The sequence below is a fragment of the Salmo salar genome, chromosome ssa18 (assembly GCF_905237065.1).
Source record: "Salmo salar chromosome ssa18, Ssal_v3.1, whole genome shotgun sequence".
NCBI classification, from domain to species: domain Eukaryota; kingdom Metazoa; phylum Chordata; class Actinopteri; order Salmoniformes; family Salmonidae; genus Salmo; species Salmo salar.
In genome coordinates, this window is record NC_059459.1 from 56,440,168 (window position 1) to 56,697,112 (window position 256,945).

The 256,945-nt window shown below is 43.1% G+C and overlaps 6 protein-coding genes and 1 long non-coding RNA gene across 16 annotated transcripts; 4 read left to right on the plus strand and 3 right to left on the minus strand.

Moving 5' to 3' along the window:
* Window positions 1-8,340: 8,340 nt before the first annotated feature.
* Window positions 8,341-35,787, plus strand: LOC106577533 (glycogen phosphorylase, muscle form). The gene is made up of 20 exons (XM_014155643.2): window positions 8,341-8,829; window positions 25,868-25,969; window positions 26,336-26,414; window positions 26,560-26,663; window positions 26,891-27,022; window positions 27,111-27,222; window positions 27,436-27,518; window positions 27,632-27,775; window positions 27,998-28,090; window positions 28,441-28,587; window positions 30,820-30,983; window positions 31,094-31,208; window positions 31,314-31,415; window positions 31,523-31,670; window positions 31,754-31,812; window positions 32,060-32,201; window positions 33,411-33,618; window positions 33,938-34,072; window positions 34,172-34,238; window positions 34,457-35,787. Exons 1-20 carry the CDS (start codon window positions 8,587-8,589, stop codon window positions 34,607-34,609), a joined length of 2,532 nt encoding a protein of 843 aa, XP_014011118.1. The 5' UTR covers window positions 8,341-8,586; the 3' UTR covers window positions 34,610-35,787.
* A 16,809-nt stretch (window positions 35,788-52,596) lies between these two features.
* otub1 (OTU domain, ubiquitin aldehyde binding 1) lies at window positions 52,597-70,083 on the plus strand. 3 transcript variants are annotated; one of them, XM_045700432.1, is made up of 8 exons: window positions 52,619-52,827; window positions 55,825-55,954; window positions 56,718-56,785; window positions 57,010-57,108; window positions 57,272-57,390; window positions 57,520-57,604; window positions 62,807-63,001; window positions 69,513-70,083. In XM_045700432.1, exons 2-8 carry the CDS (start codon window positions 55,867-55,869, stop codon window positions 69,708-69,710), a joined length of 852 nt encoding a protein of 283 aa, XP_045556388.1. In that variant the 5' UTR covers window positions 52,619-52,827; window positions 55,825-55,866; the 3' UTR covers window positions 69,711-70,083. The 3 variants fall into 3 exon arrangements, with proteins under 3 accessions (XP_045556389.1, XP_045556388.1, NP_001140113.1); XM_045700433.1 differs by lacking the exon at window positions 55,825-55,954 and having other exon boundaries at window positions 52,597-52,827; NM_001146641.2 differs by lacking the exon at window positions 52,619-52,827 and having other exon boundaries at window positions 55,900-55,954; window positions 69,513-70,080.
* Window positions 70,084-70,298: 215 nt separating this feature from the next.
* On the plus strand, window positions 70,299-71,911 carry cskmt (citrate synthase lysine methyltransferase). Of its 3 annotated transcripts, none has more exons than XM_014155648.2 (2): window positions 70,299-70,479; window positions 71,128-71,911. In XM_014155648.2, the coding sequence occupies exons 1-2, from the start codon at window positions 70,299-70,301 to the stop codon at window positions 71,799-71,801; spliced, it is 855 nt and encodes a 284-aa protein (XP_014011123.2). In that variant the 3' UTR covers window positions 71,802-71,911. The 3 variants fall into 3 exon arrangements, with proteins under 3 accessions (XP_014011123.2, XP_014011124.1, XP_014011126.1); XM_014155649.2 differs by having other exon boundaries at window positions 70,338-70,454; XM_014155651.2 differs by lacking the exon at window positions 70,299-70,479 and adding an exon at window positions 70,486-70,774.
* Window positions 71,912-72,004: 93 nt separating this feature from the next.
* LOC106577537 (ependymin) lies at window positions 72,005-78,021 on the minus strand. Its single transcript, XM_014155652.2, has 6 exons — window positions 77,778-78,021; window positions 77,441-77,475; window positions 74,031-74,159; window positions 73,627-73,819; window positions 72,807-72,900; window positions 72,005-72,421 (listed from the first exon to the last, which is right to left on the minus strand). Exons 1-6 carry the CDS (start codon window positions 77,842-77,844, stop codon window positions 72,292-72,294), a joined length of 648 nt encoding a protein of 215 aa, XP_014011127.1. The 5' UTR covers window positions 77,845-78,021; the 3' UTR covers window positions 72,005-72,291.
* An 821-nt stretch (window positions 78,022-78,842) lies between these two features.
* alpk1 (alpha-kinase 1) lies at window positions 78,843-99,401 on the minus strand. Of its 3 annotated transcripts, none has more exons than XM_014155644.2 (14): window positions 99,258-99,401; window positions 97,974-98,121; window positions 85,307-85,461; window positions 84,827-85,025; window positions 84,231-84,290; window positions 84,062-84,148; window positions 83,904-83,980; window positions 83,670-83,765; window positions 83,422-83,526; window positions 81,472-83,269; window positions 80,881-81,028; window positions 80,508-80,670; window positions 79,645-79,831; window positions 78,843-79,478 (listed from the first exon to the last, which is right to left on the minus strand). In XM_014155644.2, exons 1-14 carry the CDS (start codon window positions 99,264-99,266, stop codon window positions 79,297-79,299), a joined length of 3,414 nt encoding a protein of 1,137 aa, XP_014011119.1. In that variant the 5' UTR covers window positions 99,267-99,401; the 3' UTR covers window positions 78,843-79,296. The 3 variants fall into 3 exon arrangements, with proteins under 3 accessions (XP_014011119.1, XP_014011120.1, XP_045557283.1); XM_014155645.1 differs by lacking the exon at window positions 99,258-99,401 and adding an exon at window positions 98,701-98,746; XM_045701327.1 differs by lacking the exon at window positions 99,258-99,401 and adding an exon at window positions 85,642-85,781.
* A 39-nt stretch (window positions 99,402-99,440) lies between these two features.
* On the plus strand, window positions 99,441-187,947 carry LOC106577535 (RAS guanyl-releasing protein 2). 4 transcript variants are annotated; one of them, XR_006760464.1, is made up of 18 exons: window positions 99,441-99,835; window positions 148,901-149,019; window positions 149,543-149,645; window positions 151,259-151,315; window positions 151,586-151,717; window positions 155,801-155,951; window positions 156,413-156,586; window positions 158,826-158,942; window positions 159,232-159,513; window positions 166,532-166,612; window positions 166,889-167,002; window positions 167,206-167,321; window positions 167,919-168,060; window positions 170,443-170,479; window positions 173,450-173,608; window positions 178,560-178,627; window positions 183,725-183,787; window positions 186,656-187,947. XR_006760464.1 is itself a non-coding variant. In XM_014155647.2 (18 exons), exons 3-17 carry the CDS (start codon window positions 148,950-148,952, stop codon window positions 183,781-183,783), a joined length of 1,794 nt encoding a protein of 597 aa, XP_014011122.1. In that variant the 5' UTR covers window positions 99,441-99,835; window positions 117,973-118,042; window positions 148,901-148,949; the 3' UTR covers window positions 183,784-183,787; window positions 186,656-187,947. The 4 variants fall into 4 exon arrangements, 3 of the variants coding, with proteins under 3 accessions (XP_014011122.1, XP_014011121.1, XP_045557284.1); XM_014155647.2 differs by lacking the exon at window positions 178,560-178,627 and adding an exon at window positions 117,973-118,042; XM_014155646.2 differs by lacking the exon at window positions 178,560-178,627.
* LOC106577538 (uncharacterized) lies at window positions 174,702-193,215 on the minus strand. Its single transcript, XR_001322165.2, has 3 exons — window positions 192,989-193,215; window positions 176,483-176,602; window positions 174,702-175,285 (listed from the first exon to the last, which is right to left on the minus strand). It is a non-coding gene; the product is annotated as an uncharacterized lncRNA (long non-coding RNA).
* Window positions 193,216-256,945: the final 63,730 nt, after the last annotated feature.

Sequence of the window (256,945 nt, forward strand, 5' to 3'; positions counted from 1 at the left end):
GCAATCCTTCCCCGGGAGGAAGAGCAGCTCCGTCTTGCCGAGGTTCAGCTTGAGCTGGTGATCCGTCATCCACACTGATATGTCTGACAGACATGCAGAGATGCGATTCGCCGCCTGGTTATCAGAAGGGGGAAAGGAGAAGATTAATTGTGTGTCGTCTGCATAGCAATGATAGGAGAGACCATGTGAGGATATGACAGAGCCAAGTGACTTGGTGTATAGCGAGAATAGGAGAGGGCCTAGAACAGAGCCCTGGGGGACACCAGTGGTGAGAGCGCATGGTGCGGAGACAGATTCTCGCCACGCCACCTGGTAGGAGCGACCTGTCAGGTAGGACGCAATCCAAGCGTGGGCCGCGCCGGAGATGCCCAACTCGGAGAGGGTGGAGAGGAGGATCTGATGGTTCACAGTATCAAAGGCAGCAGAAAGGTCTAGAAGGATGAGAGCAGAGGAGAGAGAGTTAGCTTTAGCAGTGCGGAGAGCCTCCGTGACACAGAGAAGAGCAGTCTCAGTTGAATGCCCAGTCTTGAAACCTGACTGATTAGGATCAAGAAGGTAATTCTGAGAGAGATAGCAGGAGAGCTGGCCAAGGACGGCACGTTCAAGAGTTTTGGAGAGAAAAGAAAGAAGGGATACTGGTCTGTAGTTGTTGACATCGGAGGGATCGAGTGTAGGTTTTTTCAGAAGGGGTGCAACTCTCGCTCTCTTGAAGACGGAAGGGACGTAGCCAGCGGTCAAGGATGAGTTGATGAGCGAGGTGAGGAAGGAGAGAAGGTCTCCGGAAATGGTCTGGAGAAGAGAGGAGGGGATAGGGTCAAGTGGGCAGGTTGTTGGGCGGCCGGCCGTCACAAGACGCAAGATTTCATCTGGAATTTCATCTTCACAAGGTCCTTTGCTGTTGTTCTGGGATTGATATGCACTTTTCGCACCAAAGTACGTTTATCTCCAGGAGACAGAACGCGTCCCCTTCCTGAGTGGTATGACGGCTGGGTGGTCCCATGGTGTTTATACTTGCGTACTATTGTTTGTACAGATGAATGTGGTACCTTCAGCCATTTGGAAATTGCTCCAAAGGATGAACCAGACTTGTGGAGGTCTACGATTTATATTCTGAGGTCTTGGCTGATTTCTTTTGATTTTCCCATGATGTCAAGCAAAGATGCACTGAGTTTGAAGGTATGCCTTGAAATACATCCAATTGACTCAAATGATGTCAATTAGCCTATCAGAAGCTTCTAAAGCCATGACATTTTCTGGAATTTTCCAAGCTGTTTAAAGGCACAGTCAACTTAGTGTATGTAAACTTCTGACCCACTGGAATTGTGATACAGTGAATTATAAGTGAAAAAATCTGTAAACAATTGTTGGAAAGATTACTTGTGTCATGCACAAAGTAGATGTCCTAACCAACTTGCCAAAACTATAGTTTGTTAACAAGAAATTTGTGGAGTGGTTGAAAAACAAGTTTTAATGACTACAACCTAAGTCTGTAAACTTCCGACTTCAACTGTGTGTGTGTATATATATATGTATGTGTATATGTGTATATATATATACTGCTCAAAAAAATAAAGGGAACACTTAAACAACACAATGTAACTCCAAGTCAATCACACTTCTGTGAAATCAAACTGTCCACTTAGGAAGCAACACTGATTGACAAATTTCACATGCTGTTGTGCAAATGGAATAGACAACAGGTGGAAATTATAGGCAATTAGCAAGACACCCCCAATAAAGGAGTGGTTCTGCAGGTGGTAACCACAGACCACTTCTCAGTTCCTATGCTTCCTGGCTGATGTTTTGGTCACTTTTGAATGCTGGCGGTGCTTTCACTCTAGTGGTAGCATGAGACGGAGTCTACAACCCACAGAAGTGGCTCAGGTAGTGCAGCTCATCCAGGATGGCACATCAATGCGAGCTGTGACAAGAAGGTTTGCTGTGTCTGTCAGCGTAGTGTCCAGAGGATGGAGGCACTACCAGGAGACAGGCCAGTACATCAGGAGACATGGAGGAGGCCGTAGGAGAGCAACAACCCAGCAGCAGGACCGCTACCTCCGCCTTTGTGCAAGCAGGAGCAGGAGGAGCACTGCCAGAGCCCTGCAAACTGACCTCCAGAAGGCCACAAATGTGCATGTGTCTGCTCAAACGGTCAGAAACAGACTCCATGAGGGTGGTATGAGGGCCCGACGTCCACAGGTGGGGGTTGTGCTTACAGCCCAACACCGTGCAGGACGTTTGGCATTTGCCAGAGAACACCAAGATTGGCAAATTCGCCACTGGCGCCCTGTGCTCGTCACAGATGAAAGCAGGTTCACACTGAGCACATGGGACAGTCTGGAGACGCCGTGGAGAACGTTCTGCTGCCTGCAACATCCTCCAGCATGACCGGTTTGGCGGTGGGTCAGTCATGGTGTGGGGTGTCATTTCTTTGGGGGGCTGCACAGCCCTCCATGTGCTCGCCAGAGGTAGCCTGACTGCCATTAGGTACCGAGATGAGATCCTCAGACCCCTTGTGAGACCATATGCTGGTGCGGTTGGCCCTGGGTTCCTCCTAATGCAAGACAATGCTAGACCTCATGTGGCTGGAGTGTGTCAGCAGTTCCTGCAAGAGGAAGGCATTGATGCTATGGACTGGCCCGCCCGTTCCCCAGACCTGAATCCAATTGAGCAAATCTGGGACACCATGTCTCGCTCCATCCACCAACGCCACGTTGCACCACAGACTGTCCAGGAGTTGGCGGATGCTTTAGTCCAGGTCTGGGAGGAGATCCCTCAGGAGACCATCTGCCACCTCATCAGGAGCATGCCCAGGCATTGTAGGGAGGTCATACAGGCACGTGGAGGCCACACACACTACTGAGCCTCATTTTGACTTGTTTTAAGGACATTACATCAAAGTTGGATCAGCCTGTAGTGTGGTTTTCCACTTTCATGTTGAGTGTGACTCCAAATCCAGACCTCCATGGGTTGATAAATTGGATTTCCATTGATTATCTTTGTGTGATTTTGTTGTCAGCACATTCAACTATGTAAAGAAAAAAGTATTTAATAAGATTATTTCATTCAGATCTAGGATGTGTTATTTTAGTGTTCCCTTTATTTTTTTGAGCAGTGTATATATATGTATGTATGTATGTATGTATGTATGTATGTATGTATGTATGTATATATATATATATATATATATACAGCAAAAAAAGGTCCCTTTTCAGGACCCTGTTTTTTAAAGAATTCATAAAAATCCAAATAACTTCACAGATCTTCATTGTAAAGGGTTTAAACACTGTTTCCCATGCTTGTTTAATGAACCATGAAAAATGTATGAACATGCACCTGTGGAACGGTCGACACTAACAGCTTACAGACGGTAGGCAATTAAGGTCACAGTTATGAAAATTTAGGACACTAAAGAGGCCTTTCTACTGACTCTGAAAAACACCAAAAGAAAGATGCCCAGGGCCCCTGCTCATCTGCGTGAATGTGCCTTAGGCATGCTGTAAGGAGGCATGAGGACTGCAGATGTGGCCAGGGCAATACATTGCAATGTCCGTACTGTGAGACGCTTAAGACAGCCTACAGAGAGACAGGACGGACAGCTGATCGTCCTCGCAGTAGCAGACCACGTGTAACAATAACCTGTACAGGATCGGTACATCCAAACATCAAATCTGCGGGAAAGGTACAGGATGGCAACAACAACTGCCCGAGATACACCAGGAACGCACAATCCCTCCATCAGTGCTCAGACTGTATGCAATAGGCTGAGAGGGGCTGGACTGAGGGCTTGTAGGCTTGTTGTAAGGCAGGTCCTCACCAGACATCACCGGCAACAACGTCGCCTATGGGCACAAACCCACCGTCGCTGGACCAGACAGGACTGGCAAAAAGTGCTCTTCACTGACGAGTCGCGGTTTTGTCACACCAGGGGTGATGGTCGGATTCGCGTTTATCGTCGAAGGAATGAGCGTTACACTGAGTCCTGTACTCTGGAGCGGGATCGATTTGGAGGTGGAGTATCCGTCATGGTCTGGGGTGGTGTGTCACAGCATCATCGGACTGAGCTTGTTGTCATTGCAGGCAATCTCAACTCTGTGCGTTACAGGGAAGACATCCTCCTCCCTCATGTGGTACCCTTACCGCAGGCTCATCCTGACATGACTCTCCAGCATGACAATGCCACCAGCCATACTCCTCGCTCTGTGTGTGATTTCCTGTAAGACAGGAATGTCAGTGTTCAGCCATGGCCAGCGAAGATCCCGGATCTCAATCCCATTGAGCACGTCTGGGACCTGTTGGATCGGAGTGTGAGGGCTAGGGCCATTCCCCCCAGAAATGTCTGGGAACTTGCAGGTGCCTTGGTGGAAGAGTGGGGTAACATCTCAGCAAGAACTGGCAAATCTGGTGCAGTCTATGAGGAGGAGACCTAGTCTATGCTTGGACTTATTGAGAGATGATTTGGCAATGTGAAGATATTAATTCCAAAGTAAGGAACCTTTATCTGATAGAGAATGGACCATGTGTGGCAGTGGGGAGGGTGAAGGTTATCTGTGTGTCTTGTGTTGTATGCATGGAGTTCAGAATTAACCTGGAAGAATCCATTGAAGAGTTTGGGTGGGAGGTATTTGTAGATGAAGGTGCAGTCAACATGTAAGAGAAAGTCTGACAAGTTGGTCAGTGTGTAATGTGTAATTCTAGCAAATGGTCATTGACCTTTTTACAATATGATATATGGGTAAATCCATTTCAATTCAATCCCTTTTTGACAACATCCCTTTTGATTTAAACAAACAAAACTTTCCATACATATTTTCTCATAGAAGAAGTGTTCAGAAAGTGACTTTTTAGACCTGAATGCCAAAACATTCAGGAGATTAAGGTGCTCATACCCCACCATACCATGAGACATTCATGTCTTTATCACTGGAAAATATACACTTGAGTTTGATATAATTTAGAAACTTACAAACAGCGTTGTCAAACTATTTAATGATTTATTGAAAATAAAAACGTTTTTGAAAATAAAAATTGACATTTTTACATCTTTAACATCAATTATCTAAAAACGCTTAAACTCAGATTTTTTCATATTCACGCATGTTGTTGCTTAGACCCTATTTCACGTCATCTGAGGTTTTTGTGCTGTGCCTGCCATCAGTTGAGACAACATGCCCTTGAATACAACAGGGTGGGTTTCATTTCTATCACAGAAATATAATTCATAGTTGGGACCTATCCCTTCAGACCACTGCAATTTAGCTGGTATACCAGTTGCACTTTAATTGAATTGAAATGTTAATTTCTAATTGCAACAACAAAGATGACCACCGGTCCACCCACGGTCGAATTTCAAATGTCTTTCTATTACATTGATCATCAGATATATGGGACCAGAAATCGTGCCTGGCATTTCCAACACACTAGCCTATTTGTTTCCTTGAGGGCCCCATACCGGCCAATTGTTTTCCTCGATTCCCCCACACCAGCCCATATTTTCACTTGAGGCCCCCATTTTTAGGCAGATAATGATCTGTGGGCCTGTATAACTTGTTTTTTGGCGCAAAATGATCATGATATGGCTAATAATTGGGGCCCCGGGGAAAATATGGGCTTGTGTGTTGGAAATGCCAGGGCCTATTTCTGGTCCCAGTCCGTCCCTGAGAGGCTGAATAGAAATTTGATAAGAGCTCAGAACATATTTAATTGTCTGGTATGGTTTTCAGGCTGACAGAATCTTACTCCCCAAATAATTGGCTATACATCACGCAGTCCTGACAGCTGATAGGCTACATGGCTCACACCCCTCATGCACAACCCCTCAATGCCATCATCCGTTTTCAACTTTTCGAGGGAGTTTTGGGGGCTTCTCATTAATTATGATTAGCTCTGCATATTGTCATTAAGAGGGTCAACTCTTAATTGGGCTGGAGCTTCTGTAAGACCCACGCTGTACTTGAAATAAATTATGGGTGCATTCATAGAAATGCAGCTGTGCAGGACTGGTATGCCAACTCCGGTGTCCTTGTCCATACTTGAAGAGACAATGGCAGGGGTTCGGATTGGCCATCTGGCAAATCAAATAAAGGTTTATTGGTCTTGTATACAAAAATCTGTCAGACGCCAGATGGGCTAGACCATTTTTTAGGAGGGTATGCTGGTCAAATTTTTTATATCATTTATTTGGGGGAAAAAGAGCGTGACACAGCCGGCGGCCCATGGGCTTGTTAATATAGACTACATGACCAAAAGTACTGTATGTGGACACCTGCTTGTCAAACATCTCATTCCAAAATCATGGACATTAATATGGAGATGGTCCCCCCTTTGCTGCTATAACAGCCTCCATTCTTCTGAGAAGGCTTTCAACTAGATGTTGGAACATTGCTGCATCCGCCACAATAGCATTAGTGAGGTCGGGCACGTATGTTGGGTGATAAAGCCTGGCTCGCAGTCGGCGTTCCAATTCATCCCAAGGGTATTCAATGGAGTTGAGGTCAGGGCTCTGTGCAGGCCAGTCAAGTTCTTCCACACCAATCTCGACAAACAATTTCTGTATGGACAGAATCGTCTAGAATGTCATTGTATGCTGTAGCGATTAAGATTTCGGTTCGGACCTAGCTCCCAGACCATTATTCCTCCTCCACCAAACTTTACAGTTGGCACACACTATGCATTGGGGCAGGTGGCATTCTCCTGGCATCCACCAAACCCAGATTAGTCCGTTGGACTGCCAGATGGTGAAGAGTGATTCATCACTCAAGAGAACATGTTTCCACTGCTCTAAAGTCCAATGGCGGCGAGCTTTACACCACTCTATCCGGCGCATGGCATTGCGCATGGTAATCTTAGGCTTGTGTGCGGCTGCTCGGCCATGGAAACCCATTTCATGAAGCTCCCAACAAACAGTTCTTGTGCTGACCTTTCTTTCTTCCAGAGGCATTTTGGAACTCAGGAAGGATTGGTAGAACAGAGGACAGATGATTTTTACGTACTACGCGCTTCAGCACTCGGCAGTCCCGTTCTATGAGCTTGTGTGGCCTACCACTTTGCAGCTGAGCCGTTGTTGCTCCCAGAAGTTTCCACTTCACAATAACAGCACTTGTAGTTGACCGGGGCAGCTCTAGCAGGGCAAACATTTTACGACCTGACTTGTTGGAAAGGTGGCATCCTATGCAGGTGCCATGTTGAAAGTCAATGAGCTCTTCAGTAAGGCCATTCTACTGCCAATGTTTGTCTATGGAAATTGCATGGCTGTGTGCGCGTTTTTATACATCTGTCAGCAACAGGTGTGGCTGAAATAGCCGAACCCATTAATTTGAAGGGGTGTCCACATACTTTTGTATATATAGTGTATTTTTGTAGAAGCCTAGGCTATAGCCTACCTTTTTCTCTGTTGACATAATCTAGCAGCTTTCTCAATTGGGCGGATGCAGTGAGGAACAGCCCCCCTACCAGGATTGGCCGGCCCAGTTGAGTTCAAAGTCAAACATGCCAGTTAACCAGCCAGATCCAACTGAAGTTGCCGAAATGACCGGTAAAAAATGTAAAGGTTGGTGCAGAGAACAACAAAGAAAGCTCTCAAAGCCTGTGCAGCAAAATGTGGGCTACCAAATTAACAGATGTTAATGTTTAAAAAAAAGTTATGCTGGTGCTTTTGCCAGCTGAACTAAAGAAGCAAAAAGTGAGCAAGGATTGTGAGGGAAATGCTACTACACGAGCCGAGTCAAATTTGGATGATGAGGACCAAGAACGTGATTCTAGGCTCACAGACAGTTTAAACAGGGAATCTGCCGTTGCTACATCAATTTTTGGATTCTAGAAGAATATAACTTATTAATGCCTCATGAGCTTAGTTCAACCGTCATACCGCACCAGAACGCAACATATTACCTTGTTTTACTCCCATATTTGTAAACAATGTAAATGCAAACAAACACTGTATAGACTCAAAACATGGATAAAACTATATATTTTGATATCATGGATGTTCAGTCCTTGCATCCATGGCTTTGTCTATGAATTTGAGAGAGGCTACATTTCTCCAGACCCATCCCTCAGCTTTTTACCAAAACAGAGGCGGGGTGAACGTTATTGTTTCAATTAAGGATTCTAGTTTTGTGGCTATATAGTGTTTGTTTACATATACTTTGGGGTAAAACAAGACAATATTTTGGGTTCTGATGGGATACAACATTTGAGCGGTTGGTACAATAATGCCAGAGCGGTCCACCACTTGACGGTCGTTCCAAGTTCCCACGGCCACAAAGTCATAAACCCCGCCCATTTCTACAATTATCTTCTTAAAATCTGATCTTAAACCTAACCGTAACTTTAACCACACTGCTAACATTATGCCTAACCTTAACGTAAGACCAAAAAGCACATTTGTGTTTTCTTGAAGCTTTACGGTATAGACTTTGTGGCAGTGCAATCGAGTGGAAACCCCACTGGTCAGAGGGAGGCAGGGCAAACACCGTGACAAGCATAGGCATAACACAGTTAGTTACTTTCCATCTCTCATCACCCTAGGTCGATATTTGTCATTCGGATCTACAGTCGTACAATAGAAAATACGCATTTACCAAGATGCCTAAGCCACTGACAGACCAGGAGAAGAGAAAGCAGATATCGGTGCGAGGGCTTGCAGGAGTGGAAAATGTTTCAGACCTCAAGACTAATTTTAACCGCCATCTCCACTTTACGCTCGTAAAGGACCGAAATGTGGCGACCAAAAGGGACTACTACTTCGCCTTGGCCAACACCGTGCGCGACCATCTGGTTGGCCGATGGATCAGGACGCAGCAGCACTACTACGAGAAAGACCCCAAGGTAAGCAGTCGAGTTGCCGCAGTGACACAGTGTTCCCGTCCCATCGCAATCTTCCGCACATATTGCAAGCTTCGGCACGTAGGCCTGCGCCTCTGTCAGACTCCGGGTGAAGTGGGGAGGGGGTGGCTTTCCCAGGGAAATATCACTGCGCATTATGTGAAATTATGCTGAAATCTAGACTGCGCTTCAGACGCTAAAATTACAGAAGTGTTATGTTGATAATATCAATTGAGGAGAAGGTAGACTATTTCATCCTCAATGTGATTATGCAGGGAAAATGGTAAAGGAATGCCAAATTCTACATTGAGCGCTCCATCAAAGCTCTTTGCTAGTTAGGCTACATAATGATGTTGCATCTCTGGATGAGAAAACATTCAGTACATTTCTGTATGTTATCTCATTCTTAATCACTGAGTTTATAAATAAACTGGAGACAGCATCCAAAATGGACGCCTGTCGTTTTCAACATAATCTACAAACGTTCGCATACTCTATCATTACACTTTGAAGGATATAAAATTAAATGTGTTACATTTTTTAAGAATGTATAGATTTTTGTAACACAAAACATCACAAACACGCAAAAACAAAAACGCAAAAAGGGTTTTTACATTCAAATACATTTAAAATGCTTAAAGCTGCAATATGTAACTTTTTGGGCGACCCGACCAAATTCACATAACAATGTGAGTTATAGGTCTGTCATTCTCTTTGAAAGCAAGTCTAAGAAGTGGTAGATCTGTTTTATGTACGCTATTTCTATGCTTCCTGTTCTTACGTTTTTGTCTTTTTAGTTTTCGGTTTTGTACACGAGCTACAATATTTTTGTTAATGGAATATATATTTCACAGCGGTTTAGAAGTTACAATGATTCTCTACACTATACTTAATTGTTTTGTCACATAAACTGAAATTAGGCTAACTATTATAATTTCAACAACCAGGAAATGGCGGATCGATGCCTCTTTAAGAGGAGCCATAGATTTAATTACTTTCTTATTCTTACAGAGCATATTATTGAATGTGACAAAGTAATTATTTAATTCAACCTTTAAAAATATAGAATATTATTTGTTATGTTCTTAAAGAAAGTAATTTTATGGATGTAATATTGAGCAAGAGTTATGAACAAATGCATCACATACGGTTCATTAGTTGAGAATCTTGGATTATTGAACAGAAAAATAACATCATACATTTGCAGATTAATGTTTACCCAGAAGAGTTACATACACACATTGGAAAAATAAATGTTCAATTGATTCTGTCAAATTCTCGTGAATCTTTTTTTTTTTTTTCATTTCAAGAATTTACTCTCTGTAATGTGCTAGAAGCCTTGCTTAAGACTGATGCCCACTGGGGCTGATATGCTTCATCCATTTTTGCTGCAGATCTCTGCCCCCTTGATTGCTGAATCATGATCCCATATTTTTAACCTGGCGAATATATCTGGTACTATCCCCAAGGTTTGGAAGGCGGCCCATGTACTCCCCGTTCACAAAGGTGGTGACCCTAAATAATTATCGCCCAATTTCTTGCCTAGGTAAAATATTAGAATTCTTGATTAATTCTCAGCTAAGATCTTCCTTATCTTTGAAATGTATTCTAAATGTACTGTACATCAGCCAGGTTTTAGACCAGGTCATAGCACTATCTATGCTGCATCCCTAGTTATAAATGATTAACTGAATGGATAAAAGGCAACATTGTGCTGCCCTCTTCATTGACCTGTCAAAGGCTTTCAATACTGTTGATCACTCACTGCTAATTCAAAGGCATTCCTCAATTGGCCTAGTGCAGGCTGCATGTAACTTCTTTAAAAGTGACTTGATAGATAGAACTCAATGTGTATCTACTGATGGTGTTACATCAGGTTTCCTCGATACTACAAAAGGTGTCCCGCAGGGTTTGATTCTGGGTCCTGTACGTTTTACTGTTTACATTAACAATATTGACTTGTCTGTAAAAAAAAATGTAACCTGCACTTGTATGCCGATAATATGGTTGTGTATGCTATTGTCCCCACAGTTGACCAGGCTCTATCTGAACTACAGTCTGTCTTCATTGTATTACAGAAAAACGTTATTGACCTGAAATTAGTATTGAATGCAGGTAAAACAAAGTATATGTTGTTCTCCAGAGCGCATAAAAATAACTCTAATGATTTAAGCATATGTACTTTGGATGGTGTCTATATTGATCTTGTCCCTGCTTACAAAAATCTGGGCATCTGGATAGATGAAAAGCTGTCTTTTAAAAAGCATATTGATGAGTTAGTTAAGAAGCTGAGAAAAAAAATGGCTTTTTGTATAGAAATACGGTGCATTTGGAAAGTATTCAGACCCCTTGACTTTTTCCACATTTTGTTACGTTACAGCCTTATTCGAAAATGTATTAAATCGTTTTTTCCCCTCATCAATACCCGATAATGACAAATAAAAAAAACGGAAATATCACATTTACATAAGTATTCAGACCCTTTACTCAGTACTTTGTTGAAGCACCTTTGGCAGTGATTACAGCCTCAAGTCTTCTTGGGTATGACGCTACAAACTTGGCACACCTGTATTTGGGGAGTTTCTCCCATTCTTCTCTGCAAATCCTCTCAAGCTCTGTCAGGTTGGATGGGGATTGTCGCTGCACAGCTATTTTCAGGTCTCTCCAGAGATGTTCAATCAGGTTCAAGTCCGGGCTCTGGCTGGGCCACTCAAGGACATTCAGAGACTTATCCCGAAGCCGCTCCTGCGTTGTCTTGGCTGTGTGCTTAAGGTCGTTGTCCTGTTGGAAGGTGCACCTTCTCCCCAGTCTGAGGTCCTGAGTGCTCCGGAGGAGGTTTTCATCAAGGATATTTCTGTACTTTGCTCCGTTTATCTTTCTCTCGATCCTGACTAGTCTCCCAGTCCCTGCTGCTGAAAAGCATCCCCACAGCATGACGCTGCAACCCCCATGCCTCAACGTAGGGATGGTGCCAAGTTTCCTCCAGACGTGACGCTTGGCATTCAGGCCAAAGAGTTCAATCTTGGTTTCATCAGACCAGAGAATCTGGTTTTTGAAGTGGCTTCTGTCTGGCCATTCTGCCATAAAGGCCTGATTGGTGGAGTGCTGCAGAGATGGTTGTCCTTCTGGAAGATCCTCCCATCACCACAGAGGCACTCTGGAGCTCTGTCAGAGTGACCATCGGGTACTTGGTCACCTCCCTGACCACGGCCCTTCTCCACCGATTGCTCAGTTTGGCTGGGAAGCCAACTCTAGGAGGAGTCTTGGTGGTTCCAAACTTATTCCATTTAAGAATGATGGAGGCCAATGTGTTCTTGGTGACCTTCAATGCGGCAAAAAAAGTTGGTACCCTTCCCCAGATCTGTGCCTCGACACAGTCATGTTTCGGAGCTCTATGGACAAATTCTTCGACCTCATGGCTTGTTTTTTTTTGCAAACATTTCTAAAATGCTGGTTTTGCTTTGTCATTATGGGGTATTGTGTGTAGATTAATGAGGGAAAAAAACAATTCCAACCATTTTAGAATAAGGCTGTAATTTAACAAAATGTGAAAAAGTCAAGGGGTCTGAACACATTTCGAATGCACTGTATTATGTGACTTGTTCAGCAAATTTTTACTCCTGAACTTATTTAGGCTTGCCATAACAAAGGGGTTGAATACATATTGACTCAAGACATTTCAGCTTTTCATTAATTTGTTAACATTTCTAAAAACATAATTCCACTTTGACATTATTGTAACGGCTGTCGAAGTGATTAGACCAAGGTGCAGCGGGTACGTGAATACTCATACTTTAATTTTATTATTTAAAGTGAGTAACGGAAAAAACAAGAAACAGAACGACAACTAACAGATTTGCAGGCTTAACAAACAGCAGTACAAATACAACTACCCACAACCAGACAGGTGAAACCAAGCTCCCTAAATATGACTCTCAATCAGGAACAACGATGTACAGCTGTTCCTGATTGAGAGCCACACCAGGCCAACAAAGAAATACACAATCTAGAAAACCTAGCAGACCAACACAAGAACATACACCAAACCCGGAACACATAAATACAATACCCCTCTACATACACATAACCCTCAAACCATATAAAACAAATACCCCCTGCCCACGTCCTGACCAAACTAAACTAACCAATAACCTCTATACTGGTCAGGACGTGACAGTACCCCCCCCCCAAAGGTGCAGGCCCCGGATGCACCTAAACAAAAACCCCAAAATAAACCCCTAACTAAAGGGAGGGAAGGGAGGGTGGCTGCCGTCACCGATGGCTCCTGTGCTACACCCCCCCTCCCCAAACCTCCTACAATGGAGGTGGCTCCGGCTCAGGCCTCAGTCCCCTACCTGGCCCATCCACCCCCACTGAAATCCTCTGCCTGAGGCCATTCACTGATGACCCTGGACTGTACTCTGGGTGCTCCGGGCTGTAGGACGACTCTGGGAGCTCTGGGCTGTAGGACGACTCTGGGAGCTCCAGGCTGTAGGCCGTCTCACTCGGTTCCGGGCTGTAGGCCGTCTCACTCGGTTCCGGGCTGTAGGCCGTCTCACTCGGTTCCGGACTATACACTGTCGCCGGACACTCTTGACGGGGCACTGTCGCCGGACACTCTGGATGGGGCACTGTCGCCGGACACTCTGGACGGGGCACTGTCGCCGGACACTCTGGACGGGGCACTGTCGCCGGACACTCTGGACGGGGCACTGTCGTCGGACACTCTGGACGGGGCACTGTCGTCGGACACTCTGGACGGGGCACTGTCGTCGGACACTCTGGACGGGGCACTGTCGTCGGACACTCTGGACGGGGCACTGTCGCCGGACACTCTGGACGGGGCACTGTCGCCGGACACTCTGGACGGGGCACTGTCGCCGGACACTCTGGACGGGGCACTGTCGCCGGACACTCTGGACGGGGCACTGTCGCCGGACACTCTGGACGGGGCACTGTCGTCGGACACTCTGGACGGGGCACTGTCGCCGGACACTCTGGACGGGGCACTGTCGCCGGACACTCTGGACGGGGCACTGTCGCCGGACACTCTGGACGGGGCACTGTCGCCGGACACTCTGGACGGGGCACTGTCGCCGGACACTCTGGACGGGGCACTGTCGTCGGACACTCTGGACGGGGCACTGTCGTCGGACACTCTGGACGGGGCACTGTCGTCGGACACTCGGGACTGAGCTGACGCACTGGAAGCCTAGTGCGTGGGGCTGGTAGTGGAGGTACCAGACTGGGGACACACACTTTAAGGCTAGTGCGAGGAGCGGGAACAGGACATACTGGACTGGGCTGATGCACTGGAAGCCTAGTGTGTGGTGCTGGTACTGGAGGTACCAGACTGGGGACACACACTTTAAGGCTAGTGCGAGGAGCGGGAACAGGTTATACTGGGCCATGGGTAAGCACTGGAGGTCTGGATCGCACCTCCTGCACAACCCGTCCTGGCTGGATGGAACTAGTAGCCCTGCACGAGCGAAGTGCTGGTACATGGCGAACTGGGCTGTGCAGGGGCCTGATGGTTGCCGTGCGTAGAGCAGGCGTAGCGTAGCCTGGGCCTAGGAGGCACACCGGTGGCCAGATGCGCTGCACCGGCATCCTCCTTACAGGCTGGATGCCCACTCTAGCACGGCACTTGCGAGGGGCTGGGATCACTCGCACCGGACTGTGCGTGCGCATGGGCGAGATCGTGCGCACTACAGCATACTCCGGCGCTCTCCAGTCCAACTGCTTCCCATAAAAAGCACGGGGAGCTGGCTTAGGGCTCACCCTTGGCCCATCCAAACTACCCGTGTGCCCCCCACAATTTTTTTCTTGGGGGTGCCTCTCGTGCTTCTCCATCGGCGCGTATAAAGCCTCATACCGACGCCTCTCCGCCTTGGCTGCCTCTATTTCCTCCGGAGGGAGACGGTAGTCCCCAGCCTGATGCCAAGGTCCAGCCCCGTCCAGAATTTCCTCCCATGTCCAATTCCCCTGATAGTCCATATAATTCCCTTTTTGCTCCTTACCCTGCTGCTTGGTCCGTTGTTGGTGGGTAGTTCTGTAACAGCTGTCGAAGTGGTTAGACCAAGGCGCAGCGGGTACGGGAATACTCATACTTTAACTTTATTATTTAAAGTGAGTAATGGAAGAAACAGAACGACAGCTAACAGATTTGCAGGCTAAACAAACAGCAGTGCAAATACAACTACCCACAACCAGACAGGTGAAACCAAGCTCCCTAAGTATGACTCTCAATCAGGAACAACGATGTACAGCTGTTCCTGATTGAGAGCCACACCAGGCCAACAAAGAAATACACAATCTAGAAAACCTAGCAGACCAACCAAGAACATACACCAAAACCCCGGAACACATAAATACAATACCCCTCTACATACACATAACCCCCAAACCATATAAAACAAATACCCCCTGCCACGTCCTGACCATACTAAACTAACAAATAACCTCTATACTAGTCAGGACGTGACAATTATGGGGTATTGTGTGTAGGCCAGTGACACAAAATCTCAATTTAATCCATTTTAAATTCAGGCTGTAACACAACAAAATGTGGAAAAAGCCAAGGCACTGTGTGTACAAAATTATTGACAACCTTGATAAAGGCTGTATAACAACCGGCCGTGATTGGGAGTCCCATAGGGCGGCGCACAATTGGCCCAGCATCATCCGGGTTTGGCCAGTGTAGGCCGTCATTGTAAATACGAATTTGTTCTTAACTGGCTTTCCTAGTTAAATAAAACATTTACAAAAAATGATAATAAAGATGAGCTATATTGTATGTTCCAAAAAATGGGGAAATTATATTATTTTAAACTAGTACAATTTCTCAGAGAAAGCGATTTTGTTTAACAAGTAATACTTTTTTTCTCAGAAATGTAGGGGTCAAAATGATTGACACCCCTCTTTTCAATAGCTTTCAATACCTCACCGTGCGAGGATAATGGCTCTGAGCCTTTTTCTAAAATATCTTATGAGTTGGAGAACACATTGGGAGGGATCTTAGACCATTCCCCCATACAGAATCTTCCAGATGCTTGATATAGTTTGTCTGCGCTTATGTACAGCTCTCTTCAATTCGAACCACAGGTTTTCAACGGGTTTAAAGTCCGGAGACTTAACAATTTCTTTGTGGATTTTGATGTGTGCTTGGAGTTATTTTCTTGCTGGAAGATCCACTTGCGGCCAAGTTTCATCCTCCTGATATCCGAAGTCTATGCCGTATTCTGAGGCCTTGAACCTCTTGTCTAGTGTTGTTTGTGAGATTCACAAAGTCCCCCAGCATGTAGGGCTCCACTGTCACACGGTCCACCACCTCATCCCCTTCCAAGATCTGAAACACAACAACCAGCTGTCTAAACAGGAGGCAGGTTCACTTCTTCTGAAGATGTGTAAACATTACTAGTGCATAACATTTGTCATTTAGCAGACGCTCCTAGGACCAGTGGAAGCAAAATATCCCCATAACATCAAAGGTCCATCACCATATTTGTAGGTAGTTATGGGTTTTGATTTTGCTCATGCATACCTACTGTAAAATATGGTGGTGGATCTTTGATGTTATGGGGCTATTCTGCTTCCACTGGTCCTGGGGCCCTTGTTAAGGTCAACAGCATCAACGTTGTTGCCTTTGCCAGGAGGCTGAAAGTTGGCCGTATGTGGATCTTCCAGCAAGACCATAACCCCAAGCACACATCAAAATCCACAAAGAAATTGTTAATCAGTAGCAATATGCTAAATGCGTTTACATGAAAGAAGCTATGCAAATATAGCAACAAGATAACAATATGAATTTTAAAAGTGGGATGCAATAATGTGGCTTAATAGGCCAAAGTTAGAGCAGGCTAAATTGGCAGTGGCTATTAGTGTAGCATTATATGTGGGGAAAGCATCAAATCAAATTGTATTTGTCACAGGCGCCGAATACAACAGGTGCAGGGCTTGTAAGTAAGCACAACCTTACAGTGAAATGCTTACTTACAAGCCCTGAACCAACAATGTAGTTTTAAGAAAAATGCACAAAAAAAGTAAGCGATACGAATAACAAATGATTAAAGAGCAGCAGTAAATAACAATAGCGGGGCTATATACAAGGGGTACCTCTTAGGAGCCTCTTAGTCCTAGACTTGGCGCTCCAGTACCGTTTGCCGTGCGGTAGCAGAGAGAACAGTCTATGACTAGGGTGGCTGGAGTCTTTCACAATTTTTAGGGCCTTCCTCTGACACCACCTGGTATAGAGGTCCTGGATGGCAGGAAGCTTGGCCCCGGTGATGTACTGGGCCGTACACACTACCCTCTGTAGTGCCTTGCGGTCGGAGGCTAAGCAGTTGCCATACCAGGCAGTGATGCAACCCGTCAGGATGCTCTCGATGGTGTAGCTGTATAACCTTTTGAGGATCTGAGGACCCATGCCAAAACTTTTCAGTCTCCTGGGGGGGAATAGGTTTTGTCGTGCCCTCTTCACGACTGTCTTGGTGTGCGTGGACCATGTTCGTTTGTTGGTGACATAGACGCCAAGGAACTTGAAGCTCTCAACTTGCTCCACTACAGCCCGTCGATGAGAATGGGGGCGTGCTCGGTCCTCCTTTTCCTGTAGTACACAATCATCTCCTTTGTCTTGATCACATTGAGGGAGAGGTTGTTGTCCTTGCACCACACGGTCAGGTCTCTGACCTCCTCCTTATAGGCTGTCTCATCGTTGTCGGTGATCAGGCCTACCACTGTTGTGTCATCAGCAAACTTAATGATGGTGTTGGAGTCATGCCTGGCCATGCAGTCATGAGTGAACAGAGAGTACAGGAGGGGACTGAGCACACACCCCTGAGGGGCCCCCGTATTGAGGATCAGCGTGGCGGATATGTTGTTACCTACCCTTACCACCTGGGGGCGGTCTGTCAGGAAGTTCAGGATCCAGTTGCAGAGGGAGGTGTTTAGTCCCAGGGTCCTTAGCTTAGTGATGAGATTTGAGGGCGCTATAGTGTTGAACGCTGAGCTGTTGTCAATTAATAGCATTCTCACATAGGCGTTCCTTTTGTCCAGGTGTGGTGTGCAATAGAGATTGCATCATCTGTGGATCTGTTGGTGGGGTATGCAAATTGGAGTGGGTCTAGGGTTTCTGGGATAATGGTGTTGACGTGAGCCATGACCAGCCTTTCAACGCATTTCATGGCTACAGATGCGAGTGCCACGGGTTGGTAGTCATTTAGGCAGGTTACCTTAGCGTTCTTGGGCACAGGGACTATGGTGGTCTGCTTGAAACATGTAGGCAATACAGACTAAAACAGAGAGAGCTTTGTACACGTCTCTATGTGTGGAGTAAAGGTGGTCTAGAATTTATTTCCCTCTGGTTGCACATTTAACATGCTGATAGAAATTAGGTAAAACTGATTTAAGTTTCCCTGCATTAAAGTCCCCGGCCACTAGGAGTGCCGCCTCTGGATGAGCATTTTCCTGTTTGCTTATGGCGGTATACAGCTCATTGAGTGTGGTTTTAGTGCCAGCATTGGTCTGTGGTGGTATGTTGAAAGCTACGAAAAATACGGATGAAAACTCTCTAGGTAGATAGTGTGGTCTACAGCTTATTATGAGATACTCTACCTCAGGCGAGCAAAACCTTGAGACTTCCTTAGATATTGTGCACCAGCTGTTGTTTACATAAATGCATAGGCCCCCGCCCCGTGTCTTACCAGAGGCTGCTGTTATATCCTGCCGATAGAGTGTATAACCTGCCAGCTGTATGTCCTTAATGTCATTGTTCAGCCATGTCCCGTTGGTAGGATAAACATGCTTTCAGTTAAGTCCCATTTATTTTCCAGCGATTGAACGTTAGCTTGCAGGACGGAAGACAAAGGCAGATTAGCCACTCGTCGCCTGATCCTCACAAGGCACCCTGATCTCTTTCTGCGAAATCTCAGTTTCCTTCTTCAGCGAATAACAGGGATCTGGGGTGTTTGTATTATATCCCTCCCGTCTGACTCATTGAAGAAGAACTCTTCATCCAGTTTGAGGTGAGCAATCACAGTTCTAATGTCCAGAAGCTTTTTTTCGGTCATAAGAGATGTTAGCAAGAACATTATGTACAAAACAAGTTACGAACAACGTGAAAAAACAAACAGGATAGCATGGTTGGTTAAGAGCCAATAAGATAGCAACCTTCCCCTCCGGATGCACAAAATTTGCTAAAAATTCCATGTCAATGAACAACTACATGTAGCATCAAGAAAACTGATCAATGAGTATGTTTACATGCACACTAATAATTAAATATTAAACTGCTTATGGCAGTAGGCCAGGCACGTGCACAGATAGGGTTCTACCTGTGCCTCCCACTCGCCAAGTGCCCTTTTGGGTGGTGGTATAATTGTATTTTTGAATACAGTTTTTGGCATTGTTCTGAACCCACTGCCCGCAAGTCGTCATGACATCGTCAAGTTCGCCACCCTCTACCCCCACCCAGTCCGTTTGTTGTGCCAGTTGGTCTGGGCTGTACAGAGCTCGCACACGCAAAACAAGCTCTGTCTCATGGCAGAGTTAGCTGTTCATCCACGTCTTCCAAACTTTTTGTATTTGCAGTTGCTCCAAACGTCAAATTTCAAAGTGTTTTTGTTGCTCCTGCTGCTCGTAAGTTTAGACATTCATTCCGAATGGTTAAGGTAAGGGTTAAGTTTTGGGATAGGGTTAAAACCAAAACCCAGCTTGCACGTTGGGGATCGAACACACAACCTTCTGATCCAGAGTCATGGGACCACCCCTGTCCACAACACCCTAACAAAACCCAAGCCTACTTGATGGTAATAGCGCTCACTATTGCCCCAGTGGCCAGTTTTGAAGGCATTTCCCGACATCCTTAGGACATGGATAGACGTTAATCTTGAACTACCTGGCTGCGCACGCTTTTCGACTGTCCGGTATCCAAATTTGAGATGTAGTCACCGGTTGAGTGTGTTGCTAGCTACCTAGTTTAAATATCAACAGTACTGCAACAGCAGCAAAACATTTGATTAACACTTGAAAACACTTGATTTACATCACCACCAATATTCGGTCTGGTTGACTGATACACGCAGCAGAGAGAGGCAGAAAGAGAGAGGGTCAGCTGCATCAATGACCCCTCCGACTCAACTCCATCCCTTCAGTCGGGAGTTGGACATGTGTGTCAGGGCAGCAGTAACACAGACCACAATATACTAAAATATTCAAACAAGCCAGCCTGACATTTATCATAAGTTAGAAGATTATGAATATTATATTATTAAGTTATTATTTAAAAATCAAAGAGCATTGAAGATAACAAAAAAAAAAAAACAATCAGGCAAAAAATAAAGGTGGGGTGCGCTCTTTTTTCATTTTGAGCACCTGCACCCTGAAAGGTCTGTGCACGGCCATGCAGTAGGCCTGACTATGACATCACTAGTCATATAAACACCTTACTCTGTTTATATTGATCGGCGTAAAGTCATCATCGGCATAAGCAGGTCTCTTGCAACAGGGTGATCAAATAAAGACCCTGAGAACATATTTGACCAATACCTCCATGCCCCGTAAGAAATATAAATAATCATTTGTTTACACTAATCCTTAGTTGATAACCCCTGGTCATCAAGAGTTCAATTACACTTTTGTTATTCGGTCCATTTCTTAAAACAGTAATTTCTCATAATCAATCCATTCTTCCCAAAGTCTTTATGTTTACTAATGCATTAATAGCAGTAGTAACACTGCTGTTATTTAGAGTGTTTATGTAACCCCATCAAATTGGCATCTCCCTCCCTAGTCGCTCTAACCTTTTAGAAAGGACCACTAATGCCTTTGTCACTTTATCATGGTTACACTCAATGGGACAGTAGGGAGCTCTGTTTTCCATGTCCTCGTTTGCATGCCCTCCTATTGTCGGAAAACCCCATTTGAAATGTCACAGGTCAATCGAAGTCTCGGGTGTCGTTCCCTCCTAGCTTTTCATTTAGGATATCAAACACACCATCCTGATCAATTATGTTGTAGCACTTTATACCATGGGTGAGTCTAATCCTGAATGCTGATTGGTTAAAACCGCATTCCAGTCGGTATCTATTCCACAAGTTATCACAGGCTAAATCTATGACGTTAAAATGCCTATTTACTCTGTTCCATCTGACTGTGCAACCCACTGTCTCAAAAGCATCTAGACATTATCTTACATTTATTTTAGAATAATATTTAATTTTCAACAGCAGAGATTTGTATAAAGCTTGCTGTCTGTCTCTCCGACATTTGCAACATTGTTTCAGTATTCAAATTCGATCTTCAGCTGTCCCATAGTAATGAACACCTGTTGTATTCGGCGCACGTGACAAATAAACTTTGATTTGAATTACAAAGAAATGTCAATTAAAGAAGGTCAAACGAAACGAAGTGCAGCTAGTTTGCAGTCTTTCCAGCTTCAGTTTGAAGTGATTGTTTTAGCTGTGTTGTTGGCTAGCTCTTCTGAACAACAGTGTCCTGACGAGTGAGCACATTTTCTATGTCAGGCAAAATCGTGTCTCATTAGCTCATTGTTATGGATGTATCCAAAAAATGTCACTAGAAAACAGCTTATGCAAATGCGGCTACTTTGCTGTTATTCTGGCTGCTTTGACGTGACTGTAAGTTAGCCATAATTGGCTAGCTAGCAAGCAAGGGATAAGAATGATGCAAGCCAGTATGGCAATGGAACATTTGAAACGAACGACTGGGTCGCGTCCATAGATGCAGAACAAAAAGACTGAACGACTGGGTTGCATCTCTGGCAACCGAACCGATAGAAAGAATGACCAGCCGGCTTGGGTAGCAACCTTAGATTTGTGTAAGGACTATATCTTGTGGAAGGATGAAATAGTATGAATAAATTCATCAAAATAATGTTTTTTTATAAAAATATGTAAATCATTATTTAAATATGATAGTAACCCATTGTATAAAACTGATAATGCCCTCAAAGCCGGTGTTTGGAGGATATATTGGCACGGTTTGCCAGCCCTCAACTTCTTCTCGGGCCTAACAACCCCCATGCCAATATTTCCTCCGAACACTGGCTTCAAGGGCATTATCACTTAAGTGGGGCGGCAGGGTAGCCTAGTGGTTAGAGCGTTGGACTAGTAACCGAAAGGTTGCAAGATCGAATCCCCGAGCTGACAAGGTACAAATCTGTCGTTCTGCCCCTGAACAAGGCAGTTAATGCCATTGGAAATAGTAATTTGTTCTTAACTGACTTGCCTAGTTAAATAAAGGTTAAAAAAGTTGTGACCTTAGAAATAATGAAGCGAAGAGGCATTTGCAACTAGAGGCAAAAAAACTCTAGATCACCTTTACTCCATACACAGAGATGCATACAAAGCTCTCCCTTGTCCTCCATTTAGCAAATGTGACCATATCTCAAACAGGAAGTACAAGTGACACTCTCAATACGGTAGTGGTCCGATGAAGCAGAGGCTAAACTACAGGACTGTTTTGCTAGCACAGACTGGAATATGTTCTGGGCTTCATTAATAAGTGCCTCGAAGACGTCGTCCCCACAGTGACCGTACATTCATATCCCAACCAGAAGCCATGGATTACAGGCAACAACCGCACTGAGCTAAAGGCTAGAGCTGACGATTTCAAAGACCGGAAGACTAACCTGGACGCTTATAAGAAATCCCGATACGCCCTCCAACAAACCATCAAACAGACAAAGTGTCAATGCCTTTTATGTTCACTTCGAGGCCAGCAACACTGCACCACCATGCATGAGAGCACCAGCTCTTCCAGACAACTGTGTGATCACGCTGTCCGTAGTTTATGTGAGTAAGACCTTTAAACAAGTTAACATTCACAAGGCCGCAGGGCCAGACGGATTACCAGGACGGGTACTCAGAGCATGTGCTGACCAGCTGGCAAATGTCTTCATTGACATTTTCAACCTCACCCTGACCCAGTCTGTAATAGCTACATGTTTCAAGCAGACCACCATAGTCCCTGTGCCCAAGAATGTCAAGGTAACATGCCTAAATGACTATCGCACTTTAGCACTCACATCTCTAAAAATATAATGCTTTGAAATGCTGGTCATGGCTCACATCAACACCATCATCCCATACACTGGACCCAGTCCAATTCGCATACCGCCCCAACAGATCCACAGATGACGCAATCTCTATTGTACTCCACACTGCCCTTTCTCACATGGACATTATGTTAGAATGCTGTTCATTGACTAAAGCTCAGCATTCAACTCCATAGTGCCCTCCAAGCTCATCACTCATCACTCTCTCTCTCTGACACTGGATCCTGGACTTCCTGATGGGCCGCCCCCGGGTGGTGAGGGTAGACAACAACACATCCACCACACTGACCCTCAACACGGGGCCCCTCAGGGGTACGTGCTTAGTCCGCTCCTGTACTCCCTGTTCACCCACAACTGCGTGTTTGTGCACGACTCCAACACCATCATTAAGACACGACAGTGGTAGGACTGATCACTGACGATGATGAGACGGCCTACAGGAAGGTCAGAGACCTGGCAGTGTGGTGCCAGGACAATAAGATCTCCCTCAACGTCAGCAAGACAAAGGAGCTATTTGTGAACTACAGGAAAAGGAGAAAAGGAGGGCCGAGCAAGCCACATTCACATCGACGGGGCTGTAGTGGAGAAGGTCAAGCGCTTCAAGTTCCTCGATTTGCACATTACTAAGGACCTATCATGGTCCAAACACACCAACACAGTCGTGAAGAGGGAACGACAACGCCTCTTCCCTCTCAGGAGGTTGAAAAGATTTGTCATGGACCCTCAGATCCTCAAAACGTTCTACAGCTGCACCATTGAGTATGTTTACATGCACACTAATAATTCAATATTAAACTGATTATAGAAGAAGGCCGAGTATGACATTAGTCATGTCAACATCTTACTCTGCTTATCGTAATCTGCATTAGGTCATAATCAAAGTAAGCATACGGCGAGCAAACTTTCAAATTATTAGGAGATGTAAACAGCTTAATTGGCATTCCAGTGGTGTATTTGATCTGCGCATGTGCCAGGCCAGTCCCGGGTAGCGCAAGCTTCCGTCTTATGTGCGAGTGAAGTGAGTTAGGAAAAACTGTAAGTATGCATGTTCTAAATCATTTTCACATACACACTTCATATGTCCCAACTCAGAATCAAATAGTCTTCGCAAAAATAACATGGTCACTGTGGTAGAACGTTTATTTTGTTTGCTGATGTTCTGCATTAACAAATGTCCCATCAGGTAGCCTGATTTCAGATGTGTCCATGTAAACAGGATTGTTAGGGAAATCGTTCTACTTGCAAAGCAAGTACAAGTTTTAAACTAACTATTATATTAACCTGACTATCCACAATAACAGCATTATTATGTGCATGTAACCATGCTCGTTGAGAGCATCTTGACTGGCTGCATCATCGCTTGGTATGGCAACTGCTTGACACCGCAAGGAGCTACAGAGGGTAGTGCGTATGGCCCAGCATATCACTGAGGCCGAGCTCCTTGCCATCCAGGACCTCTAAAGCAGGCGGAGTCAGAGGAAGACCCTAAAAATTGTCAAAGACTCCAGCCACTCAAGTGTGTTGTTGTTTGTGTCGAACTGCTTTGCTTTATCTTGGCCAGGTCACAATTGTAAATGAAAACTTGTTCTCAACTTGCCTACCTGGTTAAATAAATAAAGGTGAAATATATATATATATATATATATATATATATATATATATATATGGTTAAATAAATAAAGGTGAAATATAAATATATATATATATTTATTATTATTATTATTTATTTTTTTAAATACTACACTCACACACTATATACGCTCACAAACACTCACACATAGACACAATTTCACACTCTTCACATAGGCTGCTGCTACTCTGTTTATTATCTATCCTGACTGCCTAGTCACTTTTACCCCTACCTACATGTACATATTACCTCAACTACCTCGTACCCCTGCACATTGACTCTGTACTGGTACTCTTTACAGAGACTGGACTCTGTTTATCATGCATCCTTGCGCTTTATTACAAATGCCAAGTCACTCACCCACCATTGCACCTTATACCAAATGGTAGTTTGGACCTCACTTCATATGCACAGAAAGCTACATTTGTATGCATTCATCTACAAAGGCCTTTTGGGTAAACTTACTCTGTAGTCTGGTCTCCTTCAACACCAGCAGTTGTTGGTTGTTGCTGACTTCTTGGCCAGGTCTCCCTTGAAAAAGAGACTCTGGGTCTCAATGGGCTTTTCCTGGTTAAAAAAAGGTTAAATAAATAAAACAATAGAAACTCCTTGTATATAGCCTCATTATAGTTTTTTTTATTGTGTTACTATTTCCTTTTTTTGTTTTATTTGCTCATCTTTTCTTACTTTTTAACTCTACGTTGTTGGGAATGGGCTCATACGTAAGCAATTCACGGTAAAGTCTACACCTGTTGTATTTGGTGCATGTGACAAAAATGTATTTGATTTCATTATACTTTCATTGCATAGCTTCAGTGTGAGTTACATACCCCATACATGAATTGGAATCTGAATGAGAATATGATGTAAAACCTGTATGTCCTCGGTGACGTTGTAGTGGGCGGAGACAAGCTGCAGAGAAATCCTATACGGACATAAGTAAACAAACTGCCACTGTTTGCAGCACTCTTTCTGTCGGTTATTGTGAGACCTTGGGATGAATCCAAGTGTGTTATAAAGAACTTTTATCTTTTGAAACAGTTGTTGGTGTTCAGGTAGTTGAACTCATTCCAATGCTCTCTCAGAAAGAGCTGTTGCTTGACGGGTCGCCAAGTATAGCACTGCTGTTTTTGGCAGCCCCGGGCTCTCCCCTCTTGACTACAGCTGCTGCCTCTAGTAGAATAGGAGAGGCAGAGATAATGTTGCATTTCTCAGGGCTACCACATGGGGGCACACTACTGTTGGATGGCTGAATGTGTATTGAACGTAGAGGATATTCTGCACTGTACTGTATTGCATTAACTTTCCTTGATGCACCTTCCTCTGTTCCTCTCCAGCGTGTGTACTACCTGTCCCTGGAGTTCTACATGGGGCGTACACTGCAGAATACCATGGTGAACCTGGCACTGGAGAATGCCTGTGATGAGGCCACCTATCAGGTGACTGACGGATAGGCCTTAGGGCCATAGGACCCTTCTGGACCATAACAGTGTCCCATCATAGTTACCTCAACCTTGTACATTGTCTGTGACATACACTGTGGAGGGTATGAAACTGGCACATTGAACATTAATGACACTGACAATGAGTGCTTTTTTTTCACACTCCATGTAAGATTCAAGAATACTTTCTGATGTAAGAATTTCAGGTACATGGCCCTACTCTGAGATTGAACACTGCCCCATCCCCTTGTATTCAGATGCTAAAGCTTGACCTATTACACTAATGTACCTCCCATCCTCCTAATATGTATAATGGCTAATAAAGTACTATAAATCTTCACAATGTATCTTCGTCTTCAACAGTTGGGTCTGGACATGGAGGAGCTGCAGGACATTGAGGAGGATGCCGGCCTGGGAAATGGTGGTCTTGGACGGCTCGCTGGTGAGTTTCTCCTCCTACTCCTCGACTAATCTACCTCACTGGTTCTTCCCTGCACAAATAGTGTAGCCAATGACAGTGATGCTCAGGCAGTGGTCAGGACAACCCTCACCTCATCTCTCCCTCCCCTCCCCACCTGTGCTCTCAGCCTGCTTCCTAGATTCCATGGCGTCTCTCGGGCTGGCAGCTTACGGCTACGGCATCCGCTATGAGTTTGGCATCTTCAACCAGAAAATAGTCAATGGCTGGCAGGTAGTTTGACTGACTGGCAAAGTTGACAATATTTATGTACATGTCTGTGAGTGTATATGGTACTTTTCAGTGCTTGTTGGAGTCATGCGCTTTAGATGGTCCACTTATTTGATGAATCATTCCTCACGTTTTCACATTTTTGTAATCTACTCATAGTAGATTCATGATGCTGTATAATCAGAATAATCAACTCATAGTTCATTGTAGTGGCTGACATCTCTTCACAGGTGGAGGAGGCTGATGATTGGCTGCGCTACGGCAACCCCTGGGAGAAGGCCCGCCCTGAGTACATGCGACCCGTCCACTTCTATGGCAGAGTGGAGCACACCCCCGAAGGGGTGAAATGGGTTGACACACAGGTGAGAGGCCACATTGAAAGGATACAACATAGAAATAGTCATTATTGCCGACGTAACTGAACATTACATGACCCTGCTATGTTGACAGGTAGTGTTGGCCCTTCCTTATGACACCCCGGTCCCTGGCTACAGGAACAACGTTGTGAACACCATGAGACTATGGTCCGCCAAGGCCCCGTGTGATTTCAACCTGAAAGACTGTGAGTTACTTCTCGACTGTTTGGGCTTGTCTGGTTTACTGCTTAAACCTGCTGATTCAATGATGCATTACTTAACATCTTTACAACCTTTGTAATATTATTGTCAGTCATCTAATTCACCAGTCAGATTGTCAGGAGTGGAGCTGGAAAACAGTATAGTGCAAGGCATTTTAAATGTATGATGTGACCAGACGTTTTTCTTCCGTTCTACAGTCAATGTTGGTGGCTACATTCAGGCTGTGCTGGACAGGAACTTGGCTGAGAACATCTCCCGTGTCCTCTACCCTAATGACAACGTGAGTAGAACCCAGTGTTTATGTAACCTTTAATTACCCAGCCATCAATGCGCTGTTATGAGGAATTCATAATAAACAAGTGTGATGGACTGTGGATCTGTGTTTGACCCTAGTTCTTCGAGGGCAAGGAGCTTCGTCTGAAGCAGGAGTACTTTGTGGTGGCGGCCACTCTGCAGGACATTGTCCGTCGCTTCAAGTCCTCAAAGTTTGGCTCCACCGAGGTTGTGCGCGTGGACCTGTCCACCCTACCTGACAAGGTAAGCTAGATACAATAGATATCCTTAGCGTCCTAGACTATGTTGTAACCAGACGATATGTATCAAAGCACCATATACTCTCCAAATGTCTTTGTTCATTGACCACTCTACGGTACTATGCCAAAGACACAATGGCGGAGTGTGAGACTATATGCAAAAGTGTTCTTCCCTAACTGCATCGTATCTATTGTGCTGACGTCCTCTCTCTTGCCTATATTGTAGGTGGCCATCCAGCTGAACGACACCCACCCTGCCATGGCCATCCCTGAGCTGATGAGGATCCTGTTGGACACGGAGCACCAGACATGGGAGAAGGTATAGTGCTGGTCCCCCTGCTAAAGCAAAAGTGTTGCACAAAAAATAGAAGTGTAAAGAATACTCACCACAAAAAGGGGAATGCTCCCAGAGATCTTTATATAATCACGAGATGCTCATGTCTCTGCCCTAACAACGGGAGTCGTTGTCCCAAAGGCGGGAAGGCAGGTCACAAGCTTAGGTCTAAAATAAGCCAATAGAAACACATTGGGCTTATTTTGGACAGATTTTGGCAAGAGTGAAACCTCTCGCTTAGCCTCTTCCTCTCCGATGCCCCTAAATTGATTGACCAAACATTCACTAAGACAATTTCCTTCTACATGCATCTTTGTGTTTTCCCCCTCTCTCAGGCCTGGGACATCGTTACGCGTACCTGTGCCTACACCAACCATACAGTTCTGCCTGAGGCCCTGGAGCGCTGGCCCATCGACCTGTTCCAAAACCTTCTGCCCAGACACTTGGAGATCATCTTCGAGATCAACCGACGCCACCTGGAGGTAGAGAGAGGAAGAGGGCAGGAGGGAGGGGGGTGGAGTGGGAGAAAGAAAGAAAGAGACAGTGAGAGAGATATCCAAATGTTCACTCCATATTACAGTGTGGGTCAAATAATAAAGGCATGGATCTTAAAACCACCAGACTGTACAATTTTAGCCGTCTTATTCCATGATTTTGCAGTCTCTGACAAAATGTCCACATCATGGGCAAATTCTTAGGTCGTAAACGATTGTCGGACATCTTGGCTCATTCAGTGTGACAGGGTCTAGGTCTGACGATTAAGTACCATTACGTGTGATTGTAGGCTCCAACAAAGTTCTCTCAGTGTCTGAAATGTTGAGCCTTTATCATGTGGTGTGGCCGATGTTACGAGCCGATCCTGGTGACTGACCTCAGCCACAAGGCACCTGACAATTATTGTGAATAGTCAGATTAATATAAGTTTGTTTTAAACGTTTTCATGCTTTGAAAGAAGAATGATTTCCCTTATAATCTTTTTTATGTGATACATCTGAAATCAGGCTACCTGGTGGGATTTTGATAAGTGTACAAAATCAGCAATCAAAATAAATGTTCAGCGACCATGTTCTTTAGGGGAAGCCTATTTAAGTTCGGACACCAAAAGAATGCAGGCCCCTGCTCGTCGAACATCTCATTCGAAAGTCATGGGCATTAATATGGAGTTGGTCCCCCCTTTGCTGCTATAACAGCCTCCACTCTTCTGGGAAGGCTTTCCACTAGACGTTGGAACATTGTTGCAGACACTTGCTTCCACTCAGCCACAGGAGCATTAGTGAGGTTGGGAACTGATGTTGGGCGATGAGGCCTGGCTCACAGTCAGAATTCCCGAATCCTCAGAAAGGTGTTCATTGAGGTTGAGGTCAAGGGCTCTGTGCAGGCCTGTCAAGTTCTTCCACACCGATCTCGACAAACCATTTCTGTAGGAACCTCACGTTGTGCACGGGGGCATTGTCATGCTGAAACAGGAAAGGGCCTTCCCCAAACTGTTACCACAAATTTAGAAGCACAGAATCGTCTAGAAGGTCATTCATTGTATGCTGTAGCGTTAAGATTTCCCTTCACTGGAACTAAGAGGCCTAGCCCGAACCATGAAAAACAGCCCCAGACCATTATTCCTCCTTCACCAAACTTTACAGTTGGCACTATGCATTCGGACAGGTAGCGTTTTCCTGGCATCCGCCAAACCCAGATTTCTCCATCGGACTGCCAGCTGGGTAAGCGTGATTCATCACTCCAGAGAATGTGTTTCTACTGCTCCAGAGTTCAATGGCGGCGAGCTTTACACCACTCCAGCCGACGCCTGACATTGCGCATGGTGATCTTAGGCTTGTGTGTGGCTGCTCGGCCATGGAAACCCATTTCATGAAGCTCCCGACCGAACTGTTCTTGTGCTGACGTTGCTTCCAGAGGCAGTTTGGAACTCAGTAGTGAGTGTTACAACGGAGAACAAATGTTTTTTACATTCTACACGCTTCAGCACTCGGCGGTCCCATTCTGTGAGCTAGACATTTCCACTTTACAATAAAAGCACTTACAGTTGACCGGGGCAGCTCTAGCAGGGCAGAAATCTGACAAACTGACTTATTGGAAAGGTGGCATGGTATGACGGTGCCACGTTGAAAGTCACTAAGCTCTTCGGTAAGGGCCATTCTACTGCCAATGTTTGTCTATGGAGATTGCATGTCGTTGTGCTTAATTTTATACACCTGTCAGCAACGGGTGTGGGTGAAATAGCCAAATCCACTAATTTGTAGGGGCGTCTACATACTTATAGTGCATATTTGTATGTGAAAACTAGTTCTAAAATGCATACTTTAAGTTGTTCCGAACTCACTTCACTCGCACATAAGCATAGAGTGAGGCTTGTGCCGCTGGTGCTGGCACATGTGCAGATCAAATAAACCATTGCAGTTGACGTAGCCTATGTCAATTGATGTAGCCTCGCAAGCCAATCACAGAATGTGATGACAGAACTGGAGCAGATTGTACAATCTGTCCAGGTTGACATCAAGATCTAATTTGGGAACACCACACAGTGTGACGTGATGAAAGACTGAATCCGACGTACCGTCTGCAGAACCTTTTAGAGGGATTAAGAGTTAGATACAGTCCAAACCATTGCCTCAACCTTTATGTGCTAGCATCTCACTAACGTGATCAAAACAGGAAGGGCCGTACAACTACTATAAAATCCTTTGTCCCTCCTCCCTCAGCGCATTGCTAACCTTTACCCTGGGGACCATGACCGTCTGCGCCGCATGTCCCTGGTGGAGGAGGGCGACCAGAAGAAGATCAACATGGCCCACCTGTGCATCGTGGGCTCCCACGCCGTCAACGGAGTGGCCCGCATCCACTCGGACATCATCAAGGCCACTCTGTACAAAAAAAACATTGTTTTATTTTGGCGTTAGCTATACTGTACTTTGCTATCCCATTGGTCAATGAGATGTAGAGGGGCATTTGATAATTTGCTCATTGTGTCCACAGGTTCAAGGACTTCTACGAGGTGGACCCCCACAAGTTCCAGAACAAGACCAATGGCATCACACCCCGACGCTGGCTGGTCATGTGCAATCCTGGACTGGCTGAAGTCATTGCAGAGGTATGTGGTGGAGTATACAGCTAAAGTGAAGTAAGAGTGGCTTTGACAGTAGTGTTTGATAGAATTATTCTAAACATGGGTATTTCTGAATGTTTGAATGTGCAGAGGATTGGTGAGGATTACATCCGCGATCTGGACCAACTGAAGAATTTGCTGGAGTTTGTGGATGACGACTCTTTGATTCGGGACATCGCCAAGATCAAACAGGTCAGAACACAACAGTCTCTTTTCATATGTTGTCATTGTCATTTCAGTCAACGTCTCAGTCTGAGACAATGACTATCACTCCTCCTAACACCTGTTTCTATCTGTAGGAGAACAAGCTTAAGTTTTCTGCCTATCTCGAGGAGCACTACAAGGTGAAGATCAACCCCAACTCCATGTTTGACGTTCAAGTCAAGAGGATCCACGAGTACAAGAGGCAGCTGCTTAACTGCCTGCACATCATCACTCTCTACAACCGTGAGTGGTACTCCGTTCTTTCACAGCTCTAGTGAGAGACATTATTCAGTAAACCAAGTTAGCCTGTCTTCTTTTTCAATCAGGCATCAAGAAGGAGCCCAACAAGAATTGGACCCCCAGGACTATCATGATTGGAGGAAAGGTGAGTAGCAATTCAAGTTGGATTACATAACAAGGATACACAGTGTATTGTAAAAGTCTTAGTCATAGATATATTTTGTTAGCCTGTCTTACATCTGTTTGAGCTGTCTTGCCAACTCCTATGGAGACAACGACTATAGTTTTTAAGACAGCACAAACAGATCTGGGACCAGGCTAATCTTTTGAGCTACCCTGTATGAGATTTTGGCATCCATGTGCTTCCATATGTTTTTCTCAATTTTTCCCAGGCTGCCCCTGGTTACCACACTGCTAAGCTGATCATCAGGCTGATCACGGCCATTGGAGATATTGTCAACCACGACGAGGTGGTGGGCGACCGCCTCAAAGTCATCTTCCTGGAGAACTACAAGGTTACTCTGGCCGAGAAAAGTAAAAAAGTCACATACTTGTTGGTTTCTTTCTTTATGCTCCCATAGGAGCTAAGTAACCCTCCATGTCTTCCTTCTTCGTTTCAGACTTCGCGCTAGCTAGCGCCGCCAAATTTTGTTAACTTCTATGGGCTACATGGGACGCTAGCGTCCCACCTGTGGGACACAGCCAGTGAAATATCAGGGTGGCAAATTCAAAACAACAAAATCTCATAATTCAAATTTCTCAAACATACAACTATTTTACACCATTTTAACCTCTTACATCTAGATGTTCCGCTAGCGGAACACAGCTCCAATATCCAATGATAGGGCGTGGCGCAAATTACAAACTCCTCAAAAATCCCAAAACTTCCATTTTTCAAACATATGATTATTTAACACCATTTTAAAGACAAGACTCTCCTTTATCTAACCACATTGTCCGATTTCAAAAAGGCTTTACAACAAAAGCAAAACATTAGATTATGTCAGGAGAGTACCCAGCCAGAAATAATCAGACACCCATTTTTCAAGCTAGCATATAAAGTCAAAAAATGTTATATTTACGTTCGTAGAAACATGTCAAACGTTGTATAGCATCAATCTTTAGGGCCTTTTTAACATAAAACTTCAATAATATTCCAACCGGACGATTCCAATGTCTTGAAAAACGTTATGGAACACAGCTACCTCATCACGTTAATGCGCGCCAATGAGCTCATGTCATTTTCTGAGTCACCAACTTCCCGGCCTTCTTGTTCGCTCTCTGTTCACTGCAAAAGCCTGAAACAAGGTTCTAAAGACTGTTGACATCTAGTGGAAGCCTTAGGAAGTGCATAATGAACCCTAAGTCACTGTGTGTTAGATACGCAATGACTTGAAAAGACTACAAGCATCAGATTTCCCACTTCCTGGTTGGATTTTTCTCAGGTTTTTGCCTGCCATATGAGTTCTCTTATACTCACAGACATCATTCAAACAGTTTTAGAAACTTCAGAGTGTTTTCTATCCAAATCTACTAATAATATGCAAATATTTGACTCTGGGCCCGAGTATTGGCAGTTTACTCTGGGCACGCTTTTCATCCGAAAACGAAAAAATACTGCCCCCTATACCTTAAAGTTAAAGGTTCTAAGACACATCTTTCTCTGCCTGGTCTCATCTCTCTATTTCTGTTTATCCCTGTCCCGCTCTCTTCCCCCACATCTCTCTTTCTCTCTCTACCCAGTCATCCCTGCGTCCGATCTATCTGAGCAAATCTCCACAGCTGGCACAGAGGCATCTGGAACTGGCAACATGAAGTTCATGCTGAACGGAGCGCTCACCATCGGCACAATGGACGGAGCCAATGTAGAGATGGCTGAGGAGGCTGGGGAGGAGAACCTCTTCATCTTTGGTATGAGGGTGGATGACGTGGACGCCATGGACAAGAGCGGGTAAGACAGTGGAGGGTGTGAGTGGGTGGATGGATGGATGGACAAAGAGGTTCTGGTTAGTGATGGTGGAGAAGACAAAAAGATTGGCATTGGATGATAGCTATGGAGAGAACTTTTGGATGACATGGAAGGATGCTTACTTGGTAAAGTTTGGTGGAGAAGCCAAGACGTATGGAATGGTGAAGGATGGAACGGAAGCAGATTTTTTGGGGGGATGACTTGGAAATGATGATAGGTGTAAAAATGACATAATGGAAAAAATATGTTTTATCCTCTTTATAAATGTATCCTGTTCTTTATTAATTTATCCATCTTCCAGATATGATGCCATGGAGTACTACAATCGCATTCCTGAGCTGAAGCAGGCAATGGACCAGATCGCTGGTGGATACTTCAGCCCCGACCAGCATGACCTCTTCAAGGACATTGTCAACATGCTACTGCATCATGACAGGTGGGAGAAAAAGCTGAGTCACTGAAAGAATACCCAAATGCTGACACACTGTACTCAACTGATATACACGCAGCCACACAATGTCTATCTGTGTTGCAGATTCAAGGTGTTCGCTGACTACGAAGCCTACATCAAATGTCAGGACAAAGTCAGTGCTCTCTACAAGGTCAGTGTTTCATAGACTGAATATCTATTGTTTTATTTTCTCTTAATTTCTTTCTTTTTTTGTAAAGTGTGTTAAGACCTGTTTAAATGCACTGTAAATAAAAGGTGACTTGACCATTCCCCTGTCAATTCTACGAGTTTTCCCACATAAATAACATAACAGTATTCCTTCCTTCTACAATGGTTTTAATTCCCCTCTCTTCCAATCCATCCCAACAGAACCCCAAAGAATGGACCAAGATGGTGATCCACAACATCGCCGGTTGTGGTAAATTCTCTAGCGACCGCACCATCTCCCAGTACGCTCGGGAGATCTGGGGCATGGAGCCCAGCCTGGAAAGGATCCCTGCCCCAGATGATCCTCGCCAATAAGCCCCAGCCCGAAAACCAGCCTCAGGCTTGTCCACGTTCCCAACCTCTGTTTTTCCCACAGCCCCCAACTTCTGCATTTACCTCTGGCTATTCCACAAAAAAATAAATGTTATCTTGAGAAATGGTTTAGAAACCAGAAATCTCCCCTATAACTAGTACCTTTTCATTGTGTTATTTTATTGTGGTCAGTATTAGTTATTGATTGACTATAGCAACCCCCTGTCCAGCTATGTGATGGCCAATAACCTGATACCACTTTTAACCTCGACATTCAGTATTCATTTTCAATGGGCTGAATCAAAATCAGTAATCACCTTCCCCAATGCATAGTCGACTGGCTGTGCAACATCAGTAACACTGTTCACCATCATTTAAGACAATTTGGCCAGAGAATACACCCTTTAACAGTCATTGTGGTCAACAAGTAGCTGGAAACCTCAACACTGTTTAATGGTATCAAAACCATGTCTTCCAAGGATGAGACAAGGGATATAACATTAGAGTGGCTTATCATAATACAGTATTGAAAATATGCACGTTCTTCTCACATAGACACTGTGATTCTACACTACAGCTTTGGCCTGCCAATGACCACCACTTTATTCATATCTGCACCAAATAACGAATCCGGTTCAATGGACTAGGTTGACATGCTCATCTTTTGGCTAGGCCCCACACAATGCTTATTACTAAAATACTTTCTGCTATAAGCTGTGTTTTGTTTAGCATGATCCCATCAGTATATCCTCAAAACGTTGTTCCAGTGTCGGAAGTTATGATCCATCATTTAGTGCAACAAATTAAGCCTTCTCTCCTCCACCTTCTCTGCCTAATACCTCAATGATTGACTATAAAGCTGCCTTAACTAAGCTGTGTGTGTAGTTGTACGGCCTAAAGTGATCCCATGAACACCTTGTCTGCTCACGTAAGCAGCTAGTTTTTTATGTTAAAATAAATAACAATTTCTGGTACAATAGTATTTTTCAGTGTTTGGAATTCTTGGACTTAAAGTTAAGATTATACTAGTAATTGAGTGTGTAGGGTTGATGTAAATTGCACTTTCCATTAGTTTATTAATGTTTATCTTCCTTTAGGGAGAGTCTGAAAAGCACTGAAAGCTTCAAACCCTGCATTCTCTTGTTAATGTGAAACAACCGTCAATAAAGGAGACAAAGTTACAACAATTGTTGTGATATTTTGTTACATTCCAAAATGGCTACATTCTCTCATCATGTTTTGTCTATACATTTTAGTGTCTATGAATAAAAACTGAGCAAATTACACAGCGAAAATTAGGTAAAGATCAAATGACGGTGCTACCGCAGGACTATAAAATTGCAAACAAAGCCAAAGTGAAGTACACACAACAAACTCACAAACAAGCTAACTAGCTGTGTAACTGGAACCTGTTGCTGCGTTTGAATCATGTCTGGCCTTCTGTGGGGAATGCTGAAAGTACGGTTGGCTGTGGCTCTTCTTTGAGATTCAGTTGGTGGATCGTATCCAACTTTTAAGGTGCATACACCGCCACCTAAGATGCATGCACCGCCACCAAAAATACAAGAGCCACGCGGGACAACTTCGTTTGGATGTCTGGACGATACTGAAAATATTTAGCTAGCTGATGACCTCCTTTTCCACATGGAAAAGACAGACAGAGACTTGCTAGCTATGTTAGCTAGTTAGCTGGGATTTTCTACAAGGAATCTGCCTCCCGAAAAAAGCTTCTCCCAAGTGGGTGTGACACCTACTCCCGTTGCCTGCTGCACTGCTGCTTGGATTCCATCTGGCAATCTGTTCACCGTCTGCCTTGGTCTGTCTCCCCCTGTCTGCTACAGGTACCCCCGCCACATTCCCCTCTCTCTCCCAAGCTTTCGCTCGCCTCCAGCACACATGCACTGTTAAGGCGAGTGACTCTGAACAATGGCTAGCCCCAAGTTGTTATATTTTTCGAAAGTGCTTTATGCTATTTGCCTCACCAATTCTGCGTGCTTTGTTGACTATGAGCTTGCTTGTTTACCCAACGTGGGACAGTCTATATTATGTTTGTTCCCATACTCGGGACTCTGACTCTCTATTGGTCACACGGACTCTTGGCCTCCCATCCTATTCTAACCACCTCTCGCCGGCTTTGTATTCATGTTACCTGATGAAATTGCTGTACAAAAGGATCTTGTTGCCATCTAATGCACATTCAAATCTTATAAATCAATACTGCAGAGCTCTCCCTGTCCTTTGCCATGCCCTGATTGTATTACTGTTGATTATATCTGGAAATGTGCATGTTGTTGGTCAATTTCTTCAACAGATGATCAGGTCTATATAATTATCAAACTTGTTATCATATATTGGAAGTAGAAAGGAAACAAACTCTTTGTTTAAGTATTAAATTCTTCTTTAGCAATACAATTGTAGGCAGAAATTGGTACAGATTACAGTATATGATAGCTCTACCCAGGTTCTGCAAAGTGTCTAAGACATCCTGTAACTCCTAAAGCCTCCCCAGTCCCCCTTGCGTGACTTTCCCTGGCAACAACATTTTAATACATCTAACCTCCCCGTGACAGCAGCAACCATCTTGTCAGCAATTAAAAGCTCAGAGGTGGGTTTGACCGAAACTTGACCTTTCATCACAAGTATAGGGTCATAACAAGGTGAACGAGTCTAAGAATCTTCTGACAGGTGGCTGTTTTCATCAGGCCTGCGGCAGCCTTGTGTTCTCAGAAAACCAGTCGTATTCTCAGGACCTCAGACGACGAGACGGCCTACAGGGAGGAGGTGAGGGCCCTCGGAGTGTGGTGTCAGGAAAATAACCTCACACTCAACGTCAGCAAAACAAAGGAGATGATCGTGGACTTCGGGAAACAGCAGAGGAAGCACCCTCCTATCCACATCAACAGGACAGTAGTGGAGAAGGTGGAAGGTTTTAAGTTCCTCGGCGTACACATCATGGACAAACTGAAATGGTCCACCCACACAGACAGCGTGGTGAAGAAGGCGCAACAGCGCCTCTTCTTCTTGAAGAGGCGCAGGCTGAAGAAATTTGGCTGGTCACCGAAAACACTCACAAACTTTTACAGATGCACAATCGAGAGCATCCTGTCGGGCTGTATCACCGCCTGGTACGGCAACAGCTCCGCCCACAACCGTAAGGCTCTCCAGAGGGTAATGCGGTCTGCACAACGCATCACCGGGGGCAAACTACCTGCCCTCCAGGACACCTACACCCCCCGATGTCACAGGAAGGCCAAAAAGATCAACAAGGACATCAACCACCCGAGCCACTGCCTGTTAACCCCTCTACCATCCAGAAGGTGAGGTCAGTACAGGTGCATCAAAGCTGGGACCGAGAGACTGAAAAACAGCTTCTATCTCAAGGCCATCAGACTGTTAAACAGCCATCACTAACATTGAGTGGCTGCTGCCAGCATACTGACTCAAATCTCTACTTTAATAATAAAAAATTGGATGTAATAAATGTATCACAAGTCACTTTTAACAATGCCACTTTATATAATGTTTACATACCCTACATTACTCATCTCATATGTATATACTGTACTCTATACAATCTACTGCATCTTGCCTATGCTATTCGGCCATCTCTCATCCATACATTTATATGTACATATTCTTATTCATTCCTTTACACTTGTGTGTGTGTGTGTATAAGCTAGTTGTTGTGTAATTGTTAGATTACTTGTTAGATATTACTGCATGGTCGGAACTAGAAGCACAAGCATTTCGCTACACTCGCATTAACATCTGCTAACCATGTGTATGTGACCGATTTGATTTGGGGCCCAGACAGGAGGAGTATGAGCGTAGGCGGTTTCCGCCTTCTGATAGTGTCTGAAGGGCACAACACTCAAAACAGGTGTTAACACACACATAGAGGTTTATCATAACACAATTTATTAACCCTTTAAAAGGTATGAGGCCTTGGTATAACCTCTTCATTCCCCCCTTTGAGGCCACCAGGCCTCAACAAAAGCGAAGTAACTCAAGCATAGTGATTATAAGAATCATCCATAAAAGGTGCATTAGATTGCAAGCAATCCTCAAGAGATTGAGGATAGAAATAAGGGTCTGGGGGATGAGGAACATGAAGCATAAACATGCCTGGCATAGCCTTATGAAGTACACATTAGCCAGTTGCACAGAATGCACAAATGCAAATAAACAAAACGATCAGTAGGAGCAGTAATGGAACCAAAATGGAAAACAACTTAAATCCAAAATGTCCTAGTTTATCTTTCAACCACACAAACGGGAACCAGGAGTGTTCTCCTGTGGGGGTGTAGGTATCAGCCAACTGTGTTAATTCTTTCAAAATCTCTGTCATATTATCAGAGGAGTCAGGGAGATGCATAACACATTCAGTGGGGGAAATAGAATTTAGGGCCCTGCAATATCCACCCTCCTTAGCTAGGATGTAGTCTAATGCCAGGCTATACCTGGCTGTAACAGCTTTAAGATTCTGAACATCAGTAGAAAGAAGGGCAAAACCAGCAATAGTCAAATTCATATGGACCTGCATGGAGTAGGTGATGTTGTCAATCCAATCACCTATGACAATTGATCCAAACAACTCACTCTGACTCTGAGGGTTTTTCAAAACGACTACATACTAACCAATAGGCGTGGCTCGTCTACTCAGATTTTGGACCATGTTTATCCATTGATTACTGGTTTTCAATTGGTTCCCCTGGATCTCTATTCCTCCGAGCAGAGACTGCTGGTGCAGAATAAGAAGCACCAAAAACATGTACCGTAAAGGTTTACCCCAATTTTTGTTTTTAATAATGTGACCATAGTGGTCATGTGTAACAACATCTGGGTCTGGGTGTGCACTCTTATCTGTTAGGATGGCTCTGACGTCTTCTGGCAGTGTGATAGGTGTTGCCTCAACTGATGCTCTTGGACCTTCACTGCTGTAGGTGTTGCCGCGATGACCTGGTATGGGCCCATCCATCTGGGGTGGTTCCATTTCCTTTTTTGGACCTTAAGCTTGATCCATTCTCCAACATTAACAGGTAGGCTGTCTGGGTCGCCCTGTTCTGGAACTTTCTGGGCCTTCCTGTATTGGGAATACAAAGACCTAACAGCATGGGTTAGTTCCTTCATATATTTACTCAAATCATCATTCAGTGCAGTCAGCTCAGTCAGTTTTGGAGTCATTGCTCTGTGTAAAGGAACGTTTATTGGATGGTCAATTAAGAGCTCATGTGGGCTAAGCCCTGTTCCCCGGTTTATACTATTAAACATTTTCATGACTAAGGGAAGACACTCTACCCATGACTTCCCTATGGAGTGGCATGCTTTGGGAAGCCCCCCTTTAATGGTTTGATTAGCCCTCTCAGTAAGCCCATTACTTTGTGAGTGGTAGATACAAACAAACTTCTGATGTATCTCCAATTGGGTAGGCACCTGTGCAACCACATCTCCTGTGAAATGGATGCCATTGTCTGCAGAGAGAACTTCCGGAACGCCAAATCTAGGGAGGATTTCCCTTACCAGAAGTTTTGCTATTGTTTTGGCATCACAGTGCACGGTTGGAAATGCTTCAACCCTCCTGGTAAAATGGTCAATTATTACCAGGCAGTATCTCTTTCTTTCTTTTCGTTCAGGCATGTCTATGAAATCCATAGCTAAATGGGTGAACGGGCCGGCTGGCGCTGGAAATTTCCCTGGTTTCAGGGGGGTACCCTTACCAATGTTGTATTGCATGCATGTAGTACATATATACATGTGTGTTTTGAAAATTTAAATTAGATTTGGACAAAACCAGGTGTCAGATATTAGTCTTACCATCTCCCCCTTGGCGCGTGACCCACCCCGTGGGCCAGGCGATACACAGAGGAGACGAGAGGTAAGGGCAGAACAGGTTTGCCAGGGAGGGACTGCCTCCACAGGCCATCAGGGCCCCTAGAGCAACCTCTAGACTCCCACAAAGGGTGATTAAGTGCATCCGCAGTCTGGTGTTGGTCCAGATCACTGATTTAAAATGTACACGGGGAGGAAAGCATAGTAGCATGAGAATGGCAACGAGAAGCAGCATTCCTAGCAGCAGCATCAGCAGCTGTATTACCCAAACTAACGCTGTCAGTGTTACCTGTGTGGGCACAGACCTTAAGAATAGCCAACTTGGCAGGAAGCAACATAGCATCAAGCAGGACTTCTATCTGTAAACTGTGTTTAATAAGAGTACTAGACGCGTTAACAAAGTCCCTACCCTTCCAAACGGCAACCCAGGAGAGGCAAACACCAATGGCTATGCAGAGTCAGAATAAATGTTAACCTTCAAACCACTACCTAATATACATGCTTCAGTAAGTGCTAGAAGCTCAGCTTGTTGTGCTGAGAAATGTTCTAGCAAAGGCTGTTCAATCAATACTGTCCTATCTAATGAAACTATACCAAACCCTGCATGTTTCCTACCAGTCTCCCTATCAATATAGGCAGAGCCGTCAACAAAGAGAGTAACATCATGGAGCTCAAGAGGTTCATCATAGCGATCAGGCCTGGCTTTAGAATCACGTTGGACTTGATCAGGACAGTGGTGAGATTCTCCATCTTCCAAACACGTGCAGTTTTGCTGGGTTAACAACAGAGCATTGTTGAATCGTAAGGTGAGGCTGTGTCAGGAGACATTCGTACCTAGCCAGTCGTGCAGCTGTAAAGGCATGAGTTTTTCTGATTCAGTAATGCCATCACAGCATGGGAGACGTATACAGTAGTAGGGTGTTGTAACGGCAGAGTGGCAGATTTCTCAACTGCATAAGCCGTAGCTGCCAGTGCCCTATCACAGGGATGCAGACCTCATCTTTTGGGGTATCCCAGTGACTCCCATTGTCCTCACTGACTTAGATGTGAGTCCCAGGCCGAGGTGTTGGCCTGTAGATCAAATGCAGGAGGTGTGAGCTCCAGTGTTTATTGAAAAATGGTACCCCTTGATCGTTGACCTTCAGAGTAATGATTGGTTCTTTGGTACCATCTGGAAATATGTACTGGTGACACTGGAGAAGGGGGTCAGGGCATCCCTATTGTTGATTATTCTGCGGTGGGAACCACACCTGGTTTGTCGCAGGAGGCTGTTGGGGCCATCCATATTGTCCACCATTTGGTTGAGTCTGGGGGAAAAAACAGGTTGAGGCTGTCCAGTGTAGGCTAGTCTTCCATCTCTACCACCTTAGAAGTTCCCCCTGCCAGCATTCCCTTTCCATTGACCTCTTCCCCTCTGCTGCCAAGGTTGCTACCGTGGTTGTTGTGGGCACATGTTTCTCATATGACCTGTCCAGCACACCAGCGGTTGTCTCAGTGGTGGTAGGTATGGTTGTGGGTTCCCATATGGCTGAGGAGGGAACTGAGCTGCAGGTGCTTGGTGAAACTGTGATGCAGGCTGTTGAGGTGGTTGTGGTGGTGGTTGTTGTTGCTGGGTGGCTGGAGTTACAGCTACCATTAGATTGTTGGTTTATCCTTTGTCCAGTTGGGCTAGTTGGGCTTTCTTGAGCTGTGTGTCAAGTCCAGCCTTTCTTGCTCTTTCCTTAGTCTTCATCTTTTTCCAGGCTCTGCAATTGTTTATTACCAGGGGATACGTTCCCACGGGACTGTCATCTTCACCTGGTTGTGTCTTCATCCATTCAGTCCGTTTCATCTCCAGTCTCTGTGATGTTCGAGGCTGTATGTTTTTAAATTCACCCTGAAATAGTGCTACCTCACTTTGCACCATGTTTGATAAGCGCCTTTGTTCTGTCCTCGGGCGATCCAGCTGTTGCTGCATACTCTGTGAACTGACAGCACGTGCATGAGAGTCCTTCAGACTATCGGCAAACTCGCCACCTTCTTCAATTTCAGCTCCACTTTCGCCTTATCTCCTCTTCTCTTCCTTTGTTAAGTTGCTTCCACTTATCCTTTTGTCTCTGTCTTCATCATTGCAATGTCGTCTGATTTCTTTCAACAGCTTTATCCATTTCTCTCTGCACCTTCTTTTCTTGAGCTGCCATGAGGTCCTTTGCCGTGGTAACTCTAGGGTAGAGAGGTGTTGATTGTGTCCTGGCATCATTCCATATATCTCCTAGTTCTTAATACATCTTACCCGGTGGTGGGAGAGAGTTTTCGTCTTGGTCTGGCAGGGGACCAGGTTCCCATGTCTCCCTATTTAGAAAAGTCAAGTCTCCAGTAAAGACAACATTCCTGGTACCATCAAATCAAATCAAATTTTATTTGTCACATACACATGGTTAGCAGATGTTAATGCGAGTGTAGCGAAAAGCTTGTGCTTCTAGTTCCGACCATGCAGTAATATCTAACAAGTAATCTAACCTAACAATTCCACAACAACTACCTTATACACACAAGTGTAAAGGAATGAATAAGAATATGTACATAAAAATATATGAATGAGCGATGGCCGAAAGGCATAGGCAAGATCCAGTAGATTGTATAGAGTACAGTATTTACATATGAGGTGAGTAATGTAGGGTATGTAAACATTATATAAAGTGGCATTGTTTAAAGTTACTAGTGATACATTTATTACATCAGTTTTTTCATTATTAAAGTGGCTAGAGATGAGTCAGTATGTTGGCAGCAGCCACTCAATGTTAGTGATGGCTGTTTAACAGTGATGGCCTTGAGATAGAAGCTGTTTTTCAGTCTCTCGGTCCCCGCTTTGTTGCACCTGTACTGACCTCGCCTTCTGGATGATAGTGGGGTGAACAGGCAGTGGCTCGGGTGGTTGTTGTGCTTGATTATCTTTTTGGCCTTCCTGTGACATCGGGGGGTGTAGGTGTCCTGGAGGGCAGGTAGTTTGCCCCGGTGATGCGTTGTGCAGACCTCACTACCCTCTGGAGAGCCTTATGGTTGTGGGCGGAGCAGTTGCCGTACCAGGCGTTGATACAGCCCGACAGGATGCTCTCGATTGTGCATCTGTAAAAGTTTGTGAGTGTTTTTGGTGACAAGCCGAATTTCTTCAGCCTCCTGAGGTTGAAGAGGCACTGCTGACTGTGTGGGTGGACCATTTCAGTTTGTCCGTGATGTGTACGCCGAGGAACTTAAAACTTTCCACCTTCTCCACTACTGTCCCGTCGATGTGGATAGGGGGCTGCTCCCTCTGCTTTTTCCTGAAGTCCATGATCATCTCCTTTGTTTTGTTGACATTGAGTGTGAGGTTATTTTTCTGACACCACACTCCGAGGGCCCTCACCTCCTCCCTGTAGGCCGTCTCGTCATTGTTGGTAATCAAGCCTACCACTTTAGTGTCGTCTGCAAACTTGATGATTGAGTTGGAGGTGTGCATGGCCACGCAGTCATGGGTGAACAGGGAGTACAGGAGAGGGCTGAGAACGAACCCTTGTGGGGCCCCAGTGTTGAGGATCAGCGGGGTGGAGATGTTGTTACCTACCCTCACCACCTGTGGGCGGCCCGTCAGGAAGTCCAGGACCCAGTTGCACAGGGCGGGGTCGTGACCCAGGGTCTCGAGCTTAATGACGAGTTTGGAGGGTACTATGGTGTTAAATGCTGAGCTGTAGTCGATGAACAGCATTCTTACATAGGTATTCCTCTTGTCCAGATGGGTTAGGGCAGTGTGCAGTGTGACTGCGATTGCGTCGCCTGTGGACCTATTGAGGCGTCAAGCAAATTGGAGTGGTTCTAGGGTGTCAGGTAGGGTGGAGGTGATATGGTCCTTGACTAGTCTCTCACAGCACTTCATGATGACGGAAGTGAGTGCTATGGGGCGATAGTCATTTAGCTCAGTTACCTTCGCTTTCTTGGGAACAGGAACAATGGTGGCCCTCTTGAAGCATGTGGGAACATCAGACTGGGATAAGGATTGATTGAATATGTCCGTAAACACACCAGCCAGCTGGTCTGTGCATGCTCCGAGGACGCGGCTGGGGCTGCCGTCTGGGCCGGCAGCCTTGCGAGGGTTAACACGTTTAAATGTTTTACTCACGTTGGCTGCAGTGAAGGAGAGCCCACAGGTTTTGGTAGCGGGCCGTGTCAGTGGCACTGTATTGTCCTCAAAGCGAGCAAAGAAGTTGTTTATTTTGTCTGGGAGCAAGACATCGTGGTCCGTGACGGGGCTGGTTTTCCTCTTGTAGTCCGTGATTAACTGTAGACCCTGCTACATACCTCTCGTGTCTGAGCCGTTGAATTGCGACTCTACTTTGTCTCTATACTGACGCTTAGCTTGTTTGATTGCCTTGCGGAGGGAATAGCTACACTGTTTGTATTCGGTCATGTTTCTGGTCACCTTGCCCTAATTAAAAGCAGTGGTTCGCACTGAAAGCGCGAATGCTGCCATCAATCCACGGTTTCTGATTGGGGAATGTTTTAATAGACGCTGTGGGTACAACATCACCGATGCAGTTGCTAATAAACTCGCTCACCGAATCAGCGTATTCATCAATGTTATTGTCCGACACTATGCGGAACATATCCCAGTCCACGTGATCGAAGCAATCTTGAAGTGTGGAATCCGATTGGTCGGACCAGCGTTGAACAGATCTGAGCACGGGCACTTCCTCTTTTAGTTTCTGTCTATAGGCTGGGAGCAACAAAATGGATTCGTGGTCAGAATCCCCTCCTTGGCTCGGGACTCTTCCTCCCTCTGGTCCTGGAGACCAAGCACCTGGATCTACTAGTTTGTTTGGGAGTAGTGGATAAATTCCTTTAAACCTATCTCCGCAGTAGGAAGGGGGCGGTGGAGCATATGGTGGAGCGCTGCATTCTAGAGGAAGCTTCTTTGTCTTAAGAGAGTCAGGGTGTTTAAACATTGCTAATTCTTTCTTCAAACAGGTGGCATTCGGTTGGGACCAGAATAGGTTACCCTCAGTTTTTAACATTGCCAAAGCAGTCACAGAGAACAGGGTGGATTTTTTTCTTTCCCTTTGTCTTATTTTCCTGTCTTCTTTTCACGATGTCCTGCACATGGTGATACTTGGTTTTATTAAATGACCCATCCATAGCCCATCTATATTCAGAGGCTTCTTTGTCCAATCATGCCAAGTCTTTTTCCATTGTGGGGTATTTTCCTACTAAGAACTGTAGAGGGGTGGCAGGTTTCATAGCAATCGGTCCCTCAGGTAACTCTGAGCTCCCGTCTACCATATCTCAAAAAGTGTTTTTGAAAAAAATAAAATAAAGGTAATTAGGCTCTACGTGTAATGTGAATACAGATAAATGAATACAAAATAGCCCTATACAGTGCCTTGCGAAAGTATTCGGCCCCCTTGAACTTTTCGACCTTTTGCCACATTTCAGGCTTCAAACATAAAGATATAAAATTGTATTTTTTTGTGAAGAATCAACAACAAGTGGGACACAATTATGAAGTGGAACGAAATTTATTGAATATTTCAAACTTTTTTAACAAATAAAAAACTGAAAAATTGGGCGTGCAAAATTATTCAGCCCCTTTACTTTCAGTGCAGCAAACTCTCTCCAGAAGTTCAGTGAGGATCTCTGAATGATCCAATGTTGACCTAAATGACTAATGATGATAAATAGAATCCACCTGTGTGTAATCAAGTCTCCGTATAAATGCACCTGCTCTGTGATAGTCTCAGAGGTCTGTTTAAAGCGCAGAGAGCATCATGAAGAACAAGGAACACACCAGGCAGGTCCGAGATACTGTTGTGGAGAAGTTTAAAGCCGGATTTGGATACAAAAAGATTTCCCAAGCTTTAAACATCCCAAGGAGCACTGTGCAAGCGATAATATTGAAATGGAAGGAGTATCAGACCACTGCAAATCTTTGAAGACCCGGCCGTCCCTCTAAACTTTCAGCTCATACAAGGAGAAGACTGATCAGAGATGCAGCCAAGAGGCCCATGATCACTCTGGATGAACTGCAGAGATCTAAAGCTGAGGTGGGAGACTCTGTCCATAGGACAACAATCAGTCGTATACTGCACAAATCTGGCCTTTATGGAAGAGTGGCAAGAAGAAAGCCATTTCTTAAAGATATCCATAAAAAGTGTCATTTAAAGTTTGCCACTAGCCACCTGGGAGACACACCAAACATGTGGAAGAAGGTGCTCTGGTCAGATGAAACCAAAATCGAACTTTTTGGCAACAATGCAAAACGTTATTAATCTTCTCCTTTCCCCCTTCTGACAACCAGGTGGCGAATCGCATCTCTGCATGTCTGGCAGACATATCAGTGTGGATGACGGACCACCACCTCAAGCTGAACCTTGGCAAGACGGAGCTGCTCTTCCTCCCGGGGAAGGACTGCCCGTTCCATGATCTCGCCATCACGGTTGACAACTCCCTTGTGTCCTCCTCCCAGAGTGCTAAGAGCCTTGGCGTGACCCTGGACAACACCCTGTCGTTCTCCACCAACATCAAGGCGGTGACCCGATCCTGTAGGTTCATGCTCTACAACATTCGCAGAGTACGACCCTGCCTCACACAGGAAGCGGCGCAGGTCCTAATCCAGGCACTTGTCATCTCCCGTCTGGATTACTGCAACTCGCTGTTGGCTGGGCTCCCTGCCTGTGCCATTAAACCCCTACAACTCATCCAGAACGCCGCAGCCCGTCTGGTGTTCAACCTTCCCAAGTTCTCTCACGTCACCCCGCTCCTCCGCTCTCTCCACTGGCTTCCAGTCGAAGCTCGCATCCGCTACAAGACCATGGTGCTTGCCTACGGAGCTGTGAGGGGAACGGCACCTCCGTACCTTCAGGCTCTGATCAGGCCCTACACCCAAACAAGGGCACTCCGTTCATCCACCTCTGGCCTGCTCGCCTCCCTACCTCTGAGGAAGCACAGTTCCCGCTCAGCCCAGTCAAAACTGTTCGCTGCTCTGGCACCCCAATGGTGGAACAAGCTCCCTCACGACGCCAGGACAGCGGAGTCAATCACCACCTTCCGGAGACACCTGAAACCCCACCTCTTCATGGAATACCTGGGATAGGATAAGGTAATCCTTCTAACCCCCCCCTTAAAAGATTTAGATGCACTATTGTAAAGTGGTTGTTCCACTGGATATTATAGGTGAATGCACCAATTTGTAAGTCGCTCTGGATAAGAGCGTCTGCTAAATGACTAAAATGTAAAATGTTATGTTTGGCGTAAAAGCAACACAGCTCATCACCCTGAACACACCATCCCCACTGTCAAACATGGTGGTGGCAGCATCATGGTTTGGGCCTGCTTTCTTCAGCAGGGGCAGGGAAGATGGTTAAAATTGATGGGAAGATGGATGGAGCCAAATACAGGACCATTCTGGAAGAAAACCTGATGGAGTCTGCAAAAGACCTGAGACTGGGACGGAGATTTGTCTTCCAACAAGACAATGATCCAAAACATAAAGCAAAATCTACAATGGAATGGTTCACAAATAAACATATCCAGGTGTTAGAATGGCCAAGTCAAAGTCCAGATCTGAATCCAATTGAGAATCTGTGGAAAGAACTGAAAACTGCTGTTCACAAACGCTCTCCATCCAACCTCACTGAGCTCGAGCTGTTTTGCAAGGAGGAATGGGCAAATATTTCAGTCTCTCGATGTGCAAAACTGATAGAGACATACCCCAAGCGACTTACAGCTGTAATCGCAGCAAAAGGTGGCGCTACAAAGTATTAACTTAAGGGGGCTGAATAATTTTGCACGCCCAATTCTTCAGTTTTTTATTTGTTAAAAAAGTTTGAAATATCCAGTAAATTTCGTTCCACTTCATGATTGTGTCCCACTTGTTGTTGATTCTTCACAAAAAATTACAGTTTTATATCTTTATGTTTGAAGCCTGAAATGTGGCAAAAGGTCGAAAAGTTCAAGGGGGCCGAATACTTTCGCAAGGCACTGTATGTGTATAGTCTATCCCTTAACTCGCATACGTTTATTTAAAGCAGGGTGATAAGTAAATGATAACTGAATACCATGTCATTTATGGGTGGTGTAAAATAATCGTCCTCTATGGAGCAACCACGAAATAGTAAAGGGTTCAAGATAATTTATAGCTGGTATAAACTTTGGTGTAACCTCCACAACAATCCTGGTATCTCTGTGATAATCTTCTCCTTCCAAGGGAGAAACTATTACTTCCAAACTATTTCTTTTTAAAATAGCGTGGGTCAGTAACATATGGGCAGGTGTATTCCCTAATACAGCAATGGTGTATGCTTTAAGGTTTATCCACCCACAGCCAACCCTTTGAGCATCTGATCGAAATGTTCACTCCGCTAATTCAAATATACAGGCTTTATATTGTCTAAAACTAACTCCTGATTTAACATCCCACCATCTAGTCATACCACACAGAAGATATGATACATAGAACAATTACAAAATACATAGAACAATTACAGAATACCTTATCAGAAAAATACTCAAACTCTTAACTCTATCACAACAATCAGCGTTTTATATTTGGAATTCATGCCCTAAGCCCTATCACCAAGTCTCATCAAACACAAAAATAACCGGCAGTTTAAACTTGGAATTTATGCCCTAAGGCCATCACCAAGTCTCATAATCATAAACATTTAACCCAGGAATTTATAACCTATTTTCACCTAGGTGGTTTGTGCTTCCTCCCACAGGTTGTGTAACAATAATTTCACACTTTCAATTATTCCACTATTACAGAGAAATGTAGGTTCATATAAATTTAACAGCGAGGTGCCACTTAAATTGGTATAGAATCAGCTTGATCCCCCTCTGTCGAAGATGCTTGGACCTTATTTTTTTATTTTTCAGTGGTATTGTTAACAAATTACGCGCCCATAAATAAAATGACAACAAAAAACAGTGTCACGCCCTGACCTTAGATTGCAGTTTATTTTCTCTATTTTGGTTAGGTCAGGATGGGATTTGGGTGGGCATTCTAGATTTTGTATTTCTATATTCATTTCTATGTTTTCTATTTCTTTGTGTTGAGCCGAGTATGGTTCCTAATCAGAGGCAGCTGTTTATTGTTGTCAGCCCTTTATCGTTAGGCAGCCCTTTTTTCCACTTTCAGTTGTGGGATCTTGTTTTTGCACAGCTCTGTAAAGCCTGCAGAACGTGACGTTTGTGGTGCTTTGTTTATTGTTCTGTATAGTGTTCTGAGTTAAATAAATATTTAGCATGAGCAGTGAACACGCTGCACCTTGGCCTACTCCTTACGACGATCGCCACAAACAGGTTCAGCACCTGGTTCAACTGTGATCTGGCAGAGTTACTCCCCCTCAAGAATTCCATTTGGCAAATCACTCGGCACAAGCATACTCAGGCTCTGGCTCTCGTTCAGGCAAATATAAATAAGTGCACTCAGGCTATTCGGAAGGCCAAAGTTAGTTTAAGGAGCAGTTCTCTCTCTGTGGGTCTAACCCCAAGAAGTTGTGGGAAACGGTTAATGATCTGGAGAATAAACCCTTTTTAACCTGTCTCTCCTCTCTGGGGAGGTTTCCATTGCTTGGAAGGCAGTCACGGTGCATCCTTTATTTAAAGTGGGAGTTCAAGCTGATCCTAACTGTTATAGGCCAATTTCTATTATGCCCTGCTTATCAAAAGTGTTGGAAAAACTTGTCAATAATCAACTGACTGGTTTTCTTGATGTCTATGGTATTCTCTCGTGTACACAATCTGGTTTCCGCTCAGGTTATGGATGTGTCACTGCAACTTTGAAGGTCCTAAATGATGTCAAAATTGCGCTTGATTCTAAGAAATGTTGTGCTGCTATTTTGATTGACTTGGCCAAAGCTTTTGATACGGTAGACAATTACATTCTTGTGGGCCGGCTAAGGAGTATTGGTGTTTCTGAGGGGTCTTTGGCCTGGTTTGCTAAATACCTCTCTCGAGTGCAGTGTATAAAGTCAGAACATCTGCTGTCTCAGCCACTGCCTGTCACCAAGGGAGTACCCCAAGGCTCGATCCTAGGCCCCATGCTCTTCTCAATTTACATCAACAACATAGCTCAAGCAATAGGAAGCTCTCTCAGGCATTTATATGCAGATGATACAGCCTTATACTCAGCTGACCCCTCCCCAGATTTTGTGTTGAATGCTCTACAACAAAGCTTTCTTAGTGTCCAACAAGCTTTCTCTGCCCTTAACCTTGTTCTGAACACCTCCCAAACAAAGGTCATGTGGTTTGGCAAGAAGAATGCCCCTCTCCCCACCGGTGTGATTACTACCTCTGAGGGTTTAGAGCTTGAGGTAGTCACCTCATACAAGTACTTGGGAGTATGGCTAGACGGTACACTATCCTTCTCTCAGCACATATCAAAGATGCAGGCTAAGGTTAAATCTAGACTTGGTTTCCTCTATCGTAATCGCTCCTCTTTCACCACAGCTGCCAAACTAACCCTGATTCAGATGACCATCCTACCCATGCTAGATCACGGAGACGTAATTTATAGATCGACAGGTAAGGGTGCTCTCGAGCGACTAGATGTTCTTTACCATTCGGCCATCAGATTTGCCTCCAATGCTCCTTATAGGACACATCACTGCACTCTATACTCCTCTGTAAACTGGTCATCTCTGTATACCTGTCGCAAGACCCACTGGTTGATGCTTATTTATAAAAACCTCTTAGGCCTCACTCCCCCCATCTGAGATACCTACTGCAGCCCTCATCCTCCACATACAACACCCATTCTGCCAGTCACATTCTGTTAAAGGTCCCCAAAGCACACACATCCCTGGGTCGCTCCTCTTTTCAGTTCGCTGCAGCTAGAGACTGGAACGAGTTGCAAAAAACACTCAAACTGGACCGTTTTATCTCCATCTCTTCATTCAAAGACTTAATCATAGACATTCTTACTGACAGTTGTGGCTGCTTCCCGTGATGTATTGTTGTCTCTACCTTCTTGCCCGTTGTGCTGCTGTCTGTGCCCAATAATGTTTGTACCATGTTTTGTGCTGCTGCCATGTTGTGTTGCTACCATGTTGTTGTCCTGTTGTGTTGCTACAAATGCTATGTTTTCAGGTGTTGCTGCCATGCTATGTTGTTGTCTTAGGTCTCTCTTTATGTAGTGTTGTGTTGTCTCTTTTGTCATGATGTGTGTTTTGTCCTATATTTTATTTTTAATTTTTAATCCCAGTCCCCATCCCTTCCGGAGGCCTTTTGCCTTCTGGTAGGCCTTCATTATAAATAAGAATTTGTTCTTAACTGACATGCCTAGTTAAATAAAGGTTAAATAAAAAATTAAAAATATAAAAATATATATATACTGTACTGGAGTGCGAGGCCAGTCACGGCCTACCTACATTAAATTCTCTTCATTAGTTCTGTTCCTCTAGGAAAAAAATGCACCACCAACTAACCCAACACCTATAGACCACTATTTCATAAAAAAATATATATCACCACCTCATTCCACTACTTTGACCCGAACTAATCCAACACCAGGCCAATGGTCTGGGAGGACGGGATTCTTTTGTTCAACACACCTTGTAACTCTTCTGCAGTAAAACCTTGAACACCCAAGTACTTCTCTGCAGCACTCTGTATTGTTCTAGGCCTAGTACTCACCGTTGACCCATCATCCTCTACTCTCTTCACTGCCTCAGCATATGACACCTTCTGTTCTACTCTGACCCTGGCAATCTCAACCTGTCTCTCTCACACTGGACACTCCTGATCCCCAGCAACAATTGACACACAGTTTTTTCCACCGATACTACACATTCCTTTGTCCCATGCCCTCCTGCACACTTCTCACATCTCAGAATCTCCCTCCTACACACTGCTGCAACATGACCATAAGCTTGGCATCTGAAACACCTGAGTGGGTTCTGCACAAAAAGTCTCACTAGATAACTGACATATCCTAACATGACTTTATCAGGTAAAAACTCTGCTTCAAAACTCAAAAGGACAGACAATGTCTTCTCAGTATCACCACACTCGCCACCAGGTCTGCGTCGCACCAAACAACGGGCGTCACAGACAAAGAGAATTTCAGTTGCTCCACCTCAACACTTAATGCCACCCTAGTAATCACTCCTTTCAAAGACGCCCTGCTCCTGAGATCAAAGCAAATCACAGATCTTGTCCCTAGTCGCGTGACGCAAAGCACCCGGTCCCTCTGGACGGAAGAAATACAGAAAGTCCACTTCAAGCTAACCGATTTAACAGTACCCAACTGAAATTTTTAATCAGCCAAAAAGCAGGGATCCACTTTTTCAAGGATTTCACTCCCACTGGGCTCAAATCCTCCTTTGCATGACCATCGGCGCGAGGCTCGAACTCGGCGGTCTTCACCACACCTGCTACCACAGGTAATTCATCCTCACTCTTGTCAGGTTCAATTTCTGTGCCATCAGAGACACCAGAATACGGTTTGTACTTGCCACCATTCTTCCTCAACACACATCTTCCCACTACACTCTGCCCTTCTTCCTAGTTGTCCATAACCACGTCCATCTGTTGATCATGATCTGGGTGCGCCTTCATCCGTTGTATTGTTTGCAGAGCACGCACTGATGGCGATTCTCCAAAATCCAACTTCTGTTCCTTAGCCCAATTTACAATCTGGCTATCTTTGGCCTCTCCGTGTTTCCAGCTCTTCAAGGTCTACAACCCTCCTACATCAACAAGTGCCTCAAAATCGCTCAAGCGCATTATCTCGTCAGCGACACTCAAAAAGTACTTCTGGGTGACACATGCAATCAAAAAGCGTGCAGATTGATCCAGTAAACCACCCAAAGACAACATTGACAATGCAGTGAGTGGGCCATCGGTGCAGCTAGCCAGCTTGCTCAGACCATAACTAGCTGATTTGACATTGCCACTGAATTTTCTAAACAAACTTATCTAAATGTGGGTTTAAATCAATGCATTTCTTGCATGCCTTATTATTGGCAATTTAACAATAATATTTCTTGTTAACCTGAGTGTTCTTGGGTGACCTATATGACAAAAGTGATGTCTTGTCTGCCTCTGTTTACAGGAAACAGTTTCCGCCATGAGTGTTTTTCCACTGACCATACTTGGACCTTCTGGTTGGATCCTAGTCAATGTTCAAAACAACCAGAAGTGCTTAACTGTTTCACTACCACCTGTCTTGGTCAAAGTCTACTGTGCTGCATACCTTGAACTCATCTCACGAAATGACTTTTAGAAATTTTTCCCAATAGAAACATGTAATCCAAATCTAGTGTCTGATCATTCTGTTTCAATTTTTTTGCGTGACATGCAATATTATGAGGTGAAGCAATTTTAACATTATCTACAGTACCAGTCAAAAGTTTGGACACACTTACTCATTCCAGGGTTTTTCTTTATTTTTACTATTTTCTACGTTGTAGAATAATACTGAAGAAATCAAAACTATGAAATAACATATGGAATCATGTAGTAACCAAAAAAGTGTTAAACAAATCAAAATATATTTTATATTTGAGATTCTTCAAAGTAGCGAAACTTTGCCTTGATGACAGCTTTGCAGACTCTGGGCATTCTCTCAACCAACTTCATGAAGTAATCACCTGGAATGCATTTCAAGTAACAGGTGTGCCTTGTTAAAAGTACATTTGTGGAATTACTTTCCTTAATGCATTTGAGCCAATCAGTTGTGTTGTGACAAGGTAGGGGTGGTATACAGAAGATAGTCCTATTTGGTTAAATACCAAGTCCATATTATGACAAGAACAGCTTAAATAAGCAAAGAGAAACGACAGTCCATCATTACTTTAAGACACGAAGGTCAGTCAAACCGGAAAATGTCAAGAACTTTGAAAGTTTCTTCAAGTGCAGTCGCAGAAACCATCAAGCACTATGATGAAACTGGCTCTCATGAGGACTGCCACAGGAAAGGAAGACACAGAGGAGGATAAATTCATTAGAGTTACCAGCCTCAGAAATTGCAGCCCAAAAAGATGCTTCACAGAGTTCAAGTAACAGACACATCTCAACATTAAGTGTTCAGAGGAGACTGCACGAATCAGGCCTTCATGGTCAAATTTCTGCAAAGACTGCTAAAGGACACCAATAAGAAAAGAGACTTGCTTGGGCCAAGAAACATGACAATGGACATTAGACTGGTGGAAATCTGTCCTTTGGTCTGATGACTCCAAATTTGAGATTTTTGGTTACAATGTCTTTGTGAGACGCAGAGTAGGTGAACAGATGATCTCCGCATGTGAAGTTCCCACCGTGAAGCATGGAGGAGGAGGTGTGATGGTGCTTTGCTGGTGACCCTGTCAGTGATTTATTTAGAATTCAAGGCACTTTTAACCAGCATGGCTACCACAGCATTCTGCAGCGATATGCCATCCCATCTGGTTTACGCTTAGTGGGACTATCAGTTGTTATTCAACAGGAAAATGACCCAAAACGCACCTCCAGGCTGTGTAAGGGTTATTTGACAAAGAAGGAGAGGGATGGAGTGCTGCATGAGATGATGTGCCCGCCACAATCACCCGATCTCAACCCAATTGAGATGGTTTGGGATGAGTTGGACCACAGAGTGAAGGAAAAGCAGCCAACAAGTGCCCAGCATATGTGGGAACTCGTTCAAGACTGTTGAAAAAGCATTCTAGGTGAAGCTGGTTGAGAGAATGCCAAGAGGGTGCAAAGCTGTCATCAAGGCAAAGGGTGGCTTTGATGAATCTCAGTTTAAAATATAAATATATATTTGTTTATAACACTTTTTTGGTTACTACATGATTCCATATGTGTTATTTTATAGTTTTGATATCTTCACTATTATTCTACAATGTAGAAAATAGTTCAAATAAAGAAAAAACATTGAATGAGTAGGTGTGTCCAAACCTGGTACTGTACATCAAACCATGATATAATAGGTCATTTGCACATGCGACCCAAGTGTTTTGGTGCTTTTCCATTGAGACTCACTCCCACATCATTGGGTCGCGATTCACCAATTTATGTTAAGCTCTAGTGTTGTTTCAATCAGGAGTTTGACATTACAGACTTGTGGCTTTACTATGGCTTTGCCATTGTAAATGCAAGCTGAAAAGTACACAGGGCCGTGCTTTGGCTCCTAGTAAGCAGGTACGCTGGAGCCATGGTCCAGTGAGACAAATGTGCCGGGCGGCCCGCTTAGATGAAAACAAAAGTCTGCGTTTTGACATAATCGTCAGTGGAAATTAGCCATTTCAGAAAGAGAAGGGTCTTGATGATTCATAGAAAATTGGATTAGCTTTTCACTCAAACACATTCATTGCATATATAGAAAATCTAGCTATTTGAGACGGAAAACTAATGACCCGTTCTAAATATGTGTGATATCTGCATTTATGTGCATTTGTCAGAGAGAAAGATCCAGCTGCTGTGCTGGGACCCGGAAGTTTAGAATGAGGTCAGTGAGACAGAGGAAACACAATTCTACAGCTAAAATGGCGCAGGAGCAACAGCAGGAAACAACACAGGGAGAGATGGAGGGTGAGTGAAACAACATCAAAACGAAAGATGACAGAAATCTAACCGGCTTCGGCTATCAACGCATTGTTATTTATGGAGGTGTAATGTGATTGTTAGGCAATCTAGTGATAGCAGTTGAGGGACAAGTTGCTTGCATGAATATGAGAGGGCAATAGGGGAGGCCAAACATTCAAATCACACACAAAGAAACGCATTTTCGACCTGTAGTTTTTGGAGGATGAAGGTGATACCATTAAGCGTTATCTGTGACATAATGTAGTATCTCATTCACCGTATATTTTTGCCGGATTTCAATTGGTTGTCAAATGTTTGACGCCATAACTAAAATAGGATAGTTGGCTAGCTTGTTAACTAATCAATTCAACCAAGTTGTTCCAAAAATATGGTCCGATGCCGACCACATGGTTGCACTTGCACCCCAAGTGAACCAGATTTAATATTGTTGATTACCAATGGTAGACGGATATGTGATGACAGAATTTGCTTAAACTACATGCACGTTGTCATCAATTTCATGTTGTGGTATAAATTACGTAACCAGCAATTGTTATTAAAAAGTGTGATTTTGCAAATATGCTACCCATCGCTGTGTTGCGTTGACACAGCTACTCCAACAACCATTATGTAATCTAGCTAGTTCCAACGTTAAATTCAGAATTTGGGTTAACTTTTTTTTTACAGCACCATTGCACTTCACTCTTTGTGAATGAACTGTCATGTTACTTGTTTAAAAACGTCTATGGTGGTGTTTTCTTTTCTCCAGCGGGAGGAGTAAACTGTCTTGCTTATGATGAGGCCATTATGGCACAGCAGGACAGAATTCAGCAGGAGGTGAGAGATTTTACACTTGAATAAGCCTACATATTATCAATGCCAAGGTTTTGAATTAGACTGACATAAGTCGACTGTGGAGAAGGTTCAACTGCACTAGAAATGCATACCTTTGTGTCACATGATTTTGATCACCCTGTGTTCTTGTTTTATATTGGTTTCTATAAATCTATGCGTATGAAACGTCCATGCGTTAACGTGTGTGTGTGTGTGTGTGTGTCTAGATCGCAACAAGCATCCTTTTAGTGTCAGACAGACAGGAGTTGTCAGTTTTGCAGAGAGAGTATGCCGCGGAAGACACCATTTATCAGCTCAAGATCAAGGTCAGTAAAACCACACCATTTTTCAATTACAGGATTTGAATCCGCATCACTTCATACTGGTTTAAGGCGAAAGGGTTCCCTACGATCACAAAACCAATGAAGGTTAGAAATGGTGACATAATTCTTGTATTTACTCTCTATATGTCCCTGTTTTTTCTCTTAGGATTTACACAAAAAATACTCATATATTCGTAAGACGCGACCAGACGGGAACTGTTTCTACAGAGCTTTTGGCTTTTCACATCTCGAATCACTGCTCGAAGACAGCAAAGAGCTGCAGAGGTAACATAACACTTCCATAGTGCATTTAGCTCATTGATGGTCCGTAAAGCAGACTATGTAATACGATATGATTAGTGTTGCTGCATTAATAGGCACTGAATACTGATGCAATGTTTTATGTCTCTATAGGTTCAAAGCAGTGGCAGCAAAGAGCAAACTGGACCTGGTAAACCAGGGTTTCACTGAGTTCACCATTGAGGACTTCCACAATACTGTGAGTTGCTTTCCTCTTATTGTACACCACATGAACAACAGTGACAGCTCACACACATGACATACACTGAGCGTACAAAACATGATGAACACCTGTACTTTCCATGACATAGACTCACCCGGTGAAAGCTATGATCCCTTATTGATGTCACTTGTTAAATCCACTTCAATCAGTGTAGATGAAGGGGAGGAGACGAGTTAAAGAATGATTTTTTTTATGCCTTGAGACAATTGAGACGTGCCATTGAGGGTGAATGGGCAAGACAAAATATTTAAGTGCCTTTGAACAGGGTATGGTAGTAGGTGCCAGGCACACCGGTTTGTGTGAAGAACTGCAACGCTGTTGGGTTTTTCACACAACAGTTTTCTGTGTGTATCAATAATAATCCACCCAAAGGGCATCCAGCCAACTTCAAATCAAAGTTTATTTGTCACGTGCGCCGAATACAACAGGTGTAGACCTTACAGTGAAATGCTTACCTACAGGCTCTAACCAATAGTGCAAAAGAGGTATTAGGTGAACAATAGGTAAGTAAAGAAATAAAACAACAGGAAAAAGACAGGCTATAAAAGTAGCGAGGCTATAAAAGTAGCGAGGCTATAAAAGTAGCGAGGCTATAAAAGTAGCGAGGCTATAAAAGTAGCGAGGCTATAAAAGTAGCGAGGCTATAAAAGTAGCGAGGCTACATACAGACACTGGTTAGTCAGGCTGATTGAGGTAGTATGTACATGTAGATATGGTTAAAGTGACTATGCATATATGATTTACATTTACGTCATTTAGCAGACGCTCTTATCCAGAGCGACTTACAAATTGGTGCATTCACCTTATGATATCCAGTGGAACAACCACTTTACAAAAGTACATCTTTTTTTTGGGGGGGGTAGAAGGATTACTTAATCCTATCCCAGGTATTCCTTAAAGAGGTGGGGTTTCAGGTGTCTCTGGAAGGGGGTGATTGACTCAGCTACTGCTACTCTCTGATGAACAGAGAGTAGCAGTAGCGTAAAAGAGGGGTTGGTGGGTGGCGGGACACAATGCAGATAGCCCGGTTAGCCAATGTGCGGGAGCACTGGTTGGTCGGCCTAATTGAGGTAGTATGTACATGAATGTATAGTTAAAGTGACTATGCATATATGATAACCAGAGAGTAGCAGCAGTGTAAAAAGATGTGTTGGGGGGGGGGCGGCAAACAATGAAAATAGTCTGGGTAGCCATTTGATTACCTGTTCAGGAGTCTTATGGCTTGGGGGTAAAAACTGTTGAGAAGCCTTTTTGTCCTAGACTTGGCACTCCGGTACCGCTTGCCATGTGGTAGTAAAGAGAACAATCTATGACTGGGGTGGCTGGGGTCTTTGACAATTTTTAGGGCCTTCCTCTGACACCGCCTGGTGTAGAGGTCCTGGATGTCAGGCAGCTTAGCCCCAGTGATGTACTGGGCCGTACGCACTACACTCTGTAGTGCCTTGCGGTCAGAGGCCGAGCAATTGCCGTACCAGGCAGTGATGCAACCAGTCAGGATAATCTCGATGTTGCAGCTGTAGAACATTTTGAGCATCTCAGGACCCATGCCAAATCATTTTAGGTTCCTGAGAGGGAATAGGCTTTGTCGTACCCTCTTCACGACTGTCTTGTTGTGTTTGGACCGTTCTAGTTTGTTGTTGATGTGGACACCAAGGAACTTGAAGCTCTCAACCTGCTCCATTACAGCCCCGTCGATGAGAATGGGGGCTTGCTTGGTCCTCCTTTTCCTGTAGTCCACAATCATCTCCTTAGTCTTGGTTACGTTGAGGGATAGGTTGTTATTCTGGCACCACCCGGCCAGGTCTCTGACCTCCTCCCTAACTTGACACAACTGTGGGAAGCATTTGAGTCAACATGGGCTAGCATCCCAGTGGAACACTTTCAACACCTCGTAGAGTCCCCAAGGAATTGAGGCTGGTCTGGGGGCAACCTTGTCTCATAGATTAGACGTAACAGTAAATTAAATCAGGGATACTCAATTAGTATGATATGTTACGTTTGGTATGGTTACATAAGACGGGTTACTTGTACAAAAACAAAAGTAGGGTGGTTGGTCAGAGTGGATGGGTGGGCGCATGACGCGTAAGTCTAGCATCCCAAAGGTTGCATGTTTGAATCCCATCACGGACAACTTTAGCATTTTAGCAACTCTGGAACTACTACTTGCTACTTTACAACTACTTAGCATGTTAGCTACCCTTAACCTTAACACTTTTAGCTAACAGTAACAAATTGGAATTCGTGTCATACATTTTGCAAATTCGTAACATATTGTACGAATTGCAATTTGTAACATACCATACAAAATGGATGATGGATATCCATAAATGAATACATACCATACGAAACATAACAAAGCATACTAAATAAAGTGTCACGGATTTGCGTACAGAATACAACGAAATGCCCAACTCAATATTAGGAAGATGTCTTAATGTTTTGTACACTTTTTGTATACAGTGCATTCGGAAAGTATTCAGACCCCTTGACTTTTCCACATTTTGTTACGTTACAGCCTTATTCTAAAATGGATTAAATAGTTTTTTCCCCTCATCAATCTACACACAATACCATATAATGTACCTGTACACAGCCCATCTGTAAAGAGCACACCCAACTACTTCATCCCCATATTGTTATTTATTTTATTTTTTTGCACCCCAGTATCTCTACTTGCACATCATCATCTGCACATCTATCACTCCAGGGTTAATGCTAAATTGTAATTATTTTTCCTCTATGGCCTATTTATTCCCTTACCTCCCTAATCTTACTACATTTGCACACAATGTACATAGACTTTTTCTATTGTGTTAATGACCGTACATTTGTTTATGTGTAACTCTGTTGTTTTTGTCGCACTGCTTTGCTCTATCTTGGCCAGGTCGCAGTTGTAAATGAGAACTTGTTCTTGACTGGCCTACCTGGTTAAAAAATAAAGGTGAAATAAAACATTTAAAAAAATAATGACAAAGCAGAACAGGTTTTTAGAAATGTTAGTTTTTAAATTTTTAATACATTTGCTATCACATTCACATAAGTATTCAGACCCTTTACTCAGTACTTTGTTGAAGCACCTTTGGCAGCGATTACAGCCTTGAATCTTATTGGGTATGACACTACAAGCTTGTCACACCTGTATTTGGGGAGTTTGTCCCATTCTCTGTAAAATCACTGAAGCTCTGTCAGGTTGGATGGGGAGCGTCAATGCACAGATATTTTTAAGTCTATCCAGAAATGTTCGATTGGGTTCAAGTCTGGGCTCTGGCTGGGCCACTCAAAGACATTCAGAGACTTGTCCCAAAGCCACTCCTGTGTTGTCTTGGTTGTGTGCTTAGGGTCGCTGTCCTGTTGGAAGGTGAACCGTCACCCCAGTCTGAGCTCCTAAACTGCTCCAGAGCGCTTTTCATCAAGGATCTCTCTGTACTTTGCTCTGTTCATCTTTCCCTTGATCCTGACTAGTCTTCCAGTCCCTGCCGCTGAAAAACATCCCCACAGCATGATGCTGACACCGTGCTTCACCGTAGGGATGGTGCCAGGTTTTCTCCCGATGGCCTGAATGCTAAGCATCACAAAGAGTTCAATCTTGGTTTGTAGTGGGAAAATTACATTTAGACATACTATGCTGTTTTCACTCAGAGAATTGTCCATTGTTATATGCTAGTGTTTATTTATTTATTTTTATTTTATTTTTTTGCTGGTGCAGGCTTGTCTTGTGACTTAGTGATAAGTCTGGGCGTACTACAGTCGCACCCGGCTCTTATTTGTATGTGACATCCCGTTTGTACTATCTGTAGGAACTCATCTTTGTGGAAACTTGCAGGACGGAGCAGAAGACTTGTGTGAGCTGTGGTAATGTCAGCTATCTTAATCTGCATAGACAAGCTAATTGTCTTATATACACTGTTCCCCACCCCTGTTTGCTCACCTCTGCTAACTGACACATATACACAGAGGTTGGACTTTTCTATAAAAGCTGAGAGCCAACTCTGTTCGTTGGGCTCTTAACTCTGCACTGTTGCGTGAAGTTAACGGCTCAATTTTTGCAAAACTTATAATAAAGTTGCTGTTTGAGGAATCTATAGTCTCTCTCAACCACCGGTTTTATCAGACCAGAGAATCTTGTTTCTCATGGTCTGTGAGTCCTTTAGATGCCTTTTGGCGGGCTCTCATGGCTTGGTTTTTGCTCTGACATGTACTGTCAGCTGTGGGACCTTATATAGTCAGGTGTGTGCTGTCGTGGAAATTCACCACCATGTCGTGGAAATTACCACCAGGGACACTCTAAGTCAATCTTAAATGAATCATCCTTTATTATCAATGCGCTGGAGAGGTTCCAACTAATTCAATGCACCATAGTACAATGTCAATCAGGAGCTCTGCTGGGGAAGTCCCAGAGGTTGTGTTATATACGGCTATTCACAGACAAGTTATAGACAAGTTATATTTGCATGATTTAGCATCATTAATTCATCATTAACGTTTTTGTTTCATTCGTTTGACCGACCCATACTGGTTCATAACATGTGACAGACCAATACCTCACGAGGCTTCTTCTCTCTTAAGCTGAGACCTTGAAACTGAGATATATTTTGTTCTCAAAACAAAGGTCTGGGCATACTGCCGAATTGCAGCTACTGATAGTGAGGATTCGTTCAGTCAGTCACTTGCATGAACATAGAAAACATTTATTAGAAAAGCACATGAATAGAACACAGAAATTAGTTATTAGGAAAGCACAAACATTACAATTTTCAAGCACAGTGCCTTTCCAAATCATGTCCAATCGTTTGAATTTACCACAGGTAGACTCCAATCAGGTTGTAGAAACATCGCAAGGATGATCAATGGAAACAGGATGTACCTAAGCTCAATTTCGATTCCTATAGCAAAGGGTCTGAATACTTATGTAAATAAGTTATTTTTGTTTTTTATTTTTAATACGTTTGCAAAAATGTCTAAAAACCTTTTTCCGCTTTGTCGTTGTGGGTAGATTGATGAGGGGATTTTTTTTTTTTAAATCAATTTTAGAATAAGGCTGTAATGTAACAAAATGTGGAAAAAAGGAAAGGGCCTGAATACTTTCCAAATGCACTGTACTGAACATGTTAACAACTTTTAAGTCACTTGATGTAAAAGCATCACCAAACTGAACATTATTGTTTATTCTTCCCCTAGTTCATGGACCTGTTAGAGCTGTGTGAGAAGCAGCCAGGACTCAGTGAGCTGCTGGGCTCCTTCAGAGACCAAAGCGTGTCAGACTACATCGTGGTGTACCTGCGGTTGCTCACTTCAGGCTACCTGCAGAGGGAGCACGGTTTCTTCCAGCACTTCATCGAGGGGGGACGCTCTGTCAGGGAGTTCTGTCAGCAGGTGGGTTCCTTATTATGGAACGTAAGAGAATAAGGGAGATATACAGTGCCTTCAGAAAGTATTCATACCCCTTGACCTTTTCCACATTTTTGTTGTTAAAGCCTGAATTAAAAATGGATTATATACACACCAGTAGCCCATAATGACAAAGTGAAAACATGTATTTAGCAAATTTATTATAAAATTAAATACAGAAGTATCTAATTTACATACAGTACCAGTCAAAAGTTTGGACACCTACTCATTCAAAGGTTTTCTTTATTTGTAATATTTTCTACATTGTAGAATAATAGTGAAGACGTCAGAACTATGAAATAACACATATGGAATCATGTAGTAACCAAAAGTGTTAAACAAATCAAAATATATTTTATATTTGAGATTCTTTAAAGTAGCCACCCTTTGCCTTCATGACAGCTTTGCACACTCTTAGCACTCTCTCAACTAGCTTCACCTGGAATGCTTTTTCAACAGTCTTGAAGGGTTTCCCACATATGCTGGGCACTTGTTGGCTGCTTTTCCTTCACTCTGCGGTCCAACTCATCGTAAACCATCTCAATTGGGTTGAGGTCGGGTGATTTGTGTTGGCCAGGTCATCTGATGAGCACTCCATCACTCTTCTTGCTTAAATAACCCTTACACAGCCTGGAGGTGTATTGGGTCATTGTCCTATTGAAAAACAAATGATAGTCTCACTAAGCGTAAACCAGATGGGATGGTGTATCGCTGTGGTAGCCATGCTGGTTAAGTGCCTTCTCCATGCTTCACGGTGGTAACCACACATGCGGAGATCATCCGTTCACCTACTCTGCATTTCACAAAGACACGGCGGTTGGAACCAAAAATCTCAGATTTTGGGTCATCAGACCAAACAACAGGTTTCCACCGGTCTAATGTCCATTGCTTGTGTTTCTTGGCCCAAGCAAGTCTCTTCTTCTTTTTGGTGACCTTTTAGTAGTGGTTTCTTTGTAGAAATTCAACCATGAATGCCTGATTCACGCAGTAACTCTAATGAACTTATTCTCTGCAGCAGAAGTAACTCTGGGTCTTTCTTTCCTGTGGCGGTCCTTATGAGAGACAGTTTCATCATAGTGCTTGATGGTTTTTGCGACTGCACTTGAAGAAACTTTCAAAGTTTTAATTTTTTTTCCTGATTGTCTTAAAGTAACGGACTGTCGTTTGTCTTTGCTTATTTGAACTGTTCGTGACATACAGTTGATGTCGGAAGTTTACATACACTGAGGTTGGAGTCATTAACACTAGTTTTTCAACCACTCCCCAAATGTCTTGTTAACAAACTAGTTTTTGCAAGTCAGTTAGGACATCAACTTTGTACATGACACAAGCAATTTTTCCAGCAATTGTTTAGACAGATTATTTCACCATATCACAATTCTAGTGGGTCAGAAGCTTACAAACACTAAGTTGACTGTGCCTTTAAACAGCTTGGAAAATTCCTGAAAATGATGTCATGGCTTTAGAAGCTTCTGATAGGCTAATTGACATCATTTGAGTCAACTGGAGGTGTAACTGTGGATGTATTTCAAGGCCTACCTTCAAACTCAGTGCCTCTTTGCTTGACATCATGGGAAAATCAAAAGAAATCAGCCAAGACCTCAGAAAAACAATTGTAGACCTCCACAAGTCTAGTTTATCCTTGGGAGCAATTTCCAAATGCCTGAAGGTACCATGTTCATCTGTACAAACAATAGTACGCAAGTATAAACACCATGGGACCACGCAGTCGTCATGCCGCTCAGGAAGGAGACGCGTTCTGTCTCTAAGAGATTAATGTACTTTGCGAAAAGTGCAAATCAATCCCAGAACAACAGCAAAGGACCTTGTGAAGATGCTGGAGGAAACAGGTACCAAGTATCTATATCCACAGTAAAACAAGTCCTATATCGACTTAACCTGAAAGGCCGCTCAGCAAAGAAGAAGCCACTGCTCCAAAACCACCATTAAAAAAAAAAAGCCAGACTACGGTTTGCAACTGCACATGGGGACAAAGATTGTACTTTTTGGAGAAATGTCCTCTGGTCTGATGAAACAAAAATAGAACTGTTTGGCCATAATGACCATCATTATGTTTGGAGGAAAAAGGGGGAGCACTGGTTGGTCGGGCCAATTGAGGTAGTATGTACATGAATGTATAGTTAAAGTGACTATGCATATATGATAACCAGAGAGTAGCAGCAGTGTAAAAGAGGGGTTGGGGGACACACAATGCAAATTTATATGTGAGATGAGTAAAGCAGTATGTAAACATTTATTGACTAGTGTTCTATTATTGAAATGACCAGTGATTCCATGTCTATGTATATAGGGCAGCAGCAGAGGTGTAATGTACTTAGGAAGTACTTAAGTTATTTTACTTAAGTCATTTTTTGGGGTATTTATATTTTTGCCAACTTTTACTTCATTACATTCCTTAAGAAAATAATGTACTTTTTACTCCATACATTTTTCCTGACACCCAAAAGTACTAGGAAAATAGTCAAATTCACACACTTATCAAGAGAACATCCCTGGTCATCCCTACTGCTTTTGATATGGCGGACTCACTAAACACAAATGCTTTATTTGTAAATTATGTCTGAGTGTTGGAGCGTGTCCCTGGCAATCTGTAAAAAAAAATATATACTGCTCAAAAAAATAAAGGGAACACTTAAACAACACATCCTAGATCTGAATGAAAGAAATAATCTTATTAAATACTTTTTTCTTTACATAGTTGAATGTGCTGACAACAAAATCACACAAAAATAATCAATGGAAATCCAATTTATCAACCCATGGAGGTCTGGATTTGGAGTCGCACTCAAAATTAAAGTGGAAAACCACACTACAGGCTGATCCAACTTTGATGTAATGTCCTTAAAACAAGTCAAAATGAGGCTCAGTAGTGTGTGTGGCCTCCACGTGCCTGTATGACCTCCCTACCACGCCTGGGCATGCTCCTGATGAGGTGGCGGATGGTCTCCTGAGGGATCTCCTCCCAGACCTGGACTAAAGCATCCGCCAACTCCTGGACAGTCTGTGGTGCAACGTGGCGTTGGTGGATGGAGCGAGACATGATGTCCCAGATGTGCTCAATTGGATTCAGGTCTGGGGAACGGGCGGGCCAGTCCATAGCATCAATGCCTTCCTCTTGCAGGAACTGCTGACACACTCCAGCCACATGAGGTCTAGCATTATCTTGCATTAGGAGGAACCCAGGGCCAACCGCACCAGCATATGGTCTCACAAGGGGTCTGAGGATCTCATCTCGGTACCTAATGGCAGTCAGGCTACTTCTGGCGAGCACATGGAGGGCTGTGCGGCCCCCCAAAGAAATGCCACCCCACACCATGACTGACCCACCGCCAAACCGGTCATGCTGGTGGATGTTGCAGGCAGCAGAACGTTCTCCACGGCGTCTCCAGACTCTGTCACGTGCTCAGTGTGAACCTGCTTTCATCTGTGAAGAGCACAGGGCGCCAGTGGCGAATTTGCCAATCTTGGTGTTCTCTGGCAAATGCCAAACGTCCTGCACGGTGTTGGGCTGTAAGCACAACCCCCACCTGTGGACGTCGGGCCCTCATACCACCCTCATGGATTCTGTTTCTGACCGTTTGAGCAGACACATGCATATTTGTGGCCTGCTGGAGGTCATTTTGCAGGGCTCTGGCAGTGCTCCTCCTGCTCCTGCTTGCACAAAGGCGGAGGTAGCGGTCCTGCTGCTGGGTTGTTGCCCTCCTACGGCCTCCTCCACATCTCCTGATGTACTGGCCTGTCTCCTGGTAGCGCCTCCATGCTCTGGACACTACGCTGACAGACACAGCAAACCTTCTTGCCACAGCTCGCATTGATGTGCCGTCCTGGATGAGCTGCACTACCTGAGCCACTTGTGTGGGTTGTAGACTCCGTCTCATGCTACCACAAGAGTGAAAGCACCGCCAGCATTCAAAAGTGACCAAAACATCAGCCAGGAAGCATAGGAACTAAGAAGTGGTCTGTGGTCCCCACCTGCAGAACCACTCCTTTATTGGGGGTGTCTTGCTAATTCCCTATAATTTCCACCTGTTGTCTATTCCATTTGCACAACAGCATGTGAAATGTATTGTCATTCAGTGTAGCTTCCTAAGTGGACAGTTTGATTTCACAGAAGTGTGATTGACTTGGAGTTACATTGTGTTGTTTAAGTGTTCCCTTTATTTTTTTAAGCAGTGTAGTTCTCTCTACTATTATTCTGACATCTGACCTTAGACAGGGAGTTTTTACTACGATTAAATGTTAGGAATTGTGAAACATAGTTTAAATGTATTTGGATAAGGTGTATGTAATCTTCTGACTTCAACTGTATGTACTTGGGGTTTTACCAAATAGATATCTCCTGTATACCACCCCTACCTTGTCACAACACAACTGATTGGCTCAAATGCATTAAGAAGGAAAGAAATTCCACAAATTAACTTTTAACAAGGCACACCTGTTAATTGAAATGCATTCCAGGTGACTATGTCATGAAGCTGGTTGAGAGAATGCCCGGAGTGTGCAAAGCTGTCATCAAGGCAAAGGGTGGCTACTTTGAAGAATCTCAAATATGAAATATATTTTGATTTGTTTAACACTTTTTTAAAAAAAAATTTGGTTACTATATTATATCATGTGTTATTTCATAGTTTTGATGTCTTCAGTATTATTCTACAATGTAGAAAATGAGTAGGTGTGTCCAAACTTTACTGATACTGTAAGTGTTCACATCCCTGAGTCAACGTATGTTAGAATCACCTTTTGCAGCGATTACAGCTGTAAAAGGTGAGTCTTTCTGGTTAATTCTCTAAGAGCTTTGCGCACCTGGATTGTACAATATTTGCATATTATTCTTTTTAAAGTTCCTCGAGCTCTGTCAAGTTGGTTGTTGTTCATTGCTAGACAGCAATTTTCAAGTCTTGCCATAGATTTTCAAGCAGATTTAAGTCAAAAGTGTAACTAGGCCATTCGGGAACATTAAATGTTTTCTTTGTAACCAGTTTATATTTGGCCTTGTGTTTTAGGCTATTGTCCTGCTGAAAGGTCAATTTGTCTCCTAGGGTCTTTTGGAAAGCAGACTAAACCAGGTTTTCCTCTAGGATTTTACCTGTGCTTAACTCTATTCTGTTTTTATCCCCCAAAAATCCTAGTCCTTGCCAATGACAAGCATACCCATAACATGATGAAGCCACCACCATGCTTGAAAATATGAAGTAGTACTCAGCAATGTTGTGTTGGATTTTCCCCAAACATAACACTTTGTATTTAAGACATAAAGCTTAATTTCTTTGCCGAACATTTTCAGTTTTACTTTATTGCCTTATTGCAAACAGGATGCATGTTTAGGAATATTTGTATTATTTACAGGCTTCTTTCTTTTCACTCTGCCATTTAGGTTAGTATTGTGAAGTAACTACAATGTTGTTGAGCCATCATCAGTTTTCTCCTATGACAGCCATTAAACTCTGTTTTAACCATTGGCCTCATGGTGAAAATCCCTGGGCGGTTTCCTTCCTCTCCGGCAACTGAGTTAGGAAGGACACCTGTATCTTTGTATTGACTGGGTGTATTGATACACTCTCAAAAGTGTAATTAATAACTTCACCATGCTCAAAGGGATATTCAATGTCTGCTTTTTTTTTTTAAACTCCTCTACCAATAGGTGCCCTTCTTTGTGAGGCATTGGAAAACCTTTGTGGTTGAATCTGTGTTTGAAATTCACTGATCGACTTAGGGACCTTACAATTATCTGTATGTGTGGGGTACAGAGATGAGGTAGTCATTCAAAAATCATGTTAAACACTGTTGCACACTTTTGTGACTTAAGAACATTTTTACTCCTGAACGTATTTAGGTTAGCCATAACAAAGGGGTTGAATACTTATTGACTCAAGACATTTCAGCTTTTCATATTTTATTAATTCCCCAACCGTTCTAAAAACATAATTCCACTTTGACATACGTTATTATGTGTAAGCCAGTGACATATCCATTTTAAATTCAGGCTGTAACACAACAAAAAGTTGAGGGGTGTGAATACTTTCTGAAGGCACTGTATTGCAGAGGATGTTAAAGGCAATAAGCTAGCGCTCAAGTTGCCTAGAAACCCGACGTTGAATTGCATTAAATTCTACGTCGGGAAGAAATTAGCATTTTGAATCAGGAAAATTGTCTCTCAAGCCAGAATGTTGAATAAAATGATATTTTCACTTACTTTACCGGTTGTCCGTGCGGTTGGTCCTTTTGGCTGTAGGAGTGTGAGACTATATCCACAAGAAAGTATAATTGCATAAACTTTTCAATGCGCTGGTAGTGTGTTCAGATTTCTATCACCGGAAGCAATTATACTTTCCTGTGGATATATTGTCTCATTCCTACTGCCAAAATGACCAACTAGTACTTTTTCTTGCATATGTACATTCCAGTATCATCCAGAATTGCATAACAAGTCCCCAAACTCAAACACTTTGTTTGTCCTCTGTGTGTTTACTATCAGGAGGTGGAGCCCATGTCTAAAGAAAGTGATCATATCCACATCATCGCCTTGGCCCAGGCCCTGAACGTGTCCATCCTAGTGGAGTATATGGACCGGGGTGAGGGGGGCACTGTCAACCACCACGTCTTTCCTGAAGGCAGCGAGCCTCGTGTCTTCCTCCTCTATAGACCCGGCCACTACGACATCTTGTACAAATAACTACCTGCTATTTAGAAAATCCCCCCTCCCCCCTGCCCATGTCCTTTCCTACTGCTGTAGTGGCAGTGGAGAAATACTTCACCCGCCACACTGATGCATACATGTGTGTTTGAAGATTACACTGTTTTTTTTCTTCTCAAATACCAATCACATTATACAGCCCCCTTCTCCCTCCCCTTCACTCAATATATTCCCTTCATCACAGAACAGTGAATTAATAAAACAAATATTTACAAAAAAAATAGCAGTGGATCCAGATGTTTAGAGTTGTACAGTTTTTATTTTGTGGTTGTAAATGTTATCAACTTGCTTTTTTTTTGTTGGATTATTTTCCTTTGTTACACTGCGTTTTATTAAAGGTATTTACATCTTATTTGATTTCTATGTAAATGTCTTGTTTGTGCCGCTCTTCTGGTATCTACATTTCAACTGGCATAACAGCAATATGCAATGCAGGATTTACATGCTTGCGTGAATGTAATGTTCTTGTGTCTGTACATGTCTTGAATTTGGGTTGCTCATCTTTCATACAAAGGAAAACCGTGAAATGCTTCTACTGTTATTACGTATACTTGTTTACATTGACGCATGCTCAGTTGCCCTCCACTGCGCACACAGCAGGTAGCTTGCTGTTCTCAGCGGTGCGTGCGTGAGGGAGGATTTGAAGGAGAGATACAAATCATGGCGCTGATTTTAAACATCCTGTCGCCTAGGAGGCTAGGGAAGTTAATTACAAACACACGTGTAAGGCACCACTCCAGTCTAACAAGTATGTCTCAATTTATTGGTGTCTTGTAAAATGAGTTGATGCAAACTAGAAGCTAACGCATGGCTTTTCATGCTAGCTAGCTAACAGTTGACCTCTATGGCTGCAAGCTAACTAGCTAGCTTACTTGCTATATACAGCTAGACAGTGGCTTGCTCTCTGTTGATTCATTGATTTGGGGTGGCAGGTAGTCTAGTGCGTTGGGCCAGTAACCGAAAGGTTGCTGGGTCGAATCCCCGAGCTGACAAGGTGAAATCTGTTCTGCCCCCGAACAAGGCAGTTAACCCACTGTTCCCCGGTAGGCCGTCATTGTAAACAAACATTTGTTCTTAACTGACTTGCCTAGTTAAATACAGGTTAAATTCAAAGGCATTTCTGTTTGCAAATACTCCCGTTCACTGATGAAATGTAATTTGGGCACAGGTTGGTCGTTTGTGCTAATCTCCACAGCTAAGTTTTAGTTAGCTACCATAGTTAGATACTCAGCTCGATACTAACGTTTGCACATTTTTTGGCGCTCTCATTTGTTCTATGAAATGTTATTTTAAGGAAACCCATAAACATGAACTGACAAAAATATAATACCGCTAGTATGTATGTTTTTTTTCTTCTCTTCCTGACATTCACCCTTGTTTGTCCCTACTTCTGTAGCTGAACTTATCAACAACATGGACAAGAAAGCAACATGGGACCGGTTCTACACAGAAAACAGCAAGGCAACCAACTTCAAGAATTTTGAGTGGTTCTTTGGTTTCGACGCAATCCGGGACTTCATCTTGCCCATGCTGCATTCACAGCCCAACTCTGATGTCCTACATGTTCTAGACATGGGCTGTGGTACCTCTGCCCTAGGACCCTGCATATACAGATACTCTCCCTGGCCAGTGCAGGTGACCTGCGCTGACATCTCCGCTATTGCTGTGCGCCTTATGCAGGAACACACAGAAACCAAAGCCCTGCAACCTCAGAACACTTCCTCTAAGCTGGACTTCTTAGAACTGGACTGCACTCATCTCCACAAACACTTTGGTTCTGAGAGCCTAGACCTCATTCTAGACAAGGGCACCATAGATGCCTTGCTAAGGTCGAGGGAAGGTGGAGCCAAGGCCAGCCAGGTGCTTAAGCAGTGCCTCAAGGTGTTGAGGGACTCTGGGTCTCTCTTTCAGTTCTCAGATGAGGACCCTGATGCCAGGATGTTGTGGCTTGAGAAAGAGGGCCGGGAGCCGGGGGTGATGGTTGCCGACGTGGGGGTGCAGGAGGTGGGGGAGCTAAGGGGGGTAACTTATTACTGCTACCAAGTTACAGCTCGTCCTATAGCACAGTAGATTGTTTTTGTATCGCTGCGTAGCTCCATAATGCACCCGAGTCAGGGAGTGAACATGTTTTTGACATGCATGAGATGCGACTGTAATAAATAATTAATTTCTTGATCCAACTTTTATCTAGACAAGATGTATTGACATTTCTTTCTTTGTCTACACGATATGAACATAGGTCTTGTGAAGAGCTGTCCAACTATACTATAGACTTGACATTTTGTACATTTTATTCAGAAGGACAGTTCACAGTGCAAGTTTACATTTCCAAGGCCTATATGTAGTAAGGAAAGCAATTAACATGTCAAAGGTAAAATGTTTACATATTAGTTACATGGTCAGTACTGGAATTTTTTTCTAACTCATGGTTTAACCCTTTTCTTCTACAATAATGAGTTATCCCTTTTTATAATTATTTATAAATTCATTTAAACATTTATCACAGGTTAAAAATAAGCAATAGTTGTGTGAAATTCTCATAAGAAAAGAGAATGGTCCTTTAGTTTATGTTTTTAAAAACGCTGTAGAAGTTGGCTGCATCTGCAGTCGCATCCAGTTCAGCGCCCTGACAGAACTTAGGAGGGAAGAACTGCTGGGGGTCATCGATCCCAACAACAATGTTGAAGAAACTGTAAGTGAAAAATAAACAATTATCACATAGCATAATGGATATCTTATCTAGATTTAACGAAAGTCAAATCCATGCTTCGGGATAATTATGAAAGTACTAATCATTTAATAATTCATACTACTTTTATAATGACATTTTGGAGTTTGATGTTTCCAGAAGTGTCAAACTAGCTAATGAAGACATTCTTTTGAATGTTTTGGAACACAAAATGGACTGAGGAACTTCCTCAGAATGAGGATATGAAATAAACACTACATAGGCCTACAAGACTATATATTGATGTCAAATATTACTATTGTAGCGTTGTCAGTAGAGCAAAGATTCAGCAATTTAAAAATAAAAACCAGTCATTTTTTACACACTGCCCAATAATAAACACTTACGTTGAAAGCACCCAGCCAGTCTTGTCTGTGTAGTACGTAGTGCTGACAGGTATGCAGCCAAACTCAGTGAAGGTGCTCAACCACTTGTCTTTACCTTAAGATTGATCAATTTAATCAGATAAACAAAATCAGGGAGCAGAAATTTGATTTGAGAACACAAAAATCACAAAACTTAATTGCCATAAAAATAAAAAATAAACCGTTGCAAGGAATTATTTTGTCTTCAATGACATTTTCAACCTCTCCCTGTCTGAGTCTGTAATACCAACATGTTTCAAGCAGACCACCATAGTGCCTGTGCCCTTGAACACCAAGGTAACCTGCCTAAATGTGTGCAAAGCTGTCATCAAGGCAAAGAGTGGCTACTTTGAAGAATCTCAAATATATTTTAATTTGTTTAACACTTTTTTTGGTTACTACATGATTCCATGTGTGTTCTTTCATAGTTTGTCTTCATATTATTCTACAATGTAGAAAATAGTAAAAATAAAGAAAAACCATTGAATGAGTAGGTGTCCAAACTTTTGACTGGTACTGTACATATTACCTCAATTACCTTGACGAACCCGTACCCCTGCACATTGACTCAGTACCATATAGCCTCTATTGTTATTTTATTGTGTTACTATTTTGCCTTTAGTTCATTTAGCAATTTTTTGTTACTTACTTTTAAAAAACTAATTTCACGGTAAAGGTGTTGTATTTCACCTGTTGTATTTTGCGCATGTGACAAATTACATTTGATTTTGGCGTTCCTCAGAAAGAGGAAGCTCACAAATGAAAGGCAACATTTACACCAACTGCATGCTATGCCCCTTACCACCAGTTGGGGTTGCACGTTCTCCATACCAGGTGTTGACCAGCAGACCCTGTCCTGGACCAGAGGAGCTCCCTAGGATCACCTGCCCCAGCAGAGTAGCATCTGCAGGGATCTCCATGGGGTGGAAGTCCTCCTTCTTCAGCCTCTCCTTCTTACATGTGCGGTTCTTGTGGTTAATCGTATACATGACGCCCTGGAAGACGTTGGGGAAAGATAAGTATCTGTTTCATGGCAGGCGTATTGTTTTTTGTTGTTGTAGGAAACCATTATTTTTCTAACAATGCAGCTCTGTTTTTATATGAATAAATTGAATGTGCATGACTGTGATGTGTGTACCAGTATATTGTATTGAATAAATAGTTGTTATTGTGAATACATGGTTGTTGTGAATAAGTGTTTGTTACCTCTCTGAAGAGCAGAAGGGCATCCAGGCCGAATGTCTTGTTCTCATAAGATCCCATCTCCTTGAAGCGGATACGCTCGCCTAACGCATCATAGTCGTATTTTGCATATGCATTAACCTTCTCATTTGCCTGAAAGGACAGGAATGTGCGATATATAGCAGATATAATTATAGCCAATACTGTTTGCATATCTTGTTTTTTCTATTTTTTTCTTCATATACAGTGCATTCATAAAATATTTAGACCTCTTGACTTTTTCCTAATTTTCTTAAGTTACAGCCTTACAGTGGTGGAAAAAGTACCCAACTGTTAAACTTGAGTAAAATTAAAAATACCTTAATAGAAAATGACTCAAGTAAAAGTCACACAGTATCATTCTACTTGAGTAAAAGTCTAAAAGCGTTTAGTTTAAAATATACTTAAGTATCAAAAGTAAAAGTATAAATCATTTCAAATTCCTTATAGTAAGCAAACCAGATGGCACCATTTTCTTGTTTTTTTTATTTACGGAAAGCCAACGGCACACTCAAACATTCAGACATAATTTGTAAACGAAGCATGCGTGATCAGTGAGTCCGCCAGATCAGAGGCAGTAGGGATGACCAGGGATGTTCGGTTTATAAGTGTGTGAATTAGACAATTTTCCTGTCCTGCTAAGCATTCAAAATGTAATGAGTACTTTTGGAGTAAAAAGTACAATATTTTCTTAAGGAATGTAGTTTAGTAAAAGTAGTCAAAAATATAAATAGTTAAGTTACCCCAAAAAACGACTTAAGTAGAATACTTTAATGTATTTCTACTTAAGTACTTTACACCACTGCAGCCTTATTCTAAAATGGATGAAATAGTTTCCCCCCCTCAATCTACACACAATACCCCATAATGACAAAGCAAAAACAGGTTTTTAGAATTTCTTGCAAAAAATAAAAAATAAATATAACATTTAAATAAGTATTCAGACCCTTTACTCAGTACTTTGTTGAAGCACCTTTGGCAGCGATTACAGCACCGTTGGCAGCGATTACAGCCTTGAGTCTTCTTGGGTATGACGCTACAAGCTTGGCGCACCTCTTTTGGCTCTTTCTGCAGATCCTCAAGCTCCGTCAGGTTGGATGGGGAGCGTCAATGACACATTTTCAGGTCTCTCCAGAGATGTTCGGTCAGATTCAAGTCCGGGCTCTGGCTGGGCCACTCAACGACATTCAGAGACTTGTCCCGAAACCACTCCTGTGTTGTCTTGGCTGTGTGCTTAGGGTCGTTGTCCTGTTGGAAGGTGAACCTTCTCCCCAGTCTGTGGTCCTGAGCGCTCTGGAGCAGGTTTTCATCAAGGATCTCTCTGTACTTTATCCTGTTCATCTTTCCCTCGATCCTGACAAGTCTCCCAGTCCCTGCTGCTGAAAAACATCCCCACAGCATGATAATGCCACCACCATGCTTCACCGTAGGGATGGTGCCAGGATTCCTCCAGACTTGAAGCTTGGCATTCAGGCCAAAGTGTTCAATCTTGGTTTCATCAGACCAGATAATCGTGCTTCTCATGCTTTGAGAGTCCTTTAGGTGCCTTTTGGCAAACTCCAAGTGGGTTGTCATGTGCCTTTTACTGAGGAGTGGCTTCCTTCTGGCCATTTCCATTTAAGAATGATGGAGGCCACTGTGTTCTTGGGGACCTTAAATGCTGCAGAAATGTTTTGGTACCCATCCCCAGATCTGTGCCTCGACACAATCCTGTATCGGAGCTCTACGGACAATTCCTTCAACCTCATGGCTTGGTTTTTGCTCTGACATGCATTGTCAATTGGAGGACCTTAAATAGACAGGTGTGTGCCTTTCCAAATCATGTCCAATCAATAGAATATACCACAGGTGGACTCCAAGTTTTAGAAACATCTCAAGGATGATCAATGGAAACAGGATGCACCTGAGCTCAATTTCGAGTCTCATAGCAGAGGGTCTGAATACTTACGTAAATAAGTTATTTCTGATTCTTATTTTTCATAAATAAGAAAAAATGTCTAAAAAAAACGTTTTTGCTTTGTCATCGTGTGTAGATTGACGAGGAAAAAAATGGTATCCATTTCAGAATAAGGCTGTATCGTAACAAAAAGTGTCAAAGGTAAGGGGTCTGAATACTTTCAGAATGCACTGTATATATAACACACACACACACACACTGAACAAAAATATAAGTGCAACATGCAACAATTTCAAAGATTTTACTGAGTTACAGTTCATATAAGGAAATAAGTCAATTGAGAAAAATGATTAGGCCCTAATCTATGTATTTCAGATGACTGGGAATACAGATCAGCATCTCTTGGTCACAGATATCTTTAAAAAAAAGGTAGAGGCGTGGATCAGAAAACCAGTCTGTATTTGGTGTGACCACCATTTGCCTCATGCAGCACGACACATCTCCCACGCATAGAGTTGATCAGGCTGTTGATTGTGGCCTGTGGAATGTTATCCCATTCCTCCTCAATGGCTATGCGAAATTTCTGGATATTGGCGGCAACTGGAATACGCTGTCCTACACGTCAATCCAGAGCATCCCAAACATGCTCAATGGGTGACATGTCTGGTGAGCACAGATGTCTGGTGATACAGATATGTACAGATCCTTGCGACATGGGGCCGTGCATTATCATGCTGAAACATGAAGTGATGAATGGCACGGCAATGGGACTCAGGATCTCATCACGGTATCTCTGTGCATTCAAATTGCCATCGATAAAATACAATTTATGTTTATTATCCGTAGCTTGTGCATGCCCATACCATAACCCCACCATGGGGCGCTCTGTTCACAACGCAAACCGCTTGCCCACACAACGCCAACCACGTGGTCTGCGGTTGTGAGGCCGATTGGACGTAAATTCTCTCAAACGACGTTGGAGGCGGCTTATGGTAGAGAAATGAACATAACATTCTCTGGTAACAGCTCTGGGGGACATTCCTGCATTCAGCATGCCAATTGCACACTCCCTCAAAACTTGAGACACCTCTGGCATTGTGTTGTGACAAAACGGCACATTTTAGAGTGGCCTTTTATTGTCCCCAGCACAAGGTGCACCTGTGTAATGATCATTCTGTTTAATCAGCATTAACCAGTCAGGTTGATGGATTATCTAAGCAAAGGAAAAATGGTTACTAACAGGGATGTAAACAAATTTGTGCACAACATCTGAGAGAAATAAGCTTTTTTTGCATATGGAACATTTCTGGGATCTTTTATTTAAGCTCATTAAAACATGGGACCAACACTTTACATGTTGCATTTATATTTTTGTTCACTATATAAGGCAGGATATCAAGATTTTCTAAATATTTATAGTATTTGTCAAAATGTTCCATCTGATGTTATTGCTATGGGAACTCCCATATTCCCACCTACTATGGAGAAACAGACTTACCACTGACATGGCTCCAGTCAGAAGAGGGGGAGACCCTGAGCAAAGGAAAGGTGTTTTATTGGTAACAAGTGAAACATTTATCCATTGTTTTGCTAAAATGGCCAATTTAGCCATAAATGTGGACTATATATTATAAACATAGACGAAAACATCCACCTTAATTACCATCACATGACTTTTACAGCTCTGCTCTGCCTCCAGTACAATGCACAGGTGTTAAATCAGAACTATGCTGTACGCAGGAGCTAATCTTTGACTTGGGGTCAGGCGTTCATAACACTACGGCTCTTAGGTTAACAACTCAATTTACAACACAAGTTCTCTGTCTTTTACTTACTGCACGGATGAGGTGCCTGAGCCAGGCAGCCCACTGCAAGGCACATCAACAACACGAAGGTCCTCATGCTTCCAAATGTCACACACACTCACGCCAACAAACAGACGGACTGCTGTAGGAGTGCAAAGTCACTTCCTTATAAACAGTACGACACTGAGGCTCCAAATCCTAGATCACCACATGTTCCAGGTTTTCATTCTCACCAGAGGCTCAGAAATCCTTGTCGTATGAGACTAAAGTATGTTTCCATGGGCCAGGCTAAGATAATGAACTGTAAAGGCTGTTATCTTATCTTGATAAGAGCCATATAATAATGCGTTACATGACAGTACCTGAGCAATATAACTTCAGGATATAGCAGTCTGATCTGAATGAATATATGGATATATGGAGTGTGGTAGGTCTAAAGATGGCATTTTGTATGGATTCTTTAGCTGTCATAGGTACATTTTTATATTGTTTAACTGTACTTGATTGGTACCTCAACCCCTCCCCCCCAATGTAAGTACTGTATTCTGTTTCCTATGTATAGCAGTTCAGAGGAGAGGATTGTGTAAATAACCATTGTTGAAGGAGGAAGCTAGTAAAACATGTAATGGAATAAAACAGGTCACAAGCACTATTAGCAGCATCTGTGACATCACGGTCATGATCCAGGGGGGTGGGCAAGTCACCTGATGCAAAGAACTAGAGCGCCTGAACTTACACCTAGTGAATATTATGCAAGTCATTCCGAGTTGTATCCACTAGGGCACACAACTGTAAATGTTTTAAAACAAAATTTGTATTTCTTATTGGACAAATCTAAGTAGTCCCTCCCTGTTTCAGTCAGTTTTCTTCCATTTGGTGCCTAATGGTGCCCTGGTTCACTCAGCGAGATGTGATCAAGCAACATTGAATTAACAAATAATTTGGTGCCTCATTTGGTTGTGGTGAGTGTCAGGTGTTATCCTGGCTAATCTAACCAGACCAATGGATGTTACTTCCTTGTTTGGTCGAACCAGTCGAGCTACAATCCATCCAGTGTTTGGTCTAGAGACAGGTGAACGGATACACAGTAGCAGGTTCATTTCTGTGATCTGATTTAATCAATTCAAAAGCAATTAAAACAGATCAATGTCAATTTAATAAAACTTTGTAGGCTACAACAGAGCGCAGGCCTTAGGTAATAAACGAGAGTGGTATCAAGGGTCACAAAAACACTTACAGTACATCGAAAACACGATACGGTCTGATTTTAACAGAACTGGTTGAGGTTGGTAAATGGGGCAGGCAATTCTCACTTCTAGAAATGAAATCACATGCTACCGAATGTGCTTCACTACACTGCTGTTTTCACCACAGGATCAGCCCATGTCTAATAGGTCAGAATGTGCATTGTGCATTGTAGTAGGGGATCGCAATGCACATATTTTAGGCCAAAACAATATGTTGTTCGAGAGTTGTCAAGGAGCCCCAGCAAACACACACACACACACATCTCTATCTGGAGTAGACATCACTGTTTTCAAGACGTATGTTACTGCAGTTTGCCCAGTGACAGTAGGTCACAGATACTGTTGCATTCTGGTCCATGCTGGTCCTTTAGGAAATAATTGACCCCCCTCTCAGCGAAGTTAGTGGCACCTTTAGGGGTCCTGAGAGAGTGGATCTGGGGGTCTGTGAGGTACGTCAGCCCCTTCCCATTGGCGGTCACCCACCCTGGGGAAAGAAAGAGAGAAAATAGAGAAAGGAAGAAGAAAAAAAAACATTGTGACATACAGAAAATGTAATGTAAAATGCTGAATTATAAGATTCAACAAATGAACGTTATAGTCACCTGAGACATAGACAGACACATGCACACTGCACAAGCACACACACACACCTTGTAGGTCGACAACAACCTCTTGGCATCCAGAGAACTGGTAGGTGAAATGTCCGAAAGCGATTCCATATTCTGATGCCTTGAACCGCTTGTCCACTTTAGTAGTGTTGTTGGTGAGCTTCACAAAGTCCCCCAGCATGTAGGGCTCCACTGTCACACAGTCCACCACCTCATCCCCCTCCAAGATCTGAAACAAAACAAGCAGCTGTCTAAACAGGAGGAAGGTTCACTTCTTCTGAAGATGTGTAAACATTACATTTTACAATATTTTTTGGTAATTTAGTAGACAATCTTATCCAGAGCGACTTACAGTCGATGCATTCAACTAAGGTAGATAAAACAACCACATATCACAGTCATAGCAAGTAAAAACAGGCCATCATAAAAAGCAGCTATCAGAAAATAAAAATCCCATCTTTCAATATGACCATGGTGAAGTTATTTCTTTCTTATGATTGGTTTCTTTCTTCTTAGGGTAAAGCACACTCACTGTGTATGAAATGCGCTCTATTTAATTTGATTTGATGATGCGTGGCTTTGGCACAACAGGTCCCAATGTTAATTAAAAAAAGTAAATCAAATGATAAAAAATATTAGGGGTGTGTGTGTGTGTGTGTGGGGGGGGGGGTGTTTGGAAAAGTATGGCAATATTTCATTTTGAACTGTGTTATTAAAATGTCAATCACATCATTGCATAATACATTAGGAAGCTAAGCCACGGAGTCCTAGCCTGGGCCCAGACCTGTTTGTGCTGTATAGCCAACTCCTATGGAGTTGCTCAAACAGATCTGGGCCCAGGCTATCACAGCACTTACAATCACCAATGAATCAATGATTAGTGGGATGTTCGTTAATGCCTTTACCAGTAGCACTTCTGAAGGGATGAAGAAGATCTGAGCGGTCACTTTCTCCTTGTAGAGTCTCTTGTTAAACTCTGTCACGTAGTACTGGGCCGTCATCTGCCTCTCCACGTCACTCAGATGGAACTGAATGCCCTTAGGTTCTAGGTACTCCTTCCCCACATAACTGAAGGGGGAAATGAAAACGCGAAGAACATGTTCACGTTAGGCCCAATCCTAACTTGAGACAGGCACACGTTTAGTTTTGCAAAACATAAATCATGCATCGATGTTGATGGGAGATTGTGCGAAAATGTGAATATCTCCGAAGTTAGGATTCAGATGTTTCTGTGTTTCAAAGCGGAATTCAATTAAATCTTGATTTATCCCTACTGACCTACTCAGCCTCTCCTCTTGGTGTAGAAACTGTACCCATAATGCTATTCTCTGCTGGCCTTGCTTCCCTATTGGCTCTCCGATGTACACATAGGTCTCTCTGGACGTCCACAGTCCAGAGGCCCTGGAGTACTTCAGAAGGAGAGCACCTGGAGAAAAGAACACGTTTTTTTTTTAGAGGTTATTACTACGCAAAATACAATTTTACCATGTAATATAAATAACTTGTCATTTCTGTTTTGTAAACTTCAGTGCAACCGGTGTCAAGTTCACTATGAACCACTGTGTATGCTGGAAATAGTGTATATGTTCAGAACTGAGTCATTTCCATCAAAGTTTAAGGATAGTCGAGTACAAGTTCAAGAAATTGTGCATCTTATGTAACATAATCTTAATGTTAAATAACCTCTATCTGAAGTGGCCGTTGGTGCATTAAACCTTTTGAAAGCATTGAACTGTATGTAAACATTACATTTGTATATTTCATCTTATTAGTACTTAATCATTATTTCAAGTTGCCTTTTACCTTGAAAAACACAAAACCACCATGACTTTACATTTTCTATAACACTACGAGGCAATAGGAACTCACTGTAGGCGCTTTTCTGTTTCCCAAGCTTGAATTTCATGTCACTCTGCAGTCTCTTTAACATACAGCCATGACACATCCCAGCCAGGAGGGCGATGTAGTCCTCCTCTGTCAAAACGTACTGGTTCTCAGGCACTAGACCGCCCATGATGCCGTGCTTTAGACAGGCGTAGCATGAGGAGTTTGGGTGAGAGGGAATCTGCTTCTCTCCAGCACAGGGTTCAGTGTTGTTGACTATGTGTCCTATCTCTTTCTCCACCATCTCATAGGAGCTGTCTATCTCTGTAGAGAGACACTGCTCCGGGATGAGGCTCTCAGATCCTAGTTGTGGAGGTCTTCTGTGATAGGCTGCAGCACTGTTAGGCCCAAAGGGGTGAGGGGATCCAGTGTCTTCCTCCGTTTCTGCTTCTTGATCCACATTGAAGTTTGGAACTATCTGCGAGGCGGCGGGACCTCGGTGTTCATTTACAGCTGCTGGGGCTGCAGAACGCATTTGTGGTACTGCAGCTGCCTCACGGGATGTGTCAGATAGGGATAGTTTCTGCCATGATGACTGGGAGCCGAGGCTGTCGCTAAAGGAGGAAGTCCTCGACTTGTCTTGGTACCCTGGATGCATCACTACTCCGTCTCTTTTAGGTCTCACCGACACTGACGCACCACACCCGTGACACTCCTCCTCGGTCTCCACAGTCTCTATTAGACTCTGTTCGTCAATAATTTCAAACTGCTCAACATCACTTCCTGTGTGGGTGGATGATGAGGAAGTGACCCGGGTGGAAGAGTTGGATCCTGCCTGAGCACTGAGACTTGCTCTGATATCTCTTTTCCTGGTCTTGCTTTTAGATTCTGGCCCATTTTCCAACCAATCTTCACTAACCTCGGTGAGACAGTTTGGATCGCACAGATACTCCATGTTTACCTTATCCGGAACACTGCCATCTTTGTAGCCACTACAGCTGAGGGGAGGCCCAGGGCTGTTCAAAGACACTTTTTCAAATGAGGAGCCAAAGCTGCTACTGAGTGATTTGAGAGACATTTTATTATAGCTATGGCTTGGTAGCTCAGCAGTGCTACCCAGAGTTGTACAGAGCTCCTGTTCCTGAGGTAACCTAGGAGCTAAACAAGAGGCATTGGGTGCTTTGTCTCTGTGTAACTCTTCTTTATGTGTGGCTTTTTGGGGCTTGTGGTTCTCAGTGGCACACTCTGTGTTAGGGGCCGTTGCCGTGGTCCCCAGTGCTGTTATACAGAGTCCAGCCTGGTGGCCTTCATGTTTCCTCCTACAGCTTGCCTCAGAGGCCTCACACACTGAGGTGTGGTACTGCCTGAACCTCCCCATCACCTTGGAGAAACCATCCAGAGTGAACCGCACTGCTCTCTCTTCCACCACGTCTCTATAGCTATCTGGGATGAACGACCCCTTGTCTGAGTTCAAGAATGGATTGACCCGCAATAGAATCTTCACTTGGGATATCAGACTCATAACTCCAGTGCAAAGGGCATCTCTCTGTTGGCTGTCTGCATGGCAGTAGGCATAGAACTTCTCCAAAGCCTCCCGGCATACCAATCTGGCCTGGTCCACTGTCTTCTGAGGGGTGCCCAGCCACTTGTGACTGACAGTCAGAGAGTAGGCTGCCTTGAGGAATGTGTGGAGCTCCTGTTTGCTAGTGACCATGTCCCCCCCTGTTTTAGTAAGTAGGCCGATCTCAAAGGCTTCCTTGGCCCGGAGGAGGAAGGAGTGTTTGTCCGAGGGGGGGCATTCTACTGAGAAACTGTAGGACAACAGACAGGTGCCTTGGGTGACCTGGAGAAAGAAAGAAAGAGAATGACATAGCATTATATCTAGTATTATGTTAATAGGCAGTTGTGCTACAGTGCTCACCTAGCAGTAAGCTCCACCCCCCCCCCCCCCCAAGAAAAACACAAAAGAGAGAAAGAGAGAAAGAGAGGACTCACCACGTTGGTTAACACGTACAGCGAGGCATACTGGCTGTACACCACCGCCATTTTAGCTGCCTCAGCTGCTAAGAGGAGACGGTGGCCATCGTTCTCAAGGAAACACTACTCCAGACATAAAGGCATACACTGAGGTCATGTAGCGGTCAGAGACATTTGAAAAGCCTCATAAATCATACAACTTATGCAGACGTCAATGTATATCTTTAGAATACAAGTGATTTCATAGGTTAAGACTGAGTGCTCACCAAGTCAATGCCCGGATTGGTCTTAAATGCATGGAAGTCTCCATCATTCATAGACACCAATATGTTGGCCAGAATCCCAAGAGACGTTCCAATGCCCTACAAATCAAAACACATACTAAGTTAAAACACATACTAAACACATATTAAACCTTCATAAAAGTAGTTATGAGCAGTTCACAGATTTGTTGTGTGATTCAGTTATTCATTGGGGTGCACTGGATGTTTTGGCTCCACCTTTTTATCAGGTTGAGGAAGAGCGTAATAGCCGACCAGGGAGGTCCAGATCAGCTCAGCAGCCTCCAGCCACAGTCCTGAGACGAAAAACATACAATTCAGAGATGGGAAAAAAGATGCATAGACATAACGCTACATCTCTCTCTTTTTTCCCTTACCAAGTTTCTGCAGAACCTGTCCACGCACTTGCACACTGACCGCCTGGATAAGAGTCCTATCACTGTCAGACTGATATATCCAGCAACCTGCAGATTTCAAACACGCATGTTAACACAGACCCTCATGGGGAACATTAAATGGTAAGAGAATTGCATTTTGTAAGCCTACCTGTTGCCCCACTAGTGTTGATGAGACTGCTCAGTATGTACTCTGCCTTCTGGAGTTTACCTGTGGGTGAGACAACAAGCATGACAAACGATACAAAGCATCATACTTAAAAAGGAAAATTCCACCCCAAAACTATTTTTTGGTATTTGTTTCATTAGTCTATTGTTGGCATACTCGCAACATGTTTAGCTTGTCAGCAATCAAGTTTTCAAGATATGTACCTTTCAAAATACAGAAATCATCCCCGTATGATGCATTTTGCATCATATGATGCTGTGTTTTGCCATCTCTGTATTTTGAAAGTTACATATCTTGAAAACGTGATTGCTGACAAGCAAAATATTTTGGGACTATGTCAACAATGGACTAATGAAACAAATACCAAAATATACTTTTGGGGTGGAATTATACTAAAAGGTTAAGGAGCTTTATCTTGATAGTATGGTAAATAAAATAAAAACAGACAACTAGTATTCCAATACACAGCATGGAGACACAGCATGATAAAGAGCTGGACTCTAATATAGTCAGTAAACAACAAATAACCAATCTGTGAGAAATATAGTCTGAAGTCGCAAAATGATGACCTCACTCACCGTCATTGAGATAGACCCTGGCCTGTCGTATGACCAGCTGGGGGGCGATGGGGGTTCCTGGGTAGTGTCTGTGGAGGAGCTTGGTGATCTTCAGCAGCCGGCTGGACTCATCTGTCCAATACAGGAACCGATCCATCAGGAAGACCACACTTGCCGCCCACTGGGGTTCCCTGGCCAAGATGGACGCCTTCAGCAGAGCCTGACACATCAAAATGAATCAAAAGTTTAAAAACACGTCGAAGACAGTCTTTTTGTGATAAATGGCTGTTTTTTTATGGCATCTTGAATCAGTACATTTATAGTCAAAATAATATTTTTTGATATATAAATTAAACATAGTTCTAAAAATATATCTTAGCCTGCATCCCACATGTCACCCTAGTCTACCATTGACACATTTAGAAAACACACGCCTTCATCAGGGAGTGCTTTGCTTGATTTTGCTTTGATTTGAGTGGCAGCCATGTAGGGTCATATTACCAGTAGCTGTGGTAGATGCAGACTAATGAAGTCCTTCAAGTTTACTTTGTCCTGGGAAGTGACTGACTGCTTGTACTGCCACTTCTCTGGTACAAAGGGCCACCTCATCGCCACTGCCTCCTGCAGGAGCATGCTCAGTTCAACTGACAGGGACTCTGGAAATTAGGGGACAGAATATGGTGACGCGAAAAACAATACAGAAAACCAAAAAAAATTCAAGTTTACTTAAATATCATGCTTTGAGAATACCTAAAAGCTACTCTAAAGTTAAATGGGCCTATTTGAGATCTATGGGTTCATTATACATTCACAATAAATAATTATTTTTAACCCACTTTTCCGTGATTACGATCTTGTCTCATCACTGCAACTCCCCAACGGGATCGGGAGAGGCGAAGGTCGAGTCATGCATCCTCCGAAACATGACCCGCCAAGCCGCGCTTCTTGACACCCGCTCACATAATCCGGAAGCCAGCTGCACCAATGTTGTTTTTTTATACAAAATTAACAATTTACATCCCTACATCAAACATGTCTAACAAAACAAAACACCGGTATAAAACAAGAAAATACAATCCAAAAAGGACATTAAAGCTTGTTGGTGAAACCTAGCCAATTTAGTGGGTAATCTTTCAGGAATATAATTACATTTCAATAAAAATGGAAGACCTCCCAATTTATTAAACACATTGTTTGGAATGACATACCAAATTGATTCTGTATTGTCAACACATCTTTTCAACCAATTGCTCTTGAAAGTGTTATTTATGTCAACAAAATGCAACACTTCCAGACCTCCTTCAGATATTTTATTTGAGAATAATTACTTGTTTAGTTTGTGAGACCTATTTTTACAGATGAAGTCAAGAAAGGTCTTGTTGATCTCTTTACAGGTCGAGGGATTTACAAATAAAGATAATGAGGGGTACACATAGCGATGAATCCCCTCTGCCTTGGACAGAAGCACTCTTCCAAGTATAGATTGTCCGTGATCTAACTGAAATGGTCCACCCACACAGACAGCGTTGTGAAGAATGCGCAACAGCGCCTCTTCAACCTCAGGAGGCTGAAGAAATTTGGCTTGTCACCGAAAACACTCCCAAACTTTTACAGATGCACAATCGAGAGCATCCTGTCGGGCTGTATCAAAGCCTGGTACGGCAACTGCACTGCCCTCAACCACAAGGCTCTCCAGAGGGTAGTGCGGTCTGCACAACGCATCACCGGGGGCAAACTACCTGCCCTCCAGGACACCTACAGCACCCGATGTCACAGGAAGGCCAAAAAGATCACCAAGGACAACAACCACCCGTCCCACGGCCTGTTCACCCCACTATCATCCAGAAGGCGAGGTCAGTACAGGTGCATCAAAGCTGGGACCGAGAGACTGAAAACAGCTTATATCTCAAGGCCATCAGACTGTTAAAACAGCCATCACTAACACTGAGTGGCTGCTGCCAACATACTGACTCAAATCTCTAGCCACTTTAATAATTAATCATTGGATGTAATAAATGTATCATTAGTCACTTTAAACAATGCCACTTTATATAATGATTACATACCCTACATTACTCATCTCATATGTATATACTGTATTCTATACCATCTACTGCAACATGAAATATGCCGTACGGCCATCACTCATCCATATATTTTTATGTGCATATTCTTATTCATCCCTTTACACTTGTGTGTATAAGGTAGTTGTTGTGAAATTGTTAGATATTACTGCACGGTCGGAACTAGAAGCACAAGCATTTCACCACACTCGCATTAACATCTGCTAACCATGTGTATGTGACCAATAAAATTTGATCCCTTTGTAGACAATTATTAAATATATATAATATTTTTTTTAGGAGAGAAATTCATACATTGACTGACCAAGTGGTTTTTGGATAGATGTATTCCTAAATATTTAACACAGTCCTTTACAGGAATATTTCTTTATCATCAGAGTCATAAACATAAGATTTCACATTTAGAAAAATTCAGTTGTTTTCATCCAGATGCAACAGAGAATGCCGTGATAGCATTAAGGGCATGGGCGACCTGGTCTTTGTCTTAAAAAATAAAAAAAAGTTTAAAAAAAAAAGACAGGTATTGTCAGCCAGTTGGGAAATTTGGATTTCTCTGTTAAAAATGGATAAGCCATGTAGGTTTGCATTATTCAGAATATCTAGAGATAGAAGTTCCATTACCAAAATGAATAAAGGGTGAAATTGGGCATCCCTGTCGTACACTTGTGTTGATACTGAATCTTTTGGATATATTAAGGTATCACAGAACTATTTATATATTTGTAAAACATGTGAATGACTGATAAAAATGTTCACCAAAACCAATACGTTTCAGAGACCAAAAGAGAAATTCATGTTCAACGGCTTTACAAAAGTCCAAAAATAAAACAGCATCTGAGTCAATTGCATCTGAATAATCTAAAAGGTTCAGGAATAAACGAATGTTGGAACTTATGTGACGGCCTTTCATAAATCCTGTTTGAGTCTCAATTATAAGTGGTATCTATTGCTTTCTTTAATCATTTGGCATAAACCAGAGCAATCAATATTTAATAAAGTATTTGGTCTCCAATTGTCAATGAGAGAAGGGTCTTTATCAGGCTTCGGAATCAGTGAAATAAGGTCCTGTTTCATAGTAGAGACCATTTCACCATTTTCAATGCAATTTTGAAACATATTAAAAATAGGGTCTTCTAGTAACTTCCAAAACTGCCTGTAGAATTCAACTGACAGGCCATCAGGGCCAGGAGATTTACCTTTTTTCATTGAATTCAGAGCCTCTCCAATTTCTTCGATTGACACAGGCGAATCGCAAAACTGAGTGGAAATCATCTTCAATTACAGGGACATAATTCTGAATGTGGCAAATGTAACTTTCACAACCATCTTCCTGAAATTGTGAGTTGGTAAAGGTTTTCATAAAAGGAATTGATAAATGTTGATAATTTAAATAACTAACTGGTGTTTCTTTCCCCCTCTTCAATCCATTTAGCTCTTGGTCTGACAAAGGCACCCTTTGCAAAATCTGTGTAAAGCTGTTCTAATTGTAAAGATTTAAATATAGTCTTCTTGAGATAGATCATCTTTCTTTAGAAATGCTCAAATTCGCTCATCAAATCTTTTTCTCTAAGGTTCTTCAGGTGCTTCAGCTCTTTGGCACGTTTAATGGCTACAACTCTGACTTCATAGTTGAAGAATTCAAATCACATTTGATTGGTCACATACACATATTTAGCAGATGTTATTGCGGGTGTAGCGAAATGCTTGTGTTCCTAGCTGCAACAGTGCAGTACTATCTAACAATTCACAAATCTAAAAGTAAAATAAATAAATAAATAAATAAATAAATAAATAAAATTATTATTATTATATATTATTATATATATATATATATATATATATATATGAAGTTGATGCAAAGAGTCAATATTTGCAGTGTTGACCCTTCTTTTTCAAGACCTCTGCAATCCGCCCTGGCATGCTGTCAATTACCTTCTGGGCCACATCCTGACTGATGGCAGCCCATTCTTGCATAATCAATGCTTGGAGTTTGTCAGAATTTGTGGGTTTTTGTTTGTCCACCCGCCTCTTCAGGATTGACCACACGCTCTCAATGGGATTAGGGTCTGGGGAGTTTCCTGGCCATGGACCCAAAATATTGATGTTTTGTTCCCCAAGCCACTTAGTTATCACGTTTGCCTTATGGAAAGGTGCTCCATCATGCTGGAAAAGGCATTGTTTGTCACCAAACTGTTCCTGGATGGTTGGGAGAAGTTGCTCTCGGAGGATGTGTTGGTACCATTCTTTATTCATGGCTGTGTTCTTAGGCAAAATTGTGAGTGAGCCCACTCCCTTGGCTGAGAAGCAACCCCATACATGAATGGTCTCAGGATGCTTTACTGTTGGCATGACACAGGACTGATGGTAGCGCTCACCTTGTCTTCTCCGGACAAGCTTTTTTCCCCAGATGCCCCAAACAATCGGAAAGGGGATTCAGAGAAAATGACTTTACCCCTGTACTCAGCAGTCCAATCCCTGTACCTTTTGCAGAATATCAGGTCTGTCCCTGATGTTTTTCCTGGAGAGAAGTGGCTTCTTTGCTACCCTTCTTGACACCAGGCCATACTCCAAAAGTCTTCGCCTCACTGTGCGTGCAGATGCACTCACACCTGCCTGCTGCCATTCCTGAGCAAGCTCTGTACTGGTGGTGCCCCGATCCCGCAGCTGAATCAACTTTAGGAGATGCTAGGAGGCGCTTGCTGGACTTTCTTGGGCACCCTGAAGCCTTCTTCACAACAATTGAACCGCTCTCCTTGAAGTTCTTGATGATCCGATAAATGGTTGATTTAGGTGCAATCTTACTGGCAGCAATATCTTTGCCTGTGAAGCCCTTTTTGTGCAAAGCAATGATGACGGCACGCGTTTCCTTGCAGGTAACCATGCTTGACAGAGGAAGAGCAATGATTCCAAGCACCACCCTCCTTTTGAAGCTTCCCGTCTGTTATTTGAACTCAATCAGCATGACAGTGTGCTCTCCAGCCTTGTCCTCGTCAACACTCACACCTGTGTTAACAAGAGAATCACTGACATGATGTCAGCTGGTCCTTTTGTGGCAGGGCTGAAATGCAGTGGAAATGTTTTTTGGGATTCAGTTCATTTGCATGGCAAAGAGGGACTTTGCAATTAATCTGATCACTCTTCATAACATTCTGGAGTATATGCAAATTGCCATCATACAAACTGAAGCAGCAGACTGAAAATTAATATTTGTGTCATTCTCAAAACTTTTGGCCACGACTGTACATACACACCCATTCAAAAGTTTGGGGTCACTTAGAAATGTCCTTGTTTTCCATGAAAACATACATGAAATGAGTTGCAAAATGAATAGGAAAGATAGTCAAGACATTTACAAGGTTATAAATAATGATTTTTAATTGAAATAATAATTGTGTCCTTCAAACAGCCTTTGGTATTCTACTTGTCAGTTTGTTGAGGTAATCTGAAGAGATTTCATCCCATGCTTCCTGAAGCACCTCCTACAAGTTGGATTGGCTTGATGGGCACTTCTTACGTACCATACGGTCAAGCTGCTCCCACAACAGCTCAATAGGGTTGAGATCCAGTGACTGTGCTGGCCACTCCATTATAGACAGTATACCAGCTGACTGCTTCTTCCCTAAACAGTTATTGCATATAGTTTGGAGCTGTGCTTTGGGTCATTGTCTTGTTGAAGGAGGAAATTGGCTCCAATTAAGCGCCGTCCACAGGGTATGGCATGGCTTGTACAAATCTCTCACTTTACCACCACCAAAGCACCCCCAGACCATCACATTGCCTCCACCATGCTTGACAGATAGCGCCAAGCACTCCTCCAGCATCTTTACATTTTTTCTGCGTCTCACGAATGTTCTTCTTTGTGATCCGTACACCTCAAACTTAGATTTGTCTGTCCATAACACTTCTTCCAATCTTCCTCTGTCTAGTGTCTGTGTTGTTTTGCCCATCTTAATCTTTTCTTTTTATTGGCCAGTCTGAGATATGGCTTTTTCTTTGCAACTCTGCCTAGAAGGCCAGCATCCCGGAGTTGCCTCTTCACTGTTGACGTTGAGACTGGTGTTTTGCGGGTACTATTTAATGAAGGTGCCAGTTGAGGACTTGTGAGGCGTCTGTTTCTCAAACTAGACACTCTAATGTACTTGTCCTCTTGCTCAGTTGTGCACCGGGGCCTCCCACTCCTCTTTCTATTCTGTTTAGAGCCAGTTTGTGCTGTTCTGTGAAGGGAGTAGTACACACCTTTGTACGAGATCTTCAGTTTCTTGGCAATTTCTTGCATGGAATAGCCTTCATTTCTCAGAACAAGAACAGACTGACGAGTGTCAGAAGAAAGTTCTTTGTTTCTGGCCATTTTGAGCCTGTAATTGAACCCACAAATGCTGATGCTCCAGATACTCAACTAGACTAAAGAAGGCCAGTTTTATTGCTTCTTTAATCAGGACAACAGTTTTCAGCTGTGTTAACATAACTGCAAAAGGGTTTTCAAATTATCAATTTGCCTTTTAAAAATATAAACTTGGATTAGCTAACACAACGTGCCACTGGAACACAGGAGTGATGGTTGCTGATAATGGGCCTCTGTACGCCTATGTAGATATTCCATAATAAAAATAAATAAAAAAGAAACTGCCGTTTCCAGCTACAATAGTCATTTACAACATTAACAATATCTACACTGTATTTCTGATCAATTTGATGTTATTTTAATGGTAAAATGTTTTCCTTTTCTTTCAAAAACAAGGACATTTCCAAGTGACTCCAAAATTTTGAACGGTAGTATATTATATATATCAAATCAAAGTTTATTTGTCACATGCACCGAATACAACAGACCTTACAGTGAAATACTTACTTACAGGCTCTAACCAATAGTGCAAAAAAGGTATTCGGTGAACAATAGGTAAGTAAAGAAATAAAAACAACAGTAAACAGACAGTGAAAAACAGTAGCGAGGCTATAAAAGTAGCGAGGCTACATACAGACACCGGTTAGTCAGGCTGATTGAGGTAGTATGTACATGTAGATATGGTTAAAGTGACTATGCATATATGATGAACAGAGAGTAGCAGTAGCGTAAAAGAGGGGTTGGCGGGTGGCAGGACACAATGCAGATAGCCCGGTGAGCCAATGTGCGGGAGCACTGGTTGGTCGGGCCAATTGAGGTAGTATGTACATGAATGTATAGTTAAAGTGACTATGCATATATGATAACCAGAGAGTAGCAGCAGTGTAAAAGAGGGGTTGGGGGACACACAATGCAAATGTATATGTGAGATGAGTAAAGCAGCATGTAAACATTATTATTGACTAGTGTTCTATTATTGAAATGACCAGTGATTCCATGTCTATGTATATAGGGCAGCAGCAGAGGTGTAATGTACTTAGGAAGTACTTAAGTTATTTTACTTAAGTCATTTTTTGGGGTATTTATATTTTTGCCAACTTTTACTTCATTACATTCCTTAAGAAAATAATGTACTTTTTACTCCATACATTTTTCCTGACACCCAAAAGTACTAGGAAAATAGTCCAATTTACACACTTATCAAGAGAACATCCCTGGTCATCCCTACTGCTTTTGATATGGCAGACTCACTAAACACAAATGCTTTAATTGTAAATTATGTCTGAGTGTTGGAGCGTGTCCCTGGCAATCTGTAAAAAAAAATATATACTGCTCAAAAAAATAAAGGGAACACTTAAACAACACATCCTAGATCTGAATGAAAGAAATAATCTTATTAAATACTTTTTTCTTTACATAGTTGAATGTGCTGAGAACAAAATCACACAAAAATAATCAATGGAAATCCAATTTATCAACCCATGGAGGTCTGGATTTGGAGTCGCACTCAAAATTAAAGTGGAAAACCACACTACAGGCTGATCCAACTTTGATGTAATGTCCTTAAAACAAGTCAAAATGAGGCTCAGTAGTGTGTGTGGCCTCCACGTGCCTGTATGACCTCCCTACAACGCCTGGGCATGCTCCTGATGAGGTGGCGGATGGTCTCCTGAGGGATCTCCTCCCAGACCTGGACTAAAGCATCCGCCAACTCCTGGACAGTCTGTGGGGCAACGTGGCGTTGGTGAATGGATCGAGACATGATGTCCCAGATGTGCTCAATTGGATTCAGGTCTGGGGAACGGGCGGGCCAGTCCATAGCATCAATGCCTTCCTCTTGCAGGAACTGCTGACACACTCCAGCCACATGAGGTCTAGCATTGTCTTGCATTAGGAGGAACCCAGGGCCAACCGCACCAGCATATGGTCTCACAAGGGGTCTGAGGATCTTATCTCGGTACCTAATGGCAGTCAGGCTACCTCTGGCGAGCACATGGAGGGCTGTGCGGCCCCCCAAAGAAATGCCACCCCACACCATGACTGACCCACCGCCAAACCGGTCATGCTGGAGGATGTTGCAGGCAGCAGAACGTTCTCCACGGCGTCTCCAGACTCTGTCACGTCTGTCACATGTGCTCAGTGTGAACCTGCTTTCATCTGTGAAGAGCACAGGGCGCCAGTGGCGAATTTGCCAATCTTGGTGTTCTCTGGCAAATGCCAAACGTCCTGCACGGTGTTGGGCTGTAAGCACAACCCCCACCTGTGGACGTCGGGCCCTCATACCACCCTCATGGAGTCTGTTTCTGACCGTTTGAGCAGATACATGCACATTTGTGGCCTGCTGGAGGTCATCTTGCAGGGCTCTGTCAGTGCTTCTCCTGCTCCTCCTTGCACAAAGGCGGAAGTAGCGGTCCTGCTGCTGGGTTGTTGCCCTCCTATGGCCTCCTCCACGTCTCCTGATGTACTGGCCTGTCTCCTGGTAGCGCCTCCATGCTCTGGACACTACGCTGACAGACACAGCAAACCTTCTTGCCACAGCTCGCATTGATGTGCCATCCTGGATGAGCTGCACTACCTGAGCCACTTGTGTGGGTTGTAGACTCCGTCTCATGCTACCACTAGAGTGAAAGCACCGCCAGCATTCAAAAGTGACCAAAACATCAGCCAGGAAGCATAGGAACTGAGAAGTGGTCTGTGGTCCCCACCTGCAGAACCACTCCTTTATTGGGGGTGTCTTGCTATTTGCCTATAATTTCCACCTGTTGTCTATTCCATTTGCACAACAGCATGTGAAATTTATTGTCAATCAGTGTTGCTTCCTAAGTGGACAGTTTGATTTCACAGAAGTGTGATTGACTTGGAGTTACATTGTGTTGTTTAAGTGTTCCCTTTATTTTTTGAGCAGTGTATATAATAAAAAATAAAAATAAAAATTTGCAGCCGTTTTGCTTAATATAAGGAATTTGAAATGATTTATACTTAAGTATATATTAGCAATTCCATTTACTTTTGATACTTAAGTATATTTAAAACAAGATACTTTTAGACTTTTACTCAAGTAGTATTTTACTGGGTGACTTTCACTGAAGTAGGACAATTGAGTACTTTTTCCACCACTGGGCAGCAGCCTCTAAGATGCAGGGTTGAGTAATCGGGTGGTAGCCGGCTAGTGATGGCTATTTAACAGTCTGATGGCCTTGAGATAGAAGCTGTTTTTCAGTCTCTCGGTCCCAGCTTTGATGCACCTGTACTGACCTTGCCTTCTGGATAATAGCGGGGTGAACATGCCGTGGCTCAGGTGATTGATGTCCTTGATTATATTTTTGTAATTCCTGTGTGCTGTAAGTGTCCTGGAGGGCAGGCAGTGCGCCCTCTGTGATGCGTTGGGCAGACCGCACCACCCTCTGGAGAGCCCTGCGGTTGCGGGTGGTGCAGCTGCCATACCAAGCGGTGATACAGCCAAACAGGATGCTCTCAATTGTGCATCTGTAAAAGTTTGTGAGGTTCTTAAGGGCCAAGCAACATTTCTTCAGCCTCCTGAGGATGAAGAGGCGCTGTTGCAATGTCTACACTGTATTGCTTTTCTTTCAAGCAATTGAAGTGGGTCTAGGGTGTCAGGTAAGCGGGTCTAGGGTGTCAGGCTGTTGCGCCTTCTTCACCACAATGTCTGTGTGGGTGGACCATTTCAGATTGTCAGTGATGTGTATGCCGAGGAACTTGGAAGCTTTCCACCTTCTCCACTGAAGTCGCGCTCTCTCTGCTGTTTCCTGAAGTCCACGATCAGCTCCTTCATTTTGTTGACGTTGAGGGAGAGGTTATTTTCCTGGCACCACTCCGCCAGGGCCCTCACCTCCTCCCTGTAGGCTGTTGGTAATCAGGCCTACTACTGTTGTGTAGTCTGCAAACGTAATAATTGAGTTGAAGGCGTGCGTGGCCATGCAGTCATGGGTGAACAGGGATTACAAGAGGGGGCTGAGCACGCACCCTTGTGGGGCTCCTGTGTTGAGGATCAGCGAGGTGGAGGTGTTGTTTTCTACCTTCACCACCTGGGGCTGCCCGTCAGCAAGTCCAGGACCCAGTTGCACAGGGCAGGGTTCAGACCCAGGGTCCCAAGCTTAATGATGAGCTTTGAGGGTACTATGGTGTTGAAGGCTGAGCTATAGTCAATGAACAGCATTCTGACGTAGGTATTCCTCTTGTCCAGATGGGATAGGGCAGTGTGCAGTCTGATGGCAATTTCACCGTCTGTGGATCTATTGGAGCGGTAAGCAAATTGATGTGGGTCTAGGGTGTCAGGTTAGGCAGAGGTGATATGATCCTTAACTAGACTCTCAAAGCACTTCATGATGACAGAAGTAAGTGCTACGGGGTGATAGTCATTTAGTTAAGTTACCTTGAGTACAGGAACAATAGTGGACATCTTGAAGCAAGTAGGGACAGCAGACTGGGATAGGGAGAGATTGGATATGTCCGTAAACACTCCAGTCAGCTGGTCTGCGCATGCTCTGAGGAAGCTGCTAGGGATGCTGTCTGGGTCGTCAGCCTTACGAGGGTTAACACGCTTACTCAAGTCAGCCACGGAGAACGAGAGCCCACAGTCCTTGGGAGCGGGCAGCTTCGGTGGCACTGTGTTATCCTCAATGCGGACGAAAGTGGTTAGCTTGTCCGGGAGCAAGATGTCAGTGTCTGCGACGCGGATGGTTTTCCATTTGTAATCCGTTTTTGTCTGTAGACCCTGCCACATACGTCTTGTGTCTGAGCCGTTGAATTGCGACTCCACTTTGTCTCTGTACTGACGTTTTGCTTGTTTAATTGCCTTATGGAGGGAATAACTACACTGTTTGTATTCAACCATATTCCCAGTCACCTTGCCATGGTTAAATGCGGTGGTTTGTGCTTTCAGTTTTGCGCGAATGCTGCCATCTAACCACGGTTTCTGGTTCCCATCTACTTCCATTACCCAAGTATTTTCTTGCAAAAATATATCTTTGGCTAACGATTTGATGTTTCCAATGAAAATAGGATCTTTAAGTAGTGTGTTGTTTAATTTCCAATATCCTTGAATAGTTTAAGATTTTTTAGCAGCTTGTAATTCCAGGGAAATCAAATGATCAGAAAAGGGAGCCAAATGATGATCTACATCCATAAAATGTTAACAAAAAGGGGGAAAATTAGGACTAAATCTATTCTAGATTTTCGTGACAGTTTTGTTGATCCAGGTATAACCCTTTGCATCTGGATTGAAATAATGCCAGGCATCATCAGAGAGATCCTTGCATAATGTTGTGATGATATTGCTAGTTTGAGAGCTTTGCTGATCGTGTTCCACCTAGAATGAATCAGAGTCATCAGGTGTTTCGTTAAAATCCCCTGAGAGATTTAGAATAGTCTCTGAATATTTGTTGTGTAAATCCTGTAATTTTCTGGAAAGTTGGGAAGAAAGGGTCTTATTTGGAGCGCCCTAGAGTTATGTCCATACACATTGCAGATGATGAAAATAGCATTGTCCTCCTGAGTGGTGCAGCGGTCTAAGGCACTGCATCGCAGTGCTTGACGCGTCACTATGGTCCCGGGTTCGATCCCAGGCTGTGTCACAGCCCGCCATGACCAGGAGACCCATGAGGTGGTGCACAATTGGCCCAGCTTCGTCCGGGTTAGGGGAGGGTTTGGCCGGCCGGTACTTCCTTGTCCCATCGCGCTCTAGCGACTCCTTGTGGCGGGCCGGGCGCCTGCGAGCTGACTTAGGTCACCAGCTGGACGGTGTTTCCTCTGACACAATGGTGCGGACGGCTTCCGGGTTAAGCGAGCAGTGTGTCAAGAAGCAGTGCAGCTTGGCAGGGTCGTGTTTCGGAGGACGCATGGCTCTCGACCATCACCGCTCACAAGTCCGTAGGGGAGTTGTAGCGATGGGACAATACTGTAACTACCAATTGGATATCATGAAATTGGGGAGAAAAATGCGTAAAAGTACAAAACAAATGACCCATCGTGAAGATGTAGATTCTAGAATATCGCCTTTAAATTTGTGGATAAGCATCAAAACACCAGCAGAATGGTTTGATCCATGACTGAGATAAGCCTATCTCCCTATTGTGACTGAAAAAAAAATACTATTTGTCACACAAATGAGTTTCCTGAAGATGGACAAAATCTGCATTACTGCGTTTACAATATAAAAACAAGGCTTTCAAACCCCTAGCATTCACTCGATATTAAGTGAGTTGAAAACAAACTCCTGCATACAAATGTGAACAATAAATCAAACAGTAAACCTTGAGGGTTACTCCGACAGAAAACTACGCTCAGGTGAGGTGGCGGTGGTTCCAGCTACACCAACGTGTCGGAGGAAACACTGATCAACTGAAGAGAGCAGTCAGCCTGCAGGTGCCCCGCCCGCCACAAGTCGCTAGAGCGCAATGAGCCAAGTAAAGTCCCCCTGGCCAAATCCTCCCCAAACCCGGACAACGCTGGGCCAATTGTGCGCCGCCCTATGGGACTACCAGTCACAGCCATTAGTGACACCTGGGATCTAACCCCAGGCTGTAGTGACGTTGCAACACTGCGATGCAGTGCCTTAGACCGCTGCGCAACTCGGGAGGCAAATTAAGTTATTTTATTTGTATTTAATCATATTCTACTCTAGATTTAAACACCTGACAACACATTATGGCCCTGCAAAGCTACAAACTTTGTCCCAGCCATCATTTTATAACTAGGCAAAGAGTACCCTCTGCTGGAGTACCTCTGTATCTTTGGAAGTTGAGCTTGGCTTCCTCTGTGGGCTCCACTACCACCAGACCTGCTGCAGACACAGCCCTGTGACACTCCTCCAGCATGGCTCCCACCTCCTGGCTGTCCATGGTGCCTTTTAGTAACCTCTCTTCAGTCCCCTGGAATGTAGAGAATGAGTCGATGTGTATACAAGAGAATATCAGTGTATGAAAATAAACAGGTGCCCATGTCCCAGGGCCCCGCTCCATAACCCGTGAGAAGCAGAGTGTGTTGCAGTTTCCACTGAAGGAAACAACCCGCTTATTTAGTTTTGCCAATGGTCTGGTATGAGATGAGACAAAAATAAATGGTTATTGACACAGAATAGACTACCTATATTTCCTATCACAGTCTGTTGTATAGTAAGCTATAGACAGAAATGCAGAGAATTGAAGGCTTCAGTAGGGTAAGTAATACAGTACTTATAATAAGGATAATATGACGTGTCCACTAAATAACCACACTGGTTAGCTGATCAACTATACTCAGACAGTGACTGTTGGTAAAGCATGCAGTCAACCAGAGAAAGGCAATATTAAGCGTGAAAGTAACATGTATCGGCTTCTATTTGCCCCATCTTATAAATGACTTATGGCAAAGAAAAATAGAAGTTAAGTGTCATCAGTATATTTTTGCTGATCATATAGTGTTATTATACAAAAGATACGATGTGACATTTCCATAAAGTTAAAACCTACCTCTGACACCGTCGGCTTCTAACTTCCTGGTTGGGCAGAACTTTGGAGGATGGGCATTTGTGAGTACTGCAATTTCATTGGTTTAAATTCTGAATTTAAGATTGATTGACATCACGTGGGCATCTCTAGTTTAAAAACACGGGCACTGCGAGTCTCTCTCTGTGACTTGAGCCACCAGTGTCTTTATTGATAATAATGAATAGCCTACTGTTGTGAAATCGATTGATTAACAAGACAACATAAAACATTCTGAATCAGGAGGCTGCTCAACTTTTGGACAACAACATGCCACGAATGTTCTCCGTAGTCTCTTAATGTCAGAATGTTTAGAGGATATGTAGCCTAGATGTTTTGCATGTTGAACACTGATATGTCAAACAGACACAGTGTGCCTGTGTGTTAGGCCTATATTAACCTAAATCCTTCCTGAAAAAGCTGTAAAATGTAACCAATGTCTACGTCTACCTATCGATTGTGAAAGACAATTCAAACAGATTGCCTAAGAACAAAAGTACCAGGCCTAATAGCCTATATGCCCCAAATGTATAAATACATACCGTCATCATTCATGCACATTTATTGGCGGTGGGGTGCTATATACGATGATGCATCGCAAATAGGCGGAACTGTGCGACAGTAGATTGAGCTGAACCACTGCAGTGTAAACCTCACAGCACAGCATATTACTTATGTACGGCTCTAGCGATCTACAGCAATGACAGTAACACCGCAACAGGCATCTATTTTAATTTGGCGCTAAGTGCTGGCAGCTGGCAGTAGTTCGTTGCATAAGCGCATGGGCAGACGTGTATTTGAGACCTGTAGCTGTGGAGCATCAACTTCAACGGATCTCATATCTGGAACTTGTGACTTCATTTTCGCATTATTTACTGCGTCTTTTTTTGCAAGGACCTGCAAGTGCATGCATAGGCTTTATCGTTTGGTCTAGATGCTACCCCAAAAACTATACCCGTACAGTTAGATCAATGTGATCTAGACCATAGCCAGCCAACCTACATGGTCTGGTAATTTGTTTATGGAAGGTATCCATCCTGGCGTTAAGGCTGACATTATTTTAGTTGCAGCGCATAACTAGGCAAACATTTCGTGTGATGGGACTCTCCAAACTCTGAAGGTAAGACATATCTGGCTACAACAGAGTGCATGTTTATGCACTTGTGATGTAATTCATGGTCTGCGATATTAATTTGATAAACATTTTCAGCATGACTGATTTTATCTTGGTTTGGACGGCTCTTGGCTTCATTACCTCACTTTTGTCTTTTATACCGAATAAGGCGAACTTGTGGAGGGTTATCTCAAGAGGCAAGCTGTGACACTAGTTATAGTTTGATAGTGTGTTATATTCCAATGGCTCTTTACATGATCAACAAGTTGCGCAATTAAATATGATTTATCCGCATGTGGCGCAAGAGAGGAATAGCCTAATCATGTAAACACATACTGTGCTGCATACATCTTAACCACACATTGCCCAGGGAGATCATTCAAGATTGACTTTGAAATTGGACGTCTATACATATCCTGAGGACATCAGGAAATGCCTTAAAATCCAGCCACGCAACCTGGTCTCAGAGCATTTGGTATTATTCTGTACATAACGCGAACAAAGGCGCCCCAATGTAGTGAGTTCGAATCTCATCACGGACAATTTTAGCTAATTAGAAACTTTGCACAATACTTAGCATGTTAGCTAACCCTTCCCCTAACCTTAACCCTTTACTCTAACGCCTAAACTTAACCCTAACTCCAATGGAACAATACAAAGCAGAAGGAGCAATCCAGGTTGTCAAAAACAATTTGAAATTTGTTGTTTGGAGCAACTTCGAAATTAGACGTTTGGGAAATATGGATAAACGTCTAATTCTGCAGTGAGACTGTGAGAGCTTGTTGGCATTGCCACACGTAAAGAGAGAATATGAGTGAGCAGTGGCATGTTTCTTCATGCTCTAGCAAACCACGCCTCTGTGTTTGTCACAGTAATGCCAGGGTGTGAATATTCTCACATGCCTATTGAGTGAAACAGATGGGCTATATTTGTGTATGAGACAGACCGTGTTATCTTTATACTACTGGTGATGAAGTTACCACTGCTGTTGAATATTTTGGCTGCTCGCTACCCTCTTTGTATCACATGCCAATTAGTGAGATTCATTACCAGCTATAGACATCATGAGATCATTGTTCAACACAAAGAAACACCCTGTATGGTTATTCATGTATTTGAATTGTATTGTTTTAAAAAGAGGCATTGTTATGACCTGGTAATATAGCCTAAACTAATATCACTCATACGTCATATTCAAGTACAGTATTAGGTATACAGCACACTTGCATTAACCATTAGGTCTGTTATTCATAGGCACTTTAGAGAGCTGCTCCCCACAACTGATGATGGCAAATAAGTCCCTTAACACATTGACATAAACAACAAGATCTCACGGTTTGACTTCAGATTCAGACGTTTCCCCAAATGTCAAATTTCGTTGTTGTTTATGGGTTGTCACAGTGATCAGTTGAGCCACCTGCTGCTGCTGTCACTGGCACATCCCATTATTACATTTGGGCGTTAATTCCGAATGGTGAAGTTAGGGTTAAAACAAAAACAACTCCACGGTTAAATTTAAGCATTCATTCCGAATTGTTAAATTAAGGGGTAAGGTTTAACACTGTTGCAGCGATTAGCATTGCAATTGAACACGCGACCCTGTGATCCAGAGCTTGCGGCTTACGCTCCTCCACAATCCCTATCCACAACACCCTAGCACAGAGTTTCCCAACTCGGTCCTCGTGACTCCTAGGGGTGCATGTTTTGTTTTTTTCCCCCCTTAACACGGGCGTCAAACTCATTCCATTGGAAGGCCTAGTGTCTGCAGGTTTTTAGTTTTTCCGTTCATTTAAGACCGAGACAACCAGGTGAAGGGAGTTCTTTACTAAATAGTGACCTTAATTGATCAATCAAGGTAGGAGCGAAAATCCATAGACACATGGCCCTCTGGGGAATGAGTTTGACACAGCTGATTCAACTGATCAAAGCTTGATGATCATTTGACTATTTTAATCAACTGTGTAGTGTTAGGGCAAAAACCAAAATGTGCACCCCTTGGGGTCCCGAGGACCGAGTTTTGGAAACTTTGCCCTTGCAAAACCCAAGCCTACTTGATGGTAATAGCGCTGACCGTTGCCCCTAGTGACGGGTTTTGAAGGAATCTCCCGTCGACCTTGGGACATGGATGAACGTCCAATTTCGAAGTGAATCTTGAGAAACCTGGCTGCATATGAATCGGCTATGAGTGTTGGGTTACTTTCCAGTCTGTGCACTATGCTTTGTGTGGCTCTGCAGGCGGCACGGGGAGATAAAATAAAACAAGTGAGAGGTCAAACCCTTGCTCACTTTGTTTGGGTATCGATTCGCTGGCATCATTACTTGGTGTCTGGAGTGCAGGCAGGGGTTGCGGGTGGCCCAACTCCACCGGCTCTGTCAGACGCTTTCTTCCAACCGCCCACAGAGCAGCGGGGATTAGGACCGGGCCGGGGTGTTCTGGCCATTGAGTTGGTCTGCAGTGCAGCCTCACTGATTTGACCACAGTTTCTATCCCTCCCTGCTAGAATGTTGCCTGTCAGATTTAGGGCTTTGACTTGTAAGTCTGTCTGGAGGTTTTCACTAAAGCTTTTGACATGGCTCAATTGAGAAACATGGTGGGATGATGGTAATGGAGAGGATATACAGTACCAGTCAAAAGTTTGGACACACCTACGCAATCAAGGGTTTTTCTTTATTTTTACTATTTTCTACATTGTAGAATAATAGTGAGGACATCAAAACTATGAAATGACACATATGGAATCATGTAGTAACCAAAAAAGTATTAAACAAATCAAAATATATTTGAGATTCTTCAAGGTAGCATTCTCTCAACCACTCTTGGCATTCTCTCAACCAGCTTCATGAGGTAGTCACCTGGAATGCATTTCAATTAACATGTGTGCCTTAATTTGTGGAATTTCTTTCCTTCTTAATGCGTTTGAGACCATCAGTTGTGTTGTGACAAGGCAGGGGTGCTATACAGAAGATGGCCCTATTTGGCACTATACCAAGTCCATATTATGGTAGGAATAGCTCAGATAAGCAAAGAGAAACAGTCCATTACTTTAAGACATGAAGGTCAGTCAATCTGGAAAATGTTAAGAACTTTTAACGTTTCTTCAAGTGCAGTCGCAAACACCATCAAGCACTATGATGAAACTGGCTCTCATGAGGACTGCCACAGGAAAGGAAGACCCAGAGTTACATCTGCTGCAGAGGATAAGTTCATTAGAGTTACCAGCCTCAGATTGCAGCCCAAATAAATGCTTCACAGAATTGAAGTAACAGACACACTGTTCAGAGGAGACTGTGTGAATCAGGCCTTCATGGTCGAATTGCTGCAAAGAAACCACTACTAAAGGACACCAATAATAAGAAGAGTCTTGCTTGGACCAAGAAACGCGAGCAATGGACATTAGACCGGTGGAAATCTGTCGTTTGGTCTGATGAATCCAAAATTGAGATTTTTGGTTCCATCCGCCGTGTCTTTGTGAGACGCAGAGTACATGAACAGATCTCTGCATGTGTAGTTCCCACTGTGAAGCATGGAGGAGGCGGTGTGATGATGTGGGGGATGCTTTGCTGGTGACACTGTCAGTGATTTATTTACAATTCAAGGCACACTTAACCAGCATGGCTACCACAGCATTCTGCAGCGATACGCTATCCCATCTGGTTTGTGCTTAGTGGGGCTATCATTTGTTTTTCAACAGGAAAATGACCCAAAACACACCTCCAGGCTGTGTAAGGGCTATTTAACCAAGAAAGAGAGTTATGGTGCTGCATCAGATGACCTGGCCTCCACAATCACCTGACCTTAACCCAATTGCGATGGTTTGGGATGAGTTGGATTGCAGAGTGGAGGAAAAGCAGCCAACAAGTTCTCAACATATGTTGGGACTCCTTCAAGACTGTTGAAAAAGCATTCCAGGTGAAGCTGGTTGAAAGAATGCCAAGAGTGTGCAAAGCTGTCATCAAGGCAAAGGGTGGTATGTTGATTTGTTTAACACTTTTTTTAAATATTTTTTTGTATTTAAAAAAAAAAATGTACTACATGATTCCATGTGTTATTTTATAGTGTTTTATGTATTCACTATTATTCTACAATGTAGAAAATAGTTCAAATAAAGAAAAACCCTTGAATGAGCAGGCGTGTCCAAATGTTTGACTGGTACTGTATGTATGTGTAGGCCTACAGGTGTTCTGAGGTCAAACCTTTATCAGCTTGTTTTGATGTGGTTCTGTTCGTTGCATGAAGAGCTGAGCTGAATGTTGTTGATTTAACTTCAGCAATTATTTGAATATTGGGTAATGTGCTGCTTACTGTGCTCTTGTTGCGTGTCAGTTACTGATTGAGAGAAATGCACCATCCTGCAAATAATGTTGTATCTAGGCATATCCTGCTCGACGCACCTTTAGCTACACGTAAAATACATAGTCCCTTCAGTAGGCCTGGCTGATCAATCAGGCAATTAGTCCAAAATCCCAACATAATATCTTAGAGTTGATTAATCCCTATGCCAACTATAAAGTCAATGACATAACTATTGCACTGTGCTTGTTCAAAGGCCTGCTAGGATGAGTGTTTGTGTAACTGTCTGGATTCGACCCAGGGTCTGCTATATAATTGTTAGCCCTCTGAGCTAAAGCAGGATCATTAGCCCGGGAGTTACCCATTGCACGAGTATGATTCACCAATGCACCTCTGTTAAATTTGGAGTGAATGAGCCTGAAGTTGTTTTGGTGTTCCATACCTCCGCGGCATGAACAAAGGAAGCCAGCTGAGGTGGATGTGATGCACAGGTAGAAATCTGATCTCGCTCTCCACACAGACAGCCTCCAAGCTTTCCTCCAACCTTTCTCCTCAGGCATGTTACCCTACTCCTCTCTTAAAGCTTTGTGTACATGCTTGACATTTCACTCATCTCCAGGACCAGGGAGCGACTTCACCGACCTGCGGCAACACCGCCATGCCCCAGCGCCTTGTTAGGCACACTGAGCTTAATTAGATTCTTTGTAAAGGGCTGATTTATGCCCAAGGACTGAGATATGGTTGGGGGGGAGGAGAAAAGGGTGAGCGAGATGGAAAAAGAGAGAAGGGGGGGAGGGAGAATGTACAGAGGCTGATCAGTAGGATGTGAGAAAAAAAAAGCTAAATCCCAGGAGCGCAAAATAAACCAACAAAGAAAGTAATTACAGGTAGCAGCTACCCAGATGCATGTAGTCGCATCACTGCGGTACGGTTCACTGCTTCCTGTCCTCTCTACTTCACTCCCTTCTCGTTCTCTCCCTTCCCCTATCTCCTTCTTTCTCTACCTCCATGTCTCTCACTCTCACTCATGTTCCTGAGAGGAGAAATAGAGGACCTGTACAATGTCATCTTGTCAGTGCTCCTTTCACCTTTAAAGGGCAAAGATGGAACACCTGGGAGGGAGCAGAGAGGGAGGGAGTAGGGTGAAAGCGTAACAGCTATAGATCAATCAGCCAGGAGAGACATAGTCAATGAGGTAGGTGGGAGAACATATTAAAATACAGTGGGTGACCCTGTGGAGTAGTACAAGCAGACAATTGTGACTGTGTAGAGCCAGTAGTTGCAACAAGTGTGAAGTATACACTTTTCTTGTTTTGAAAGAATTGACAATGCACCTGCAGTAGAAAATGTGTTTTTACACATTTGATAAATTGTGTTTTATCACTGGATTACCTCAGTTTGTCAACATGCCCACAAAAACATTCAGACCTTTCTGGGCAATTTTATGCCAGCGGGAGCTGAAAGCATTTTTGTTGTCAGCTTGTTCTGGCAATTCTCACAAAGGAACTTCATTGGAAGGAGGGATGTTTTGACATGCTTTTTACATTTACATTTGTATCACAAACAATTTTTGAGAGAAATCATGATGAAATTGGCAATTTTAGGCCCTTTTTAGACCTATACATACCCCAGTAAGACCCTATGATCTGTGAACTGTACATGATACAGACATCTTGATGTCCTCCTACTCCTTATAGGTGAAATGCATATGAATTCATAATCTCTTTTTGACAGCATTCCATTTGATTTAAACAATGGCTTTCCATACATGTTTGCCCATGGAAGAATGTGCATTTTTGGAGAAGGTACTTTTTGCACCCGAATACCAAAATATTCAGGAGATAAAGGTGCTTAGTGTTACCTAATTTGGGATACCCCACAATACCATGTCTTCATCAATGGAAAAGATAAATGGTTTTGAGTTTGATACTTAAAAGCTTACAAAGAGTATTGTCAAACAATTTAATTTATTGAAGAAAAAAAAAATTCATTAAACCTTTTAATGTCAATTATCTATGTTTTTGGATATTCACATATGTTGTAGGTTAACCCACATTTCAGTTCTGACATGTTGGTGTTGTGCCCGCCATCAGTTGCGACACAACATGCTCTTGAATACAGGGTAGGTGTCATTTCAATAATAGAAATAGAATGGACCCATCCCTTCAGACAACTACAATTTAGCTGGTACACCATTTGAAATTTTCATTTAAATTTGTTTTACTACTACAAAGATGACCACTGGTCCACCCACTGTCAATTTGTCATCTTAAATGGTCAAGTCTATTGTATCCATCTTTATTTCAATAGATTTCCAGTATAATTTTAAGCAACAGATATTCCCATTCAAGTCAACATTCTCTGTGTGGACCCCCAACCATCTTTGTGGTACCATTTTGAAAGTTGAAATTTAAATTGTATTCCCATTTTAGTACATTTATTAGCCAAAGCATGACACCCACCCTGTATTCAAGAGCATGTTGTGTCTCAACTGGTGGTGGACACAGCACAAAACCCTTCAATTATGTAAAATGGGGTCAAAGCTACAACATATGCTAATATGAAGAAAAAAATGGGTTTTTTGGTAATTTAAGTGTTTATTTTTTTTCAACTTCTATTTTTTTGGCAAACCTGTTTGTAAGCTTTTAAGTTGTATCAAATCTCAACCATTTATCTTTTCCAGTGATGAAGACATGACTGTCTCATGGTACTGTATGGTGGGGTATGCAAAAGGGGTAAACTTTGAGTTCCTTTTTATATTTATATCAGGCCCAAAAAGTCAATTTCTGAGCATTACACAATTAATATTTTTTTTTTTTTATATTATTATTTTAGATATTTTTTTATTACATGTTTTTTTTTTACTTATTTTTTTGTATACTTTTTTTTTAATTGTTCTTAATTTATAAATGTTTAAAACATTTTAAAATATTTTAAATGGTTATATACATTTTTTTTTTTTTTTTGTGAGCTTGGGGATCCCTGATGTTAATATATCCACCATAAAATTTGTCGTCTCCCCCCCCAACCAGATATTGGTTTGTTGCCTCAGGGCAACAATGTGCTACGAGGGTACTGAAACACCAAGGTTTTCTATAGTACATATGACAATGGAATAAGGAAACCAGCAATATATGCATTAGAACAAGTTTTATTTAGACAAACATCAACCACAAATAGTTCCAACCAATTACAAGCTTTTAATGTCAAAACATCAAATAAACTACTACTAATTACAAGTAACACTTCATGTATAAATGTTTCTCACATTACATATAAACCAACATCCAAATGACTGTGTGGAGGGGTTAGCAAATATATGTGTGTGTGGGTTATTGTTTGAATCAGTGTTTCTCTTTTTGACAAGGCACACTCTGCTTTCCAATTCTGTGTGGAACCTCATGAAGCAGTTTCTGGTGGACATCACATTTCTGGCACTTGGCTTTTGGTGTACCTGTGCACCCTGGTACCTTGCATCTCCCCTTCTTTTCAGCCACAATCATCCAGTGGGCTGTGGCATCCAGGCGAATTGGAGCAGTGGGTCTTTTTCTCCTCTTATCCTCATACTCACCAGCAGTTGTGGAACTGGGACGACCTTTCTTGCAGTGACTCTTTCCAGTTTTGCATAGGCCTTCAGCGACGTATTGACTTAAAGGTATACAGATTCATTTGTTCCTTCTTTCTCATGCCAGTGCCTTCACAATCTCTTTGGTAGAGCAGCCAGGTGGTCACGATGATCATATCCAGGAAGTGGAACGCCAGCCGGTGGTACCACTTTGATCTGATTTTGTTCTGGTACAGTGCAATCAGTTAGTCAAGCAGATCCACCCCAACCATATTCTTGTTGTATTCTTTCACCACAGCAGGGCAGGGGACTTGGGTAATCATCTTTCACTTGCGATCCCACATGTCAACCTCAGGGATTTTTTTTTTTTATGGCCTCCCATCTATTCAATATCATGGTGTCAGCTACTTGGGACACTCGGCAGGCTTTGTTCCAAAACATGCGGGTGCCTGGTAAACCAAACAATGACATGTACACCACAATACCCAGGAGCTCCAATTCTTTTATAGTGAGGTTAAGGGGCTTGTTTGCATTACATTGTATCGCATATACAGTTGAAGTTTACATACACCTTAGCCAAATATATTTAAACTCAGTCTTTCACAATTCCTGACATTTAATCCTAGTAAAGATTCCCTGTCTTAGGTCAGTTAGGATCACCACTTTATTTTAAGAATGTGAAATGTCAGAATAATAGAGGTGATTTTATTTTATTTCTTTCATCACATTCCCAGTGGGTCAGAAGTTTACATACACTCAATTAGTATTTGGTAGAATTGCCTTTTAAAATGTTTAACTTGGGTGAAATGTTTCAGGTAGCCTTCCACAAGCTTCCCACAATAAGTTGGGTGAATTTTGGCCCATTCCTCCTGACAGAGCTGGTGTAACTGAGTCAGGTTTGTAGGCCTCTTTGCTCGCACACGCTTTTTCAGTTCTGCCCACAAATGTTCTATAGGATTGAGGTCAGGGCTTTGTGATGGCCACTCCAATACCTTGACTTGGTTGTCCTTAAGCCATTTTGCACATCTTTGGAAGTATGCTTTGGGTCATTGTCCATTTGGAAGACCCATTTGTGACCAAGCTTTAACTTCCTGACTGATGTCTTGAGATGTTGCTTCAATATATCCACATCCTTTTCCTCCCTCATGATGCCATCTATTTTGAAGTGCACCAGACCCTCCTGCAGCAAAGCACCCCCACAACATGATGCTGCCACCCCCGTGCTTCCTGGTTGGGATGGTGTTCTTCAGCTTGCAAGCATCCCCCATTTTCCTCCAAACATAACGATGGTCATTATGGCCAAACAGTTCCATTTTTGTTTCATCAGACCAGAGGACATATCTCCAAAAAGTACGATCTTTGTCCCCATGTGCAGTTGCAAACCGTAGTCTGGCTTTTTTATGGTGGTTTTGAAGCAGTGGCTTCTTCTTTACTGAGTGGCCTTTCATGTTATGTTGATATAGGACTCATTTTACTATGGATATAGATACTTCTGAACCTGTTTCCTCCAGCATCTTCACAAGGCCCTTTGCTGTGGTTCTGGGATTGATTTGCACTTTTCACACCAAAGTACGTTCATCTCTAGGAGACAGAACGCATCTCCTTCCTGAGCGGTATGACGGCTGCGTGGTCCCATGGTGTTTATACTTGCGTACTATTGTTTGTACAGATTAACATGGTACCTTCAGGCGTTTGGAAATTGCTCCCAAGGATGAACCAGACTTGTGGAGGTCTACAATTTATTTTCTGAGGTCTTAGCTGATTTCTTTAGATTTTTCCCATGATGTCAAGCAAAGAGGCACTGTGTTTAAAGGTAGGCCTTGAAATACATCCACAGGTACACCTATTGACTGAAATTATGTCAATTAGCTTATCAGAAGCTTCTAAAGACATGATGACATTTTCTGGAATTTTCCAAGCTGTTTAAAGGCACAGTCAACTTAGTGTATGTAAACTTCTGACCCGCAGGAATAGAAATACAGTAAAATAATCCCTGTAAACAATTTGTTGGAAAAATTACTTGTCATTCACATAGTCGATGTCCTAACCGACTTGCCAAAACTATAGTTTGTTAACAAGACATTTGTGGAGTGGTTGAAAAACGAGTTTTAATGACTCCAACATAAGTGTATGTGAAACATCTGACTTCAACTATATATTTGACTGCCCTACAATAACTTCCAGAAAGTTTTCAGAGAAACTGCTTGAAGGGGGGACATGCTATCATCAGATCTTGAAAGCAGGCCCTGCCATTCTGGGTAAGCATTGAAGTATGCATCGTGGGGTGTTCTCCACCGGGGTAGGCGTGGAACATAAAACTCTGCGACATCTCAGTCTCATTGTCAACAGACAGGCATTCTCCTTTAAAAAATAAAGCAGGAAGCACACATTTGAATGTGTCATACCCTTCTTCATCCACTGATGCGCACGCACACACACTACTTTGCTGACTGACCCCTATCTGACTCCTGACCGAACTGTCACTCAAACCTGATTCGGGATCCACTCTTCCTGACTCTCCTCAAGCTCACTGTCAAGAGGGAATGACCCTAACTGCTTGATAATGTTCCTTCCGCCCATTGAATGTTGTGTCCATTTCCTGTAAGTATCAGTAGATGGTAAAGTAAAAACATTGACTATGGTCATAATTATGCATCCGAGCACATCTCCACACTTTAGCATGATATTGCCCGAACAAAAGTGGTCTAACTGCACAATGTTGCCCTGAGGCAACGAACCAAAAAACACAGTTTTAGTATATAAATAAAAACAAGTATTTAAACAAATATACTTCTTTACATACTCATGCACATGCATTTGAATTTTTTTAATTTTTATATAAAGTTATTTCAGTTTCAACATGTTAAGTGATTTTTATCCCCAATTGTGTCTCATACGACTTTGCTTCCTGAAAGGACTGCTCCACTCGCAGACAAAAGGCCACGTTCACTTCAGCCCCTAATCTATTTGGACACAAACATGTCAGGTGATATTATATATTTTTTTTAATGTAAAAATTCAAGGGGTGGTGTGAGGTCCAAAAAGGTAGTTTGTTACCTGAGGGTTAATGATATTACCCATTTTATAATTAGAAATTGACATGGGTAAATTACCTATCATGGTCCTCCTTTAGGATTGCACATTCAGGAGATGGAGTTACCTTTGAATCCATTTTCCCATTCACTGTGTTGGTGGTGCTCATAAAATGTATCATACCTTCAGAATTAGCAGGGAGCCCACTCTGGAAATTTGAGGTATTTCTACAGTATATTGTTCCTAACAATATGTCTTAATATAAACAAAAAGGTTAGTTATGAGATATTAAATGCCCAGTACAGTAAAAAACGTGATTTCCCTGTTTTTGTATATATTTCCACACTGCGGTTGGAATAATACCAGAGCTCAGTCTGTTGGCATGTGAAAATTATGATAATGCCATTTTAATGTATGAGCTGTTTGAAATTTCAGCCTGTTTTGGTGGGATAGACTTTTGGCCTGCCTGGTGACATCACCAGGTGGTAAATTAGTTAATAGACCATTAAGAGTTCCAGACCTCTCTGCCATTAACTTCTAGTTTTACCCTACACCACTCCCAGACAATCCTAGGAAAATTCTAGCTGCCATGTCTGTCGGTGCCATACTCTTGGTGTCATTATACTCCTCATAGTGTGTTCTAAAATTTTTAGAAGACACTTTAAGGAGTATAATGACACCAAGATGTTGTACGCATCATATACGGTTCACAGATCATAGGGTCTTATGAGGCATGTATAGGTCTAAAATGGCCACTTTCATCCTGATGATTAAAAAAAAATGGTTTGATACAAATGTAAAAATCTTTTCTCCCAAATGAAGTTTCCATGTGAAAATGGTCAGAACAATCTGATATTTCTAAAACATTTTCCGCTGGCGTGGAATCGCCCTTCTATTGCTCAGTGTTGCTCTAATAGCTATACTGAACAAAAATATAAATGCAATGTTTTGGTCCCATGTTTCATGAGCTGAAATAAAAGATCCCAAACATTTTCCATACTCACAAATGGATTTCTCTCCAATTTTATGCACAAATTTGTTTACATCCCTGTTAGTGAGCATTTCTCCTTTCCCAATATAATCCATCCACCTGACAGGTGTGCTATATCAAGAAAGTGATTAAACAGCATGATCATTACACAGGTGCACCTTGTTGGGGACAAAAGGCCACTCTAAAATGTGCAGTTTTGTCACACAACACAATGCCACAGATGTTTTGAGGGAGCGTGCAATTGGCATGCTGACTGCAGGAATATCCAGCAGAGCTGTTGCCAGAACATTTAATGTACATTTCTCTACCATAAGCCATCTCCAATGTAGTTAACAAATTTCGATCAATGGCCATTTGAATGCACAGAGATACCGTGATGATATCCTGAGGTCCATTGTTGTGCCATCTATCCATCACCTCATGTTTCAGCATTATAATACACGGCCCCATGTCGCAAGGATTTGTACACAATTCCTGGAAGCTGAAAATGCCCTAGTTCTTCCATGGCCTGCATGCTCACATGTCACCCATTTAGGTATTTTATTAGGATCCCCATTAGCTGTTGCAAAAGCAGCAGCTACTCTTCCTTGGGTCACCACAAAACATGAAACAAGAACAGCTCAAGGACAGCGCTACATAAATTAAAAAAGCACACACAGCCAACATATGAATTCCAATACACAAACTATCTAGGTCAAATAGGGGAAAGGCATTGTGGTGTTCTTTTTTTATTTTTATTATTTATTTTTTTACCCGGTTTGCTGTTTATTTGAGCAATATGAGATGGAAGTTCCATGCAATAATGGCTCTATATAATACTGTACACTTTCTTGAATTTGTTCTGGATTTTGGGACTGTGAAAAGTCCCCTGGTGGCATGTCTGGTGCGGTAAGTGTGTGTCAGAGCTGTGTGTAAGTTGACTATGCAAACAATTTGGGATTTAACACATTCATGTTTCTTATACAAATAAGTGATGCAGTCTGTCTCTCCTCAACTCTTAGCCAAGCATGCATAGTATTTATATCAGCCCTCTGATTACAATGAAGAGCAAGACTGTTCTGGGCCAGCTGCAGCTTAACTAGGTCTTTCCTTCCAGCACTCAACCACACGACTGGACAATAATCAAGATAAGAAAAAACTAGAACCTGCAGGACTTGCTTTTTGGAATGTGGTGTCAAAATCAGAGCATCTCTTTATTATGCACAGACCTCTCCCCATCTTTACAACCATTGAATCTACATGTTTTCACCATGACAGTTGACAGTAACAAGTAATTTAATCTCCTCAACTTGTTCAACAGCCAGATTCAGCTGAGGTCTAGAACTTAGGGAATGATTTGTACCAAATACAATGCTCTTAGTTTTAGGGATGTTCAGTACCAGTTTATTACTGCCCACCCATTCCATAACAGACCAACTCTTTGTTAACCTGTTGGGGCTAGGGGGCAGTATTTGCACGGCCGAATAAAAAAACGTACCCGATTTAAAACTGGTTACTACTCTTGCCCAGAAATGAGAATATGCATATAATTAGTAGATTTGGATAGAAAACACTAAAGTTTCTAAAACTGTTTGAATGGTGTCTGTGAGTATAACATAACCTGAGAAGATTCCATACAGGAAGTGCCAGCCTTAGAAAATGTCACGTTACAGCAGAGATGCTGTATTTTCGATAGATGCAACAGAAGGACAAGAATTCCATTGGCTCTCAGAAGGCGCCAGAAAGTGGAATGACGTGTCTCCTGTCTCTGGGCGAAGAACAGCAGGAGATTTTGTGAGTGGTCAGGCTGGGAACAGTGACACTGGAGATGCGTGTTCATGAGAATTCTCCATTTTTTTTCTTTCAGCCTTTGAATGAATACAACGTCGCCCGGTTGGAATATTATCGCTATTTTACGAGAAAAATAGCATAAAAATTGATTTTAAACGGCGTTTGACATGCTTCGAAGTACGGTAATGGAATATTTTGAAATTGTTTGTCACGAAATGTGCTCGCGCGTCACCCTTCAGATAGAGACACGAACAAAACTGAGCTATTTGAATATAACTATGGATTATTTGGAACCAAAACAACATTCGTTGTAGAAGTCCTGGGAGTGCATTTTGACGAAGAACAGCAAAGGTAATCCAATTTTTCTTATAGTAATTCTGAGTTTAGTGAGCGCCAAACTTGGTGGGTGTCAAATTAGCTAGCCTGTGATGGCCGAGCTATCTACTCAGAATATTGCAAAATGTGCTTTCGACGAAAAGCTATTTTAAAATCTGACACCGCGATTGCATAAAGGAGTTCTGTATCTATAATTTTTAAAATAATTTCTGTATTTTGTGAACATTAATCGTGAGTAATTTAGTAAATTCACCGGAAGTTTGCGGTGGGTATGCTAGTTCTGAACATCACATGCTAATGTAAAAAAGCTTTTTTATTTTTTATTTAGATAAATATGAACATGATTGAACAAAACATGCATGTATTGTATAACATGTCCTAGGAGTGTCATGTGTGACTATTTTTGGCAGGGTACTCTCCTGACATAATCTAATGTTTTGCTTTCGCTGTAAAGCCTTTTTGAAATCGGACAATGTGGTTAGATTAACGAGAGTCTTGTCTTTAAAATAGTCAATGTTTGAGAAATTGAAGTTATAGCATTTTTGAGGTATTTGTATTTCGCGCCACGCGATTCCACTGGCTGTTGACTAGGTGGGATGCCTGCCCACCTAGCCCAGGGAAGTTAACCTCTTACATCTAGACGTTCCGCTAGCGGAACACCTGCTCCAATATCCAATGATAGGCGTGGCGCGAATTACAAATTCCTCAAATACAAAAACTTCAATTTTTCAAACATATGACTATTTCACAGCATTTTAAAGATGACTCTCCTTTATCTAACCACACTGTCCGATTTCAAAAAGGCTTTACAGCGAAAGCAAAACATTAGATTATGTCAGCAGAGTACCAAGCCAGAAATAATCAGACACCCATTTTTCAAGCTAGCATATAATGTCACAAAAAACAAAACCACAGCTAAATGCAGCACTAACCTTTGATCTTCATCAGATGACAACCCTAGGACATTATGTTATAAAATGCATGCATGTTTTGTTCAATCAAGTTAATATTTATATCAAAAAACAGCTTTTTACATTAGCATGTGACGTTCAGAACTAGCATACCCACCGCAAACATCCGGTGAATTTACTAAATTACTCACGATAAACGTTCACAAAAAACATAATTATTTTAAGAATTATAGATACAGAACTCCTCTATGCACTCGCTATGTCCGATTTTAAAATAGCTTTTCGGTGAAAGCACATTTTGCAATATTCTCAGTAGATAGCCCAGCCATCACGGCTAGCCATTTAGACACCGCCAAGTTTAGCCCTGATCAAACTCCGATTTACTATTACAAAAGTTTCATTACCTTTGTCTTCGTCAGAATGCACTCCCAGGACTGCTACTTCAATAACAAATGTTGGTTTGGTCCCAAATAATCCATCGTTATATCCGAATAGCGGCGTTTTGTTCGTGCGTTCCAGACACTATCCGAAATGGTAAAGAAGGGTCGTGCGCATGGTGCAATTCGTGACAAAAAATTCTAAATATTCCATTACCGTACTTCGAAGCATGTCAACCGCTGTTTAAAATCAATTTTTATGCAATTTTTCTCGTAGAAAAGCGATAATATTCCGACCGGGAATCTCCTTTTCGGCAAACAGAGGAAAAAATCACAAAGACGGGGGCGGTCAGGTCACGCGCCTAAGCCCACAGTCCCTTGATCGGCCACTTGAGAAGGGCGATAATGTGTTTCAGCCTGGGGCTGGGATGACGACATTCAGGTTTTTCCCGGGCTCTGAGCGCCTATGGACGACGTAGGAAGTGTCACGTTAGAGCAGAGATCCTTAGTAAAAGATAGAGATGGCAAAGAAGTTCCAGAAATGGTCAGACAGGCCACTTCCTGTAAAGGAATCTCTCAGGTTTTGACCTGCCATTTGAGTTCTGTTATACTCACAGACACCATTCAAACAGTTTTAGAAACTTTAGGGTGTTTTCTATCCATATGTAATAAGTATATGCATATTCTAGTTACTGGGTAGGATTAGTAACCAGATTAAATCGGGTACGTTTTTTTATCCAGCCGTGAAAATACTGCCCCCTAGCCATAAGAGGTTAAGGGTTTCAGTGACTTCATTAGCTGTGGTTGCTGATGCGTATATGGCTGAATCATCAGCATACGTGGACACGCATGCTTTGTTTAATGCCAGTGGCAGGTCATTGGTAAAAATAGAAAAGATTACCGGGCCGAGAGAGCTGCCCTGCGGTACACCACACTTAAATGTTTAAAATTAGGGAAGCTTCCATTAAAGAAAACCCTTTGTTATTAGATTGCCATATTGTGGATTCAGAGCTGAGGTTGAAAAGCCTAAACGCATGTTTTTTTTTTCAGCAACAGGTTATGGTCAATAATATCAAAGGATGCACTGAAATCTAACAGTACAGCTCCTACAATCTTATCAATTTCTTTCAACCAGTCATTTGTGTGAGTGCCCTTCTCTATAAGCATGCTGAAAGTCTGAATTTGTTTACAGAGAAATAGCCTTGTATTTGGTAACCCCCCCCCAACAGTTTGCTCAGAGCTGGCAAAAAGCTTAAAGGTCTGCTGTTAGAATCAGTAAAGGCTGCTTTACCACTCTTGGGTAGCGGAATTACTTTGGCTTCCTTCCAGACTTGAGGACTAATAATTTCCTCTAGGCTTAGATTAAATATATGACAGATAGGAGTGGCTATAGTCAGCTACCATCCTCAGTAGCTTTCCATCTAAATTGTCAATGCCAGGTTTGTCATTATTGATCGTTAGCAATTTTTCCACCTCTCCCACACTAACTTTATAAAATTCAAACTTACAATGCTTTTCTTTTTGAGCATGTTTGGGATGCTCTGGATCCTTGTGTATGACAGCGTGTTCTAGTTCCCGCCAATATCCAACAACGCACATCGAATGGGACAACAGGCCACAATCAACAGCCTGATTAACTCTATGCGAAGGAGATGTGTCGCGCTGTACATCAGATACTGACAGGTTTTCTGATCCACACCTGTACTTTTTTGTTGTTGGTGTTTGTGATCACCTGGGCATATCGGTATTCCCAGTCATGTGAAATCCATAGATTTAGGGCGTAATGAATTTATTTCAATTGACTGATTTCCTTTATGAACTGTAACTCAGTAAAATGTTGAATTTTTATATTTTTTGTACTGTTTTCAGAGCCTATGTTATCCTCATGCCCTGTCATCCCCAATGTCACAGTAGTGCACACAGACATGGTACTAAAACAGGAAGTGGGTTTTTTTCCCCTCTGGTTGGAGCTGTTTAGGAGGGAACACTTAAACAGGAACTTAGTCTGTTACACTCTACATATAATTAATTGGCTGCTTTGTTGGTATGATACTATTACTTTGGTTGGCTTTTTAAACAAGACATTGCTCATAGTGACCAGAAAAGGGAAGTATGGGTGAATTTGATACTGGACATGGTGACGAGAGAATGTCAATGGATCTCCGCACCTTGGTTCAAACAGTATTTGTCTTCCAAATAGTTCTGCGGGACTTAATTGAGCTTGCCTGGGTGTAAATGTAACCAACGGAGTAGTCTAAAAATGGCAAACCCCGCTCACCTGGACTGTCACTCCAGTGGGGTCAAACAAACACTCAAAGTACTTAAAAGAAAACAAATACTATTTGAACCCAGATCTGGTACCTCACTACATAGTGACTGTGCTGAACACCCTGGTATGGCGTTTTGAATGAGGATGTCCTCCTGGGCTAGTCAAGCCTTATCTGGCTACAGTTGGTGTATCATACTGGCTATGGCGGACCTGGTGGTGTCCTCTGCCCGCAGGGTAAATCGAGGCCACATTTGCATCGTGGGAAGTTGAATGATGGCTGGCAGAGTCCCTTGTTAGCCTCAGGGACCACGACAGCCCATCAACAACAGGAAGTTAATTTTGAAACTCTCAATTCAGCACTGCGGGCAGATCTAGAGAGACGGCAGAGAGAAATGAAAGGAAAAACAAGTGTCTCGGCAGGTGCCTTGTGGGTAGTTACCGTAACCAGGGCGAGACGTGTCATTCCTGAGTTGATCTGTCACTCTCGTCTCGGGGCACATTTTCTCGTCTCACACATCTTTCAGCATGGATAGAGGAATGTGTGTGAGGAGAACACTACATGTGAGAGAATGTGTTAACTGTACTGTCTTTACTCACTAGGTGGTTTGAATGATGAGTATGGAGAGAAGTTATCAATGGAGAAGGACAAACATTTTAACTCAAAGTTCAGGTAATCCATTAACAAAACACACACACACACACACACACACACACACACACACACACACACACACACACACACACAAAGCTAGGTTTAACATCTGGTAGAGGACAGAAGTTGAACAGGAAGTATCTGTAGAAAGACAAAGAAAAGCAGTCAGGCTTTCATATCACAATGCCTGCCATAATATACACTGAACAAAAATATAAACACAACATGTAAGTGTTGGTCCCGTGTTTCATGAGCTGAAATAAAAGATACCAGAAATGTTCAATTTGCACAAAACTTATTTCTCTAAACTGTTTACATCCCTGTTAGTGAGCATTTCTCCTTTGCCAAGATAAAACACCTGCCAAGAAGCTGATTAAACAGCATCATTACACAGGTGCACCTTGTGTTGGGGACAATCAAAGGCCACTCTAAAATGTGCAGTTTTGTCTGACAACACAATGCCACAGATGTCTCAAGTTTTGAGGGAGGGTGCAATTGGCATGCTGACTGCAGGAATGTCCACCAGAGCTGTTGCCAGAGCATTTATCTAAATTTTTCTTCCATAACCTGCCTCCGTCGTTTTAGAGAATTTGGCAGTACGTCGAACCGGCCTCGCAACCACAAACCATGTGTAACCAGCCCAGGACCTCCACATCTGTAAACAAACAACCCTCTGTCCATGGTGCTGAGACAGCGCAGTGGCGTTAGATTTTGCGTCAACTTGTCACTCAATCGTTTAAACTTTTTTTGCTATTTTTATACAAGTACACAACTGAGGCTGCACAAGTTTCAACTGAGGGGCTAAGCCCCCCTTTTGCCCCCTCGTGGAACCAGGCCCGAGATCACAGAACTTGTAATGGCCCTTGTCTGCAGCGATTGTGAGCACTGTGTCTCGGGCGAATGTGGACATGGGTGATTATACACGCAGTTTGGACAAATCCTTGTCATTGACAGGGATGGGTGTGGGTTTCAAGGGTTGATAAACTGTTGTTCCTGGAGTTGATTTCAGTGCCAGCGCGTAGGAGGATGTTGATGCAGCTCCCCCGATGTGGCCAGGTTGAGAGGAGTGTAGTCTGAAACGTTATGGTGGTCCTTGTTGGCCCCGCACAGCAGTAACCGCTTTACCAGTTGGAAGGAATGGACCACAGGTTAGTCAATCCACACAACACCTTTGGGGAATTTCCACTGAGGACATACCCCAGTGTTTTACCAAAAAGGTAACAAGTAACTGATGTGGTGTTGCGAGAAGAATGTGTTTTAATGAAAAGCAGCACCTCTTGTCTTCCTACAGAGCAGGCCAGGGAGAGGTGTGCTTTTGGTTCTCTCGGACTGGGATTCGATGTCCCCTCCTTTATCCAGCAGGATCTCCACCACGCCAACATGACCCAATGTAGCAGCTGGATCAGAGGAGTGAAACCTGGGGACAGACAGTTAGATTACCCTCCAACACCAACATACACAGAGACTCCCACTTCTACACACATTATCAAGTTGCCTGAAAAATGTACATAAAAATATAGCTGCTGTACATGGTGTGACGTATGTGCATCGATGTCCACTAGGCTTGGGCTGTATACCGGGATATTTGACGGTGTCGTCGGTCTGGTTTTTCATTACTGTTAGGACTGTTTGTATACTCTTATATTCAAAAGTTCACAACAATGCGAACAAAGTGAGGTGATCAAATTACACTTCTCTTGATAGGAGGAAGGGAAAGGGGTTGGTCCATATAGCTTGCAAACTTTTGCGGCGATAACGCGTGACCTCTTCCATCTTTTTAGTTAGAGAAGGGAGACAGTGGAAATGGAGTGAGAACGGCCGATCTGGTGTTAGGGGCAGTGCCATTTAAGTGATTTGCCTGAAGGATAGAACGGCAAAGGAAGGCAATACACCAAATCGGCGCTCCCACCTCAGGGTACACCACCCTCTGACCTATGCACACCTCAGGACCACAAGCAATGGGGCTGGGTCCTCCTGCTAAACCAGTATTGTTGTTATTTATATTATTTGTTATTTAATTGTTTTGTTATATTTTGACATTTAAAAAAAAATATTGTCCTATTTTGAAAGGCAGCTACTGGTAATTCTTAAGACTGTTTATATTTTGTTGCTTATTATGTGCAATATTCAATTGGTCTTATTGTTGTAATTGTGTTTTACAATACGGGGTCAAGTATTTGTTTCCACCCTTTTAGGTTTAGGGTAGGCATTTGCAATTTGGTAGTGCTGAGCAATTAGTTATTTTTGAGGTCTATTCGATTCTTAAAAAATAATGACCAAATATATTTTGTAATGCATTATGAAATAATGACAATGATTTTAGTGCTTTTTTAATGGAAATTCCAAAGCCCAAAATAGTGCACATTCAATTGCCAAAACATTCCAGTCTCGCTGTCCGGTCCACCATTGGGTAGATGTCAATAGGAAATTACTATGACGTAATCAAATATTTCAGTTGTGTACATTACTTAGTTTTATATTTGATTAGATTTTTTTATTCCTTAGTCATCATCTCTGCACTGGTAGTAGCCGTCAGCCTACTTTCTTGAACTGTCTCTGTCCCTTCTTGTACACTTTAAAGGGGCTTTTTTCTTTCTTTCCCCCCTAATAAAATAAATATTTATGACATACTGACATTGAATTGTGGAATCAGTGTAGTAAAATAGTTTCACATCAGTCCAAAATACCACACTATGTAAACAATTACAAAATACGTGTTCAATAGATTGTTTCTAGTTGACAAACATTTTTCACTGGTAACATCAGGTATATATTTAGAAATCAAGCTATTACACTGGTAGAATATATGGATAATCTTAAAGGAGATCTCCTTTACTTTATTTGTCACCATAAATCTGTGTGGAGTGAGCCAAGCACAGTGCCAGTTCAAATCAAATAATGAAGGCCAACAAAATATAGCAAAAGGAATAGAATTCCTGTCGCAAATATCCCTTAAGCAATTAAGGAAAATCGTGCCAGAGGGGAGGGCTGCCGTTTTTAACGGCTCTTAAAGAACCGTGCAATTTTAAAATTTTTGCGCGTTGTTCGTGACTTGTTTTATACATAATGTTGCTGCTACCGTCTCCTATGACCGAAAAGAGCTTCTGGACATCAGAACTGGGATTACTCACCTCAAATTGGACTAAGAGTTCCTCAATGAGTTGGACGGGAGGGATGTACTACTACTACTACTACTACTACTACAGACACCCGACCAGGCCCAGATGGAAAATGAAACAGAGATTTCGTGGAAGGAGATCAGGGTGTCTTGTTAGGATCACGCGGCAAGTGGCTAATCTGCCCTTGCCTTCCATCCTGCTAGCTAACGTTCAATCGCTGGAAAATAAATGGGACGAACTGAATGCACGTATATCCTACCAACAGGACATTAAAAACTAATATTATGTTTCCCCGAGTTGTGACTGAACGCTGACGTTAAGAACATACAACTGGTGGATTATACACTATCGGCAGGACAGAACAGCAGCCTCTGGTAAGACACAGGGCGGTGGTCTAGAATTGTTTTATATATAAAAACAGCTGGTGCACTATCTAAGGAAGTCCTGAGGTTTTGCTCGCCTGCGGTAGCGTGGTCTACAGCTTATCATGAGAAACTCTCTAGGTAGATGGAGTATATCTGTATTTTTCGTAGCTGTCTACATACCACCACAGACCGAGGGTGGCACTAAAACCGTACTCAATGAGCTGTATACCGCCATAAGCAAACAGGAAAACGTTCATCCAGAGGCGGCACTCCTAGTGGCCGGGGACTTCAATGCTGGGAAACTTAAATCAGTTTTACCGAATTTCTATCAGCATGTTAAATGTGCAACCAAAGGATACAAAATTCTAGACCACCTTTACTCCACACACAGAGACGTGTACAAAGCTCCCTCTCGCGCCCTCCATTTGGAAAATCTGACCATAACTCTATCCTCCTGATTCCTACTTACAAGCAAAAATGAAAGCAGGAAGCACCAGTGACTCGGTCAATTAAAAAAAAGTGGTCAGATGAAGCAGATGCTAAACTACAGGACTGTTTTGCTAGCACAGACTGGAATATGTTCCGGAATTCTTCCCGATGGCATTGAGGAGCACACCACATCAGTCACTGGCTTATCAATAAGTGCATTGACGACGTCGTCTCCACAGTGACTGTACGTACATACCCCAACCAGAAGCCATGGATTACAGGCAACATTCGCACTGAGCTAAAGGGTAGAGCTGCTGCTTTCAGGGAGTGGGACTCTAACCCAGATGCTTACAAGAAATCCTGCTATGGCCTCCGACGAACCATCAAACAGGCAAAGCGCCAATACAGGACTAAGATCGAATCGTACTACACCGGCTCCAATGCTTGTATGTGGCAGGGCTTGCAAATTATTACAGACTTCAAAGGGAATCACAGCTGAGAGCTGCCCAGTGACACGAGCCTACCAGACGAGCTAAATAACTTCTATGCTTGCTTCGAGGCAATTAACACAAACATGCATGAGAGCATCAGCTGTTCCAGACTGTGTGATCATGATCTCCGCAGCCGATGTGAGTAAGACCTTTTTAAACAGGTCATCATTCACAAGGCCGCTGGGCCAGACGGATTCCCAGGACGTGTACTCCAAGCATGCGCTGACCAACAAGCAAGTGTCTTCACTGACATTTTCAACCTCTCCCTGTGAGTCTGTAATACCAACATGTTTCAAGCAGACCACCATAGTCCCTGTGCCCAAGAACACTAAGGTAACCTGCCTAAATGACTACTGACCCTTAGCACTCACGTCTGTAACCTTGAAAGGCTGGTAATGGCTCACATCAACACCATTATCCCAGAAACCTTAGACCCACTCCAATTTGCATACCGCACCAAGAGATTTACAGATGATGCAATCTCTGTTGCACTCCACACTGCCCTTTCCCACCTGGACAAAAGGAACACCAATGTGAGAATGCTATTCATTGACTACAGCTCAGCTTCAACACCGTAGTGCCCTCTAAGCTCATCACGTATCTAAGGACCCTGGGACTAAACGTCTCCCTCTGCAACTGGATCCTGGACTTCCTGATGGGCCACCCCCATGTGGTAAAGGTAGGTAACAACACATTCACTACGCTGATTCTCAACATGGGGGCCCCTCGGGTGCGTGCTCAGTCTCCTCCTGTACACCCTGTTCACTCTTGACTGCGCAACTCCAACACCATCATTGTTTGCTGATGACAACAGTGGTTGGCCTGATCACCGGCAATGATGAGACAGCCAATAGGGAGGAGGCCAGAGACCTGACCGTGTGGCGCAAAGACAACAACCTCTCCCTCAATGTGATCAAGACAAAGGAGATGATTGTGGACTCAGGAAAAGGAGGACTGAGTACGCCCCTATTCTCATCGATGGGGCTGTAGTGGAACAGTTTGAGTGCTTCAAATTCCTTGGCATCCACATCAACAAACTAACGTGGTCCAAGCACATGAAGACGGTCGTGAAGAGGGCACAACAAAACCTACTCCCCCTCAGGAGAATTGGCACGGGTCCTCAGATCCTCAAAAGGTTTTACAGCTGCACCATCGAGAGCATCCTGACTGGTTGCATCACTGCCTGGTATGGCAACTGCTCGGCCTCCAACCGCAAGTCACTACAGAGGGTAGTGTGTACGGCCCAGTACATCACCTGGGCCAAGCTTCCTGCCATCCAGGACCTCTATACCAGGCGTTGTCAGAGGAAGGCCCTACAAATTGTCAAAGACTCCACCTACCCTAGTCATAGACTGTTCTCTCTGCTACCGCATGGCAAGCGGTACCGGAGCGCAAAGTCTAGGTCCAAGAGGCTTCTAAACAGCTTCTACCCCCCCCCAAGCCATAAGACTTCTGAACAGCTAATCAAATGGCTACCCAGACTATTTGCATTGCCCCCTCTTCTATGCTGCTTCTACTCTGTTATTATCTGCACTACCATTCAAAAGTTTGGGGCCACTTTAGAAATGTCCGTGGTTTTGAAATAAAAGCAACAAGATTTTGTCCATTTAAGATGACAACATCAAATTGGTCAGAAATACAGTGTAGACATTGTTAATGTTGTAAATGACTATTGTAGCTGGAAACAGCTTTTTATTTTTTTTATAAAAAAATGGTATATCTACATAGGTGTACAGAGGCCCATTATCAGCAACCATCACTCCTGTGTTCCAATGGCACGTTATTAGCTAATCCAAGTTTATCATTTTTAAAAGGCTAATTGATCATTAGAAAATTGCAAAAGGGTTATGTTAGCACAGCTGAAAACAGTTCTGATGTAATAAAGCAATAAAACTGGCCTTATTTAGTTGAGTATCTGGAGCATCAGCATTTGTGGGTTCGATTACAGGCTCAAAATGGCCAGAGAAAAAAGACCTGAAACTCGTCAGTCTATTCTGAGAAATGAAGGCTATTCCATGCGAGAAATTACCAAGAAATTGAAGATCTGGTACAATGCTGTGTACTACTCCCTTCACAGAACAGTGCAAACTGGCTTTAACCAGAATAGAAAGAGGAGTGGGAGGCTTTTATAAAAGGTATAGCTTTTATAAAAGTGTCATTCCTTGCTTGAAACCTTGAAGTTGTATCTTTCCATAAATTCTCTCCGTGGAAATAGATTCTCACTAATACTATCTAATTGGCTGACAAGAACCAATGTTTTTCTAGAACCAATTATGGTAAAATAAAATTTTGTTTCTACGTATTATTGACTCATTATTCCATATAAAACATTTGACGTGAAAAGTTGTTTATACAGCAATGCCGCCAATTTCACAGGAAGCTTACCCACAATATAAGGACATTGTAGTAAAAAATGAAAACCTCAGTTAAAAAAAAACATAAGGTACAATATTCCAAAAACTGAGATTTTCTTTTTGAAAGTACCTTTTTAACCCAGTTGACTTTTGAAATCTGATTTAAAGAGAGTGAAGTCTAAGATATTTAGACCACCATCTCACAAACCCTGTTGGTGATTAACATCTCTTTTATCTTATGTGGCTTGTTTTTCCATATGAAGTTGTACAATAGCCTATCTAAGGTATAGCAAGTGCATTTGGGAATGTCAATAGCTAGCCCCTCAGCTTTGTATAAAAGAACCCTCATTTGAAGATTTAAATCTCTCCCTAACCATGAGGATAATTTTATTTTTGATAGATTAAAATCAATCACAGCCTTAAGATTTTTGGCCAATAAAATATATATATATAATTTTTTTATTTTATTTTTTTGACACCTCCTTTAAGAACAAACACCTCACATTTGGAAAAATGTAATACCAAACCTGAGATTTTGGAGAACTGCTTCGCAATATCCAATGCCAATCTAGCTTGTGACACATTAAAAAAGTGAGATGTTACCTTGAGCTCTCTGGCCTGGAATGTAATGCCTTCAAATGGACTTTGTTAAACAAATGAGCATAAGGTTTGAGATACTAACAAAGGTGAGATTGGACAACCTTGTCGTATTCCTTTGTAAATGTTAAACCTTGAGGATGTTCCATGAGTTTGATACAGCTATTGCCACCATTATACAGAGTTCTAATCAATAACAAAAATGACCAAACTTCAAATGCTTAAGACAATCAAAGATAAAATTGTGACATGGTATCAAATGCTTTCTGAAAATCCAAAAATAAGATGACAGGGAAGTCATCCAATAGATCACAATACTCAAACAAATATAACACCAGCCTCAGATTATTAGATATATGGCGCCCTTTCATAAACCCTGATAGACATTCATCAATCAGATCATTCAAGCCAGACTTTAACCTTTTCTCAACGATTGAAGCTATCATTTTGTAGTCGTAATTGAACGCCAATTATCAATAATTAAGAGCTCCTTATGTGGTTTAGGTATAAGAGTAATAACCCCTTGCTTCAGAGGCAGGTGGTTCTCCCTTTATAGCCTCAAAGGTTTCTAGTAAAAATGTTGCTTTTTCTTCAGACAAGGTTTTGTAAAATTCAGAGGTTAATCCATCACAGCCTGGAGATTTGTTATTTTTTTAAATTGAGCAATCCCACATTGGATGTCCATAATGGATTAATCTTAACAAGACTTATTATTATTATTTATTGAATAATTTACTAATTGAGAACATTCTCTATAGAATCAAGGAGATCCTTACTCACTCAAACGGTTATCTAAGGAGTAAAGATACTCATAAAACGTAGCGGTGAAGTCTGATAACAACTCTCTATCCTCAGTGAAGTCTGATAACAACTCTCTATCCTCCATTAATCTTACATTTTCGAAGTGTGAGTTCCCCTCTCCTCTTGTCCAAATTTAAGAAAGTATCTACTGTTCTTTTCATTTTTTTAAGCCATTGTTTTCTGAGACCTTATGAAGGTTCCTCTAGCCTTTTCCTTATAAAATGAATCTAGTTGATTCTGTAAATCATTCAATTTAGCTTTCTCAATAAGATCAAGATGCTCAATCTCTGATATCAACCATTTTCTTAGAGACCTCAGCTACGTCACATCTCCTTAAAGCAAGCCACTTCCTATATGTAATACAGGCTGATATAAAAAAAAAAAAAAAATGTATTTAAGCAGTTCCAAATATTTCCCATATTCTGCATGTAGAGGTGGCTAAATTACAGTAAAGAGATTTGATTCTTAATCGCATTTTTTAAATCATCATGCAATAAATGAGTCATTCCATTACCCATAACCACTAGAGTATTTCTTATCATTACTGCACATTCTTAGTCAGCCATGTAATTTTATGATCCGTCAGGACTGCAGGCAGTATTTTACCTCGACAGTGTTGGGCTCAAGGCTTGACGTTATCACCCACAAGCCAATTCTTGATTGTGTACTGTTTCTTTCAAGGGTTTTTAACTCTCCATATGTCAATTAAGTCTAGGCTTTGGCAGAAATGTACCAATTTGTTCGCACCAATGTTAGGCCTATGGGGCAATCATCAGTCTCGTTGTAATAAACTGTATTCAAATCCCCACCAACTACTATCTGACTGGATTAGATATTTTCTCAGATTTAAGAATTTCCTTTAGAAGTAAGTCATTAGGAGGACTAGAACAGTATCTATATCCAGTACACAACACAAATAATCTGTCCATGTGGTTGATGACCACTACTACCCAATGTACATTTGAGTAAACAAAAATGTATCTTTGAAATTGTGTGCTAAAATTGCAACCCCAGCTGAATGATTTAGTCCCGTGGGCCAAGAAAATGTCACTGCTCCCACTGATTTTTCCCAAAATTATAGTCCTCTTTGCATGAATTTGTCTCTTGAATGAATACAAGATCTGCGTTGCAGTCCTAACAAAGTTCATTTTCCAACAGGTTTCGTATCCCCCTGGCATTGATTGACAAACTTAAAGTCCATATATGCACAAAAGTGAGGAAAATCCTATGCAATCTCAACTCTACCCTCTCTATAAAAAGGTGCTTCATAAATGCAGTAACAGAAGTCTTAAACCATAACACCACAATCCAAAACTAGAATGCTCAGTTTGTTGTGGGGGAAGGGGCTACCTTGCAAGCCTACCAGCGGATCAAATTATTCTCATATGCATGATTGAGAGGTCTCGAGGTCAACGATAAAAAATTAAAATGTTTTTGCATATCATTTGCTCCAGACCGTTAGCCCTTTCGTTTATCTTTGCAGTGACAGCATTGATTATGTTGACCTTCGCACAAAGACAATTATTTTTGTGTATTTTTGGGTGCAGGGCTATTGACTGGAGTTTCTGACTCAACCGAATGTCCATATTCCTCCATTTCTTCTCCTGAGGAGTCAAGTGGCGGCTTCTCTCTGGTGTATGAGTGGACAGCTAGCAACTGCCTCCTCATACCTTTTGCTCTTTCTCAATTTTCTTTCTTCCATTTAGCCAAGTTTCCGATCATATTAGCGGTCTACTGAGCGTTCTTCTCTGTGTTAACAAAAAAAACTTGGTTTATAGTAAACTTTTATCCCTCTTAAACTCAAAGGTTACCCGGAGCAAGATCAATTCCCGTCTGCACCCCCAAGTATTTGAAGCGCAACATATTGCTGAATGCCACCCATTCATGGTGAAAGTGGGATCATGCAAAGGCTCATGGTCGACGTAGTTTTCATCCTGCCTGAGGGAGTCAACCAGGAGCCTCCTCATAGCCTGGTCGGCGTAAACACGTGGTCCTGTGTGACGATAATGTAGTAGTCAATGGATTACTATTTAGTTAAATATCTCGATTCGTAGTGAACTTGAAAATAATTCACTGTGGGGATCGAACTTGATCGTCGTAAACAATTTCTACAGGCCAAAAAGTTTTTTTACGTAGGCTTTGAAGGACAGACCAGGGCTTTTGGCACCGCTAGGTTTCTGCACAGGAGCCGACCAGCAGATCTACTGACTTCTTCACGCTCCAGACTGGACGCTGGGGGCCTGATCTAACCTAACGTAGCGGGCATAAAAGTTTATCCATCCAGAGATCTATATATAATGATGAGATGCTCATGTCTCCGACCCTAACAATTGGAGTCGTTGTCCCAAAGGCGAGAAGGCAGGCAATAAGCTTAGGTCCAAAATAAGCCCATTAGAAACGCACTGGGTTTATTTTGGACAGATTTTTGCAGAGTGAAACCTCTCGCTTCGCCTCTTCCTCCCTGATCCTTCGCTGTCTGAGCTGGAAAAAACTGCCGCAATGGATTATGGTCATTGCGGGAATCCTATTTGTGTCAGAAAAGGATATTCATATAATAGGTAAGCTATATAAAACCTTGCAGAGAGCCTGTCCAACTGACAATCTCTTACAAAAAAATATTAACTATTGGAACCAGGACTTAATAAGAACTGATATTGGCAGAAAATGGAAGAATGTTGGAACATGACTAATGAGATAACAGTTAATGTAAATGTGTGCTTAATCTAGGATAATTTAATGTATCAAATTTATTACACGAGACATAATTCACAAATTCTACAGCACAACGGCAGTCATGTCTGAAGTGTAAAATGAATAATGACTCAATAATCCATGCCTTCTGGGAATGTTATAAAGTAGGAAAGTTAAATACATTTTTAATCGGTCTGTCTGCATATTTCAAGACATGGGTTGGATGATACTTTTTCTCATCAATCATCTTTAAAAAAGTATACTTTTACTGTAAATCAACCAGTCCTCTGTCGTTAATACAATGGAAATGTGAAATGCTTTATCAAAAACATTTAAGTGTGTGGGCTACAGAAAGAAACAAAATGGTGCAGTTTGAGGCCATGTCAAAATGAGTTATTTTTCCCACAAAAGGGATTTATTACAGACAGAATTACTCCTCAGTTTTACTCCTCAGTTTCATCAGCTGTCTGGGTAGCAGGTCTCAGATGATCCCACAGGTGAAGAAGCCGGATGGCGAGGTCCTGGAATGGCATGGTTACACGTGGTCTGCGGTTGTGAGGCCGGTTGGACATACTGCCAAATGTTCTAAACCAACGTTGGAGGTGGCTTATGGAAGAGAAAGGATCATTCAATTCTCTGGCAACAGCTCTGGTGGACATTCCTGCAGTCAGCATGCCAATTGCACACTCCCTCAACTGAGACATCTGTGGCATTGTGCTGTGTAACAAAACTGCACATTTTAGTGGCCTTTGGCCCAAGTACAAGGTGCACCTGTGTAATGATCATGCTGTTTAATCAGCTTTTTGATATGCCACACCTGTCAGGTGGATGGATTATCTTGGTGAAGGAGAAATTCTCACTAACAGGGATGTAAAGAAATTTATGCACAAAATTGAAGGGAAATAACTTTTTTTTGTGCATATGAAATATTTATTGGGTCTTATTTCAGCTCATAAAACATATGACCAACACTTTACATGTTGCGTTTATACACTGCTCAAAAAAATAAAGGGAACACTTAAACAACACAATGTAACTCCAAGTCAATCACACTTCTGTGAAATCAAACTGTCCACTTAGGAAGCAACACTGATTGACAATAAATTTCACATGCTGTTGTGCAAATGGAATAGACAACAGGTGGAAATTATAGGCAAATAGCAAGACACCCCCAATAAAGGAGTGGTTCTGCAGGTGGGGACCACAGACCACTTCTCAGTTCCTATGCTTCCTGGCTGATGTTTTGGTCACTTTTGAATGCTGGCGGTGCTTTCACTCTAGTGGTAGCATGAGACGGAGTCTACAACCCACACAAGTGGCTCAGGTAGTGCAGCTCATCCAGGATGGCACATCAATGCGAGCTGTGGCAAGAAGGTTTGCTGTGTCTGTCAGCGTAGTGTCCAGAGCATGGAGGCGCTACCAGGAGACAGGCCAGTACATCAGGAGACGTGGAGGAGGCCGTAGGAGGGCAACAACCCAGCAGCAGGACCGCTACTTCCGCCTTTGTGCAAGGAGGAGCAGGAGAAGCACTGACAGAGCCCTGCAAGATGACCTCCAGCAGGCCACAAATGTGCATGTATCTGCTCAAACGGTCAGAAACAGACTCCATGAGGGTGGTATGAGGGCCCGACGTCCACAGGTGGGGGTTGTGCTTACAGCCCAACACCGTGCAGGACGTTTGGCATTTGCCAGAGAACACCAAGATTGGCAAATTCGCCACTGGCGCCCTGTGCTCTTCACAGATGAAAGCAGGTTCACACTGAGCACATGTGACAGACGTGACAGAGTCTGGAGACGCCGTGGAGAACGTTCTGCTGCCTGCAACATCCTCCAGCATGACCGGTTTGGCGGTGGGTCAGTCATGGTGTGGGGTGGCATTTCTTTGGGGGGCCGCACAGCCCTCCATGTGCTCGCCAGAGGTAGCCTGACTGCCATTAGTTACCGAGATGAGATCCTCAGACCCCTTGTGAGACCATATGCTGGTGCGGTTGGCCCTGGGTTCCTCCTAATGCAAGACAATGCTAGACCTCATGTGGCTGGAGTGTGTCAGCAGTTCCTGCAAGAGGAAGGCATTGATGCTATGGACTGGCCCGCCCGTTCCCCAGACCTGAATCCAATTGAGCACATCTGGGACATCATGTCTCGCTCCATCCACCAACTGTTGCACCACAGACTGTCCAGGAGTTGGCGGATGCTTTAGTCCAGGTCTGGGAGGAGATCCCTCAGGAGACCATCCGCCACCTCATCAGGAGCATGCCCAGGCGTTGTAGGGAGGTCATACAGGCATGTGGATGCCACACACACTACTGAGCCTCATTTTGACTTGTTTTAAGGACATTACATCAAAGTTGGATCAGCCTGTAGTGTGGTTTTCCACTTTAATTTTGAGTGTGACTCCAAATCCAGACCTCCATGGGTTGATAAATTGGATTTCCATTGATTATTTTTGTGTGATATTGTTGTCAGCACATTCAGCTATGTAAAGAAAAAAGTATTTAATAAGATTATTTATTTCATTCAGATCTAGGATGTGTTGTTTAAGTGTTCCCTTTATTTTTTTGAGCAGTATATATTTGTTCAGTCTAGTTGGTGTTTGTATGATGTATGTTTTGTATAGTTTATATAAAATAAAGGATTATGGTCATCGTAGTTAACTACCATGTTTTGGCATACTAGGTTAAATATTTTCTTAATGAAAACTACAACTCTTCAGCCCAGCTTCCCACAGTTCTTAACCTGTTGAGGACAGATGTTCCGCTAGCGGAACCCCGTTCCGCCTGCGGAACCCCTAGCCAACAGCCAATGACATCGCACGGCACGAAATACAAAACCAACTAAAATACCACAATTCAATTTTCTCAAACAATCAACTATTTTACACCATTTTAAAGATAAGACTCTCGTTAATCTAACCACATTGTCCAATTTGAAAAAGGCTTTACAGCGAAACAAAACATTAGATTATGTTAGGAGAGTACATAGACACAAATAATCACACAGCCATTTTCCAAGCAAGCATATATGTCACATAAACCCAAACCACAGCGAAATGCAGCACTAACCTTTGATGATCTTCATCAGATGACACTCCTAGGACATTATGTTATACAATACATGCATGTTTTGTTCAATCAAGTTCATATTTATATCAAAAACCAGCTTTTTACATTAGCATGTGATGTTCAGAACTAGCATACCCACCGAAAACTTCCGGTGAATTTACTAAATTACTCATGATAAACGTTGACAAAATACATAACAATTGTTTTAAGAATTATAGATACAAAACTCCTTTATGCAATCGCGGTGTCAGATTTTAAAATAGCTTTTCGGCGAAAGCACATTTTGCAATATTCTGAGTACATAGCTCGGCCATCACGGCTAGCTATTTTGACACCCACCAAGTTTGGGACAACCTAAACTCAGAATTACTATTAGAAAAATTGGATTACCTTTGCTGTTCTTCGTCAGCATGCACTCCCAGGACTTCTACTTCAACAACAAATGTTGTTTTGGTTCCAAATAATCCATAGTTATATTCAAAAAAGCTCCGTTTTGTTCGTGCTTTCAGGTCACTATCCGAAGGGTGACGCTATTTTTCTCGTAAAATAGCGATAATATTCCAACCGAGAAAAAATGGAGTAGTCTCATGTAGTCTCATGACCGCGCATCTCCAGTGTCACTGTCCCCAGGCTGACCACTCACAAATTCTGCTGCTGTTCTTTGCCCAGAGACAGCAGACACGCCATTCCACTTTCTGGCGGCTTTAGAGAGCCAATGGAAGCCTTAGATAATGTCATGTTACAGCACAGATGCTGTATTTTCGATAGAGATGCAACAGAAGGACAACAAATTGTCAGACAGGGCACTTCTTGTATGGAATCTTCTCAGGTTTTGGCCTGCCATATGAGTTATGTTATACTCACAGACACCATTCAAACAGTTTTAGAAACTTTTTAGTGTTTTCTATCCAAATCTACTAATTATATGCATATTCTAGTTTCTGGGCAGGAGTAGTAACCAGATTAAATCGGGTACGTTTTTTTTCTGGCTGTGAAAATGCTGCCCCCTATCCCAAAGAAGTTAACTTGATTTCTCTCGTGAAATGCTGCTTAATCCCTCAACACTACAGTTTGGACAATGTGTGCGTTTTTTTGTGAGACCTAGTCAGATTGGGAAAGGGTTATCTGGTCCTAGATCTGTGGTTAAGGCCAAGTTCTACTACAAGCTAGGAGGGGGTGTACGGGGTCTGGTGCGTATAGAATACTCATTACTCTGAAGGAATGCTTCCTTACTATGGTTCCTTTACAGCCGAGGCCCATGGCTATTGACCACTAACGACATTAATCAGGCTGGGGAGAATCTATTCTCGACCAATCAATGGCAATATGTACAGATGTAGGATCTTAATTTGAGCCACTTTGCTACAGAAGGGAAATTATCCTGCAGCAACAGGAAATGTGAATTACGTGGATTATAATGAATAAAAAAAATTGTAGGGGCTGATTACATTTTTCTTAAGGGAAAATCAACATTGAAATTTCTGAGTGAAAATTAAAAAATTTAAACTTTCATATTGTACCACAAAGATTGTTGGAGGTCCACACCAGAGAATGTTGATGTGAATGTGAATATCTGTTTTAAATCATACTGTCAATCCTCCATCGGAAACCTCGAAGTCATAGAAATGTAGATAATAGAATAGACATCACATTTTATTTGTCACATGCTTCGTAAACAACAGGTGTAGATTAACAGTGAAATGCTTACTTACGGGTCCTTTTCCAACAATGCAGAATGAAATATAAAGCTAAAATTGTAATAAATTCAAATTGTGACACGGAATAAATACACAGTGAATAATGAATAACAATTGCGAGTAAAAATAACATGGCTATATACAGGGAGTACCAGTACCGAGTAGATGTGCAGTGGTACAAGGTTCTTGAGGTAGCTATGTACATATAGGTAGGGGTAAAGTGACTAGGCAACAAGTTAGATAATAGACAGTAGCCGCAGCGTGTGTGTGGCGTTGGTGTGTGTTGAGGTGTAAGTGTGTGTGGGTAGAGTCCAGTGTGTGCATGGAGTCATGCAAGAGACTTAGTGCAAAAAAGGGTCAATGCAGGTAGTCAGGGTGGCAGGTAGTCAGGGTGGCAGATGTGTGGTTGCCTACCCTCACCGCCTATGGTGTTGAATGCTGAGCTGCAGTCAATGAACAGCATTCTTACATAGGTTTTCCTTTTGTCCAGGTGGGTGAGGGCAGTGTGCAGTGCAATGGAGATTTCTTCATCTGTGGATCTGTTGGGGCAATATGTGAATGGGTTCAGGGTGTCTGGGATGATGGTGTTGATGTGAGCCATGACCAGCCTTTCAAAGCATTTCATGGCTGTAGGTGTGAGTGTTTTGAGGCAATAGTCATTTAGGCAGGATATCTTGGCATTCTCAGGCATGGGGACTATGGTGGTCTGCCTGAAACAAGTTGGTATTACAGACCGGGTCAGGGATAGGTTGAAAATGTGCTGATTATGCATCCTGGCATTCCGTCTGGCCCCACGGGCTTGCGCATGTTAACCTGTTTAAAAGGTCTTACATTGGCTACGGAGAGCGAGATCACACAGTCGTCTGAAACAGCTGGCTGCTTTCATTGCCTCGAAGCGAGCATAGAAGGCACTTTAGCTCGTCTGATAGGCTTGCGTCGCTGGGCAGCTTGTGGCTGGGTTTCCCTTTGTAATCCGTGATAGTTTGCAAGCCCTGACACATCCGTCGAGCATCCGAGCCGGCGTAGATGGATTCGATCTTCGGCCTGTTTGATGGCTCGTCGATGGTCGTACCCAGATTAGTGTCCTGCTCCTTGAAATTACCATTTAAATTCACATTTGACAATGGGTGGACCGGCAGACATCTTTGTGGTAGTAATTCAAGTGAAAATGTAAATGTCCATGCTATGAATTCTTTCTTTGATTGAAATGACACCCACCATGTATTCAAACTGATGGTAGGTACAACACAAAAACCTCACATGACGTAAAATAGGGTCTAAGCTGCAACCTATGTGAATATGAAACAATCTGAGCGTTTTTAGACAATTGATGTTAAAGGCAAAAAAATCTGAATTTATATTTTAAAACATTTATATAAAATGTTTATATAAAAAGGTTTCCATCAAATCAGGCCTGCAGCTTGCAGCAATCATCAGAAGCCACTACAGTAGACAATCGGCATCATTCACCACTCGATACCAAGCGCCATGTTGTCACCCTCCCCCTTGTTAGTATGCGTCACCATCATAGTTCACCAGACAGTAATGGGAAAAGCCACTAAAACACTGCAGCCAATTCTCCTGGTGTGTTAGTGCTTCATCGCTGTAACGTTAGCAGAGCGTAAAAATGTCCTTGAGACCACTGTGTGATGTATTGTTTTGACAATTTAATTTCAGACTCCGATTTATGTATTGTTTTCATTCTCCGCGGGTTATTGTTGCCTGGAGACAAGGACATGAATCAGAGATGGGCTATGGCTTAGTGCAGATAAGTGAGGGTTTGTGTAACTGCTCCACAACAGCAGCTAGTTCATCAGTAGCTAGGTTTCCATCCAATTGGCGATTTTCATGCGAATATTCTAAATTCGGCATAAAGAAAATATGTGCATTTTCCCACCATTGGTGTGTTTCCACCAAATTGACTGGTTGTGGATAAAAATCAGTGCGTGATGATGTAGTGCACACAATTTTTTGTAAATTATTTTTTAAAGTTTTCATGTACCAAATAAAAATCGAAAGTTCAATGTGTTTCCATCCCATTTTCAACTCTGAGAGTTTTGTCACATACTGTTGCGTTAAATAGCAAATGTGCACGTGCGCTCTAGCCAACAGGTCGCAAATACTGTGCAGGTAGGCTAGTTAACATGATGAGATTATTATGGATTGTCAAACGTCTGTCAAGGATCGATCATCATGTCACCAGAATAAAACTCTCAATATTTATTGGAAAAGAGCCTCAAGCTCTTCACCGTGTACTTTCACCTACCTGTGAAGTTCATTTGTAAATTATTTAATCTGTAGCCTAATAAACTGCATTGATCTTGAGTCCTAACGGGAGGACCACACACCATATCACGACTCCAAGTTTACTTCGATATGATGGTTGAGATATCAATATTTGTGCGGTGTTTCCACTGTCAATTCTTGAAAAATGTATTTTAACAACATAAAAAGATCCCACCATGTCGAACGAACAAATTCTGTCGCCATTTATAAAATTGTACCGAAATGTCCTGTTTCCATCGTTTAAAAAAAAAATAGGGTATGACTTTACTCGCATAAACGCTGTGGATGGAAACGTGGTTACTGAGGGAATATAGTAGAGGTATCAGACTGCCAGACAGCCAGGTTGGACCCCCCCCCCCCTCCCATCGCACCCCGATTAAGCCGCCCAGTCAATAGTCCTTGCCCCTGTCACCAGGCAACGGGCAGATGACTCCAAAGCCATTGCGGTCGGGGAGCTTCACCTGAAACAATTCTTCCACCCAGGGCTAGATTACTGCAGAATGCCAAAGAGAAGGAGAGAGTGAGGGCCCTAGAGAGAGGGAGATCGTTAAGAATAAAAACTCCATAGATTCTCTTAAGCAGGGCCTGTGACAAGACAATGGGGTGTGAGAGAGAACGAAAGTGGATGATGGAGGAACTGTCACCTGGGTGATGAATGAATGGGGGGGGGACGTCACCCTTCTGTCAGGGTGACACCAGTCTGCCACCAACCAGCAGGCACAGTTTGTGCCACGGGGCCAGACCAAAGGGCAGGGCAAACAATGGCAGGCACAGTGGCACTGTGATGAGTTTGTGTGTGTGTTTGTTTATTTCTGTGATAAGGGAGAATGGACCCATCGTCTCTATATTGTGTGGTTGAAGGACCAGTGAAACAGTGAGGTCAGAGTAAAGAGCTATTCAGAAGAGGACAGGTCCTTCTCTCTATGGAGAGGCTGGTTGGTGGAGAACTTGGTGGCATTCCAAGTTGTCATCTTTGCATTCATGCTGTGCAGATACAGTTGAAGTCGGAAGTTCACATACACCTTAGCCAAATATATTTAAACTCAGTTTTTCACAATTCCTGACATTTAATCCTAGTAACAATTCCCTGTCTTAGGTCAGTTAGGATCACCACTTTATTTTAAGAATGTGAAATGTCGGAATAATAGTAGAGTGATTTATTTAGGCTTTTATTTCTTTCATCACATTCCCAGTCTGTCAGAAGTTTACATACACTCAATTAGTATTTGGTAGCATTGCCTTTAAAATGTTTAACTTGAGTCAAACGTTTCGGCTAGTCTTCCACAAGCTTCCCACAATAAGTTGGGTGAATTTTGGCCCATTCTTCCTGACAGACCTGATGTAACTGAGTCAGGTTTGTAGGCCTCCTTGTTCGCACACGCTTTTTCAGTTCTGTCCACAAATGTTCTATATGATTGAGGTCAGGGCTTTGTGATGGCCACTCCAATACCTTGACTTTGTTGTCCTTAAGCCATTTTGCCACAACTTTGGAAGTATGCTTGGGGTCATTGTCCATTTGGAAGACCCATTTGCAACCAAGCTTTAACTTCCTAACTGATGTCTTGAGATGTTGCTTCAATATATCCACATAATGTTCCTCCCCCATGATGCCATCTATTTTGTGAAGTGCACCAGTCCCTCCTGCAGCAAAGCACCCCCACAACACGATGCTGCCACCCCCGTGCTTCACGGTTGGGATGGTGTTCTTCGGCTTGCAAGCCTCCCCCTTTTTCCTCCAAACATAATGTTTTGTCATTATGGCCAAACAGTTGTATTTTTGTTTCATCAGACCAGAGGACATTTCTCCAAAAAGTACGATCTTTGTCCCCATGTGCAGTTGCAAACTGTAGTCTGGCTTTTTTATGGCGGTTTTGGAGCAGTGGCTGCACTTTTCGCACCAAAGTACGTTCATCTTTAGGAGACAGAACGCGTCTCCTTCCTGAGCAGTTTGACGGCTGCGTGATCCCATGGTGTTTATACTTGCGTACTATTGTTTGTACAGATTAACGTGGTACCTTCAGGCATTCGGAAATTGCTCCCAAGGATGAACCAGACTTGTGGAGGTCTAAAAATTGTTTTCTGAGGTCTTGGCTGATTTCTTTTGAATTTCTCATGATGTCAAGCAAAGAGGCACTGAGTTTAAAGGTAGGCCTTGAAATACATCCACAGGTACACCTCCAATTGACTCAAATGATGTTAATTAGCCTACCAGAAGCTTCTAAAGCCATGACATCATTTTCTGGAATTTTCCAAGCTGTTTAAAGGCACAGTCAACTTAGTGTATGTAAACTTCTGACCCACTGGAATTGTGATTAAGTGAAATAATCTGTCTGTAAACAATTGTTGGAAAAATTGCACAAAGTAGATGTCCTAACCGACTTGCCAAAACTATAGTTTGTTAACAAGAAATTTGTGGAGTGGTTGAAAAACAAGTTTTAATGACTCCAACCTAAGAGTATGTAAACTTCCGACTTCAACTGTATCAGATCTCACAATGTTTGGAAAACTCTGGAAAGATCCAAATCCTTGTTATTGGTTGGTTGAGAAATCAATTATGTTATAGCAATGTTCTAAGATGCCCTTGTAGTGTGACTGCAAAATAGACAACCGGGAACGTTGATCTCCTCACAAGATCAGACTGTGTTGAAAAGAACAAGGCTCCAAACATGGAAGAACAGGGATGTGAAACTTGTGGTACCACACATTTGGAGACCACTTCTGTTCTTTTTACACTATTTTTAAATAAAGCCCACTCTGGCATATTTCTGGGGTATTTTTTAGCTTCCTCAATTTAGCACACTTGTTGAAGGTTTATTGTCAACTACTCAAGGACAGCTGCACTGAAACGTGATTTACTTAACTCAGACTAGGGAAAGTTTGTGATCGGATGCAGTATTGTTAGCTGTAAAACAGATTTCAGAGAACAACACATGACCGTATTGAATGACGTGGTGAAACCTTGAGGATGTCTTCAGGTTACAGATTCATGTTTGTCACTAGCTAGGTTTCCATCTAATTGGTGACAGATTTTCATGTGAATATTAAAAAATCCAGATATAAACAATAGAGGTCGACCGATTTTATGATTTTTCAACGCCGATACCGATACTGATTATTGGTGGACCAAAAAAGTCCGCTACCGATTAATCGGCCGATTAATTTTTTATTTATTTGTAATAATGACAATTACAACAATACTGAATGAACACTTATTTTAACTTAATATAATACATCAATAAAATCAATTTAGCCTCAAATAAATAATGAAACATGTTCAATTTGGTTTAAATAATGCAAAAACAAAGTGTTGGAGAAGAAAGTAAAAGTGCAATATGTGCCATGTAAGAAAGCTAACATTTACGTGCCTTGCTCAGAACAGGGGAACATATGAAAGCTGGTGGTTCCTTTTAACATGAGTCTTCAATATTCCCAGGTAAGAAATTTTAGGTTGTAGTTATTATAGGAATTATAGGACTATTTCTCTCTATACGATTTGTATTTCATATACCTTTGACTATTGGATGTTCTTATAGGCACTTTAGTATTACCAGTGTAACAGTATAGCTTCCGTCCCTCTCCTCGCTCCTACCTGGGCTCGAATCAGGAACACATCAACAACAGCCACCCTCGAAGCAGCGTTACCCATGTTGAGGAAGGGGAACAACTACTCCAAGTCTCAGAGCGAGTGACGTTTGAAACGCTATTAGCACGCACCCGCTAACTAGCTAGCCATTGCACATCGGTTACACCAGCCTAATCTTGGGAGTTGACAGGCTTGAAGTCATAAACAGCGCAATGCATTGCGAAGAGATGCTGGCAAAACGCACGAAAGTGCTTTTTGAATGAATGCTTACGAGCCTGCTGGTGCCTACCACCGCTCAGTCAGACTGCTCTATCAAATCATAGACTTAATTATAACATAATAAACACACAGAAATACAAGCCTTAGGTCATTAATATGGTCGAATCCGGAAACTATCATCTCGAAAACGAAACGTTTTTTTCTTTCAGTGAAATACGGAACCGCTCCGTATTTTATCTAATGGGTGGCATCCCTAAGTCTAAATATTCCTGTTACATTGCACAACCTTCAATGGTATGTCATAATTACGTAAAATTCTGGCAAATTAGTTCGCAACGAGCCAGGCAATGAACGCAAGAGCAGTGACACAATTTCATGTTAGCAGGCAATATTAACTAAATATGCAGGTTTAAAAATATATACTTGTGTATTGATTTTAAAGAAAGGCATTGATGTTTATGGTTAGGTACATTGGTGCAACGACAGTGCTTTTTTCGCAATTGCGCTTGTTAAATCATCACCCGTTTGTCGAAGTAGGCTGTTATTCGATGAGAAAGTAACAGGCACCGCATCGATTATATGCAACACAGGACACGTTAGATAAACTAGTAATATCATCAACCATGTGAACCAACTAGTGATTATGTTAAGATTGATAGTTTTTATAAGATAAGTTTAATGCTAGCTAGCAACTTACCTTGGCTTCTTGCTGCCCTCGCGTAACAGGTAGTCAGCCTGCCATGCAGGCTCCTCGTGGAGTGCAATGTAAGGCAGGTGGTTAGAGCGTTGGACTAGTAACCAGAAGGTTGCAAAAACGAATCCCCGAATCCCCCCTGAACAAGGCAGTTAACCCCCGTTCCTAGGCCGTCATTGAAAATAAGAATGTGTTCTTAATCTGACTTGCCTAGTTAAATAAAGGTGTAAAAAAGAAAAAGAATCGGCAAATTGGTGGCCAAAAATACCGATTACCGATTGTTATGAAAACTTGAAATCGGCCCAAATTAATTGGCCATTCCGATTAATCGGTCGACCTCTAATAAACAATATTCACATTTTCCAACCAGAGATGTTTCCATCAAATTGACTTGTTGCAGATACAAGGCTGTGCGTGATGACGTAGTGCACATAAAAAAACAAAAACATTTTACGGTTATTAAATTCCCATGTACATGGACACGACCCAGTCGTTCGTTCTAAATGTTCCATTGCCATACTGGCTGGCAACGTTCTTATCCCTTGCTTACTAGCTAGCCAACTACGGCAAACTTAGTCACGTCAAAATTCTGCAGCCAGAATAACAGCAAAGTAGTGACATTTTATTTGGATACATCCATAACAATGAGCTAATGAGGCGCGATTTTGCCTGGCGTAGAAAATGTGCTCACTCGTCAGGACACTGTTGTTCAGAGGAGCACAGCTACAGTGACACAATCACGTCAAACTGGATTCAGGATTAGACGCACCCGTTGTATAATATATCTGTGCACCGACATCTCTCGCACAATTAATTTGACCAACACTAAAAGATCCTACCTTGTCTAGTGGATTTTGATTAGTCGACATTTGTGAAGTTTACCAAAAAACTTCTGTTTCCATCAGGCCTGTCCATTACATTTATTTTTATCCGACATGTACAGTACTTTACTCAGATAAAAAGGTTTGATGGAAACCTGGTCCATGACAGAGTATATTGTCAGGTCTTATTGTGTTCATATGGAGATGGTACTGGGCTTACTGTATGGCAGCAGGGCTCTTTCATTACTGCTCTTACTGACTGATGGTGAGTGGCTTTAGAGGTCTTCCTCTTTTTTTCCTTTTTCTCCCCATCTATCTCTCCTTTTTCTCATTCCTCTCTCGCTCTTTCTCAGTCTCTCTCCTTCGCTTCCCCCTGTGTGTGTGTGTGTGTTTCAGACTGCTGGTGAAGCCTGTAATTGAGCGTGTCCACCCACCGCTCTGCAGCAGAATCAGCCAGGGGAAGAAAGCTTCTTTCTTTTGTGACACACACACTTTTGCTGCAGTGCCTCTCTCCATTCCCACGCAACCAACCACCAAAGACCACCCTTCTGGCTGGTGCAGCCTAGAGTCCTAACACACACACGCCCCATCCCTCTATCTCTACTCCTCTAATGCAGTAGAGACCTAATGCACATACTTGTATATCTACAACATCTAAAAACAATCAAACCTTGGGGCTAATGTGAATTTTGTGGCAGTTTCACAGTCACCTAATAGTAAGTGGAGGAGGAACATATCCACTGTTCTCCACTGTTCTCCACTGTCGGTTTAGTTGCTAATGGCATGTTTTATCTCCTGACTGGTGACAAACCATAATCTACATCACAAGTTGTAATTCACTGTGCCATAAACATGGCAACAGTGTTATTTTGCATACAAACTTCCCACATCTTTCTGGGGATGGTGCAGGATAGTTGCTTGGCTTTGGAACATTCTCAGAACATTTAAGGAACTTGACAAAAAATGTTATTTTATTGGTATTTCATTACTTTAACAGAAGGTTTCCAAAAAGTTCTAACGTGGTTACATGTCATTTCAACTTTGGTAATGTTCTATGAATGTTCTCCAACTGGTTAGACATTGGGATTGTTTTCAAATAGTTCAGAGATCATTAAGGAACAATGTTCTTCTGTGGGAATTTCAGTACTTTAGCATAATGTTTAAAACAGGTTTCCTCATGGTTTTATTTAAAGTCATGTTCTCATTGTTCAGAGAACATTAAACAACATTCTTCTGTGGAAATTTCAGTACTTCCACACAACTACATTCTGGAAATGTTCCAAAAAACGGAGTGACTTAAGTGATGTTCTCAGAATCTGGTTCTCTTATGTCAGTTCTTGACAATATTCTGGGAGTATTCCGTTCTCAGAACTTAACATAAAAAACACAACTTTAACATTCTAAGAATGTTATTTAGAAACCTATACAGTGCATTCGGAAAGTATTCAGACCCCTTGACTTTTTCCACATTGTTATGTTACAGCCTTATTCTAAAATGAATTAAATAGTTATCCCACCCTCATCAATCTACACAATACCCCATAATGACAAAGCAAAAACATGTTTTTGGAAATGTTTGCAAATATATTAAAAAACAACTGAGATCACATTTACATAAGTATTCAGACCCTTTACTCAGTACTTTGTTGAAGCACCTTTGGCAACGATTGCAGACTCAAGTCTAAGGTATGACGCTACAAGCTTGGCACACCTGTATTCGGGGAGTTTCTCCCATTCTTCTCTGCAGATCCTCTCAAGCTCTGTCAGGTTGGATGGGGAGTGTCACTGCACAGCTACTTTCAGGTCTCTCCAGAGATGTTAGATCGGGTGCAAATCCGGGCTCTGGGTGGGCCACTCAAGGACATTCAGAGACTTGTCCCGAAGCCACTTCTGCGTTGTCTTGGCTGTGTGCTGAGATCCTTTAGCGCTCTGGAGCAGGTTTTCATCAAGGAGCTCTCTGTACGTTGCTCCGTTCATCTTTCCCTCGATCCTGACTACTCGCCCAGTCGTTGCAGAGATGGTTGTCCTTCTGGAAGTTTTCCCATCTCCACAGAGGAACTCTGGAGCTCTGTCAAAGTGACCATCAAGTTCTTGGTCACCTCCCTGACCAAGGCCCTTCTCCCCCAATATCTCAGTTTGGCTGGGCTGCCAGATCTAGGAAGAGTCTTGGTGGTTCTAAACTTCTTCCATTTAAGAATGATGGAGGCCACTTTGTTTTTTTTGGGGACCTTCAATGCTGCAGAAATATTTTGGTACCCTTCTCCAGATCTGTGCCTCGACATGATCCTGTCTCTGAGCTCTACGGACAATTCCATCAACCTCATGGCTTGGTTTTTGCTCTGACATGCACTGTCAACTGTGGAACCTTACATAGACAGGTGTGTGCCTTTCCAAATCATGTCAAATCAATTGAATTTACCACAGGTGGACTACAATCAAGTTGTAGAAAACATCTCAAGGATGATCAATGGAAACAGGATGTACCGGAGCTCAATTTTGAGTCTTATAGCAGAGGGTCTAAATACTTATGTAAATAAGTTATTTATATTCTTTATTTTCGCAAACATTTCGAAAAACATGTTTTCACTTAGTCATTATGGGGTATTGTGTGTAGATGAAGTTTTTTATTTTATAATTTTTTTAATAAGGCAAACTTAAAATGTAGAAAGTCAAGGGGTCTACTTTCCTAATGCACTTTGTGTGTGTGTGTGTGTTTAAAAAAAAAGAAAAGATTTTTTATATATATATATATATAAACACACCTACTCATTCAAGGGTTTTTCTTAATTTTAAAAATATATTGTTATATAAGTGTTAAACAAAAAAATATATTTTATATTTGAGATTCTTCAAAGTAGCCAACCTTTGCCTTGATGACAGCTTTGCACACTCCTGGCATTCTCTCAACAAGCTTTATGAGGTAGTCACCTGGAATTATTTTCCAACAGTCTTGAAGGAGTTCCCACAAATGCTTAACACTTGTTGGCTGCTTTTCCTTCACTCTCCGGTCCGACTCATCCCAAACCATCTCAATTGGGTTGAGGTCGGGTGATTGTGGAGGCCAGGTCATCTGATGCAACACTCCATCACACTCCTTCTTGGTCAAATAACCCTTACACAGCCTGGAGGTGTGTGCTGGGTCATTGTCCTGTTGAAAAACAAATTATAGTCCCCCCTGATGGGATGTCGTATCACTGCAGAATGCTGTAGTAGCCATGCTGGTTAAGTGTGCCTTGAATTTTAAATAAATCACAGACAGGGTCACCAGCAAAGCACCATCACACCACCTCCATGCTTCACGGTGAGAACCACACATGCAGAGATCATCCGTTCACCTACTCTGCGTCTCACAAAGGCACGGCGGTTGGAACCAAGAATCTCAAATTTGGAGTCTTCAGACCAAAGGACCGATTTTCACAAGTCTAATGTCCATTGCTCGTGTTTCTTGGCCCAAGCAAATGTTTTGTTATTGGTGTTCTTTTGTAGTGGTTTCTTTGCAGAAATTCGACCATGAAGTCTTGACTCCCGCAGTCTTCTCTGAACAGTTGATGTTGAGATGTTTGTTACTTGAACTCTGAAGCATTTATTTGAGCTGCAATTTGAGGTGCATTTAATTAATGCCTTCTGAGGCTGGTAACTCTAATGAACTTATCCTCCGCAGCAGAGGTAACTCGGGGTCTTCCTTTCCTGTGGCGGTCCTCATGAGAGCCAGTTTCATAATAGCGCTAGATGGTGTTTGCGACTGCACTTGAAGAAACGTTCAAAATTCTTGAAATGTTCCGGATTGACTGACTTTCTTCATGTCTTAAAGTAAGGATGGACTGTCATTTATCTTTGCTTATTTGAGCTGTTCTTGACATAATATTTTAATTTTATTTAACCTTTATTTATCTAGTCAAGTTAGTCAAGAACAAATTCTTATTTAAATTGTTTCAAGAGAGAAATCTAGTCAAGAACTATGTGGGACGCTGGGCTGAAGGGAGTTGTAGTTTTCGTTAAGCAAATATTCAACCAAGTTCAGCGCAGAAACGTGGTCAATGACCATAATCCATTGTGCCAGGTTTTTCCATCTCTGACAGAGACGGCGAGAGTGAAACATACTTTCGCTAAAATCTGTCAAATGGGCCCAATGCGTTTATATGGGTTTATATAAGACCTAAGCGTGTCGCATGCCTTTCCGCCTTTGAGATAACAACTCCCATTGTTAGGGCGGCGACATGAGCATCTCGTCATTACATACAGATCTTTGGATGGATACACCTCTACGCCTGCTACGTTACGCCCTCGATCACACCAACAGTGTCCTGCGCAAAATGGTATGCAGCATCATCTGGATATGTTTGCAACAAAAGTTCAACATTCACCTTCTGCTACCAATTCTGTAAAGCCGTCAACGCATACAGTTTGGCGCGTACGTTCGATAAATCCAGTGTATGCACCACACAGAACGCACTACAACGCAGTGCTGCAAGGAAAACGCAGTGTTCCATTGGAAATGGATGTACTTCTGGTGTACCAAAATCCAAATCACTGTCGGTGTGATCGAGGCGTTTAGGTTAGATACACACAGACCGCATGAGAGGGGAATGTACATAAAACAATGATGGGAGGGACAGAGGCAGTTCGTGAAATTATGTCTTATCTACTTTGAAGAACTAGTTAAATGATTTTGTCAGACGGCTCTGCAATGTACTTAGGCAGGCTAGCTAAATAGAATGACTAAAGAGAGTAAAGTATGGGGAGCAGATACTGTTACATGGTCTTGCTGGCTGACGGATACTGCCGGTGCAGAGATGAGATGATGAATTGAAAGAATAAAAAATAATAAAGTAATCAAATAAAAAAATAATGTAATTATATACACAACTGAAATCTTTTATTTCATTGTAATTTCTTTTTTTTAATTGAGGTCTACCCAATGGGGACCTGACAGAGACAATGGACTATTTGAATTGTTTTGGTAATTGAATGTTAACCATTTTTGGCTTTGTAGAGTTTTTTAATGGAAATTCCAATCATTGTAATGTCATTATTTCATAATGTATTCATTTTTATTTATTATCGAAATCGAAAACGGGGCAATTTTTTGATAGTCGAACTGTAACGGAACTGAAAAAGCGCTAATCGCTCAACACTACTGTGGTGGCACCTGTGTGTGTGTGTGTGTGTGTGTGTGTGTGTGTGTGTGTGTGTGTGTGTGTGTGTTGAGCATGCATGTGTGTGTATAGGGAGGGTGGGCATGAGGATGTGTTGCCATGGCACCCCGCTGAGCAGTACCTCACTAAAATAGCATACTAAGAAAAGAAAAAAACAGTTTATTTTGAATGTGGAACCACAGGGTGAGACTATTGACATACCTTGTATTATTTCCCGTGTGGAGGAAAAACTGCGTTGCATGGCTGTTTTAATTAATGACTACAGAGTTATTTCAGGAAGTGAAAAGTTGTGGTTTCTGGGTGAAAGGGGGTTATTGAGAGGCTGACTGTAGTGTCAGCTGTGTCTGGTGGGTTTCTCAGTAAGTTTCTATCATGCCGTGTCCCTAAAAAACTCAATACGTTTCCTTGTACGTACTATAAAAAAACACATGATGTACAGTTGAAGTCGGAAGTTTACATACACTTAGGTTGGAGTCATTAAAACTCGTTTTTCAACCACTCCACAAATTTCTTGTTAACAAACTATAGTTTTGGCCAGTTGGTTAGGACATCTACTTTGTGCATGACACAAGTAATCTTTCCAACAATTGGTTACAGACAGATTATTTCACTTATAATTTACTGTATCACAATTCCAGTGGGTCAGAAGTTTACATACACTAAGTTGACTGTACCTTTAAACAGCTTGGAAAATTCAAGAAAATGATGTCATGGCTTTAGAAGCTTCTGATAGGCTAATTTACATAATTTGAATCAATTGGAGGTGTACCTGTGGAAGTATTTCAAGACCTACTTTCAAACTCAGTGCCTCTGCTTGACATAATGGGAAAATCAAAAGAAATCAGCCAAGACCTCAGAAAAAAAATTGTAGACCTCAACAAGTCTGGTTCATCCTTGGGAGCAATTTCCAAATGCCTGAAGGTACCATGTTCATCTGTACAAACAATAGTACGCAAGTATAAACACCATGGGACCACACAGCCGTCATACTGCTCAGGAAGGAGACGTGTTCTGTCTCCTAGCTGTCTCCTAGAGATGAACGTACTTTGGTGTGAAAAGTGCAAATTAATCCCAGAACAACAGCAAAGGACCTTGTGAAGATGCTGGAGGAAACAGGTACAAAAGTATCTATATCCACAGTAAAACGAGTCCTATATTGACAACCTGAAAGGCCGCTCAGCAAGGAAAAAGCCACTGCTCCAAAACCACCATAAAAAAGCCAGACTATGGTTTGCAACTGCACATGGGGACAAAGATCGTACTTTTTGGAGAAATGTCCTCTGGTCTGATGAAACAGCAATAGAACTGTTTGGCCATAATGACCATTGTTATGTTTGGAGGAAAAAGGGGGAGGCTTGCAAGCCGAAGAACACCATCCCAACCGTGAAGCACGGGGGTGGCAGCATCATGTTGTGGGGGTGCTTTGCTGCAGGAGGGACTGGTGTACTTCACAAAAAAGATGGCATCATGATGGAGGAAAATTATGTGGATATATTGAAGCAACATCTAGAGACATCAGTCAGGAAGTTGAAGCTTGGTCGCAAATGGGTCTTCCAAATGGACAATGACCCCAAGCATACTTCCAAAATTGTGGCAAAATGGCTTAAGGGCAACAAAGTCAAGGCATTGGAGTGGCCATCACAAAGCCCTGACCTCAATCCAATAGAAAATGTGTGGGCAGAACAGAAAAAGCGTGTGCTAGCAAGGAGGCCTACAAACCTAACTCAGTTACACCAGCTCTGTCAGGAGGAATGGGCCAAAATTCACCCAACTTATTGTGGGAAGCTGATGGAAGGCTACCTGAAACGTTTGACCCAAGTTAAACAATTTAAAGGCAATGCTACCAAATACTAATCGAGTGTATGTAAACTTCTGACCCACTGGGAATGTGATGAAAGAACTAAAAGCTGAAATAAATAATTCTCTACTATTATTCTGACATTTCACGTTCTTAAAATAAAGTGGTGATCCTAACTGACCTAAGACAGGGAGTCTTTACTAGGATTAAATGTCAGGAATTGTGGAAAGAGTTTAAATGTAATTGGCTAAGGTACATGTAAACTTCCGACTTCAACTGTATATCTGGGTATTGGGTCACATATACTGTACTTGGTCCGAAAGCTGGTCTTATCAGAATAATGACATTAACCGGTTAAACACCTCCGTAGAGTCACCTGATCTGACATATTAGTTATATATCACTTACGGAAGTTGGTTTGCTGCAGTATGCTGTTTTCAAATGTAACCCAACTGCAATCCATCAGTATCCAGACATGTTATTGTTTCAATTCCATTGTTAGATTTTTGTCAACATTTCCTTCATACTTCCTGGATATCTTGCATCACCAGATCCGAGCAACATAACAGACTATTACTGGCAACCATTCAAACCATGCAGCAATGCTTTCTCTTTCTTACTAGGCAATGCTCTCATCTTTTTGTACAGGAGTAGAATTCCTTGGGTGAAATTTTTGTTTCCGTGCAATCCCTTTTTCCTCTTTTTGTGCTCAGGAGTGTCACTGAAGTGGGAAAACAAGAGGACTAGAGGAGAAGGAGAAAGATGGAGCCCATATCTTTAGATGGGGCTGCAACGGTGGATGAGCTGATGGAAGCGTGCATCCAAGCCTTCGGTCAGTCTCTTTATTTACCTATGAGCACTCAAATATACCTGCTACTCAATGTCAAAATTAGGGCTCTCCAACCCTGTTCCTGGAGAGCTACACTCCTTTAGGTTTTCGCTCCAACCCTAATCTAGCGCACCCGATTCTAATAATAATTAGTTGGTTGATAAGATTAATCAGATTAGTTCAAACTGGGGTTGGCGCTATTGCTAGCCTCCTACAGGAGGCTAGCAATAGCTCTCTAGCAACAGGGTTTGAGGGGCCTGGTCTAAGTAAACAGCCTAATCTTTGTGCATTCAGAATAGCATTTTATTTCCAGGAACGGATTGCAAGGAGAAGAATGTTTCTAGGAATAGATAGCAATTTCCCATATGTGCCACCATAAATTGCTAATGTTGTCAGTCTCAAATCAATAGTAATTGGTTGTCTTATTTGCAGAAACACTTCAGTCACTTTTGGCTGACTGCTCTTTTAGTGTAAAGGGACACAAAAAGGGCTGTTGTGTGACGAGAATGTGTCTGTCCTCTTTCAGATGAGAAGGGCACTTTGAAGGACCCTTCTGTAGTGCGCATGTTCCTCATGATGCACCCTTGGTACCTCCCATCCACCGACATGGCTAAGAAACTACTGCTCAAGTATCCTTCGCCATCAGGCACCTGCTTATGGCTTATCAGGTGTTGACAGCTACTGTAAGAACAACACATATACTCTTTAACCCTAAAAGCACCCACAAGCACTGAGTATACCAAACATTAAGAACACCTTCATAATATTGAGTTGCACCGGCTCCCTTTGCTGTCGGAACAGCCTCAATTCGTCGGGGCGTGGACTCTACGAGGTGTTGAATGCGTTCCACAGGGACGCTGGCCCATGTTGACTCCAATGCTTCCCACAGTTGTCTGGATGTCGTATGGGTGGTGGACCGTTTTTGATACACACAGGAAACTGTTGAGCGTGGAAAAACCCAGCAGCGATGCAGTTCTTGACAAACCGGTGCTCCTGGCACCTACAACCATACTCCGTTCAAAGGCACTTAAATCTTATGTCTTGCCCATTCACTCTCTGAATGGCACGCATGCGCAACAATTAATGTCCCAATTGTCTCAACGCTTAAAAATCCTTCTTTAACCTATCTCCTCCCTTTCATCTACATTGATTGGAAGTGGATTTAACAAGTGACATCAATAAGAGATCATAGCTTTCACCTGTATTCACCTGGTCAGTCTATGTCATAGAAATAGCAGGTGTTCATAATGCTTTGTGTACTCTGTGTATTTTTTTTGTTTAATTGCACCATGTGCCATTTTTGGTAATAATTGCAAGCAGGAACACTTTTTATTTGTTAACCTTTTATAACACAAGAAAATGGTTTGAATCCCCCAAAATAAGCATATATTTTAAAATGTTCACACATTCTAGTTCACACAAATTGTATGTTTCAAAATACATGTTTGTGTATGTTTTTTCATCCTTAGCCTCTTGTTATGGATATTTATCCGTTATTCATTCAAGTTTTGTGATTCTCGGAGGCTGAGAAATTGGCAATTGAGCTAATCTGAGCTTATAAAATGGCCACCGATATGGCCGATTTTATATGCGATATGTGCAACGGTGCCATCAGACTTTTAGCTCTAACTTTGGGATGCTATGGGCTATCAACTCAGTTCCAATTGCTTCTGAAAGATGAGACTCTCAACATGGTATATTGACATTGACTGGAAGCTAAATATGCATGTACATTTAAAACTTTTTTTTTTTGTTATAGTGTCTGTAACGCCCCCCCAACATCTGGGGTGGTTCCATATCTATCTTTTCAGGGTACATACATCTACCTCTGTGCCAGATTTGGTGCTTTTATCACAAAGTTTATACAATTGAGTCCATTTTCAGCTTAGCTGTGTATACAACTAGTATACAAAAGAGAGATTACAATTTTTCCTTCTTCTATTTGGATAGAAATCATTGTAAAAATTTTTTTTTGTCTATACCTAGTTGCTTGACAAAGTCCTACAATTTCTGAAGGATCTTTATGACCCCTTGGGGTCAAAATTGACCCCTGTTGGTGCTTTTAGGGTTAAGGTGTCAGTGAATGGAATGGAAGGTGGATGGAATGTTGGAAAGTTGGATGGAATGTTCCCAGTGTGCAAAACTGGTTGTAATTAAGTATTTTGTGACGCCACGTCTGATTGTTAAAGGATGTTTTTGAAATGTCTTTGTAGATGTTTTATGTACCTTAACAGTTGATCAGATCACAGGAGGAGAGCTGTTCTGCTGAACGCAGGACAAGAATCTGCCACCTGGTGAAGTAAGACACATTTGCAATTGCTTTTGTTGTTAGCTTGGGGATGTCTCTTTATTGCTTTATCCTTCACTTTGTCTCTGTTTCTCTCTTTCTCTGTCCCTCACTACCACTACCTCATTCTCTCTCTCTCTCTCTCTCTCTCTCTCTCTCTCTCTCTCTCTCTCTCTCTCTCTCTCTCTCTCTCTCTCTCTCTCTTTCTCTTTCTTTCCCTCAAAACCTCTTTCTCTTTCCCTCTCCTTCCGCTCTAACTCTTTCTCCCCTCCCTCCATCAAGGTACTGGATTTCGGAGTTCCCAGCAGAGTTCAATCTAAACCCAGAACTGGCAGAGCAGATTAAAGACCTCAAGGACCTATTGACCACCGAGGGGAACGAGCGCCAGAGCCAACTCATCGACATCGACAGTGTGTAAGTGTCCCTGTTCTACAGTGATTTCTCCCTCCAACAGCCTCCACTGGTGTGACTGTCCCTATTCTACACTACAGTGTGTGTCCTTGACTGCAGTGTGTATGTGTCCCCACTGCAGTGTCTATGTGTCAAGTTTATTTGCTGTACAAATTGGTCACATACACGTGATTAGCAGATGTTATTGGGGCGGCAGGGTAGCCTAGTGGTTAGAGCATTGGACTAGTAACCGAAAGGTTGCAAGTTCAAATCCCCGAGCTGACAAGGTACAAATCTATCATTCTGCCCCTGAACAGGCAGTTAACCCACTAGGCTGTCATTGAAAATAAGAATTTGTTCTTAACTGACTTGCTTAGTTAAATAAAGGTAAAATAAAATATTGCGGGTGTTGAAAAATGCTTGTGCTTCTAGCTCCGACAGTGCAGTAATATCTAACAAGTAATATCAAACAAATTACACAACATATACCCAATACACACATCTCAGTAGGAATTAATTAAGACTATATACATATGGATGAGCAATGTCCGAGCGGAACGGACTAAGATGCAGTAGAATGGTATAGAAAACAGTATATACATATGAGATGAGTAATGCCAGATATGTAAACATTATTAAAGTGACAAGTGTTCCATTCCTTAAAGTGGCCAGTGATTCCTAGTCTATGCGTATAGGCAGCAGCCTCTAATGTGCTGTTTTAACAGTCTGATGGCCTTGAGATAGAAGCTGTTTTTCAGTCTCTCGGTCCCAGCTTTGATGCACCTGTACTGACCTCGCCTTCTGGATGATAGCGGGGTAAACGGATTCGGGTGGTTGATGTCTTTTGATTATCTTTTTGGCCTTCCTGTGACATCGGGTGCTGTAGGTGTCCTGGAGGGCGGGTAGTTTGCCCCCCGGTAATGCGTTGGGCAGACCGCACCACCCTCTGGAGAACCTTGCGGTTGCGGGCGGTGCAGTTGTCGTACCAGGCGGTGATACAGCCCGACAGGATGCTTTCAATTGTGCATCTGTAAAAATTTGTGAGGGTTTTAGGTGACAAGCCAAACTTCTTTAGCCTCCTGAGGTTGAAGAGGCTCTGTTGCACCTTCTTCACCACACTATCTGTGTGGGTGGTCCATTTCAGTTTGTCAGTGATGTGTTCGCCAAGGAACTTGAAGCTTTCCACCTTCTCCACTGCGGTCCCGTCAATGTAGATGGGGGGTGCACCCTCTGTTGTTTCCTGAAGTCCACGATCATCTCCTTTGTTTTGTTGACGTTGAGTGAGAGGTTGTTTTCCAGGCACCACACTCTCAGAGCCCTCACCTCCTCTCTGTAGGCTGTCTCGTCATCATTGGTAATCAAGCCTACTACTGTTGTGTCGTCTGCAAACTTGATGATTGTGTTGGAGGCGTGCTTGGCCACACAGTCATGGGTGAACAGGGAGTACAGGAGGAAGCTGAGCACGCACCCTTGTTGGGCCCCAGTGTTGAGGATCAGCGGAGTGGAAGTGATGTTTCCTACCTTCACCACCTGGGGGCGGCCCGTCAGGAAGTCCAGGACCCAGTTTCACAGGGCGGGGTGGTAAGCAAATTGAAGTGGGTCTAGTGTGGCAGGTAAGGTAAAGGTGATATGATCTTTGACTAGTCTCTCAAAGCACTTCATGATGACAGAAGTGAGTGCTATAGTCATTAAGTGATAGTCGTTAAGTTCAGTTACCTTTGCCTTCTTGGGTACAGGAACAATGGTGGCCATCTTGAAGCATGTGGAGACAGCACACTGGGATAGGGAGAGATTGAATATGCCCGTAAACACACCAGCCAGCTGGTCTGTGCATGCTTTGAGGACGCGACTAGGGATGCTGTCTGGGCCGGCAGCTTTGCGAGGCTTAACGTTTAAATGTTTTACTCATGTCGGCCACGGAGAAGGACAGCCCACAGTCCTTGGTAGCGGGCCGCGCTGTTGGCACTGTGTTATCCTCAAAGCATGCGAAGAATATGTTTAGCCTGTCCGGTAGCAAGACGTTGGTCTCGGCGACGTGGCTGGTCTGATGTGAAAAGATCTAATATGATTGGTTAAAAGACCAATTAGTGGAAAAAAGATCAGAATTAGGCTTCCTCTGTAAACACAGCCTTTGTGTCTCCATGCTTCCTTACATGGCTCATTCTTAGGCCCAAGGCTGGGACCTCGTGTGACAGAGCTCCTAAATGACCCATCCTATTTCCTTTGTCTGTCTGTCTGACCCTGGTCTCGCTAGTGGGTTGTTATACAGCACTTTCTTGGGACAGTAGAGTTTCATAAACATATGCTAAGAGTTTTCTTTATTTTATTGCATCTTCTATACTGTCTTCTTCCCTCCATTCCACATCCATCACAGTCGTAGTTTCAGGCCCCATTGTAGAGACTTATGCAGCATGCTATATTTTGTTAGCCTGGAATGCAAACTGAATATCTCTCTGTTTCACATTTTACAAACATATTGAAACAGAGCAATATTCAGTTTGGATTCCAGGTTTCAGTTTTACAGTGCTTTGCAAAAGTATTCAGACCCCTTGGGTTTCTTTACATTGTATTGTTACAAAGTAGGGTTAAAATCGATTTAATTGTCCTTTGTGCTGTCAACAATATACACAAAATATATATATTTTTAAGATGAATATAAAATAACAAAAATATAGTCATTGCATAAGTATTCAGCCTTTTGTTTAGTCAAGCCTAAACTAGTTCAGGAGTTACATTTGGCTTAACAAATCACATAAAAAGTTACATGGACTCACTCTGTGTGAAATAAGGGGTTGACATGATTTTTAAATGACTAACCCTTCCTCTGTCCCCCATACATACAACATTTGTATGGTCCCTCAGTCAAGTATTGAATTTTAAGCACAGATTCAAATCCAAAGATCAGGGAGCTTTTCAAAAGCCTCTTAAAAAAGGGCAGTAGATGGGTAACCATAACAAATCAGACATTGAATATCTCTTTAAGTATGGTCTAGTGCATTGTGTATTAAACCACCCAGACATGTCAAAAATACAGTCGTCCTTCTGAACTGAGCCACAGGGCAAGAATGAAACTGCTCAGGGAGACCGTTGTTGATTTTTAAACGGCTACAGAGTTCAATGGCTGTGATGGGAGAGAACGACGGATGAATCAACAACATTGTAGTGACTCTACAGTGAAAGAACACAAATATAGAAATATTCCAAAACATGCATCTTGTATGTAACAATGCACTAAAGTAATACTGCAACAAAAAAAAAATGGCAAAATGATACACTTTTTGGCCTAAATGCAAAGCCCTATGTTTGGGGCAAATCCAACACAACACATCACTGAGTAACTGCATGGTGGTGGCTGCATCATGGTATGGGTATGCTTGACATCAGCAAATACTGGGGAGTTTTTCAGGATAAAAAAAAAACGGGCAAAATCCTAGAACAAAACCTGGTTCAGTCTGCTTTACACCAGACACTGGAAGACGAATGCACCTTTAAGCAGGATAATAGCCTACAACACAAGGCCAAATCTACATTGGAGTTGCTTACCAAGAAGACTGTGAATGTTCCTGAGTGGCCAAGTTACAGTGTTGTCTTAAATCTGCTTGCAAATCTATGGAAATATGGGTTGCACCTACCCCCACCCCCTGCCCTCAGAACCCGCCTCAGTTCGTCGGGGCATGGACTCTACAAGATGTTGAAAGCGTTCCACAGGGATGCTGGCCCATGTGGACTCCAAAGCTTCCCAGTGTTGTCAAGTTGGCTGGATGTCCTATGGGTGGTGGACCATTCTTGATACACATGGGAAACTGTTGAGTGTGAAAAACCCAGAAGCTTTGCAGTTCTAGAAACACTCAAACCGGTGCGCATGGCACCTACTACCATACCCCGATCAAAGGCACTTTAATGTTTTGTCTTGCCCATTCACCCTCTGAATGGCACACATACACAATCCATGTCTCTAAGTGGATTTAACAAGTGACATCAATAAGGGATCATAACTTTCACCTGGTCAGTCTGTCATGGAAAGAGCAGGTGTTCTTAATGGTTTATATACTCAGTGTATGTACTTGGGCCCAGACATGATATTGTGTGCTTTTGTGTCTCTGTTAGACCGTCGTACAAATGGAAGCGTCAGGTGACCCAGCGGCAACCCTCTATGTCCAAGAAGAGGAAGATGTCTCTGCTGTTTGACCACCTGGACTCCTGTGAGCTGGCCACACACCTCACCTACCTGGAGTACAAGTCCTTCTGCAAGATACTGGTAGGCGGGGCTGGTGGGAGCAGTGTGTCTGTCCACCAGATCTGGGTTCATAGTAATTGTTTACTTTCAAATACTTAAACTTGCGCTTGATTGACCTCGTCCACCTGTCACTCAAGGCAGGCTTAATTAAACACTCAAAGTATTTGAAAGAAAACACATACTGTTTGAACCCAGGTCTGCTGTCCAAACTGCCTTTGTATTGCTCATTCAACATTTGACTTACAGTACCAGTAAAATGTTTGGACACACCTACTCATCCAAGGGTATGTGTAATTACGTCGTTTTGATGTCTTCACTATTATTCTGCAATGTGGAACATAATAAAATAAAAATAAAAAAAAAACCTTGAATGAGTAGGTGTGTCCAAACTTTTGACTGGTACTGTATGGTGACTTAAATGTGGGCGTGTACTGCTTTTGTATGCTCACTTAATCCATTACATTTCTCTGCTCCTCCTCCAGTTCCAGGACTACCACAGTTTTGTGATGCATGGCTGCACGGTGGACAACCCCATCCTGGAGCGCTTTATCACCCTGTTCAACAGTGTGTCTCAGTGGATCCAGCTCATGGTGCTCAGCAAGCCCACCGCCCCCCAGAGGGCAGAAGTCATCTCCCACTTCATCAGGGTGGCTCAGGTACGTAGGCTGGGGGCAGATTGGTGTTGGAATTTCCCAGTTATTTCATTTGTTCTGAGGGATGCTCTTAACCTGCGTGCCAGTCTGTTTGTGCTATCATGTCAACCCCTTGTCACTCGCTGTCGTGTTTGGCTTGACGATAACAGCAGTGGAGTTGGCAAGAGCACAAACAGATCTGGGACCAGGCTAGTAGGCTCTACCTTGAGGTCATAAACAAATGTCTCTGGTTAATATTAGACAGTAAATGTCATTGGTTAACTTTAGGCAAATAATCCCAGTTGGTTAGGGAAAGGGGTTGGATTGTTGTAAAGCCTTGTGTTAGCGGTTGAGATGAGACTGGGGAGTTTTGTCATGGAGAGGAAAGGGATGGAGATGCAGATATGGACAGATATTGGATACATACCAAACTAACCTTAAGTAAAAAACAACTTACACCATCAGGTATTATGAACTGTATTCGTAGACAGTTACCATCCGTTATTCCTTACAGAAATTATCCAAGTGTGTTTATCAGTAGTGCTATTCTCCCAGTACTACTACTACCAATGGGTGTCCCTGCTAACAGAAGAGAGGCTATATTTGGATTTGTTAAAGAAGAATGTTTGGAGTGTGTCTCCCCATTCCCCAATGTCACTCTCTCCTCTCCAAAACAAACTCTTCATGATTTATTCACTGACAACCCGGCAGGCTCCCAACCCCCCTCTCACCCCACCCTTTTAACCCTCCTCTGCCAAAAATGCCCGAGTTCAAATATCCCAGCTGGGTGCTAGCTAGCTGGTTTAGCACCCCGACTAAGTTTTCTAAATAACACGCTTTGCCTCCCAAAATGTGTAGAATGAAGGATTTCTCTCTCTCAATAATTTTTGGGGGATGGCGACAGGAGAAAATGACGGCCAAATATATACCCACCTAAAAGTTCAGTGGGTGTATTTTCCAATGCTGTGATCCTGCTCCAATAAATCCCAGGGAGGGGTCACCTCCTGCCCTCCTTCCTGCTCCCGCTCTCTCTTTCCTCTTTCACCCCTCCCTCTCTTACTCCCTCTCTGCTCATCCCTTCCAAATATCATTTGCTCTTTCCCATTCTCCTTCTGATTCACTCAGCGTTTCACCTGAAGTAGGCCATTTTCTCTGCAGTCTTTCGCGCTCTTCTTATCTCTCTTCTCTCTCCCCCTAACGTCTCTGCGCAATCCATAGGCTTTTTTTTTACCCGTACGCCCCCTTTGATTTGTCATCATAATGCTTAACCGTATTTCCCATCATACATCGGATATTGTATACGTCAGCCATTATGTAGTTACTTACAATGCCTCACACACACAGCAGTAATTTAGTACATTACTTATCCCACACAGTGGAAAGCTTCGGCATATCGACAGGATACCCTGATTACTCCCTGTGTTATCGATACCTGTCGCTGTTAGTCAGTGGGCTTTATACGGCAGTTTAGTAGAGCCTCCGTCATGCCACTCTGCCATAAAGCTTTGCCCATTGATCGGAGTGACCGGGCAGGTATTTGAGCTTAACCAAATAATGCTCGCTGGCAGTCGTCCTAAACTCAAGTATGACTGCAAATGTGACACAATGATTAGAATGTGTGCTGTGCTGCCTACTGTTTGAATGGTATTATTAGACTAGACCCTGCAATGTTCTGGTGTAGCGCAAACAGTGCAGCTTCTTGCTTGAGGTTTGTGTGTGGGTTAGCTGGTGTGTGTATACGTGCGTGCGTGTGAGGGAGTGTGTATGTGTGACCCTGGATTTTAGTTATCGTCTGCCTTTGTGTGCCTCCAATTTCTTCCAATCCTCTCGGTTTCCCTCAAAGAGAAAGTAGTCGCTCTCTAAATCACTGTTTTATAACTTGCTTGCTCCTCTCCCTCTGGCTCCTTGTCAATCGTTCCGTCTCCCTCTTCTCCTCTGTCTCTTTTGAATCCTTGTTGGCACCGGCTCTTACGCCCACACGTTGGCTTCTCTTCCTCCATTTCTCTCATCCTTCACTCGCTCTCAATGTTTCTCTCACCCAGTGCCTCATGTCTCTCTCTCTGAATCTTTGATATTTTTTTCTCTCTCTCTCTCTCTTATAACTCTTCCCTGTCTCAGCCCTAGGTTAGTTAATCATTTGGAGTTCAGGTAGGTTTCTGAGCTTAGCAAACAAAGGGAAGTAGGAGGGGTGCTTCAGCAGCAAAGACCGGAATTTTATTTTCACCTTCTACCCCTCTCCATCTTCTTCTTCTCTCTCCGATAGAACCTGCTCCAGCTTCAGAACTTCAACACTCTGATGGCCGTGGTGGGGGGGCTGAGTAACAGCTCTATATCTCGCCTCAAAGACACCCAGTCACACATCAGCAACGAGACCAACAAGGTGAAATAACTATGCTCATCTCATACCTTATGTACACACTATGTTGTCACTCTTCAAATAGCCTGGTGTCACCACCACAATTACTGCCATTCGCTCACATCCTAAAACAGAAAGGATTAGTTTAGATGACAGCGGGAGAGATCAGGGCTCTTTGTCAGTTACATGGAAGGACTTGGAAGAGTTATTTCTTCTGTCGCACAATGTTAACCCACACACGTTTCCCTCCCCCCTCTTAACCAATCCTTCCTCTCCTCCTTCAATCACCCCCCCCCCCCCCCCATCCCCTCAGGTGTTCAACAGCCTGATCGAGTTAGTGACGTCTTGTGGTAACTACAGCCAGTACCGCCGCCGCTTCTCCGAGTGCACAGGCTTCCGCTTCCCCATCCTGGGCGTGCACCTCAAGGACCTGATTGCTGTGCATGTGGCACTGTCCGACTGGGCTGACCCGGGCAAGAGCAGGGTCAACCTGGCTAAGTGTCAACAGCTGTATGCCATCCTCCAGGAGCTGGCGCTGATCCAGACCACACCACCCACCATTGATTCCAACACAGACCTGCTCAATCTACTCACAGTTAGTAAAACATACAGTACCAGTCAAAAGTTTGGACACATCTACTCCTTCAAGGGCTTTTTTCTTTCTTTTTTAAAAAACGTTTTTCTACATTGTAGAATAATAGTAAAGACATCAAAACCATGAAAGAACACATATGGAATCATGTGGTAATCAAAAAAGTGTTAAACAAATCAATTTATTTGTATATATTAGATTCTTCAAAGTAGCCCCCCTTTGCCTTCATGACAGCTTTCCACAATCCTGGCATTCTCTCAACCAGCTTCACCTGGAATGCTTTTTCAACAGTCTTGAAGGAGTTCCCACATATGCTGAGCACTTGTTGGCTGCTTTTCCTTCACTCTGCGGTCCAACTCATCCCAAACATCTCAATTGGGGTGAGGTCAGGTGATTGTAGAGGCCAGGTCATCTGATGCAGCACTCCATCTCTCTCCTTCTTGGTCAAATAGCCCTTACACAGCCCGGAGGTGTGTTGGTTCATTGTCCTGTTGAAAAACAGTTGATAGTCCCACTAAGCCCAAACCAGATGGGATGGCGTATCGCTGCAGAATGCAGTGGTAGCCATGTTGGATAAGTGTGCCTTGAATTCTAAATAAATCACTGACAGTGTCACCAGCAAAGCACCCCCACACCATCACACCTCCTCCATGCTTCAGGGTGGGAACTACACATGCAGAGATCATCCGTTCATATACTCTGCGTCTCACAAAGACACGGCGGTTGGAACCAAAAATCTCAAATTTGGAGTCTTCAGACCAAAGGACAGATTTACACCGGTCTACTGTCCATTGTTCGTGTTTCTTGGCCCAAGGATGTCTCTTCTTATTATTGGTGTCTTTTAGTTGTGGTTTCTTTGCAGCAATTTGACCATGAAGGCCTGATTCACGCAGTCTCCTCTGAACAGTTGATATGTCTGTTATTTGAACTCTGTGAAGCATTTATTTGGGCTGCAATTTCTGAGGCTGGTAACTCTAATGAACTTATCCTCAGCAGCAGAAGGGTCTCCCTTTCCTGTGGCGGTCCTCATGAGAGCCAGTTTCATGATGGATTTTGCGACTGTGCTTGAGGAAACGTTCCAAGTTCTTGATGTTCCTGATTGACTGACCTTCATGTCTAAATGTAATGATGGACTGTCATTTCTATTTGCTTCTTTAAGCTGTTCTTGCCATTTATATGGACTTGGTCTTTTACCAAATAGGTCTATCTTCTGTATACCACCCCTACCTTGTCACAACTCAACTGATTGTCTCAAACACGTTAAGAAGGAAAGAAATTCCACAAATGTACTTTTAACAAGGCACAACTGTTAATTGAAATGCATTCCAGGTGACTACCTCATGAAGTTGGTTGAGAATGCCAAGAGTGTGCAAGCTGTCATCAAGGCAAAGGGGGCTACTTTGAATATTTTGGGGGGGATTTAACACTTTTTTGGTTACATGATTAATATGACATAATGTATGTTAAATATATTCAAAATACAGTGAACAAAAATATAAACACAACATGCAACAATTTCAAAGATTTTACAGAGTTACATTTCATATAAGGAAATCAGTCTGTTGAAATTCATGAATTAAGACCTCACATGACTGGGAATACAGATATGCATCTGTTGGTCACAGATACCTTTTTAAAAAAAAGTAGGGGCGTGGATCAGAAAACCATTTAGTGTCTGGTGTGACCACCATTTGCCTCATGCAGCGATAAAAAAATCTCCTTCGCATAGAGTTGATCAAGCTGTTGATTGTGGCCTGTGGAATGTTGTCCCACTAGTCTTCAATGGCTGTGCAAAGTTGCTGGATATTGGCGGGAACTTCAACACGCTGTCCGACACGTTGATCCAGAGCATCCCAAACATACTCAATGGGTGACATGTCTGAGTATGCAGGCCATGGAAGAACTGGGACATTTTCAGCTTCCATGAATTGCGTACATGAGGTGATGGTGGCGGATGAATGGCATAATGGCCCTCAGGATCTTGTCACAGTATCTCTGTGCATTCAAATTGCCATCGATGAAATGGAATTGTGTTTGTTGTCCGTAGCTTATGCCTGCCCATAATAACTGCACCGCCACCATGGGGCACTCTGTTCACAACGTTGACATCAGCAAACCCCTCGCCCACACAAAGCCATACATGCTGTCTGCCATCTGCCCAGTACAGTTGAAACTGGGATTCATCTGTGAAGAGCACACTTCTCCAGGGTGCCAGTGGCCCTCGAAGGTGAGCATTTTCCCTCTGAAGTCAGTTACGATGCCGAACTGCAGTCAGGTCAAGACCCTGGTGAGGACGACGAGCACGCGGATGAGCTTCCCTGTGACTGTTTCTGACAGTTTGTGCAAAAATTATTTGGTTGTGCAAACCCACTGTTTCATCAGCTGTCCGGATGGCTGGTCTCAGATGATCCCGCAGGTGAAGCCGGATGTGGAGGTCCTGGACTGACGTGGTTACACGGGGTCTGTGGTTGTGAGGCCGGTTGGACATACTGCCAAATTTGCTAAAATGATGTTAGAGGTGGCTTATGGTAGAGAAATTAACATTCAAGAACTCTGGTGGACATTCCTGAAGTCAGCATGCCAATTGCACGCTCCCTCAAAATTTGAGACATATGTGTCATTGTGTTGTGTGGCAAAACTGCACATTTTAGAGTGACCTTTTCTTGTCCCCAACACAACGTGCACCTGTGTAATGATCATGCTGTTTAATCAACTAATTAATATGCCACACCTATCAGGTGGCTTGACTATCTTGGCAAAGGAGAAATGCTCACTAACAGGGATGTAAACAACTTTGAGAGAAATACGCTTTTTGTGCGTATGGGACATCTCTAGGATTGTTTATTTCAGCTCATGAAACATGGGACCAACACTTTCCATGTTGCATTTTATATATTTTTGTTCAGTATATATTCCCAGCATATGGGGATGGTGGGATATATGGCTCTATGTACCGATGCATTAACACAGACCTGCTCAACAAACTTGGTTAGTGTCATATACTGTGTGTAGCCTGGTCTCAGATCTATTTAGGCTGTCTTCCTAATGCCGTGATAATGACCATAGGAGTTGGCAAGACGGCACAAACAAATCATGGACCAGGCTAGACCAATATTTGGATTCATATTGAAAACACATTAAATGTGTTTCAGATATATTCCCCACATATGGGGAAGTGACATGTATTCCCTTTCCCTTATTACGAATGTGTCTGTTGTAGATTTAATCCGGATGTAACTGTTATTTATCCGGGTCACGTCATTTAGAAACTCCTTTTACACATGATATAATCTGCCATCAAATCTCTGGCAATGATGTGTTTCCATGGCGAACTAGAGATACACAATGATATGTATCATTGACAATGGTAGAATATGGTTATGTATGCAGGAGTTAGCTTCCAAGTAAATGTTAGAAAACAAAGAATTCCCTCTTACGGTAATGCCACTGTCAATACTATCACATGACACTGGGTGAGGAAGTGACACCATTGACGAGGTCCCTGATTATCAAGCGATGGATTTCTTTATTGACTATATTCCATAGCCACTGACCCGCCAGTCAACTTTGTAGAGGATATGAATGAATGTATCCAGGGGGGGAGGAAGAGGAGGAGGAGGGAGAGAGAAATACAGCAATCTACAGCAAATGAATGGAATCAATAATGGCGTGTCGATCAAATCAAAATCAAATTTTCTTGGCCACATACACGTGATTAGCAGATGTTATTGCAGGTGTAGCAAAATGCTTGTGCTTCTAGCTCTGACAGTGCAGTAATATCTAACAAGTAATATCCAACAAATTACACAACATATACCCAATACACACAAATTTAAGTAGGAATGAATTAAGACTACATACATATGGACGAGCGATGTCCGAGCAGAACGGACTAAGATACAGTAGAATAGTATAGAAAAACAATATATGGGGCGGCTGGTAGCCTAGTGGTTAGAGCGTTGGACTAGTAACCGAAAGGTAAAAATCTGTCGTTCTGCCCCTGAACAAGGCAGTTAACCCACTGTTCCTAGGCCGTCATTGTAAATAAGAATTTGTTCTTGACTAACTTGCTTAGTTAAATAAAGGTTAAATAAATAAAAAATGAATATACATATGAGATGAGTAATGTAAAATATGTTAACATTATTAAAATTACTAGTGTTCCATTCCTTAAATATAGGATATCATAAGGTGAATGCACCAATTTGTAAGTCGCTCTGGATAAGATCGTCTGCTAAATGACGTAAATGTAAATGTTAAAGTGGCCAGTGATTCCTAGTCTATGCCTATAGGGAAGCAGCCTCTAATGTGCTAGTGATGGCTGTTTTAACAGTCTGATGGCCTTGAGATAGAAGCTGTTTTTCAGTCTCTCGGTCCCAGCTTTCATGCACCTGTACTGACCTCGCCTTCTGGATGATAGCGGGGTGAACACGCAGTGGCTCGGGTGGTTGATGTCTTTGATCTTTTTGGCCTTCCTGTGACATTGGGTGCTGTAGGTGTCCTGGAGGGCGGGTAGTTTGCTCCCGGTAATGCGTTGGGCAGACCGCACCACCCTCTGAAGAGCCGTGTGGTTGCGGGCGGTGCAGTTGCCATACCAGGCGGTGATACAGCCCGACAGGATGCTGTCAATTGTGCATCTGTAAAAATTTGTGAGGGTTTTAGGTGACAAGCCAAACTTCTTTAGCCTCCTGAGGTTGAAGAGGCTCTGTTGCACCTTCTTCACCACACTGTCTGTGTGGGTGGTCCATTACAGTTTGTCAGTGATGTGTTCGCCAAGGAACTTGAAGCTTTCCACCTCCTCCACTGCGGTCCCGTTGATGTGGATAGGGGGGTGCTCCCTCTGTTGGTTCCTGAAGTCCACGATCATCTCCTTTTGTTTTGTTGACGTTGAGTGAGAGGTTGTTTTCCAGGCACCACACTCTCAGAGCCCTCACCTCCTCTCTGTAGGCTGTCTCGTCATCATTGGTAATCAAGTGTACTACTGTTGTTGTCTGCGAACTTGATGATTGAGTTGGAGGCGTGCTTGGCCACGCAGTCATGGGTGAACAGGGAGTACAGGAGGGGGCTGAGCACGCACCCTTGTGGAGAGGGGGATTGTCACTCAAATTTAAGGAATAAGTTGAAAGTGTGAAGGATTTTTTTGTTGTCATTGAAAGAATCTAGTAGGAGTCCAAGGATGCAGAGGGAGCTTGATGACTTAATATTCCCAATGACCTAATGCAAATTCTAATAGGTTCCAGGGGGAATCAAGAATGACTGACTACCTCCAAAAGGAATCAGATTTCTGCTAGTCTTATTGATAGCCAGGACTGTTCCCCTCTACACTGAAATGATGAAGCTTCTTCGAAAAGGCATACACTGTTAGAATGTGATATTGCCATATAATTTCCTTTCCATTGAATGCCCTATCATTATGAGTGATGCGCAGTGCTTAATTTGTAAATCAGGAGGTGCCGGAACAAAAAGTGAGCGGGAGAGGGTTGTGGGGAGCTCCGAGGTACCAGAACGAATGAGGGGGAAAAAATCCCCTTTTTACAATAAAGCATTGCATGTATATCATCACATTTGCATAGTGGCATAGAGCAGCAGAGTAGAGGTGCTTACAGGAGTTGCACACATGGGGAACTTTTGTAGTAGCCTAGGGTGCTGGAAAAATGTGGCCTTTTTATAAACACATTTTATGTAATTCTGCATCATTTTACATGACACTTTTTAACACTGTACAAATTATCGGAATGACAGGCTTCTTTGACACTGACGGCCTCCCGAGTGGCTCAGTGGTCTAAGGCACTGCATCGCAGTTGCTAGCTGTGCCACTAGAGATCCTGGTTTGAGTCCAGGCTCTGTCGCAGCCAGCCGTGGCCAGGAGACCCATGGGGTGGCGCACAATTGGCCCAGCGTTGTCCGGGTCAGGGGAGGGTTTGACCGGCAGCGATGTCCTTGTCCCATCGCGCTCTAACAACTCCTGTGGCGGGCCGGGCGCATGCATGCTGACACGGTTGCCAGGTGTACGGTGTTGTTTCCTCCGACACATTGGTGCGGCTGGCTTCCGGGTTAAGCGGGCATTGTGCCAAGAAGCAGTGCGGCTTGGTTGGGTTGTGTTTCGGAGGACGCATGGCTCTCGACCTTCGCCTTTCCTGAGTCCGTACTGGAGTTGCAGCAATGAGACAAGACTGTAACTACCAATTGGATACAAAAAAATTAGGGGAGAAAAAGGGGTAAAAATAAAAAATTAAATTAAATAAAATATATATATATATGACTCATAATGATAGGGAAATATTTGGAAGTTGATCAAATATTTTGGTAGCCTACAGCAGACAGACTTGTCTTCTCTTTTCAGCCGTTTGCTTTCCAACCTGTGTTTTCCTTGCGATTGTATTTGAAATATTGAGAAAGGCCTGCTTTGTCTGCATTCTGTTCATTGACAGATTTGCCTCGCGTTCCTGACTGTAGGCTGTGCCTTGTTATTGGGCTACACCCAATCCACAGCTATTTAAAAAAAAAAGCTATTTATTCTCGGTGGCTAAATTATAGGCATTCTGATGTTGTAGTAGGCTATTCTGAATTATTTCATTTATTTCTGACAGACAGCAGTTATTCTACAACTCTGGCAATGCGGTTCACCTTGGAGTAGCCTTCAAGTCTGCCAGTCCAATATTTTTCACCTAGTTTATCATTAATTGATGACCTGTACAAGGAAGGTGATTCCATTGTCCTTGATATGAGAGAATCGCTATATTAGTTTGGCGGAGAAATATGTTGGATTTTTTTTTCAGTCAGATGTGAGCGAAAAACAAATAACATCCTATGGGGTTAGTATACTGTTGGTTATTCAACCTCGTTCTAAGCATTTCAACTGAGAAGGAAGTAGCTCTGAAGTAAACAGGTAGTTTTAAAGTTCGGCTACTACACAGTAATAGTATACCTCTTAAAACAACTTAACCTTTTTTTTTATTTCCTCCTCTCCTCTGTTGTCATGGTATCCACATGCTATATTAATACAGTTACCATGTTGCAGGTGTCTCTGGACCAGTACCACACCGAGGAGGAGATCTACCAGCTGTCTCTACAGAGAGAGCCACGCAGTGCTAAACCAGCAGTGAGTGCTATGGGCCAGGGGCCAATAGGAAACAAATGTGTCCTTATAGCCAATAAGAAGCCATTTTAAAAAAATGTATTATACCTTGTAGATAGTTAATGTGTTTTTACAATTTATACAGGAAGTCAATATATTCTAATAGCTTATAGGAAACCAATGTGTTCATTTTCTCATGACATTTGAACACCCTTGTTCTCTCATGTTCAACTTTCCCTTTTATTGATTCTAGGAAGTCTCTGGAGAATTTATGTTCTTGTCTTCTCATTGGTCTGGCAGAACTCTGGCCCCGCTCCCGCCCCCAAGCCCTCTATGATTGACGAATGGGCAGCGTCGGTGAAGCCCAAAGCTGACCCTGCGGTCATCAACAAACACATAGAGAAGATGGTGGACGTACGTTATGCTAGCTAAGTCTGTCCGTTTAGTTGAACCAACTAATTACAAGTTGTTGAAGGAACGTTATTGGCTTGGAACATAGTAGTTATCCTCTCTACTACCCTCTTATTAATCACAACAAGTCACAGGAATGACAACCATAGTACTCTTTTTGTTTTGAATGTCATATGTTGTAGTGATGTGTGTTTCCACGGTTACAGTCTGTCTTCAAGAACTTTGACACGGACGGGGATGGTCACATCTCCAGGGAGGAGTTTGAGATCATCAGGGACAACTTCCCCTACCTCAGCAAGTTTGGAGAACTGGACAAGAACCAGTGAGAGACAAAATTATCTTGGCAACTGTTACCATAGGCTACGTAGCAACGGTCACGGATAACTGATATTGTAACCATACTAGGCGTAATAGCGTCACACAGATTAGGGAAGGAGACATTATGTTAATTTTCTCTTTCTCTTTCTCTGGCTCGCTCTCTGTCTCTCTTTCTCTCTCTCTCTCTCTCTCTCTCTCTCTCTCTCTGTCTCTGTGTCTCGCTGTGTCGCTCTCGCTGTGTCTCTCTCTGTGTGTCTTTGTCTCTCTCTCGGTCACTGTGTCTCGGTCTCTTTCTCTCTCTCTGTGGCTCTCTCTCTCTGTGTCTCTCTCTGTGTCTCGCTGTCTCTGTCTCTGTCTCGCTGTGTCTCTCCCTCTCTGTGTGTCTCTCCCTCTCTGTGTCTCTCTCTCTCTCTCTCTCTCTCTCTCTCTGTGTCCCTGTGTGTCTCTCTCTGTGTGTGTCTCTCTGTGTGTGTCTCTCTCTGTGTGTGTGTCTCTCTGTGTGTCTCTCTGTGTGTCTCTCTGTGTGTCTCTCTCTGTGTCTGCCTCTCTGTCTGTGTCTCTCTCACTCTCTCTTTCTCATTCTCTCACTCTCACTCACCAGAGATGGGAAGATCAGCAGAGAGGAGATGATTGACTATTTCATGAAGGCCAGCTCTCTGCTCAACTGTAAGATGGGCTTCATCCACACCTTCACAGAGACCACCTACGTCAAGCCCACCTTCTGTGAACACTGCACTGGCTTTGTGAGTGCACTGTCAGTTTGACCAACTATAAATCCATCCTCACTCCTATGTACAATACAGATCCCTGCCTGAGTTAACTGGATTGATGAATTGATTGACAAATGGATGCTTTTAATGCTGATATAGTCCCTTAGTCAAAATGGCTCTGGCTCTTTGAGCTTTGAATACTCACTCCTATAGACTATTAGGTCCATATTCCCATACTATTCCCTGTTGACTTTAAAAGTCCTTTTTAAATGCATGGATTGGTGAATGGTGGAGGACAGAATGGCGTGGATGGCTATGGCCATGTCCCGTCTGGCCACTATGACTATGCAGCAATATTGTGGGAGTTCTAGACAAATACCTAATTACAACATTGGCACATTTTATTTTACAAGGAAAAGACCCTTGAGGTTAGAAACCTGGCAAGAGGTCAGCAGGAAGTAGTCACCGTGCACATACAACCCGAGCAAAATACAATACATTAAAGACCAATTACAATGGTAAATAAAATTGCCTTCCATCAGAGCTTGAAACTCAGCAAGTGATACCCTCTCCTCCAGTTCCAATTATTTTTTTTGCAGCTGGCTCCAAGACAAAGGAGCGTTATTAGTAGAATGATCCTTCTTCCCATTTCAGTCCTGGCCTTTCGGAGCCGTGACAGACGGTAGCACCCGAGAACAGATACTAAGTGTCTGCATTATTATTCGGCATCATCATTGGGTCTGGTCTTAACCATGGCAATTATTTGGAGATACAGTTCTGGGATAGTGAGATACTGGAGGTAATACAGCAGGCAGGTAATTGGGCTCCTTGACAAGCCCTGTATCCCCCCCCCCCCCCCCCTTGCTGTTTTTCATGTGGTGGTGAGAGGAGAGACAGGTGTCAGAGGGCTTCAGAGGATCTCTGTTGTCTCGCACAACGCCAGTGAGTCAGGGGGCTGTAATGAGGGCGAGAGTGTTGGCTTTGATATTGAACTGGGCGACAGCTCCTGAAATTGCACCAAAACCCCTAACGAGTACAAAGACCGAGAGAGATGAGGTGCAACACATTGAAAAACATACCCCATGACTCATACACACGTTCTCTCATTTTGTGTGCGCACACGTGCACGCGCACACACTGCTGATTCACTTCACATGGGAGCTAAGTGAAATGTCCATGCCATTCAGAGAAAAATACTATGGAAAAATGGGGGGGGGGAGTAGAAATGTGCAAAGCGACTCAGCCACCAGCTACTTCCTCTCTGCCTGCTTTCCTGTTGGCTTCGGGTCAAACATAATACTTTGACTTCCAATTTTTTAGAGACAACGCGGTGAGCGAAAAACAAGCTGCCCAGCACCATTATGGAGTTCAGTGGCCCTGGGTGACTCGGGCATAACTTCGTAATCCGACATTGTTTTCATATCTCTTCTGACAGCCCCCTGCTGCGGTCTTATCACCTGCTTAATGGAGCCAGAGCTTAAAGCTCTTGTGAATGGGTCTCTGTGCTCTCTGTGTTGTTCCAGCTGGGAGATCGAGGGTGCATCCCACATGGTATCCCATTCCCTATATTTTACCAGGGCCCTGGTCAAAAGTAGAGCACTACATAGGAATGGGATGCCATTTGGGACGTAGCCAGGGAGGGAGCGAGGGTTTGTTATGCTCTGGGGGCTATAGGCTATACAAGGGGCCAGTTGTAAGATTGGTGTCTAACTCTCTATTAGGCCATGTTTGTTGATATGAGACTTTGCCATGGGGACTCTCGGGGTCTTTTGTTCTTGGCGACTGGTGAGAGTTTTTGTAGTCCTCTATTGGTGTAGGAAAGGTGTAGTTTTTTGAAAGAAAAGGAATTCTCTTTGAACTTATGGCTGGTAAGTGTTTTGGTGGCATTGAGGCTCTCTGTCCGTGTGTTTGTCCGCGTGTGTGTGTAGGGTCAGGTTATTTTCTCGGTCCTCAGATCTCTGATGTGGCTGTGATCTCCTGGACAGGTCTTTCATGTCATTGTACCCCCGCGGTGGGCTCCTAGCGTCTGCTTGATCTCACTCCCCCCCACCACCTCCTCCTCCTTCCCTCTGTCCTCCACACCTCCCTCTGTTCCTGTACCTCCCCCTCTCGTTCTTCCTCTCACGTTCTTGCTCTTTCTACCTCTAATGCTCACTCTCTTTCGATCTGCCACTTCCTGTCCCTCGTTCTATTTCTACCTCACTCTTTCTCTACTTCCCTCTTTCTACCTTGCTCCCTCTCCCCACGTCCACCTGCTCCTTCTCCGCATGTGTCATCCTCGTCTCTCTCTGATCCCTGTCACTCTGCCTTAATCTGTCACTAGACGTCCGGCCTTTGTCTCCTTTGTCTCCGTGTTCCAAGAATTTCATGAACAAAAGTTACAAATAACTTTTCTCTTTCTCCCTCTATCTCTAGATATGGGGCTTCTACAAACAGGGATACAAGTGTAAAGGTAAGAGAATCAATACATTTAGCTAACTTGAATAGTTCAAATTGCTATGAAATAAAAAAAATGATAGCCCCTTTTGGTTCGAGTGACGAATCTTTGAGCTTCATGTCAACAGCGTGGAAGCCATGGTAAATACATCAGACTACATTACAGTGGCAAGAAAAGTATGTGAACCCTTTGGAAATACCTGGATTTCTGCATAAATTGGTCATAACATTTGATCTGATCTTCATCTAGGTCACAACAATAGACAAACACAGTCTGCTTAAACTAATAACACACAAACAATTATACGTTTTCATGTCTTTATTGAACACACAGTGTAAACATTCACAGTTCAGGTTGGAAAAAGTATGTGAACCCTTGGATTTAATAACTGGTTGACCCTCCTTTGGCAGCGATAACCTCATCCAAACTTTTTCTGTAGTTGCGGATCAGACCTGCACAACGGTCGGGAGGAATTTTGGACCGTTCCTCTTTACAAAACTGTTTCAGTTCAGCAATATTCTTGGGATGTCTGGTGTGAACTGCTCTCTTGAGGTCATGCCACAGCATCTCAATCGGGTTGAGGTCAGGACTCTGACTGGGCCACTCAAGAAGGTGTATTTTCTTCTGTTGAAGCCATTCTGTTGATTTTACTTCTGTGTTTTGGGTCGTTGTCCTGTTGCATCACCCAACTTCTTTTAAGCTTCAATTGGTGGACAGATAGCCTAACATTCTCCTGTAAAATGTCTTGATAAACTTGAATTCATTTTTCCATTGATGATAGCAAGCTGTCCAGGCCCTGAGGCAGCAAAGCAGCACCAAACCATGATGCTCCCTCCACCATACTTTACAGTTGTGATGAGGTTTTGATGTTGGTGTTCTGTGCCTTTTTTTTCTCCACACATAGTGTTGTGTATTCCTTCCAAACAACTCAACTGTAGTTTCATCTGTCCACAGAATATTTTGCCAGTAGCGCTGTGAACATCCTGGTGCTCTTTTGCGAACTTCAGACGTGCAGCAATGTTTTTTTTGGACAGCAGTGGCTTCTTCCGTGGTGTCCTCCAATGAACACCATTCTCATTTAGTGTTTTACGTATCATAGACTCGTCAACAGAGATGTTAGCATGTTCCAGATGATTTCTGTAAGTCTTTAGTTGACACTCTAGGATGCTTCTTAACCTCATTGAGCGTTCTGTGCTGTGCTCTTGCAGTCATCTTTGCAGGATGGCCACTCCTAGGGAGAGTAGCAACAGTGCTGAACTTTCTCCATTTATAGACAATTTGTCTTACCATGGACTGATGAACATCAAGGCTTTCAGAGATACTTTTGTAACCCTTTCAGCTTTATGCAAGTCAACAATTCTTAATCTTAGGTCTTCTGAGATCTCTTTGGTTCGAGGCAATGCTTCTTGTGAATAGCAAACTTACATTTTGTAAGTGTTTTTTTTTAGGGCAAGGCAGCTCTAACCAACATCTCCAATCTTGTCTCATTGATTGGACTCCAGGTTAGCTGACTCCTGACTCCAATTAGCTTTTGGAGAAGTCATTAGCCTAGGGGTTCACATACTTTTTCCAACCTACACTGTGAATGTTGAAATTATGTATTCAATATAGACAAGACAAATACAGAAATTTGTGTGTTATTAGTTTAAGCACACTATGTTTGTCTATTGTTGGGACTTAGATTTAGATTTACATTTACATTTACGTAATTTAGCAGACGCTCTTATCCAGAGCGACTTACAAATTGGTTATGAAGATCAGATCAAATTTGATGACAAATTTATGCAGAAATCCAGGTAATTCCAAAGGGTTCACATACTTTTTCTTGCCACTGTACATTACCCCCTTACAGGGCTCCCTTTGAAAACACTTGAACAGAGCACACAGGATCATAAAATAAACCATTGTGGTTTGAGGGTCTCCGTCGCGCCACTGTTTGTAGAAGCTGTCTCAAGGGTAGACACATTTTAGAAACATACAAGTCACATGGCAGACTTCTGCTAGCACCAACCCACATTAGCATACACCTGAACTCTGTCTGTACTACGCTCTGTACTCAGTAGACTGTGTCTGTCTCTCACCTGCATCCCAAATGGAACCCTATTCCCTTTGTAGTGCACTATTTTTGACCCGAGACCTATGGGCCCTAGTCAAAAGTGGTGCTCTACGTAGGGAATAGGGTGCAGTTTGGGATGCAGCTTCAGTGTGTCTGCTCTACTCTGCTGAGTGCCTTAATGAGATGTGTGGAAGTCAATGAGAGATCCCAGCCATTCATTTCTATTACCATTGTTAGCCCCAGTCGCCGAGTGGGAGAGATGATGGCGGCAGATAATTTAAATGAATTTGCTTGCCGCAGATGGCGTAGAACAGAAGTGCTGAGTGTCTGGCTCTCTTGCGCGCGCTCGCGTGTGTGTGTGTGTAGTCTGAATCAGTCTGGGTGTTGTAGACATTTATCGAATCTAACCTTCGCTGATGTGGACGTTTTACTGAGAGCGAGAGGGGTTTAGAAATCAATGAGTGAGTGATTGCACGAATGGGAGAGTGTATGTGAATTACTCTGAATCTCTATCTCTGCCACCATGGACATCCCTGCTCCCTCTTTTCTACCTACTCCCAGAGTGTCCTTCATTGTCAGAGCTGTTGTCAGGGTCTGTCTGCATGGCTGTGTGTGTGTGTGTGTGTGTGTGTGTGTGTTTGTGTCAGTGCGTGTGTGTCAGTGTGCGTGCATCTGCACTGTGTGTATGAGCACCTACCTCTCACCACTCGCTCTTCCCTTTGCCCCAATGTTTATTTTTGCACCCCTCCGTCTCTCTTAAACTTTGCCTCTCTCTCCTCCCCATTCTTGATCTCTCGACCCTCCTTTACCTCGCACTCGTTCCCTCCAACTCTCTCGCCCTTCCCGTCTAAACCGGCATTCTTCCCTCGTTCCTTCTTATCTTCCTCTCTCCCCATCTCTTTCTCGCTTTGTCTCCCTCCATCGGACAGCTTGTGGAATTAACTGTCACAAGGCGTGTCAAGGTCGTCTGGCAGTGGAGTGTCGTAAACGGACCAAGAGCATTAGCCACGAGCACGCACCCTCTCTCCAGGCACGCTCCTACAGCTTCCCCCCTCCGGCCAACAGCCCACCCAGCCTACAGAACACAGGTGAGAACCCCTCCCCCTTTTTCAACCTCCAATCTGGTTCTACTAATACTATGTCCGCATCTCACCAGGATTCTTCAGATTTGGAGTCACTCAAGAACCAGTAGCATCATACTTCAGCTAGGTAGTCTTTACAGAAGGTTATGAGATGGAATGGTACAGTATGTTTTAGGGCTGACCCCGATTAGTCGACTGATTAATTGTTTGGTCGATAGGCTGTTGGTCAATGGAGATCTAAAAAAATATATAAAAAAAATTGTTGAGCAGTAGCATTGTGTGTGTGTGAGATATATACAGTACAATCATGTAGTAACCAAAAAAATATTAAACAAATCAAAATATATTTTATATTATTCAAAGTAGCCACTCTTTGCCTTGGGGCGGCAGCGTAGCCTAGTGGTTAGAGCGTTGGACTAGTAACCGAAAGGTTGCAAGATCGAATCCCCGAGCTGACAAGGTACACAAATCTGTCGTTCTGCCCCTGAACAAGGCAGTTAACCCACTGTTCGTAGGCCGTCATTGAAAATAAGAATTTGTTCTTAACTGACTTGCCTAGTTAAATAAAGGTAAAATAAAATAAAAAAATAACAGCTTTGCACAATCTTGGCATTCTCTCAACCAGCTTCACCTGGAATGCTTTTCCAACAGTCTTGAAGGAGTTTTCACATATGCTGAACACTTGTTGGCTGCTTTTCCTTCACTCTGCGGTCCAACTCATCCCAAACCATCTCAATTGGGTTGAGATTGGGTGATTGTGGAGGCCAGGTCATCTGATGCAGCACTCTCCTTCTTGGTCAAATAGCCCTCACACAGCCTGGCAGTGCCACTAAGCGCAAACCTGATGGGATGGTGTATTACTGCAGAATGCTGTAGTAGCCATGCTGGCTAAGTGTGCCGGGATGTCTGAGATATGGCTTTTTCTTTGCGAGGCCAGCATCCCGGAGTCGCCTCTTCGCTGTTGACGTTGAGACTGTGGCTTAATTCGTGTGAAAATATACATTTGTGCCACTTAATTCATAGGAAAATATATTTTTTGGGGGGAAACTTAGGAACAATTTTTTTGTAAGTTATTGGAGCAATGCATTTTGGGCAATGGTGCCATTTTTTTGTGTCCCACATTTATTTATATGAAAACAAACGTTAACAACCCAATATTAATCAACCAGGTTGTCCCTGAAATACTTATGATATAATATAATAGTAGCAAATCAAATCAAATCAAATGTATTTATATAGCCCTTCGTACATCAGCTGATATCTCAAAGCGCTGTACAGAAACCCAGCCTAAAACCCCAAACAGCAAGCAATGCATGTGAAAGAAGCACGGTGGCTAGGAAAAACTCCCTAGGAAAAACTCCCTAGAAAGGCCAAAACCTAGGAAGAAACCTAGAGAGGAACCAGGCTATGAGGGGTGGCCAGTCCTCTTCTGGCTGTGCCAGGTGGATATTATAACAGAACATGGTCAAGATGTTAAAATGTTCATAAATGACCAGCATGGTCAAATAATAATGATCATAGTAGTTGTCGAGGGTGCAACAAGCACGTCCGGTGAACAGGTCAGGGTTCCATAGCCGCAGGCAGAACAGTTGAAACTGGAGCAGCAGCACGGCCAGGTGGACTGGGGACAGCAAGGAGTCATCATGCCAGGTAGTCCTGAGGCATGGTCCTAGGGCTCAGGTCCTCCGAGAGAAAGAAAGAAAGAGAGAATTAGAGAGAGCATATTTAAATTCACACAGGACACCGGATAAGACAAGAGAAATACTCCAGATGTAACAGACTGACCCTAGCCCCCCGACACATAAACTACTGCAGCATAAATACTGGAGGCTGAGACAGGAGGGATCAGAAGACACTGTGGCCCCATCCGATGATACCCCCGGACAGGGCCAAACAGGCAGGATATAACCCCACCCACTTTGCCAAAGCACAGCCCCCACACCACTAGAGGGATGTCTCCAACCACCAACTTACCGTCCTAAGACAAGGCCGAGTGTAGCCCACAAAGATCTCCGCCATGGCACAATGCTGTTTTCTATATTTGTTTTCACTTAGCACCAGTATCCCAAAGTATTATGGCCGATTTTATGAGGGTTGCCAGATTGGAGTAGAAAGCTGTATTTGTCTGTATTTTTGTGGTATCGATGAAGGAAACTGATTGGGGAATGGGGGATACATTTTCATGATGGAAAATGAATTAATCAAGAAATGTGGGGAAACAAAGACCTGCAAAAAAATTTAAAAAATCTGTTTTGGTTTAAATTCTCCTGGTGCACCTGCATGGGATTTGCAACTATAACGAGTCTGGACTATGATCAATTAAGCCATATCAATGCAGTTAAACAGGCTCATGTAAAATAATGAATTATGTTGGCTTACACTTATGGCACTTCCAAGGCCGTTTCATGATGATTATTACGGTCGTGTCAATCATGTTATATACTTAGGCTATTGTAACGAGGCATATGCCAGCAATGTAGGCCTACTGCATCTGCCCAGAGGAATACTAGGCTTTGATGGCAACGGCCGTTAGAGCTCATTTTGCCACTTATGAGCCCTGGTTAGAGTCCCTGTTGTAGCAGAAGAAAGTGCAAGCTGCATTGGTAGCAGTGTTGGGATCACGTCCAGCTCACGTCTAGTTATGTGATCTAGTGGTGGGAAGCATTCTGTTTTTCAACATTGTGTTGGGTGTAATTACATTGATATATCTAGTGAACAATGGATAAGCGACAATGGGTTGTGACGGATAGAAGTAGCCACTACAGGTGTGATCAAGCCTTATATCAAAGTTCCCTGAAGCTGAATGGAAAGTGCAATGCCCTGACCAGTTATTCAGAAGGAAATCCTCTGTGACTGTCTCGATTACATAAGTTAACTTACCAGTAATATGAATCACTGTTGATCCGTCCTGTTATCTAATGAGATGGATGTTGGATTTTCGATGGCCTAGAATCGAGGTCTTTCCCGGTCATGAAGGACGAAGCAAGGCCCCTCTTGGTTCTGAATGGCGAGACTGAACTCAATTAGTGGTTACAGTGCATTCGGAAAGTATTCAGAACCCTTGAGTTTTTCCACATTTTGTTACGTTACAGCCGTATTCTAAAATGGATTAAATTAAAAATGTCCCTCAATCTACACACAATACCCCACAATGACAAAGCGAAAACAGGTTTTATTTATTAAAAATAAAAAACAGATACCTTATTTACTTAAGTATTCAGACCCTTTGCTATGAGACTCAACATTGAGCTCAGATGCATATTGATTGGAGTCCACCTGTGGTAAATTCAATTGATTGGACATGATTTGGAAAGGCAGTCCCCTGTCTATTTAAGGTCCCACAGTTGACAGTGCATGTCAGAGCAAAAACCAAGCCATGAGGTCGAAGGAATTGCCCTTAAAGCTCAGAGACAGGATTGTGTCGAGGCACAGATCTGGGAAAGGGTACCAAAACATTTCTGCAGCATCGAAGGTCCCCAAGAAGACAGTGGCCTCCATTATTCTTAAATGGAAAAAGTTTGGAACGACCAAGACTCTTCCTGAGCAATCGGGGGAGAAGGGCCTTGGTCAGGGAGGTGACCATGAACCCAATGGTCACTCTGACAGAGTTCCAGAGTTCCTCTGTGGAGATGGGAGAACCTTCCAGAAGGACAACCATCCTTGCAGCACTCCACCAATCAGGCCTCCATGGTAGAGTGGCCAGACAGAAGCCAATCCTCAGTAAAAGGCACATGACAGCCCGCTTGGAGATTGCCAAAAGGCACCTAAAGGCCTCCGACCATAATAAACAGGATTCTCTTGTCTGATGAAACCAAGATTGAACTCTTTGGCCTGAATTCCAAGCATCACGTCTGGAGGAAACCTGGCACCTTCCCTACGGTGAAGCATGGTGGTGACAGCATCATGCTGTGGGGATGTTTTTCAGCGGCAGGATCGAGAGAAAGATGAACGGAGTAAAGTTCAAGGATCACTCTGATGAAAACCTGCTCCAGAGTGCTCAGGACCTCAGACTGGGGTGAAGGTTCACCTTCCAACGGGACAACAACCTTAAGCACACAGCCAAGAGAACGCAAGAGTAGCTTCGGGACAAGTCTCTCTGCCTTGAGTGGCCCAGCCAGAGCCCGGCCTTTAATCTGATCGAACATCTCTGGAGAGACCTGAAAATAGCTGTGCAGCGACACTCCCCATCCAACCTGACAGAGCTTGAGAGGATCTGCAGAGAAGAATACAGGTGTGGCAAGCTTGTAGCGTCATACCCAAGAAGACTCGAGGATGTAATCGCTGCCAAAGGTGCTTTAACAAAGTACTGAGTAAAGGGTCTGAATACTTATGTAAATGTAATATTTCCGTTTCTTATTTCTAATACATTTGCAAAAATTTCTAAACCTGTTTTTGCTTTATCATTATGGAGTATTGTGTGTAGATTGATGAAGAATAAAAACAATTTAATACATTTTCCAATGTGGAAAAAGTCAAGTGATCTGAATACTGCACTGTATATGTCAGACTCTCTTATTGCTGCTGACATTGCCCATCATGTATTGCTCTAACTTTCAGAAGATTGTTCTGAAGTTTGCCCCCAAAAGTATTTTCCTGTGAATTAAGTCACAAAAATGTTTGTCTTTTTACACAAATTAAGGCACACAAAAACGCAGGAAATCTGCTGAAATGCTTTTTGTACATATTTGCACGAATTCAGTGTGAGATCGTGTTGCCCATTAGCATGTAGTTGAAATGATGGGTAGTTTTGTTTGATGATCCCTTTGTAATTCTGCCATGCTGCCTTTTCAATGTGTTCTGTGTCTCGCTTTGCACTGTGTTCTGTCTCCACAAATAGTTGACGAGCAGATGATTCAAACATCCAGGCACAATTAAACCGCTGGGAATGGTTGTTTCCCTCTGTATACCACTGTGTTATAGAAGGATATTTTTGTTGTTGTTTTTGTATGCTGTTCAGCAATGCCCTTGTCTAATGGAGTATGCAGTGCTATTAATGGGTGGAAGAGCCAGTAGACTATATAGCAGGTAACCATGGCCACTGACACTCTTGCTCTCTCCCTTCCTCTCTTTCGCTCTTCCTCTCTTTCGCTCTTCCTCTTTCGCTCTCTTTCTCGCTTTTCCTGTCTCGCGCTCTTCCGCTCTTCCTCGCTCGCTCTTCCTCACGCTCTTCCGCTCTTCCTCGCTCGCTCGCTCGCTCTTCCTCGCTCTCTTCCTCTCTCTCTCGCTCTCTTTCTTCCTCTCTCGCTCTCTCTTTCCTCTCTCGCCCTCTCTTTCTTCCTCTCTCGCCCTCTTTCTTCCTCTCTCGCTCTCTCTCTTCTTCTCTCTCTCTCTCTCTCTTCTCTCTCTCTCTCTCTCTTCCTCTCTCGCTCTCTCTCTCGCTCTCTCTTTCTTCCTATCTCGCGCTCTCTTTCTCCCTCTCTCGCTCTCTTTCTTCCTCGCTCGCTCTCTTCCTCCCTCGCTCTCTCGCTCTTCCTCGTTCTCTTCGCTCCGCAAACAACTTCTAACATATACCTAAATATAACTTTTTTTACAATATAAATATGTATTGGCGAATCAAAATATAATTAAAAAAAATAAAAATACAGAAAGCATAACGTAATATAAGCAAACAAATAGATCGATATCTATGGCTTCGCTGCCAATGGCAAAACTCGAAACTGACGTATCGAAATATTAAACTATGATATAAATATTTTAAGCACGAATATGGATAAAAACTGTTCATTGGATATGGCTTCTTACAGAACGCTTATGGAATCTCGAACGTGATAATCCCGATGATCTCTATGTGCGAATAGCAACCTCTTTTAACGTAAAACGGATAATTATGTAACCTGAAAGCATGTGCATGTAATATCGCACAATTCCCTTTCTCATTCTTTTCCGCTCTCTTCTCGCTCTTTCTTCCTCTCTTTCTCACTCGCTTTCTTCTTCTCTCGCTCTCTCTTTCTTCCTCGCTCTCTCTTTCTTCCTCTCTCGCTTTCTTTCTTCCTCCTCTCTCTCTCTCTCTCTCTCTCTTTCTTCCTCTCTCGCTCTCTTCCTCCCTCGCTCTTTCTAGCTCTCTTGCTCTTTCTAGCTCTTCCTCGCTCTCTTCCTTGCTCTTCGTCTCGCTTTCTCACTCTCTCTTTCTCGCTCTTCCTCGCTCACTCTCTCGCTGGCTCTCGCTCTTCCTCGCTCTCTCGCTCTTCCTCGCTCGCTTTCTTGCTCCCGATCGCTTTCTTCCTCTCGCTCTCGCTTTCTACCTCTCGCTCTCTACCTCTCTCTCTCTCGCTCTTCCTCTCTCGCTCTCTCTTTCTCGCTCTTCCTCTCTCAGAATATGCACGCGATATATAAATATTATATTATGAACGTAATAATAACAAACCAAGATTCGAATTGGAATACAGTATGTGCGAATGTGACTGTTTAATATGTCATGGAACGAGTTGTGACGGCGAACGAATTGTAATAGCAACGAATTTAGTTTATAACGACAACTAACCATAAGCAAAAATAACGAACATATATAACACCAAAACAATAATACAACATACAGCAAACAAATAACAACAATATAAAAACAACTATATATGCGAAATATTTAACAATACGCAATAACAATCAACAATATATATATAAATAACATGAAAAATGCCAAACAAATAACATAATATGGGACAACATAAACACATATATTAAAACAAAACAGTAACACAATAGCGGCAAAATGACGAATATTTAAATATGTAACGAATGACAATATGTGGAGCAGACAACGCGGAAGAATGACGTATAAGCTAAATGTTTTATATGTAAACGAAGACCAATTAAATATGATGTTGTAACGAAACATAAACATTTATATAAGCCTCTTCCTCTCTCGCTCGCTCTTCCTCGCTCTTCCTCTCTCGCTCGCTCTCACTTCCTCTCTCACTCGCTCTTCCTCTCTCGCTTGCTCTTCCTCTCTTTCTCGCTCGCTCTTCCTCTCTTTCTCGCTCACTCTTTCTCGCTCTCCTTGTCCTCTCTCGTTCGTTTTCTCTTTCTTCGCTCTTCCTCTCTTGCTCGCTCTTTCTCCCTCTTCCTCTCTTGTTCTCTCTTTTTCGCTCTTCCTCTCTTGTTTTCTCTTTCACGCTCTTCCGCTCTTCCTCTCTTGTTCGCTCGCTCTTCCTCTCTTTCTCGCTCGCTCTTTCTCGCTCTCCTTGTCCTCTCTCGTTCGTTTTCTCTTTCTCGCTCTTCCTCTCTCGCTCGCTCTTTCTCTCTCTCTCGCTAAAACCTCTCTCTGTTTCTCGCTCGCAATATCTTGAATCATGACGCAGAATATGTCTTGAGAGAATCGAACCGGAACGAATAGATGTTTACAAGATAAATGAGAGCGAATAACGTAATGTGAGCGAACGAATATGTTCGCGGCGGAACAGCAGGCAGATATCGAATGGCAATAATATCTGAAGCCAAACAGAATGTGATTATGAATATGATGTGTAATAGCCGAATGACATTAACGAGCAGGAATAGCGATGGCAGGCGGCGAATAGTGAACAAGAGCAGGCCGCGATGTGGCGCGAGCTTGAATAGCGAGTCTTGAACAGAATAGCAGACGCGATGTGAACGGAATGTGAATGGCGATGTGGCAGAACTGAGATATGAATATGATGCCGAACGGAATAGCGATGGCAGACAATAACGTGCCAGACGAACTGGAATGTGATGAGCAGATAGCCGATGAGACGGAATGGTGTGAGGAACCGAATGGCGATGTAGACGGGCGAGATAGTTGGACGGGCAGATAGTGGCAGACGAATAACGATTATGGCAGACGGAGACGAATGGCCGATGGCAGACGAGCAAAGATAGCGATGCTGAACCGGAAGCAGATAACGTTAGCGAACGAGCAAAAAATATGGTTATGAACGAGCAGATAACGAATGGCGACGAACGGAATATGATCTTGAGCAGATAACAACGTTGTTGAACAGATAACCGGTCTTGAACGGGCAGATAGATAAAGACAGACGATACAGAATAGACGAACAGATAACAAAGATGAACAGACAGATAGTGTGAACGGAGCAGATAATGATGGCGGGCAGGCAGATAGTGGACAGACAGACAGATAATAGTGTGAACAGACCAACAGTTAATAGACGGGCAAAGATAACGATGCTTGAACAGGCAGATAGCAGATGGCCCGAGACAAAGACAGACAAGAACAGATGCTTGATCTTGAGCGAGCAGCAGATAACGATGTGAGCAGATAACGATATGAACAAAAAACGAATAGCGATCGAACGAACAAAGATAGTCGAACAGGCAGATAGCGATGAACGAACCGAATGACCGGTGTTGGCAACGGAACGGGCAGATAGCAGTGGTTGAACAGTGTGGAACAGACAGGACATGTGCGAACGGGGATAACGTGCTTGAGCGGGCAATAGCGGTGGGCGAAGCGGAATAACTGTTGCGAACAATGATACGATGCCGGAACGACAGAAATAGCGATGTGAGATAACGTGCAGACAGATAGCATGGCAGTGTGAACGAACCAGAACAGATAGCGGTGCGCAAAATAGCGATGTGAACGGGCAGAATGGCGTATGGCGATAGAGAGACGAATGGCTTGGCGACAACGATTATATGTTGGATAATGGATAGCTGTAATAGTAAAACAAACAAAATGACGTAGACAAAAATGACGAGTAATAATAGCGGGAAGAACAAATGACATGTTATGAGAACAATGTTACGTAGCGGGCAGACCATCAACATATGACCAGACGAATAAATGGCGTGTGTCGCCGAACAGATAATGGCAATAATAGAACAGGCCGTAATATGTGGGTAATGACGTAATAGTTGATAATAGGCGGGCGGCAATATGTGGCGAATGACGTTTGGAAATACGAGGAAAACTACGGGCAGATACACAAACGATCGCTTTTGTCGTCGCTGTGCGGCGGGCAAGAATATGTGAGCGAATAACAATCTCTCGCTCTTTCTCTCTCTCGCTCGCTCTCTCGCTCTTCCTCTCTCGCTCGCTCTTCCTCTCTCGCTTGCTCTTCCTCTCTTGTTCTCTCTTTCTCGCTCTTCCTCTCTTTCTCGCTCTTCCTCTCTCGCCCACTCTTCCTCTCTTTCTCGCTCTCCTCGTCCTCTCTCGCTCTTCCTCTATCGCTCTCTCTTTCTCGCTCTTCATCTCTTGTTCTCTTTCTCGCCCTTCCTCTCTCGCTCGCTCTTTTTCGCTCTTCCTCTCTTGTTTTCTCTTTCACGCTCTTCCGCTCTTCCTCTCTTGTTCTCTCTTTCTCGCTCTTCATCTCTCGCTCGCTGTTTCTCACTCGCTCTTCCTCTTTCTCGCTTGGCTTCCTCTTTCTCGCTCGCTCTTTCTCTCTTCCTCCCTCGCTCTTCCTCTCTCTTTCTTGCTCTTGCTCTCCCGCTCTCTCTTTCTCGCTCTTCCTCTCCCGCTCTCTCTTTCTTGCTCTTCCTCTCCCGCTCTCTCTTTCTTGCTCTTCCTCTCCCGCGCTCTCTCTCTTTCTCGCTCTTCCTCTCTCGCTCGCTCTTCCTCTCTGGCTCGCTCTCTTTCTCGCTCTTCCTCTTTCTTGCTTTCTCTTTCTTCCTCTCTCTCTTTCTTTCTCTCTCGCTCGCTCTTTCTCTCTCGCTCGCTCTTCCTCTCTCGCTCTCTTTTCCTCTCTAGCTCTCTCTGAGCGAGGTCTGCCTATGGTAGCCTCTCTCCATAGCAAGGCTATGCTCGCCGAGTCTGTACATTTTCCATTTCTTTCTCAGTTTTCTGCCTCCGTGGTCTGTCCGTTTTAGAGCCAAATAGTTTACTTTAAGAATTGTTCATGTTTTCCCAATAGGTAATATCATTTTATTTTTGTTTGGTTATAATTTCGTTGGACCAGATTTTCTGAGTGCTGTCCTGAGGCTTTGTTGGGTTGGTAGTGGTTAATGAACTTAGCCTCAGGACTAGATGGATAAGGGGACTTTGTCTATTTTCATCTCTTGGCATTTCAGGGCTTTGTAGTGGTAGGAGTGGGAGGTCTCTTGTTTTTAGGTGGTTATAGAATTTGATGGCTCGTTTTGGGGTATTAATTAGTAATGGATATTGGCCTGCCTGCATCATTAATCTTTTTCTCCCTCCTTCTCACTCAGTGATTGTAGAGGAAGACCTAGAGGCAGTGGAGGAAGGAATGTTTGATATCCATCTATAACCAGGTGAGAAGGAAATTGTTTCCTCTTCCCTAACCCTAACTTACCCAATACGCCTGGCCTTGACCTGTGATGTGCAGTGTATTTGGAAAGTATTCAGACCCCTTGACTTTTTCCACATTTTGTTACATTACAGCTTTATTCTAAAATGGATTAAATTGTTTTCCCCCCTCAATCTAAACACCCCATAATGACAAAGCAAAAATGGTTTTAAAAATTTTAGCAAGTGTGTTTATTTATTTATATATATATACACTTAGGTTGTAGTCCTTAAAACTAATTTTTCAACCACTCAAATGTCTTGTTAACAAACTATAGTTTTAGCAAGTCTGTTAGGACATCTACTTTGTGCATGACACAAGTAATTTTCCCAACAATTGTTTACAGACAGATTATTTCACTTATAATTCACTGTATCACAATACCAGTGGGTCAGAAGTTTACATACACTAAGTTGACTGTGCCTTTAAACAGCTTGGAAAATTCCAGAAAATGATGTCATGGCTTTAGAAGCTTCTGATAAGCTAATTTACATAATTTGAGTCAATTGGTGGAATCCCTGTGGATGTATTTCTAGGCCTACCTTCAAACTCAGTGCCTCTTTGCTTGACATCATGGGAAAATCTAAAATAAATCAGCCAAGACCTCAGACAAAAAATTGTGGACCTCCACATGTCTGGTTCATCCTTGGGAGCAATTTCCAAACACCTGAAGGTACCACGTTCATCTGTACAAACAATAGTACGCAAGTATAAACACCATGGGACCACGCAGCCGTCATACCGCTCAGGAAGGAGACGTGTTCTGTCTCCTAAAGATGAACGTACTTTGGTGCGAAAAGTGCAAATCAATCCCAGAACAACAGCAAAGGACTTTGTGAAGATGCTGGTGGAAACAGGTACAAAAGTATCTATATCCACAGTAAAACGAGTCCTATATCGACATAACCTGAAAGGCCGCTCAGCAAGGAAGAAGCCACTGCTCCAAAACCGCCATAAAAAAGCCAGTCTACGGTTTGCAACTGCACATGGGGACAAAGATCATACTTTTTGTAGAAATGTCCTCTGGTCTGATGAAACAAAAATAGAACTGTTTGGCCATAATGACCATTGTTATGTTTGGAGGAAAAAGGGGGACGCTTGCAAGCCGAAGAACACCATCCCAACCATGAAGCACGGGGGTGGCAGCATCATGTTGTGGAGGTGCTTTGCTGCAGGAGGGACTGGTGCACTTCACAAAATAGCATCATGAGGGAGGAAAATTATGTGGATATATTGAAGCAACATCTCAAGACATCAGTCAGGGAGTTAAAGCTTGGTCGCAAATGGGTCTTCCAAATGGACAATGACCCCAAGCATACTTCCAAAGTTGTGGCAAAATGGCTTAAGGCCAACAAAGTCAAGGTATTGGGGTGACCATCACAAAGCACTGACGTTAATCCTATAGAAAATTTGTGGGCAGAACTGAAAAAGCGTGTGCGAGCAAGGAGGACAATAAACCTGACTGTTACACCAGCTCTGTCAGGAGGAATGGGCCAAAATTCACCCAACTTATTGTGGGAAGCTTGTGGACGGCTACTGGAAACGTTTGACCCAAGTTGTGCTTAGGGACATTGTCCTGTTGAAAGGTGAACCTTCTCCCCAATTTGAGGTCCTGAGCGCTCTAGAGCAGGTTTTCTTTAGGGATCTCTCTGTACTTTGCTCCGTTCATCTTTCCCTCGATCCTGACTAGTCTCCCAGGTCCTGCTGCTGAATAACATCCCCACAGGATGATGCTGTCACCACCATGCTTCACTGTAGGGATAGTATTGGCCAGGTGATGAGCGGTGCCTGGTTTCTTCCAGAGGTGATACTTGGCATTAAGGCCAAAGAGTTCAATCTTGGTTTCCTCAGACCAGAGGATCTTGTTTCTCATAGTCAGAGTCCTTTAGGTGCCTTTTTGGCAAACTCCAAGCGGGCTGTCATGTGCCTTTTTACTGAGGAGTGACTTCTGTCTGGCCACTCTACCATAAAGGCCTGGTTAGTGGAGTTCTGCAAAGATGGTTGTCCTTCTGGAAGGTTCTCCCATCTCCACAGAGGAACTCTGGAGCTCTGCCAGAATGACCATCGGGTTCTTGGTCACCTCCCTGACCAAGGCCCTTCTCCCCCGATTGCTCAATTTGGCCAGGCGGCTAGCTGTAAGAAAAGTCTTGGTGGTTCCAAACTTCTTCCATTTAAGAATGATGGAGGCCACTGTGTGCTTGGGGACCTTCAATGATGCAGAAATTGTTTAGTACCCTTTCCCCAGATCTGTGCCTCGACACAATCCTGTATCGGAGCTCTGCGGACAATTTTCTTCGACCTCATGGCTTGGTTTTTGCTCTGACATGCATTGTCAACTGTAGGACCTTTTATAGACAGGTGTGTGTCTTTCCAAATCATGTCCAATCAATTGAATTTACCACAGGTGGACTCCAATCTAGTTCTAGAAACATCTCAAGGATGATCAACGGAAACAGGATGCACCTGAGCTCAATTTCATGTCTCATAACAAAGGGTCTGAATACTTATGTAAGTATTTTTTTATTTTTAGTACATTTGCAAAAAAATCTAATGTTTTCTCTTTTTCATGAGGTAGATTGAAGATTTTAAAAATGTTTATTCCTTCTAGAAAAAGGCTGTAAAATAACAAAATGTGGAAAAAGTGAAGGGGTCTGAATACTTTCCAAATGCACTGTACCTTCAGCCGTTCTGTAATTACTAAAATGGTCAAACTTTGTCGGCCCTCTAGCCAATGACTTAAGTTGCCTAATGTGATTTCAATGAACAATCATTTGAGGTTTTCAAGTACCGGTAGTCAGATTGAATGACTCTTCTCTTTTGATTACTTTCCTAGAAGTATGCATTCAGCCTAACACAGCTGGGAGGAAACAACAGAAGATGTGAGCCAGAAGCACAGCCTACTATGGCGGCCTTAGTGCTGGAGTCTGTTCAGAAGGGTGCAATCTGTCATCTACAACAGACACGATTCCCTCTTCTATATGACAGACAATCATATCTCCTCTACGTAATGGATTTCTGAGTCTGAATATTGCATGTAGAAATGTAATGAATAGAGCAGACACGATTCCCTCTTCTTTGACAGACAATCATGTCTGCTCTCTTCATTCCATTTCTATATGCAACGTTCAGACTGTCTCGGATAGAAATCCATTACGTAGTACAGATAAGATTGTCTGTTCTGTAGAAGAGAGACTGGTGTAAGCTCTTCATTCCATTTCTATCTGCGATGTTCAGCGTGTTTCACATCACTGACTGAACACCCCCGGTGAGACTTCCAGAGAAAGAGAGAGAATAAATTGCACTGAACCCAACACAGGATACAGACATGCTGTCACATGGTGGACAAAAACTGCAACTGCATATCTTCAAGCACTCAATATTTCTTCCTCTGTGTATCTCAACTCCCTTTAAACAAGTGAATGTGATTTTGACGAGAATGTCTTTCTATGTTAAATCTGCATTTTAGATTCTGGATATGGGCCCATGTTTTCATCTCTTACATAGTTTTAAGCACTGAATATAGAAAAAAATCCACATAATTGTATTTTCAGGGTAGAGATGTCATTGGATTAGTGTAACGTTATTGCCTCCAAGTTTAAGTGGTGTTGTGTTTTCAGTGCATTGAGCTGTACCTTATTCTAAATGAATAACCTAAATGATGTCTCTCCAAAATGCCAAGAAAGGCTAGATGCCACCCGGACTTCCGTCTTTCTGAGAAAGCTTTGCTTTGTCTTAGTAGTTTGTCATCTTGTTGATAGTGAATCGTATGAGAGAAATTTAAAACGCCATGTGTTCGATGTCCGAGATGAAATGTTTCAGCTCCAGATCTAACTGTTGACTGCATTCCTGGATTGGGAATCTCACTTGGATCTATCTCAACAGCAACAATATCAACAACTCAAATAGACTGTGGAAAACTCCAGAATTGGAATATTATTTGAATGCTGTTGTATTTCCCGCCCTCCTGTTACCTGAATATTAATGACTGTCCTATGGTAATTTGACTGTGGTGCGTAAATTATGGTATATGGTTATGATACTGGTCTGTCTCAGTGCATGGGCCACTGTACCTTTCCTCTCTGTAACTTTGAATGTAGTTTGAAACAGTGAATATTATATATCGTCCTGAGATTTGAACTCTATTTTATGAGACATTTTAAAACCTGTATTTTATCCTCCTGAGACCCAGTAAAAAAAAAGGGATGGAAAAAGAGGTGTTTGGAAGAAAAAAAATGGACAAAGAAAATAATTTGAACAAATCTAGTTTGTTATTATTTGATGTGCACTGTAGTGGATATAATCGGGTGATAGTAAATATGGAACAATACAGTAAGTGAAAAGCATAGTTTTGATGTCCACTATAGAGGACATTAACAAACACGCTCTTATTGTTAATTTCTTTTAACCAGGGAGAGAAAGTTAAAGGTCACACCCTCATACATGTGATATCATTGAAATTCCCATAATGTCCTCTCAAAGGTAGAACAGGACATAAAGTAACTGACCCGTGGTTCCAGATTTACATGAAATATGACCTATGATTAATTACAATATGAGTAAAATTGTTTTCCTTAAAAAAAAAAAATTATTAAGTATGTTTCAAAATAAGCTTTTCTGTGTTAGAATGGTGTGGCTGTTTACCGGTCATAAAAAATATGAATGAACATAGATCGCTGATTGGCCAGCTCATCCTCCGCAGGAGTATGACATCATACGCTTAGGAAATTACATACAGTGAGGGAAAAAAGTATTTGATCCCCTGCTGATTTTGTGCGTTTGCCCACTGACAAAGAAATGATCAGTCTATAATTTTAATGGTAGGTTTATTTGAACAGTGAGAGACAGAATAACAACAAAATCCAGAAAAACACATGTCAAAAATGTTATAAATTGATTTGCATTTTAATGAGGGAAATAAGTATTTGACCCCCTCTCAATCAGAAAGATTTCTGGCTCCCAGGTGTCTTTTATACAGGCAACGAGCTGAGATTAGGAGCACACTCTTTAAGGGAGTGCTCCTAATCTCAGCTTGTTACCTTTATAAAAGACACCTGTCCACAGTAGCAATCAATCAATCAGATTCCAAACTCTCCACCATGGCCAAGACCAAAGAGCTCTCCAAGGATGTCAGGGACAAGAATGTAGACCTACACATGGCTGGAATGGGCTACAAGACCATCGCTAAGCAGCTTGGTGAGGAGGTGACAACAGTTGGTACAATTATTCGCAAATGGAAGAAACACAAAAGAACTGTCAATCTCCCTCAGCCTGGGGCTCCATGCAAGATCTCACCTCGTGGAGTTGCAATGATCATGAGAACGGTGAGGAATCAGCCCAGAACTACACGGGAGGATCTTGTCAATGATCTCATTGCAGCTGGGACCATAGTCCCCAAGAAAACAATTGGTAACACACTACGCCGTGAAGGACTGAAATCCTGCAGCGCCCGCAAGGTCCCACTGCTTAAGAAAGCACATATACATGCCAGCCTGAAGTTTGCCAATGAACATCTGAATGATTCAAAGGACAACTGGTTGAAAGTGTTGTGGTCAGATGAGACCAAAATGGAGCTCTTTGGCATCAACTCAACTCGCCGTATTTGGAGGAGGATGAATGCTGCATATGACCCCAAGAACACCATCCTCACCGTCAAACATGGAGGTGGAAACATTATGCTTTGGGGGTGTTTTTCTGCTAATGGGACAGGACAACTTCACCGCATCAAAGGGACGATGGACGGGGCCATGTACCGTCAAATCTTGGATGAGAACCTCCTTCCCTCAGCCAGGGCATTGAAAATGGGTCGTGGATGGGTATTCCAGCATGACAATGACCCAAAACACACAGCCAAGGCAACAAAGGAGTGGCTCAAGAAGAAGCACATTAAGGTCCTGGAGTGGCCTAGCCAGTCTTCAGACCTTAACCCATAGAAAATCTGTGGAGGGAGCTGAAGATTCGAGTTGCCAAACGTCAGCCTCGAAACCTTAATGACTTGGAGAAGATCTGCAAAGAGGAGTGGGACAAAATCCCTCCTGAGATGTGTGCAAACCTGGTGGCCAACTACAAGAAACGTCTGACCTCTGTGATTGCCAACAAGGGTTTTGCCACCAAGTACTAAGTCATGTTTTGCAGAGGGGTCAAATACTTATTTCCCTTATTAAAATGCAAATCATTTTATAACATTTTTGACATGCGTTTTTCTGGATTATTTTTTATGTTATTCTGTCTCTCACTTCAAAAAAATCTACCATTTAAATTATAGACTGATCATTTCTTTGTTTGTGGGCAAACGTACAAAATCAGCAGGGGATCAAATACTTTTTTCCCTCACTGTACTTTATAAAAAATGTTTTGTTTGAGATACAAATTTTGAGGGGTTTTTGAAGTGTGTTTTTCTACAATTTATGCTTTGACTACATACGGGTATAGGACAAGTCAACTACATTATTTGGGTATGAGTTAACAGAATATTAACTTTTAAATGTTTTTAACTGGACATTTACTTGTGGCATGTATGGCCTCCAAGATAAGGACCAAAAACTAATGTCCATTAAAGTGGATAAAAATGAATTGCTGGGCATTAGGAGGATATCAAATATGCTTCTCATTGCTTCAAGGTGATCCACTCTCGCCAAATGTCTTTTCTGTCGAGTGTATTTTTATGTAGCACACATATATATCTTTTTTTTATGGCAATATGAAATCCTATAGGTGAGTGTCCTAAATGTAGTAGTTTGGGGTCTATAAGAGCCCCACAGTGGAGGTGTCATAATACCCATAAAACCTAGCGGTCAACAGAGAAATGGTTCCATTTGTTTTTCCGCCATACGTTTTTCCCAAAGGGGATTTTAGAAACACTTCAAATAAGGGCCAGGTTTCGGGTAGGCTTACCCTGGCGTGATGTTTTGATAACCATGTAAATATCTCTCGGACAAGGTGACTTTTGTCAAAATATTTGGCTCTATTTACTCTCGTATTCGAAAACGCTAATTAGCGTCAAAGTAGACATCATGCAAAACTACAGATCCCTTCAAGCTCTTGCACATCATCTCTAGCTGACACCTTTGCTAACAGGTATTGAGTCAATTTAAAACTCACACTAGACAGTTCACAGAATTGTCAATTTAAAGAAATGTAGCCAATGTATTAATTACTAAATGTTAGCTAATATTAGGTAGTTAATCCAGAGATGTTTACCTTTGCCTTGATTCGGCAGTCTTGTCCAGATAATCATGGCATTTGTAGTTCTTTATGATAGCCACATTAGCATCAATTAGCATATCATTTTTGGAGGGTAAATTTTTATAAAAGTCACCTTGTCCTAGAGAGATTTACACGGTTATCAAAATGTCACGCCAGGGTAAGCCTACATGAAACATAGACCTTATTTTAAGTGTTTTTAAAATACCCTTTGGGAAAAAGGAATGGTGGAAAAACAATTGGAACCATTAACCTGTTTGACCGCTAGGTTTTATGGGTATTATGACTCATACCCTCTGAGGAATACGAGTTTGAGTCCCCCATTGTTGGCTGCTTTGTACCTTTGAATGAAGTTCTTCCTCTGAATGGCTTTCATTAATACTGAATAGTATATCCTGCTTCTTTCTACAAAACCAAACTTCCAACCTGCCCTTGTCAGTCTGTCCTGGACAAGGTTCTCAATTGTTACCGTAAGTGAATGAATGAATACTTTAAACTGATATCATGTAAGTAATTATTTGGATATATATCAGCTTTTTCTTAGTGTTAAATGCCGAATGCGTCACTATACTATGTTTTAAATAAGGATTTACAACATGACTAGCAGCACTGCTACCCAATAAAGCATTGTCTCTTTCTGTGTGTGTGTGTGTGTGTGTGTGTGTGTGTTGGGACTCAAACATAATCCTTGTCTAAAGTTCAGATTCAACACACGTTTCCTACCTTATTGTATTATCGAGATAAGAGGTCCAGTATTGGAATTCTTACACAGCCAGATTCAATGTATTCTCTAATTACCCAAGAAGTTAAGTCAACAGCTATTTGAATGCTCAGTTTTCATCTCACACGTTGGTCCAATAGAGCATTGATTTCTTTTGTAGCTATATTCATCTTTACCCGGCTTAAATTCCATCCAATGCTATTATATTTCATATTTCTAAACGCTCTCATGTGGGATGAGAAGAGAGTTCTCTTCACCTTGCGCAATCTGAACCTGTGTGAGTGTGTTGCTTTATTGATTGAGTGGGGATGTTTCACTTATTTTCTTAGCTGGGTGTAATTACATCAGCAGCGTTGTTAAGGACTGTCTGAACAGATGGCTGGACTGGCCTTAGACACCCACCCACCCACACAGACACACACATACACACACACACACACACGCCTGCTTCGACACCTAGACTCAACTCTTACAAATGCATACCGTAAGTTATATAGTGATCTGATTACATCACGGTGCTGCTGTTGTGATTTTGTCAGACAACACAAAGGTTAAAAAGTTTGAAAAGAAACCAAGCACAGTAGTTAGACTTTTTGTTTTGTTTTCCTTCAAAGCTTAGATACTTAAAGGGATCGTGAGAGATTTAAGCAATTAAGCCCTTTTTCTACTTTCTAACTCACGAAAGTCTACAAGAACTGCTGGGACAAGGCCCGTTATTGTTACTTTCCACTTAGCTACATAAAACCCCAGCCCGATCACAGTCATTTAGCTGTGGCCCTGAGTGATATTGATCTAAATAGACTGAAATGAGGGAAATCTAATAGCGCCACGGCTAATTACATTGTAATGAAGGCTGCAGGAAATAGCCAATTTCCCTCGGCGACCTTGATGTGAAAGAATTCGAAGCTCTTTGAGAAGACTGGTTCAGTAGAACAAGCAAAGGTAAGCAATAAGCCCAGTTGATATTCAGGCTACCATGTTTTAGGACTTTGGCGTCCATATTAGGACAGCCTTGCATGCATTCTAGACCGGGCACACGCGGTGCCATATTGCGCATGTTGATTTTGTCCATTCACACCAGATGCGATCAGAACATGCAGGTTGAAATATCAGAACGAACTCTGAACCAACTATATTAATTTGGGGACACGTCGAAACACATGAAACGTTCATGGACATTTAGCTAGCTAGCTTGCTGTTGCTAGCTTGCTGTTCTAGGATATAAACATTGGGTTGATATTTTACCTGAAATGCACGAGACCCTTTTTTTCTTGATCTTTGTGGAATTTTGACCCATTTTGCATCACACAAAATAGTGTGTTCTCTACTCCGACAATCAATCCACAGATAAAAAGGGAAACCTAGTTAGTTTCTAGTAATCGCGCCTCTCCGGTCTTCTTCTTCTTCTGTGGACTTTATATGGGGGTTGGCAACCATCTTTAAGGTGCTTTACCACCACCAACTGGACTGGAGTGTGGACCTCAGTTAATCTTTCAGTCACCCACGTGGGTATATGCACCTAAAAACCAATGAGGAGATAGGAGAGGCGGGACTTGCAGCGCGCGTCACACTTTAAAAATAGAACAAAGTTGTGTTTTAGCGCTTGGCTATGCAGATGCTTGCTGTCGCACGCTAGCTGTTTGGATGTAATTATTGAATAACATGTATGTATACATTTATTTTGCAACACTCAGGCATGCTTCGCGAGCGGTGTGGTCAGCATGTTAGTCTTTACGGGAGTTGAGGCTGTCCTAATATGTATACCTTATTGGCCCTATTTTGATGTGCAGTGCACTTTAGACCTGGGTCAAATGCTTAAGCTGGACTTGATTTAGTTCGCCCATTATGGAAACATTGGAATATTCCAGCGCATCTCAAATACTCAAGTATTTGACCCAACATACCATCAGAATATTAGGTAGTTATTAAAGAAAAATACCTTCAAGTGTAGGCTGTGTTGGTTGCCATGGCTATGGATAAAATTGAGTACATGAGTGACTGACAGATTTGATTTCATGTAGTCTGTATACAGGTGTAAATAATATTGACATTGTTAGAGTAGTAGGGTTCTCATGTTTCTCCTTTTGAAATAATGAACATTATTGATTTTAATGTCGACTCATCAAACAGCTTGAGAGCTGAGTTTTTTTCTCTTTGGAAAATGATGAAAACACATACAGTGTATTTACAGAGATTTACACTGCCCCCTAGTGGCAATGAAACGTATATGTACCCATATCAATATGAGCTGTTCAAGCAGCACCACTAGTACCATATTAGACCACTTGATGGCGGTGTTGAGCTGTTAAAGTGATAAGCAGTCACTCCAGGGCACTGTCATTGGGGAGCAAGAGCATTTCACAGAGAGGAAATGTATATAAAACATTTTCTGTCACAAGGAAAGGGTAGAATTCCTATAAACAACTTAATAAACGTTTTGTATTCATGAAATCAGTAACTTTGTTTTACAAACTTGCTCTCTCACATACGCACGCTCACCTCTTCACCATGGCCTACACATAGCCCGCTACCCCCCCCCCACCACACACACACAACCTTTGAAAATGTAATCAACGTTTTTTGGTCACATATGCAGATTTGCAGATGTTATCGCAGGTGCAGCGAAATGCTTTGTGTTTTTAGCTCCAACAGTGCAGTAGTAATACCTACAGTAGCAATACAAAACAATACGCACATAATCCAAAAGTTAACAGAAAGAAATTCATAAATATCAGAATGGGTAATGTCAGAGTCCGGAATCACACACACATTGGCAACATCTGCTCGCTCGCACACTCATACATTGACACATCACACTCCTTCCCTTTATCCCTACCCCCTTCACTTTGTTTCATGGTTACGTTTCGTCTGGCGTTTTTTGGTTTTGACTTCTGTTTTTTGTAAAGCGCTATATATCTCCCATTTATTATTGTTTATTATTATTATTATTATGTGCACACATACAAACGCGCGCACACACACACACACACACACACACACACACACACACACACACACACACACACACACACACACACACACACACACACACACACACACACACACACACACACACACACACACACACACGCAGTCATTATTGTGTCCGTTGGTTATCATTGAACTTCAAGGTCCGCTGAGTATAAAGCCATTCAATCTTAAAACTGAACAAACAGAGTTCTCCTGCTGTTATCATTGTCTACCATTTATTCTCACACCCTTCCTCTGTAGTGACATATGAGTGTCTTGATTTGCTTGGCGAGAGAGAGAGAGAGAGAGAGAGAGAGAGAGGTAGCTTGAGTGGCATGGACTGAATATGTATTTGCCCTCTCTGTCTCTCTATAACACACTAGATACTGAATATCTTGTATGCCCCACACTTTCCGGTGTGTGTGTATTTAATGACTTTACACCTAGTCCCTATGATTAGAGACCTGACCCGGGAAAACTAGTTATGATGTTGGTACCGCCTTGGATGGTAATCTTTTAATAATAGTAGCTTCTTATCCTGTCTTATCCTGTCCGTGTTTGAAAGCCAAATCCAGACAGTATATTTAGACAGAGACACTGCTGCAGCCTTAATTGCACGAGACTTATTGCAAAATCTCTCACTGCTTCTCATTGTAGGGTGCTAGTCTGCTAGAATCGTCATTATAAAAGGGAGTTATTGTTCCTTTCTAATATTTGTCTTTTTGCTCCAGATACCCAGAGGGTCCTAGGACTATCCTATCTGATCCCTATCTCCCCAAAACACACACACACACACACACACACACACACACACACACACACACACACACACTCCTCCTCCCCTCATATCTCCATGTCCTCTCCTTCCCTAAAAACCTCTAATTTAGCAGAGTTGGTGGGTTCAAGTCGAGAGAAAACCGTCACTGATACCGCATCGACCGTCAGTGGCTGGCCGGGATTGACACATAATCAATGACTCTGCATCGGCAACGGGGACAGGACACATATTTAAGATTCCTCAAGCCGCAGGATCGGAGGGAGGCGAGGAGGAGAGGCTCGCAGCTCCCTGCATGCGCTGTGCGTTTGAGTGATGGGCCGGCAGATTGGATCTCGCGACCGAGGGATCAGCGATAGCGCGCCTCTGATTTATCTATTTACAGCAGCGCTCCAGGGAAGGCTGGCGCAATCCGCCCCGGCCCGGGCCTGTTGTCAAAGCTCCCGGGAAGAAGAGGGAAAAAAAGGAAAAAAACGTATTCCCAAATTGTTTATGGTTCCTTATGGCCCTGCTGTCCCCTCTGTTTTGTATCTGGGAGTGAGGATGATGGGATGAGGGGTATTAGGCCTGTGTTATACACTTAGCCTCATATCATGTAGACTGCATAGGCTGTCTCATGTGCTTTGCACCTGGGACGGGGAGAGGACGAGGGTCTTGAGGAACGTACAACTGTCGCAAAGTGTTTACCTCAAGTGCATTTTTTGACATAAGCCTTTACCAGCTCAATGATATGTCATAAACTCATGCAAACTGTAATTTTAGAGGATATAGCAAGTGGATGAATCAACCAAAAATAAATGCGTCATAAAAGCAATAAAGGATTTATCATGATTCACCCTCCATAATGATCAACTGGGATGCAAGGGGTGTAGGCCTATTCATTAATCGAGGACTGTATAAAAACTTTGGCCTGTTGCACAGAATCAAACGGAACGAAACGGGGAGGGACCTACCGGATTTCTCCAATTGAAAATATTGTTTTCGTTGCAAAAAGTTTTCAGTTTGAAGTAAACGGTTTTTGTACCAAAACGTTTTGCAACAGACCAAATGTTTAGCTATGATCTGAGGCTAATGAATACATCCAAGGCCTCTTCTTACAACACCACCAGAGAGGGCTTCTTTACAACATCACAGAGTTTATAACCTGTATTGTACAATGCTGAAAAACGAATTTGCAGACCACAAAACAGCCGAGTGTCTCGCCACTGGCATCGATTCAGTGGGAAAGTCAGGGACAGTGTAAAAAGTACCCAATTGTCAAAATTGAGTAAAAGTAAAGATAACTTAGTAGAAAATGACAAGGAAAAGTGAAAGTCACCCAGTAAAATACTACTTAAATGAAAGTCTAAAAGTATCTGGGTTTTAAATATACTTAAGTATCAAAAGTACATGTAATTGCTCAAATATACTTAAGTATCAAAAGTAAAAGTAAAAGTATAAATCACTTCAAATTCCTTATATTAAGCTAACCAGACAGCACCATTTTCTTGTTTTTACTTAGATACTTTACACCACTGTGAAGGGAGACATTGATGAAGTCTCGCTAAAGAAGTTTCCTCCTTAATTTCTCTATTTTCTTCTCCTCTATTCCATCTCTCTCTCTCTTTCCTCCTTTATTGTTCCTACCCTGTCCTCTATTGCTTCTTCTCTCTTCTCTTTTTAATTTCTAACTCTGTTTTCTAATCCATTGTCCTGCTTTCCTCATTTTTTATTCCTCACTTTCTTTTCTCCTCATCCGTTGTTTCCTCTTCTCTCTTTCCCCATCTTGTCACGCCCTGACCTGAGAGAGCCGTTTTTCTCTGTTTAGTAGGTCAGGGTGTGATATGGGGTGGGCATTCTATGTATTTATATTTCTATGTTTTGGCCAAGTATGGTTTCCAATCAGAGGCAGCTGCCTATTGTTGTCTCTGATTGGGAACCATACTTAGGCAGCCCTTTTTCCCTCCTTGAGTTGTGGGATCTTATTTTTGTACTGCTCTGTAAAGCCTGAAAGACATGAAGGTCGTTTACCATTGTTTATTATTTTGTTTAAGTGTTCTGAGTAAAAATAAATATCAAGATGAACACTTACCACGCTGCACCTTGGTCTACTCCTTTGGACAACCGTTACAGAAGATCCCACCACCAACGGACCAAGCAGCGTGGTCAGGAGGACTGGACTTGGGAGGAGATCCTGGACGGGAAGGGACCCTGGAGGCAGGCTGGGGAGTATCGCCGTCCGCAAGAGGAGATAGAGGCAGCGAAAGCGGAACGGCGATACTATGAGGAACAAGCACGGCAACAACGGAAGCCCGAGAGGCACCCCCAGAAAATGTTTGGTGGGGGGGCACACGGGGAGATTGGCGAAGTCGGGGTTGAGACCTGAGCCAACTCCCCGTGCTTACCGTGGGGAGCGAGGGACCGAGCAAGCACCGTGTTATGCGGGGATGCACACTGTGTCGCCAGTGCGCAGCTACAGCCCGGTGCACTCGGTGCAAGCTTCCCACAGTTGCCGTGCTAGAGTTGGCAGTCAGCCAGGAAGAAGTGTGCCGGCTCAGCGTTCCTGGTCTCCAGTGCATCTCTTCGGCCCAGGTTATCCTGCGCCAGCTCTACGCACGGTACCCCCGTTCACCAGCACAGACCAGTTCATCCTGTGCCTGCGCTCCACCCTTGCTGGGCTAAAATAAACATCCAGCCAGGATGGAGTGTGCCAGCCCTAAGCTCCAGACCTCCAGTGCACCTCCACGGCCCAGTATACCCTGTGCCTGCTTTGCGCACCCAGTCTCCTGTGCGTCTCCCCAGTCCGGTGAGACCGGTTCCAGCTCCACATAGGAAGCCTCCAGTGATGATCTATGGTCCGAAGCATCCAGTGATGATCCATGGCCTGGAGCCTGTAGGGATGATCCATGGCACGAAGCCTCCAGTGATAATCCATGGCCCGGAGCCTCCAGTGATGATCCATGGCACAAAGCCTCCAGTGATGATCCATGGCGCGGAACCTGTAGTGATGATCCATGGCACGGAGCCTGCAGCGACACTCTCCAGTCTGGAGCCTTCAGCGACGCTCCCCAGTCCGGAGCCTCCAGCGACGGTCCGCAGCCCGGAGTCTTCAGCGACGGTCCACAGCCCGGAGTCTTCAGTGGCGGTCCGCAGCCCGGAGTCTTCAGCGGCGGTCCGCAGCCCGGAGTCTTCAGAGGCGGTCCGCAGCCCGGAGTCTTCAGCGGCGGCCCGCAGCCCGGAGTCTTCAGCGGCGTCCCGCAGCCCGGAGTCTTCAGCGGCGGCCCGCAGCCCGGAGTCTTCAGCGGCAGTCCGGAGTCTTCAGTGGCGGTCGGCAGTTCGGAGTCTTCAGCGGCGGTCGACAGTTCAGAGCCTCTGGCGATGATCCGCGTTCTGGTTCCTCCGGCGACACAGAAGCGGGGGGATCAGCGGGCGGAGTGGGGGCTACGCCCCGAACCAGACCCGCCGCCAAGTATAAATGCCCACCCGGACCCTCCCCAATAGGTTCAGGTACTGTCACGCCCTGACCTGAGAGAGCCGTTTTTCTTTGTTTAGTAGGTCAGGGTGTGATATGGGGTGGGCATTCTATGTATTTATATTTCTATGTTTTGGCCAGGTATGGTTTCCAATCAGAGGCAGCTGCCTATCGTTGTCTCTGATTGGGAACCATACTTAGGCAGCCCTTGAGTTGTGGGATCTTATTTTTGTACTGCTCGGTAAAGCCTGCAAGATGTGACGGTTGTTTACCATTGTTTATTATTTTGTTTAAGTGTTCTGAGTAAAAATAAACATCAAGATGAACACTTACCACGCTGCACCTTGGTCTACTCCTTTGGACAACCGTTACACATCTGTTCCTTCTCTTCTCTTCTTTAGTTGGAGCCACAATTTCAACTTGCTTCTTGCCTATAGAACTGAAGAAAGAAAACACAACCTTCTTGCCCAAAAATAGTCACTGTGTCTCTGCATATTTAGTTGCATAACCCACCTTGACGGTGGACACAGAACGCCAAAGTAGTGGAACTAATACGTCATAATGCCTCAAGTTGAAGACGACAAATTTTCATAAGTTATTCAGCGAAGCTATATCTTCTCATCAGATCAGACTCAACCTTAGGATAATCGCCTCTCCATGTCTGTTTCTCTGTCAAAGTCTTTCCCCCAACTGCCTCTTACACACACTTTGTCCCCTTTGTACCTCTCTCTGGGCGCACGATCATATTCATGTAACATCTGTTAAGAGGCACTAAAATCAACGTCGTCAAGGTATCTTGTTGACAGGGATTTAAAACAAACCCTTTGCTATGGTCATACTAGTGTTCACTTCATTTACATTTATTAGCCCACAGAGCTAAAGTGCATATCCTCTTTAGAAGTGTTATGGACAAATGCCTGGGAGACATGTAAAACCATGGGTTTATTAAAGAGCACTTAGGCTCTGTTTATGACGCCAAGCTAACACCTCCAACGGATGGATTTAAACATTATGTTTGATCCTGTAGGTTTATAGGGTCTTTAGCTACACTAGCAGAATAGCCATTAGAGGTTTGTACACTGAGTGTAACAAACATTAGGAACATCTTCCTAATATCGAGTTGCACCCCCCCCATTTTGCCCTCAGAACAGCCTCAATTCATTGAAGCATGGGCTCTGCAAGACGTTGAAAGCGTTCCACAGGGATGCTGACCCATGTTGACTCCAATGCTACCCACAGTTGTGTCAAGTTGGCTGGATGCCCTTTGGGTGGTGGACCATGGTTGATACACACAGGGAAAAAAACAGCAGCGTTGCAGTTCTTGACACAAACCAGTGAGCCTGGCACCTACTACCATACCCCGTTCAAAGGCACTTAAATCTTTTGTCTTGCCAATTCACCCTCTGAATGGCACACATACACAATCCATGTCTCGATTGCCTCAAGGCTTAAAAATCATTATTTAACGTATCTCCTCCCCTTCATTTACACAGATTGAAGTGGACTCAACAAGTGACATCGATAGGGGATCCTAGCTTTCACCTGGATTCACCTGGTCAGTCTAAGTCAGGTAAAGAGCAGGTATTCTTAATGTTTTGTACACTCAGTGTATTTGACATGGGGAAAATGCATTGGTCAAATAAACCTGACCTATCCATTCTTCAACCTAATATTGGATATATTTTCTTGCCCATGCCTCTGTACAATAGCATGAGACACTACCACTCCTATCTACAAAAGTAGCTTACCAACAGAAGTCTGCCTGGGAAAGGGATTACCACTTCCACTTTGGACCATGTGGTTCCATGGAGCCTCTGGAGGGTTTCCTCCAAAGACCCTGTTTCATAGGAGGTGTAATCCCAGGCTTGGAGTCCCTGACTTGGGGAGATGATCTCTGAGGTCCCACTGCCCTACCAGTGAGAAGGCTGGGCTGGAGTGTATGAATGGTATGAATGAGCAGGCCAGAGTTCGGCCAATGGCTGGCCCCTTCTCTCTCTCTCTCTCTGCTCTCATAGCCCAGCGTTAATTGCTTTGAAGCTCAGCGCTCACCTCCGGGAGCTCGACAGGGATGTTTTACAGCGCTTTCAGGAGACAGACATTAATAATTAATTCCAGGCTTTCCTCTCTTAGTCTCTCGCCACTGCAGAGGGATGGTAGGAGGAGGGACGAGGGTAGAGAGCACCAGTTGGACAATCCTCCAGTATGCCATAATTCTTTGTTGGGATGGGGCCTTGGTATGGGGAATAGGATGAAGTTGCTCCTCTAGGCAGCCTGGTCTCATAGACTAGACGTAACATAGTAAACTTAATATCCGGGACACTTAAATTAGTATGATATGTTACGTTTGATATGGTTGCCCCTCTAGGACCTAGACACTGATCTAAAGTCAGTTTTGAGTTTTCACTGGACGGTTCAGGTTAGGATTTAGTTAGTAGAGACGGATTTTAGATGGGTGTTTCCCGAAGGGCATGCTTTACCCGGATCCATGCAATTACCAGGCTTGACCAATTGGAGCATTGGGCTTTTATAACGTTTTTGGAATGTGACTATAATAAATAACATTAGCTGTAATTAAATTGTTCATTTGTGTGTAATTAAGGCAATACTGTAGATGCAATTTGGTAGAGTTTTCTTATTCTCAGTGTGTTCACTTTTGTAAATGTGAGATAATTCATTAACTGCCCAACTGTTGCAATCCCTTTGTAGTAAATTGAGCTAAATCGTATATCAGCTGTGAAATTCACATAATTGGCCAAGAGCAGTCCAATTCAACCTTTAGCGCCTTTAATATTTCAAAAACAATCATGTCTGCACTGCATATCAGAGGGATCAGTTGCTTAGCAGAATGCTAACGTGCTAACGGTTGCCAAGCAGTGAGTAATGAGTTCTAACCCTGTGTGGTGGTCATTATCACTCTACCATGATTGCGGTTGATCAAAACAGAGGGGTTAATTAACATACTAATTGTAACTGGCCCTACACTAGTGCAGAAAAAAACTGACTTCCTTTCATTTCTCCATCAATCTGTTCTTTCTCCAATGGCTTCCTTTCCGAACATAGATGTTATTATTCCTGGGGTTCTGTGGCTCGGAGAGAAACACTTGCTACCCATGGTGCCACTTACGGTAAACAATGCATAGTATTGTTGTCCCTTCAAATACCTCAATATTGATGAAATAACCAGTTTAATTTCTCTATCTCCATCAACTTTACAGCTGAAACTGCCTTATATGTTAACTGGCATTAGATCTGACCTCAAGTCAGTTACCAAACCTATTCAACTATCCACATGAAAAAATACTACAGTTTACTATAGAATACTAGTTAGAGTACTTACTATAGAAGTCTATAGTAAAATGTAGTATACTGTATAATACTGTACTACAGACTGTGTATCCCTCAATCACGTGTAGTACTTACTATAGAATGTTGTAGTATACACTAACGGTCAAAAGTTTTAGAACACCTACTCATTGAAGGGTTTTTCTTTATTTTTACTATTTTCTACATTGTCGAATAATAGTGAAGACATCAAAACTATGAAATAACACATATGGAATCATATAGTAACCAACAAAGTGTTAAACAAATCAAAATATATTTTATATTTGAGATTCTTCAAATAGCCACCCTTTGCCTTGATGACAACTCTTAGCATTCACTCAACCAGCTTCACCTGGAATGCTTTTTCAACAGTCTTGAAGGAGTTCCCAAATATGCTATGCACTTGCTGGCTGCTTTTCCTTCACTCTGTGGTCTGACTCCTCCCAAACCATCTCAATTGGGTTGAGGTCGGGGGATTGTGGAAGGCCAGGTCATCTGATACAGCACTCCATCACTGTCCTTCTTTGTAAAATAGCCCTTACACAGCCTGGAGGTGTGTTGGGTCATTGTCCTGTTGAAAAACAAATGACAGTCCAAAGCCCAAACCAGATGGGATGGCATATCGCTGCAGAATGCTGTGGAATTCTTGAATTCTCAATAAATCCAACATCAGCTTGGTATTAGATCTGAACTCAAGTCAGTCACTAAACCTATTTATTTTCCACTGCACTCAGCACCCAGGGCGATATGACTAATTGGCGATGCCAATGTGGTGTGATGGAAATAGGGTGATATTGAAGTTGGGGATGAGGGAGGAGGGAGGGAGGGATTGATTGATCTGGTCCTAAATGATAGAGGAATTGATCATGGCTGCAGGTAGCGGAGGAGTGATAGGGGACTGATAGAGGAGTGATAGGGGAAGGTAATGAGGAAGGAGGGAGGAGACACATTAGTGGTTAGAGTTACCGATGTGAGGGGACCTCTCACGCTGATTAAACTGGCTTATGAGGGCAGGGACACATCAGTCTACAGCTGGACCGAGGTGAAGGGATGCCAAAATGTGGCCGAGGACGGACAATGGAGATCAGGGATGAGCGATGAAGCAGTAAAGCCTAGATTGTGTCTTGGTATCCAGCTAAAAATAATATTTAGTGACATCTCTAATCAGCACGTATCATCAACAAACACCTGATCATTATAGCTGGGTCCTCACATGAAAAGAAAAACACTGGATAAACTCAGGGCCCTATTCATAGACTAACTAGGGTCTGTCCTTCGTAATAGCAAATGGCACTTAAAGTCCAATCAAAGTTATAGGTACAATGGTTTTAACACTGATCTTATACTGTAACTGACCTAGACTTCACAATAGGCTTAATACAGATTTGTGCTTCTAGAGTCACACACCATCTCTGATCCCAATACCCATTCACACCACCTAAATAAAGGATGAGGTGTTAACTTGTTACAGTCTTTAGAGTGGCCCTCTTTAAAGGACACTTTTGTTCTCTTACGTTGTTAAGCTTGATGTGTTTGTGTAACCAAATCGACCTCTACCTCCGAGTGTGTGTCTGTGTTTATGGCCCATTTCATGTTTTACTGCTCAAATGAAGACCGATCACAGATGGATGGATGATTCACTTCACTGCATTTTTTTGTTGTACCCGAGACAGTTTGAATTTACATCTTTCATTGTTTGGCTCAGTATCGCACACACACACACACCGTTTTCTTGTTAATGAGATTGATGTGTCAGATCGGGGGGCTACAAATCCAGGGAAAATCAATGTGATGTTTTTAGCATTTATATGGCTTTCGCTCTTGCATATCACTACATGTAGCTGGAAGGGAACCTAAGAGCTATGCAGGCAGGCATACTTATAAAATAAATGTGACTCACAACCTGGATTCGGTCTTATGTAGCAAAATTCGATTTTTTAATTTTTTTTTTACATTGGATAAAAGTAGACTCAGAGCTACAAAATGGAATATCATACACGTATTTTTGAGGAACAATGGGAAAGTATTTCTACTTTGAAAGTTGATACACTTGTAAGCTCACTTTTGAGAAAAGTGCGTTTGAATGTTTTGGTACCTAATAGAGAGCTCTCCTTTGTCTTCACCCATTCAGCATTGTTCACACCCTCTTAAGCCAGCCCCAACAGTCTCTTTAAGGATTCACATGTGAGGTCATGTGCTAAACAGTGAGTAGTGTAGTAAAAATTAAGACTAAGTGGCCTACAAGAAGGAAAAATTCCAGGTAAACAGAAAGTGTCCAGATAAAAATATTTGATGAATATTAGATGACGCTTACCCAGACACACTTGTCTAAATTGATGGGTCATGTGAAAGAAATGCTTTAACCCCCAGCCACATCCAGTGGTGGAAAAAGTACTACATTTTCATTCTTGAGTAAAAGTAAAAAATCATTTCAAATTCCTTATATTTAACCAGACGACACAACTGTATTTTTTGTATATTATTTATTTATTGACGGATAGCCAGGGGCACAATGTATTTAAGTATCAAAAGTATAAACCATTTCAAATGTGTTATATTAAGCAAACCAGATGGCACAATTGTATTATTTTTATTGACGTAGAGCCAGGGGTACACTCCAACACTCAGACATTATTTACAAACGAAGCATTTGTGTTTAGTGAGTCTGCCAGATCAGAGGCAGTAGGGAAGACCAGGGATGTTCTCTTGATAAGTGTGTGAATTGGACCATTTTCCTGTGAAAATGTAACTAGTACTTTTGGGTGTCAAGGAAAATGTATGGAGTAAAAGTACAATATTTTCTTTGCGAATGTAGTGAAGTAAAAGTTAGCAAAAATATAAATAGTAAAGTAATGTACAGATTAGGGAAGCACGATATATCGGCCAACATCGGTATCGGCCGATGTCTAGTTTAACGCCCCAATGTGTAAAACCGATGTCAAAGCTGACGTGCATACCTATATAACGTAGGTAGATGACGTAATGATGCCCCGTGATTACGGGCAACCAGTGTTGCGGCTATAGCGCAACACAGCGTTCCTGAACTAGCCCACAATGTCTGCTGTGTGGATCGAGCAGTCAACAAGTCAAGCAGTCATTTGAAAGAGTAACAAAATTTCAGCGAGACAACTCAAAGGCGAAATCCATTAAAGCCAAGATAATGGAATTAATTGCCCTTGACAATCAACCATTCTCTGTCATTGGTGATGTTGGCTTTCGCCGACTGGTCGAGCACTGGTACACACTACCAAGTGCGCTATTTTTCAGATGTTGCCCTACCGGAGTTACACAGTAATAGCGTCACTGCTATTAGCTTCACGACATGCATACTATGGAACGCCGTTTGGGTCTTTGTGTGTCAAAAAAGATACAGTAGCACTGTCAAAGCTGTACAAAAAAGTCTGCAAACAAGCAAACACCAGCCACGAACGATGCGTTTACAATACCGCGTTGGAAATAAAGCATAATTTGTTCGACCGCAATTTCTGGGGTAGCTAGCTTTAGCTTGGTACCTAGCTAGCACTAATACAACCAGCCTGAAAACAATGACCAGTAGAACCTGCAGACATTTTCATTATTCTCAGCAATGATTTAGAAATCCTTGTAAGTATTAGCTAGGTTGCCACTTTTTGTTCGCCTATTGAAATTGAACTTCTGTTCATGAAAATAAATAGCTAGTCGGCATCTTGACCCTGTTGCCCAAGCTAACGTTATAAGCAGCAAGCTAGCTTCATCTGGCTAGTGAGGCTCGACCGCACCGGGTTGTGTTGTGAAGCTAGCTACAATAAGGATGTCATTGACAGTAATGCAAACTAATACAAATAGCAGAATTATGCAATCCTTTTATTTTGAAGGCTAACCGCAAAGTCCACTATTGTGGTTAGCTTCACATAGATGGGTTCGACCACCATTAATCAAATAAGACCTGTCTTTTAAATGAGGGTCGTTTTAGATGACACCTAGCTACTGAAACATGTGTTATTTGACGTCAAATAGTGTTATTTGACATGTATCTTTTTTGACACGCAAAGACCCAAACGGCGTTCCATAGAAATCCTGGTGGAGAATGAAACGACTGAACGAAACAGCACAGCACGTAAGTGAAAGAAATAGGTTTTGATTATGTTTTACTGGTAATGGGGACATATGTAAATGCCAATAAAATAACTTTTTGGTCAGTGTGGTGTGTGTAACCTTTATTTAACTAGGCAAGTCAGTTAAGAACAAATTCGTATTTACAATGACGGCCCGGACGACACTGGGCCAATTGTGCGCCGCACTATGGGACTTCCAATCACGGCCGGATGTGATACAGCCTGAATTCAAACCAGGGACTGTAGTGACGCCTCTTGCACTGAGATGCAGTGCCTTAGACCGCTACGTCCATGTGTGTGTTAACTATTTAACTGTACTAGAATGCTTAAAAGGCCGCTAAAATTGTAAATATCAGTTATTGGTATTTTTTGGCAAGGAAAATATTGGAATCAACCAAAAATGTCATATCAGTGCATCACTAATACAGACACCACAAAAAAAAAAAAAAAACTTAATTAGTACTTTAAAGTATTTTTACACCACTGCCCAAATGCCTTCGCAGCAGTACATTAGCATACTTTATATACTGTTACACATGCACTTATCACATAATATTACATACATAAGTTAAGGCCATGCAACCTGAGTGAGTTTATTTTTTTGCACATGTACAGTACATAAACAGATCCATGCACCATATATTTATTTGGTGGACAATTGATACGGTCACATGATATTGTTGTGGGATGTCACAAAATCATGTTACTACTACACATCAATATTCATTTTATACAGTATATCTTGCTAAGTGGATGGTCTCTACAGAAGGTGTAAGTGGTACAGCCAAATGGTTACTTCCATAGTTGCAATATCAGAAATAGATAGTGTCAATATAAATAAAATACAGTATGTACAAGAATACTATCAATAACGATATCAGTGATAGACGAGGTAGTTATATGCATACAATCAGGGGTAAAGTGGCTGAGCAGCGGGATAAACAAAAAAATAGTAGCAGCAACGTATGGTGTGTGTATTAGGAGAGAGTCATGTGAATAGAGGCACTACAGATAGTGCTGATGACTGGTCCGTGCGGACCACTCATGAAAAAGGGAATCTATATTCGGAGAGCCTGTTTCTGTCCTGCCCTTGACTTTGGTGCAGGGCATGTGATGTCCATAGCCTCTTCATCGCAAAACTCCCTGATTTTCTCAAAGATAAGTTTGTCTAGCTGCGTCCAGTCCAGGTGGTGCTCTTACAGACAGACCATCTATGGGAGGAAGGATGTCAGCGTTGCGCAGCAGCTGAAACCTGGTTCCGACTGAGTCCCAACGCTCCTTGGCGACAACACCAGGCTCCAGAGCATCAAAGCTGTAAAACAGGGAATAAAAAAAAAATCAGAAGACGTAACCCTGCACAACATCAATTCACCTCTCAAGTTTACATAAGAATAACCTCATACAATGAAAATAATGTTTTACCTGAAGTGCAGGTACTGCTTGAACTGAGGCAGCGGCCTGAAGTACGGAGTCAGGTGTTGTTGCCAGCCATAGCTTTCCACCAGCACCGTACCATCCTCCATTCCAATCAGCTGTGGGATGTTGACCCCTGTCACAGTGCTGTTCTTCACAACACCAGCAATCTCAGACGAAGTGTTCACTCTGGTCTTTCTGAAGCTGCTTGATGTGGCCTTTGATCAGGAAGTGAAGGTCCAGATTGTGGTGGAGCTTGTGCGTGGTCCACCAGGCACAATACCAGAGCACAAACTTGTTCTTGTTTTGGCCACTGCAGTTATCACAAGTCAGGTCCACACATGTTTTCCCAACTCTGTAGTTGGTGAAGAAATGGTGCATGTAGTTGATGACTGCGCTGCTGCCTTTACTTGCTTGTGCCAGCTCTCTTTTTGATGACTGTATGTCTGGTGGATTAGAGTCAGGCATGTTCTACTGATTGATGCTGAAAGACAAATTCCAGATACAAATATTGTAGCATTGTAATACAATAAATGAGAAAGAGCATTCTTAGATATCACTACACACAGTTCATACAGGTAATGTTAGTTACTGTAGCTAGCCAGCCATCTAAAGTCAGCTGGCTAGCTGACAGCAAGCTTTAACTAGCAATACAAACCGATTGTCATAGCTAGCTAAAGTTAACCAATAGGTTCAATGTTAGCTAGCTAGCTAACATTAGGCTATAACTAGCAATGCGAAATGGAATTCTGAGAAAACATCACTAATGTCACACACACACACACACACACACACACACACACACACACACACACACACACACACACGTTAATGTTAACTAGCAAGCCTGCCACCTAACCTCAGCTAACGTTAACTAGCTAAAAGCAAGCTTTAACTTGGGATCTTTTGTTTAGACATGTCACGTTAACGTTAGCTAGCGAAAAAATGAACTATAATCCCAATCCATAGAGTAAAGTTAATACCAATAGAATCCGATTGTCATAGCAAGCTAAAGTTAACCAAATAACGTTAGGTTTAATGTTCGTTAGCAAGCCAGCCATCGAACTCCAGCTGGCTAGCTAACAGCAAGCTTTAGCTTGCAATGAAAACAACTTTGACAAAATTAGAAACGTATAATATCTGAATCTGTGGCTAGATTCTTACCTGTGATGGATGAAAGCTTCACGGCAGGCTGCAATCCCTTTCATAAGACGTCCTGTGTTTCTGTTTAGTTTGCACAGCTTGTTTGGCCCGTTGTGTTCCACTGATTTAAAAACGTGTTATTTTCAGTGTGAGAAAGAGTCAGCATTCGTCCTTCAGAAAGTAGTCCATCACAACTTATTCCCACAGACCTTTGTCGATAGCTCCTGACAAATTCAGGGCAGCAATGTTATTGAGAGCAGTAGCAACATTAATGCAGTTCTTCAAGGCTAACGTTATATCTTAAAAAGCTAAATAAAAAAAAAAAATTATAATAATAAAAAACGCCTGCAGTAGAAAGTATTATCTACGCTTTATGAGCAGCTCATTTTATAGACACAAGATGTAACCCAGCAGACCAGTTCAAACTCGTCTCTTGGCATGTCCAGCCCATTCATTATCTCAGCCAATCATGGCTACCGGAAGGTTGCTGACTTTCTCTGTGGCTAAACCAACTAGGCTCCAATTTAACAATTGTATTCGTATTTACAGATGACATACAAGTTTGATATTAAGGCACATGAAAGTTCACATGTTCGAGAAGGCATTTATGCCAAAAAACGCTTTTTAATGAAATAAAAACAAATTACGTTCAAAAGGCTCCCCTATGAAGTAGTGACATGCGACATTTCCTGAATCGGGTCACAAATGTTGGAGCCCGAGGGTGTTTTACAGACAACCGTGGATTTAGAACGGGGAGAAGGATTTGGGGAACTTACTTTTAAGACTACTATATTGAGTCTTATTTGGCGATACTTGAGACTTGGGTTGATGGGAGAGGTAGTAAACCTGATCATGCTCTTATGAGGTTATGGGTGTTTAATGCAACCAAACCTCTGGATGAAGATGGCGCCAGAGCATGTTTTTATCTGGAGGTTGAGTTGGTTTAGTTACCAGGTTAATGGCCCTTATTAGTCCAATTGCATAATAGGGCCTGGTGGTATGGGGTCCTTAGTCAAATCATAGGACTATGGTACTGTGGTACTGTGTTAATGAACCATTGACTCTAATGTTGAACACTGTATATCCTAAATTACATAGGACTATACAGTGACGGATCCTTCACATGAAATGGCTCACCCTATCGTCCGAATTTAGATCACAGACACAGGTATAGTTTCAGGAGCTGTAACTAATTCTCCTGTGTGGAAGTGGAAAATCTTAGAGTTTCAAAAAAAAGTTGAGGAAGAAAGGGAGAGAGAGAGAGAGAGAGAGAGATGAAGAGAGGGAGAGATAAAAAGAGATAGTAAAGTAAAGACATAATCCGTCTTCTGTAACCAGTGGTGCTAATCTTTTTGATTTGGGCAAACGTTCCTGAATCAAAAGGTCTATTTGCATTTTTTTTTTATGCTGGAGCTTTGAATTTACACATCTCTGTGGATTACCTCAACTCAAAACTCTTTGTCAGAAATGGAAAGATCGCTATCTCTCTTTCTCCTCTCCTCTCCTCTCCTCTCCTCTCCTCTCCTCTCCTCTCCTCTCCTCTCCTCTCCTCTCCTCTCCTCTCCTCTCCTCTCCTCTCCTCTCCTCTCCTCTCCTCTCCTCTCCTCTCCTCTCCTCTCCTCTCCTCTCCTCTTTTGTTTATTGTTTGTGCTCATAGAAGGAAAGAATCATTACAAATTAATACACAGGCTTTGTCTTTGGCAGTGTTCTCTTCTTACACCAACTTTTTTTGTAAGGATTAGCATATTCTGCTCAATTGGTTATGCAAATCTCCTGCTACAGCTTTCTTTACTGGTGCTGATAACAGACAGAGAGAGCAGGAGCTTGGCTCACAAAATGATGTCAGAGCCCGTTACCGCCATTACCGCCCTAGGTAGTCAGACAGACTGTTATAAAGGGTTAAACTGACATAATTGAAGTCCCTCCCTTTTTGGCGCTGGGACTTTCCTATCTTGCCGGCACAAGACTTTTGCAGTTGGCACGGCGTGCGAGCAGCATAACAAATAGAATTCAGCTGAGGATTCCCTTTAAAAACAGACATTAGAGGCAAGCTAAGGGACAGGAGCTCCCCTGTGGAGAGGGAGGGAATGTCTGGAACTTGGAGAGAGACAGGTGGCGGCTGGGGAAAATGGCCGACCGAAAGCAATTAACATTCCCAAATAGTGGATGGGAAGGAAGGCATCCGTAGAGGTTACACATGGACTGAATGAGCCTCATGCACTAGAGCCTCAACGTTCATTCATGGGCATGCAGAGACACATAAAAAAATTTATCTGGACAACAGGAATACCTATGTAAGAATGATGTCCATTGACCGAAAATCAGCATTTAACACCATAGTACCTTCCAAACTCATCATTAAGCCTGAGACCCTTGGTCTCGACCCCGTCCTGTGCAACTGGGTCCTGGACTTTCTGATGGGCCGCCCGCCGGTGGTGAACGTAGGAAACAACATCTCCACCCCGCTGATCCTCAACACTGGGGCCCCACAAGGGTGCGTTCTCAGCCCTCTCCTGTACTCCCTATTCACCCATGACTGCGTGGCCATGCACGCTTCCAACTCAATCATCAAGTTTGCAGACGACACTATAGTGGTAGGCTTGATTACCAACAACGATGAGACGGTCTACACGGAGGAGGTGAGGGCCCTCGGAGTGCGGTGTCAGGAAAATAACCTCTCACTCAACATCAACAAAACAAAGGAGATGATCGTGGACTTCAGGAAACAGCAGAGGGAGCATCCCCCTATCCACATCGATGGGACAATAGTGGAGAAGGTGGAAGGTTTTAAGTTCATCGGCGTACACATCACAGACAAACTGAAATGGCCCACCCACACAGACAGCGTGGTGAAGAAGGCGCAACAGCGCCTCCTCAACTTCAGGAGGTTGAAGAAATGTGGCTTGTCACCTAAAACACTCACAAACTTTTACAGACGCACAATCGAGAGCATCCTGTTGGGCTGTATCACCACCTGGTACTGCAACTGCACTGCCCTCAACCACAAGGCTCTCCAGAGGGTAGTGCGGTCTGCACAATGCATCAAAGGGAGCGAACTACCTGCCCTCCAGGACACCTACAGCACCCGATGTCACAGGAAGGCCAAAAAGATCATCAAGGACAACAACCACCTGAGCCACTGCCTGTTCACCCCGCTATCATCCAGAAGGCGAGGTCAGTACAGGTGCATCAACGCTGGGACCGAGAGACTGAAAAACTAGCTTCTACCTCAAGGCCATCAGACTGTTAAACAGACATCCCTAACATAGACAGGCTGCTGTCTACATACAGACTCAAATCACTGGCCACTTTAATAAATTGACTTAATAAAGGTATCACTAGTCACCTTAAATAACGCCACTTTAATAATGTTTACATATCCTACATTACTCATCTCATATGTATATACTGTATCCTATACCATCTACGGCATCTTGCCTATGCCGCACGGCCATCACTCATCCAAACATTTATATGTACAGTTGAAGTCGGAAGTTTACATACACCTAGGTTGGAGTCATTAAAACTTGTTTTTCGACCACTCCACAAATTTCTTGTTAACAAACTATAGTTTTGGCAAGTCAGTTAGGACATCCACTTTTTGCATGACACAAGTAATTTTCCAACAATTGTTTACAGACAGATTATTTCACTTATCATTCACTGTATCACATTTCCAGTGGGTCAGAAGTTTACATACACTAAGTGCCTTTAAACAGCTTGGAAAATTCCAGAAAATTTTGTCATGGCTTTAGAAGCTTCTGATAGGCTAATTGACATCATTTGAGTCAATTGGAGGTCTACCTGTGGACGTATTTCAAGGCCTACCTTCAAACTCAGTGCCTCTTTGCTTGACATCATGGGAAAATCAAAATAAATCAGCCAAGACCTCAGAAAAAAATGGTAGATCTCCACAAGTCTGGTTCATCCTTGGGAGAAATGTCCAAATACCTGAAGGTACCATGTTCATCTGTACAAACAATAGTACGCACGTATAAACACCATGGCCGTCATACCGCTCAGGAAGGAGACGCGTTCTGTCTCATAGAGATGAACGTACTTTGTTATACGAAAGTGCAAATCAATCCCAGAACAACAGCAAAGGACCTTGTGAAGATGCTGGAATAACAGGTACAAAAGTGTCTATATCCACAGTAAAACGAGTCCTATATCGACACAACCTGATAGGCCGCTCAGCAAGGAAGAAGCCACTGCTCCAAAACCATCATAAAAAATCCAGTCTATGGTTTGCAACTGCACATGGGGACAAAGTTCATACTTTTTGGTGAAATGTCCTCTGGTCTGATGAAACAAAAATATAACTGTTGACCATCGTTATGTTTGGAGGAAAAAGGGGGAGGCTTGCAAGCTGAAGAACACAATCCCAACAGTGAAGCACGGGGGTGGCAGCATCATGTTGTGGTAGCGCTTTGCTGCAGAAGGGACTGGTGCACTTCCCAAAATAGATGGCATCACGAGGAAGGAAAAGGATGTGGATATATTGAAGCAACATCTCAAGACATCAGTCAGGAAGTTAAAGCTTGGTCGCAAATTTGTCTTCTAAATGGACAATGACCCCAAGCACACTTCCAAAGTTGTGGCAAAATGGGATAAGGACAAAAAAGTCAAGGTACTGGAGTGGCCATCACAAAGCCCTGACCTCAATCCTATAGAAAATATGTGGGCAGAACTGAAAAAGCGTGTGCGAGCAAGGAGGCCTACAAACCTTACTCCAGCTCTGTCAGGAGGAATGGGCCAAAATTCACCCAACTTATTTTGGGAAGCTTGTGGACGGCTACCCGAAACGTTTGACCCAAGTTAAACAATTTACAGGCAATGCTACCTAATACTAATTGAGTGTATGTAAACTTCTGACCCACTGGGAATGTGATGAAATAAATGAAATCTGAAATAAATCATTCTCTCTACAATTATTCTGACATTTCACATTCTTAAAATAAAGTGGTGATCCTAACTGACCTAAAACAGGGAATTTTTACTTGGATTAAATGTCAGGAATTGTAAAAAACGGAGTTTCAATGTATTTGGCTAAGGTGTACGTAAACTTCCGACTTCAACTGTATATATTCTTATTCATCCCTTTACATTTGTGTGTATAAGGTAGTTGTTCCGAATTTGTTAGATGACTTGATAGATATTACTGCATTGTTGGAACTAGAAGCTCAAGAATTTCGCTATACTCACATTAACATCTGCTAACCATGTGTATGTGACCAATACAATTTGATTTGATTTATTATGGTTTACTTCAATAACAACTGACCAAAAGTATGGTTTGGGGGTCTGCTTTGTGGCCTACCTGAAACAATGCCAGAATGTTCAATATTTCAGTTACTCCATAAAATAAAGTCATCATGCTGTTGTTCTATCTAGAACAATGTACTCTATCTCTATATTTGGTCAAATATTCTACCTCTCTGTACCACTGTTCCTCTGAGGTTACTCAGTAGCTATGTGAGTTCTGCAAACAGAGAAAAACAAAGCAACAGAACAAGAACAAATCCGTAATCCATCCAATCAGTCGTTCTCCCTGCTCTGCACTGTCTTTTGAGTCACACATCGAAGGCACGCTTCATGTTCCTTAAAGGTCATCCTCAGGCTAGCAGAGACGGTCCAGACGGAAACAACAACAGCAACAAAAAGATCCAGTCCTCCCTCAGGTCTGGATGCCTTCCTGTTTCATATAGTAGACCCCCTCCCCACCACCACCTTGAGTTAGTGACAATTGTAACATGGGATTGTAAAAAATAAAAGATAAGTGCCTGTTGGTGATACAGTGGGGAGGAGGGAGGAGAACCTTCTACTCTTCTGTTTTCTCCTCTCTCTCCCTCAGCTCTCCTTCCCTCTCCTATCTCTCCCCTCTCTCTCCCTCCTCTCTCTCTCTCTCCCTCTCTCTCTCCTCTCTCCCTCATATCTCTCCCCTCTCTCTCCCACCCCCCTCTTTCCCTGTCCTCTCTGTGTCCGCTCACAGCCCATACACCCCCGAGCAAAGCTAATTAAATCCTTATAAGTGAGTCGCCTCGCCTCGCCTGCCATCCCAGACTCTCAGAAAGGTCAGCCCACTCACAGGCATGAGGCAGACATTTTTCATTACTATTTTTCTTTGGAGAAATTTAGCAGATTGTTAATTATCCGATTACAAGTTTGCTTTTTAAAGGGCACCGCACATTGCCCCGAGTCGGATGGCTGGAGAGGAGGAGGATAAGGAGGAGAGGACTGAGTCGGATGGCTGGAGAGGAGGAGGTTAAGGAGGAGAGGACTGAGAAGGGGGTTGCTTAGCAGAGAGAGTGAGTCAAGGGAGAGGGAGAGAGAGAGGGAGGGAGAGAGGGATGAAGAGGCTATCTGACAGAGACCTTGCGGCTAGATGCCTTTCCCTGACCATGGCAGCATGTATCTCTCTCTCTCTCTCTCTCTCTCTCTCCAAATATCAACGATGGAGGACAAGGGGAACAGCGGAATCCACACCAGGGAAGAAGCCAACAGAGACACCACGGTGAATCTTGCCTCTGGGACTAGTGTATTCAAAGGGGTCTTAGATATACAGCCCTCAACTTCTACAAAACCTGCAACCCCCGCACACGCACACGTGCACACGTGAACATACGCCCACAATCGCTGTGCAAATGAAGCCTGTCATGACAGCTATAAACTATGATGTATTCTCAAAGTGCAAGATAGGCTACAGAAATAAACGGTGTTTTACACTTGCATTTGGAGCCATTCAATGGAGTCATTCGTGTTAGCAGCCATAAAATACAGTTTAGAAAGCTTCTACTGACTCATCTTTGCCAGAACAATAGGCTACCTGGGTATTTAACTGATAATATTCACATTTCATAGGGCTATTTTGGTTGCTACTGGCTATATGTCTAAAGATAAGCAGCTGTAACATTGCACTGCTTCAGTGCCTTCAATAGTATGGGAGGAAGATGCAAAACATTCTGGCGAATTTATTCAGATATTTGTTAGGAAGAACAGGGCCACTCGGCTGGCAATGAGCACACTGCAGGCAGGCTGCCCTCCAAAGTGATGGCGCAGTGTAGACAGAATATACTTTCCATTTGATCCTGCAACCTCCACTACAAGTTGGCCTTGTGATTTTGTTTGTGCTGGACTCCAGAGAAGTGACTTGATGTATCTCTAGTTGATATTGGCTACTGACATGAAAGACTTTCCGCTTCAAATGCAGATGTAAAACACAGTTTATTTCTGTAACCTATCTTGTGTTTTGAAAATGCATCCCCGTTTATGGCTGTAATTACAGTCTACATTTGTGCAGCGATTGTGTGCTCATGCTCTCATGTACACACGAGCAAGTGCGTTCCCGGGGGTCGCAAGTTCCCTCCCCTCTGACCTTATCCTCCAATGGGCTTTGAGAAGGAGGCGAGAAGAGCAAGATGGACTCAGTGGTAGACGTAACATAGTAAATGTAAATCCGGGACACTCCAATTAGTATGATGTGTTACGTTTCATATGATATGTAGTCATTTGTGGATGTCAATCATTCATTTCGTATGATGTGTTACGAATTACAATTCGTATGGTATGTTAGAAATTGCAATTTGTACATTGTGTAACGAATTTGCAAAACGTATGATATGTTATGAATTCCAATTAGTTGTGGCTGACATTAGCTAGGTTTCTAGGTAGTTAATGCTAACGTTAGCTAGGTGGCTAACTTTAGCTAGGGGTAAGGGTTAAGATTATGGTTAAGGTTAGGGTTAGGAGTTAGGTTAAAGGATTAGGGTTTGGGAAAGGTTAGCTAGCATGCTACATGGTTGAAAAGTAGCTAAAAAGTAGTAAGCAGTTGTAAATGATAAAACTGTCCATGATAACATTTGAACCCGCAACCTTCAGGTTGCTAGACATTCTTGTTATATGCCTACCCCTCCACACCAACCAACCAACCACCCACCCAAATTACATTTTTTGCTTAAAAGGGGAATTTCACCCTGGCTCTGCCATGGTGTATAGTCATTACTATATCAACAACATTACTTTTTTATTATAAACATCACAATTATCCAAACCAAAAGTTTGAACTAACATTTTTATTTCACTGGTAAAATCGCGAAGTTTCTACTTCCTGTGTATTCGTCTGTTCATAGTAAATCACAAAGTCTGGCATTCACAGCGAATGCAGATACCGTCCGCTAAGGGAGATGGGGCGTACCCACAAACCTGGATGATGGCATTGTGTACTTCTAATGAACAACACACAGCAATCTCAGAACTTATTCAGGCAAGACGTTTGTCATCATGCCTGTGTGGTGTTCTGTTTCTGGCTGTGCTAATTTTCAAACAATGAGTTATCTTTCACTGTTCTACCTACCAAAGATTTGCACTGATGCTGCCAGTGGCTTGCAGCTTTCAAGAATGATGAGCCTTAAGGTGACCAAAGTCTATCAGGGATTTTCAGACTGAACTGCTGGGGAATCCAGTTCGACAAAAGCTGATAAGTCAAACCAAATCAAATTTTATTGGTCACATACACATGGTTAGCAGATGTTAATGTGAGTGTAGCAAAATGCTTGTGCTTCATGTTCCAATAATGCAGTAATATCTAACAAGTAATCTAACAGATTCACAACAACAACCTTATGGGGCGGCAGGTAGCCTAGTGCTTAGAGCATTGGACTTGTAACCGAAATGTTGCAAGATTGAATCCCCGAGCTGACAAGGTAAAAATATGTCGTTCTGCCCCTGAACAAGGCCACTGTTCCTATGCCGTCATTGAAAATAGGAATTTGTTCTTAACCGACTTGCCTAGTTAAATAAAATAAAAATACACACAAATGTAAAGGGATGAATAGGAATATGTACATATAAATATATGGATGAGCGATGACCGTGCGGCACAGGCAAGATGCAGTAGATGGTATAGAGCAGTATATACATATGAGATGAGTAATGTAGGATATGTAAACATTATTAAAGTAGCGTTATTTAAAGTGACTGATGATAGGCATAGGCAAGATGCAGTAGATGGTATAGAATACGGTAAATACATATGAGATGAGTAATGTAGGAAATGTAAACATTATTAAAGTGGCGTTATTTAAGGTGACTAGTGATACCTTTATTAAGTCAATTTCTTAAAGTGGCCAGTGATTTGAGTCTGTATGTTGACAGGGGCCTCTCTATGTTAGTGATGGCTGTTTAACAGTCTGATGGCTTTGAGATAGAAGCTGTTTTTCAGTCTCTCGGTCCCAGCTTTGATGCACCTGTACTGACCTCGCCTTCTGGATGATAGTGGGGTGAACAGACAGTGGCTCGGGTGGTTGTTGTCCTTGATGATCTTTTTGGCCTTCCTGTGACATCGGGTGCTGTAGTTGTCCTGTAGGGCAGGTAGTTTGCCCCCGGTGATGCGTTGTACAGACCTCACTACCCTCTGGAGAGCCTTGCGGTTGAGGGCAGCGCATTTGCCGTACCAGGTGGTGATACAGCCCAACAGCATGCTCTCGATTGTGCATCTGTAAAAGTTTGTGAGTGTTTTAGGTGACAAGCCAAATTTCTTCAGCCTCCTGAAGTTGAGGAGGCACTGTTGCGCCTTCTTCACCACACTGTCTGTGTCGGTGGACCATTTCAGTTTGTCTGTGATGTGTACGACGAGGAACTTTCCACCTTCTCCACAATTATCCCATCGATGTGGATGGGGGGATGCTCCCTCTGCTGTTTCCTAAAGTCCACGATCATCTCCTTTGTTTTGTTGACGTTGAGTGAGAGGTTATTTTCCTGACACCACACTCCAAGGGCCCTCACCTCCTCCCTGTAGGCCGTCTCGTTGTTGTTGGTAATCAAGCCTACCACTGTAGTGTCGTCTGCAAACTTGATGATTGAGTTGGAAGCGTGCATGGCCATGCAGTCATGGGTGAACAGGGAGTACAGGAGAGGGCTTAGAACGCACCCTTGTAGGGCCCCAGTGCTGAGGATCAGCGGGGTGGAGATGTTGTTTCCTACGTTCACCACCGGCGGGCGGCCCATCAGAAAGTCCAGGACCCAGTTGCACAGGGCGGGGTCGAGACCCAGGGTCTCAGGCTTAATGACGAGTTTGGAGGGTACTATGGTATTAAATGTTGAGCTTTAGTCAATGAACAGCATTCCTACATAGTTATTCCTCTTGTCCAGATGGGATAGGGCAGTGTGCGGTGTGATGGCGATGGCATCGTCAGTGGACCTATTGGGGGCAGTAAGCAAATTGGAGTGGGTCTAGGGTATCAGGTTGGGTGGAGGTGAAATACTTCTTGACTAGTCTCTCAAAGCACTTCATGATGACAGAAGTGAGTGCTACGGGGCGATAGTCATTTAGTTCAGTTACCTTAGCTTTCTTGGGAACAGGAACAATGGCGGCCATCTTGAAGCATGTGGGGACAACAGACTGGGATAGGGATTGATTGAATATGTCCGTAAACACACCAGCCAGCTGGTCTGCGCTTGCACTGAGGACGCGGCAAGGGATGCCATCTGGGACGACAGCCTTGCGAGGGTTAAGACGTTTAAATGTTTTACTCACGTTGGCTGCAGTGAAGGAGAGCCCACAGGCTTTGGTAGCGGGCCGCATCAATGGCACTGTATTGTCCTCAAAGCGAGCAAAGAATTTGTTTAATTTGTCTGGGAGCAAGACGTCGATGTCCGCGATGGGGCTGGTTTTCTTTTTGTAATCAGTGATTGACTGTAGACCGTGCCACATACGTCTGCACTGTATTCGGTCATGTTTCCAGTTGCCTTGCCATGATTAAAAGCGGTGGTTCACCCTTTCAGTTTTGCGCGAATGCTGCCATCAAGCCATGGTTTCTGGTTAGGAAAGGTTTTAATAGTCACAGTGGGTACGACATCTCCGATGCACTTGCTAATAAACTCGCTCACAGAATCAGTGTATACATCAATGTTGTTGTCTGAGGCTATCCGGAACATATCCCAGTCCACGTGATCGAAGCAATGCTGAAGTGTGGAATCCGATTGGTCAGACCAGCGTTGGACAGACCTGAGCATGGGCGTTTCCTGTTTTAATTTCTGTCTATAGGCTGGGAGCAACAAAATGGAGTCATGGTCAGATTTGCCGAAGGCAGGGTGGGGGAGGGCTTTGTATGCATCGCGGAAGTTAGAGTAGCAATGATCCAGAATGCTAGCAGCCCATGTCGCGCATTCGATATGCTGATAGAATTTAGGAAGTTTCGTTCTTAGGTTAGCTTTGTTAAAATCCCCAGCTTCAATAAATGCAGCCCCAGGATGTATGGATTCCAGTTTACATAGAGTCCAGGGAAGTTCTTTCAGGGCCAACGAGGTATCTGCTTGTGGGGGATAAACACGGCTTTGACTATAATCGAAGAGAATTCTTTTTGAAGATAATGCGGTCGGCATTTGAGTGTAAGGAATTCTAGGTCAGGTGAACAAAAGGACTTAAGTTCCTGTATGTTGTTGTGATTACACCATGAGTCGTTAATCATAAAGCATACACCCGAGCCCTTCTTCTTACCAGAGAGATGTTTGTTTCTGTCAGAAACTGGGTGGCTGTACCAACTCCGACAACATATCCCAAGTGAGCCATGTTTCCATGAAACAGAGAATGTTACAATCTCTGATGTGTCTCTGGAAGGCAACTCATACCCTAATTTCGTCCAACTTGTTATCAAGAGATTGGACATTGGTGAGTAATATGCTCGGGAGCGGTGGATGGTGTGCTCGCCTTCTGAGTCTGACCAGTAGGCCGCTCCGTCTGGCTCTCCTGCGGCAACCGCATTGTTTTGGGTCGGCCTCTGGGATAAGATCCCACGTCCAGGGTGGAGGTCTGAACAAATGATCCGCTAAGGGAAAGACGTATTCCTGGTCGTAATGTTGTTAAGTTGTCATCACTTTTATACCCAATAGTTCTTCCCAGCTGTATGTAGTACCACTTGACATTTCCTGGGCTAACAATGTAAGAAAGAATACATAAAATAATACATAAAAAAACAAATAGCTGCATAGTTTCCAAAGGACCTGAAGCGAGGCGACCATCTCTGTCGGCGCCATCATTGATACCATTGCTTTTTTCCCTTCAAAACAAAATGGAAGATTCTTGATTAGAGGGAATGTAACTCTAGCCAGCTTGCTAGCTTAGCTGGACTAGCTAGCTAGGTAAGTTAGCTACTGTTAGCTAGCCAGTGAACTCTGAATGCCATCTTCTAAATCATATAGCTATCTTTTTTGGTATGCTTTACACACTGTCAATCAATTTTGTCTATGCCATGGTAGTCACTGCTAGACTGATAGCTACCTTCAGAAGAGTAAACATTATTAATTTTTTATTTATTTATTTAACCTTTATTTAACTAGGCAAGTCAGTTAAGAACAAATTCTTATTTGCAATGATGGCCTACCCTGGCCAAACCTTAACCCGGATGATGCTGGTCCAATTGTACGCAGCCCTATGGCGGCGCACAAACATGTATGTTTGTTCGTTTTATTTTTGACTGACGTTAGCAAATGTAAGCTACCTAATGTTAGCAAATATGAGTAGCTCAATCTGGTAGCCATCTATTCCACCTTTGTCTGGAATGTGTATAACTCGTCTATGTTGGTTAGTTGGTTCTCAGCTGGCTAGCAATCTTGCTGCCAATTTAGTGACGCTAGTTAGCTAATAGCAACCTGCCAATATTGAAATGTCCATGTTAGGTATGCTAAGCTAGCTAGTCTAATAGAGATCAATACAATTAGTGGGGTGGTTAAATTGTGTATTGTTGTGTATTTTGTTGTAAGTGGTACAGAATATCATTCCACCAACATGCGCTTCCAACCCCTAACTCTGCACAAGGTGAAGGTAAGTTGGCAAAAATATTTAGAAACTAAGATAGCTCAATTTACAGTAAGCATGGTATAAACACAAACTGGGTAGTGTTTGTATGGTTTGTGTTATGGGGTTACATGTGGTCAGAGGTAGCTTGAGGACCACAGAGTATCTCCCGGCCATTTAATCAATTTAGTCCACCCCTCTTCTCTTTGTACCTATTATTTCTGTAAAACTCAGTTTACCTGTAACTCCCAGTAATGGATACCAAAAATCTTTGGTTAATTCCCTTTATTTGGTATAACAATCTGTAGCTAATAGAACTGGTGGTCATGATGAAATTGCCATTCGCAAAGAAACATATAGTAAGAAAATACACTATGGTGAGTGTACTAAAGATCAGGGAATACCTGTAAAGCTGTAGGAGTCATGATCAAACTGCCATTCAGCTCCTCTTGAGTCATCTGCTTGAAATCCAGAATGTCTAATCCATAGGGAAGGACACAGTTCACGGGATAAGGTCCTGCTATAATGACACATGCAGGCAAAGAAATTCTGTTTTTAGATCTAGAATCCACTCCAGGAAGAATTCCAGGCACCACACGGTATTGTCTGTAAGACAAAACAAAGTATAAAAATGATACTCTATTGTAGAGTTTGAACGGCAGTTGAACTGTGCCAGCATAGCATCAACATTAGGGAAGACTTGTTGAACATGCATACATGTGCACAGGCACAGGAATAACATTTACAACAACATCTAGCCTACTAATAGAATGAAATATGGCATAACCCACAACCTTTGCACAATGACCAAACCGTAAAAAGGTAGGTAGGCAGACAATATCTACCTAAAGGCATGTCTATCAGGCATGCTTAGGCAAATATTTTTATAGTAAAAACAGCTTTTGTTTTATTGATTTACAAACTATTATTGTTTCTCCTCACTGTTTCATAGTAAACTTACCTAGCTAGCTTGCTGGATATACAATACTTGCGTTATGCCTATAATTTTATGAGATTGAAATACATCCACGGTAATAATGATAACCAATATCAACCCACGTCAATTATGTTACACAGCTAGCCAGTAACATTATTTACAGTTGCTGATGTTACACATGTTTGCTAATAAGTTACAAATGTGAGGCGTTGCACATAACAAAAAAATTGCGTCTGTCCTCGGTTGCAACACTCCCTAACGAGTTCCAAATTGCCTCTGGAAGCAGAGTCAACACAATAACTGTTTGTCGGGAGCTTCATGAAATTGGTTTCCATTGGCGAGTACCAGCCTAAGATCACCATGTGCAATGCCAAGTGTCGGCCGGAGTGGTGTAAAGCTCGCCGCCATTGGAATCTGGAGCAGTGGAAACACGTTCTCTGGAGTGATGAATCACGCTTCACAATCTGGCAGTCTGACGGATGAATCTGGGTTTGGCATATGCCAGTAGAACACTACCTGCCCGAATGCATAGTGCCAACTGCAAAGTTTGGTGGAGGAGTAATAATGGTCTGGGGCCATTTTTAATGGCTTGAGATAGGCCCCTTAGTTCCAGGGAATGGAAATCTTAACGCTACAGCATACAATGACATTCTAGACGATTCTGTGCTTCCAACTTTGTGGCAACAGTTTGGGGAATGGCCTTCCCTGTTTCAGCATAAGAATGCCCATGTGCACAAAGCGTGGTCCATACAGAAATGGTTTGTCGAGATCAGTGTGGAAGAACAAGTTTCTACATACTTTTGGTCATGCAGTGTATGTGTGGCTGAACACATGCCCTCACTTCCAATACGGGTTCCTGCCAAGTGCTTACCGCCCCACCACAGGATAACTCTCTCAATTTCAACCTATACTTTAGCCCAGTGACATGGATGGTGCCTTTATCACTACGCTCACCCCACGCCGCAGTCTATTCTGTCTAAGGGACATCGGGGATGATTTAACAGCAGTGAGATTCCTAGTGGACCAGTGCTAATGGTCATGTTATCTGTTGTTTCTTTATTCCAGTCATTTAGCACCCCTGGGTATGCTGGTTTTCATCCCAGCCAAACTATTAATCAATATTGTGTGTTATTGAGCCGATAATTGAGCAGTGAATCAGGTCTGACATCGCCTAAGCATTGATGAAACATCTCTGTTATGCCCTCTGGTCAACTGTGGGAAGACTGGAGAAAACAAGCGGAAAGATGCAGGTGTAGTGAAATCATTTGAATTTTGTTTGTATTGAAATGAATGAGTTAGTTCCGAATTTTTACTGTAAGTGTCTACTGCTGACTCGTTTTTTCCTTATTTGCTTTACATTCTATTCCAGTATTTTATTTTCATGTCGGTGTATAGTACATGCGTTCCAGGAATATCTCCCCATCACCCTACCTCAACCCATGCTCTCCACACTCTGCCTTGGGTCTTGACTAATCAGGCGATGACATCATATACAACCCCCCCCCACCCCTTACACAAATGTTCAAGAGCCCATCTACAGAAGGAAACATTGCTTAAACAATAAGCAGGAAAAAACAAATAAATAAGTAGATTGCTCCCTCCACTGACATGAGCCTAATTTGAGCTAATAAAGGCCTTGTCAAGGTTTATGCAGAGAGGAGAGTTGATCAAGTGTCTAGAAGCCCTGCCCATGCAATCTCACTCAATTGCTCACTGGCCCAATAAACTCACCAGTGCCCCTCTCTCTCTCTCACTGTGGAGTAGATGAAGAGAGAATATAGAGAAAAGGGCTGTTAGAATAGGAGCATGTGGTCGGGTGGTCAGACAAGGGCGTCCTGAGAGCGTGAAGTCAGAGCCGGAGCTATTGTTATTCAGCTCTCCAATGCTCCGGCACGCGCACACACACACGTACTGTGCACACACATATGCACGCACACACACGGACAACAGGCGGACACACAGTACAGATTGGAAGCCTATTCAGAAGACAGGCCGAGCCTTCTTTTGTAAGATACCCTCTGGATCGATGATGAGGAGCAGCATGTAACATTGGGGTTTGATGAGAGTGAAATGAGTGAGAATGGACAGAATTAGTATGTTCTACTCCTCTAACCTTTTCTCCTTCTGTTCTCTTTTCTTCGGCGGTGGCCCCAATCAGCACGCCCCAGTAATCCCTGTTGCTGTGATCTGATTGTCCGCAGCCTGCGGTGCGCAGGCAATCAGTGCCATCGCATCACTTTGTGCAGATGCTTATGCCTCAGAGGGAGCGAGGGATGACAGAGGGGGAGGGAAATGGAGAGAGGGACTAGGGGTATGGGAGAAAGAGACTATGAGTAAGGACAAGAGAGGGAGAGAGATTAAGGAGAGAGGGAGGGGGAAAAGTAAGGGAAGGTAGATGAGAAGGGGAGAGGGAAGATGACATTAAGACAAGGCGAGCAGGGATTGGAGGAAAAGAGGAAAGGGAGACAGGATGGGAGAGCGAGAGAATGTGAGTAAGTGCAAGAAGGGATATTTTCAGAAAGAGTTGGGGACAAAACTCACAGCCGGCCCGGCTTGACATTACTATTTCTATATAGACATTGCTACTTCATTCTTACATAATGCTATACGTGATCTGATCTAGAGAGACACACATCAGATGACTACAGCACCAAATCAACACATTTCACAGTAAGAGAAATGAACACGTCAAAAGAACATTGACACATCCAAGTTGACTGGGGACGGCAAAACGACAAACAAGGGAGCATGTCAAAATGTCCCCGTTTTGATTTCCCTCCATCCATTTCTTTCCTTCCCTCAATCACGCTCATTTCCTCTGCACTCTATTCTTATTAGCCCTCCTCTTAAGTGTTGCGGCTCTGCTAACGAGTTAATTGAAGCCTTGTTAAGACTTTGTAGGTGACATTGAGAGTCAGATTGCCTTCAGTGTATGAGAACGAGCCTAGCTAGAGGGCTAGTAGGCTGGGGGAGGGAAATTTACTCTGGGAGAGTGAAGTTCATTGCTTATTATTCAATGCTCAGTGGGCCTGATTATTGTGGCCCCCTGACTATAAACATGCACGCATGCACACTCCGTCCTGCGGTGTTATGGTTTAGGCCTGTGGCTGCAGTGCGCTCAAGGCTCCACAGTTGTCTGTGGGCAGGTTGACCGTGCAGACAAACAGACAGACAGGAAGCAGCTGTAGAGGGACCTGGGGCTGATGGCTCTCTGCTTCTCCTAGGAGCCCTGAGGAAAGTGGACAGGCCCCATCAACACACACAACACGTACGCACACACACACACATTCACACACACATATACACACAAGCATATGGAGCTTGTGTGTATATGTTCTTTCAGACAACGACAGACAGTTGTGTGTCAAAGTGAACATATAGTGCATTCGGAAAGACCCGTTGACTTTTTTTTCACATTTTGTTACGTTACAGCCTTATTCTAAAATGTATTACATTGTTTTACCCCCCTCATCAATCTACACACAATACCCCATGATGACAAAGCAAAAACAGTTTTAAAAAACAATTTTGCTAAAAAATATAAAAACAGAAATATCACATTTACATAAGTATTCAAACCCTTTACTCAGTACTTTGTTGAAGCACCTTTGGCAGCGATTATAGCCTTGAGCCTTCTTGGGTGTGACGCTACAAGCTTGGCACACCTGTATTTGGAGAGTTTGTCCCATTCTTCTCTGCAGATCCTCTCAAGCGCTGTCAGGCTGGATGGGGAGCGTCACTGCACAGCTATTTTCAGGTCTCTCCAGAGATGTTCGATTGGGTTTGTCCCAAAGCAACTCCTGCATTGTCTTGGCTCTGTGCTTAGGGTTATTGTCCTGTTGGAACCTTCTCCCCAGTCTGAGGTCCTGAACGCTCTGGAGCAGGTTTTCATCAAGCATCACTCTGTTCATCTTTCCCTCGATCCTGACTAGTCTCCCAGTCCCTGCTGCTGAAAAACATCCTCACAGCATGATCCTGCCACCACCATGCTTCACTGTAGGGATGGTGCCAAGTTTCCTCCAGATGCGACTCTTGGCATTCAGGCCAAAGAGTTCAATCTTGGTTTCATCAGACCAGAGAAGCTTGTTTCTCATTGTCAGAGTCCTTCATGTGCCTTTTGTCAAACTCCAAGCGGGCTGTTATGTGCCTTTTACTGAAGAGTGGCTTCTGTCTCGCCACTCTACTATAACGGCCTGATTGGTGGAGTGCTGCAGGGATGGTTGTCCTTCTGGAAGGTTTTCCCATCTTCACAGAGGAACTCTAGAGCTCTGTCAGAGTGACCATCTGGTTCTTGGTCACCTCCTTGACCAAGGCCCTTTTCTCCCGATTTCTCAGTTTGGCCTGGCGGCCAGCTATAGGAACTTCTTCCATTTAAGAATGATGGAGGTCACTGTGTTCTTGGGGACCTTCAATGCTGCAGACATTTTTTGGTACCTCGACACAATCCTGTCTACCGACAATTCCTATAAACTCTTGGCTTGGTTTTTGCTCTGACATGCACTGTCACCTGTGGGACCTTATAGACAGGTGTGTGCCTTTCCAAATCATGTCCAATCAATTGAACTTACCACAGGTGGACTCCAATCAAGTTGTAGAAACATCTCAAGGATGATCAATGGAAACAGGATGAATTTTGAGACTCATAGCAAAGGGTCTGAATACTTATGTAAATCATATATTTCTGTATTTTGCAAAAATATCAAAAAACATATTTTCGCTTTGTCATTGTGGGATTTTGTGTGTAGATTGATGAGGACTTTAAAAAAAAATCAATTTTAGAATATGACTGTAACGTAACAAAGTTTGTAAATAGTCAAGGGGTCTGAATACTTTCCGAATGCACTGTAACTTAAAAGTGAAATATAGGAAGTGTGCTTAAATGTATACGCATACTTCATGTGTGTGCCAATGCATGTGGCTAATCTAACACGAGACTGCAGGGACCCCTTCCAGGTTGAGCGGGACAGCCTGAGCCTGTTATGACAGGTGATTGCGTCTAGCTAGTGTTCTGTCTAGAGAGGTCAGTCAGACTGGCACACCACTACGACTGATTGTCCACTAGACAAGCACCTCCTATGACCTTTTCTCTTCCACCATCATCCACTAGAATAGATAAAACACTTATACACCTCCAAAAGCACTTACTGTCTCTATCACAATCCCTGCAGTAAAGAAATAGAGCAGAAGCACACAGACTTATTTTTGTCACGCTTTGAGAATAGTGGATTTGATGGGACTTTACTGTTATAATCTCTCCATCTCTGACAGGAACATTTTTGTAATTTTTGGGGGATTGATTAGAACTCATTTGAATGAATTTGTTCTACTTTAGGAATTTGGGCTTGTTCTTTGGAGATGCTAAGTTAAGAACATAGAAATTCTCTGCTTATTTCCAGTTTTCTGAAAATAGAAACCCTAATTCTCAATCAAGAACCAGACAAGAACCATAAACAATAAAAATGACGATTGAATTTGATGGAATTATTTTTTCTTCGGAAAAAAAATTACTTTTGTGTGTGATTAGATGATTCTGTGAGGCACTTACAAGCTTCAACAGACTCATATATTGCCACATTATACTCATAAGTACCATCTTTGAAAAGCACTGACACAGGGAAATAATGTTAGTAAAATGTTCAATCCATTATAGGCACACCAGGGAGGCATAACCCCTCCAGAGAAATAGAGAATGACATGGAATGGTACAGCATTAGAAATAGAATATCTAGAAGTGACATTCCCTTTCAAATCAACATTCCCTCTGGTTCTAGAACTTCTAATTCTATGTGAACAGTAACACTCCTATGCCTGTGTTATTGTAACACATGCAGTGCATCATGTGAATGACTAATGGCCTATGACCAGGGATGGGCAAAAATGACAAAATACTATTACAAAATACAGAGACAACAAACCATGATCAATGTATCAAAATAAACTCAAGTATTTAATTAAAATACATGTATTGTATTTTGAAATATAAAAATACATTTGCAAGTAGACGACACAAACGGGAGAACAGGAGCAACAAGTCACTATGGATAAGAGTGTCTGCTAAATTACCAAAATGTAAATGTATATGTGAAAATGAACATACCAAAATGAACTGCAAAGCACACTGGGTATTATTATTAGCCTTGATTTGGGGAGGAGCAAATTTGGATAATACTCATTTTTACATTTACGTTTTTGTCATTTTTCAGACGCTCACCTAGGTGAGACAACAACATATCACACTCACATCAAGTACATTTTCCCTTAACCATTTTTACATATACATTATATTTAGTTAATTTAGCAGATGCTCTTATCACACCATAGTGCTATCAGACTTGTGATACCAATGCAGAGTGATTAAGGGGTGACAAAAAATGTGAACCTCTATAAAAAATGACAAAGAAAAGTATTTAGTATTTTGAAAATGCTAAATACACTTTTGTTTTGATACATTGGAGTGTAGTTCATCCCAGTGTAATTTAAATGACAAAATACTCAGAAGTTATTAACATGTAAGAGAAATACTGCCCATCTCTGCCTATGACACATGGAAAGGAGGTGGGTGAGAGATAGAGCGAGAGGAAAGGGACAGTGAGTGGTTATGATGGAGAAGAGTGAAGAGGGGGAGAGAGAGAGAGAGAGGGAGAGAGCGAGAAAGAGGCGAGCAACAGTGAGTGGTTATGGAGGAATGAGAGGTGGAGAAAGAAACAGGCAGACAGACAGACAGACAGACAGTCAGACAGACAGTCAGTCAGACAGACAGACAGACAGACAGACAGACAGACAGACAGACAGACAGACAGACAGACAGACGGACGGACGGACGGACGGACGGAGGGAGGGAGGGAGGGGGCAGGGGAGCGAGTGAGAGAGTGGGGCCGTTCCAACCTAATTGATAGTCCAGGTGTCGTCTTTCCAGTCAATGCTGATTAGCTCCTGAACATATAACCTGGGGAGAAAATTAAATATTGATTTATTTTTCTCTTCTTTTTTCGCCATCCCCCTCTCTTTTTTTTTACTCTGATGGAATTTTCAATTGTGAAGGTAACCTGACTAAATGACTACCACCCCGTAGCACTCACGTTGGTAGCCATGAAGTGCTTTGAAAGGCTAGTCATGGCTCACATCAATACCATCATCCTGGAAACCCTATACCCACTCCAATTCACATACCGCCCCAACAGATCCACAGATGACGGAATCTCAATCGCACTCCACACTACCCTTTCCCACCTGGACAGAAGGAACACCTATGTGAGAATACTGTTCATTGACTACAGCTCAGCGTTCAATACCATAATGCCCACAAAATTCATCACTAAGCTAAGGACCTTGGGACTAAACACCTCCCTCTGCACCGGATCCTGGATTTCCTGACGGTCCGACCCCAGGTGGCAAGGGTAGGCAACAACACATCTGCCATGCTGATCATCAACACGGGGACCCCTCAGGGGTGCATGTTTAGTCCCCTCCAACAAGAAAAGGAGGGCCGACCCCATTCACATCGACGGACTGTAGTGGAGCGGGTCGAGTGTTTCACATTCTTTGATGTCCACATCATCAACAAACTATCATGGTTCAAACACACAAAAAAAGTTGTGAAGAGGGCACGACAACGCCTTTTCCCCCTCAGGAGACTGAAAAGATTTGGCATGGGTCCCCAGATCCTCAAAAAGTTGTACAGCTGCACCATTGAGAGCATCCTGACCTGTTGCATCACCGCTTGGTATGGCAACTGCTCAACATTCAGAGCTACAGAGTGTAGTGCGTACGGACCAGTAAATCAATGGGGCCAAGCTTTCTGCCGTCACGGACCTATATCCTATGTGGTGCCAGAACAAGGTCCACAAAATTGTCAAAGACTCCAGTCACTCAAGTCATAGACTGTTCTCTCTGCTACTGCACGGCGTGCAGCACCGGAGCACCAAGTCCAAGTCTTTAAGGCTCCTTAACAGTTTCTACCCCCAAGCCATAAGGCTGCTGAACAATTAATAAAATGGCCACCCGGACTATTTTCATTGACACCCCCCCTTAGTTTTTACACTGCTGCTACTCGCTGTTTATTATCTATGTGTAGTCACTTTACCACTACCTACATGTACAAGTTACCTTGACTAACCTGTACCCCCGCACATTGACTCGGTATTGGTACCCCCTGTATATAGACACGGACACGGACACGAATGATCCATTGATAGTTTGTTGTAACCAAGTATTGGTGCTAGCCGTGTGTTATTGGATGCTAGCATGCTAGTTAGCTACGGCGTCATAAGACACGGTGCACTGGGTGGGTTTCACGGAAGAATACTGTACCAAGTTATCTAGCTGAATAAACTAAGTTTGAGCCAATTCCTGGAAACATTGAACCAATGTAGTTTACATCAATTATAATTTCTAAGTGGAAGTTGGAATAGTTATATTTGAGTGTTTCAGTGAATGGTTAGTGAGGGAGGCCCTGCTCTCTCGCTTCCCCAGTTGTTTAGTTAATTTTCATTCCAATCTCCTTTGCATTAGCGTAGCCTCTCTTGTAGCCTGTCAACTATGTGTCTGTCTATCCCTGTTCTCTCCTCTCTGCACAGGCCACACAAACGCTTCACACTGCATGGCCGCTGCCACTCTAACCTGGTGGTCCCAGCGCGCACGACCCACGTGGAGTTCCAGGTCTCCGGCAGCCTCTGGAACTGCCGGTCTGCAGCCAACAAGGCAGAGTTCATCTCAGCCTATGCTACCCTCCAGTCCCTCAACTTCTTGGCGCTGACAGAAACATGGATTACCACAGAAAACACTGCTACTCCTACTGCTCTCTCCTCATCTGACCACGTGTTCTCACACACCCCGAGAGCATCTGGTCAGCGGGGTGGCGGGACTGGAATCCTCATCTCTCCCAAGTGGACATTCTTGGCCTCACCCTCTCACCATCCCCCCTACTCACAAGGCAGGCAATACGCTTGACCTCATCTTTACTAGATGCTGTTCTTCTACCAATCTCACTGCAACTCCCCTCCAAGTCTCCGACCACTACCTTGTATCCTTTTCCCTCTCGCTCTCCTCCAACACTACTCACTATGCCCCTACTCAGATGGTATTGCGCCGTCGCAACCTTCGCTCTCTCTCTCCTGCTACTCTCTCCTCTTCCATCCTATCATCTCTTCCCTCTGCTCAATCCTTCTCCAACCAATCTCCTGATTCTGCCTCCTCAACCCTCCTCTCCTCTCTTTCTGCATCCTTTGACTCTCTATGTCCCCTATCCTCCCGGCCGGCTCGGTCCACCCCTCCTGCTCCGTGGCTTGACGACTCATTGCGAGCTCACAGAACAGGGCTCCGGGCAGCCGAGCGGAAATGGAGGAAAACTAGCATCCCTGCGGACCAGGCATCTTTTCACTCCCTCCTCTCCATATTTTCCTCCTCTGTTTCTGCTGCTAAAGCCACTATCTACCACTCTAAATTCCAAGCATCTGCCTCTAACCCTAGGAAGCTCTTTGCCACCTTCTCCTGCCTTCTGAATCCTCCTCCCCCCCCTCCTCCCTCTCTGCGGACAACTTTGTCAACCATTTTGAAAAGAAGGTTGACGACATCTGATCCTCGTTTGTTAAGTCAAACGACACCGCTGGTCCTGCTCACATTGCCCTACCCTATGCTTTGACCTCTTTCTCCCCTCTCTCTCCAGATGAAATCTTGAGACTTGTGACGGCCGGCCGCCCAACAACCTGCCCGCTTGACCCTATCCCCTCCACTCTTCTCCAGACCATTTCCGGAGACCTTCTCCCTTACCTCACCTCGCTCATCAACTCATCCTTGACCGCTGGCTACGTCCCTTCCGTCTTCAAGAGAGCGAGAGTTGCACCCCTTCTCAAAAAACCTACACTCGATCCCTCTGATGTCAACAACTACAGACCAGTATCCCTTCTTTCTTTCCTCTCCAAAACTCTTGAACGTGCCGTCCTTGGCCAGCTCTCTTGCTATCTCTCTCAGAAGGACCTTCTTGATCCAAATCAGTCAGGTTTCAAGACTGGTCATTCAACTGAGACTGCTCTTCTCTGTGTCACGGAGGCTCTCTGCACTGCTAAAGCTAACTCTCTCTCCTTTGCTCTCATCCTTCTAGACCTATCTGCTGCCTTTGATACTGTGAACCATCAGATCCTCCTCTCCACCCTCTCCGAGTTGGGCATCTCCGGTGCGGCTCACTCTTGGATTGCGTCCTACCTGACAGGTCGCTCCTACCAGGTGGCATGGCGAGAATCCGTCTCCGCACCACGTGCTCTCACCACTGGTGTCCCCCAGGGCTCAGTTCTAGGCCCTCTCCTATTCTCGCTATACACCAAGTCACTTGGCTCTGTCATATCCTCACATGGTCTCTCCTATCATTGCTATGCAGACGACACACAATTAATCTTCTCCTTTCCCCCTTCTGATAACCAGGTGGCGAATCGCATCTCTGCATGTCTGGCAGACATATCAGTGTGGATGACGGATCACCACCTCAAGCTGAACCTCGGCAAGACGGAGCTGCTCTTCCTCCCGGGGAAGGACTGCCCGTTCCATGATCTCGCTATCACGGTTGACAACTCCATTGTGTCCTCCTCCCAGAGTGCTAAGAGCCTTGGTGTGACCCTGGACAACAGCCTGTCGTTCTCTGCTAACATCAAGGCGGTGACCCGATCCTGTAGGTTCACGCTCTACAACATTTGCAGAGTACGACCCTGCCTCACACAGGAAGTGGCGCAGGTCCTAATCCAGGCACTTGTCATCTCCCATCTGGATTACTGCAACTCCCTGTTGGCGGGGCTCCCTGCCTGTGCCATCAAACCCCTACAACTCATCCAGAACGCCGCAGCCCGTCTGGTGTTCAACCTTCCCAAGTTCTCTCACGTCACCCCGCTCCTCCGCACACTCCACTGGCTTCCAGTTGAAGCTCGCATCTGCTACAAAACCATGGTGCTTGCCTACGGAGCTGTGAGGGGAACGGCACCTCAGTACCTTCAGGCTCTGATCAGTCCCTACACCCAAAGAAGGGCACTGCGTTCATCCACCTCTGGCCTGCTCGCCTCCCTACCTCTGCGGAAGCACAGTTCCCGCTCAGCCCAGTCAAAACTGTTCGCTGCTCTGGCACCCCAATGGTGGAACAAGCTCCCTCACGACGCCAGAACAGGGGCAGTCAATCACCACCTTCCGGAGACACCTGAAACCCCACCTCTTTAAGGAATACCTAGGATAGGATTAAGTAATCCTTCTAACCCCCCCCTCCCCCCCAAAAAAGATATAGATGTACTATTGTAAAGTGGTTGTTCCACTGGATATCACAAGGTGAATGCACCAATTTGTAAGTCGCTCTGGATAAGAGCGTCTGCTAAATTACGTAAATGTAAATGTATATAGCCTCATTATTGTTATTTCGTTGTGTAATTTTTTTTTTTTTACTTTAGGTTATTTAGTAAATATTTTCTTAACTCTATTTTTTTTAAACTGCATTGTTGGCTAAAGGCTTGTAAGTAAGCATTTCACGGTAAGGTCTACAGCTGTTGTATTCAGCGATTTTACATGGGTTCTAACTGGAACCAAACGGGATTCTTCAGTCAATGAACCGTTTTTGGTTCTAGATAGCATCTTTCTTTCTAAGAGTGTACAATATGTTCAGAACTGTGCTGCATGTGTCCTCACCAACTCCCCCCCCCCCCCCGTGAGCACATCACTCCAGTGCTGTTCAACCTCCACTGGCTCCCCATATGGTCACGCATCGACTACAAAATCCTGGTTCACACCTACCAAGCTATCCACAACTCTGGACCCAAGTACCTGTCTGACCTCATTCTACCCTCCTGCCCCACACGCACACGTCGCTCCTCCAGTTCTGTCTCCCTTCAGCAGCCCCACAGCAGACTAAAAACTATGGGTGACAGGGCTTTCAGTTGGGCGGCTCCTCGGCTGTGAAACGCACTTCCAGTCACTGTCAGGGCTGCAGAGTCACTGGCCTTGTTTAACGCACAGCTAAAGACTGGACCTGTGTTAATTCTGTTCTTATGTCCACCGGATCTGACGACACCTGTATATACAGTAGCTTTGACTATTGTCTGCTTACAATGTTCTGTGTTTTGGGTAGTTCTTTATTATTATAATTTTTAATTCAAAGTGACTTGGGTGTGAGAAAAGGGCTTTGCAAATTAAATGAATTAATATTATTATTATTGTTATGATTATTAAGAAAGGTTCTAAAAAATACTTCTCTGTGACATCACAGGGTATGATTAAAAGCAAGAAAAACAGGGATTTGCAAAACCTGCAACGAGTTTCTTGCCAGATGGAGAGTCTTTTTTCGCTCCCACGTCACCGCGAATTTCATTGAAAATCACTGTTCTTACAAACAGAGAAATGTGCCATTTTCACATATGTAGACACTGGTATTGTGCTGGAGATATTGAAAATGAGGTTGAAAGTGTTGGAATTGCCCTTTAAGGCTGTAAGTGCTTGTGACAAGTGCACCAGAGAGCGATGGAGGAAGGCAGAAGAGAAAGAGAGAGCATGAAGAAGTGAGAGAGAGGGAGTGAGAGAGAAAGAGAGTGAGAGAGTGGACAAGCAATTGAGAGAGAATGTGAGAAAAAGCACTCATCCTTCCCTCTCCGCAGGTGATCATAAATTGATAATAAATGGTCTCTGCCCCTGGGGACCTCTGGGTAAATGGTCTCTCCCCTTTCTCTCCTCCGTCTCTCTCTATCCTCCCCCTCTTCTCCCAGGGGTCCCTCTGCTGCGTGTGGCTTGTGACGGCCTCAGCGTTGTATGGCTGTGAGCGGTTGTGACAGGCCAGGATAGCGACCATCGCCTTTTGTCTAACAGAATCAGTTCCTCTACCTCTGGATGGCTGGAGCTGGGACTGGGTGTCATCTGGCCCACCTACTGAGCTCCCTAGGGGCCTGCTACTGCTAGATGTGGCGGTGGCCATATTGGCTCAAAAGTGCTCCGCTATGGAGGCTTGGTACTTGACACTGACTGAGCCTGGCATTATGTATTCACCTTGTAATGCCCTGAAACAAGGGCGCATCTAATTTGTTGTGATTATTTTCCTAATTTTGGCTCACTCACAAACAAGCAAAACATTGTTAAATATGAATTAAATGTGTCAAAACTAATAAATAATGATTCTGTGTTGAGGAAAATTATAGAAAATATTAAAACGTTTGTTTTCATGTAGTATAAGCACTCGGAAGCGGACGTTCGTTAGCATTAGCATTCTCATAAACTTTAACTTGGCGGGTTACCTCGTTTTGTGGCACAACATATTCAAATCAAATCAAATGTTATTGGTCACATACACATGGTTAGCAGATGTTATTGAGATTGTAGCGAAATGCTTGTGCTTCTAGTTCCGACAGAGCAGCAATATCTAACAAGTAATATCTAACAATTCCACAACTGTAACGGCCGTCTGAAAGAGTAGACCAAGGCGCAGCGTGGTTAGTGCTCATCATGAAATTTATTTGAATGAACACTGAATCAAAAAAACTAAGTGCAACAGCTAAACAGTTCTGTCAGGTAACAAATGACTAAACAGAAAATAACCACCCACAAAACCCAAAGGAAAACAGGCTGCCTAAGTATGGCTCCCAATCAGCAACAACGATATACAGCTGTCCCTGATTGAGAGCCATACCCGGCCGAAACAAAGAAATACCAAACATAGAAAAAGGGACAGAATGCCCACCCCAACTCACGCCCTGACCAACCAAAATAGAGACATAAAAGGATCTAAGGTCAGGGCGTGACAGTACCCCCCCCCCCCCAAAGGTGCGGACTCCGGCCGCAAAACCTAAACCTATAGGGGAGGGTCCGGGTGGACATCTACCCGTGGTGGCGGCTCAGGAGCAGGACACAGACCCCGCTCCACCGCTGGCTCACCCCACTTTAATGGCTCCCCTAGAGCGTGGTCTCTTGCCACCGACCACGGACTGGGGACCCTCGCAGCGGGCCCCGGACTGGAGGGCGACTCTGGCTGCGCCCGGCTGGTGGGTGACTCTGGCTGCGCCCGGCTGGCGGGCGACTCTGGTTCAGGGCTGAGGAGCGTCTCTGGAGACTCTGGACTGTGGGCCGTCTCTGCAGGCTCCGGACTGTGGGACGTCTCTGCGGGCTCCGGACTGTGGAACGTCTCTGCAGGCTCCGGACTGTGGGCCGTCTCTGCAGGCTCCGAACTGTGGGCCATCTCTAGACGGGGCACTGTCGCCGGAAGCTCTGGACGGGGAACTGTCGCCGGAAGCTCTGGACGGGGAACTGTCGCCGGAAGCTCTGGACGGGGAACTGTCGTCGGAAGCTCTGGACGGGGAACTGTCGCCGGAAGCTCTGGACGGGGCACTGTCGCCGGAAGCTCTGGACGGGGCACTGTCGCCGGAAGCTCTGGACGGGGAACTGTCGCCGGAAGCTCTGGACGGGGAACTGTCGCCGGAAGCTCTGGACGGGGAACTGTCACCGGAAGCTCTGGACGGGGAACTGTCACCGGAAGCTCTGGACGGGGAACTGTCGCCGGAAGCTCTGGACGGGGAACTGTCGTCGGAAGCTCTAGACGGGGAACTGTCGTCGGAAGCTCTGGACGGGGACTGCGCACTGAAGGCCTGATGCGTGGGGCTGGCTTTGGAGGAGCCAGACTATTTACACGCACCACAGGGCTAGCCCGAGGAGCAGGAGCAGGACGTACTGGACTCGGCTGACGCACTGGAGGCCTGGTGCGTGGTGATAGCACTGGAGGTACCAGACTGGAGACCCGCACCTCAAGACTAGTGCGAGGGGCAGGAACAGGGCGTACTGGACTGTGGGGTCGCACTGGAGATCTGGTGCGTAGGCTTGTTACCCCATCTTCCAGGCTGAATAGCCAACCTAGCCCGGCGCGGGCGGAGCGCAGGCACAGGACGGACTGATTCATCCCAGCGCTCCGGAGACACAGTACACAGCGTCGGCGCAGGATAACCTGGACCGAGACAGTGCACCGGAGACCAGACGCGCTGAGCTGGAACACTCTGCCCCGGCTCAATGCCCACTCTCGCCCGGCAGATGTTAGGAGCTGGGATGTAGCGCACCGGGCTCTCAACGCGTACTGGGGACACCGTGCGCTCTATCGCATAACACGGTGCCTGACCAGTACTACGATGCCTCCTGTAAGCACGGGAAGTTGTCTCAGTATTCCATCCTGACTCAGGCCAACTTCTTGTGTGCCCCCCAAAACAAATGTTGGGGGCTGCCTCTCGGGCTCCCGTAGCTCCCGTAACTTGTCCTCCCAGAATCTTCGCTCCTTCTGCCAAGTCCATCCGTCAACCCGATGCTCCAATCCATGCTGCTTGGTCTTCTTATGGTGGGTGGTTCTGTAACGGCCGTCTGAAAGAGTAGACCAAGGCGCAGCGTGGTTAGTGCTCATCATGAAATTTATTTGAATGAACACTGAATCAAAAAACCAAAGTGCAACAGCTAAACAGTTCTGTCAGGTAACAAATGACTAAACAGAAAATAACCACCCACAAAACCCAAAGGAAAACAGGCTGCCTAAGTATGGCTCCCAATCAGCAACAACGATATACAGCTGTCCCTGATTGAGAGCCATACCCGGCCGAAACAAAGAAATACCAAACATGGAAAAAAGGACAGAATGCCCACCCCAACTCACGCCCTGACCAACCAAAATAGAGACATAAAAGGATCTCTAAGGTCAGGGCGTGACAACAACAAATACCTAATACAAACAAATCTAAGTAAAGGAATGGAATAAGAATATATAAATATATGGATGAGCAATGTCAAAAAGCATAGGCTAAGATGCAAGAGATAGTATAGAATACAGTATATACATATGAGATGAGTAAACATTATTAAAGTGGCATTATTAATTATAATGACTAGTGTTCCATTTATTAAAGTGGCCAATGATTTCAAGTCTGTATGTAGGCAGCAGCCTCTCTGTGCTAGTGATGGCAAATACCCTAATGTTATCTACACTACCGTTCAAAAGTTTGGGGTCACTTAGAAATGTCCTTGTTTTGAAAGAAAAGCAATTTTTTGGTCCATTAAAATAACATGAAATTGATCAGAAATACAGTGTAGACATTGTTAATGTTGTAAATGACTATTGTAGCTGGAAACGGCAGATTTTTAATAGAATGTCTACATAGGCGTACAGAGGCCCATTATCAGCAACCATCACTCCTGTGTTCCAATGGCACGTTATGTTAATTTATCATTCTAATTTCTTCGGGATCGGTGTCCCTTCCACGCGACTGTTGAGCTAACGTAGGCTAATGTAATTAGTATGAGGTTGTAAGTAACAAGAACATTTCCCAGGACATAGACATATCTGATATTGGCAGAAAGCTTCAATTCTTGTTAATCTAACTGCAGTGTCCAATTTACAGTAGCTATTACAGTGAAATAATACCATGCTATTGTTTGAGGAGAGTGCACAATTTTGAACATGAAAAGTTATTAATAAACAAATTAGGCACATTTGGGCAGTCCTGATACAACATTTGGAACAGAAATGCAATGGTACATTGGATCAGTCTAAAACTTTGCACATACACTGATGCCATTTAGTGGCCAAAATCTAAATTGCATCTGGGCTGTAATAATACATTATGGCATTTCTCTTGCATTTCAAAGATGATGGTACAAATAAATACAAAACAACGGTTGGTTTTTTCTTTGTATTATCTTTTACCAGATCAATTGTGTTATATTCTACTACATTCTTTTCACATTTCCATAAACTTCAAAGTGTTTATGCAATTATGTTAGAACAGCTGAAAACTGTTGTTCTGATTAAAGAAGCAATACAACGGGCCTTCTTTTGACTAGTTGAGTATCTGGAGCATCAGCATTTGTGGCTCTAACCAGAATAGAAAGAGGAGTGGGAGGCCCCGGTGCACAACTGAGCAAGAGGAAAAGCACATTAGAGTGTCTAGTTTGAGAAACAGATGCCTCACAAGTCCTCAACAGGCAGCTTCATTAAATAGGAGCTGCAAAACACCAGTCTCAACATCAACAGTGAAGATGCGACTGGGATGCTGGCCTTCTAGGCAGTGTCTGTGTTCTTTTGCCCATTTTGCCCTTTTCTTTTCATTGGCTAATCTGAGATATGGCTTTTTCTTTGCAACTCTGCTTTTGGGGTCACTTTGTTTCTGGCCATTTTGAGCCTGTAATTGAACCCGCAAATGCTGATGCTCCAGATACTCAACTAGTCCAAAGAAGGCCAGTTTTATTGCTTCTTTAACCAGCACAACAGTTTTCAGCTGTGCTAACATAATTGCAAAAGGGTTTTCTAATGATAAACTTGGATTAGCTAACACAACATGCCATTGGAACACAGGAGTGATGGTTGCTGATAATGGGCCTCTGTACGCCTATGTAGATATTCCATTAAAAATCAGCCGTTTCCAGCTACAATAGTCATTTACAACATTAACAATGTCTACACTGTATTTCTGGGACGCCCAGACATTCTGAATCAGCTCACCTGATTCAACTAATCAAGCCCTTGATGATTAGATGACAAGTGGAATCAGGTGTGCTAGCTGTGGAATAGATTGAATACATGGAATGGCTGTTGGTCCCTGAGTAGAGGTTTGAGAAGTACTGCTATACGGGATCTGAAAGGCATTTGGCGCACTAGAGGTTGGAGGCACCTTAATTGGGGAGGACGTGCTCGTGGTAATGGCTGGACCGGAATAGGTGGAATGGTATCAAACACATGTTTTCCATGTGTTTGATGGCATTCCATTTGCTCCATTCCAGCAATTTATTATGTGACTTGTTAAGAATATTGTTACTCCTGAACTTATTTAGGTTTGCCATGATAAAGGGGTTGAATACATTCAGCTCTTCATTTTTTAAATTAATTTGTAAAAATTGTGAAAAACAATTTAACTTTGACATTATGGGGTATTTTTACTTTCAGAAAAAAATATTATTCATACTGTAACACAACAAAACGTGGAAAAAGTCAAGGGATGTGAATACTTTCTGATGGCACTGGAGAACAGGGAGCCCGATGCATCCAGTTGGAATTTCCACTCCCCACCAAGGGTGAGGAAGCCCAGTGGCCGGCAGTGGGAGAGTATGGAGCAAGATGGAACTGGGTTGACATTCTGCTGATTCTCTCATCGGAGAAAAGTCAGATCTAAAATCTATTACGAACAGAGTGCACTAAGATTTGTAGACTTTACTATTTGCCAAAGTTTCAAAAAAATGTTGTTGTTTACAACGAGTGCAAGGTCAAATTTAGTTATTACACACGCACATTTCACAGAGAAGGCATTCCCTAACGAAAAATACGCAAATACATGCTAGAACGCACCAATAGGATCTCGCTAGCTCGTACTTGGCTCTGTTCTGCCCACTTTGAAGATGATGGCATATCCTCACCTAAAGACTCAAACATTCCCCAGTGTGTGTGTTAAGTGCTTATTTGTTAAAGTGCCCTGTTTTTCAGTAATATTTCATACCCTGCCATAGTTAACATGTTTTTGTACACCATTTCACCTGCCAGCAGTTTTAGTGTGTTAAAGGAATGTGTGTTTAGAATCAGGATTGGCTAAAGTATATGTGTATGGTAAGCCCCTCCCACCAATTTGAGTTGACTGAATTCAGGTGTATATGTGTTTGGGGGAGAGAGGCAGTTGGGGGTGGAAAGCAAGGGTGAAGAAGATAATTTTGGCTAGATTTGATGCTGTAACTTTTTATCCTTGTTTTATCCTTTTACTTCATACCTGGATTTTAACCATTGTTGTATTTATTCAAATAAATTCTCAATTTTGGAGTAAAACTGTGTGCACGATGTAATGGCCAACTTCATCACACCCCAATACTTAATTTTCTCCCATTGAAAACGACACAGATGACCTATCTTGGGTTAGTTAGAAATATCTTCGGCCATGGGCTGCCACTGGCAGTCTGGGATTATGAAGAGTAAATGTAGTTATTTCCTTATCCTAGCTTGTTATCTAGTTGTGGCCATCTGGACAGTATCAACAAGGGCTTTCGACAACAGTAGTTAGCTAGGTAGCTAACATTGGCTAGCTATCTATTTACCATTAGCGACACGCTTAAGAAAGCAATATGGATGGATATGGACTCATTAGATATCCTGATAACAGCCAATGTGGACATCTTACTCACGCTATATGATGACAAATACTGACAGTATGCCTACATAGAATATGTTCTCAGCACATATAATGCATATGGTCTTGGCTGAGGTCCATTTCAGGATCTTGATAAGCATTTTGATATGCTAAATAAGGACCATATCTGATGCTTATTTGAGTTTGGAGGACATGCTCAATAATTTTTGCCAAATATAAAATCCATATCATTCCAGTAGCGTAGCCGTAAAATCGTTGGTCGGTGGGCCTGCAGAAATGCGGGTGATGCTGGCAGCAGGCAGCTGAGTGAATGAGAGGAGAGCATCACCAGCACGCGCGCTCGTCATGACAAGTGATGTGAGAACAACGAACTAACAGCACTAGCTAGCTACATAGCTATTTCTGCCCCATAGGCGCTGCTCTCCTCTCACTCACTCAGCTGCCTGCTGCCTGCAGCGCTCTCTCAACACACACACACACACACACACACACACACACACACACACACACACACACACACACACACACACACACACACACACACACACACACACACACCTCTCCAGCCTTACCCCTCCCTCCCTCCCTCCCTCCCTCCCTCCCTCCCTCCCTCCCTCCCTCCCTCCCTCCTCCCTCCCTCCCTCCCTCCCTCACTCACTCACTCACTCACTCACTCACTCACTCACTCACTCACTCACTCACTAATAGCCTTCTTCACTTCCTGATAGTCAGCAGCAGCAGGTACAGTGAAATTAATAGATTAAAAAAAGAAGAGAAATGGTGCAATTTAGAAGAAGCCCAAAACCCCGCAACCAATACATTTTCACCCGCGACATTTTCAAAGTAGCCTCATTTGGCCAGAAAATTGTAGACATGGCAACCCTGGTCTGGAATGTGAGGGGCCGCCGCTGACAATCCAATCTGCACCCATCACATCTTCTATAACAACAACTTTTATTTTTAAATAAAATAAAGATTTCGCAAAGATTGGCCAATGTTTGCATCTTCCCAGAAAACATGTTGTGATTGGAGCTCTGGATTTGCTATGCTGCATTTTTTTAAACAGAAATAGCAGAGATGTGTGCACAGTCCCGTGTGGCTCAGTTGGTAGAGTATGGTGTTTGCAACGCCAGGGTTGTGGTTTCGATTCCCACGGGGGACCAGTATGGAGAAAAAATGTATGAAATGTATGCATTCACTACTGTAAGTCGCTCTGGATAAGAGCATCTGCTAAATGACTAAAATGTAGATGTGCTTGGGAAATAGCATCTTGGATTAAATATGAAGATGTGTGCCTTGTATAGCCTACTGCTGAATATGGTGCAAATGTATGCTCAGATATGTCACCTTCATGTGAAGAAGCACTGTGTTTTTCTGCACCTGATTAAGTAAAATAATTTGGGCACTTGGCGTTTCCTGAATATGATTTAGGCCATTTTTGATCAGACATACAAAGTTAAAACGTTAAAATATCTATGATTCACATATCATGTAAGCATATCTATTGAAATTATGTTTTGTTCTTTTGAGATACATAAATGACTACAGATAGGATGCATTTCTGAAAATCTGTGGATTCGTTCATGCCCGAGTATAAAGGCTTAGATATGTCAGCAAATTGACACATAACCTTTCCAAGGTGTTAGAATGTTCTGCAAATATTATATTTTCAGGTGCGTGTCTTGAAAGAAACTCACCCCGGATATCTCCCTGGACTTTGGAGGTCCAGATTGGATGCATGTAGAAACTGTCTAATTATGGAGAATATCCTAACTCTTTATATGAAATTAAGGACATGCTTATCTGGAGCATCAAGACATCAAAACTATGAAATAACACATATGGAATCATGTACAGTAGTAACCAAAAAAGGGTTAAACAAATCAAAATATATTTTATGTTTGAGATTCTTCAAAGTAGCCACGCTTTGCCTTGATGACAGCTTTGCACACTCTTGGCATTCTCTCAACCAGCTTCCCCTGGAATGCTTTTCCAACAGTCTTGAAGGAGTTTCCAGATATGCTCAGCACTTTTTGGCTGCTTTTCCGTCACTCTGCGGTCCAACTCATCCCAAACCATCTCAACTGGGTTGAGGTCGGGTGATTGTAGAGGCCAGGTCATCTTGGGCTCCTGCTGCGCCATACTCCTCTGCAGCAGAGGTAACTCTGGGTCTTCATTTCCTGTGGCGGTTCTCATGAGAGCCAGTTTCATCATAGCGCTTGATGGTTTTTGAGACTGCACTTGAAGAAACTTTCAAAGTTCTTGAAGTTTTCCCGGATTTACTGACCTTTGTGTCTTAAAGTAATGATTGACTGTCGTTTCTCTTTGCTTATTTGAGCTGTTCTTGCCATAATATGGACTTGGTCTTTTACCAAATAGGGCTATCTTCTGTATACCACCCCTACATTTTCACAACACAACTGATTGGCTCAAAATAGTAAAATAAAGAAAAACCCTTGAATGAGTAGGTGTGTCCAAACTTTTGACTGGTACTGTATATAAATACTTTTTTTGAGATATATGAAAATATATAGATAAATATATCTCCTGATTGCCCAGCACTCATCTTTCAGAAGCAATTGGAACTGAGTTGATTGCCCAGAGCATTCCAAAGTTAGAGCTCAAAGTCTGATGGCACCAGTGCCCATATTGCCCATAACTTCCGTATAGGTGGCCACCTAAGGTCATACAGGTACGTCAGATTAGGTCGATTGCCAACTTCTCAGCCTCTGCGTATCACAGAAACACAACACTGAATGAGTAACATAATTGTTTACATTTCAAGTTGCTCTGGATGAATCAAAAATAACTGTCAACGTGAAAAACATGATTTATTTTTTACTTCTAATATATGCTTATTTTGTGGAATTAAAACCAAAAACTTTTGTTACAAAGGTTAATTCATGAAAAAGTGTTGCTTGACAGACAGTGTCTCTTTGGAATCATTACCAACATTGGGGTGAAAAATGACCCCCGTTGGTGCTTTTACGATAAAAATGTTGCCGCTTTTAGGGTTAACAAGGCTGATGGCCAGTGGTCTGTGTTATCTGAAAACAAAAAACATTGACTGCCGACATTCTGTTCAGAGGTGCTAAGTACTCTCACCTGCAAATGTTCGACAATCCTACTGGTGTGTCCGGACCCTAAGCGACGTGAGTTATTGGATCTGCCTTGGCAACCATTAAGCAGCTAGCGGATTGCATTTCCCCCAAAACCAATCTCCTGTTTTCTCCACCCAAACGCTTTTTTCCACTTTGGTGAGCAATCGTTGTGGAAAAACTGAGTGACCTTTGGGATTATAATCCATTAGGGCTATAGACAAAAAACTTCACCGCTCTGTGATTCTTCTAACTGCTGCTGAGATAAGAAAAAAACCTACAGCCTTCATGTGCAGTGAGTGGAAAGGGACTGTAATGTGTGTATGTGTGTGTGTGTATTTCTTGGTGGGAAAATGTGAACTTTCATGCGCCATAAATGGCTATTATGTGGAAACTTGTAAAAGCTGTAAGATTGAGGAAAAATAAACAATAGTAAAACAGATGGGATATCTCTCGCTCCATTGATTAATATAGAGGAAAAGCACCAAATTCCACTGTGAATTCCACAAAACAATAATAGGTCTTACATGAATGAATTTAAAGGCTGGAATCCAGACGCACTGTCCACGCAGAACAAATGGATTTTAATTTTTCACTCCATTTTATTGAAACGAAATCTGAGACGTCAGTAGCAGAGGTAGCAAAGAGTCAAGTACGTTCACGATTTTAATGAGCCTATGCAATGAGTTGCCACCTGTTTTATCAAGGTAATTAGCTGATTGGCCGACCGTGAACGACCCCTGCTTGGTGAGCGTGCTCACTCTCTTTCTCACTTTCATTCCTTTTCCCTCTTTCGTTCTTTTTATCAGACACATATTTCTGCTACCCACCATGTTTTAGCCGGGAATAAATGTGTAGTAAAGTGGTGGATGTTGTTATATCCAACACTCAACACAGTCTGGATAGATAATAAATAATAATAATAATTAGGTTGGTGCTGATATTTGTCCTATTTGGAAACGTGTGTGGATGAGTGTGGGGAGGTGATACGTGCAATTTACCATGTGCTAAAATTACAGTTCTGCTTAGTGATGGTGATAGCAAATCTTCCAATTCTAAGTTTAATTGTCTCAGAGGAGAACTTGAAGGAAACTAACACTGGCTGTTGTATTTTTGAACATGGCTGGTTGCTATGGTTTCTACAGCTAATGACATTTTAGAAGGAAGTAAATGGTTGAAAATGGAGCAGAATTCTTGTCTACTAGTATTGAAAACATTGAAGTTATAAAAAAAGAGTCCCTCATTTTGCTTGCCACTTGCTCTTTTAGTTCCACTCCACAACGAGGTGTTGAATTTATTTGCATTGTGTGCCATCAATGTGAGAGGGATGATAAGAGTGACACCTCCCCTCCTCCCCCCTCCAAACGACCAAAAATAAAGAGCACAATAGTTCTTATAGGAAACCTGACCTTTCTATTGAAGCTGACCCACAATCTACCTGCTCTCAGACCCACAGTCAGATAATGGGCCACACACAAACGCGGCACTACGCGCAAGCATGCACAGACACACACACAGGAACACACTATCTGATACCGCAGTACGCACCATGATTAGTTCAGTGCTCCTGAAACTCACCCTGAAGCATGGGCTCTACATGCAATCGTTCAACAGCCTGTATACCCAACCACACACATGCCTGCCTGGCTGGCCCTCCATTTAATTGCCCTGGATAGCTACAGCACTGAGTAAGGATTGGACAGATTGGATTCCTATGTGTGTTTCGGGCTAGCAAACATACATTACAGTAAAGGCAAGAATAGGAATAAGGTAGTACCTGCTTATAGCATATATATGAGATAGAGAGAAAAATGGAGAATAAATCAATTTAAGAGATTTAAAAGAGAAGATTGAGTGAGTTTGTGAAGGAGTGGGGGAGAAGATAGAAGATAGGAATGGAGGGAAACAGAGGAAACACTGTAATTCAGACAGTGAGTGGCGGCAGAGATTGGGTAGTAGAGGGGCGTGTGTTTGAACCTGCGAGAGGTAGAGCGACAGATTTAGCAGGGTAATTGACTAGTTAATTCATCAAAGACTGCTCCATCTCCCCTTAATCTGCACATAATTATACACCCCAGACTCCCTCACACACTCCCGGACTCCACCTCCTAAACCCTCACACACTCTCACCTCCCCAGGTCGCCATTAACACACAGTCAACTGTACAGTACGCCCTCCACCCAGCACAGTAGAGAGATGTAGAAACGTGTGGGATGATGGCCAATGTGGATCTATTAAAATGCTTCGCTGTCTGTAAGTGTTTTACACTACAGCTTCTCTCAAGAGGTCGTGACCTTTATGGCACAGGAGGTATTACACCTGTCCTCTAACTGCAGGATCATTGGTCCAAGCCTGTCAATCTTTACACTGGAGACGACTACGGTACCTGTTGCTGCGTAATGCTCTGTGGGGTATATTGCGGTTTCAGAGATTTAAAATTTTAGATATAAATCCTGTAGGGTTGAAACTTAGATGAGGTTCATACAGCTTCAGCTCTGACAGTGCCTTCAGAAAGTTTTCACGCCCCTTGACTTTTTCCACAATTTGTTGTGTTAACAAGTGGGATTAAAATGGATTTAATTGTAATTTTCTTCAACGATCTACCGAAAATACTCTGTAATGTCAAAGTGGAATGTCCAGTCTGTAGACAACAAGATAGATGGAATTAGGTCAAGGGTTGCTTTCCAGAGACAAATCAGAGATTGTAACATTCTCTGTTTCACGGAAACATGGCTCTCTCGGGATATGTTGTCGGTACAGCCACCGGGATTCTTTATGCGCCGACAGAAATAAACATTTCTCGGTGAAGAAGATGGGCGGGGGTGTATGTTTCATGATTAACGACTCATGGTGTAATCGTAAAAACATACAGTCCTTTTGTTCACCTGACCTAGAATGTCTTACAATCAAATGCAGACCATATTATATCAGCATATTGATTGTAGCACTCGTGCGGGCAATACACTGGATCACTGTTACTATAACTTCCACAATGTAAACTAGGCCCTCCCCAGCTCTCCCTTCAGCAAATCCGACCCCGACTCTGTTTTTCTCCTACCGTCCTATAGGTAGAAACTCAAACAGGATGTTCCCGTGACAAGAACTATTTAACGCTGGTCTGACCAATCGGAATCCACGCTACAAGATTGTTTTGATCACGCGGACAGGGAAATGTTCTGGGCAGCCTCAGAGAATAACATCGATTTATACGCTGATTCAGTAAGTGAGTTTATAAGGAAGTGCCTTGGAGATGCTGTACCCACTGTGACTATTAAGACCTACCCTAACCAGAAACCGTGGCTAGATGGTGACATCCTCGCTAACCTGAAAGCGCGAACCACAGCATTTAACAACAGAAAGATGACTGGGAATATGGCTGAATATAAACAGTGTAGTTATTCCCTCTGCAAGGCAATCAAACAAGCGAAATGTTGGTATAGGGACAAATTGGAGTCGCAATTCAATGGCTCAGACACGAGATGTATGTGGCAGGGTCTACAGGCAATTACGGACTACAAAAAGAAAACCAGCCACGTCACGGACACCGACGTCTTGCTCCAGACAAACGAAACACCTTTTTTGCTCGCTTTGAGAATAATACAGTGCCACCAACGTGGCCTGCTACCAAGGATGGCGGGCTCCCCCTCTCCTTCTCCGTGGCCGATGTGAGTAAGACATTTAAACGTGTTAACCCTCGCAAGGCTGCCGGCCCAGACGGCATCCCTAGCCGCATCCTCAGAGCATGCGCAGACCAGCTGGCTGGTGTGTTTACGGACATATTTAATCTCTCCCTATCCCAGTCTGCTGTCCCCAAATGCTTCAAGATGGACACCATTGTTCCTGTACCCAAGAAGGCAAAGATTACTGAACTAAATTACTATTGCCCCGTAGCACTCACTTCTGTCATCATGAAGTGCTTTGAGAGACTAGTCAAGGATCATATCACCTCCACTTTACCTGCCACCCTAGACCCACTTCAATTTGCATAACGCACCAATAGGTCCCCAACAATTCAATCACCATCACACTGCACACTGCCCTATCCCATCTGGACAAGAGGAATACCTATGTAAGAATGCTGTTCATTGACTACAGCTCAGAATCCAACACCATAGTTCCCTCCATGCTCATCATTAAGCTTGAGACCCTGCCCTATGCAATTGGGTCCTGGACTTTCTGACCTAAAACCCTCACAAACTTTTACAGATGCACAAGTGAGAGTATCCTGTCGGGCTGTATCACTGCCTGGTACTGCAACTGCACTGCCCACAACCGCAAGGCTCTCCAGAGGGTGGTGCGGTCTGCACAATGCATCACCGGGGGCAAACTCCCTGCCCTCCAGGACACCTACAGCACCCGATGTCACAGGAAGGCCAAAAAGATCATCAAGGACAACAGCCACCCGAGCCACTGCATGTTTCCCCTGCTACCATCCAGAAGGCGAGGTCAGTACAGGTGCATCAATGCTGGGACCAAGAGACTGAAAAACAGCTTCAATCTCAAGGCCATCAGACTGTTAAACAGCATTCACTAATGTAACACAGAGAGGCTGCTGCCTACTTGCAGACTTGATATCTTGGCCACTTTAATAAATGGATCACTAGTCACTTTAATAATGTCACTCTAACAATGTTTACATATCTTATATTACTCATCTCATATGTATACAGTGCTTTGCAAAAGTATTAATCCCCCTTGGTGTTTTTTCTATTTTGTTGCATTACAACCTGTAATTTAAATAGATTCTTATTTGGATTTCATGTAACAGACATACATAAAATAGTCCAAATTGGTGAAGTGAAATGAAAAAAATTACTTTACGTTTCCAATTAAAAAAATAAACATAATAATAAAGTGGTGCGTGCATATGTATTCACCCCCTTTGCTATGAATCAAATCAAATCAAATTAATTTTTATATAGCCCTTCGTACATCAGCTGATATCTCAAAGTGCTGTACAGAAACCCAGCCTAAAACCCCAAACAGCAAGCAAAGCATGTGAAAGAAGCACGGTGGCTAGGAAAAACTCCCTAGGAAAAACTCCCTAGAAAGGCCAAAAACCTAGGAAGAAACCTAGAGAGGAACCAGGCTATGAGGGGTGGCCAGTCCTCTTCTGGCTGTGCAGGGTGGATATTATAACAGAACATGGTCAAGATGTTAAAATGTTAAAATGTTCATAAATGACCAGCATGGTCAAATAATAATAATCATAGTAGTTGTCGAGGGTGCAACAAGCACGTCCGGTGAACAGGTCAGGGTTCCATAGCCGCAGGCAGAACAGTTGAAACTGGAGCAGCAGCACGGCCAGGTGGACTGGGGACAGCAAGGAGTCATCATACCAGGTAGTCCTGAGGCATGGTCCTAGGGCTCAGGTCCTCCGAGAGAAAGACAGAAAGAGAGAAAGAGAGAATTAGAGAGAGCATATTTAAATTCACACAGGACACCGGATAAGACAAGAGAAATACTCCAGATGTAACAGACTGACCCTAGCCCCCCGACACATAAACTACTGCAGCATAAATACTGGAGGCCCCTAAATAAGATCTGGTGCAGCCAATTACCATCAGAAGTCACATCATTAGTTAAATAAAGTCCACCTGTGTGCAATCTAAGTGTTGCATGATCTGTCACATGATCTCAGTATATATACACCTGTTCTGAAAGGCCCCAGGGTCTGCAACACCACTAAGCCAGGGGCACCACCCAGCAAGCGGCACCATGAAGACCAAGGAGCTCTACAGTACAAACAGGTCAGGGACAAAGTTGTGGAGAAGTACATATCAGGGTTGGGTTATAAAAACAATCGGAAACGTTGAACATCCCACGGAGCACTGTTAAATCCATTATTAAAAAATATGGCACCACAAAGAATATGGCACCACAACAAACCAGCCAAGAGAGGGCAGTCCACCAAACTCACAGACCAGGCAAGGAGGGCATTAATCAGAGAGGCAACAAAGAGACCAAAGATAACCCTGAAGGAGCTACAAAGCTCCACAGCGGAGATTGGAGTATCTGTCCATACGACCAGTTTAAGCCATACACTCCACAGAGCTGGGTTTACGGAAGAGTGGAGAGAAAAAAGCCATTGCTTAAAGAAAAAAATAAGCAAGTACGTTTGGTGTTTGACCAAAGGCATGTGGGAGACTATCCAAACCTATGGAAGAAGGTACTCTGGTCAGATGAGACTAAAATGTATATTTTTGGCCATCAAAGAAAACGCTATGTCTGGCACAAACCCAACACCTCTCATCACCCCGAGAACAGCATCACAGTGAAGCATGGTAGTGGCAGCATCATGCTGTGGGGATGTTTTTCATCGGCAGGGACTGGGAAACTGGTCAGAATTGAAGGAATGATGGATGGTGCTAAATACAGGAAATTCTCAAGGAAACCTGTTTCAGACTTCCAGAGATTTGAGACTGGGACGAAGGTTCACCTGCCAGCAGGACAACGGCCCTAAGGATACTGCTAAAGCAACACTTGAGTGGTTTAAGGGGAAACATTTAAATGACTTGGAATGGCCTAGTCAAAGTCCAGACCTGAATCCAATTGAGAATCTGTGGTATGACTTAAAGATTGCTGTACACCAGAGGAACCCATCCAATTTGAAGGAGCTGGAGCAGTTTGGTCTTGAAGAATGGGCAACAATCCCAGTGGCTAGATGTGTCAAGCTTATAGAGACATACCCCAAGAGAGACTTGCAGCTGTAATTGCTGCAAAAGGTGGCTCTACAAAGTATTGACTTTGGGATGGATAGTTATGCACGCTCAAGTTTTCAGTTTTTTTGTCTTATTTCTTGTTTGTTTCACAAAAAAGGTTTTTTTGCATCTTCAAAGTGGTAGGCATGCTGTGTAAATCAAATGATACAAACCCCCCAAAAAAATCATTTTTAAATCCAGGTTGTAAGGCAAAAAAATTGGAAAAATGCCAAGGGGGGTGAATACTTTTGCAAGCCACTGTATACTGTATTTTATACCATCTATTGCGTCTTGCCTATGCCGCTCAGTCATTGGTCATCGCTCATCCATATATTCATATGTACTTATTCTATCCCTTTAGATTTGTGTGTATTAGGTAGTTGTTGTGGAGTTGTTAGATTACTTGTTAGATTCTGTCTCCAATTTGTAAGTCGCTCTGGATAAGAGCGTCTGCTAAATGACGTAAATGTAAATGTAGATATTACTGCACTGTCAGAACTAGAAGCACAAGCACTTCGCTACACTCACATTAACATCTACAAACCATGTGTATGTGACCAATACAAGTGTATTTTAGTTGGAAAAAAATATATAACATTTGTAAAAAATTTATGAAAAATAAAACACAAATATATCTTGATTAGATAAGCATTCAATCCATCTGATTCAAAACATGTTAGAATGACATTTGACAGTGATTACAGCTGTGAGACTTTCTGGGTAAATCAAAGATTTAAGTCAAATCTGTAACTCGGCCACTCAGGAACATTCACTGTCTTCTTGGTAAGCAACTTCAGTGTAGAATTGGCCTAGTGTTTAGGTTATATTCCCTCTGAAAGGTGATTTATCTCCCAGTGTCTGGTGGAAAGTATATTTTCTAGGATTTTGCCTGTGCTTTCATAGCTCCATTATTTATAATTTTTATTCTGAAAAACTCTCCAGTCCTTAACGATTACAAGCATATCCATAACATGATGCAGCCACCACTATGCTTGAAAATATGGAGAGTGGTACTCAGTAATGTGTTGTTTTGGATTTGCCCAAAACATAACACTTTGTATTCAGTACAAAATGTTAATTGCTTTGACACATTTTTTTCAGTATTACTTTAGTGCTTTTTTGCAAACAGGATGCATGCTTTGGAACACTTTTTTTAATCCTTTACAAGCTTCCTTCTTTTCACTCTGTCAATTAGGTAAGTATTGTGGAGTAACTACAATGTTGTTGGTCCATCCTCGGTTTTCTCCTATCACAGCCATTAAACTCTGTAACTGTTTTAACCAAGGACCCTAGGACTAAACACCTCCCTCTGCAACTGGATCCTGTACTTCCTAACGGACCACCCCCAGGTGGTAAAGGCAGGGAAAAATACATCCGCCATGGTGATCCTCAAAACGGGGCCCCCTCAGGGGTGCGTGCTCAGTCCCCTCCTGTACTCCCTGTTCACTCATGACTGCATGGCCAGGCACGACTCCAACAACATCATCAAGTTTGCCGATGACACAACAGTGGTAGGCCTGATCACCGTCAACGATGAGACAGCCTATAGGGAGGAGGTCAGAGATCTGGCTGTGTGGTGCCAGGACAACAACATCTCCCTCAATATGATCAAGACAAAGGAGATGATTGTGGACTACAGGAAAAGGAGGACCGAGCACGTGTCCGTTCTCATCGACGGGGCTGTAGTGGAACAGGTTGAGAGCTTCAAGTTCCTTGGTGTCCACATCACCAACAAACTATCATGGTCCAAACACACTAAGACAGTCGTGAAGAGGGCACGACAAAGCCTATTCCCCCAGAGGAGACTGAAAAGATTTGGCATGAGTCCCCAGATCCTAAAAAGGTTCTACAGCTGCACCATCAAGAGCATCCTGACTGGTTGCATCACTGCCTGGTATGGCAACTACTCGGCCTCCGACTGCAAGGCACTGCAGAGGGTAGTGCTTACGGCCCAGTACATCACTGGGGCCAAGCTTCCTGCCACCCAGGACCTCTATACCAGGGGGTGTCAGAGGAAGGACTCCAGTGACCCTAGTCATAGACTGTTCTCTCTGCTACCGCATGGCAAGCAGTAACGGAGCACCAAGTCAAGGTCCAAAAGGCTTCTTAACAGCTTCTACCCCCAAGCTGTAAGACTACTGAACAGCTAATCAAAGGGCTACCCAGACCCCTCTTTTACGCTGCTGAATTGCTGTTGACTCAAGACATTTCAGCTTTTCATTTTTAAGTAATTTGTAAAGCATGATTACACTTTGACATTATGGGGTATTGTGTGTAGGCCAGTGACAAACAAATCTTAATTTAATCCATTTTAAATTCAGGCTGTAACACAACAAAATGTGGAAAAAGTCAATGGGTGTGAATACATTCTGAAGGCACTTTACCTATTGTATTAACACCCTTCCTTCCTGACTATTCACAATAGAGCAGTCATATTATTTCAACTTAAAAGGGCAACAAACTCCATAATCTACAGAAGGCACCACACTCCATAATTAAAAGGGCAACACACTCCATAATCTGATGCCCGCAGTTATGGTAAAATACTCCATTTGCCTAGGAGGTTGCGTTGCCATTACATTAGGGAGAAAAATCCCTGACTGGGTCTAGCAGCCTTACAACTGTATTGCAAGTGGGCTTTCCATCTCCCACACAGATGAGGCTATTCCTGCTTCTAACCACCCTCATCTCTAACCTGTGATGAGTGTTTGATGTCTAGCAACTCAGTGGGTGGAAATGCTTTCTTAACCTAGAGTTCACTGTCTGTGGTGAATCTCCGCTCAGTCTGACATCTCTTTGATCAAGGCACTAAATTGCTCCAACTAAACAGTTGACCCTCATAAATCCTGCCTTTTCCAGGTGATCTGTGTGGACAGTGTTTTGGCCTGGTCTGGCTAAGGGGCAGGGTGGCGACGCTAATAAATAATATGGTAAATAGTGATGGGTTTATTCCCCAAACACCCCCATCTGTCAGGCCAAAATGGAGGAAGATAAATACTGGCGAAGAGACTTAGAGGGAAAAAGGTTGGAGGTAGATGGGGAGAGAGACATACTCTTTCTATCATTGATTTCTGACACACACACACACACACACACACACACACACACACACACACACACACACACACACACACACACACACACACACACACACACACACACACACACACACACACACACACACACACACACACACACACACACACACACACACACACACACACACACACACACCCCATCAAGATGTGAGACAACTGAGTTTCCATGTTGACCTGTGTGTTTCTCACCTGTCAGTCTTCTGAGACAGAAGGTACATACAGGGGCCAGGGGATGTGTCACACTGACAGATCTGTGGCCCCAAGCACTGTGGCCCCTGGCAGAGTCACTGGTGGTGTTGCTGTTGTTTTTGTCGCATAACAACAATGTGACAGGAGAAAACAATAGTACAGAGAGGGAGAGGGAAATACATATGAATGTACTGAAATGCCCTCCTATGAAAAAAGTGGCCCTTTGATTGGTGGTGTTGTTTAAAACTGATACAATTTTTTGTCTCTTTTCTCCCTTGTAACTTTAAAGGCCCAAAGCAGCTGTTCTTATATAAATATGAAATAATTTCTGGGTAACAATAAAGTACCTTATTGTAATACTGTAATTTCCATTAAAATGTCCAAAAATAGCAGTGAAAAAAATGGGCACAGGGCCTTTTAAATGCAACAAATTGCTGTCAAACAAGATAATTTCTCGTAAACTCATGAATCTTGAAAAAAGTCCCCTCCCCCGCCCTTCTGCCACTGTGAGCGCCGCGGTGCATTGCTAGTTAGCTTGATTTGACAGCGTAGCCTCTTAGCTAGTTAGCTGATTCTGGATCTAGCCTACAGTAGCGATGATCAGATGATATAACCCACCCCAATTGTCATTCTAGCAAAGATACTAACCTAATTCCCTTTCATATTTGATTCTAGCATGCTTAGCCTATAATGTGTGATGACTGAGTATGTTTTTGTAGAAAAATTAAGCCTATGTTAAAACAAATAATGGAGAATTTGTCTACAAAGGCAGTAGAAATGTATACATGGAATTAAAGGGGGGCTGAACTTCCTGATTTAGCCTCGGTTTCAAGTCTACTCATTTGGAAATGCGACTGAGAACCAGATTTGGGTCTTGGGGGTGTGCTTTGATGTGGGTGTGTTTTATCTGTTTGTGTGTGTGTGTGTGTGTGTGTGTGTGTGTGTGTGTGTGTGTGTGTGTGTGTGTGTGTGTGTGTGTGTGTGTGTGTGTGTGTGTGTGTGTGTGTGTGTGTGTGTGTGTGTGTGTGTGTGTGGGCGTTCGAACGTGTGAAGCGTTTGTACTTTCACTCTGCCAAAACAGTACACAGTTACAGTCATTCACCCTTCTAGATAACTTGAAACAGTTTAACCAGGTCTTGTATTTGAAAGTAGTCTAGACTAGCTCAATTATTTTCAGCCAGCCGGTGTACTACTGTGGCAAAGTTGGTTTGAATATGGATATCCTCTCTCTGGGGCTAGTTAGGGACCATCACTAAATTACACAATGTAAATGTAACATGCAAATATTTTCAAGTTGTACATCGTTTAGTTGTCTCATTAAATGCTTTCCATATTTGTATATGAAGTTTTACAATTATAGTTGATTTGATGTTTTTAAGTCATTGAAATTTGGAGCTATCAACTTTTTTTAAATTGTGTCCCATATACAGTACATTGTGTAACTTACTGATGGCTCCTAACTAGCCTCATAGGGATATCAAATGTCAACCCAAATTCACCATGGCCATTATGATCAGGTCACGTGCAGATGTGCTCCGAACTAATGATTACGTGGGTGCTGTCAGCTGTGGGCATGTGGGCAGGGTTGTAATGTCCAACCCAAGGAAAATTGTTAAGGTGCCCTTCATTCAGTGACATACAGTACCAGTCAAAAGATTGGACACAACTACTCATTCCAGGGTTTTTCTTTATTTTTACTATTTTCTACATTGTAGAATAATAGTGAATACATCAAAAATATGAAATAACACATATGGAATCATGTAGTAACCAAAGAAGTATTAAACAAATCAAAATATATTTTATATTTGAGATTCTTCAAAGTAGCCACCCTTTGCCTTGATGACAGCTTTGCACACTCTTGGCATTCTCTCAACCAGCTTCATGAGGTAGTCACCTGAAATGCATTTCAATTAACAGGTGTGCCTTGTTAAAAGTTAATTTGTGGAATTTGCGTTTGAGCCAATCAGTTGTGTTGTGACAAGGTAGGGTTGGTATACAGAAGATAGCCCTATTTGGTAAAAGACCAAGTCCATATTATGGCAAGAACAGCTTAAATAAGCGAAGAGAAATGACATTCCATCATTACTTTAAGACATGAAGGTCAGTCAAC

Coding starts and splice junctions, on each gene's coding strand:
- LOC106577533 (XM_014155643.2), top strand. CDS start 8,587: ATGCCTAAGCCACTGACAGACCAGGAGAAGAGAAAGCAGATATCGGTG. Junction 31,209..31,313: donor TGGCTGAAGTCATTGCAGAG/GTATGTGGTGGA, acceptor TTGAATGTGCAG/AGGATTGGTGAGGATTACAT. Junction 31,416..31,522: donor ACATCGCCAAGATCAAACAG/GTCAGAACACAA, acceptor TTCTATCTGTAG/GAGAACAAGCTTAAGTTTTC.
- otub1 (XM_045700432.1), top strand. CDS start 55,867: ATGAGGTCAGTGAGACAGAGGAAACACAATTCTACAGCTAAAATGGCG. Junction 56,786..57,009: donor AGGACAGAATTCAGCAGGAG/GTGAGAGATTTT, acceptor GTGTGTGTCTAG/ATCGCAACAAGCATCCTTTT. Junction 57,605..62,806: donor TTGAGGACTTCCACAATACT/GTGAGTTGCTTT, acceptor TTCTTCCCCTAG/TTCATGGACCTGTTAGAGCT.
- cskmt (XM_014155648.2), top strand. CDS start 70,299: ATGCTCAGTTGCCCTCCACTGCGCACACAGCAGGTAGCTTGCTGTTCT. Junction 70,480..71,127: donor GCACCACTCCAGTCTAACAA/GTATGTCTCAAT, acceptor CTACTTCTGTAG/CTGAACTTATCAACAACATG.
- LOC106577537 (XM_014155652.2), bottom strand. CDS start 77,844: ATGAGGACCTTCGTGTTGTTGATGTGCCTTGCAGTGGGCTGCCTGGCT. Junction 74,160..77,440: donor TGACTGGAGCCATGTCAGTG/GTAAGTCTGTTT, acceptor CTGTCCTTTCAG/GCAAATGAGAAGGTTAATGC. Junction 72,422..72,806: donor ACTGGCTGGGTGCTTTCAAC/GTAAGTGTTTAT, acceptor TTTCACTTACAG/TTTCTTCAACATTGTTGTTG.
- alpk1 (XM_014155644.2), bottom strand. Junction 83,527..83,669: donor CCAATCCGGGCATTGACTTG/GTGAGCACTCAG, acceptor TGTCTGGAGTAG/TGTTTCCTTGAGAACGATGG. Junction 80,671..80,880: donor CAAGAGGAGAGGCTGAGTAG/GTCAGTAGGGAT, acceptor TTCCCCCTTCAG/TTATGTGGGGAAGGAGTACC.
- LOC106577535 (XM_014155647.2), top strand. CDS start 148,950: ATGGAGCCCATATCTTTAGATGGGGCTGCAACGGTGGATGAGCTGATG. Junction 149,020..149,542: donor AGCGTGCATCCAAGCCTTCG/GTCAGTCTCTTT, acceptor GTCCTCTTTCAG/ATGAGAAGGGCACTTTGAAG. Junction 151,718..155,800: donor CTCATCGACATCGACAGTGT/GTAAGTGTCCCT, acceptor TGTCTCTGTTAG/ACCGTCGTACAAATGGAAGC.